Source organism: Nymphalis io, chromosome 25, assembly GCF_905147045.1.
Source record: "Nymphalis io chromosome 25, ilAglIoxx1.1, whole genome shotgun sequence".
Classification (NCBI taxonomy): domain Eukaryota; kingdom Metazoa; phylum Arthropoda; class Insecta; order Lepidoptera; family Nymphalidae; genus Nymphalis; species Nymphalis io.
The window spans coordinates 9,235,768-9,524,125 of NC_065912.1; the positions used below are offsets into that span (position 1 = coordinate 9,235,768).

General features: G+C 35.5%; 4 protein-coding genes and 1 non-coding gene across 10 annotated transcripts; all 5 read right to left on the reverse strand.

Moving 5' to 3' along the window:
* Positions 1-9,406: 9,406 nt before the first annotated feature.
* Positions 9,407-21,524, reverse strand: LOC126778279 (uncharacterized). 3 transcript variants are annotated; one of them, XM_050501774.1, is made up of 16 exons: positions 21,429-21,470; positions 20,609-20,653; positions 20,320-20,466; positions 19,491-19,544; positions 18,230-18,358; positions 17,318-17,356; positions 16,032-16,043; positions 14,690-14,743; positions 14,590-14,613; positions 14,180-14,278; positions 13,548-13,589; positions 12,518-12,529; positions 11,513-11,566; positions 10,662-10,688; positions 10,333-10,359; positions 9,407-9,483 (listed from the first exon to the last, which is right to left on the reverse strand). In XM_050501774.1, exons 4-16 carry the CDS (start codon positions 19,498-19,500, stop codon positions 9,449-9,451), a joined length of 564 nt encoding a protein of 187 aa, XP_050357731.1. In that variant the 5' UTR covers positions 19,501-19,544; positions 20,320-20,466; positions 20,609-20,653; positions 21,429-21,470; the 3' UTR covers positions 9,407-9,448. The 3 variants fall into 3 exon arrangements, with proteins under 3 accessions (XP_050357731.1, XP_050357729.1, XP_050357730.1); XM_050501772.1 differs by lacking the exon at positions 20,609-20,653 and having other exon boundaries at positions 20,320-20,365; positions 21,429-21,524; XM_050501773.1 differs by lacking the exons at positions 20,320-20,466; positions 20,609-20,653 and having other exon boundaries at positions 21,429-21,519.
* Positions 18,521-18,593, reverse strand: Trnav-cac (transfer RNA valine (anticodon CAC)). Its single transcript has one exon. It is a non-coding gene; the product is annotated as a tRNA-Val (tRNA).
* Positions 21,525-22,476: 952 nt separating the features above from the next.
* LOC126778331 (uncharacterized) lies at positions 22,477-50,663 on the reverse strand. The gene is made up of 14 exons (XM_050501840.1): positions 50,489-50,663; positions 42,001-42,184; positions 38,939-39,101; positions 34,630-34,719; positions 33,383-33,559; positions 32,824-33,032; positions 32,130-32,337; positions 28,766-29,058; positions 27,401-27,532; positions 24,927-25,023; positions 24,576-24,743; positions 23,746-23,846; positions 23,371-23,435; positions 22,477-22,687 (listed from the first exon to the last, which is right to left on the reverse strand). The coding sequence occupies exons 1-14, from the start codon at positions 50,518-50,520 to the stop codon at positions 22,522-22,524; spliced, it is 2,085 nt and encodes a 694-aa protein (XP_050357797.1). The 5' UTR covers positions 50,521-50,663; the 3' UTR covers positions 22,477-22,521.
* A 4,078-nt stretch (positions 50,664-54,741) lies between these two features.
* Positions 54,742-214,398, reverse strand: LOC126778163 (octopamine receptor Oamb). The gene is made up of 10 exons (XM_050501603.1): positions 214,252-214,398; positions 95,661-95,867; positions 83,253-83,395; positions 65,324-65,560; positions 59,101-59,311; positions 57,637-57,790; positions 56,440-56,716; positions 55,788-56,005; positions 55,221-55,382; positions 54,742-54,798 (listed from the first exon to the last, which is right to left on the reverse strand). The coding sequence occupies exons 2-10, from the start codon at positions 95,776-95,778 to the stop codon at positions 54,795-54,797; spliced, it is 1,524 nt and encodes a 507-aa protein (XP_050357560.1). The 5' UTR covers positions 95,779-95,867; positions 214,252-214,398; the 3' UTR covers positions 54,742-54,794.
* Positions 214,399-281,858: 67,460 nt separating this feature from the next.
* LOC126778165 (uncharacterized) lies at positions 281,859-288,040 on the reverse strand. Of its 4 annotated transcripts, none has more exons than XM_050501609.1 (2): positions 285,812-288,040; positions 281,859-282,258 (listed from the first exon to the last, which is right to left on the reverse strand). In XM_050501609.1, exons 1-2 carry the CDS (start codon positions 287,271-287,273, stop codon positions 282,242-282,244), a joined length of 1,479 nt encoding a protein of 492 aa, XP_050357566.1. In that variant the 5' UTR covers positions 287,274-288,040; the 3' UTR covers positions 281,859-282,241. The 4 variants fall into 4 exon arrangements, with proteins under 4 accessions (XP_050357566.1, XP_050357565.1, XP_050357563.1 ...); XM_050501608.1 differs by having other exon boundaries at positions 281,859-282,278; XM_050501606.1 differs by having other exon boundaries at positions 285,776-288,040.
* Positions 288,041-288,358: the final 318 nt, after the last annotated feature.

Here is a 288,358-nt window from a genome sequence, read left to right on the forward strand (position 1 = left end):
GATAATTATAAAGTGAATTTCAAGTAATAAAATATAAGTATGTTTTTGATTGACAAAGACAATCATTGAAGGTTATACATCCTGTCCTTTTTTTTCTTATTCAATTTAGGGACTTTTATCCCACACAGCCACGTCAGTCCCATTATCCTTTCTATATTTTGTAAGACCTGGATACCTATTAGAGTGTTTATCTATAGAACGATGAGCCCTTCTTTTTTCATTTATCTGGAGTAAATGTTTTACGCCAAAAGTCCTTAAGCAATCTCATTTCTAAAGTTACCTTAAAGAAGATTGACAATTTGTTCGGTTTTTATCGATCGTGGCGCCATCTATTGTTGAATGTTTATAGATTTTCTTCTTAATAAGCAAAATAACATATACTCGTTTGAGTTACACCTTTGGATTTTTTCTTCACCCCGAAAGTACATCTCATGAAGATCATAGTTTTGGGTAAACATTAAAAATGTCATCAAGTTTCACTAAGAATTTAAATTTTACATTCCATTCTAGTCCATTATTTCTACAATAACAATCAAAGCAGAGAACTACGCGCCACTAAAGTGAATTAGCAACTTCTTTGTTCAACTTGTCACTTTATCGCAATCGAATCGAAGCATAATCGTTGCTGTTTATGCGTTTCTTTAATTTAATTATCAACTATTGGCATAAAAGTTAAAAATTAATTTTGTTTTTGACGTACAACATAATCTGAAGCCATATAATTTATAAAAAATAAATACATGCATTTACGGAAATGCGTATAAATTAACATTTCTGTTGTGTTCCGGTTTTAAGGGTGAGTGAGCCAGTGTAAGTACGGGCACAAGGGTCTTCACATCTTAGTCCTGGTGGCACATTGACGATAACATTTAAGGAAGAAGGTAAGCATATTCTCTAAATAAAATAATAAAGATAAGTTTAGTTTGAATTTTTTTTTACCTCCACTCCAAAAATAACTAACTTAAATTAGTTAAGAATAATCCCAGAACTCGTTACTTCTAGCTTTTATATACACGATAGCTATGTAATATGTTCCTAAGTTGTATGTATGCGATCTATTCAATTAATTAAAAACATTTATGTATATCAAGCCTTAGTCACGAGTCAAAATTCAATAATTGATGTCACTTCTATTAAGTATAACATTCTGTGATTACAAGCATTTCCTCTAATGAGGGACGAGGGTTAAATGAAACATAAACGAACTTTTAATGCACGTTATCCATCCATAGCGCTAAATATTCTGACAATATAACTAAAGCCGTTTTGTTTGTAACTTGTATCAGTATATATGTATATATATACATTACACATAACTTCCTGATGTATCACGACCATTTTCTAACTAGATAAAGAAATGTATGAAAAATCGCATTGGCTTGCGCAATATTTTCACTGAATTGCCGAATCTGATCTTTCTTATGATTACTATTTGTTAGATATTAATTAATTCTGTAAGAAAAGATCCATTATATTTAAATAGAGTTAATATATATACGTTTCGGTTTTTAAATGTAAAATTTACCTTTGAAAAGTGTGCAGCTAAATACTTTTCTCTTGTTTATGCCGAAAATAATTAAAATTGACGGCTTTTGTTTATACAGTTAATAACATAAACGTTCGCGTTAAAACAATGAGTTTGTGAAAGTTCAGACGAAGGCTGTAGCCGCAAATCTGATACATAAAACTGGCGTTATATAGGTAACGTTACGTGGGCTCTTTCACTGTGAGGTTTATTTATCATTAAAACGCCGAGCCGGCTGGCGTGGTTGGTGGATCCTTGCCTTTCACGCCGAAAGTTGTGGGTTCGATTCCCACCCAGGACAGATATTTGTGTGCATCAACATTTCTGTTTGTCCTGAGTCTGGGTGTAATTATCTATATAAGTAAGAATTTACAAAAGAAAAATAGTATATGTAGTATATCAGTTGTCTGGTGTCCATAGTACAAACTCTGTACAAGCTTAATTTGGGATCAGATGGCCATGTGTGAAAAATGTCCCTGGATATTATTATATTATTATTAATAAAAATATTTTCGGTGAAATATTTTATTACAGCCACAAATTACATAACATATTAGATTTTTAACAAAATTATAATTTATCGTTTTCTATGGCTTGCCCTTGACCACAATAATACCAAATATTCTACCGCAAAACAGCAGTACTTGTTATTGTTATGTTCCGGTTTGAAGGGTGAGTAAGCCAGTGTAACAGGCACAAAGGGCACAACTTCTTAGTTCCTGAGGTTGGTGGCGCATTGGCGATATAAGCGATGGTTGACATTTCTTACAATGCCAATATCAATGGGCGTTGATAAACACTTACCATCAGGTGGCCCATATGCTCGTCCGCCTTCCTTTTCAATAAAAAACAAAATTAACTAGTGAACTCTAAAATGGAACGCGTTTGCCTATAAATTGTCCATTTACTTTGAAAATACCTAGATTGTAATGCTCAAGAAACACAGACGCTGCAAGGACATTCCACATTCGCGGAGCTTTTTTTTTTTTTTTTATATTCGCCAGGAGGGCAAATGACTCTACTCCACCTGATAGTAAGTGGTAGTAGAGTACAAACGCGACGACGGCCAGTACAGACGGCAAAAACGTTCTGCACTAGCCGCCTTCGCCTTGCCGGCCCGCAAGATGCCTCTTCACGCCTCGTTTGAAGGAACCCGGGGATAATATAAGAGGAGGGGAACACATGAGCTGGTAAGGAATTCCATTTTTTGGAAGTGCGACAAAGAAAGGAGTTGCCAAATTTCTTTGTTCGCGATGGAATTGATGTCACAGTTAGGCGGTGACATCGAGAACCAGCTCGCGTGGACTTAAGAAGGAAGGGGGAAGCAGGAATTAGAGAGAATAATTCCTCAGAGCACTCGCCGTGATACAGTCGATAGAAAGCGCTCAGTGCTGCTATCTCACGACGCAATTGTAAAGGTTCAAGGGTGTTTGTGACCTTTACGTCGCCAATAATGCGTACGGCACGTCGCTGCAACCGGTCCAAGGCCTCAAGTAGGTACTTAGCGGAGAAATCCCAAAGGTGCGAGCAATATTCCACGCAAGACCGTACCTGTGTTTTGTACAGCAGGCACAGTTGTTGTGGCGTGAAAAAGCGCCGCACCTTGTTCAGAACTCCGAGTTTCCGTGAAGCTGTTTTTATAACAGCCTCGATGTAATCCCTTGGACTAAGGTCGCAGCGAACGTCAATCCCCAGCATGGCGATTTTGCTTTGCATCACCAGCGGAGTACCACAGAGGGAGGGAAGAGGGGAAAATGTTGACTTTTTCGCCGTGAGAGCGCATACCTGTGTTTTCTTGGCATTAAGCTCAACAAGATTATCAGAGCCCCATTTGGCGATGAGATCTAACGTCCTATCGAGTTCAATGACAAGATTCTCCCGCCTCTCCTCAGTTTCCGCCCGCCCAGCCACTGCGCGTCCGTGGTATCCACCATGCACTGTACTATCATCTGCATAGCAATGTATGTTCCCAAGGGAGAGCATATGATTGATATGCAAAAGAAAGAGTGTGGGAGATAGCACAGATCCCTGGGGGACCCCAGCATTCACTACATAGAATTGTGAAGCGCAACCATCTACTAAAACACGAAGGCTACGCTTGTGTAGGAAGCTGGCAATCCAGGTGCATAGCTGAGCAGGCAGACCATATGCCGGTAGCTTGGAGAGAAGACTTCTGTGCCAGACCCTGTCGAAAGCCTTGGAGATATCGAGGCTGATAGCCAACGATTCTCCATGCTTGTCGATAGCTTCACCCCAGAGGTGCGTTACGTACGCTAGAAGATCACCTGTGGACCGTTTTGGTCGAAACCCGTACTGACGATCATTGGAGCTAATTATAAATAAGAAGATAAAATGATCTGTACAATTGGGTGAAATACGGATGACGTAGGGGTAAAGACTCTGACGACATGTGGTTTCCGATCATCCGATGGTATTGAAATCTATCGAAAATAGTGAAGGTCTTTTATTTTGAAATCTGACTCAGCTAATGTTTCCAAAGGATAACTAACTTCCCTTCTGCTAAGCCAAAAGTTGAGGTCTCTGGCACTATTTGATTTTCACTATAATGTTTCCCACATACTCGTCAGCTTTCTTAAAAAATAACAAATAATGGATTTGAAAATTATAATGATGGTGATTTTGTTTGGAGAGCAAATCCATTATCTTGAAATATGTTCTCAGCCTTCGTATTATGTAAATATTGTTTCGGTTACGTATTTTATATATTCAAGGTACGTACATGTTACAATGTGTGACGATGATTCGATTACAGAAGCATTTAATATGTATTGTTGTATGTGTATTATGTATAACTAGATTTCTTTATTTATTTTATTTTTTTTATTTTTATTTATTTGGGAAACATACAGCATAATATAATACATAAAATTTAGTAACAAAATAAATTTCACTTAAGCCAACAAAGTTTCCACTTATACAAACAAACATGGAGTGAACCTAACGATAACAAGTTATTTAACAATTTAGTAAGATATATGAATAAAGTATTAAAAATAATTTAAAACAAAAAAAAAAAAAAAAAAAAAAAAAACGATAAGTATATTACTGACAAATACAGTTTTTTAGAGCTTCTTTGAACTTAAATAAATTTTCGTTAAATATATCTATACTAGTGTAGCGTTTATTATGATTGTCACATGCTCTTACTAAAAAGCGATTTTTAGCATAGTTCGTTCTACACATTGGGACATAAAAGGTATGTTTTGAACGGGCAATGGAATGTGAGCACTTGATATAAATGTTGTTGACTAAGTACATTGAATCGACAAAATTATTTACAATTTTGTAAAGAAAAACCTGATCTTTGCATTCCCTGCGTTTCTCAAGCGACAAAATATTAAGCTTATTAATAGCATTGGACCCAAATTTACGCGTTAATCTTCTAATAAATTTATTCTGAACATTTTCGATAGCCATAACATACTTAGAGTATTGTGGATTCCAAACCGTTGAAGCGAATTCCAAATTAGATCTTACATACGAGTTATACAACACATTATATGTATTGATATGCTTAAAGTCTCTTCCCTGGCGAAATATGAAACCCATCATACTGTAAGCTTTTGCGATAATTTTATTCACATGCCTGTCAAATAATAAATTAGAATCTAGAAGCACTCCTAGGTCCCTAACCTCGGTTACCCTCTTAATTAAATGATTGGAAATTGTGTAATCAAATAAAATTGGATTTTTTTTTCTAGAAAATGTTATTACATTGCATTTTTCAAAGTTAAGATGTAGGCCATTAGATGAACAATATTGCACTAAAATATCCAAATCATATTGCAAGTTTGAGCAGTCATCACTTCTTTTTATGATTTTAAATAGTTTTGTATCATCGGCATATAGAAGTATGTCAGGATTTTGAAAATTTTTTAGTATATCATTAATGAAAATGTTAAACAATAGGGGACCGAGGTGAGAGCCCTGAGGAACCCCAGATGTTATGGGGACAAAACTAGAAATGTGTCCCTTGACAGCGACTGCTTGAGTTCTGTCACGGAGATACGACGTTATCCATCTTAGCAAATCGCCGTGTATACCAGTATATGCAAGTTTTTTAATTAATAGCGTATGTGGAATTTTATCAAATGCTTTTGAGTAATCGGTATACACAGTGTCAACCTGATGTCCTCTCTCCATGGCTGAAAGAACAACATCGAGAAACTCAACAAGATTAGACTCAACTGATCTTTTATTTACGAATTCATGTTGTTGGGTAATGAGCAGAGGTTTTATTAAAGGAAACAAAGAATCGTAAATAATCTTCTCAAATAATTTAGGTATGATAGATAACATTGATATTCCACGATAATTTTTGACAATATGCTTATCTCCATTTTTAAAAATGGGAACAACAAGCGATTTTTTCCAAACAGGTGGTAGTATGCCTGAATATATGGATTTGTTAAAGAGTAAATGTAAAGGGATTGATAAAGATTTACTGCATCGTTTTAAAAACATAGGATGTAATCCATCTGGGCCACTGCCTTTAGACGAGTCAAGTTTTGAGAGATATCTTTCAATGGTACGGCATGATACATTTATAGTACTAATTAAGGACTGACTACTATGCTTGTTTAAATAATCAACCTCGGGTTGATTCACTTCTACTTCAAAAACTGATTTAAAGTAGTTACTAAATAGATTAGAGATCGATGGGCCGTCGGAGCCAACCGTATTGTCATGAAACATGGTGTCAGGTATATTATTACTACCTTTCTTTGATTTTATAAATGACCAGAATTTCCGAGAACTGTGATGAATATTATCTTCAGCCCTAGCAATAAAGACATTATAACACTCTCTTTCCATCAATTTAGTTCTGTGTCGAAGGTCAGCAAATTTGTCATAGTCACTATTATGACCATAAATTTTCCATCGTTTATGCACTTGTAATTTCTTTTTAATCAATTTAATTAAAAACCTGCTAAACCATACAGGATATTTATTGATATCGTATACTGTTTTAGCTGGTACAAAGCGATCCACAATATTATTAACTATTAAATAAAACTTATCTACTGCGTTAATTATATCACATGTTTCGAATTGTTCCACCCAATCAATATTATTTAGCTCATTGTTAATTACGTTGTAGTCAGCAACATGAAAGCGACGAACAATTCGAGGAGCATAACGTAAATTTGAATCATTCAACATAATATCCGTCAACACAGAGAGAGACGGATGATGAACGTCTTCAGGCAAAGATAATGGTGTTGTTCTATCGACCGAACAACTACAGTTAGACAGAACGAGATCCAATAGTCTATTATTACCATTAAAAATCCCATTATACTGACACCAGCCAGAGAAGCACATAAAAGCAAATAGTTGCATAATTAAATTATTTTCGGATGGGTTTTGGATAGCTAGCGTATTTTCAGAGTTATGTGACCACACAATATCTCCCATGTTGAAATCTCCTACAACAATATATTTATCAAAAGGGTTATTCAAATTTAAATCCGATAAGAACTCAAAAAATGTGGCTTCAGAATCGCTCTGGTGTTGATTTTGAGGGAAATAGCAACAGAAAAGTCGTAGTTTTTGTTTACTTAAACCCTGTCCGACCACTATATTAACAAAAGTTATATCAGCACCTGGAAGAGACATTGGTGTCCTAGAGTGTTGCATGTCGACATAGATGCCACGACGTACTGCTATAAGTGTACCACCACCCTTACTTACCCCTAGAAGTGCATAGTCACGATCATTCCGGTATACGTTATAGCGTGAATCGAAGAGTTCTTCATCAAAGATATTAGGAAGTAACCAGGTCTCGCTTAGACAAATTACGTCATAATTGGAATTTAACAAATTAAAATAGAACTGTAAAGTTTTAGTGCGCAATCCTCTAACATTTTGATAATAAATATTTAAGTACATAGTAATATATATTTTAAATTATAATTATTGTGAGTAATAATATTAAAGAGAAATAGCTTTTCAATGCACCTAGATGCCAGATAAGAATTAAAACATACCTTCAAGTCCATAAAACAATACAATATCAGCCTAATTTTCTTAATAAATATAATTAAAATATTAACGAAAACAAGTAAAAATATAAAACTACAAAAAATATTCTTAAAAAACTGAACAAAGTAACATACTTTAATATTATAAACCAACAAATTAATAACGCTTATAAAATTTTGTTTAAACACTCTTTGGAAGTAATGTGAATAACTGGTGAATTGTTAGTCTTACGAACCATAACAGTGCAATTTCGAACCCAGCAGAATAAGTAACTTTTCTCTTTGCATTTTCGTCGAGCTTCATTCAAAAGAGCCTTGTTGTAAGTGGACAGGTGGTCATTTATGTAAATAGGATTATTTCTGCCTGAAAAACCAATGTCGCATGCTTTCAGATTTTTTAACTTCCTTAACGATGAAAGAAAATCATCCTTTTTGTAACGTGCTTGCATTTTTAAAATAATGGGACGCGATTTATTTTCAGACGAATCATTCCTTACCGCTACCCTTGTTACAAAATCAACATCGGTATTAAAATTTATGGGGTAACCACTTTTTTCAGCAAGGGTCTTAATAATATGGACTAAGTTTTCGCCCTTATTTTGTGGAATACCATTTATTTGAATATTAGAGCGACGCACCCACTGTTCATTTCTGTTAGTGTTTTCCGATAATTCTCTAAGCTTAAGTTTCAACTCCACGAGTTCTGTTTCATAATTTTCTATTTTAGTAACTTCCTTATCTAGATCATTCATTCGATCAACAACAGAATTAATGGAAGACTCGATCGTATTAATTTTTGTAGACCAAAAAGTAACAGATTCTGAGAGCTTTTTAAATTCATCAGTAATAAAAGATTTGAATGACTCCATTGTGTAATGCAAACTATTGAAGCGCTCATCAAAATGTGCAATCAACGATTTAATATCTATGATTTGGGCTTGATTTGTATTTATTTTATCAGAGATCATATTTAATTTTGGACTTATATTATTTTTCTTAGATATTTTGCAAACTGGACATTTCCATTTAGCTTTATTCATAGGCAGAATCTTTTTAAAGTCGCTTTCATTTATACCAACACATGAGTAATGATACATACTTTGACAAGCCGTACATCTAATAATTTCTTCTGGTCTTACGATCTCTGAACAATGTTTACAATCCATTTTGCATATATATTATTATCACAAAAAAAATGTAGGTAGAAAAAAAGCTAAGAGTAACTCTGCTTAACAGACCGATTGTTGAATTGCAGTCAAACCAGCGACCAAAAGGTCATAAGCGCCGGGAAATAAGCGTCGCTTACGCGTTCACTTCAAACACTGCACACTACTATTGCAATTTAACAAATAAAATTTGAAATTTGTAGTTTTAATTTATATAATTCACATTTAGATATAATTTAACACATAAAATTATTGTCATTAACACAAACTTTAACTATTTTTCAAAAGTTCACTCCCGATTATCGACTTATATACTGTTTTATAATAATTATTTGCGTAGCGATTACATACAGCCGTTTGCAATTGTCGAATGAAAAATTTCGCCCGGCTTCGTTCGTTTGTAAAAGGGGGGCAAGTGTTATATCATGTTCAGTGGTTTAGCTTTGAAAACGAAACAGACAGGCAGACAGGGTAACTTTCGTATTTATAATATTCGTATAAATTGGTGGTCTGCTTCGTTGGTCTAGTAGCCAGTTTAACCATGAGGAGAGCTCCGCCGCGCTACGCGCGGAAGAAGCCGCAGATGCGATATCGACACAATCTTGCAGCCTCTCCAATCAGTGAATAGACAATTATTGCAGAATCTCAGAATCAAAACTATATTTATTATGAAACTACCCGCTTATATTGTTATAATGCAAATTAAAACATATTTCAATAAGTTTTTTATTAATAAAAGTAAATGAACCAATCTAATAATCTTGAATAGTTTTTGTGGCTCTTATTCCTGAAAAAAAAGATAATAACGTTATTAACGAATGTTTCGGTTTCATTACATAATCTATCGAGGAATGACGATTTTACACGAGTCTGCATAACAAAGGAAGGGACCTATAGTCTTCCGGAAAAAATATCAGCATTCGTCTATTAACAATGTAAGTAAAACTTTATATTTAATAATAATAATAAATTATAAGGTTGAAGGGCCGTGATGATGAAGTAATTAGAAGACGAGAATCTTAACCGATGATTTATTTCATCTAATTTTCGGTGGCGAAGAAAACATCGTGAGGAAATTTGCAGATGAAAATCTGCCACGTGTGCCAACCCAGGTTGGAGCACATAGTGAAGTAAGCTCCAACCTTGTCCGCAAAAATGAAAAGTACCCTTTGCCTAGCAGTTGGACATTTCCAGGCACTCCAGGCAGGTGCCTGTACATCGTTGATATAATAGTAAGGTTACTATAAGATTATTTTCTTTTAAGTTTCAATTCGTTTGAACTTAACGTATATGATTTTTATGGTTCGTTTTTCTAGTGGCTAGTATATATACTAGTTCATGCACTTGAGCGACCTTTCCCTGCGTGTAACTGTATCAGCGATGCTTAACATAGCATCGGCGGTGAGGACCGTTTTTTTCTGTGGGACTTCTGGTATCGCATAAATTTCTGTGCGAATTAGAAGGTGAGCCAGTCTAATTTTAACAGGCACGAGAGACTTAACATCGTATACATCATGTTTTACGGATATCAATGGAACTATTCACCAGTTCACCAGTCTGCCTTATAACTAAATAAATTCTTAGCAAAATGTTCCATAGTAGTACCTCGTAACGAATAATAGACAATATTACTCACTTTCCTCTGAAGACATTTGTCGTGACCCTGCAATATAATTTTAATTTAAGTTAATTAAAGAATTATTGGCGTTGCAGTATGGTTATAACAATATCGGTCGCTTATTATTTTGATTATAAAAACTAAATATTTTTTCAATTTTTATCCAAGTTATTTACACATAGTCTTATTGAGGGGTTTGAATGATATATTCAAATTCAAATGAATACCCATTGATCCCATGCTTGGCTTCACATTGACAATGTTCAGAATGGCTTCTATTTTCTAAATGTCTATGGTAGGAAGACAACTTATTAGATATTACTTATCAGATAATAAACATTACTCACTTTCCTCTGAAGATATTAGACGTGGTCCTGAAGTGCAATGCATTTATATTTAAAAAAAATTTAGAAATAATTTTAAAAAATCATATTATTGATCGTGCGTTGCTTCCAACAAATATAATAGAGCCACAATAAGTTGAAAATTTCGTAACGGCAAATTTCGGTTAATATTGGTGTCGTCTACCAAGAGACCGTCAGCTGCAGCGGCCTCTAGCAGGTGGCCAGTCGTAAAAGTTTAAAAATCCTTTACTTCTACTGATAATACACTACTTTAACCCCCAAATAAATGGAATTTATATAGGTAGTCGCTTACTCATTCAATGATAAATCATCCGTATCCGTCAAAGTAAATTTTGCACGTAAATTAAAGGTTCAGTCGCATCAAGCTTTACTATGTTTTCATGTGCTTATATTTATTTATTTATATAGGTACACAAACAGAATACAAACAGGACATACGTTAAAATTACAAACTTACACAATTTCAAGCTAGATTACATTCCTAAATACGTATACACGGCATGCCCAAAAATAATATTAATACAGTCAGTTGCTCTTTATATAACAATCAATAAAATTAAAAAAATATTAAATTACGGCAATTTTTTTAATAGAATAGAAAGGCGGACGAGCATATGGGCCACCTGATGGTAAGTGGTCACCAACGCCCATAGACATTGGCATTGGCAGACATTGGCACAAGCCTATAATTTTTCAAAAGATAAACTCTCTACACCACCACTAATATTATAAAATTCTACCAGAAACCCAGTTACGTAGGTATCTATGAAACTAATATTTCCTTTACTGAAAGAAACCGACAGATTAATGAATAATTATAAACAACAAAATACCTTTTTTCCTTTTGTGCGATTTTCTAATATACTCATATTTGACAGAGACTTCGCCTTTAGACAAGATAAAAAGAAAAAAAAACAAACTTTAAATATACATTAAAAATTATGACCAAACATTTTTCGTTGATATAATAGTATTGTAAGATATATTTAATCTGTGTACAAAAGTCAGTTTGTTAATTGTGCTTTCTAATGAAAATTTCTGTTTATTTAATACTTTTATTTTACATACATACATACTCGCAGTACAGTACAGTAACAGCCTGTTAATGTCCCACTGCTGGGCTAAGGCCTCCTCTCCCTTTTGAGGAGAAGGTTTGGAGCTTATTCCACCACCCTGCTCCAATGCGGGTTGGTAGAATACACATGTGGCAGAATTTCAATGAAATTAGACACATGCAGGTTTCCTCACGATGTTTTCCTTCACCGTTAAGCACGAGACGAATTATAAACACAAATTAAGCACATGAAAATTCAGTGGTGCTTGCCCAGGTTTGAACCCACGATCATCGGTTAAGATTCACGCGTTCTTACCACTAGGCCATCTCGGCTTCGTAACATACTCACTGTTGCCTCTAAAACCATAATGGGTTTTAAGCCTTGCAACGTTATAATAGTTTTATTATAAACGACCTTTCTTATAATCTTTATTTAGCATCTTTAGTTAAACACTCTCTCCTTCTCTTCTCACTGATTTGACATTTCACAGAAGTAGACACAACATTGTTTAACAATCACCTCATAAGTAATATTTATTGGTAGAGTTGTTAAGTCTTATCTGGATTTAAATATATGTTTTTAATAAGCTCTTTTTCTTTACTAAATATATATTTTTCAAACGTAGGTCCTCAATGTTTTTTGTAAATACTAATTATAAAGTGTTTACTCTCATAATTAAAAAATATATATATTTCACACCTTTTGTTTTTTAAATAATTATCGATATTTTTCATTACTTTATAGTTTAAAGTAAATATATCCATATATAATCAATTTACTTACCGTAAGGATTAACTGTAACAATAAATTAATAATAAAACAACTTCATTCAGGAGAATTTCATGTCCATAGAGTATTTCTCAGCAGTGTTTATTATTAACGGCTTCCGTAATAGCGTCAATATTCAAATTCCCTTATTCGAATTTGAGCTGAAAAAGTCGGCGAAGCACATGGCAGTTTTTATGTCTTGATAGCTTAAAAACTTAAAAAAACAATCAACGCAATAGGTAAGATAATTTATTTGATGCTTGAACAATGAGCCATTTTTATTTTTTCTAATAAACTAGGTTTACCTAGCAGACGTTGTCCTGTGTATATAGGATTATAGGTATATAATTATATTTTATCAATTGTCAAGATAAATATATAAGCTTATATGCAGCAGTGCGATTAAGTAGCGAGTTATAAGAAATTGATAATATAAAAGCCTTTTGCATGTAAAAATACATACGCTGTAAAAAATTACGACGATAGGTTACGAATATGGCGATACCAAGCAGACAACTTCCTCCCTTTATATATATAAACAAAATGTGTATGTGATGTGCTTCAGCGTCATCTTGCAAGCTAAAATTTATTATATTCTTGGAGAATTTGCAAGGAAATGAGACATATCCAACGTCCTACCCTCCAATTATTTGTCAAAGCTTGACAAGTGTCGGTAGAAGAAAGAAGCTACGTTAGAGTGATCACGACATCCTCAGACTCACTTTACAATATTCATGTTCCTTTTTATTTTATCAATTATATTAGTTTCATAGTTCATAATAAGTGCCTAGTTCTAATTAGTTAAATACTTGTGTTGGTCAGATGTGTCCATATTGGTTATAGTAAGTGTAATATTAGAAATAGTATTCATTTAGGATTGATTGTGATATTATTTTAATTAATTAATGGTTAGTGTTAATGTTCAATAACGATGATTTTATAATTTTGAATTATAAGAAGGATAGTAATTGATTGCTGTTTATTTTTTTAATTATCCTTCTCCTGGTTTTTAATAATATAGATACATTTTTAAAATAATATTTACCGTCAATGTCCTTTATTTTTACGACATGTTTCGTTTCTATTGCTGAAATAAAAAAGTTTGTGAATATAACAAAGACTCGGTATTCAGAGCGGCAACTGCGCCAGTGTCTTGGGTATAATGCAACAGGACAGTCTGTTGGACAACCTTTCATTTTTATGGCTTTGTACATTTCGCTTTTGGATTAATTATAAGAAAAGCGTTTATTCATCTTTGAGTCTTTTGTAATATGCTAATAGTTTATAAATTGACCGAACATTTTTCTTGATATACAAGTAGTGCTTTAAATAAAATAGTTTTTTTTTTTTATTTAATAAAGGTGAAGGGAGATCTACTACTGCTTAGCAAAGATATCTTCAAAACGATCTCTTAGTATAAATCGCATTGCTTTCTCTACTAATCGAATCCCGAGACATGCGGACTTCAAATGCATTAGTTAACCATATTAAAACTACTATCAAGTGGTTTAAGATTAAGTTTAGTGGGTAAATTTGTAACAGAATCCATTCCGACGTTTTCCGGGGCGTTTTCTTACAACGCCAAGATAAAACTACACAATATACACAACACGTAATAAATCCGCTTAATCCACTTCATTTCTACAAATAATTTAAATTAACTGAATGATAATTTACTTTTAATAAAGTGTTCTATCATATTTTCGACTTTCTCCCGTCCGTAGTTCTGAATAAGTTCTTGTATGAACTCCTTGAACTCGATCAGCCATTGTGGTTCTGTGTACATTAAATATGTAAACTTAATTATTTCTCATACAATAAATCAAGAAAAACCTTTGTTAAAATCCATTTTAATAGTGAATAGAAATATATAAAAACGTAGATCCCATGGTAAGATTTAAGAAATATTATACTTCTTGTATTTTTAGTGACCATAGGCGATGGTGACTTTCCATCAGATAAATAGGTAACCTAAGCATATATCATTCTACCTACGTGCAAGTAGGTATATTAAGTGCAAGTAGGTATATTGTACCAAGCTAAGCTACGATTGTTTAACTATAAGAACGTATCATTCACATACTTACCAATATCGAAGCCTCGTTTATTTTCTAAATTAAAAATAATTAAATTGTACAAAATTATCGCAACATTATTATATTTTGTTTTAAGTTTTTTTTAATTTACCTTTTTTGCGCTTACTGGACCTTAAAACTGGTCCAAAGTCTACATCTATTATGCCTAAAACAAGAAATTAAAATGAAATAACAACGAAACCAAATTAAACGCTGTCAACTGAACCGACCGCAGTTCAATTCACTCACCGCAACGTTCACATAAATTAAAATTCATCGAATTTAATTACTTTTCAGCGTAGCGAATGACGCTTCTCGAACGAGGTTGATAGTAATTACGAATCAATATACTTGTAACAATAAAAAAGTGGGCATGCGAATTATACTTGCGTTCACAGATATTATAAGTATAAAGAAGCTTTGAAATCAAATCAAAATATTTTTACTCAAATAGACTTTTACAAATATTTATGAATCGTCAAGTACTACCACCGGTTCGGAATGTGGATACTACCGAGAAGAACCGCCAAGAAACTCGGTAGTTACCCTTTAGAAAATACTAATTTGTATAAAATACACACACTTAGTTCCTACATGAGATCCAGTAATAATCCCATCATGTATTTTAGTCAGACATATATTCAGAAACAGAGTAATAGGCTTTACCGATAAGATTATTTTTAATAATTGAAGCCTGCTTAGTGGCAACTTAAGTATATACTGCGGAATTTTATTAAAATTGCGTATATTTAGTACTAAAAACGATTTATTAAATGTATTAAGAAGAAGCATAAAAAACAAAAACATCGTCATGAATTTGTTCATTTTCTAATACTTTGAGTCAATTCTAAGCCAAATCAAAAATTAACTTTCTTCGATTCTAATCATTTTTTACCATTTGCACCTCTTTAAGTGGGATCCATCGATATGTGAAACGTTTTTGCGTTAGAAATATTTTACATGATCTCAAATTCGATCTTCAAATTTGACTTTCAACGCACTCAAAAAAGTTTTTCATTTCAGAATAAAATTTATACAACTACGTAAATGGGTTTTGCTTTAGGTTAAATAGTTTATGATAACTAGACGTGGTCAAAATTATAAGTAAAATAATAATTTCATTTAAATTTATAGTATCATGTTTGCTTAACATCATTTATTAAACTTACGGCATATATTATATTAAGCAAATAGTAAATTTAAAGATGATAAAAAACATTTTCATTCACTAAATATAAAACCTGTGATATTTGGGGATTGGTAAATGAGTTAGTACTTTGAGGCACAAGCGACATAACATGTTAGTTTCCATGATCATTGGCGTAACTAGTATTAATACTTCTAAAAATATAAATTAATACCAAAAGTTAAAAGTTGTTTTTTTCGCTCTAAAAGATAGAAAATGTAGCAGACTTTTTCAAACTTTCACGATAGTAAACAAGTCAAAAACTTACCGTTGTGAGCCACTGGAATAAATAGCCAAATAATTTAATGATACATGAATACTATTGAAATGTCTATAAAAACAAACGGATAATATGTATGTAATAAATTATTCCTGATAGAGGTTTTCTTTGGTAAAATATTGAAGTAATTTAACCAAACTATTATATCACGATATCTCTTTATTTCTACTCTTTATGGGCATCACTAAAATGACATAAGCGCCATTTACTTCATTAATCTTTTGAGACAATTTATTTTCAGGATTTCCGAGGCTCGTCTCAGAATAAAATACTAGCATTCCTTAATTGTTTTGTTGTTCTTCGCAAAGTTTATTTTCATAGCAGACAGCCCATGGATAGTTATCTCACGTGGATATTAACCGAAGATTGTGGGCTCTAATTTTTATATTGCTTAGTTTGTGTTCATCTCGTGCTCAGCCGTGAAGAAAACGTAAGGAAAACTGCAAGTGTCCGATGAATAATTTGGTATTAAGCTCTTTCTCCTGAAAATGGAGAAAGACTATAGGGACATATTAATAGGCTATGACTAATAAGTACGTACTACTACCAATTAAATCGGTTCATTATCTAACAGGACTTTCAAAGAATTCCTTTACACTGTTCAGTATACACTAGGTACACACTACACTAGATCCTGGTCCGTGAAGTCGGACAAGACCTGTCCCTGCGAGCAATCGTGTCGGCGATGCTTCGCAGGGAATCGGCGTGGAGGGCCGTAGCCTCCTTCTCGGAGACCGTCATGGTCCAGAAGTAGACGGCGGAGCGGGAACGGGAAAAGGCTGATCCTGCTCGGCGGAGACGACGACGGCGTCGTCCCGGCCCTCCCACAGCCCTGATGCCCGGGGCTTAAAAGATAGGGCGTAACCCTGGGTTCGTGGATGCGTGAGGTGGGGGCCTCGCGTGTCTCATTTCAGACGGCCCTGAGGAGGACGCCAGCCGGGATGGCCTCGCGCTGCCGTACGGACTAGCGAGGAGTAAGGGGGGGGGCGGTATTACCTTTGCCCCCTGAGGAGAGCTCCGACAAGCCACGACCGGAGCAAAGCACGGGAGAGGCCGCGGATGCGTTATATTTACACGATCCTGCAGCCTCCCCGATCCGTGCCGAGGACGGCCATCGCAGTGGTTTTAGTAGGTAAGAATCCCACATAACCCAGTTCCCCCCCCCATGGGAGCTAGGTACCTTTCTGAAGGTTTCCACTACGTGAAAAAAAAAGGTACATACTACACTGTACACTATAAATCCTAATATATATATTGGGATTTATAACACCTACCTTTGACATTGAGAAGAACATTTTCTTTATTTTCCGTTTCTGTAACATAAGGTTAGTTATTTATTGTAATATATCAAATATATTTTTCATATAGTTATTTTTTTTCTGAAATGACCCCTTCACATACATACACATATTATACTAGCACTATAAGAAATATATATAAACAGACAACTTAGACAGGATCTAAGATGCTTTGCTCCTTGTATGTAATATAATGGATTTACACAAAATATAATGTCTTATTTTATAGCAAAGCTTTGGGCGCAATAGGGCAAAATTTTTAAGGACGAATTTAGTATCTATAACGTTGCCATACGTAACGTTTTAAAACTAAGCGCATCTAACGTTTCACTTTTGTAATTTGAACTAAATTGACCGCCATTTTGTTTATTTTAAAATACTGATTATCTTTATAACTTTTCGATATTGTTAAATAGATTAAGAAATGTTTTCATGCGTTTAGCAGATAGACTAATATGCCTGCTGAAGGCGGTTACGTCTGTCCTAGACATAGGTTTTTGTTAAGTTTAAATCATTTTATCATGTATAGACTAAACGCCCATCACACAAGCATGGGATATACGACGATGTATTTTGTAATTGTTCCACCAGCTCACTGACTGTCGTAACTTGAACGTACCATGGTCGGTGGTAGATTAACCGTTGGTTGATTGGAATAAATAGTGAATATGCAAATAGAAGTGCATCCTCTCATTCTCACAGTCCGCTGGCACGACTAATCTGACACAAACGGAAAGAGTTCAAGCGCAGAATAAACGGTTTTAAGTGCTTCCCGACACACAGGAGCTTGTCCTGGCTCTCAGACTTCGTGCTTCTACTGAGAATTTTTCGGCAGAAAAATCCAACAGTTTGTTAATTAATATGATGTTTATTAAGGTAATTAATTACCTTCGACAAGTTTTTTAATATGTAACTTTGCGTCTTGGTAGCCATATTTCTTTATATATTGATCGATGCGTGTTCGCAAGTTACTCATCCATAGGGGTTGGGTTACTGCTGTATGTACGTCCTGTGATACTAAAGAGAAAATATAAAGAGAAAAATATATAAATTTCATCATACACATATATATCTAATAATAAACTATAAGCAATAGAAGCGGAAGTATCTGTAACAAGGTTTAATAAAAATGAGGCTATTTTTGTTAATGCAAATGAAATATAAATAATGAAAAAAACATGTTTCCGCCCGGGTTCGAACCGAGGACCTTGTGCGTGTGAAGCACACGTGATAACCGCTACACTACGGAAACTTTTAAATATAAATGAATACCTACTACACTTCAATTACAATAAACAAATGCAAGTACTATAACGAAGATTGAACCCAATAACTTGGTTTGCAGCCTTATAAATTTATACTTTTACTGGTAGTAGAGCTTTGTTCTCGTCTGGGTAGTACTAATCAGTTATTCTACCGCAAAACAGCATTACTTGGTATTGTTGTGTTCCGGTTTGAAGGGTGAGTGAGCCAGTGTATATACAGGCACAAGGGACATAACATCTTAGTTTCCAAGGTTGGTGGCGCATTGGTGATGTAAGCGATGGTTAACATTTCTTACAATGATAATGTCTATGGGCGTTGGTGACCACTTACTATCAGGTGGCCCATATGCTCGTCCGCCTTCCTATTCTATAAAATAAAAAAAGCCACATACGAACGAGGCAGATTAATATATTGTATAATTCAGTCACTATATATATCTTTATTTTTCTTTATTTAACTATTTACGTGTCGTTAGTTACAGAATTATTCGACATAAGCCCTTCTCACGCGTAGCCTTTTGTCGTGCTCTCAGTATTATCCAATCAGAGACATTAGGATCAAACTATCGTATAGATAATTTAGTATTTAATGATTTCATATATGCCTAATATATGCGACATACAATATAATAATTTACATTACAGTGCAGGAAGATATATGAGAAAAACTATTGGTCTTTTCCCCTCTACTTTGCCACCATCAGCTTGTCTAGGCTATCAGGTTGCCTTCGAGCTTTCAATTTATTTTAATAACTACTGAGATATTATAAGTCTGCTCTAAGTGATTTTTTTAAGTTACGCGCGGGTGAAACCGCAGGCAAAGCTAGTTTTATAATATAATAAAATTTATATTGCAAATGTATCTTTATATGATTATTACTTACATGAATTCATTTTCGATTCATTGATATGCAACGGTTTTTCTTTTTTTACAATACCTGTTAAGTAAATAAATAATACTTAACAGTTTTAAATGAATGATATATATGAAAATATCGAAACAAATGCCAAGAGCAATTTTAAAATACAGTATCTGACATACGAAAGCCGAGATGGCCTAGTAATAAGAGCGCGTGAATCTTAACCGATGATCGTGGGTTCAAGCCCGGGCAAGCACCACTGAATTATCATGTGCTTAATTTGTGATTATAATTCATCTCGTGTTTGACGGTGAAGGAAACATCGCAAGGAAACGTGCATATGTTTTATTTCATTAAAATTCTGCCACATGTGTATTCTACCAACCCGCATTGGAGCGGCGTGGTGGAATAAGCTCCAAACCTTGTAAACATTCTCCTCAAAAGGGAGAGGAGGCCTTAGCCCAGCAGTGGGACATTAACAGTTTGTTACTGACATACGAAAACCATTAGTCAAGTTTCCACGAATCGTGATTGTACACCACTAACTATACGAAGCGTTAAAATGGTTCCTGTAAATGTTTGCATCATGTACGTGACAATTCAGAATAATTATTACAGGGACGGTTTTGAACGCCTCAAAAGAATTCTACTAGCCGTTACCAAAACGATTCGTTTCTCAAATATAGTACCATACACGATAATTTCGTTAACTATCTCGTACGCTGGATATTCTAGGTATTTAGTTTTTAATCACGATCAACATTAGCCTCAATTGTTTTTTACTCTTAACTTTGTTTTAAGACGAAAGTTTTCACACGAAATTAATGCAACACACATTAAAATTATTGCTTACTTGGTCGTCGGCTGATGCTCTGGTCTTCTGCGCAATGAAGAAAGATCTGACGAAAATTAATTGTTTATGCAATTGAAACGTATTTCACAGAATTTACTCGATGGTATTGATTTCTGCAAGCCCGTCGAGGTAGATACTAGGTCCCACCTACCACCAAACAGCAATACTTACTCTATTTGTGTTCCGATTAGAAGGGTGTGTGCCAAAGTACTGGTACAAGGTTAATTTTCAAGGTTGGTGGCGCATTAACGACGTAAGAGATGGTTTATATTTATTACAGTGCCAATACCTATAGGCAGTAGCTAACTATCAGGTGGCCCATTTGCCCGTTCACCTATATTATGAAAAACAAAGTCGATAAAGGCGCGGACACATGTCGACGGTGCCGCACCAGCCACCGTGTAACGGCACGGCGTCGTGCCGCAGTACGGTGCCTTTACTACCGTTTAATTATAAACGTTGTTAAGTTGCAGACTTAAACAATGCTTTAACTTACGAATGTCAAATCTATAATGTATAAATATAAGTCAGTGTTTAACTAAACAGCCGGTAAACATTTACATGTAAGGTCCTTAAAGTTAAAAGCAAACCAGACAAAATTCTTCCAACAATTACATTAACATTTGTCATTAATAAGTTAAAAACTTATAAATTGAATTAACACGCTATTACGCCACACTTTCCTAAGGGTCTTTTAATCAAATATAAATCTCTTTGGCCATTCTGTGTTATTATGTTACGGGTATTTACCGTAACAGCCTGTGAATGTTCCACTGCTGGACTAAATGCCTCCTCTCCTCTTTTTGAGGAGAAGGTTTGGAGCTTATTCCACCACGCTGCTCCAATGCGGGTTGGTAGAATACACATGTGGCAGAATTTCAGTGAAATTAGACACATGCAGGTTTCCTCGCGATGTTTTCCTTCACCGTAAAGCACGAGATAAATTATAATCATAAATTAAGCACATGAAAATTCAGTGGTGCTTGCCCGGGTTTGAACCCACGATAATCGGTTAAGATTCACGCGTTCTTACCACTGGGCCATCTCGCCATATTTATTAAGTTATATAAATAAATTAATTAATCCGTAAATTTAAAAAGAACACTCACCAGAAATAAATCTAAATATTGAAAACATAATATTAAAGTGGACTTCATAAGTCGTTTTTGATTAGGAATGAACACTTTCGATTATATTTATGACTAGAATTAGTAATTAAATTAATTTCCTTGAAGTCGTAACACATTGCATTTAATTTCAAAAGCAAATACGAAATTGAAGTTCAATTAAATATTGCAGTTTCTTTCATTATGATTATTCTTTACTTGGCGGTAGTTAGTCCGTCTGGGTACCACCCACTCATTATGTATTCTAACAGTAACATTTAGTACCTATTGTTGTTCTGCTTTGAAGAATATGTGAGTATAACTGAAATAGCACAGGGGACATTGCTTTTTAGTTCCCAAAGTAGGTGGCGCATTGATGTTATAAGAGATTGTTAATATTTCTTATAATGCCAAAGTCTATGGGCGGTGTCCGTCTAAACTGCCTCTGCGGAACCACCTACGGAACACTGCAACTTGCTTCAGCCAGTGTTTTATAAAATAGGTACAAGGTCTGCTGGGTAATATAATTAAAGTTTTCACATATGTACATATATACATTCGTATTTTTCGTGGTTTTTTACTTTCAAAAAGAAAAAAATGATTTTATAGAAACTGTTTATTCTTACATATAAATAATACACATATGTATGATTCATATAATGCAATATTATAATTTTTCGTTGTAAAAATATTATATATTTTTTCTTTTATAGGGGGAGAAGCGCCTGCACACCACACCTACTTTCACCTAGCTAATGTTTTACTCTTAAATATAATAGGTTAGAGCGTCCCCTTCTACCACAAATCAGTGTTGTATAATCACCTCCAAAAATATTTGGTGTTGTTTCGGGCGAGTGAGCCAGTGTAATTACAAGCACAGAAAAAATCATCTTAATTTGCACAGTGCCCGTTACATTTATGGTATAAATAATCGTTAACAATTAGTGCTGGCGCCCATGGTCAGTGGTGACCATTTACTATCAGGTAAATTGCCTCAAAAATTACTCGAAAAGGCCGGATTTGTGAGCAGACAACAAAATAAAAGTCAACAAACTTCAATATATTTATTAAAATATACAAATATATAAGAATATTTCTAATGTACTTCCGGCGTGATGATGACTGTGGTCCTGATCTTCCCCCGGACTATTTGCATGGAGAGCTTCCCGGGGGCAGTCTCTAGCACGCTGTATAGATCTCCGGCACTCCGTACGGGGCTGCCGTTGATGCTCGTCACGATGTCCCCTGGCTGTAGGCCTCCGCTGAGGATGTTACAAGTAAAAAAAATGTATTTTTTTATGAAGAGGTAGGCGGACGATCGAATGGGACACCTGATGGTAAGTACTTACCACCGCCTATAGACATTGGTGAATTAAAAAAAATCTTACATCGCCAATACGCCACGAACTTCGGAAACAAAGATGTGATGTCTCTTGTGCCTGTATTTACACTGGCTCACTTACCCTCAAACAGAAACACAACATACTAAGTATTGCTGTTTGGCATATGTCATGTTTGGTTAGAATATCTGATGTGTGGGTGGTATATATATACATCCTGGAACACTTTTGGCGTCAGGCACGTTGTGCAACGTTACGACGTCCCCTGGTTCTGATATTTTTTATTATAATCTTGAAGTGAATATTGCTAAGTTTTTCGATTTCCTTCCGATGATATATATGTTATAATATAATTTATACATACATTCACTAGGTGCTAGGCCTTTGTGCGAACCCGTCTAGGTAAGTACCACCCAGATTTTCAGGGGTTTTTTTAATTGTGGCACTTGATTTGAAGTGAGCTAGTGTAATAAGAGGTATGAGACACGTACAATGCACAGACCAGCAGGGTTCAAGCTTCAAGGCTTTACGACCAAAAGCGTTTTGAGACACTTTGCCATCCAACGTCATAACGGTATAGATATATAAAAAGTATTATTTCTTACTTGTAAGCTGGTGATCCAATGATAACCTTCCATACCAGAATACCATGGTCAATGTCAGTCGGCATCTGAAAATATATATAATATATCATTCAATCGTCACTTTAATAAGATTAAATTAATTTTAAAATTATCACCGATTCTGAATGATTCTGAGATTCTATCAAGAAGAACCGGCAAGAAACTCAGCAGTTACTCTTTTCAATTTAATTAAGTATTTTTAATAAATTATTATTTTTTAACTTATTTATTGATTGTCAAATTAGATTTACCACCGGTTCGGAAAAGAAATATCATGACCTGAGAAGAACCGGCTAAAGAAACTCAGCGGATAACGGATGCTAACTTCAAGCTTTTATATCACCTATATAATATTACCTCTGGATTCCTCATTCGCAATTCCAGGAGAATATTCGGTGTGAGCGACAGCATCGTTATACCCAAGTACCTTCGGGATACTGGTGGGGATTTCGTTTTACCTAAAACACACACACACATTTATGTAAAGTGAAAGCGTCGACTAAAATGCGAAAGATAATCTCGCTCTGCCCTGCCTCTGAAGGGCCAAGGCTGGCGCTGTATTTGCTTATAAGAGTAAGTAAGTAAGTAAGAAAGAGCACGTAATGCCAGAGAGAGAGAGAGAGAGAAACCCCTCTAGTGCTCAATAGTCACAAATTCACTCACATCTGAGTACCATTATATGGGACTCAGAAATGAAGAACCTTTAATACAAATCGGGTGCTCAGGTCAATGACGGAGCCTAGAAATTCATAGGCAATAGCACCAACGACTTGAGAAAAATCCTTCCTCTTCCTACTAATCCTACAGGATTGAAATTTTAAATCGAGGTTCAGTACCGAGGGAATGCATTTAAGGTAATCAAGTCATATATTTATATTATAAACAATGACACTATTTATTTATATTTTAAATGGACCTTTCAGTAATATTGCGTTCCACTTTCGTTAAAAATATAACACCTCGTGTCCCTACTGGTGACAGCAGGGTTAGTTCATTATTCGCCCAGAGGATCGGAATTGCAATTCAAACGGGAAACGCTAGTCAAGAATGCTAATAGACATTCTTGACACCATTCCACTCGGTTATGATTTTTATTTGTATATATTTAAGGCTTTGGTGTATTAATATGATAAATAAACAATGAAATTTTAAATGGAAACATGTACATAACATTAAAATTTACTAACGTTTAGCTAAAAACTCTTTAACGTAGTCGATTGGTATCGCAAACGATATTCCAGACGTGACCTTCATACTATTGATGCCGATAGCTTCACCGTCCAGGTTCACGAGCGGCCCCCCACTGTTACCGAAGGTTATCGGTGCGTCTGTTTGAATATACACCATGTCTTTGCCTTGAAAATAAAAGACGACATCAGAAAATTTACATCATAAGATTTTATTTTTTTAATTTGGGAAAGCAATTGGCTCAAGGCAGCTTCAAGTGTGGAATTAAATTCACTCTGCAATATGCAAGAAGGCATTGACACTAAGGGTTGTTTTCAATTGTATTTTTAACGTTAAGAAAGATACCTTACCTCTCAACCCAAGTTCTTCGCTCGCTCTTTGCGTGGAACTTATCACACCCGCAGTCACAGTATTGCTCAGAGCTAGGGGGCTGCCCATCGCTACCACCTAAAAAGAGTTTACATATTTTATCCACTATTTTGTTTATTCATATTTTATTGCTCAAACTGTAAATAACGGATGACAAGATTAACAGAAATAATGGAGCGTAAATGCAGTCTTTACACAAAAATAAGTTTGATAAGAGAAAAGAAGAGATAAGTGCAGTTGAATTAGAGGAACAAAAAAAGTACCGCAAATACCAGCTAAAAAGAGTTCATAATTTTTTTCCACTACTAGTTTCCGCTAGCGACTTCACTCATGCAAGTAGGTTTTTTTTATTTTTATAGAATAGGAAGGTGGACGAGCATATGGGCCACCTGATGGTAAGTGGTCACCAAACGCCCTTGGACATTTGCATTGTAAGAAATGTCAACCATCGCTTACATCACCAATGCGCCACCAACCTTGGGAACTAAGATGTTATGTCCCTTGTGCTTGTAATTACACTTCCTCACTCACCCTTAAACTCACTTTCCTATTTATTAGTCAAGGTTTGCATTGTATTTAGGATCTCTAAAGTTAATTCTACAGTGGGACACTGTTACGTTTTTGCGTTACATTTAAAATAATTCAGCTTGTCAGAATAATAATTTCTTAAAGAGCTGTAAGATATTTGTACTGAGTATGCTACATGTATTTATGTTTAATCCTCATATTAACTTATCAACATACTATCTAATTCGCGCTTTTTTATCATCACAGCAATTCTTATAAGTTATACTCCTATAGAATTAAATTCTTCGGCTTTTGATATGACACATAATTATAATGATCAATCATTCTAGTCATTTGAAATCAACCTTGAAACCTTTTATTTTAGTACTCTATTTTGCATGTACGACAAAATCTTAAGTTTAAAAGAATCATTTTTTTTCTTATCTTTGTACTCACTTATTTATTAATATATATTATTTCTTATAGTTGATTAAACATTTATAATAATAATATCCTAGGACATTTTTCACACACAGCCATCTGATCCCAAATTAAGCTTGTACAAAGCCTATGGAAACCAGACGACTGATAAACTACATATACTATTTTTCTTTTTGTAAATACATACTTATATAGATAATTACACCCAGACTCAGGACAAACAGACATGTTCATGCACACAAATATCTGTCCTGGGTGGGAATCGAACCCACAACCTTCGGCGTGAAGGACAAGCATCCACCAACCACGCCAACCAGCTCGTCAGATTTAGGATTATTTTTATAAAAATGATAACAAATGGGCCACCTGATGGTAAATGATCAATGCTGCACATAGATATTGGCTATGTAAGCAATGTTAAACATTCAGTAAATCACCAATGCGCCACCAACTTTGGGAACTGAGAGGTTACATCCTTTGTGCCTATAGTGAAACTGACTCGCTCACCCTTCAAACTGGAACACAACAATACTAAATATCGCTGTTTGGCTGTAGAATTATTTTGTTAATATATAAATTGAGTTTGTGTAGTTATATATTAAATTTTTAAAGTTATAATTTGTTTTAAAGTTAAGGCTTGCATTAAAATCGCTCTTTGTTCAAACTGCCTAATAATGTTGGTTAATAAAAAACATTAATTGAATCAAATCAAATCATTTTAAATTAAATAGACTTTTATAAATACTTATATCATATCGAGCACTACCAATAATAAAATAACAAATATTGTTGTGGAGAAAACATATATCATATCTGTGAAATTGCGCTATCAATAAAGATTAAGACAGCTATACTTAAACATGACCAATCCATATTTGAATGAATACATAAAATATGTATAGACAATATTATAGCATATCTTCAAATATATTTGGACAATATTTTCAAGCAAGCTTTTCATAGTGATAGCAATTTTTACTGTCTGTAGAGCTTTCTGCAAGCTCGTCTGGGTAGGTACCACCCACTCATTAGATATTCTACCGCAAAACAGCAGTACTGGGTATTATTGTGTTTCGGTTTGAGGGGTGAGTGAGCCAGTGTAAGTACAGGCTTAGTTCCCAAGGTTGGTGGTGCACTGGTGATGTAAGCTATGGTTAACATTTCTTACAATGCCAATGTCTATGGGCGTTGGTGCCCACTTACCATCAGGTGGCTCATATGCTCGTCCACCTTCGTATTCTATAATAAAAAAAAATCTAACTTCATATGGTAACATGTGTGGGTTGAATCTTACAACCCAATTTCAAATCAATTCCAACAGATTCAGTTGTAACTTAACACTTATGTTGCTGGTCAATAGGCAATATGGCTTTGCTTATAAATGTTGCTTAGCGGTTGTTTAGTGAAACTAGTTCGCTCTTTTTGTCATTATTGATTTGACAATCAAAAGAAGAAGACAGCAATGTTTAACTAATCACCCACTAAATAGCAAACAAACAATACAAACCCACTCGCCAGGCTTGATGTCAGCGGAAGACCCAAGCTTCATTGTAGGTAAGTTTTTCACTGGAATCCGTAGTGTTGCCAGGTCTGATTTCAAATCAACATCTTCGACAAATCCCGTATGGTTTGAGCCATCCTGAAATTTAAAAATAATGGTATTGTTTACAAAGTTTGTCATATAATAATATATAATCTAATTATTTTAAGTATCAATTGATACTTAAATAATAGATTTATTGCGACTACCTCGCCCTGGTAGTCGCAATAAATCTATTTTTGATTTTCCATTGACAAAGACTAAATATGCAGCAAATGCATTTATTAATAGATCATCTAAACAATACAATAAAACATTTATTGAATGTGATATATTTCATCTCTCCCTTAAAAAATTCAAACTGCAAGTAAAAGAAATATTATACTCTCAAGAGCCTTAATTTACTCATGCATTTTTAATTAATTAATTATAAATTGATTATTTATTATTAAATTATGTTTTCTTGATTTAAAAATTAAATTTATATTAAATATAAAAAATGTCTTGTTTTGTAATTACTTATGATTAATTTATAAATGGAAACTGTTTTGGTTTATGAATTGTTTTATATTTTTTATTTTATTGTAATTATTTCACTGTTTGTTTCCTGTACACTAAATAAATAAATAAATAAATTACTGCAATATGTACATGTATTTGCTTTAATATTCATCTTATATTGTTGCAATAATATTGTAAGAAAATCTACCAATTTTAATTTAGCAATTATATACCTACAGTAGAAAATATGTATGTTTGTAGTAACATATGACTAGCCCCAAGCCACCTCCGAGAGGTAAAACCTTTTAGCTAGCAGTGATTCAATTGAAGAAATATTTATATGTGTGTTACTTTATGATGTTAGCATTATAAATTTGAATGATTTTCATATATATATATAATTAATACATTGCTACTGGCAGACTGTGATTGTGACGTTAAAGAGTTACCAAATTAAATAGTATGCATTAATTTGAAAAAAAATAATTATTTTGTAATTAATTAGCTATGTTATTTGATTGTTGAAAAGAGTTACTATCAAGTTTTTTGCCACTTTTTCTCAGTATCTACGAATGTGTGGTAGCTTTAATTTGATGATATCTTGTAAAATAATGGTTCAAAAACTTGCACAATCATTCTTAAAAAAAGTATAAGATTTAGTTTGAGAAAATTCTAAATTTTTAATTTAAGTACACCACTCAGCAAATGCAGGGTGGATTCCAACAGACTCTATATACGACCCGTAATTCATCGAATTCCTGTGCTAGCAGATTACACCAGACTTGCACTATAATTATGAAATGATGTAACATATTTAAAATTCAAACTTACCATTAACCGCACATTAACTGTAGCATTAGGCTTGTTTACAACCACATGAGCGTTCGTCAATATAAGTCCGTCTTCTTTAACGATAAATCCAGAACCGTTGGACAAGGTGATCGGCTGACCGGTATACAAATCGTGCCGTCTACCATCATTTATCTCTATATACACCACAGACGGTGCAGACACGGCCACAACATCAGCTATAAAGTTATACTTATCCCTTCTACCTGATAAACTTATCACAGAAGCAGCCGATACTTTTTCTTTAGCACTCACATAACCTACGATACCCGTAGCTACTAATATACCACCATATATGTATTTATTATTAAAACTATTATGATTTGTCTTTTCTTTAAACGTTGTGAAAGTACGACACGTACATCTATAATTTATATTTATTATTGGTTTTATATTTACAAAACGCGATACCGACCGCACTACTGACATTTTTACAACTGACTTCAACAATGCCAATGACAATGACAGGTAAACATACTTGGCTGGTCTGTCAATCTAATGTAACTACAGATAAACACAGAAATTTACATTTAATGTTATGTAAAGTAATATATCGTTACTTTTTTATATGATTGTGTACACAAAGCAATACTTTACACTAAAAAAAAACAGTATTTCATAGATTATTGCAAAGCTTGCTACTATTTGCAGATTGTTTCCATTATAAAAAATTACTTTGTTTTCGAAACTTAATGTATCTTGCTACCACTTTTAAATAGTATAAATTATATCGTTACTTAAATATTGATATATTTTTCTATAGCAGTTAAATGTACAAATACATTTAATTAATCTATCTTTAAAAAGGTGTTACTTATTGGAGTTATTGGAAATGAAGAACCGTTATATTTTTGTGTCAATTTTTAAAAAATAATAATAAATAAACGACTCTTGCTTTAATATATTTATTCATTGAAAAATTCAGGAATATGCTTCGATTTATTCAATTTTTTTAAATGTAACTTACTACAAAATAAAATGATTATAAAAGTAAAATACATTATTAGGAACTATAACTACATAATATAATTTTACACTTAGATACGATATTTTTGATATTTACATTTCACTTATACATAATATTTTAGACATATGTTACTTTATTACATGCATTCCACAGATAGGTGATTATCTGCGCCTTCGTCATTATAGGTTTTTAAAAATTGGTGTTATATTTTTTATATATAAATATATTTTGTTGCGTGGAACACTTGTTCTATATGACTTTTAAAACAAGCCTTTTTAAAATTCAATCTCAGTGGCCTAAGAAAACGGAAATTTCACAAAAATAAATTTATTATGTTTAAATAAAAATTCCAAAACTGTTTTATTTTTGTTATAAAATAAATCTTATAGTTTTTTACTTATATTTGTTCACACTTAAGTATTTTTGTAACATTTGCAAACAAACTAACTTCGAAACGAAGTTACTATAATTAATTAGTTTACCATCCAGAAGATTATTAACATAATAAATTGATTACATAACCAAACCTCATTATAGCCTCTGTAATATAATATTATTACATATTTTTAATCTGTATTTTGTGTAAAAAACATATATTTTTTTAGTTTTGTTCTTTATTTTAATAACTCACCTAAATATGTTCAATTTGAAGGTATGTTTTGTTATATTTTAGAAAATCTATTATATTATTAATAATCGATACGCCATATACATATATCTTATGGAATTGATACACTTCAAACAAGTACAGCGTTAGATACAAAAAATAAACAACTGTAATGCTACAGTCACATTTGTATCGTGGTGTCGTTGACCAAAGGAACGAGAATATTCAGATCAATTTTATTTTCAGATCTTTCATTCATAGACTAGATGGTGAAATTATATCAAAATAATTCCACCCAATCCCTGTATATTACTATATATACAATATTCATTACATATATTTCTTTTGTTTTATGAACGAAAACATTTTTACTATACATAAAGAACAAATCTAGTTTTTTATATAGAATATTCTATACACATATAAATGTATATATTTACGCTTATATACTTACTATTATTATTGACTAATCCGAATTCACTTATAAAAACAGTGGGGCTATTCTGTAAGATGTATTATGCAATAGACTTTACTTATTGTAACATTTTACTGGTGGTAGGGCTTTGTGCAACCTCGTCTGGGTAGGTAACACCCACTCGTCAGATATTCCACCGCAAAAAAGCAGTACTAGTATTGTTGTGTTCCGGTTTGAAGGGTGAGTGAGCCAGTGTAATTACAGGCACAAGGGACATAAAATCTTAGTTCCCAAGGTTGGTGGCGCATTGGCTATGTAAGCGATGGTTGACATTTCTTACAATACCAACAAAAAAATCAATGAACACATACAATGACAGAGCGTGGGTTCCACAGAGTAGCACCGCTGATCAGTCGACGATACGATATCAAAGGGTTCGCTTCAAGCCCAGTCTTAATAGTATTAATCATTTCACATTCAGATAAAGCCGAAATTGATAATTACAAACTCCATTAGTTTATAATAAATCTAGCATATTATTTTTAATATAATTAGCAAATTTGAGTTATTATACAAACACACAAACTTAACGTTAAATATTTCAATGTAAGACGAATGCTACATTCACGATTTTTCGACATTTGCGATCCCATGGCGCTCCTCGTTAAGACGGAAAGGGTATCGCTGGTTTTTTAGTTGGTATTCCGATGTTCGGGGCGCACTCGGCGCCTTGGACATCAGCGAGCCCCACATAAACCGGGGATCCATTCACTATCAGTTCACTATTGCTTTAAACATTTTTTTTTTACACTTAATAGGCAAACGTTTGACCGTTGACTTGCCTGATCTTAAGCATCGACACGGTCAAAGATGTAGCACGCTTGCCTATGCCATAGGCAAGTATACTGCGTTATTTATCAAATATTTTTTTTATTATATATTGTTAACAATATATATATATATATATATATATATATATATATATATATATATATATATATAAACAAGTCTGCACTTTGTCGCATCTGGTCTCAAACTAATAAGATTAAGACACACGAAGTCCAAAGACTACTTCATATACCTTTAGCGCGTTTGCCGTTCTCTAAGACAACGGGTAACGACCGTTAAAATTTTATGACATTAAGAGTATACCTGTTGGTTAGTGATGCCTGGACGTCCTAGCCAGGCCACATGGAACATCATAATTTATAATTATCAAGTACCAAAACATTTTTGGGTTGATCCCAAAAACGATCGCTTATTATTCCTTTGATACATTTTGTATTTAATTCGCTAACTAACCTATAAATAAACTGCTGGTATTTTATCACACATTAGCTGGAAAAAGACCAGTCACTACACCCGCAGCCTTGAACTCCATTTTCCAGTATCCCGTTGTGTGATCCATTAACTTTGCCGTTAACATCGGGCCTGTATGTGTAGAAGACTTCACAGAACGCGGAATCGTCTCGGGGCAGGTTGTAGTTGACATGTTTAGCTGCAAGCCACGCGGCTCCCATAGCACTCGAGACCCTGAGTCGAACAAGTTCTAACTCAATTTTTACCTGGTAACAAAAATGGTATATTAGATCCAAATTCGATCAAATCCATATATATTTTTTATGTGAAACGGAGTCAAACCGGCAGGAGGCTTTCTTGATGGTAAGCGAGTACCAGCCTATTCATGTAGACTCTTTAAAAGTACTTTTGTTGATTATGTTAAGTGATTAATGTCTATACATTAATCACTTAACATGGTAGCTATCTACCATCGGTTCCGAATGTACATTCTACCGAGAATAGGATTTGCTATCAATCACATATATGTAATAACCGTCAAAATCGCAAAACTTTATCAATAATGGCGTTTATATGGTTATCGATTCGATGTTATAGCAATTGTTTATAATGTTTTAGAAATTATTTTATACATAATTAAATTACTTAAAGCGTAATAATTAAAAAAAAATATTTAGAATCTATATACTCTCCCTCTCTATATTAGATTAGAGTGGACAAAAAAATCGCAAATATTAAGTAACTCCACTGACCCGCCTCGCAGCCAGCTGCTGCAGCACCCCGGGCCGCAGCGCGCCCCAGCTGTTCCACACGGAGCCGACGCACACGACGCGCAGCGCGGCGGGCGCGCGCGCCGCCAGCGCCGCCCCGTGCGCCGCCAGCGCCGCGCCCGCCGCCGCGAACAGGTGCTGCGACAACGCATCGCCTTGTTCTGCTAATTTCGAGAGCTTCGCTGTGAGGCCTGGAATCGGATGAAGATCAATATTAAAACTTAGATTATTCTAGTATATTATTTAGCACTGATCTCCCTTGAGTCTCTCCTTTTGAAAGCTCTCCGGGTATGTCCCACCCATTTATAACTTTTGCTACCACCAAACAGCATTACTTTGTATTGTTGTGATCCGGTGAGCTAGTGTAACTACAGACACAACAGACGTAATGTCCCAAGGTTGGTAATGCATTAATAATGTAAGGAACGGTAAAAAATCCTTATTTCACGGTCGGTGGTGACCACATACAATCAGGTAGTCTGATGGCCAATCCGGCAACCTATATAAAATAAAATAACGAATACCTTAAATTACAACGTACCTGCAAAATGCGACTTATCAAAGTGCTTATAGGCGTGTGGTAGAAGGTCAGCCCGTGTTTCTGCTTTGAAGTGTTCACTGATTACTTCCCAGACCCTTTTAGTTGGATGTGGTGACGGCACCAAGCCATCTTCATCATCGAATATCGCTTTCACTGCGCGATGAGCAATCCAGTACGCTGGAATAATGTCATATATAGTTCATTCGCAAATTTAATAGTTTTTTAAATCGTGAAGCCGTAAAAAATACAACTACAATGAACAAAATTTAGTTAATTATAAAGGTTGTATTGTCACGGGCACAATGTGTGCAAAATTTCAGCTTAATCGCCAACGAGTTGGATATCATGAAACTTTCTCCATGAACAAAAACATTTAGTAAATTATTAGTCAATTGTTTTGTAAAACATTTCGAGCGTCAGATGACGTCAGCGTGAGATTTGTTATTGTAAGCGCGTGAATGTGTGTTATCGGTACTCGGTAGGGATAGCTAACTTCGACTGATCACACGCCATTTTTTTGGGCGTAACTTTGTGCCCAAATGCAAAATGGACGACGGCACCGTCTAATTTCATCGTAACTATAAAACTAAAGGTATATAGATGTTGCTGTAATCATATGAGGATTGAATTTTAATATTGGAACAAATCTGCAAAACATAGGGCTGTTTATTATCCAATTTTGATTAATATATTTATTCCAAGTAACGATAAAAATAAGCACTTTTAATTAACATATAATCTATATATTTTATATCAGTTAATGCAAACGCACTGAAAACAATTGAGATAACAATATCCAATATGTTTTGTCATGTTGTGTTAAATAAAACAGCAAAATAAAGTTGCAATTAACAAGGCGTTAGTAGCCTGATTGCTTTACCGACACATTTAATTTAATAAAGCCCAGATTGAAAGCAGAGATGGCCCAGTGTTTAGAATGCGTGAATCTTAACCGATGATCGTGGGTTATAAACCCGGGCATAAACCACTGAATTAGCATGTGCTTAATTTGTATGTATAATTCAACCCGAGCTTGACGGTGAAGGAAAATATCGTGAGGTAGCCTGCATGTGTCTAATTTCACTGAAATTCTGCCACATGTGTATTCCACCAACATACATTAGAGCAGCGTGGTGAAATAAGCTCCAAACCTTCACAAATACAGGAGAGGAAGCCTTAGCCCAGCCCAGTTTTACTGTACTGTTTAGTTTTTAACTGAACCCTTATGATATGTGTGACAAACTTACCACCACCTTCATCGCCCAAAAGGTATCCCCAACCTCCGCAACCATATTGCTGACCATCTGGAGTCCTTAACAATGCATTCGATCCAGTACCTGAAATAGAAAAACACCCATTTAACACGAAGCTGTTTTTATTTATATACATTAATATAAATTAGGATGGTGTCAGATTTTTTGGTAAAATCTTACTAATGCACGTTATACTCCAGACGCTTGGTGAATAAGTATTGGCCGAAGTAAATATATGATTTTGACGTCACGATTGAAGCTAGTTTTGCTATAATATTCGTGTATTATTCAATAATACAAATGTATGAAAAAATGAATATCTTTGTCTTAATGTTTTCTTTTTCTATATAAAATTAACACATTTATTACTCCCAAACGTTGTTATATTTCATTGTCTATTAAAGCGAAAGACGCCTCGTTTCGAAAGAGAACACCACGACACTTTAATTTTTTAATTTATAACAGGAAGGCAGCCGTAACAAAAGAGTCTTTTCAGAACCGGTGTTAGTTTTAAATTTAACTATCAACAAGTGTAATGTTTTACATTGAATAAATTAGTCTGAATTTGAATGAACGATCGACATATTACGTGATCGTGCCTTATCAGCGATTAAACAAAGAGCTGATAAGAATATTTTGCTTATCAATAAATAAAACCGGTTCTCTTTACTGAATAATTATCTTTTAATTTAAAAAGAACGATATCATTCATAAATTAAATTTCAGTTTATTTTTATTTGTTTGTGAAAGTAGCTGGTGCATTTTAGCCACTAGATGGTGAGTGTACTCCTCTAACCATAAGCGTTGTTAGGGTTATCGATTGACTTTCAATGTGGTGGGAGCTACGCCGTAATTCATTTCACTTCAGCCTGTAAGGTAACATCCCACTGTAGGGTTACGGCCTCCTCTCCGTAAGAGAAGAAGGTATGGGGCTTACTCCACCACACTGCTCCAATGACGATCAGTGGATACACATGAGGCACAATTCCATGGATATCACACTTGCAGGTTACTCACTGTTTTCCATTACCGCGCAATACAAGATGAAATTTAAAATTAAGCACAAATAAATTGGTATATTCAATAATAATTTATGAAATATACCAAAAGCGCGTAAAGCAGTTGGTCCTGCGCCTGAACTCTTTCCGGTCATGTCGATTTGTTGTCCCATAGGATTGAGATAGTATTGATAATATGAAAGTGAGGAAATAGATAGTGTTTCTGTGTTTGCGCACAAACTTGCTAAGTATAATATTTCCCACGCAGGTGGCTGGCCCTTGAGATTGGCCGCCGTAGCCGAAATAGGTCTGGAGGATTTCGTCATCAAATATACCAATATAATTTTCTTAATAAATGATCATGTACTTTATTAATAAATGTTATAACAGTGGGGAAACTCCGAAAACAACATATACAGTGCAAACAAAGATTTATAGAAGTGCTACTTTGTAAGAACTCCTTCATTGCTCACCCGTTAAATGACCACAACCGACTTATATACTATTTTGGTGCGTGTATTCTTGAAATGTTATAATTATAATGGCCAATGTCACATATCACCTTATGATATTTCACAACCGGTTTCGGCGGTGATTTCGAGTTTGTTCTTACAGAGAGAGAGAGGAGACATAGTGTGAGAAATACGTAGTAGTAGACTTAGTAACAGCCTGTTAATGTCCCACTGCTGAGCTAAGGCCTCCTCTCTCTTTTGAGAAGAAGCAAACCTTCTTTTCTTTTTCCACCATGCTGCTCCAATGCGGGTTGGTAGAATACGAATATGGCAGAATTTCAATGAAATTAGACACATGCATATAAGATATGCGTGTAGATGCCGAAAAGAAATGACGGATGTCATATGAACATTATCAATTTATGATGGACACTCTAGTAACAATTTTTTGATACGAAACAAGTTGTATTGCGGTCGACATCATTTAAATTAAATGGCAGTCTGAATAGGAAGATGCAGATTTAATCAACTGAGGAATTTATATATATACGTTTTTTACATTTTTAATAATTACTAGTTGAAATGATTCTCCTGTATCTAGTTTTTACTGGCTCAACCTGGGATGTGAGCCCCTTAGCCTTGTTAATTAGAACGAGGCATTTCAGATATACGACACAAAAAATTGTTATTACTCAATAAAATATTCAGAAACCGTAGTGGGTTATATCCACAAGCCCGGAGTAAAGCATCGTGGTTATACAGTTTGCTCAGTAGTGGGACGTTTACGGTCTAAGCTTAGTAATTTGGTCTTTCTTTTCAATGAACATTTAAAAACGTTGATTTCTAAAAATAGTGAAATTTCAAGCCAGCATAACTACATACACGAGGGATGGTACATCTCAGTTTCAAGGTTAATATTATTCGAATAAGGTTAATTTTTCTTACAGCGCCAATGTCTATGGGCAATGGTCCATTTCCCCGTCTAATAATATCCTGGGCGTCATAATAATATCCTAGGACATAATTCACACACGGCCATCTAATCCCAAACTAAGCAGAGCTTGTACTGTGGAAACCAGACAACTGATATACTACATATACTACTTTTCTTTTGTAAATACATACTTATATAGATAATTACATCCAGACTCAGGACAAACAGACATGTTCATGCACAAAAATGTCTGTCCTGGGTGGGAATCGAATCCACAACCTTCGGCGTGAAAGGCAAGTATCTACCAACCGCGCCAACCAGTCCGTCAATATATATATATAAATTCATATAATATAGAAACAATACGAGCTCTAAAGTGTACCTTGACATGTTCCTTAGCTATTATCCGACCAGAAGGTTGAGTTTAGGTTATCAGATGACCCAAATGTGCTTAATGAGAACGCGCCCCTATTAATCGCTTGACACACTTTTAAGTTCGATGTAAACAACTTTATACATAATAATAAAGCGCTTTTAGACAATTTTTTCATTGCGCTTTGAAATTTAACCACGATTCATATTACCATGGGGATGATTTTTGTGTTTGATGTCAAACATCTATTGGCTGGTTGTAAGACCGACTCGTATGCCGTGACGGCAAACGGCATGACGCTCTCTTAACCGTCGTGCTTCCCAATCCGCTGTCTGTGTGTGCGTGGCGCATATACTATATACTTCGTTGCTATTCGAGGTCTCGCTGTGGCCGATATTAGACCGTAATGCATTAGTAATAAAAATTATATTTAAACATTCAATATTTATTTTTTTACAGAATTCTTCTGTTGCATGTATGAGACACGGAGCATTAATTTAAAAAAGTACGATAAGATTGCAACTGAACGAGGTTTTGTATGAAAATTGCAGCGTGAGATAAATACGAATAAAAGATAATATAATTAAATTTAAAATTAATTTGGTTCTTTTTGGAAACTAACGACCTCACTTATGAACTTTGTTAAGGGTCAAAACAAAAAACTGCAAATCGCAACAAAGAGCTCCAATGCCAATAACACCGATGCGATTTCGTGCGGCATCGTGTCTCACTATCATGGTACCATATTTACATCACCTATGAATCAATTCGCAAGCTTTTATGATGCGTCATGTCAGTTCGCACATTTCTGCGTAGCGGGTACGCATTTTTGTATTTCGGCCATTAGCGGGTAATTAGTTAAAACATATTTTTTTGTAGTATAGGTAGGCGGACGAGCATATGGGCTACCTGATGGTAAGTTGTCACCAATGCCCATAGACATTGGCATTGTAAGAAATGTTAACCAATGCTTACATCGCCAATGCGCCAACAACCTTGGGAACTAAGACGTTATGTACCTTGTGCTTGTAATTACACTGGCTCACTCACCCTTCACACCGGAACACAACAATACCTGAGTGGGTGGTACCCAACCAGACGAGCTTGCACAAAGCCCTACCACCAGTATGCCGTAACTACTTCGAATGTCAAATCAATGATGACAGACAGGAAGAAATCCGTGTTTAATTAATCATTCGCCGAGCAACCTTTATAAGTAAATTATTAATGAAGCCGGCTGCTTCTCTGGTCGTAATCAAAACTATTTTCTTTAATAACAAAAAAATACGCAATGTTACTAGTACAAATAATCAACTTAGTGCCATTGGTCGAAAATCGTGAACTAAATAATCTGTGGTATTCTTTGAAAATTGTATTTTACGACGGCGAATTCGTTATCGTAATTGAATAGTTATATATTACAAATATATATTAATCAAGAACTGTTTTTAGTGCAAATATAATAAAGCTTTTAGCATATTCCATGGAATATTTTAAGGGAATTTCCTTATCCTAATTCCTCGTGTTATTGGCTGGTGATTCTTACCAGCTATAAGCACCATGCCACCATTAGGTGCGCCTGTAAAAAGGGAACCAGCTGTGTCTGATGCTACGTAGATAGCGCCAGCGCATGCTCCGTCCTTCTCCATCACACGGGCCGCGAGGTCCGCGTTGCTGCTCTCTTGCTCACACCCTGACAGCGTGAGACCCTGCGCAATTGGTTATAATTGTTACAATCATACAATTGTTTTTTTTTTTTTTTATAGAATAGGAAGGTGGACGAGCATGTGGGCCACCTGATGGTAAGTGGTCACCAAACGCCCTTAGACATTGGCATTGTAAGAAATGTCAACCATCGCTTATAGCCAATGCGCCACCAACCTTGGGAACTAAGATTTTATGTCCCTTGTGCCTGTAATTACACTGGCTCACTCACCCTTCAAACCGGAACACAACAATATCAAGTATTGCTGTTTTGATTCTGGTAATAGATATTATTTATACTATGCTTTGTTTATATCTATGAACTGAATATCAATAGGTCTTTAAGAGTAGCAAAGAATCACTTTTTTTTTTGTTCAAATTATAATTTTTATTATATTGTTTGCAGAAGCGGTCTAGTGCCTTTTACGTAAAATAATCAAAATAAGATTTATTCAAGTGAGCTAATAAAAGCACTTTTATATCATGATACAGTATTTAAATGTAAAGATTACCACCAGACATCAGAATTCCTTTCAATGAGTGGATTTTCGTACACATAAACGTCGTGTGTAGTAAAAAATCTACATACAAACAAGCTTATATATAAAATGATAATAAGAACACACGTACTCATCTTAAAAAAATGTTATATATATCGCAAAATCATGCCGTATATAAGATAAATGCACGATTCAATCATTCCATTATTATGTGTACTAGTTTAATCCGGTTAAGATACAATTATTATATACAGATATTGTATGTAATAATTGTTTTTATTAAAAGTAGGTTAATGAAAGAATGATGCGATCTAAATACCTACGATCAGTTCAATTTAAAAATAAAATACAGTTTAAATACAAAATAACACGGACTTATAATAATGACCTCCGGAACGATTTCGGCCACGGCGGCCAATCTCAAGAGAGATTAGCCAACTGCGCAGGAGATATAGTGCACGAGTGTGTGCGCAAACACAGGTGAACTCTCTATTCCCTAACTCTCATAATCCGATGGGACGACAATCCGACACGAACGGAAAGAATTCAGGCGCAGCACTAACGGCTTTTCATGCAGTCCGAGGCACGGGAGTGTACACATTTCAACTTCCGGACTGCGGGCTGCTACTGAGGATTTTTTGACAGAAAAACCTAATAACTTTTTTACTGGCCCGATCTGGAAATTAAACCCAGGACCTCCGTCTCCGGCCTTACATCAAGCCACTAGACTTACTAGGCAGACACCAGTCAGAGATCAATTCAATTTAAAAATAACAGACAGTTTAAATACAAAACAACGACTTACAATAATACCGTTATAAATAACATCATGATACCAAATTATCAATAGATAACGAATAATAACGAGAAATCGAAAACGGTTTTTTATAATCTGTATCATATATTACTTATAATCTTTATAAATTTTGATCCTAAAAAATTTAAATTAAGAACGCATTCATTTTAGCTCATTCGTCACACATACTGAAGATATGTTTTTTAATTTTCATTGACACGCAAGGCTTAGACGCTAACCTTGTTAGTTTCAAATGCCTTCTCATTTTTATATTAACAATTTATTTTAATATTTGATATATAAATACGCGCCATTAAGATATTTTGCACACCTTTAGCCTTTAAAAGAGCAGCGATGGCTTAGTGGAGGAAGACGTGAATCTTGACCGATGGTAAAGTCAAACGAGGACAAACACCATTGAATTTTCAAGACCTCAATTTGTGTTTATAATTCATCTCTTGCTTGACGATAAAGGATAATATAGCAAGGAAATGATTCCTTTTGTCAATTATTGTCAGATATTAAATGTATTTGCAATCTATTACTGCAAATACAAGATCGATACCGTCATTACCAACGGTGAACCAAATACTTACCTGTTCTCAATTGTGACCAGCCAACTACACATGTAAACACACTCTCCATCGACGCTCATAATCCGATGGGATTGAAACCAGGACCTTCGAATTTGTAATCTTATAAGCTAACCGCTAGACCAACGAAGCAATTTAACTAAATAACAATAATATCCTGGGACATTATTCACCCGGCCATCTGATCCCAAACTAAGCAGAACTCGTACTATGGAAACCAGACAGCTGTTATGCTACATATACTATTTTTCTTTTGTAAATACATACTCATATAGATAATTACACTCAGACTCCGGACAAACAGACATGTTCATGCACACAAATGTCTGTCCTGGGTGGGAATCGAACCCACAACTTTCGACGTGAAAGGCAAGTATCTACCAACCACATTAACGGGCTCGTTAGCAACCGGCCAACAATACACAAATGTACATGATATACCTACCATTGTGTGATTAGTCATAGTATAAAGTCATTCATTTCAGTTGGGGTTACTGACCGACATACGACTATCACAAGGAATCACAACTCTTGAAAACCAATTGACAATATGGAGCATATTCATGTACTCTTAACTATGATATTTTTTAAAGAGGTTATAAATTATGACAACAGAATTAGTAATTTACCCCTCCAATTAGCGTACGGCTTGTGTAAGAAGTTGGCATGACAATAACCCAAGAGAGGGGTACCCACTACAGCTCAGGTCAGCATTGAACCTGAGACTTTTAAAGCCCCGTAAACCATTGCACTATTAAACTTTATTATTTAAATTTCAATTTTCCAGCAGATCGGAATGTAAATTCTAGCTAGAAGAGTCGTCAAGAAACTAATTAAATAGGTACAAGCCCGGGCAGAATTGTCATTTACTTCATTTGTGTTTATAATTCATCTCGTGCTCGATGGTGAAGGAAAATATCGTGAGAACTTGTATTTGTCAGATGAAGAGTCTCCAAATGCCTTAGTTAGTGAAATTTACAGGTTGTTTTTTACTCAAAGTTAGTCCATTACTTACCAAAGAGTCGATAGGTTGGTCCAGAGGTATACCGGCGTCTTGTTTAGCAGCGTGAAGCATATCGATCACTCGTTTAGCACACTCGTCTATACCCAGCGCCCAGTGGTTGGTGCCTGGTCCTCGCGCCTTGCCCACAACTTTGCCGAACTCGTTGCATATCACCAGATTCGAATGCGTTGCTCCCCTGTTAAACATATATTTACTTTACCACAAAATACAATAGAATTTTACATAAACGACTTTATCCTAGAAGATCTGTACTATATATATATATATATATATATATATATATATATATATATATATATATATGGTACGTCTTTTTCTTTGATTGTTTCCTAGTTCTTTTATCTTATTTATATGTTGTCCAACAAGTACTAAATAAATAAATAAACATATACATAGTACAGGCCTACTTCTTACTTAAACGTACAAAATAACCTTTATATAGAGGTATGTAAATACATACACACATGCAAATATTAATATACTAACTCTTTACCTGGCTTCGCTCGGTTCATAATTCTTAATTGCTTAATAACAATTTCTATAACCCTTTCTTCAATAACGAATAATTTGCTTACAAGCTTTCCTCCACTTTATCACTACTTAAAAGGTAAAAATTTCAAACACCCTCCCTTAGTGCTACCCTTCAATATAAAAGGAACCTGTATGCAAATGTTCACGGAGCTAGTTCCAGTAGTTTGGGCTGTGCGATGATTTGTGTCAGTCGTTCAGTCAATTTTTCTTGACAATACATACTTTATAACACGTACACACATTGTTTTATATTGAAATCCATGTGACTATTGGCTTCAAACCCTAATAAGCAATACTGACTTTTCATGTGCTCGGTGTGTTTATCGGCCATCTGATCCCAAAATAAGCAGAGCTTATACGATGGAAACCAGACATCTAATATACTACTTTTCTTTTGTAAATACATACTTATATAGATAATTTTATCTCATGACGCATTACGTCTTACCGAGGAGAGCTGGACACCCTACCCATGTAAGCTGAGATGGCCCAGTAGTAAGAAAGCATGAATCTTAACCGATGATCGTGGGTTCGAACCCGGGCAAGCACCACCGAGTTTTCATGTGCTAATTTGTGATTATAATTCATCTCGTGCTATACGGTGACGGAAAACATCGTGAGGAAACCTGCATGTGTCTAATTTCACTGAAATTCTGCCACATGTGTATTCCACCAACCCGCATTGGAGCAGCGTGGTGGAATAAGCTCCATACGTTCTCCTCAAAAATTCACAGACTGTTACTTTCCTTTTTTATAGATAATTACACCCAGACTCAGGACAAACAGACATGTTCATGCACACAAATGTCTGTCCTGGAGCCCACAACCTTCGGCGTGAAAGGCAAGTATCTTCCAACCACGCCAATCGGCCTGCGCAATTATAAGAAGAAACATAAATGTATTGAATTATACCACACATTTACCTTGTTCGAACCCACATTCTTCAGTTAAGATGCACGTGTTCTAACCACTGAGCTGTCATACATATTAATAATACAATATTGTATACTTTTATATAACAAATAATCTATCAGTAAATAACAACATCGTATATAATTACATTAATAAAGATAGCTTTGCATATACAATAATATTTATTTCAAACTATTGATAAGGTGCGCTGATATAATGTGCTATCATTGATTTGTTATCAGTTAATCGTGAACTTGGCCTTATTGAAGTGAGGTTTCATTTTGAACGTTCACGTTCACGTGGACTAATAACTTCCCATTTCGATCCGATTAAGAAAAGTGCAAACATTAATATTCTAGGTAGGCTTTGTACAAGTCTAACTGAGTAGGTATCACCCACAGCAGGTTTGAAGGTTGAGTAAACCAGTGTAATTACAGAGACAATAAATAAAATCTTAGTTCCCTAAGTTGGTGGTGCATTGGCGATGTCAGCGATGGTTAACATTTCTTACAATGCCAATGTCTATGGGAGTTGGTGAGCACTTACCATCAGGTTCATGTGCTCTTTCGCCAACCTATTCTATATGAAAAGATAATGATAAAAGAGTACTTAATATCATCTATATATAATATAATTATCGAACTCTACATTAAAACTAACCTTTTAAATGCAAAAATGTGCGTAGTACTTATAAGAGCATACTTAAATTCGTCTACTTTTTGGACATGTTCGAACATTTTTCACTGTTCATATCTAAGGCACGTTATCTTTCGAATGACATATGCAAGTTTAATTCCTTCTTTGATAATAAATAAGTGTTCGATAAAAAAAATTCACATATATATTTTTATATGTATTAGGCAAAAAACAGTTATATGTCTAACAAGTAAATAATACTCTCGATCCAAAGTTTTCATTCAAATTTTATATTTACTGTTTTGCTTACGGATAAAATTATTAGATTACTTTAGAATCTATTTCGTGGAGGCGAATTTTAAGAAGTAATAATAATAAACTAAATGACAAAAGTAATTGACAACCTTATTAAGGACACACCCACCAAAGATATAAAGTAAATAAAATAATTGTTTTTCATGCGCAAGAGTTTGTTATTCAACGCGTGTCTGGTAAACGGAATGCGGGTAATTGTTGCGGGAAATAACCATTATCAACCGTCTGGCTGGTCACCCACTATCAAGATGTTAAGATTGTGCACTGTGTCAATACGAAACAGATTATTTACTACACATTTGATACTGTCTATAATTTCATCGGATTTAGTTACGTGTTCAACAAAAATAAAAAAAAAAATCATCTAGAATATTGATTAGTCGAAATTTTTTTTGGAGAAACCGTTATAGTTGCTTATTTAGATTGTTTCATTGTTTAAGTTTAATACCCATTTATTGCATGAAATTAAAATTATAATCTATATTTGGATTCTTAAGCGAGATTCAAACGGGTGTGCTACTCTCTGAGATCTTTTATCGTATTTTACTCAGGAAATTTGAAGAAAAAATGACGATTCGCTATTTTGATGGGTATTTCCTTTAAATGTTATCATTATTTTAGTCGAAATCACATATTACTTTTTAAATTTCACGATCCACAGCTTCTATACTATTTATAAACGTTATTTAGCGGTTGATCAGATAAACAACGCTGTCTTCTTCTTTCGAATGGCAAATCAATAATGACAGAAAGAGAGAAATCAGTGTTTAACTCAACAGCCACTAATTCCTCTCACAATATAGTTTAAGCATCAAAGATGCATGAATATCACGTTTTACAACAAATGTACTGCCTCGTTAATATGCGGCAAAATCAGTGACATTTAAATATATCAACATTTTTTTTTTCTTTATTTCAAGGTAACATATAAATACTTATAAAACCGGAACCTTAATCGTTTGTTTTTATTAAATAGTTATATTTTTACAATGTTCTGTATCGTAGACTTATTTTTATCAAAAACTTGCGGCTGTTTAGCCTTGGGTGTAAACGAAGTCTGATTTATTGTGTACCAAGATGGACTAATAGTTTTTTTTTTTATTTGAAAACAAGTAGACAATGGTAGTACATTATAAATCCAGGCTATTGTTTGATTTATGTTCGAACTCACGTGAAATATGCATATATATGTATGTTAAACGTGCGTACCAATAAAAAAGTAGTTTAGTCATGTTACAGCATTGAAATAAATATGAAGTTATCATCGTTTCTTTCTTTCGTATTCCATCATCTCAATTACAGTTATGTCAATATCCGAGATGGCCTAGTGGTCAGAACGCGTGAATATTAGCCGATGATCGTGGGTTCAAACCCGGGCAAGCACCACTGAATAAGTAGTAATAAGTGTTTAATTTGTGTTTATAATTCATCTCATCGAAAACATCGTGAGGAAACCTGCATGTGTCTAATTTCATTGAAATTATGTCACATGTGTATTCTACCAACTCGCATTGGAGCAGCGTGGTGGAATAAGCTCCAACATTTCTCCTCAAAAGGGAGAGGAGGCCTTAGCCCAGCAGTGGGACATTAACAGGCTGTTACTGTACTGTACTGTATGTCAATCAACAATTAAATTTATATATATCCTATCTGGAAAACAACAAATACTAACTCAGCGCTTTTTTATTATGTATACATATAATCACTAATTATTATAAAACGTAGGGCCCCCGTCTGTCTTTTTAATTTTCTGAAACATAATGATGATTGTTGAATATGTCGAGAAAAATCATGATGACGGGCGAATCGTGCCGTTCGCGTAAACCAATTGAGTTATATTAGTTGTTCGAAGGCAACTATTGTTCAGTTAATAATAATAATAATGTCCTCCAGACCGATTTCGGCCACGGCGGCCAATCTCAAGAGAGATTAGCCAACTACGCAGGAGATATTTTAGTGCACAAGTTTGTGCGCAAACACAGGTGCACTCTCTATTCCTTAACTCTCATAATCCGATGGGTCGGGAATCCGACACGACCGGAAAGAGTTCAGGCGCAGGACCAACGGCTTTACGTGCTTTCCGAGGCACGGGAGTGTACACACTTCCAACTTCCACACTCCGGGCTGCTACTGAGAATTTTCTGACAGAAAACCCAATAACTTTTTATTGGCCCGACCTGGGAATTGGACCCAGGACCTCCGGGTCTGCGGCCTTATATCAAGCCACTAGACCAATGAGGCAGTTTTCAGTTAATAACAATTTCGTCGCTTATACTTATTTACACTTGTTTGTGTTAAATTATATATACAATATTATTAATTTAATTCTTAATATCTTACTGTATTTGTTATAAATATTTTTGTTTTTATTCAAATTATTATCTTTGTAAATTTGAATTGTTGACATATTTCGCAACGCCTGTAATTAAGAAGACACTCGATTTGTATAACTTTGTTTAATGATTCAATCGTTTTTATTAATGTACTATTTGATGGTTTCAAGTTACGACACAAACAAACATAACACACTAAATAAAAGCTTTAAAGAATAAATAAAACCGATTGCGTACGATTACGCACGAAAACATATAGACAAAATTAAATGTCACCTAATTATAAACATTCAAGCTAGATTAGTTCAATGACACTTGCATCTTATGACCATATTTTGATCATATTCACGTCTGTATAGATTTAGTAATTTGTCAATAAAATAATAAATAATTATCTTTTTTTTTTTACTATTAATAGGCCAGCGTTTGACCGTTGACTTGCCTGATGTTAAGCATCGACACGGTCTAAGATTATTTTTTTTTTTTTATAAAATAGGAAGACGGACGAGCATATGGGCCACCTGATGGTAAGTGGTCACCAAACGCCCTTAGACATTGGCATTGTAAGAAATGTCAATCATCGCTTACATAGCCAATGCGCCACCAACCTTGGGAACTAAGATTTTATGTCCCTTGTGCCTGTAATTACACTGGCTCACTCACCCTTCAAACCGGAACACAACAATAATAAGTACTGCTGTTTTACCCAGACGAGCTTGCACAAAGCTCTACCACCAGTAGATGTAGCACGCTTGCCTATAAGAAACCTTTTTACTCTGGATTTGAAGACACCAACATTGTAGCTATCGGACTATATCTATTATGTATAGAATTAAATTATAGAGAATATCTGTTATAAAAATTTGTTTCAGATAGGATACGTATCACTCACTTGGTATTCCATCGCCAAACAGCAATACTTAGGACCTGTGTTTCGGTTTGATTGATGAGTGAATCAGTGTATATAGACACGAGGGCAATAACCTTTTAGTTCACAAGGTTGGTGGCGTATTGGCAATGTAAGGAATGGTTAATCTAACAGCGCCAATGTGATGTGCTATGGTCATGTTACCATCATACTCCTTATATTTAATTATCCAAAAAACCAGTTTACATGGATCTTTACGTTCCATATAATATAATGACTTAAAAGCTCGTAGGATCCTATTTGACAATATTTTATTTTGATATAACTATTTACATATATACTATTTAAAAGCCGAGATGGCCCAGGGGTAAGAACGCGTGAATCTTAACCGATGATCGTGGGTTCAAACCCGGGCAAGCACCACTGAATTTTCATGTGCTTAATTTGTTATTATAATTCATCTCGTGCTTGACGGTGAAGGAAAACATCGTGAGGAAACCTGCATGTGTATAATTTCATTGAAATTCTGCCACATGTGTATTTCACCAACCCGCATTGGAGCAGCGTGGTGGAATAAGCTCCAAAACCTTCTTCTCAAAAAGGGAGAGGAGACCTTAGCCCAGCAGTGGGACATTCACAGGCTGTTACTGTTACTGTAATAACTATTTATTCTTCATTATCAACCCTTCGTCGTCCACTGCTGGACATAGGCCTCTCCAATGGCACGCCACTGACTAAATCTAACTGCTCCCAGCCAACCTCACCTGCACGTGGTGCATCCCGCCGACCAACTATTTATTAGGTCACCAAAAACATTTTGAACTTCTTGAATGTCTACATTATTCGTTTACTAGAAGTCTAATCAATTAGACTTTACTAAATATCGCCTGCTGCGCGCTTCGTTCGCGCGCCTGTGTTAAAAGGGACAGGTGTTTCGTATAAAATATAGCCTTCCAAATTCGGTTGTCGTTTAGTCGGGAATACTTAACAGACCGACAGAGTTACTTTCGCATTAATTAAATTAATAAACTCGTATATGAATCAAACGAATGAGCAAATACCGTGAACACGTATTTATTTGCTTGCTTTATGAATACAAATCGATCTTACCTATTCTGATAAACAATGGGAAAATATATTATCTTTCCGTAACAGCCTGTGAATGTCCCACTGCTGGGCTAAAGGCCTCCTCTCCCTTTTTGGAGAAGGCTTGGAGCTTATTCCACCATGCTGCTCCAATGCGGTTTGGTGGAATACACATTAGGCATACTTTCAATGAAATTAGACACATACAGGTTTCCTCACGATGTTTTCCTTCACCGTCAAGCACGTGATGAATTATAATAACAAATTAAGCACATGAAAATTCAGTGGTGCTTGCCCGGGTTTGAACCCACGATCATCGGTTAAGATTACCGGTTGGCGAACACATGCGGTAGATTGCAATGCTTTCCTTATAAACACAAACACACTTCATGTTTATCAATGTATATCTTAAATGACAAATAAATGTAACTTTATAAATGAAAACGGAAGTTCAAAGGTGACATTTAAACGATTAACTTTGATATTGTAAAGTATCTGTTGAAACTTTGATGCTAGCCTTTCATAAAACATGACATTCCAAGCAGCAATCCTTACTACCAAAAATACTACCGGTTTGAAGAAAGAATGAGCCGCTTTAACTTCAGGCACAAAGTACGTAACATCTCAATTCGCATGGTTAGTATCGCATTGGCAATGTAAGGAATTTGCCTATTTATTATATAATGAGAAATTATAAATGAACTCAACCTACTTTATAAAAAAATAACATCAGTACCTATTTCATTTGTACACTGCGATAGTTACGTTTCGTGTTCAAAATTTTCCAAGGAGAAAGTTGCGTTCAACAACTATTACTAGGACTTGAACTGCGCACTCGCACATCATGCGCACTGCATCAATCGTGTCATTAAAAATAACCATCCATAACTTCTCGTCCCTTTCTCGCCTTAATTTTTATGATATGTGTGAAAGAGATATGGTTCACAATACATTATCAAAGCACGATTGCAATACAATATCTGCTAAACAGACAAAAATATCTATATCTATATCACAATGGGCCAATATCTTAGTTCCCAAGATTATTGACGCATTGGACATAACAATTAATATCTATGGGCGGTGATGACCCCTTACGAGTCTGACTATTTATTTAAACAAATAAAAAATACATTAAGATAATAAAATGAAACGGCAAATATAAACACTGGTAGGATTTTATTACAAAAGTATATCTAATACTTTTTCTCATAATCAATGAATTTAGGGAAAAGTTAGGGAACAATTCTGAAAACAAAATCATTATTTTTTATTCCATGTATAAGATTGCAAAGAAAAATGAAATACAGCCTAACTTCAATTAATTTATAATTTAATATTTCCTACGACTTCGGTAAATACAATATCAGCTGTCTTGACTGATGAATTAATTGTTTTCAATGTTATAGAAAAGTAAAGTTGAAAAAATGTCCAAGGTTAACAGCCAATACGAATTCCGCGCATATTTCAATAACCCAATACAATATACTTCTTATTTCGCACGAAATAACGTTTAAAATCAATTGACGCGAACCCGGCATGTTTATTTTCTCATTGCAAGCAATATGGCATGCTAAAAGTTAGAAAAAGAAAGTATTTATCACTGACATATTCAAAGCTAAGAAAATCACATAAATAAACATACTTTCCAAATGTAATTTACTTACAAAAAATATATTAATTGAATTCATAAATGTAATAATACTGTCGAAATATGCAGTACACTAATCCACGTTACGAAATTAATAGGATTTCAAGGCAGGCCTTTCTACTTTCGTTATTATTAATGTAAACTCACCCTTCAACACCACCGAAGTACATCGTGGCCATAATATTATTTGTGATTGTTAAAGCGTAGGCGGATGTTTGATGCAAAAACACTAGTTGACGGAAAAATGATAACAGATAGTGTCTAAGTAATACACGTCACTATGCCACGACAACGCTCGCCCGACTGAGGCGTGTTGACATGACAACGTTCGCGTTGCCATTGTCAATTTGATTTTGACAGCCACATTATCCACAAAGCACAAATAGCATTTATGGGTAACGTTATTAACAAATAACGGTTTTTTTAACGGTGTTCATAATATTGTACTGTATTATATTTACAATAATATAAGAATACTATCAATTACTTTCGAATTATTTTTGTATTAGTTTTAATATATTGTTTGTTATAGATTTTAATATCAATTTGAATAATTAAAAAAATATTAGAATCGGCACTTCAATTTAGCATTTTTATATACATATCTTGTCAAATTGTATATTCATTTTTATAATTATAATATGTAATGTTATTGCATATTTAAACACGGACGTCTGTTCCAATCATAGGATTCGTAAACAGTTATCAATTCAAAGTATACAAAAACCATGACGTTTTGAACATTGTGCAGTAACGATTGAAATGAAACCAATTAAATTTGCAACATATCATATATTTATACATAACATTTATATCTTCGACATATAATAAACACCGTTTACCTATGATATCGAATAATAATAATGAAACATCGAACACACCAACGAATTACTTTAAGGAACGTTGAGGTCTTTGACTATCGTGTTTTAAAATAGAAATACCTTTTCTTATTTTTTATTAAATTTAAATGAAGAAAATATTTTGTTATTCTACTGTTTTTTTTTTAAAAAGAAATGATTTGATTATGTAATGACAAGTTTTTTTTTGTTGTTATGAAATTACTTTTGAGCTAATAAAATTTCATTATAAGCATTTTTATACAAAAACAACGTCACGTCAAGATAAGTTTCGACCTAAAAAATGTAATATCTTTACGCAATTAATTTGTGTTATAAAATCTATTTCACTTGGATAGACCAATAGACTTTTTTCTTTTACTTATATAAATCATATTTACCTATATTAAATATTGTTTTTGAATAATTTTATAGCAAATGAGGTAGGTAAGGCCTTGTTTACACTTCAATTAGTAATTTTACTATTTGTTTAGTGAGTATGTAATGTCAAACGAGGCACTGCTTTTCTAATTTCAGATAAAAGAAAGATGTCTTTATTGTTTGCTTGTGTTAGAAATACTTATTTATCTCCTTCATTTAATATATTTAATAATTACATATTTCTATATTGTATTTGATGTAATAAAAATATAATCGGTTTCAGAACGTAATTGGTATATTTTGGTAATAAAGTAAAAAAAAAATAGTTTTCCCGCGCATATAAAAAAAAAGCCGAGATGGCCTAGTGGTAAGAACGCGTGAATCTTAACCGATGATCGTGGGTTCAAACCCGGGCAAGCACCACTGAATTTTCATGTGCTTAATTTGTGTTTATAATTCATCTCGTGCTTTAACGGTGAAGGAAAACATCGTGAGGAAACCTGCATGTGTCTAATTTCATTGAAATTCTGCCACATGTGTATTCTACCAACCCGTATTGGAGCAGCGTGGTGGAATAAGCTCCAAACCTTCTCCTCAAAAAGGGAGAGGAGGCCTTAGCCCAGCAGTGGGACATTAAGAGGCTGTTACTGTACTGTATATAAAAAAGGGGAACTGAACGACTGTCATCGAGTTAATAATATATGATATTTTGTTTTAATTAAATTTTAAATATCTCATAAGTTTATTATATTAAATATATTAAAATTAACAAATAATAAAATTTTTACTGCTACTGGTGTACGTATTACTTGAAATAATCAGATATATTTTATCTCAGTCATATTACTCACATATAACCTGCTTATTAAAGTGTAAACAAAACATAAGATTACGTATTTAAGAAGAATTAGTAAAGATTTAGTATTGAGATATATTTAAGTAGGGTTTTATTTTATTAATACAATCACTTATATTTACTTCACATAGATTATAGTTATAGTTTGCGTGTTGTTATAAGTAACATCATTTAAGCTCTGGTTATTTACTTGTTATTCAGGTACATAAGAAAAATATTTGGTATCCAAACAATAATCTTTCAGGTTAATTTATTTATTTAAACGTTAAGATCGATAAACATATAGTACATTTATTATGGTCTTTGGTATTATATTTAACATAATTGAAATTATATACATTTAGTAATAAAATTATATCCCAATTATAATCTCAAATATTTAAAAGTAAAATATGTGAATTTGAAAATATGCTTCAATTTCAAGCTCTTTATCTTAAAATATATTTTAATATTACATACAATCAATACATATAAAGGTGGATACATATTTTTCATTATAAATTATTTATTTTAGAACAGTCTTTTGAAAAAATCAATAACGCTACGAACAATATAAACATACAATAATTTTAGTTAAATTTATCTTAATATATATAGTTTGACTAGAATTACTATTAAATAATCGGTTATTAACTATATAAGCGTAAAAATAAATAGGAAGGTTTGGACATAAATGCTACATTTGATGAAAACTAATGACAACTTATCAACTAAAAATATTTATAGTGACTCCTTATTTTCAATTTCTGTACATGAGAATATCTACTTATCAAATCCCCGAGTCGACTACTCGGGGATTTTGACAAGTTGAATCATATATATTAAAATTATAATTTAAGATTCTATTAATTATATAAAATTGTTTTCTAACAGGTGATATTTTTTTATATAGAATAGGAAGGCGGACGAGCATTTGGGCCACCTGATGGTAAGTGGTCACCAACACCCAAGCCAATGTCTACATTGGCATTGTAAGAAATGTTAACCATCGCTTACATCACAAATGCGCCGCCAAATTTGGGAACTAAGATGTTACGTCCCTTATGCCTGTAATTACACTGGCTCACTCACCCTTCAAACCGGAACACAACAATACCAAGTACTGCTGTTATGCGGTAGAATATATGATGAGTGGGTGGTACCTACCCAGACGAGCTTGCACAAAGCTCTACCACCAGTAAAATATTTATTACGTATCTTTTTTTAAATATCAATTCGCTTAATTATAACGAAATTCTAGCAATTTTATATATTTTTAAGAATCAATAAAAACATACGGAACACCAAGTAAAGATCAGTACTTTAAATATCTGTTCATTGTAATCGTAAAACATAGAAAATTATATATCACTTAGAGAAGGTCACAATCAGATCTTGACAAAATGTAATCATATTACGATTACAATGTGTAATCATCAATCACGATTACAAATTAACTTTGAGAGCAGATAACTTGGGGAACTTACTTGACTCACTCGCTCACTTTACTCTTTTGATTACTTTCTTTGAACTGTAATCGTTAATCATTAATCTGATTGCATTTTGAGTCTGTTTACAACTAATAACTGCCTTTTTTGTTTAGTAATAAACAGAAAAATCATAGTATTCTCGATAGAAAACCATACGAAAATCAAGATTACAACTTCCGAATTTACGACGTCAGAATCCGTTTACAGATTATTACTTTGCAATACATGTTTAATATCTTTCGAGTATCATAATGTGCTTTTGTCATTTCATCGCCTTAAACTAAAAACTTAGTAAATTATATTTTCGTTTAGGTCGAAAATACCGCGTTACATATTTGAACCGAACGTGGAGTTTTGGAAACTCAGGAAACGTAAATATCGATCATTTTGTTCTACAGAACTTTTTTTTTTATGCGCCGGGAGGGCAAATGACTGTACTTCACCTGATGGTAAGTGGTAGTAGAGTCTAAACGCGAAGACGGCTAGTACAGTCGGGAAGAATGTTCTGCACTAGACGCCCCCGCCTTGCCGGGCCGCAAGATGCCTCTTCAGGCCTCGTTTAAAGGAACCCGGGTTGTAAGAGGAGGGGAACACGTGAGCTGGTAAGGAATTCCAATTAAAGAAGTCGGTCCAGTCAGCACATACTCTATTCGTTTTAACAAGAGAGTAATGTTGTCTTCTTCTGCGAAACTACGTTGTAAGCATTTACAAGATATAGTGTTCAAATTTTCAATGTCAATTCGAATCACATTATTCTATATATAGACGATTAAAAATGTAATAATATTACAACATATATCTTTCACACCTACGTAGAATATTTTAAAAAGTCTTTTACATATATGTATATAACGTTAAACGCATGCGACGGTCGCCTGGAACTGAGCATTTTGCCGCCGCATAGCTGGACGTCACCTAAAAGCAACAAAAATATAAAAATAAAATGGATCTTGTTACGCACATATTTTAATCTTAAGTTGTAGGTTTTTTTTATAGAATAGGTAGGCGGGCGAGCTAATGGGCCACACACACAGTGGTCACCAAAGCCCATAAACATTGGCATTGTAAGAGATGTCAACCATCGCTTACATCGCTTACATCGAACTAAGATGGTGCCTTGTGCCTGTAATTACACTGGCTCACTCACCCTTCAAACCGGAACAAAACAATACTAAGTACTGCTGTTTTGCGGTAGAATACCTGAATATCAGTAAAAAGATAATAACAAGTTAAGAAGAATAACCTGAAAATAAAACCGTTAATATCTATTTTTTTTTAAATTATATTTATTATATTAGACAATAACGTTATATTCGTTAGTTCTATAAATAACTAACCTATCATTATTTGTGTTATGAATAGAGCTTTCCTCTTCTAGCGAGTGCGAGTGTGAATGTGAATGAGGCGGGCGGCGACGTGTAACGTCCTCAGCTCCTGATTCCCTTCGAGAAGTGTCGCCAGCGCAGAAGCATTTGCAAATAATTCGCTTGAAAGCAAACCTAGAAAAAAAAATGACAAAGTTTTTTTTTTTGTCAATTCCCTTTCAATAAACCTTTCAGAATCATGATCAGAATATTATTTATAACATAAACTGTGTAAATACATTATTAAGATTTTCGTTAGTTAATTCTAACGTTTTGTTATATCAGGCGTGCGATATGTTATATTTATTATAAAATTTTAAATTTAACAGTATAAAATTTATTAATTAAGTTATTGCTGATATTAATTAAGTGATTATTATTAATGGATCTAGAATCTGTTTGATCTGTTGAATGAGCATAAGTAGATTTTGGATATATCGATATTATACCAATAATTATACTATAATATCTTTATGTATGAATATTTTCAACGTATGAATGATGCATCTCTTTCAAAATATACATTTAACTACGGTATACCTAAAGTCCTTTGAGAATAGGGCGTATATCAGCGGATTGATAGCAGAATTGCAGTATCCAAGCCAAAAGAGCACAGAGAAGACGATTGGCGTAACACAGTCGCCACAGAAAGCCCTCACGACGTACACGCTGAAAAAAGGAAGCCAGCAGAAGACAAAGCCACCGACTATGATCCCCAGGGTTTTTGCCGCTTTTGTCTCCATGCGAAAACGTTTCACCTGTTAAATGAAATTAATTAATTAAATACATTATCGTAACTAAAAGATACTGATTTCACAATATGTTTTCGTTTAGATCTTGATGATTTTTCAAAGTAATGAAAGTTTTCACTCAGATAATGATCAATATTAGATTATTGTATGTTTGACCGATTAATGTAATTATGCGAATACATTACGCTAAGTGAAATGCCGCCATTGTCATTTCTAGGAATTTTTATGTAGGTTTCGATGTTTATGCTTAATATTATTTAATTACGGTACTGTAACTGTTACTATTTCTAAACGAAAATATGGTTAATCGAACACTAATAATAACAAGTTTGCAGACAAGAGATGTACAATAATATATTTATTGTAAATATCTTGTAAATTAATCGTTGTTTTAGGATTGGATCCTAATTGGATTATAAATATTCTTCTAGAAGAAATACCTGCGCCTTTATATTCCTCTTCCCCATTCTTCTTGTTCTTGGTTTATCATCGTATTCATCGTAGAGTGGTGCTGGTGACAGGTGGTGTGAAGATCTGACTCTCAGTCGACTCTCGGTCAATTCCCTTCCATCTCTCTCGTAATGAACTGCATAAAGTGATGGACTTGGGGATCGACTTGGTGACCTGGAGTTCTCATGAGCTGGACATATCTGTTCCGATGATGGATAAGATACGGATATTTTCACCTTTTCGTGAGCACGTCTTGCGCTGGAATGCCTGGAAGGAATAATATGACTGTACAATGGTTTATTTAATAATAAATCCCAAGGATTCATTCCAAATATTTTTCTTTTATAAATCTCTTTTCTGTTATATTATTAGTACGCCATGTTATACGTATAATTATTGTACTTAATCTGTGAAATTGTCCCCATACAAATAGTTTGAACTTATTCTCATATTCCTCCATAAATTGTAATTAAATAATTTGTCGTAATAATATTAAATTATAACTATTAATTTAAGCGCTTCACTTATACGTTACACATACAAAACTTTGCACTTAACTGTAACTTTTCATATACTTAAAGAAACTAACAATGTCAAATAAGCACATAAGAATATTTAGAAACGTCATTTTAAATAACGTTATGTAAAATTATAGTTTTAGTAATATAAAAGTTCGGTTGAAAGAATATTTTCAAAACACTTTAATCAATATGTCCATAGTAAATAATAAAAAAAAAATCAATTTGCTCGAAGATTTTAAAGATCAAGTGTTACTTGACCTGCTTGACTTATTTCTTAGCAAGTGCGATGCCATTTTTTAATCTATATTTCATTGTGCTTAAAGTGCGCGTTTTAGTATTGAATATTCATTTCGATAGAGGCCTCCAAATATCGTGATAATCATTAAGATAATCCTGATGAACAGTCCTTGCCATTTGAGAAATGTGATTGCATTAAATTCAACTTCACTGTGTATAAATTTCATTGGCATCTTATACATAGTTATATCGCAGGAGAGAAATAATTAAGAGAAAAAACAAAGATATCGTTTTTAAAGTTCTCTTACCATTATTTTTTAGAAATACTCCCATTGATAAATCAAAAACAAAATCATATCACAATACTTTGTCACTTTTAATCATATGATTTTGTATATAAGGAAGTAAAGGACGGACAAATTAACCAACCTTCTTAACCTTTCCGGTGATGCACTAAGCGAGGTGCTCGTAGAATGGTTAGAAGCCGTAGAGAGAGGCGATCCGTGAGGTCTGGCGGAACCTCTGCCTCTATGTATCCGTAATGTCAGACGATTGTCGTCAAATCTGCTACCTAATCCTCTACCTGAAATTAAATTAAAAAAACATTAGGTTAGGTAATAGAAAATATTTCACTCCTGTAAAAAGACTCCTTATTGTCTTAAGGAGAAAGTTTGGACTTGGCCAAGTGCTTACTAGTGAATCCTGCTGAAAATGTAAATCCGTATATATTATATATATATATATGGATTTCCAAAACGATAACCCTCAGGAAAGGAAGTAAGTAAATAAAGCTTTAGAGTTTTTTACAAATATGTATTAATTATATACACAAAAAGTAAGTTTCATTTATGAAGTTTCCAAGTTAGCTTTGATATCATTTCTATATTTGTTGCTGTATAAAATATTTTTGGCTATTTCCTGGTACTATAACTTAAACTTTAACGATATCGATTGATTTATCTTCCAATTTTTGATGCAAGAATGTAGCAAAATAATCGTCAGGCATACGTAGGTTAAATTTAAATGTAAATATGTCATCTCATTACATCAATGTATATCGAGAAATCAAAAAATCATAGAAATCATGATTTCAAACAAAATTTACGAGAATTATCTAAAATACATAACCAGATAGATAAATAATAAGTTAGGTTTCACCGAGTTAGTTCACCGACGAGGTGAACTTTAGGTAGAAATTTTAAATGCGTATCATTAATAAGCACCACTTGAGTTTTCAAGTGCTAAGTTTGGTTTTAGAGTTCACTTCACACAAGCGAGGAAGCAAAACTTTGCGAAACTTGCATGTATTGGGAAAATCAATATTTGATAATCCATAATAAAACAACACTTTGGTTAAAGATTCATATATCTTTTGCTCAACACGAAAATAAGTTTTTACACAGCGACAGTTAAAGTCGAAAATCTTTATTCAATATAGAAGCGTTACACTTACTTATTGACTGTCATAAATCTAACACCGAGTCGGAAATAAGCACTCGAAGGTACCTAAAAAGAACCGGTGAAAGAAATTTAGCATACTCGCAGCTCACATAATATGTTTACAATTAAAACTTAACCCAAAATTCACTAAGAATATCAACGGTTTGCCTTTATTACTGGGTATTGCGAAATACATATATATCACTTGGAACAGACTCATATAACTATAATTTTGAAGTATTAATAAATGACAAGAAAATTGAAGACAAGAGTGCATGTTATCAGCGGTGATTTTACCAGGTATCAAAATAACTGGAGACTACTGTGAGTGCAATTTTCCCAAAATTTTGCGATCGCCTGAGGTGGAGAGAGACTATCACTAAGCGACATTATGATTCTAATGTATTACACAACTATTACATAAGAAGACATTGAATATAATAATCTACCAACCTTTTGTTGTCCTGAATCCCTGATTTATCGCCTTGGTCGTTCGAACAGCCGCTTTGTATATCCTCCAGTAGAAGAACAGCATAACAAACATGGGGATGTAAAACGAACCGAGTGCTGAATACACGACGTAACCAGCATCGTTGGTAAGCTCACATGTCCACGGGCAGGGCGGATTGAGTGACCAGTCTTCTTTGGCTTCTGCTTCTTCAGGCTGTAGGGAAGTTACCAGCCCTTATTAAATAAGTGTCAGCTTGACATTTAGAGGTAAAAGAATACAAATGTATGAATAATAGAAATAAATACTCATACTAAATAGAATACTAATGTATGTATTTTATACTATTTTATATCCACTAAATTTTCTGATAGGCTTTGGTAACTTTACGTTTAAATAACTTGTCAATGTTTCAGGAATTATCTAAATATTTATTCTATTTGAATGAAGTGTATTCCTCATATTTATATTTTAGTATTATATATCATTGAGATGGTTAATATTTCTTACAAACCCAATGTTTATGGGCAGTGATGACCAATTAACCATCAGGCCCACTTGCAAGTCTGCCAACCCAATACCATAAAAAAATAAGTGTTTTAATGTTTAATTAATTTAATTTTACAACATAAGCAATAAATAATGTAATAAAAATAGATAACAAACCATTCGTGTTACACTGTATTGAACTAACGTTTAAATAAAATTATTTTTAAACATATATTTATCGACCAGTCACGTGTATACTTTATTACAGTGTATTCACTAGAAAGTATTAAGTTAATTTATACCAGGATAAATTTCAATCTAAAATCAGTTACTGCAAAATACAAAGAAAATTAATTTCTTGCTATATAAATATGATTTATAATATTTTCATTTTTCAAGGTAAGGATTAAAAAGATCTAAAATAGAACTATGAAAAGAAGATCGTGGGCGGTTAATATCAAACTATTATGATTTATGTTAAGCTAAAGTAAAGCTAAGTATAAGCTTTAGTGTGGGCTAGTTTAAAGTTCTTTACTTATAATTTGTATCAGTTCGCCCACAACTTCGCTTGTATTTGTATCTTTTATTCCTTAATAACCCTGTTAGTCTGGTATCTAGATTATAAGGCCAAGTTAATAAAAAGGTGTGACCTTTTTTGATATTGTACAGGATTGTCATTTTATCTGACTATAAGGTTACGGGAATAAAAAATACATATAGTGGGCATTTATATTCATTATCTGACCTAGAGACCCGAGGCTTTTAGGCACGATGATATAAGCCGTACCCCCCCCCCCCCCTGTCGAAGCGGTTAGAGTAAAATTACATTATTTTTAGTTGTGTCCCTAGTATATAAATCCAGAGCTGTTCATAGTGCTTTAACAATTATTAATTGGATTCATTTTGTGTTTTTTATGCTGAATTAACCTTCGCAGTTCCGAAGGCAGTATTTTACTGTATATAATCGTCATTTAAAACGTATGACTGGGCATGTATTTGTATGCGTGTAGCACACACTCGGGTATTATAATATCTCGTGCGTATGTCTCCGTTGGGAATGATTACTGTAGCCAAAAATTGGCCAATATAATTTGATCTAAAATGATATACACGTTTCAAAATTTTCAAGGTGCCTTTAATAACGGTTAAATAAGTTTAGGAACATTATAATAACGTCAACTGTAACTGATTACGAATTAATTGATTTTCATAATTTATGTAAATTTTATGTAACTTGTATTTTATTTAGTATACAAATATTATCGACCCATAATAATGTATGTTAATTTTCATTCGCCTGGCATGGCCTTTACGTAGAATCTATACATATAAATAAAATTGAAGTGTCTGTCTGTGATTTCAAAATAACTGCTTCTTTTAAAGTTAATATGGCTATTTGCGATTTACCGAAACTAAAACAATAATGTTTCAATTTTTTGTCTGTCTATCTGTTTGTCCAGGCTAATCTTTGAACAAGAAATTGAAATAACTGAATTATTATAAGAAGTATTTCAAGGTTCCGTTTAGTCTTTATTTCATGAAAATTGGTTGAGTCTATCAATATTTATATAAACATATGTTTTTTGTTTTTAACTATATAAATCAAAATATAATACCTTTTTCTGAATGATTCATCAACGTGGAGCCTAAAACACAAGGATTAGAAAGTTGAAAGGTTGATATATTTTAAGATGTCATATCAATAACAACACCCATTAAGGAAGGAATTCTGGAAACTTCACCCCTAAAGGGTTAAATAAGGCATGAACTATTGTATGGAAACCCGTCATTATCAATGTTTGAGGCATAAAATTACATATACAAGCTTCTGGTTAAAAATAAATAAATACGTATTTCAGTATTTTTGAAAATATATTCTCTAAGAGGGGAAAATAGAGGTTGGAAGCTTGTGTGGGGACATCTCCATTTTTGATGTAAGAAGAATGATATTTAATATTAAATTTTCTGATAAAAAAAATTATGCATATATATATCGTGGTTTTTAGAAATCTATCTGAAACGGGAGTAATGTGGAACAAACATTAGTATAAAAATGAAAAAAAAATGTCTGATCTGCTTGTAATTTACTATAGGTGTTTTTTGATTGAAATGTTAAACATTTATATAATGATATCTTTAAAGTGTTTAGAAACTCCACCCCAACACATCCACTACCAAAAAGCATTCCTTTATTTTTGTTTTAAAGAGTTAGAACGGTCGTTTATATTCGCTAAAAAAATTCAGACACATAACTCTGGATGCAAACAACGAAATGCAAAATACACAATGCCTTAATAACAATATATACGGAGGTGCAAGTAATAATTTTTTTATACGAACATAGACATGTTAGTGAAGTTTCCATAATAATTAATTAAAGAATAATCATCAATCTAAAATTAAAAAAAAAAACCATAATATACTTTTTTCTAATCAGAGAAAAAAAGCCGAGATGGCCAATTGTAAGAACGCGTGAATTTTAACCGATGATCGTGGGTTCAAACCCGCGCAAGCACCACTGAGTTTTCATGTGCTTAATTTGTGATTATAATTTATCTCGTGCTTTAGGGTGAAGGAAAATCTAAATGTGTATTACACCAAACCGCATTGGAGCAGTGTTGTTGGAATAAGCTCCATCCATTCTCCTCAGAAAGGAAGAGGAGCCTTAGCCCAGCAGTGGAATATTCTCAGGCTGTTACTTACTAATCAGTTACACTTCATGCTTTATACTTTAAAATCACAGACTTCCGAAAAATCATTTATCCTTTACTTATACTTAAGCGCGAGCGAAGCCCTAGGCGACAGCTAGTTCCTTAATAAGGACCGTTGTGGAGTAGGTTTTGATTTTGTATCTGTAAATCTATAAATTATATGCATAATAGCATAAAATTTCAAACTTAATGTTCTCGAATCTTTACATTTTTCTGATATATACTCGTAATGCTATATGAAAGAAATACCACAGCTGGACTTAGGCTCATTTCTCTTAGAGGAGCAGACTTGAGTTGACTTTAACCTACTCCAGTGCAATCTGCATTGGTAGACACAATTTCATGTTATGTCATCTTATACAAGTCATTATTGTGAAAATTATGTTAATGATTACTAATAAACAGAAGTAAAGCTCATGAAATTCATTGGTGATTTGGCCTAACTACTGAGATACTTTATTTACAAACAGTTAAATGTAAATCATAAAATTAAATAAGGATTAGTACGTCGCCGAGAGCCGACGAAAAAAGCCGAGATGGCCCTGTGGTAAGAACGCGTGAATCTTAACCGATGATCGTGGGTTCAAACCCGGGCAAGCACCACTGAATTTTCATGTGCTTAATTTGTGATTATAATTCATCTCGTGCTTTACGGTGAAGGAAAACATCGTGAGGAAACCTGCATGTGTCTAATTTCACTGAAATTCTGCCACATGTGAATTTTACCAACCCGCATTGGAGCAGCGTGGTGGAATAAGCTCCAAACCTTCTCCTCAAAAAGAGGAGAGGAGGCCTTTAGCCCAGCAGTGGGAAATTCACAGGCTGTTACGGTAGTACGTCGCAACCTTTGAAGCTAGGTAAGAGTAAATTTTGAAATAAAAACGTGCCCGAGTAGAATGGAAATGTCATGTTAGCACGTAACTTATTTTATTAAACGAAAGGATTACGCAATCAGATTTAGATATAAAAACCTTTTTTAGATTAGCTTTTCGTAGAAAATGGACAGTTATATGAGATGTAAAATTTGTATAGAGATGTGAAAATTATTTGCAAAAAATACATCGTTTTTTTTTACTATTAATAAGCCAGCGTTTGACCGTTGACTTGCCTGATGTTAAGCATCGACACGGTCTAAGATGTAGCACGCTTGCCTATAAGAAACCTGTTTACTCTGGATTTGAAGACACCAACATTGTACCTATCGGGAAATACGGACTCAGGCAAAGCATTCCATAGTTTCGCAGTGCGAATGATGAATGTAGACTCAAAGCGCTTCGTACGTAGGCGGGGAATTTCCACTGTGTACCTATGGCGCTTTGGTCGCGTTTGCCTGGCCGTTCGATAGTAAAAATGGACTGGAGGAATCAGTTCGTGTAATTCCTGAGCATATTCTCCGAAATGTATCCGATAGAAGACTGAAAGTGATGCAACCACACGTCGATGTTCAAGAATTTGGAGTCTAAACTCGACCAATGCGTCATCTCCTATCAACCTTCTGGCACGCCTCTCAATCAACTCTAGAGCCTGAAGGTGGTAAGCACATGAAAATTCAATGGTGCTTGCCCGGGTTTGAACCCACGATCATTGGCTAAGATTCACGCGTTCTAACCAATAGGCCATCTCGTCATCACGTTTTTTTTTTGTAGGCATAAATGTCTATTAAATAAATGTATAATTGTCTGTATATTCAACTGTTCTCTTTTGTTAATATGGCTATTTTTTTATATAGAATAGGAAGGCGGACGAGCATATGGACCACCTGATGGTAAGTGGTCACCAACGCCCTTAGACATTGGCATTGTAAGAAATGTCAACCATCGCTTATATATCCAATGCGCTACCAACCTTGGAAACTAAGATTTTATGTCCCTTGTGCCTGTAATTACACTGGCTTACTCACCCTGCAAACCGGAACACAAAAATACCAAGTACTGCTGTTTTGCGGTAGAATATCTGATGAGTGGGTGGTATCTACCCAGACGAGCTTGCACAAAGCCCTACCACCAGTACTATTATGCGAGTTACTAAAAACCAAAACAATTTTTATTTTATTTTACACTAGAGCTGCCAAACTGAATTCCCCGCCGAAACCGCGGATTTTGCAAATTGAATGCTACGTTACAATATTACCACGGTGTAGTCAATTTTCGGAAAAGTTAATAGAGTTAAGTTCATCCAAATCGATCGAGACCTTTTTATACACACAAACGCAATGTTCAAATTTTAAATAGAAGTGAATACAAAACTACATAAATAGGGTTCAGATAACTGTTTCATTTATATAATTAAAATGCCGTATTATTATAGCAATTTCATTTAAATTATTAGTTGACTTATTTCGAATTACAGTTACCATTTAATATTAATATATTATTAATTTTGATAAGCATTAATATTGCTTGAACATACTCGAAATTCACGGCAGAAAACGGTCTGAAATGTCAGAATGTGATATGCGATATTGACCGTAATAATTATAACATTTCAAGAATACACGTATCAAAATAGTGTATCACCATAAGGCGGTTGTCAATATTTCACGGGTGAGTAATGATGTGAGATCTTTTAGGTGAGCATTCCAATTTACATAATCGACATCGATTACCACGCTATCTAAATCTAAACAAATACATAAAATTGTCTGTATATTCAACTGTTCTCTTTTGTTAATATGGCTATTTTAATGCGAGTTACTAAAAACAAAAACATTTTTTTTTTTTACACTTGAGCTGCCAAACTGAATTCCCCGCCGAAACCGCGGATTTTGCAAATTGAATGCTACGTTTATAACAATATTACCATGGTGTAGTCTATTTTCGGAAAACTTAATAGAATTAAGTTCATTCAAATCGATCGAGTCTTTTTTACACAGACAAACGCATATGTTCAAATTTTACTTAAAACTATATAAGTAGTCTAATGATGACAACATACTTCGTATATATTATGTAAAATTATATTCGTCATTTTGAAAATATTTGACATCTTTGTTATTAGTGACGTCCTATAAGAAAAACTATAAACTTACCTTCTTATCCTTCCAACCAACAAGTGGTGGGAAACAGATGACGAAGGAAAGCACCCACAGCCCAGCTATCAAGACCTTCGCTCTCTTCCTACTCATGATGCTAGGATAGCTGACTGGCCTGGTAACTGCCACGTAGCGATCCAGAGATATGGCGCACAGATTGAGTATCGACGCGGTACACATCCAGACGTCCACAGCCAGCCATACCGAGCACCAGACGTCTCCGAAGATCCAGATCTGAAAGATGTGTACGATACGTCATTATCAATTCTTCTTAAATTTATATAGAAATTGATATATTTACTAATATTATGAATGCGAGTTTGTTTGTTATGATTTCATGTCTTAACTACTCAATCAATAGTATGTTTGGTGATCTGTGTAAGTTAGATTATTTCACCGTTAAATATAATTATTTAGCATTGTTGCGTTTCAGTAAGAACGCTGAGTGAGTCACTGAATTTATAAATACAACTTAAAATAAACTTTGAGACATAACTTTTTTGTTCTCAAGATTGGTGGCGCATTGGTGATGTAAGGAACGGTTAATATTTGTTTCAGCGTGTCAATATTTTTGGGCGGTGGTAACCACTGACCGTTAGATGGATCATTTAACAGTCCACCTATTTTTATAAAAAAAAATAAATAAAAAAATGCTTGTTTTAAATATTTTACTAATATTATTATTTGTGTTAATAGTCTAGCGTACAGACAGTAACCTTATTACACATTTTTACAATATATATAACATTTAAAAACAAATGATTTTTTCCTGACATTTGATTTATTTTATATCGCTGTGTCTGTGTCCTCGATAATGTCAAATGATTCATGTTATGATCAACTTGATTTCAAATAAGAGTTTGGAATTGAGTTTTAAATATAAACTAAAGTCATATCAAAAGATATTCGAAGTAAAAATTCATTGAACTGAAGCGAATACATCTTAGTAAATACTCCAATAAGTCTTTAACGGTATTAGCAACATTCCCGATCTCGAAGTAGTTAGCGTAAGATGCAAGAGTAAATACGTAGCTTTTAGCTGATGTAAAGTAATATTATGTTTCGCTATGCTGCACTAAATATAGATATTCTGGAGATGAGCAAACATTCAATCAGAACAAACCCCTACCATGTATTCTATAATAAATAGCACGAAATCAAATTGTTTATTTGTTTCTCGTTTTACACAAACTATGCAAAGATTTAATGCCAAAAAACAGTCTCTTCCAATCCTACCCAAAGTCGAACAGGGAATTTACGATGAAAACAATCTATACTTATAAAATCGTTAGTCTTCGTTCAATTGGATTAAAATCTGGATGATGTGGTGGCAATCGCAAGACGGTGTGCACATGTTCAACAAGTACTGTGTCCACAAAAAACTCTGTAGGCTGACGCGTCCACACTCTATCGCAATTGACTGAGAAACGTCACAAGGGTAGTGTGTGACACAGATAACAATCTCTCTCTCTCACACACACACACACATCAGCCGGAAGACGTCCACTGCTGGACAAATTCCTCCCTCACGGATTTCCACGTTGGCCGGTCTTGCGCTGCCCGCATCCAACGGCTTCCCGCGACTCGTTCTATGTCATCAGTCCACTTGCCCACACTGCATCTTCCGGTTCGTGGTCGCCACTCGAGAACCTTTCTGCCCTAGCGGCCGTCGGTTCTGCGAGCAATGTGCCCCACCCACTGCCACTAAATGCTAAATTTAGCAATTCTTCGGGCTATGTCGGTTACTTTGGTTCACCTGCGGATTGCATCATTTCTGATTCGATCTCGCAGAGAAACTTCGAGCACACCCCGCTCCATTGCTCTTTGAGTGGCCTTGAGCCTTCTTATGAGGCCCATAGTGAGCGTGATAACTCTCTGCGAAGCCCAGAAATAAAAATAATTAGCCGATTGTATGTTTCCAAAGGTCGATGTGCAACATTTATTTATGGGGACTATATAATAATATCCATTTATCTGTTATATGTATTAGTGACAGATTTTCTCGCTTGAATAAGAAGTTAGCTTCAAATCCTTATAGGATCAACGTGGGGGGACTTAGAAATCAGTTCAATAGAGTAGAAGTTATCAGCAGAACGAAGCTGTTCTAGGTGTCACTAATGGGTGTCACGTAATAAAAATAATATTCTATATACACAATGGAGTTAAGACTTAATTTTGTATATAGAGCACGTGAGCCATTTTATTTGTTACCTTTTTTTCTGTGACGATAACGCATAGAAAGCTAAATAGTTCGATAAAAGTCCGAACCAAAACGTATTTGCCAGTTTTCTTAGTTAATGGTGTGTGAAAAATCATACCTAATTTCATGATGTGAACAATCATCATCGAAGTCTATTAATCTCAAACAAATATACCAACATCCTTTTTTATATATAATTCATTAATTTCAAAATATTGTATGTGTTGTTTCATGTATCGATGATTGTTTCATTATTTTTACTCATAGTTGATGAATTGTCCTTCAAAATGTAAAAACAGTAGTTTCGTCATCTCGAATACATTTGCCGAATATTTTGCACGTTATAACGACGAATGTTACATTTATTTTTCAATAAATAATGACAAAATACTAATTAAATATTTAAAAGCAATAACAAAAAAACTTATTCTGTTTTTATTGAAAGCAAAAAATACTTCTGTTGATTGTTCTTGTTGGAAACAATCAGGCACTTAAAACTTTAACGAATAGGTACGTTCAGGAAATAAAAATAAATGAGGATTAACCGTATCCACAGCTGATATAGCTCAGAGGATATAAAACGTCCTTACTGGCGATCACAGATATAGAAGACATCAGTGCAGTTATGTGTTCAATTGGTGTTTGTAACCCATCTAGTACTCAGCGGAGAATTGATAAGATCAGACATGGATTATTTTTTTTTATATTCGCCGGGAGGGCAAATGACTGCTCCACCTGATGGTAAGTGGTAGTAGAGTCCAAACGCGACGATGGCCAGTACAGACGGGGAAAACGTTCTGCACTAGCCGCCTTCGCCTTTCCGGCCCGCAAGATGCCTCTTCACGCCTTGTTTGAAGGAACCCGGGTTGTAAGAGGAGAGGAGGAGAGGAGGAGTAAGGAATTCCATTTTTTGGAAGTGCGACAAAGAAAGGAGTTGCCAAATTTCTTTGTTCGCGATGGAATTGATGTCACAGTTAGGCGGTGACATCGAGAACCAGCTCGCGTGGACTTAAGTAGGAAGGGGGAAGTAGGAATTAGAGAGAATAATTCCTCAGAGAACTCGCCGTGTTACAGTCGATAGAAAGCGCTCAGTGCTGCTATCTCACGACGCAATTGTAAAGGTTCAAGGGTGTTTGTGACCTTTACATCGCCAATAATGCGTACGGCACGTCGCTGCAACCGGTCCAAGGCCTCAAGTAGGTACTTAGCGGAGCCATCCCAAAGGTGCGAGCAATGTTCCACGGAAGACCGTACCTGTGTTTTGTACAGCAGGCACAGTTGTTGTGGCGTGAAAAAGCGCCGCACCTTGTTCAGAACTCCGAGTTTCCGTGAAGCTGTTATTATAACAGCCTCGATGTAATCCCTTGGACTAATGTCGCAGCGAACGTCAATCCCCAGCATGGCGATTTTGCTTTGCATCACCAGCGGAGTACCACAGAGGGAGGGAAGAGGGGAAAATGTTGACTTTTTCACCGTGAGAGCGCATACCTGTGTTTTCTTGGCATTAAACTCAACAAGATTATCAGAGCCCCATTTGGCGATGAGCTCTAACGTCCTATCGAGTTCAATGACAAGATCCTTCCGCCTCTCCTCAATTTCCGCTTGCCCAGCCACTGCACGTCCGTGGTATCCACCATGCACTGTACTATCGTCTGCATAGCAATGTATGTTCCCAAGAGAGAGCATATCATTGATATGCAAAAGAAAGAGTGTGGGAGATAGCACAGATCCCTGGGGGACCCCAGCATTCACTACATAGAATTGTGAAGCGCAACCATCAACTAAAACACGAAGGCTACGCTTGTGTAGGAAGCTGGCAATCCAGGTGCATAGCTGAGCAGGCAGACCATATGCCGGCAGCTTGGAGAGAAGACTTCTGTGCCAGACCCTGTCGAAAGCCTTGGAGATATCGAGGCTGACAGCCAACGATTCTCCATGCTTGTCGATAGCTTCACCCCAGAGGTGTGTTACGTACGCTAGAAGATCACCTGTGGACCGTTTTGGTCGAAACCCGTACTGACGATCATTAATTAAACAGTGATCTTCTAGGTAATGGATCAGTTGGTTGTTTAAAATCCGTTCCATCGCCTTACAAAGTACTGAGGTGATAGCTATTGGCCGATAATTTGCCGGGTCAGACCGATCCCCTTTTTTGGGAATCGCTTGCACATTAGCTCTTCTCCAAGCCTCCGGCACACATCCCGAAGAGAGAGAAAGTTTGAACAGGCGCGTTAACACAGGAGACAGCTCCGCTGCGCACTTCTTCAACACTATGGCTGGTATTCCATCGAGACCGCTAGCTTTCCGTACATCAAGTGATTGCAGCTCCACACGCACATCACGTTGCCTGCTTTTAATGTCAGGCATCGTATGGCCACATGAAGGTATTGTAGGTGGCAGCGCACTACAATCATCGATGACGGAATTGTCGGCAAAGATTTTAGCCAGGAGATCAGCTTGCTCTTGCGGACTGTGAGCTAGCGATCCGTCCGGATTTCTGAGCGGTGGCAGCGAAAGTTGGCAGAAATTGTTTTGCACAGACTTGGTCAGACACCAGAAGCTACGGGAGCCCCTAGGATGCGAAACAAGGTCATGACCAATCTGTACAATGCGCTGTGCATCCGCTCTCGTGTATGCCTTTCTACAGGACTTGGAATTTTTATTATAGTTTGCTTTCAGTGAGTCAATGTTAGATGCCCCGCTAATGCAGTCGTTGAAATTAATATTGAGAAATCGACGCCATATGCAAAGTTCACACGAACGAAATTGAAGGCAAAGTTCGTGTTTCGTATGTTATAAGCTGAAAAAGTTCCAATATTCGAATCGTTAGTGAAAAGCTTTGAATAAAATTTCCTTTACACTCGATGCCCTTGGCGCGATCCATTCCATAAAGAAATCAGATCAAGTGCACACTCTGGTCTATTGTGCAAAATATCTCTGAAATGGTCTAACCAAAGGATACAGAGTGATCGTTAGCGTTTTATTTGGTGAACTGTAGGGCTATTCTGTAAGTAGAACTCACCACAGAAAACAGTCATGAAATATCAGACAAAAATAATTAATTAAAAAAAAAGTATTTTTATTATTTCTTTTTTTAATATTTATATATAGTTTTTCAAATTTTATTACTAAAATTTAATCATTAGTTCTTTAATTATAATTTTTAGCTTGTAATGTTTTCAATTTAAATTATGTTATATATAATATTAGCTGTTACTTAGTTATATAAGAAAGGATGCCGTGGTTGCCTATAATTAAGCCCATAGACATATATACCTAGTGTAATGTAAGCTTGTGATGTCCATAAATAAAATAATAAATAAAAACTTTAAGCCAGGCAGTGGCACATGTACGGGCCTTGTACCATTTTATTTGTTATTATAATTAAAGCACTGTATATAATTTAAGTATTTGACGAGCCGTTTGGCGTGATTGGTAGATGCTTGCCTTTCACGCCGAAGGTTGTGGGTTCGATTCGAGTTTGGGTGTAATTATCTATATAAGTATGTATTTACGAAAGAAAAATATCATATTTAGTACAAGCTCTGTACAAGCTTAATTTGGGATCAGATGGCCGTGTGTGAAAAATATCCCAGGATATTATTATATTTAGTTATACACAATGTCTCCATAAAATTTAAAGAAGACATCAAATTGTCCTAAATGAATAAATAAAATAATTACTTGTGCGGTTGAAGTTTCACATTTTCGTATTTCTATAGTAGGGGCTCAAACGGAAACGTCAGATGGCGTTGAGATTAAATTCAATTATAGTAATTATAATGAATATTGTTACGTCCGTCCGTCTGTTCGGAAATACACAGGAATACACGTGATATTATTGAAACAATACTATTAACAGATTCAGCTTGAATTGGCCATATTTGCCAGCCGGTGAATGTTGCTTATTAACTATCACTTGATCTATGAACATAAGTTGATAAATAATAAAATTAAATATTTTGTTAAAAAACTATTTAAAAGTAAAGCAATATAAAATGATATTATTCAGTAGGGTAGGTACCACCTATTCTTAGTATTGTTGTGTTCTTGTTTGGCACAAGTAACATAACATCTTATTTCGAAAGGGTGGAGACGCATTGGCGATGTAAGCGATGGTTAACATTTCTTACAATGCCAATGTCTATGGGCGTTGGTGACCACTTACCATCAGGTAGCCCATATGCTCGTCCGACTACCTATATTATAAATTTTTATATACATAGAAAGACTATTGGACAAATCTATAATAATATTATAAATGTAAAAGTAACTCAGTGTATCTGTTACGCTTTTAAGGCTAAACCACTGAACCATTTTTGATGAAATTTGCTCGAATCCCAAGGACGGACGTAGCCTTTTTTTTATTTAATAGCCACCCCACTCCTATTTACACGTGGGCGATGCCGCGGTCGAATGCTAGTCGTAATATAAAATAAAATTTCAAATTGACTTCAATCAACAACCAAGGCATATATCATAATATTGAATTTGGCTCTCATTTCACATTTATGTTTTTGATGGGATTATATATAACAATATTTGTTTCGTTTATGACTTTTAAAATAAGCTTTAAATAACAAGTATAAAAAGGTCTGCAAGAATTTAATTTGAAATCAAGAACAACTGACAAACTACTTTTAAAAACGACGAACGAGCAAATCACGACCACTCGGAAGGTTTTCACTACGTGAAAAAAAATAGCTACCAGATATATTAATTCAGAAATAATGCAGCTCAACGTTCAATTAAAGTAAAGAAAACGCTCTGTTAATAAAAAAATACTATTATTATAAATGAAAAATTGTAATATAATTGCCGGTGTTCTTGTAATTTGAATGATTGCCTTGTAAGTTCACCAGCTACGAGCGTAGCGTCAGGTTTAATCCAATAATAATAACGATTCGTGTGGGTGAACGAGTTAAATATAGCTCGTAGCTCTGTAGAATGACGAATTGTTCAGCAAATTATTGTGACTATTTTCAATATCGATCTCACTATTTTTACCGGCTTTTGAAACGAGGTTCGTGAATACTGAACTCAATAGTACTTACATATTTATTTCTTTTAATAAACGTACAAATCACTGTATCTTATAATTTTAGGTTTTTTTAAGATCAGATAAGATAGATTATCGTGTTAAATTGTATATTAGGTTTCTAAGCGGTCATACTATAAAAATAGAATTAACCTGTTACATATATTAGTATTTGTATTTCTTTTAAGAAATTACTTTTTTTTCTATTTTCCTCTCTAATTAAGCGCAATGCATGTGTTTCGCGTAGGTCCAATAATAACTCGAGGGTCGGAATCGAATCTGTGTAATTTACGTCGCTAGGCGGTTTTTATATGGTTCAGCTATTAAATATAGTAAATCTGAGTCATATTTAGAACAAAATTATATTATATTTAAGCAGACTCTTTCATAATTAAATTTAAAGTCACTAATCGGTTCGGAATGTAGATTCTACCAAGAAGAACCGGAAGCACATTAATTACACTATTAACGAGTTTATACGAATGGCGATTAAACATGTATTATTTATGTTTTAACTATTATTATTATTATTTAATTAAAAGCCGAGATGGCCCTGTGGTAAGAACGCGTGAATCTTAACCGATGATCGTGGGTTCAAACCCGGGCAAGCACCACTGAATTTTCATGTGCTTAATTTGTGATTATAATTCATCTCGTGCTTTACGGTGAAGGAAAACATCGTGAGGAAACCTGCATGTGTCTAATTTCACTGAAATTCTGCCACATGTGTATTCCACCAACCCGCATTGGAGCAGCGTGGTGGAATAAGCTCCAAACCTTCTCCTCAAAATGAGGAGAGGAGGCCTTTAGCCCAGCAGTGGGACATTCACAGGCTGTTTCGGATTTCGGATTATTATTTTAAGTAGCATTTACGAAAGTATTATTTACATTAAAGCCTTAAATGTATACAAAATAAAATGCACAGATCATGACCGCGTCGAATTGTAGCAGCATCCCCATTGAATCGCAATTCCGATCCTCTGGGCGAAAAATGAACCAGACCTCCTGTCCGCAAACGGAATAAAGACATAATTTGGATATATAACCTTATCGACAGGAAAACCTCTTTTAATGAAGGATAATTGGATTTAAAGAAAGGTTAATCAGATAAACAACACGATTTTCTGTTAAGAAACTCACAGAAGCAGCTCGGATTTAGTAAATTGGCAATGTTTACACTCCTGTTTCGGAAAGTACGTAAAGCGGTTGGTCCAGCGCTTGTTTTCTCTAATGTCGTGTCGATTGGCCGTCCTACTGGATTAAGAGAGTGAGAGAATTGGGATTGAACATATATTTACATGCTTACTTATGCACTAATATCTTTATTAAACCTAATCTCGATGATTATTGGCTACCTTGCCCGATATTTAGACAGAACTAATTCGATCGAACAGTCGGATGAGTATTAATTGACTTAATTAGTAGCAGGGGTTACTTGGTGGTAGGGCTTCGTGCAAGTCTAAATAACAACAGGTCGTTATATAATCTACAACTCAAGATCAATAATCAGTATTGTTGTGTTCCAAATTGGAGGGTGAACCACTGTAACGACATGCATAAGGGATGGATAACATTTCTTACCGAGTCAATGTGAGCTTTTACCGTTACGTGGCACATTTGCCGGCCTTTTTACCTATTTCAAACTTAAAAAAGTAATCTAAATATATTTAATTTATGTAATTTAAGCTTCTTCAGTATGATAGAAAGATTTTGCCAAGCTGTGCTATTACATGTGACTATAACATGCTGTTACTTTTTACAGTTAAAAAACGTAAATTTCATCAAATTAAATCGACGTGAAGTATATACAGTTATGTTTTCAACTAATTTTCTTATGTAGCTTGACCTTTCTCATCTATAACAACTTCCGTATACTGTGGAATTAAATTCCTTTCTGGCCAATTTGAGTTAAATTGTAAACACGCTAGTCTAGCTCGAAAGATTATAAATTTTACACAGTTTTTAATAATTTGACTAATTTATATATATAAAAGAATACCTGACGTATCAACGCACAGCCTAACATCTTAAAAATGTGAATACAGGTTCCTTTCCAAAATAGGTTACCATAAAAGAAAAAATCGAAAATTTAACCCACTATGCGATAAAGGGGATGAACATGTGTACGAAAATCCTTAACTTTTAAAGGAACAGCTAAGGGAATTGCTATATAGCAATTCTGAATGATGACGCAAGCGAAGCCGCGGTTAAAATGTCCTTATAATTTAATGATGACATATACACGAAAATATATAGGACCACGTAGAAGTGTTCTTTTTATCCTAAGCATTAATATACTTATAGCCCAAGCGTCACGAGATACTGTTACTTTTGAAGAAACTCCTGAACTGAACCTTAGACGCCCTCGAACTGTAGACACATCTTTATAATTAACTTTGAAAGACTAAACCTTAACATATTTGTTTGAAGGACAAAATCACAGGCTAGCTTGACTCGTTCTATTGTAAATAAAAACTTGCGACCTTATTTATGAACGTTGTTTAGTTAAAAAATATTTTCTCTTTTTCTATTATCGTTGATTTGATATTCAGAAGAAGAAGACATATTATTATTTTGTTAAAATTATTTCAGTTTTTCAGAACAAATAGCTCTTGTGTCACACGAAGGTCAAGGTTGGAAGGTCCTCTAAAAATCAAAGACTTGCACTAAATACATAAAACATTTTTGGCACTTATTTTTGCCACAAAGAAGGGCTCAGTATCCGATAACCCTCTTGATCCCTTGGCCTCTTGATACGTCTTAGAAAATTATTTTTAACGATGTATCTTCATGGACTGTTAATTTATTTAAACAAAATTTATAGGTGATTAGATTTGGGTAGACTTGTGTGTATGAACTATATCTACAATATCGAAAGCAGCAGATGTTATTCGAATTTTTATTGATTTTCAAAAAAAATACTAAATAGATTACTTGCTGAAGTGTTCATTACCACCCACTGTCATTGGCACAATAAGAAGAACCATTCCTTGTATCCTTAATGCCCCTTGGGAACTGTATGACAGTATTAATAAACTACCCAACAAATACATTTGTTTGCTTTCGTTTCCATGGTACTGAAAGTATATAAATACCAAACAGAGAAGTCAGTCGTTGTTGGACTGTGGATGAAAGCACTATTACGTCATACATATACTTTGTATGATACAGAAAATAAGATATTACATCCCGTGTACCTACACTAACTTACCAATTGAATCGGAACTAAATACAAGTTATTTTTGTTCGGCACTAGAATAAATGATGAGTACCTACACAGACCGGCTTGCTCAAAGCCGTCTGTCTTAACATCTATCCATAATTAGGTCCTTAAGTAGCGCAACGAGTCGCGTTTTACGTCGTATAAACGCGAAACGAATGTCGATCAGTTCATACAATAGAAGTGGTTTGTGGTAAAATATGAAGGCGGACGAGCATATGGCATTGTAAGAAATTTTAACCATCACTTACATAGCCAATGCGCCACCAACCTTGGGAACTAAGAGGTTATGTTCCTTGTGCCTGTAAATACACTGGCTCACTTAGCCTTCAAACCGGAACACATCAATACCAAGTACTGCTGTTTTGCGGTAGAATATCTGATGAGTGGGTGGTACCTATCTAAAATAGCTTAGACAAAGCCCCACCACCAGTAAAATTTAAATGTAATAAAACTCTATATTTTCTTCTACACATAAACCCATGGAACGGGATACGGTAAACTTCCATACATAGCAAAAAACTTAATAATTCCAATAAGTGGCCCGCTCACAGATTGGACCTCAGACCCTCAAGACCTTAAGACCTGTAAGAAAGTCACTAGTCCACCAAGACAGCTGAGTACAAGCCTAATTTACAAAAATAAATTCCATCACGCACGAAGAAATTTGGCATCTCCTTTCTTGGCATACCTCTAAAACATTTAATTCTTTACCAGCGCGCGTTCCTCTTATAAACGAGGCGTGAAGAGTGGAGGAAGGCGGGGGCGGCTAGTGCAGAAAGTTGTTCCTGACTGGCCGTCGTTGTGTTTGGACTCTACATCCACTTACCATCAGGTGGATTGGAGTCAATTTGTGATAAATGAAGTCCTTGCAACTGCTTATTTACTCGCTTTAAATCATGTTGGGGATACTAAAATAAATCCCCTACTATATATTTCTACTCCAAATGCTATTTCGTCTGAGTTAAATAAGTACTAAGTAAATATTGTTTTCGATTAAACAAAAGCGACCTTGCTTTATTAGCCTGCACCAGAGCTGTGTAAATAAAATACAGCTTAAATTAGTTCCTTTCGACTGCGTCGATAAATAAAATCGTGCAGTAGAGATTTTTTATGACCTTGTTCGTCATTCAAAAATATTTATTCTTATCTTATAATATTAAAATTAAATGTATGTATTTTGTTTCGTGTATCTCGGAAATGATTCTAATGATTTCGTATTTAGATATGGTTTTGCTTTTTAAGTTTACCTACATATGTTTTTCGTGAAAAAAATGTAATTTTTCACAAAATAAACAAGTTTCAATAAGAGCCGAGCGAAGCTCTTTCGGCCTTTATTAATTGATAAAATAAAACAATGTATTTACATAACGGTATGCAATATACCAATTATTTCTTTAAAATTTTATTACTACGAAAATAAATAAAAAGCGGTAAAACGCACATTTTTTATTGATCACGATCGGTCCGGGGTTATGTTTCATATGCTGTAGTATAACAAACTTTAGCATCTTAAGAGTTGTAAAGCATATAACACGTAGCTTAAGATTTCATTTACACAAACGTATTTACAAAAGCATAAATTACATTTATTAAAGACATAAATACATACTTTATGTATATTTCCACTAATGGTGACATTGACAAAACCATTCATTCGCTTGACATAAGATAATTTTATTATTAAAATATATTTTGTGTTATTTGATGATGATGAGCCGGTTGGCGTGGTTGGTGGATGCTTGCCTTTCACGCCGAAGGTTGTGGTGTCTATTTGTCCTAATGTCTAATTATCTATATAAATATATAAATTAGATGTCTGGTTTCCATAGCACAAGCTCTGTACAAGCTTAATTTGGGATCAGATGGCCGTGTGGGAAAAATGTCCCAGGATACGTAATTGTACTCTGTGTATCTGTGTGTCTATCTGTTGCATTTAATACCTTTTTTTTTGTTTGAAACCTGATGTGATCTATCATCATCATCAGCATGTTTTATTTGACAAAAGGGTCTTATCAACTTTAACAGGTCTGATCGACTTAAAATTGCGCTCCCATGACGCGACGATGCTTGTATTAAAATAATGCTAAATATAATAAGGTTAGAGGGCCAATTTCATTTTAAAATTTTTATATATATAAAACTTAATTTAGATTTAGTTATTTAAATGTTTTTATTCTTGTTCGCTGTGCTGTGTTGTATGTAATATTTTACAAATGAAATATTATTGTATCCTATGCTAAATACCAAAATTTTCGATCCATTACACCTTTCTAAACAAGAGTGATTAATAATGCATGCTGTTAGAGTTTGTTTCGAAGCGCGACTATAGAGTAGATGCTATCAATAAAAAGGTCATTAAATCTGACCTAGTTGAAGCTTTGTGTTTACGATAAGTAGACGTTTTTTGTGTGTGTATATTAATACTATATATATTGTATTGCAACAGTAATAATAGAATGGATTATCAAGATATTTTAAGTGGTTAACTGCTTGATGATACTGAAACGAAGAAAACTAATTATTAAAAAAAACTAAAAACCTTTTTTAATATATATACAAGTTTAATTTTTTTTAAATTATTTATATTGTCGTCATAGATTTTGTTTTGTTATATATATGTGTATTAGAGTTCAAACTATTAACGTAATGAAACAACAAAATCTTATAGTTTTTTTTTAAATAATTTGATTTTTTCGTTTCAATATCATCAAGCAATTAACCACTTAAATATATATATATATATATTAAAATACATGTTATTTTTATTCTTATATATAATATTATAATTATTTTGTGTCTTTGTATTGATAGTGATCGCATCCGTCTGTACCAAACAACAAGACAATGCAAAAACAAATTGTCTCGGTTCTTTAGGACTGTTTTTAATATTGTGATCTTTAATTTTAGTATACTAGATTTTATTATCATTAGTAACGTAGTTAGAAGTATTACAAAAATAAATTATACTAATATTATAAATAGGGGGGTATTTGCCTTAGTCCAGGCGCATTGATGGCCGCTGGAGCCGACACGTGTTATAATGGAGACCACGCTTAGGAAAACGTAGTGTAAGATGCCCTGTGACAAGATGGGCCGATGATTTAAAAAAGGTGGCAGGTTCGGAATGGATGCGGACTGCCCAAGATCGGAATGGTAGGCGTTCTATGGGGGAGGCTTAAAAAAAAATATATATAAATACGAAATTAACGCTGTATACTCTGTATCTGTGTCAGCTTCTTTTACGTTTTCGTTTTTACGGCTAAACCTATAAATCGATTTTGCTGTTATTAGGTATGAAGCCAGGTTGAACCCCAAGGAACAACACAGGCTTTTCGTACCAACACTGGACTCCCCCAGAAAATGCGGGCTCAGAATAGTTTCCAATATTTGAGAAACATACGAGTACAGACAGATCATGTTAAATAAAAGCTTTTTAAATTTGTTTTTGAAATGATAAATTAGCGTAGGTTAGTGTCTGTTGATTCTCAAGCTAGATATATATTTTAATTTTATATAATTAATACAGTAACAGCCTGTAAATGTCCCACTGCTGGGCTAAGGCCTCCTCTACCTTTTTGAGAAGAAGGTTTGGAACTTATTCCATTACGCTGCTCCAATGCGGGTTGGTGCAATACACATGTGGCAGAATTTAAGTAAAATTCGACACAGGTTTCCTCAGGATGTTTTCCTTATCCGTCAAGCTCGAGATGAATTATAAACACAAATAAAACACATGAAAATTCAGTGGTGCTTGCCCGGGTTTGAACTCACGATCATCGGTTAAGATTCACGCGTTCTAACCACTGGGCCATCTCCGCTTTTATATAATTAATATAACTCTGTAATTTAACTAGGACAAAAGAGTAATGCCTAATTTTTTGCCAGTTCTTCCCGGTAGAATCTACATTCGAAATCGATTGTAGCTTTACATTAATATATTATGTGAAGGTGATGCAAAAGCCTACTCGAATATTGCTACCAGTATATTAATTTATTTCATAATAGATTTTTTTTGTAATTGTAGTTTGTCGTTAAGTTGTTTATTCAATCAAAATTAATTCACCACTTGCGATAAAATTAAATATAATTACACAAATATACACCAACGCCTACATGGTAGAGCTTTGCGCAAGCTTGTCTGGGTAGGTACCACTCACTCATCAGATATTCTACCGCAAAACAGCAGTACTTGGTATTGTTGTGTTTCGGTTTTAAGGGTGAGTGAGCCAGTGTAATTACAGGCACAGGGGGCATAACATCTTAGTTTTCAAGGTTGGTAGCACATTGGTGATGTAAGCAATGGTTAACATTTCTTACAATGCCAATGTGCGTTAACATAAAATTGAATGCAAAATAACCAATCCTGTGTGTATTTACGTACATTGCATATATAGATTATCACACTGATTCACTCGTACACATGAATACATAGAAAAGGAATTTTCTCACATACACACATAAATGCACGGAGATTTACATGTCCATTCAAAACTATATTCTTCAATTTAATCGTACGTAGAATGAGTATAACCACACGAGCAATGCACACTTAAATAGCTTTCAATAATATATCTATTATTATTTTAGAACATTTCTGCATGAAGAACAAATAATTAAAACGATTTTTGAAAATAATATTATGTACTATTCGAAATTATTGCATACATTAGTATGATAGGGTAAATAAGTAGGGGGTTTCTCGTAGAGTAGAATAGAGCAATTACTATTTAAATACGTGAGTGTTGTGAGATATTGGATTGTTTCAAACGCACACATCAATGTCATTACCATTTAAGGCCTCACTTAACAACATTGTCTGGCGGCTGTTTAGTTAAACACTGATTTCACTCTTTCTGTCATTATTGATTTGACATTCGACAGAAGAAGACAGCATTGTTTGACTAATCGATAAAAATATAAGTAAGTAAGTAACAGCCTGTAAATGTCCCACTGCTGGGCTAAGGCCTCCTCTCCCTTTTTGAGGAGAAGGTTTGGAGCTTATTCCACCATGTTAATCCAATGCGGGTTGGTGGAATACACATGTGGCATAGTTTCAATGAAATTAGACACATGCAGGTTTCTTCACGATGTTTTCCTTCACCGAAAAGCACGAGATGAATTATAAACAGAAATTAAGCACATGAAAATTCAGAAGTGCTTGCCCGGGTTTGAACCCACGTTCATCGGTTAAGATTCACGCGTTCTTACCACTGGGCCATCTCGACTTATAATATAAAGATAAAAATATGAAACGATCGAATTCCGCCCATTTCTTTTTTGAAGTAAAAATTTTGTAAATTTTAAACAAATACAATTCATGATAACAAAACTTCCTCTGAGTTTCTTTCGCCGGTTCTTCTCAGGTCAGCTTATTTTTTTTCTGAACTGGTATTAGTTTTTTAATGCCAATTAATAAATAAATGTATTTTTTACATTGAACTAGTTGCCAGTTATTCTTTGTACGGGTTCATTTTGTATGTATTTTGTATGTATTATAAAATGTATTTTGGGTTTGCGTAAAATCCGTTCTTAGCGAGCATCTTCATGGCGCCGGGAGTAACTTTGCTAAATGTCGCAATTAATCGAACATATAGGCTCGGGGATCTCGGGTTGAGTCAGCCCTTGATACGTATTTTGCTTTTATATATTTATATTTCAAGGGAATTTTCAAGGGTTTCATTTGAGTCAGTATGGTGAGGAAGCATTTCTAAGACTCATGCTTTACAAAGTCAGTTTTACAAAAGACTGATCCCAAATAAATGGAACAAGCGCGAATAATGATTTGAATATTAATTTACTAGTAAAATCAACGTTCGCTAATAAATAAATAACTCTGGTGTTTCTAGAAAAAAATCAAGACATAAACAAGGCTAAGATATGGAAAGTTTACGTGCTATTTCTGTTCTGAAATGCTTAAACCCTCTCATAGCTTCAGCCACAGAGGTGTATTAAGTCATTCTTTCACCGTTTACTACTCGAAATTTCTGCCGCTACGTACTTCTTTCTGTTTGTTCCAGTTTTGTTTAATAACGTTTTAAATACATTCATTTTTTAATACAATCGAAATTGAACCTTAGACCTTAAACATTACGATTTAAAATTATTTAATCCAGTATTCGGTTAATGCTTGTATTTTTTACTAAAACAACGTTAAAGCATTTTGATTGTTGCGTTTTTCATCATAGAGTCGAAAATTAAAACTTTGCATAAAAAAGCAATAAGGCTACACGAAATTGAATTTTAGTGGTTCATAATAAAGCCGATATTTATTTTGATATGTAATTTACCCTCCAATATCCACGGTTTCGTGGATAGTGGGACAGGAAAGTGTTTAATTATGCGAATGATAGGTACTTTAGATATAATAAAGCCGTTTTAAACGTGTTAGCAAAAATGTTTGATAAGGTAAGTTTTCTTAGTAAAATAACCTGATTAAATAAAATAGTTTTCAACATACATATTTAAAATAATAAAATATATGTTTTGGATGGACGAAATATCATCAATTATAATAAGTAGTCTCTCAAAATTAACGTAAAGAGAAAGGACCATCTTTTGAACTGCCATCACAATTATTGTCGTGTACTGATTAGTATGTTGGGCCACTAAAGTGGCGATCATACAGCGAATTTATTCAGACGAGATGAGAATGCTGAGATCATGTGTGGAGTGACGAAAATAGGTGGAATATATAATGAGTAAATAACAGCATTAGTAAAGCCGAGATGGTCCAGTGGTTAGAACGCGTGAATCTTAACCGATGATTGTGGGTGCAAACCCGGGCAAGCATCACTGAATTTTCATGAGCTTGTGCTTGACGGTGAAAGAAAATATCGTAAAGAAATAAAATTCTGCTACAAATAAGAGCAAACTTAGAAGGAGCCAGGGACAGAAAAGCTAAAAGGAGTTCATGCTATTAGCATCTGCGGAGTAATGAATACTATATTACAAGTATATTGGACATGAATATGTGTGTATACAACGCAATGTATGAGATTGTACGATATTAAAGTAACTTAATATATGACTAAAGACAGATATTGTGCTTACTCCGAATAATTGAGATAAGAGCAAATGAATCGAGCCCGGTTGGCGTGGTTGGTAGATACTTGCCTTTCACGCCGAAGGTTGTGGGTTCGATTCCCACCCAGGACAGACATTTGTGTGCATGAACATGTCTGTTTGTCCTGAGTCTGGGTGTAATTATCTATATAAGTATGTATTTATAAAAGAAAAGTAGTAATGTAGTATATCAGTTGTCTGGTTTCCATAGCTCAAGCTTTGTACAAGCTTAATTTGGGATCAGATGGCCGTATGTAAAAAATGTCCCAGGAAAAAAAAAATGTCCCAGGAATTGTCGTTGTGACGCATATTTTATTAATATTATTGATATTTTGAATTAACGATACATTGTAAGAGATTAATCTATATAATTGTGAACTTAATAAATACATTTCTTACTCACCTTAAACACTTCTCTCGTTGCAGAAAACGGTAGCACTGCCACCCCGACGAGTAAATCTGCTACCGCCAGCGACACGATGAACAAGTTAGTCACGCTACGCAGTTTCGAAGAGCACAGCACCGCTGCTATCACCAGGCAGTTACCTGTGACGTTAAATGATAACCTCAATCATATTTCAAAATTTTATTCATTTTTCCATTGCTAATAGGGAAGCAAATTAATGGTTAAGTGACTCGGTATCGTTGACTTTAGTAGGTAGTCTGGCTCTCAGCCAGCATTCCCATATATAAGGGACGCATAAGGATTTTTTACGGCGGAAAATAAAGGGTCACATCAGTTTAAAAAGCGTCATTGCTAAATAGAATAAGCCACCTCAATGGTAAATAATTTAAAAAAATGTGACTGTAATTACAAAAGTATAATACGGTACAAAAAATAATAAAAATACGGCGTACCTCAAGGATCACATTTAATAATAATAATAAATAATAATAAATAATTTTATTCACCAAAAATAAACAAAGACAATAAAATTAAGGTACAAAACCATAAAAAAAGAGTTAACAATAATTTGGTGAAAAGGTCGTAGTCTCAGCTAGGCTGCTTTTCAGTCTACGCCTTGTACATATGCTGCCAACACAAACGCTGCATTCAGTGCAGTAAAAGGTAAAAGGAGATAAAATTACTTAAATAATAAAAGTTAAGACAATTTATAACACGCAAAATAGGCTAAAATAAAAGAAAACATGATTAAACATGCTTGCAAGCATTACTAAAACAGTAAGGTTTTTTTTTTAAATTCTAGAAAAAGGAAAATATTTCATATTGAATAAAAAATGAAAATAAAATAATAATAAAATATTTAAAATGTTTAAACAAATAGAGATATATTTTTAATAGATTACAATCAAAGCAACAATTAAATATTGAAGTTTAGTTACACACATTGCGTCTTTTGCATAGATAGAAGCCATTGCTTGCATTGTGCCTTAAACTTATTTTGAGACGTACTGTTCTTAATCGGAGGTGGGATATCGTTCCAACACTTAGAAGCAGCGAAACGAAAGCTACCTCTAAATGCTTGCAAATGTGGTATAGGCAGTACTAGTCGCGGAACTCGGCTCAATCTACAATTGGATTCTTTTATTTCAGACCATTTAAGTTTATTCGCCAAATAAATGGGAATTTTACGATATTTTAAGGTGAAAGTATATTATTTAAGTGTACGGCGATTTTTCATATTTAATATATTCTTGGAATTTAAATAAGGTGTAATATGCGAATATCTAGGTATATTGTAACAAAATCTTAGACAAGAATTTTGTATCCTCTGTATTTTCCTTTCAGTCTTTTTATAAAGGCAGGGGCCATAAAGGACATCACAGTAGGGTCAATACTGTTTAATATATTTATAAATGACATCCGTAATTACTTTAAGCATTCTGATTTTTTTTTCTTTACTGATGGTTTAAAAATATTAAAACCTATTACATGCCAATTGGACACTACGCTTCTGCAAGACGATTTAAGCCGTCTAGCTGAGTGGTGCAAAAGTAATCGTATAGAACTTAACACTGATAAATGCTTTTATATCCAATATAAAACTACTGGTGGTAGGGCTTTGTACTGGTGGTAGGGCTTTGTGCAAGCTCGTCTGGGTAGGTACCACCCACTCATCAGATATTCTACCGCAAAACAGCAATACTTGATATTGTTGTGTTCCGGTTTGAAGGGTGAGTGAGCCAGTGTAATTACAGGCACAAGGGACATAAAATCTTAGTTCCCAAGGTTGGTGGCGCATTGGCTATAAGCGATGGTTGACATTTCTTACAATGCCAATGTTTAAGGGCGTTTGGTGACCACTTACCATCAGGTGGCCCATATGCTCGTCCACCTTCCTATTGTATAAAAAAAAAAAAATATACGCAAAATTATACATGTTTGCCTAGCAAGTACAAAAAAGATAACTCATCGCTTAGAATGGTAGAATTCATAAAAGACCTTGGTGTCATATTCGATAATAAACTGAAATTTAATAGACATATTGCTATAATGACAAAAATTTGCTATAAAATATTAGGGTTTGTTATCAGAAACTGTAAAGATTTCCGCAACCCAAAAACAAAAATTCATATTTACAAAACCTTAGTAAGAAGCTGCCTTGAATATTGTAGTATTATCTGCAACCCCCATTATGAAATTTACAAGAAAAACATTAAATAAATCCAGAAGAGATTTCTTTGGTATCTTTGCTACCGTGAAAAACTTACTAAGCAACTACCGAGCTACTATGACCGTTTAAAGTACTACAAATTGGAAACACTGACGATACGTAGAAGTTTATATATGTCTTTTTATTTGTATATGTCTTTTCTTCATAGTGTGGTTAACGCTAAAATCGATTGGTCACAATTAATTTCTACAACAAAAATAAACGTCCCATTAAATCGCCTCGATTTGATAAGTATATTCCTTTTTACACTTAAAAGCCCAAGTCTAACTTAGGAATATACTCCCCCATTAATAGATTAATCAGACAGTATAACTCATTACATAATAAGTCAGATATCGATGTATTTTCAAATAAGCTTGTAAAATTTATGACTCTAAGATGTTCGTTGTTGGCTAATAACAACTAATCTCAGTTTTATTAATGTTGTTTTTATTTTGTTATTATATAGTTTTTAGTAGTATTGCAATATTAATGCCACTTATAATTCATTTTGCACTTCCAAATTTTGTGACATTTATTTTTACTTTATCTAACTTTTCTTTCATTATTATTTAAGATGCTAAGTATCATTTTTGCATGTCGTGGTTACATATTATAAGTATGGCAACTTTTACCCTTAGACCTATTAGTTTGTAAACTTTCAAATAAATACGTAATGCTTTAACCGAATTTCCGCGTGTTAGAAGTTATTTGTAATTTTTGAAGAAAGCCCTATACTCGTCATGCAGGTGTTACTCAGGATTAATACTGTCACGGTAGCATGCGCAAGCGATCCCGTGGCGCTCCTCGTTAAGACGAAAAAGTATCGCTGGTTTTTTACTGGGTATTCCGATGTTCGGGGCGCACTCGGAGCCTAGGACACCCGGCGAGCCCCACATACCCTCCCACTGTTCCCGTGGGGGAAACGCGTAATGCGTTTTTCTACAGTAAAAAAAGGGATTAAGGGATAATACTAGATTGTATTTTATTTTTGATTCATTTTAATTATGTGTCCTGTAATGTATCTTTAATGTGTGTATATATAAAGAGTTGGTATGACTCTTAATTTTGTTTTCTTTTTTTAAGGTATGATAGTAATCTATGCGTATAACGTGTACTTTTTTTATATAGAATAGGAACGGACAAACGAGCATATGGGCTACCTTATGGTAAATGGTCACCAACGCCCATAGACATTGGCATTGTAAGAAATGTTAACCATCGCTTACATCACGCCAATGCGCCACCAAACTTGAGAACTAAGATGTTATGTCCCTTGTGCCTGTAATTACATTGGCGCACTCAGCCTTCAAACCGGGACACAACAATACCAAATACTGCTGTTTTGCGGTAGAATATCTGATGAGAGGGTGGTACCTACCCAGACGAGCTTACACAAATCTCTACCACAAGTGAGCAGGATATTATTATAAATATTTCGAATATCGAATTGTCAATATCGCATTATAGTTATTATAATTTATTTGTTGAACGTTTTCATGTAACCTAAAACTGGTAACCAATTTATCTAGCAACGCAGTTTCATAACGACTCTCCTGGCAGATGAATCCGATCGGTTTCATCTTTTATCGACCTTTTTATACGGTAGGCTTCTTTCGTTTTATTAGAGTAAACATTTAGTTGTTCTTTCGGGAACAATTTTTGGGTTAATATTGCTTTTCAAATAAAATATAATGTGTCGTTTTTTTTTAAACGAGTAATACGTGCCTTCTTGTAAATTTTAAAAGATATTGATATATAACTTATTGATTTTTCGTGTTAAATAAATTTGTACTAAAAGTGGCTTTATCGTTCGAAAAGGATGAGTTTTATATCAATTTCTAATTTAGATAACTTTGTGTGAATTAAAACCGAGATGGTCTAGTGGTTAGGACGCGTGAATCTTAACCGATGATTGTGGGTTCAAACCCGAGCATGCACCACTGAATTTTTATGTGCTCAATTTGTATTTATAATTTATCCTTTATTCGATGGTGAAGAAAACTTACTGATGATAGAGCTTTGTGCAAGCTCGTCTGAGTAGGTGCCACCCATTCATCAGATATTCTACCGCAGAACAGCAGTACTTGTTATTTTTGTGTTCCGGTGTAAAAAAAATCGTGAGGAAACCTAAATGTGTGTTTTTTAAACCCTTTTATTATATTTTTATAGTCACATCCACTCCTCACAAACACATCTCCGTCGCATGTCACATTATCATCATGTACATATAAATACATACTTATTTAATATAAGTGTCTTGTTGGTGTTTTTGCTAGATATAACTGCTCAGATCTTTGTCCTGGGTTCAAGCTCTAGATCGGGCCAATAAGAAGCCATCGAGTTTTCATATCGAGGGTTCTCAGTGGCAGTCCGGAGTCTGGAAGTATGTACAATCCCGTGCCTCGGAAAGCACGTAAAGCCGTTAGTCCTGCGCCTGAACTCTGAAATATATTTTCTCTGTGTTTGTGCACACATTTGTACTATAATATGACATACGCTGTTGGTTAATCACTCTTGAGATTGGCCGCCGTCATGATTGTCAATATAAGTGTATACATGTATGGTTATTGAATACATTTTTTTATATTGATTCTTAGCCATACTTTTTACACGAATGAGTTGTATTTTGTTATCCATTATCCTTTATCTTATAAATATTTTATTTTCAATCTATATATTATGTATTCATTTTAATCTATAAGTAAATACCATATTTAAATGTTACATTGATAAATAATTCGTTCGAAGTAGAAATACAGAAGAGAAAATACAGTACTATTGAATAAAATAGAATGGAAAGAGGCAAAACGGACGCCATTACCGTTCCACGGGATTCTAAGCCATTATTCTTTATTGTATATTTTAAGCACAAGTGATTTCATATTAAATAAAATGGCAGAACTTCAAGGATTTAAGATTTTAAAAAAAGTTTTTGTTTTTTTTTTTAAAATCGATTAGCATATGTCTCGAATAATTTATTGTATATCAAGTATAAGAATAATAATGTGCATGGGTATTCCGTTAGTGCTAGCTAGTTATTTAATATCGAAATACCAAAAAAAAATTACAATAATACAAAAAACAATATATAATGTAGACTAAACAAGATTAATTGCACGTTTAATTATAGGTAATTACAGAATGCTTATTATTAATTACGTATCAACTTAGTGACCAATATATAACATTAATTACATTTTCTAATAATTAATAAATAACATATTATAACAACTAATAATTTATGATAGTTAAATTGAATTAAATTAGAAATTTATTGTAATTAGTATTGATAATAATTTTAATTGAAATTAATTAAAGGTTAATATAATCTTGTGAAATTGGGCATTATGGGAACTAAGATGGATAGTATTTTTGTGTTCCAATTTGAAGAGTCGGTTAGCCATTGTAACTCAGTAGTTGCACTGGCTTACTCGTTCCCCAGGTTGGTGGTGCATTTATTATATAAGGAATGGTAAATATTTCTTACAGCGACAATGTCTAAACGCGATGGTGACTATTTACAACCAGGTAGCCCATAAGCTCGTCCGCCTTGGTATTGTATATTAAAATATATATCTATTTAATATTGCAATTTATAAGACAAATACTTTCCATCCGCTTGAGTTTCCTATGACAACTTTATGCCTAATTCCATGATGATCGGTTGAGTTAAAAGGTTAAAGGCGTTACGAAGAAACAAATGAACAAACTCAATTTTGCATTTACAATAATATTAGTTAGGATAATAGCAATATCTTGCAATTTTCTCATTGATAGTAAGAAATATCATCCCAAAGTTTTAAGCGTGTTATAACAAATAAAATCCGACCCATTTAGGACGGTATTGGTCTCGTTTTTCACGGATTTGTTCCCATTACCAAGTAGGCAGGGATTTGTCGAATTGACAAAGAATTTCATTACGTCTGAAAAGAAAAACTAACTCATTTTATTGATGTACCGAATAACGTTCGCAGACTATAACGGTATCAAATAAAAACGTAAGTATTTGCTAATAATAACAAAAATAAATATTAATAAAAAATACTTAAAACGTTATATGTAAAAGTAAAGTTTTATCTAGTGGTAGGAGTTTTTATCCAGCTGTAGGTTGATTTGATGGTCTTGTGCAAGCCCATCTGGGCAGGTACCACCGAATACATTTTCTACCGCAAAACATAGTATTGTTGTGTTTCGAATTTGACGTGTGAGTTGGAACTACAGGGATATAACGCCTCAGTTTCCAAGGTTGGTGGCGCATTGGCGATGTAGGGAATAGTTAACATTTCTTACAGCCATTGTCTATAGGTGTTGGTGACCAATTACCAGGCGCATTTGCCAATCTGTTATAATAAAAAAATAAAAAGGTGTCAGTATTATTTACTGCTAATTAAATACGTCACAGTATCCTAAATTTAAATTAAAATAACATTTTTTGATTTTTTTAAATTTTCATTACAACACCGTCTTAATGTGACATAAACCGAACTTTCCATAAATTGTACTTTTTCTTTATATATTAATATCAAATTTAATTATTAATTTTAATATCCTTCGATTATTTTTTTTTATTGAATAGGAAGGCGGACAAGATTATAGGCCACCTTCTCCGCAAAAAAGGAGAGGAGGCCTTAGCCCAATAGTGGGACATTCATAGGCTGTTACTTAAATAAATATATTGGCGTAGTGAATTATATGACAAAGCTATTAGAAGGTTTATTTTTCTTTACTCCTCCTATCATTGGAATAAACATAGTAGTGTGCACGCGCCCTAAAAGTGATCATCATCATCAGATATTCCTCCGCAAAACAGCAGTTCTTGGTATTGTTGTGTTCTGGTTTGAAGGTTGAGTGAGGCAGTGTAATTACAGGCACGAGGGATATAAAATCTTAGGTCCCAAGGTTGTTGGCGCATAGGCTATGTAAGCGATGGTTAACATTTCTTACAATGCCAATTTCTATGGGCGTTGGTGACCACTTACCATCTCTTATCGTCTTTTACTACAGCACACCTGCTTTATTTCAAATTTAAAAAGAGAATAAACATTATAAATAGATGCATGAACTTACGCATGAAAGTAATAATATGATGTTAAGCCTCCCTAAGTTTTTATTTAAAGGCACTGCCATAAGAAAATACGGTCGGAATTGCTCTTATCAGTAAGAACCATTCCTAATATAGTGTTAAGCGTTCGTGATGTTATTTCTTTATACTTGAATCAAAGAAATCAACTATACGTTTGATGGTATTCAATTACTTTATTATATCGGGTTTGTACTAAAATGTTCCACTGGGATTAACTTTAGGTCCGTTTCTTTTTTTGATACATAATTATAATTGATCCACTCTTTTGTTGTTTTTTGCCGAAGAATTGTTGCTGATTTGGAGCTGTTGGAGGCTGTTTTGTGGAAGAGAGGCTGCTAGTCCAGTGGCCTGCTGTTGCGGCTGGTGCTTTTTGCTGCTTCGCACTGCTTATATTTATTTGCTCACACATTGTGACACTGCGTTCAGGATTGCACTATCTATTTAATAAATCTATCACTTAATTTTAACCGATGCGAACTCATCTACAGCTAACTCATAATATTTTATTTATGTGAACTTAATTGATCAGATACTGTCAACGGCCCACCCCCTGATTTTTATGTTGTAAATTTTATAATTAAAATTTTATAATCTCTATGACGACTTTTATTAATGTAAAGGTCTTGGTGGCAGTAACCCCTTACACACGTGAACCCCGTGACAAGTGGAAGTGGTTAAAGGCATCTGTGATATTGCTTAATATAGTAGTGATACTTCATTAATTTTTAATATTGTCAGAAAACAAAATAATTCTATCAATGGAAACAGACCGATATCACTGATACAAAGTTTGTCTATACACGTGATGAAGCAGTAGAAACGGTGTGTCTGTACTTTGAATTTTACCAAAAATCGAGCGTTGTCGATATAATTCAAGTAATAGAACATATATATCGAGTATACACGATAAAAAAGAGCAAAAGAATCTGTTTTTTGTGTCTATCTTTCTATCCATATGTACGCGCTAATCCTCGAACTTATAGAATTTATTGCGACTTTGTTTAAATATTATTTAAACTTCAAAAACATACATATGATAAAGCAATAGAAGCCGTATGTCGGTTCATTGAATTCATTTGATATTCAATGAGCGTGGGTCATAAAAAAATGCAATGCAAATATCAATAAAGACTTCCACGCAGACGAAGTCGCAAGCACCAGCTAGTTTAACAAATAATTATATTATAGTACAGCGTTTGCAGTAATCAGTGTAAAATAATAGTTTTGAAGTGATGTTTCGAACCAAGTTGGAAATTGGAATAGTTAAATTGCAGTAAATACACAACGGTATTAATTATATCCACAATAATATTGATTATTTCGATAGAAGCAGTGACAAACGTATAAACACGAGCTTACTTACTTACTTAAAAGCAAACTTGTAACACTAAGTTTCCGTCTCTGAAAAGTAAATACATCCTTCACTGGGCAAAGTATTTGTATAATAAAGTAAAAAATAATAATCCTATTTAGCCCTCTAATTGACGAGCCGGTTGACGTGGTTGGTAGATACTTGCCTTTCACGCCGAAGGTTGTGGGTTCGATTCCCATCCAGAACAGACATTCGTGTGCATGAACATGTCTGTTTGTCCTGAGTCTGGGTGTAATTATCTATATAAGTATGTATTTACAACAGAAAAGTAGTATATGTAGTATATCAGTGGTCTGGTTTCCATAGCACAAGCCTTGTATAAGCTTAATTTGGGATCAGATGGCCGTGTCTGAAAAAATGACCAAAAAAAAAGCTATATTTCTATACTGTGTCTAATTAAGCTTGGATAAGGAGTGGGGATGACAATAGCACAAGGTCAGTATTAAATCTGCGACTTTTACATCCCTAAGATCCATTTCGCTATTGACGCTTAAATTAATTTTAAATCACATGTTGAAAAACACGAATAAATAAGGTGTATTATTTAAGAAACATATGAATGGTTACCACTTTTGAAATTTTCAATGGGCGGTAATGACCACCCAGCATCAGGTGGTCTATTTGCGAGTCTACCTACTTAAAATTGTAATAATAACAATATCCTGGGACATTATTCACACACGGCCATCTGATCCCAAACTAAGCAGACCTTGTTATGGAAACCATACAACTGATATACTATATATACCACTTTTCTTTTGTAAATACATACTTATATACATAATTACACCCAGATTCAGGACAAACAGACATGTTCATGCACACAAATGTCTGTCCTGGGTGGGAATCGAACCAATAACCTTCGGCATGAAAGGCAAGTATCTATCAAACATGCCAACCGGCCCGTCAAAAATAAAAAAATAAAAAGACAAAAAATATAATAAAGACCGAAAAAAGAATTATAAAAAGGGCTCTGGCTGTAACAACTGAATCCCTTATACAAATTAATATCCTTTAACATAATCGAAAGCGCTTAGTTGAATTAAAATAAATGTTACAACGATAAAAGCAACAAGCTGAGGGAAAAATCTGTATTGAATAAAATAGAACGCGAAATGGCAAAACGGACGCCATTAGCGTTTCACGGAGACATTCTTGGTTATTATTGTTTAATATCAAAATGGCTGGAACGAGGAAAGATTGTTTATAAGGGTATTTTAATTCAATTGCGTTATTTTATTGTTAAATAACTGGGATGTTTATTAAATTCGAGAAAAAAATTATGAAATTTTCTTATATTATCAATTTTATTATCAATCAATACAAATATATGAGTTGTTTTTTTTGTATTGGCTAATAAAAAAAAACTATTAACTTTAGACTATTGACATGACTAGCGTGTATTTTATGTATTTGTAATTTTTTAGTTCTAGTTAACGCCTGGGGCTTCACCCACGTGTGAGGGTCAGAGGTTTCGGGTACCATCTGTCCCAGTGACAGTGTATGCAAGATTTCATGATGATCGGTTGACTATAATTTAACACGTCAAAGCGTTACAAGCAAACTCACTTTTTCATTTATAATAATTAGTAAGGATGTTATAGTATACAGCCATTATTAAAATCCTTTTACTTATTGTATATACAATATACAAGTTTATACAATATACAATTATAAACAAGTCAACTTAGATACTGTATAATATATATACATTTTTATCATACCTATATTATAAACAATATCCTGAGACATTATTCATACACGGCCATCAGATCCCAAACTAAGCAGAACTTGTACTATGGACACTGGAAAACTGATATACTACATATACTACTTTTCTTTTGTAAATACATACTTATATAGATAATTACATCCAGACTCAGGACAAACAGACATGTTCATGCCACATTCACAAATGCCTATCCTGGGCGGGACTCGTACCCACAACCTTTAGCGTGAAAGGCAAGTATCTACCAACCATGTCCACCGGCCCGTCAATATGTGTCAAATGTGTGTCTGTGTGTTTGATTCTGCCACATGTGCTAACTTCGACCCGCATTATAGCAGTGAGGAGGAATGATTAAAGCCATTCTACTCCAACCATAGATACCAACTACGTATTCTTTTATGAGATATGCAATACGTATAGTTTTCAATCACACTGGATTCCGACCAGGTACTGATATGAGAGGCCATCAAATTTGAACCTTTTGCAATAGAAGTATTCATTCGAAGCACAAATAGATGTAATCTGCTAATGGAAAAGCGAATTCAACTCGTAAAATGAAAACGCCTACACTCCCTTTGAAGTGCACTTGCTCCCATTGTTCATTGGTTAAGGATTTTATCAGCGCGACATACATTTTTTTGTGTAATTAAGTCAATTAAATGAACGTATTTTTGGCAACATTATAAGTTTTTCAACCATAAAAATGTGATATTTTAGAATGGAAATATCAATTACTTGAAACGTAATAATACACATTAGAAAAAATAATAATAAATACAAACTAAAGCAAAATATACTTACTTAAACATCTTTACATATAATAAAGTAGTAGAAGTCGACTAACATTACATTAAATGATTTTAACAAAAAACGAGCGCGTAATGCCTAACTATCAAAAAACACATTTTATAAAGCAACAGCATGAATAATCCCACTGTTGGACTAAGGCCTCCTCTCCTTTTAAGGAGATTTGTACTTAATACCACCAACCATGCTACTTCAAGGCGGTTTGGTGGATACTAGTTGCAGTTTTTATCCACATGCAAGTTACGTCACGATGTTTTCCTTGAAGTACATGAAAATTCAGTTGTGCGTACCTGGGATTGAACTCGGACTCATCTGTTAAAACTCACCTCCTAACCACTGCCTTCCTAACAACGCCCAGTATAATGTGTAGTAGATAACTATTTTTTTTTAAACTTGCGAATTAATTAATAGGCATAGTTACATAAGTCTACACTACTCCCAGTCAACTAACAAACGAAAGCCATTTGGACCGATTTAGTTTGAGCACCGAAACATTTCGTTCATCCATTTAACTGCAATCATTTGGCTTCTCATCAAATGATACGAGTGTGAGTGTTCTTCTCTATAATTACATTTAAGCATATTTTATTTTAGTGGGCTTTTACATGATAGAAAGCTAACACCATTTTGGAGATTAGCGGTAATATCGATAGTTGCTATTTGTTGAATTGAATAAATCAAAGTATGCTATTTAAATATGTCTTGTAATTGTAAAATATCGACGAATAATAAGTACATGCTTTTTTTATTATGTATATAACTGTTAGCTTCCTGCCTAGATGTATCGTCACAGATCCCTTGTTCCTGGTTTCAAACCCCAGGTTGGGATAATAAAAAAATATTCTCAGTAGCAGCCGAGTCCGGAAATTGGAAGTGTGCAAACTCCCTTGCTTCGGAAAGCACGTAAATCCGTTGAATCTGAGGCTAAACTCTTTCCGGTCGTGGCGAATTCCCATTCCATATGTATATGAGAGTGAGGGAATAGAGAGTGAAACTGTGTTTGCGCACACACTTGTGCACTATGATATGTACTACGCTGTTCGCAAATTGGTTTTGCGATTGGCCGCATCGTAAAAAATTGATCAGGAGAACACATTGTCAATCGTGTACAGAACAATATGGTTTATAAATATATGTATATAGAAATAATTATATTATAAATTTATTCAATGGTAAATGTATATATGTTTAAGGTCCGTTACCTGCGATGACCAGTACGTCGATGAGCGCTAGCACGGCGAGACTCGCGACGCTGGTCGGCTCGTCCCAGCGCACGTCTTCAAGCAGCGCCGCGCAAGCTGTAACATTTAGCGAGCGCATGTTACGCGCAACGCACGTAACAGCGCGCGCGTTGCGCGGCGCATCGCCTGTTTGCGTTTATGGTGCACGCATTACGACGAATTCAACTCCTGTAATGAAAATATATTGATAATAGATAGTGATAATGGACAATATTTTAATAAATTATTTAATTTTAATATTATTTGTACGCAAAATATTAGATCTACGCAACTTATTTAACAAACAGTTTAAAAAAACTGAGTGTGATTGAATAAAAATGAACACGTCATTTCGTAAGTTTGTCAGTAAAACGAAAAATGCACAGATAAAATAATTGGCTAAACAGCGTTTGAGCACAGGGATGTGCTTAAATACTTGTTGTGAAACAAGACAGTAGATATGATACTTATGTATGCAGACAAGGTTAATGCTTAGAGAATTCTTAAGCAAACTTAGGATGAAAAGTACACACAAACAATCACCAATTGCACCGAACGTGGTTTAATTGAAAATATATATCATATTTAACTGGAATGTGTTCGGAGCGAGTCACTTCGAAAGAATATTAATCAGCATTTGAAGACTAGATTAATTATTGCTCAATGTATAAATTTTATGGCATTTCCTAACAGTAATGAGGCAAAAATATTGTAAAAATTAACTAAGAAATGTCCTAAACATTTAAGATAACAAAAGTATAATAAGAAAATAAAAGTGTATTGTGTAAATAACAGCGACATGGTCACAAATGACCAAGCTCTAAAATAAAAAATAAAACCTTAGGCAGGCAACAACTTTAGGCATTATAAGCAGGGACCAATTTTTGGCGGTGCAGCCTAGTAATATTTTAATACTAGCGTCGTCACGTCGGAGGGAGCGTAATTTCAATTCAATCGGATCGGCGAAAGTTGGTATCTTACCAACCCTATTGTCAAGTAAGAAATGAGCTCATGACCTTCAAACGCCTGAACAGATCTTCATTATTTATAGCTAGAACCATCTCACATCAGGTTTCAAATAGAATTGGTTTGGGAGCTGCGATGACGACAGATACACATATAAACGGTTAAACTCATAACGGCTTTTTTTACGTCACGAGTTAAAAATAAAATTAAGAGGTAAATTATTTATTTACAATTATATATACAAATACACGTAAGTACATACTAAAATATATAAAGTTTAATAAAAATCAAATGATATCATATAACATTAAACAGTAGAAAACATATTTTTGTTTAGTAATTTAAAATTATTTTTAGGCGACGTTGCTACATGCAAAATAAAATACAACGACTATAATTTGCACGTTTTATTAAAAATAAATTCATTCATCCATCGTTCGCTATTTTAGTTTTAAAATGAAACTTTAAAATGTTTCTACTTGCTGATTTGCTTTGCCACTGTCTTGGCTATTGTTGCATTAATTAAAGACCTAAAGGAGATGCCGAAGTTATTAAGTAGGAACAGTTCTTAAATACCGTGTTCTTATTAAATTCTATGAAAGACTGTTATTCTATTCTGTGAACGAGAAAATGGGTCACCTTATGTTAAGGAGTCACCACTGCCCATAGACATAGGAGATGTAACAATAACCATTGATTACATTGGAATGCACCACCAACCTTGTTAACTAAGATGCTATTCCATTGTGCCTGAAGAAACACTTGGTCAATCATCTTACAAACCTGGACGCAACGTTACTTAGCAGTGCTTTTTGGCATTAGAAGAAGAAGAAGTGATGTGTAGGTGGTACCTACCCAGAGGGGCTTTAATAAGGGCTATGCTATAATATTGTATATAAAATAAAGATATTATAGCACAAGGAATACTGGTCCCGCGTCCATCACTTCTATTCTTAGGACTTCCAAGAATCCTGTATACATTAAATTCAATTTAATGCTGAAAATTCTGCCTTAAACTATTCTTTTTGTAATTACCTTTGTTAGCGACTCCCAGAAGAGATGCGAACAGTAGCAAAATGTTTAAATCAATAAATTCTTGATTATTCAAGTAATTTCTCTTCAGTTCTATTAAATGGTCCCGTTACAGTGTTTAATTAAAATTTTAATAAAATATAAAATAGTAGTATTTGGATTTATTAATAATTTAATTAGTTTATTTATATACACGATTCTTACAAAATAAATGAGGCGCAAAATTACTTATATAGATTAATGGGCAGCTATTTGTAATGAATTCTACGTATCGCTCTTATGGTATTGCTCTTGTAACTACTCGAACATTACGGCGATTAAATATTGGTCCAAGTTAAGAAAATAAATTTACAAGAAGGTAACTGAGGTTTTTCTAGCAGGTTAAAGCAACACGAGATTATAAAAGTGATATTTTCAGTCAAGACTGCTGCCAGCCGGTTGGTTCGCTTACGGTGCTGCGTACAAGGACCAATAGCGGCTGCTGTTTTTTTTTACAATTTGACCAGCGTTTGACCGGTAACTTGCCCGATATTATGCGTGGACACGGTCTAGGATGTAGCAAGCTTACCTATTATAATCCTGTTTACTCTGGATTTGAAGACACCAACATTGTGCCTATCAGGAAATACGGTAGTGATAAAAATAAAAAATAGATCCACATAATTTGTTCTATCAATATATATTAATTCAATTATATAAAATATACAATTTTGTAATATAATATATATATATATATATAAATAACTTGAGCCAGTGTAACAACAGATACAAGGGATATAACATCTTATTTCCCAAGGTTGGTGATGTAAGGTTTATTATATATTTTTTTTAATAAGCCGGTTGGCATGGTCGGTAGATACTTGCCTTTTACGCCAAAGGTTGTGGGTTCGATTCCCACCCAGGACAGACATTTTGAGTGAGTGAGTTTGTCCTAACTCTGGGTGTAACTATCTATATATAAGCATGTAACAAACAAACAAAACAAAAGAAAAGTTATATATGTAGTATATCAGTTGTCTGGTTTTTATAAAAATTTAAAAAAATAAGATATATATATATATATATATATATATATATATATATATATATATATATATATTCTAAAAGGAAAATTATTGCTAGTGTCTTAGACCAAACATCATCAAGCCCATACGATCAGTCGCTAATTAACCGTCATCCTACCCTCGATGTTTGCCTTTCTAATTGCGTTTGAAAACTTCGGCCCTTTCAGCCGCGAGCCCAAAGTCCGATGCGGTCATATACTTGTTTATTTGATTACAGTTGACGCCTGTTATCTCTAATCTTAATTTATACGTAAATTTGTTTAAAAAAATACTTTTCGATAGAGAGAGAAGTCGTATAGTCTTCAATACGAATAAATATCAATGTTTTCTCTATTGTTTATCTATAGCTTAAAATATTTGATCGTAGATATGAATAGATCGACCGAGATGGCCCAGTGGTCTCAACCATATCCCGGAAACCCAACTAGAATTGGTGGCCAACCGTTGGGCATCACCACTTGTTTTTTAGTAGATATTTCGGTGCACTAGAATTTCAGGCGCCAGCGAGTCGCATATCCCCCCACTTTATGTAGGGGAAAAGCGTTAACGCGTTTACCAGCGAAAAAAAAGTGGCCAGAACACGTGAATATTAACCGATAATTATGGGATGTGCTTAATTTGTGTTTATAAATCATTTCGAGCTCGACGGTGAAGGAACACATCGTGAGGAAACCTGCGTGAATGAAAATGTAAAATGAAAATTTTGCAACGTTGTGCTATAAGCTTCAAACCTTCTCCTCAAAAGGAGAGGGGAATACAGTAGAATATAGATAGATTCTTTATTCGTGGGAGACCTTTGTGCTTGCTCGTCTGGATTGGTACCACCAACTCGTTACATATTCTACCGTCAAACAACAATACTCGACATCGTTGTGATCCGGTTTGAAAAATGTCCGAGGGTTTTGATTGCAGATATATTTCATAATTAAAGACATATTTATATATAGATCGTTTTAATAAGCATAACATGAATTATCTAAACAAATACAGATCAAAATTTCAAAACGTTATTTGTACAAATCGTAAACGCGTTTAAACACTGGACGGAATGTTAGCAAAATCTTGTGACAAATTCCCTTGGGGAAAAATGAACCTGTCCTCCTGTCACCATTGAAGGTAATAAAACGGGCCGTTAAATCTTTTTTTTCTAGACGTAATGTTAAAAATCGTACGACTGTTCGAATAAGAAAACTGGCTCGGCGATTGCTACGTTTACTAAATTGCTTTTTTTGTGAACATTATGTTTGTATATAGCTTTACTAATGATGTCTTCTTCTTTCGAATGCCAAGTCAATGATGACAGAAAGAGAGGAATAGCGTTTTTAATGAAGGCCATAATAGTTTTGTTATATAGGATGACAATTACCAATAGGTTTTTGAATTTCAAATGTAATTCGCTTTCCAACTTGGATTTAAACTTGGAACATCTCTTTTATTTTCTCCCAAGTTGCACTCAAACACGATTGAATTCAGTGTGGAGTGGATAGGAATAAAAAGTGAAAGAAGGTCAATAGAAAAAGACGTAATGGTAAATAGTAAATCCTTTGTAGTTTCTACTCTGGGCTATTAATAAAACGCTCTTTGAAAAATACTTGTATGTCCAATGAATAATCTTTGAATATTTCTTAATATTAAGCAAATGAAATATATATTATATAAAAAAATAAAATTTAAAAAATCTATATATAATTTATTGTAGTTGGCTCTTATAAGCACTTTTAAGTCGTCATGTGACAGGAATGCAGATTAACCCAATTCATGATAAATGTATATTCTTCCCGGAATAAACTCCAAGACACTCAGTATTTACTTACTTTATAATATGTAATACTTAGTCAATATTATAATATATATTATAATGTTTATATAATAATACATGGTTCAATGTGACGATGACAATCGATGTTAATATTTCAGTTTTCTAAATTGTACAAGACCAACAAGAAATACTAAAATATATAAATCTCCTATTTAGAAAAAATATCAATTCATACTATTGACACTAAACGATAAATTCACTTGCACGTAAATATCCTTCAACACTGATCAGTGTTGAAGGATATTTAAGATTACCATTTAAGATATTTAAGGATACCATAAAATTGCTTCCAAATACTTTCATAATGAAACAGTGTCCCATCGCCCCATTCTAAGACAGAAAGATAAATTTCCTGCTCTTGAATTAGTAGGATGAACTTGAATGGGACACGAATTGGTGGCTGGGCCTTTAAAGGTAGCAGGTTGGTTCACTTAAGTGAGCTATTCTTCAGCTTTGATATATACGAAGCATTCGTTTATCTGAACCTACCCGATGTGACCAATTAATCCAAAATAGACGATTGTTTTGTTAACCGTGTAACCTAAAATAAACATTAAATAGTAAAAGTCCGAAGGACAAAAAATGTCCGATTACATTAACCTATATTGTACATAAAAGCGTAAATACACTGATAAAACAAAAGGATATTTTTGGGATTATATTCAGACTTCCTGTAATTCTCTTTGTAACGCGTCAACCACACAAGGGATGGAAAATAGCATAATGTAGTATGATCTTAGTAAAGAAACGGTACATGACACAGTATAGCATATATAAATTATGAATGACAATCATTCATTTGTCGCGTATATTTTTTAATGGTAAATTGAAACGACAATTAATAGCGAGAACAATTCCAATGATCAGCTTCATTAGACAGTCAGTTACGGGGAAAAGAGAATGATCGTAGTTCTAAAAGCTTATTGAATTGCTAAATGTCTGTAGTTTATACGTTATTTTGCATAAAATATTTATAAAATATCGATTTCTAGATCGGGAATTGTGTTTACACATCTACGAAACGTATCGGTTTGTACCGCAATCCATTTTCGTTAGGGTTTTATAAATAAATACGAGATCTGCTAATCTTTTAATTACGAAAGCGTTGTTTCCACGTGTACCTTTAATTTCTGAGAGTACCTCTACATTATTAATCATGTAGGTTTTCTACATCTGTCTGTATAATGTCAGGGTGAGTTCGAATACAAAACTATGTTTAAATAACGGTAAATCGGAAACATGTTCTATTTTCTAATATGTAGGGTTGCTTTTTGAATGTGGTAATAATATATTGTGTTTTATTATTCGAATAAAATGCAATAAATAGAAGTGTTTGGTATAAAAACGTGTGTAATTTGAAGCCTTAATAACATAACAGCGCATAGGCGACACGATATTCACGTCAGCAGTGTTATTTTGTAAAGATCATCACTCCATTATTCACCCGTAAAATATTGGCAACCTACTTATAGTGATATAATATTATAATAATATTATAAAATTTCTCTGTAAAAAAAATTAGAATCATTATGATCAATGACGCATATCGTCGTCATCTTAACCGAAGCTAACCTAACAAATAATAACCTAACAATAGGACACAATTTCCTGTGAAGGTATCGTTTGCAGTTACAATAAATAAAGCACAGGGGAAGATATTCAAGTATGTCGGAGTAGATTTAACGGAATGCTGTTTCTAAAGGCCAATTGTATGCTGCCTTATCTAGATCCGGGTGCGGTGAAAACCAATAAATACTAATACTAAATAAATACTAATATCACAGTAACAGCCTGTTAATGTCCCACTGCTGGGCTAAGGCCTCATCTCTCTTTTTGAGGAGAAGGTTTTTTAGAGCTTATTCCACCACGCTGCTCCAATGTGGGTTGGTAGAATACACATGTGACCATTTCAATGAAATTAGACACATGCAGGTTTCCTCACGATGTTTTCCTTCACCGTCAAGCACGAGATGAATTATAAACACAAATTAAGCACATGAAAATTCAGTGGTGCTTGCCCGGGTTTGAACCCACGATCATCGGTTAAGATTCACGCGTTCTAACCACTAGGCCATCTCGGCTAATATCACTTTCTCAAATTCCACGGTCGTATTCTGAGGTGAGTTTCGAGTTTGTTCTTACAGTATGGGCTATACTATACTATTGTGAAATTTAGGTTCTGACAATAAGGCAAGGCGTTACTTTGTGTTTGTGTTCTAAATTATATAATTGCCACCAACTAAGCGTTCTTGCCCTTGCTTAGCTTAATGGCTAAGTAATATTGAATACTAGCTGTGCCCGCGGTTTCACCTGCGTTTAATTTAAAAAAAATCCCTAAAAGCAGACTTATAATATTTCAATATATACAACATTTTTAGTTCATATTTATTTTCGTAGGATATTAGTATTTACTCAATAAAATAAATACGTATGTATGTTTGAGTACTTTCAAACAACCTACTCAACTACCCGTCGTAATAATATGTCAAAACTATAAAAAGTAATAAAAACTGTCTATGTCTATTTTCGGTCTTATCTCGAATCTAATCTATCTTTCATCATAAGAATTATTATTTTATAAAAACGAATTTGCAAATAATGCATTATCTTAGAACAAAGTTGATTACCATATAAAAAGTTACAGTCAACCTTTTTACTCGCCCATGCGTACATCTTAGACATATATCAAAACAGAAACAACCATCAACGACGTCTGCCCTCACGCACAGCACCACGCGGCGCGCGCTCACGTTGTCATCACCGTAATATTTAAAATATTTGACCAAACGACATAGTGTGAAAGACAATGTTTATATACTTTAAATTTGTTATTACAAAATATGCATTTTGGAAAAAAATATCATATTTTATTGTATTTTGATTCACTTTTTTAGCGATAATGGCTTACACATAAAATATAGATATCGCGAACTTTTTTGTACAACTATTTAAGAGATCGATTTCCACCATACATTATTATTATATTTTTATTTTACATTTCCTCTCGTATGAGGTAACAAAAACCTAAACACACGGGACGTAGCCAAGCGCGAGTAGGGTCTATGTGATTGTATAGGAAGATGAGATAGATGAAGTCGTAAGGAACTTGCGAGTGAGGCGGCATGTGTTCAGGATGATTGCTTTTTGGAGTAAATTATGAGTATGTTGAGGAACCTGTAACATATCAAGGCTACGTTGTAGGCTTTTAGGTACGACTTCAGTTGCTGATATGACAATGGGAACAATATGGATGGTGTTTGCTCGCCACTGACGTTTTAATTCGATTGCTAGATCTTGGTATTTACTGAGCTTTTCCGAAATTGTCGACTGTATGTTATGGGTGTTAGGAATAGCCATATCAATAAGATAAATAGTTTTGTTAATTTTGTCATGTAATGTGATATCGGGTCTATTGAAATGTATTGTTTTATCTGTGATTATAGTTCTGTCCCAGTAACTATTATTTTCTAGTATAGTGTTGGGTTTGTATTTATAATATGGAGTCTTCTTTTTTATAAAATCATGTTTATGTGCGAGATGTTGATGTATGATGGCGCTCACTTGGTCGTGTCGATGTTTATAGTCAGTTTGCGCAAGGGCTCTACAGACGGAAGTTATGTGTTGAATGGTTTCAGGATTAGAATGACAGTGCCGGCATGTATCTGATTGGATATTAAGTGTGCGTATTATGTTATGTTTCTGGTACTTCCGGGTGTCGATGACCTGATCCTGAATTGCCAACATAAAGGCTTCAGTTTCAGGAAAGAGTTCACCACGCCTCAGCGTTTTACGCTGACGACGACGACGCGTTTGACGCTGCTTTGTCAACATATGTTTGCTCTAAGTCATGGCGATGTCTTCCATGAAGGAATTTCTGTTGCCATGAGGCAGTTCTTTCATTAATGTCGGTAATACGTTCATTTCTTTGTAGGTTTTGATCTTTAAGGTTTAGAGGGGTGAAGTGTTTGTCTGCGAGTGTTACTGTTTTATGCAGTGAAGAGTGTTCCGATCAATCAATCAATCAACAGCCAATCGTTGTCCACTGCTGAACATAGGCCTCTCCCAAGGTGCGCCAAAGCTCCCTGTCCTCCGCCTTCCGCATCCAGTTGGTGCCCGCCACCTTCTTAAGGTCGTCGGTCCACCTAGCTGGAGGGCGCCCTACGCTGCGCTTGCCGATTCGCGATCTCCACTCTAGGACTCGTCTGCTCCAACGGCCATCGGTCCTACGACATACGTGACCAGCCCACTGCCACTTCAGCCTGCTAATTTTGCAAGCTATGTCGGTGACTCCGGTTCTTTTCCGGATAATCTCATTTCTGATCTTATCCTTCAAAGATACTCCGAGCATAGCTCGCTCCATAGCACGCTGAGCGACTTTGAATTTGTGGACTAGTCCCGCAGTTAGTGTCCACGTTTCGGCACCGTATGTCATGGCAGGTAAGACGCATTGGTTGAAGACTTTCGTCTTCAAACATTGCGGTATAGACGACTTGAGGACTTGACGAAGGTTGCCAAATGCTGCCCATCCCAAGCGAATTCTTCGATCGGCTTCCTTCTCGAAGTTGTTCCTACCGACTTGTATTATCTGTCCTAGGTAGGTATATTCACTAACAACTTCGAGAGGTTTCCCCTCGACGTATATCGGTCCCGGCACGACATGCCTATTGAACATGACCTTGGTCTTGTCCAAGTTCATACCGAGACCGACACACCGGGAAAACTCGCCTAGGCTACGCAGCATTTCGGTGAGTTGTTCCAGCGACTCTGCTATGATGACGATATCGTCGGCAAATCGAAGGTGTGAGATGTACTCGCCGTTTACATTGACTCCATACCTAGTCCAATCCAGCGTTTTGAAAACGTCTTCCAACGCGTTGGTGAACAGTTTCGGGGATATTACATCCCCCTGTCTCACCCCTCTGCGCAGTTGGATCGCCTTCGTCTTACAGTCCTGGATGTGGACAGTCATTGTAGCGGCGTTGTACAGACATCTCAGTACCTCGATATATCTCCAATCGATATGACATCTCTGCAATGAGTCGAGCACTGCCCAGGTTTCGACGGAGTCGAAGGTTTTCTCGTAGTCCACAAATGCCATACACAGCGGCTGATTGTACTCTTCGGTCTTCTGCACAATCTGCCGAACAGTATGGATGTGGTCCACGGTGCTGTAGCCTGATCAAAAGCCGGCTTGCTCTGGGGGCTGGAACTCGTCAAGTCGTCTGGCGAGACGGTTCGTGACGACTCTTGAGAACAGCTTATACACGTGACTCAGGAGGGAGATTGGTCTGTAGTTTTTCAAGAGGGTTTTATCACCTTTCTTGAAAAACAGTACCACCTCACTCCCGCTCCACGTTTCCGGGGTCTTGCCATGTTGGATGACGGAATTAAAGAGGCTTGCTAGCTCTTTCAGGACCGGAGTCCCGCCTGCCTTAAGCAACTCTGTTGTGATTCCGTCATCTCCCGGAGCTTTGTTGTTTTTAAGCTGTTCTAGAGCCGCCCTAATCTCTCCTTGGTCAACGACCGGGAGCTCCTCGGAGTAATGGCGCATAAGAGGGGCGCGCTGGTCTTCAATACTGATTCCCACGGGTTTATCCGATCTTGAAGAGAACAACTGCCCATAAAACCTCTCTACTTCTCCGATAATCTCAGGCCTAGAGGTAACGACCCCACCATTTTCAGTTTTAAGTTTTGTCAGACGCGGCCTCCCAAACTTGCGAGCGAACACTTTCGATCCCCGATTTTGCTCAATCGCAGCCTTGATGGCACGGTTATAGGAGCGTCGGAGATCGCGTCGCGTCAGCGTTTTTATTGTTCGGTTTAAGGCCTTATCTGACAAAAACGATGGTATTTCTCGTCGTTTTCTCATGAGCTCGAGTGTCTCAGCAGAGAGTTTTGGTGCGTTGTCTCTTCTCTGTGGCGGAAAACACTTGCGGGATGTGTTTTGCAGTATTTTGACCAGCGTGTCGGTTCTCTCATCAATGCTGCTTATGGTTTCCAACGCGGTGAATTGATTTTGAAGTTCCATTTGGAACTTTTCGGAGCCTTGAGCAGCTTGGAGCATGGTAGGTCGGAGAGTAGACCTCATCATTCTCGATCTTTCGGCTTTTAAGTTGATATTTAGAGTGCCTCGAACCAAGCGGTGATCACTTCCGGTATTAAACCTGTTGATCACTGAAACATCTCTAAATATGTGCCTTTTATTCGAAATGATAAAGTCTATCTCGTTCCTTGTCACGTTATCGGGGCTTCGCCAGGTCCACCTCCTCTGAGGCTTTTTTGAAAGAAAGAATTCATCAAAAAAAGCCCCTGCGCTTCGAGAAAGTTTACCAGCATTTTTTCCCCTGTGATTTCTGCAGCCCAAGCCGTAAGGTCCGACTTTCGATTCACCGCTATCTTGTACTCCCACTTTAGCATTAAAGTCTCCCATAACAACATTGTAGTGGGCCCTCGAGGTGTCGTTGAGGGCCTTTGCGATGTCCTCGTACATCGCTTCGACCACATCATCAGAGTATGTCGAAGTTGGCGCATATACCTGTACAACCTTCAGGGAGTACCTGTCGGAAAGTTTTAGGACAAGGTACGCTACCCGGTTCGACACACTACTGATTTCCACAATGCTGCTAATGAGATCCTTTTTGACTAGAAAACCGACACCACCCTGGGAGAGGTTATCACCTTCGCGGAAGTAGAGTAAGTTACCGGACTCTAGAGTTATCGTGTCCTCCCCCTGTCTTCGGACTTCAGATAACCCCAGTATATGCCAGTTTATATGACTTAACTCTACTTCTAATTCGGCGAGGTGATAGTCCAGCCTCATCGAGCGTCCATTATACGTTGCCATTTTCAGTCGTTTCATACGGTAGCCTGCCGTGAACCGGTGATTCTTAGCACCCCCTGCCCTGCCGATACCGCGACCGCTACCTTGGTCGGGCCTAGCGGGCTTGCCGGTAACTGGGGGCCTTTTTTTGGGCGCATCTGCCATTAAGGGAGGGGTTTGCCCATACTCGCCGCGCTGGGCAGGCGTGTTGGCGAGCGCAGTAGGGGGTAAGATGTTTATGGGAGGGGGGACGCTGCTGCCCATCCCCCCTTTTCCCCGTCCCTCAGTCGCCTCTTACGACACCCACGGGATGAGATTTGGGGGAGTACTATTATAAGCCTGTACTCCACGGCTAAGCTGAGCTGAGTGTTCCGAGCGTTGATGAAAATAGTGTCTAAGAGATATGATTTGTTTGTTGTGTAGGTTGACTACATCTATTAAGCCTCGTCCACCTTCACCTCTGGGAAGGGTCATTCTCTGTACGCAAGATCTAGGATGGTGTTTTCAGTGGGCAGTTAGAGAAGTGTTAATGATACGTTGAAGGTTGACGAGTTCACATTGAGACCATTTAATTATGCCAAAAGAATAAGTAAGTACCGGAATCGCGTAACTATTTATTGCTTTAAATAAATTGCGGGAGTTGAGTTGTTACCGGAATAGAATATTTAAACGATGTCTAAATTTAGTTTTAAGACTATCTTTTGCTCCTTTTTGATTAATCTGCCTAGATTGTTCAAAACCTAAGTATTTGTAGGTAGTGTACGGTTCTAGAAGTTCAATAATCTCTCCTGATTCTAAGATGTTTGGGATGAAGCTATTTGGGATGATTTTACATTTTTGACCGAAAATGTCTTACAATTGTCTATCCCAAACTCCATGTGAATGTCGCTTGAGAAAGTTTGGGTGATATCTGCAAGATGATGTAATGATGCTATTGTGTTACTGTATAATTTAATGTCATCCATATACATGAGGTCTGTAAGAGTAGTTTCTGTATTTGGTGCGGTGATAGAGTAACCGTGATTTGATTTGTTCAGCATATGGGAGAGAGGGTTTAGCGCAAGACAAAACCACAGCGGGCTAAGGGCGTCTCCTTGAATGATACCTCGGCGTATTGGGATTTCAGCCGTTTCAGTTTTAACCTGTCCTGCGATTTTAAGCCGAGATGGCCCTGTGGTAAGAACGCGTGAATCTTAACCGATGATCGTGGGTTCAAACCTGGGCAAGCACCACTGAATTTTCATGTGCTTAATTTGTGATTATAATTCATCTCGTGCTTTACGGTGAAGGAAAACATCGTGAGGAAACCTGCATGTGTCTAATTTCACTGAAATTCTGCCACATGTGAATTCTACCAACCCGCATTGGAGCAGCGTGGTGGAATAAGCTCCAAACCTTCTCCTCAAAAAGAGGAGAGGAGGCCTTTAGCCCAGCAGTGGGACATTCACAGGCTGTTACGGTTACGGTTTACGGCGATTTTAAGCTTAGTTTTTCAGTTTTGCATAGAACTTTCAAGAAAATAAATAAGCTGTGGGTGAACTTTATAGTATTGTAGTACGTAAAGAAGCCTACTATGTGGTACGGAGTCAAAAGCTTTTCTATAATCTATATACATGGTATTAATATTATTTATTATTGGTATTAGTATTAGTATTTTTTTTCCTAGACGTAGCGTGTTTCATGGCTGTTGTGTCTATTACAAGCTGTTCCTTGCAACCTTGTCTACTTTTTCGGCATCCTTTTTGTTCTTCGGCAAGAATATTGTTATTTGCAATGTGTTTGTGTAGTATTTCAGCAATACATCCTGTAAGTATTTTATAAATGGTTTATAGGCAGGTAATTGGACGATATTTGCTGGATTTTGATGGTCGGTGTCTTTCGGTATCATTTACGTGAGGCCCTGTGTAACGAAGTGTGGCATTATGTTAGGTGTTTGAATAAAGTCGTTGATGTGGTTGTGGAGTAATGTATGGAGTGATGTAAATTTTTTGTACCAATAATTGTGTATACAGTCACTTCCAGGTGCGTTCCAGTTGTGGGTCTTATTTAGTACCCGCACGAATATGTCAAAAGGTATATGGTTGAAGTTCATAGGCTTGATTGAATCAATTTCTTCCGGGTCTAGCCGCGCAGCGTCTTTATTGTGATTTACTGGATCAGCCCATACGCTAGACCAGAAACTATGTATTGTGTCGGTAGGTGGTGATGGTAAATCTTGATTATCTGTGCGTATGTTTTGTTGTGAGGCAGATGACAAGGTTCTATAAGAATGTTTCTCATTGTTCAAAAAGTGTGTGTTCTGTGACTTTCTAAGAGTGCAATTTAAATATATTTTCAACCTACTAGATGCGGCATTTAGTTTTTGTTTGAGGGTGTCAAGGAAATGTTCATTGTTTGTGTTAGGTTTTTCATGCTGTGAGTGTATCCGGTGTTTATTGTTTATCTTTTCCACTAAGAAGATAAGCCTATTGCTCCTATTGCCATTGTTATATTCTGTGAGCCTGGAAGGCTCTTTTAAGATCTTGTATCTTTTTCTGTAACCTTTTCTGCCATGCAGGTTCTTTTTTCTGTTGGTTGTTAAGTTGAGGGGTGGTATCCTTAATCTTAGTTCCATTGCAAACAGCTGCTGTGTATGCTGCACAATAGATTATGGCATGAGTGGTCTGAAAATCTTGTTCTGCTGAAATTTGTTGCAGCATTATTTCGGTATTAATGATATTAACAATTTGAGCTAATTTTCTTGAGGTGTTTTGCTTTGGTATGTAGGGACGGGCAACCAGGTTGGTGTTTTGAAATTTTTGTACTGTAATGTTGTATTGTACTTTAATTTTTTCCACGTCAGAATGGTAAGTAGTTTGGTTCAGTTCATTATTTTCAGCGATGTCTAATGGAGCATGTGTTTATGTTGTTGGGATGAATAGATGTGTGTGATTGTTATTTTCTTCGTCGTTGTTAGGTCCTTGCACGGGTGTTGTATTTTGTGATAACATTGCGTGTTGTGAGGCATGTTCTAAACGGTTACGGCGCAAACAAAGATCGTTCGATATTTCTTTACAGATTTCTGTAAGTTTTTTATCACTAATCATTTTATTATTAAGGATGACTCGTAGCTGGTCTGATATTATCTGTTCACTTATTTCTGACAATTCTGGGTGTTCTGCAATTACTGCTTGATAAAGGGGCTGACGGTAAGCTGATCGTTTTCTTCCAGCTCTGTAATTTTATAGTAGTTTCTAACAATGGTTTCGTTGTACTCAGTGGTCCATCTTCTTCTCTGCCGTACCCCTTGATGACAGTGTTTGTGTGTCTTTACGTTTGAAAAAGTTTGTATGTTTTGTACTGTGTCCTGGTTGTTGGTTTGTTGTAGATAAACAGTAACTTCTTTTTTATTTGGTCTAATGTTTCTTGGGAGAGTAATTTATTTCTTACAATAGCTCGGCATTGGTCACCTAATCTCTGTCTGGATGCTTGCATCTGTGGAAATTTCCTTGAAATTCGTGGTGTAAATAATCAAGGTATATTTTGCTTGTAGATAATTTTGTGGCAATGAGTCACGTGCGCCAGATGAACTGGTTCATCTCTTTCGACCATCTTTTGCGCGCACTGCTTGTGTCTGTGGCGGGTGCAGGTTCAAAGGCAAGTGCCTTCTGCACAACATCCACAGACGTAGGTGAAGTGGTGTTTGATGAAATATGGAATGAGAGTGGAGATGAAATGGGTGATTCATATGATTTGAATGGTGACGATGTCGACGGAATTATTTGACTAAGCAAATCGGAGTCCTTTTTATCTTCTGCTAGGGTCACATCGTGGGAGCGAATCGTAGGGGTAGATAAAATTAGTAAATTTGTATCAACTCCCAAGGGGTCGGCTGTAACTTCTACGTTGTGAGTCCGCCTGTTCAGCTCACAACGACCGGCTGTAACACTTTTACTGGTGAGTGCCCGCCTGCTCAGCTCCTCACTACCGATGGTTCGCATGCTGTAGCATCCAGCATCGGCTCCAGATACGCCCCGGCGCACCCCGGGAAGCGGCCGTAAATTGTAGATTCTTTTATTCATCTCCATTTGGGTTTGGGACCGTTAGTTGAGAAAGACGTAGACAAGGTTTAAGTGGCTATTAAATTTTGTGTATCTCCTGTTCTACTTATTTAACAGGGTAAGGTCAAGTCCAAGAGACCTTTCATGTCTTCTCATAAGCCCTCCCACCACGGCAGGGTGGCCCCCTGGGAGAGATATTTATAATTAATATTATATTCGTATAACTCTTACGGTTTTTGCACCGCACGCCAGAATAGCTCGCAGATAGGAGATTTTTTCCGACTTACAAGACACTTATTGTTATGTTTTGGCCAATTTAATCAATAGCTGTATAATGTATAGCCTGTATGTTATTCTGATGTATGCGCTATTGTTAAGTTTTATTAAAATCCATCGAGTGGTTTTTGCGTGAAAGAGTAACAACCATCCATACAAACTTTTGCATTTATAATGTATAGAAGATGTTTTTCTATCCTTTTCATCGCCTACTACATAATATATATATATATATATATTATGTAGTAGGCGATGCAAATAATATAAGGCGATATAAATGCAATATATATATATATATATATATATATATATATATATATATATATATATCGCTTACTATATCTATAATTGTCTATGTGAATGCTCTACCATTACTCGGGGATCTTCAATGTTCAAATTCACTCCTACCGACTCCTCTAAACTCTTTTTTGGCTCGAATATACGATGTCTTCTAGCGCGAAAATATTTGGCTCGATTCAGCGGTGCATCACTGATGACTGTCCTACTGATCCACTCAAAGCGCTATTTGTATGAAACCATACCAAGAATAATCTTATATAGAATGCACTATTCATAAAAATATTTTATTTGATAGCAAGAGATGATTTAACAAGTTGCTATCTAATAAGATTAAACATAAGAAGTGAAATCGCAATTATCGGTAGAGTTCCATGTAATCGCTATACCCATATATAATGAACTGTTATTAGCAAGCATAAATGAAGCTATATTTATCTGCAAACGAAAACTCACGTTGAAATATATTCACAAATTATTTAGCATTTATCGAGATATAGATATTTTTTACATAACTGGTAGTTAAGTAACAATAAGTAAACAATCTTACTATTTAAGAAAGTCTATCTGAGGAAAAATATTTGGAGTTCGACAGTGTCGTTCCGTTGCCACTTTACCAACGACAGAGACCCACCACAAACCAAAGATGGTCACACGTTTTATCCGTGCAGTGACGGAGAAAGAATATATTTCACTGCCCCTCTCTTTCCCATGGGTGTCGTAAGAGGCGACTAAGGGATATCTGAGCGACCATCTGCTCATCTGGTGGTAGGATGCTAACATCCGCCTGGCTTGTTACCATCGTACGCATGGTGAAAAACTCGTGAAGTGGCTTGCAGCCGCGTTTCGAGGTCAGCCAGCGTACAGCGAGTGCCCGAGCGAGTATTGCCGCGATGGGTGTTGGTCCAGTGGAGGCGGCTGTTGAACCAATGCCGGGGGAAACTGTATTGACTTGCCGGACAGGGAGACCTGAAGAAACGGCTGTTCCGCTGGCCGCCCGTGGCATAATACAGGGGCCCGAGCGTGCCTAACTAGCTCGCGAGGCTGCCCCACCAGGCCACGCATAATCTCGGGGTGGACCGTCGTGCCGGTTGGTGACCGGAAGGTGGGGTCCCGGCGGCCACTTCCAAGGGGGTTCGGGGGCCCTTCCATCCGGCGGATCAGTATATTTTCCCTTTTGGCAACCATTTGGGAAAACACGCCTCCATACTTTGCCCATCCCTATCGTGGCAATACGTCGCTCGCTTCACGTCTCTTTTCCTTATTTTTCCAAATGGTAGCGCAACTAAGAAATAACGGTCGATCAGCGGTGCACACCCCCACCATACCCACGCTGTTTGAGGTCGAGTTCTCTAACATCCGAGGACTCCACGCTAACCTCAACGCTGTCCACCACCATCTCGAGACAGAACGGCCAGCAATGTTGTTTCTCACGGAGACGCAAATACTCCGCCCTGCCGACACCAGCTACCTTAACTATCCCGGCTACATGCTTGAAGAATCTTTTAAAGCGAAAGCCGGAGTATGCTTGTTCGTCCGGGCGGATGTTTGTTGTCACCGATTGCGCTGCTTGGAGGACCCCTCCTTCTCCTTGTTGGTGGTACGTGTGGACCTGGTTCGTCAGAGTCGAGTCTACATGTGCCTCTACAGATCCCACAATGGTGACTTGGAGACAAGCCGATTATTTGACCATCTTAGTCGGGTGGCAGATGCTGCGCAAGAGCAGTTTTCTAACGCGGAATTGGTGTTTTTGGGGGATTTTAATGCTCACCATGAATCATGGTTGAAATCCCTCAAAACTGACCTTGCTGGAAGAACTGCTCATGCTTTTGCTCTCACACACGACTTGACCCAACTGGTTGATCAGCCCACCAGGATCCCAGACATTGATGGGCAAGCGCCTTCTCTACTGGATCTTCTGCTGACTTCTCACCCGGTGGAATATCAGGTTGTGGTTCAAGCTCCACTTGGTTCTTCGGATCACGACCTTATATCTACCAAAATGCCACAGACCAAGCTTCCGCCATCAGCGGTATGCAAACGTCGCGTTTGGCACTATAAGTCGCAGATTGGGACGGTATGCGCGATCACTATGCGTCAGTCCCTTGGAAGAAACGTTGCTTCAGTGGGAATGACCCGACAGCTAGTGCCGCTGCTGTTGCTGATGAGATCATGTTAAGAATGGAATACTACATTCCTAGCTCTTTAGGTCCTGATGGAATACCAGCCATTGTGCTGAAGAAGTGCGCGTCGGAGCTGTCTCCTGTGTTAACGCGCCTGTTCCAACTTTCTCTCTCTTCGGGATGTGTGCCGGAGGCTTGGAGAAGAGCTAATGTGCAAGCGGTTCCCAAAAAAGGGGATCGGTCTGACCCGGCAAATTATCGACCAATAGCTATCACCTCAGTACTTTGTAAGGTGATGGAATGGATTCTAAACAACCAACTGATCCATTACCTAGAAGATCACTGTCTAATTAATGATCGTCAGTACGGGTTTCGACCAAAACGGTCCACAGGTGATCTTCTGTCAGCCTCGATATCTCCAAGGCTTTCGACAGGGTCTGGCACAGAAGTCTTCTCTCCAAGCTACCGGCATATGGTCTGCCTGCTCAGCTATGCACCTGAATTGCCAGCTTCCTACACAAGCGTAGCCTTCGTGTTTTAGTAGATGGTTGCGCTTCACAATTCTATGTAGTGAATGCTGGGGTCCCCCAGGGATCTGTGCTATCTCCCACACTCTTTCTTTTGCATATCAATGATATGCTCTCCCTTGGGAACATACATTGCTATGCAGATGATAGTACAGTGCATGGTGGATACCACGGACGCGCAGTGGCTGGGCGGGCGGAAACTGAGGAGAGGCGGGAGAATCTTGTCATTGAACTCGATAGGACGTTAGAGCTCATCGCCAAATGGGGTTCTGATAATCTTGTTGAGTTTAATGCCAAGAAAACACAGGTATGCGCTCTCACAGCGAAAAAGTCACCATTTTACCCTCATCCCTCCCTCTGTGGCATACCGCTGATGATACAAAGCAAAATCGCCATGCTGGGGATGGACGTTCGCTGCGACCTTAGTCCAAGGGATTACATCGAGGCTATTATAAAAACAGCTTCACGGAAACTCGGAGTTCTGAACAAGGTGCGGCGTTTTTTCACGCCACAACAACTGTGCCTGTTATACAAAACACAGGTACGGTCTTGCGTTGAATATTGCTCGCACCTTTGAAAAAATGGAATTCCTTACCAGCTCACGTGTTTCCCTTCCTTTTATAACCCGGGTTCCTTCAAACGAGGCGTGAAGAGGCATCTTGCGGGCCGGCAAGGCGAAGGCGGCTAGTGCAGAACGTTTTTCCCGACTGTACTGGCCGTCGTCGCGTTTGGACTCTACTACCACTTACCATCAGGTGTAGTAGAGTCATTTGCCATCCCGGACATATAAAAAAAAAAACACAAAGTCCTATCATCGGATATCAAGATTTTATGACATGATTATTAGGAGTATTTATTTTGCTAAACATAAAATAGCAAATTAAAGTTAACAGTCATTGATTTCACATAAACAAGACTAATGGTCATGTTTATGGGAAATTTCTGGAAACAGTCTATTCTAGGTTTAACCTTAATTTCGTTCAGTTTGTATCGCCATTATCCAGTACATTCTACGTACGTCCACAAACTTTGATGAAACGCGGCTAACACTAACTTTGGTAATTAAAAGTAAAAGGGATAAATAGAGAACTACGCGTTCGTCGGGCATTTTTGTGTGTATTTGATAGTAATACTTATTTGTTGGGTTCCGTAACAATAAACTCAACACGTAACAACAAACTATATAAATATATAAACTGATTTGTTTTAAGGAATAAGTTTGTGATTTCAAGTCAAATTAACGATTAAAACGATATCACCAAATCCTGTACGCATTTAATTTAAACACGCCTTCGACAAGCCGCCTTTAAAATAAATAAATAATATTGGGACATTATGCACACACGGCCAGCTGATCCCAAACTAAGCAGAGCTTGTACTAGGGAAACCAGACAACTGATATACTACATATACTACTTTTCTTTTATAAATACAATATATAGATAATTACACCCCGACTCAGGACCAACAGACATGTTCATGCAAACAAATGTATGACAGGGAGGGAATCGAACCCACAACCTTCAGCGTGAAGGAAAGTATCTACCAACCACGCCAACCTTTACCATAATATAAGGTCTTACCTTACAAGAGTGACTTAGTCACTCTAGTGTGGTCGCTCGTCTGGGTAGGTACCACCCACTCATCAGATATTCTACTGCAAAACAGCAGTACTTGGTATGGTTACGTTTCGGTTTAAAGGATGAGTGATCCAGTGTAATTACTGGCACAAGAGACATAACATCTTAGTTCCCAAGGTTGGTACCGCTTTGGTGATGTAAGCGATGCTTTTTACAATTCCAATATCTATGAGTATTTGACTTACCATCAGGTGGCCCATATGCTCGTCCGCCTACCTCTTCTATAAAAAAACATGAACAAATGGTGAAGGCCCAGCTCGAGGTTACCACGGAATTTAATCAGTTAATTTATGGTGATGGTTTGATTTGAGCCTTTACAACCCAGTGGGTGAGTGAGAACCGTGTTTAAGACGTGTCCATGAGCCGTGCTTAAATATCTATTTCAGACGGATATCTAAAACGGCAGTCATGCTACTTAGCTTTTCTTAATAGAATATATATTCCGAAAGTGATAACGTTCAATTATTATTAAATTTCTTTTACTTAAGACATACTAGAATATAGTTTATTTTGATTCGTTTTAAGTATTCCTAAAACGAAAAAGCTCGACTCGTATCTAAAATATTCTAGAGGGTTTGATCATTTGCATGAAGAACTCTGAATGCTGTTAGCGGGGTCCGGTTTCCATTGCCTTTTCAATTAACACATCGTAATGAAAGACACGGTTCGATGGATGCGTCGATATCGCGCCGCTTCTACTCTTGTGTTACCAATGTATGGGATTCTTACTAGTGACCTGACATGACTGACCTGCTTGATGAATCGTTGCAGTTTGAATTGGAGAGGAGAATTGATGGATTTTTTTAAACATTTATCATATTTGGCGTTCAGTAGATTCAAGATTTGGAAGTCAATCTCCTGGTGACTTATTTCGTTTGGATATTGGATGCGAAAATTAGGTTTTTGGGAAGCCTGAATGTATGACTATATTATTATCAATTATCAATTATTTATTTATATTATTATTATCAATTTGAACTTTCTTCTCAATGGGAGAGGAGTAGCCCTTAGTCCAGCAATGGAACATTTAGAGGCTACTTTTTTATTATATATTATCATTTTATAGTTAGAAACTGTACCATATTGTTCTGGATAATTTGTATAATATGCAACACAAAAAAATATCAATGCAATATTGTTAGGTACGTTTATGGGACGTGCGGGCGAAATCAAAAATTTTGCTCGCTTTAGGCCCATTCTTAAACAACGTGGATAATTTAGAATCATTTTTATAAGAGAATATATTTACGATTCTTTTATTTAATTTAGCGTGTAACGATAGGGCCGACAAAGGCTGCCTAGAAGGGGCCCTTAAAAATACCAGATAAAAAAAAAAACCTTTACGATTATTGGTCATGCTATGGAATTCTCTAACAAATATACTAACATACATTTATATAATATAGTACATTGCCATGTTTAGTCACCTTGTCATCTGCTTTTATATTACTCTTTAATGATTTTTAATAAACTAAACTAAATATTTGGGCAAAAAATATGTATATTCTTCTAGTTTGCACATGAAGAGCTTTTACATATGGTAGCAATAACTGTTACAGCAAATTGATTATTTCAATCACAATCCGTTTATCCTAAAATTCAATTAACGCAAAATATAATTTTAATGTAATTGCAATTATTATATTATATTAAAATCATATTGCATTTAATATTTATCATGTTTTATCTACTAAGCCTCAGTTGAATAGATGAAGATATAAAAGGCACACATTTCAGAGCTCGTTTCCATAAAGTGCAGACCCATTCATGAAACACCTAACTTTTTAATATAAACTCAGCGGATCCTTTCAGGTTAATTAGGGGGGAGGGGGGTTCACGCATACATTGGCATCTTCATTACTCTTTTAAAATCTCGACGCAAAATTGCTGCTGTGGAGTCGACATTAAACGATTATATGCTGCTATGGGTTTATCTTAACTTAAGATATACAAATGATACTTTGGTGGTGTTAACAATATTAATCGTAAAACCTTCTTATTTTAAATTTAACAATAAATAAATTTAAAGTTCATGTTAAAGAAAAATAAAGAAGTTATTTTATATTGCACAGTAACAGCCTGTGAATGTCCCACTTTTGTGCTAAGGCCTCCTGTCCCATTTTGAGGAGAAGGCAGAATTTCAGTGAAATTCGACCCATGCAGGTTGTATATATAAAAAAAAATGTGGCGTTTGGTCAGATAGCTGCTTACAAAAAAATTTGGCACAGCTGACACTTGAAAGCACTCGCACTTCAAAGTTGGCAGAGTACGTTTGAAGCAAATGTTCAAAATTGGAAAGTTAAAAATGCTACGCTAAATATAAGTGCAGCGCCTAAAGCCATTAACGCCAAACCGATGGTAGTTTTAATTTTACTTCTACCAATAAATAAGCTTCAAGCCGAGATGGCCCAGTGGTAAGAACGCGTGAATCTTAACCGATGATCGTGGGTTTAAACCCGGACAAGCACCACTAAATTTTCATGTGCTTAATTTGTGATTATAATTCATCTCGTGCTTGACGGTGAAGTAAAACATGGTGAAGAAACCTGCATGTGTCTAATTTCACTGAAATTCTGCCAAATGTCTATCCCACCAACCCGCATTGGAGCAGCGTGGTAGAATAAGCTCCAAATCTTCTCCTCAAAAGATAGAGGAGGGTTACTCTTAGCCCAGCAGTGGCATTCACTGTTTTTTTTTTTTATAGAATAGGAAGGCGGACGAGCATATGGGCCACCTGATGGTAAGTGGTCACCAACGCTCTTAGACATTGGCATTGTAAGAAATGTCAACCATCGCTTACATATCCAATGCGCCACCAACCTTGGGAACTAAGATTTTATGTCCCTTGTGCCTGTAATTACACTAGCTCACTCACCCTTCAAACCGGAACACAACAATATCAAGTATTGCTGTTTTGCGGTAGAATATCTGATGAGTGGGTGGTACCTACCCAGATGAGCTTGCACAAAGCGCTACCACCAGTACTGTTACTGTTAATGCAATAAATAAGCTACATGCTCCTAGTTAAATAAGAGGTTGAATTTTCAAAAGCATCTTTTTAACCAACACGTGCAAATTATAGTTAAATTATCTTTATTATAATTCATCTCGAGATTGTCGTTGAAATAAACATTGTGAGGAAACCTGCACCATGTGTATCCAATCCGCATTGGAGCAACGTTGCGTAATAAGCTCTAAAATTTAACTTCAAAAGGAGAGCTTAGTATGAAAATTCACAAATACCTTTGTATGATATATCCTTCTTTTCTTAACTTTTAATGTTGTGCCGTAAACATTAAATCCTGGGAATAAAAATGTTTATCGTGTATTCACAAGCAACGGAACGATTTCCAAATTTGAAAGTCTTTAAAAAAAAACGTCGAAACAGACAATTAGTATAAAATATTAAACATATACAAATATGTACATCCGGTAAACAGATCAACAACAACCAATCGCGGTTAGTTTTATCTACATTCCGACTCATACGGCGCTTGTGCTTATAAATCACAATAATAAATTAAATGATATCACTAAATCGCGTGTTTTACGTATTTACTAGAACTAACGACTTGGCTCCTTTCCAACTGTTTCATACTGTTTGTATAACCTAACTTGGTTGAATATGTCAAAGCAGAACGTTCCGAGTTGTATGCATTTATTTATTTTAAATAAACATGGGCCTGTGATTTTATTAACAGAATCGTAATAGTGTAATTACAGGCACAAGGGACATAAAATCTTAGTTCCCAAGGTTGGTGGCGCATTGGCTATAAGCGATGGTTGACATTTCTTACAATGCCAATGTCTAAGAGCGTTGGTGACCACTTACCATCAGGTGGCCCATATGCTCGTCTGCCTTCCTATTCTATAAAAAAAAAAAAACGTACATAACCTACTCTAAATATATATAAAAATGAATCTTGGTCCAAGCTACGTCTAATTCTAAATTTGAGGATCATTGATGATATAAGTTGTCATTGGATTCTAAGAAGACGACTTCTTCATTGACTCGAATTGTTGCTTGCAACTGGCACGCAACAATTCGAGTCCTACTTCAACACAATTATTAACTTTACAACAATTCGAGTTTTCCTTGGGGATGTAATTGCTATTTAGTAGCCAATTTCATCAAAGTGGATGGTATAAAAACCATTTCCATGAATATTTATTTATAATTTCGTGGCGATCGTTCAAACGGCATCGAAGCTATTCTCTTACTAATCAATAAAAAACATAAAGTATTTCATGACAGCTCATTGCAGTTTTATAACATAAGCTAAATATAACAAAGCTATGACGTAATCAAGAATAACGTCACGGTGAAATATTAATAAGCCTATCGACGCGAGAATAATTTCCTAGTGTGATGAGGTGCACTGCGATCGATATTACTTTCTGTTGCAATTTTTATTAACCAGTAAAGTTATTTATAAAGTGGAAAGCAGTACTAACCAAAATAATTAATTGGAGCAGGCTCAAGTTTATAATAATAACAATTGAACTCCATCTGAGCGATGTTCACAAATGTGTAGGAGAATAAAAACTATTCTCTCGCTCCCATTATTCGAATAGACGTCAATCCAGCTTAACTGGAGAGAATTTAGGTGTAGGTCAGCTTGCCGTTTCTTCTCGATAGAATCAACATTCCAAACCGGTGGTAGCGCTTGAAGATTCATGAGTACTTGTAAAAGTCTATTTGAATATAAAGATTTTGATTTGATTTGATATGATATACATACTGTCTACCTCAAAACGAGTTGCTACTGAAAGTTTGTTCACATTTAAATACAATAAATATATATATTTTTGTACCTAGGATCTCGTTATCTACACCTATATAAACTAGTCACCAGAAAAAGGAGTCCAAAGTGACTATAACAGTTCTATTATGAACACTTTGAAAATTGAAATGTAACCATTGTTTTAATCAATAAACTATAAAGCATTTACGCGAACCTGATAGTATTTTCTTTGATATTAAATATAGATCCCTGTGATGTGCACATCTGCTCACTTAATGGTTACCGAGGAAATGCATGTGTATTGGATTACGTTCAAGAATACATTGATTTATAGCTCGCATTAAGAACCGATGATATATAGCCATTCTTTTGAATTGTCACTATGCAGTTGTTAGTCAAAATCTAAATATACTTTATTCAAGTAGGCTCTTAGACTTTCGAATCGTTAGTTTACAAAATTAAATTTAAACCTCCAAAAGAAACCAACCGGTTCGTAATGTACATTACACATAGAATAACCGAGAAACTCAATAACCTTCTATCGAGTAATACGCTTGATTTAATAATGTTTTAAAAAGAAAAGCGGTTAGAATAAAAATTGCAAAGGAACGCTTGATAAGCATAAGGCTGATAGCAGAGTCTGGGAATGAAACGATCCCGGATATTTTTTTTATAAAAATATTAAAAAACCGTTTAGTTTCTTTCACTGGTTGTACTCAGGTTAGAGTAATTCTTTTCCAAGCCGGAGGTAGTTTCTAATTTTACAATCAACAAGTTAGTGTAATGCTTCCATTTTAACTAAAAGATTTTAATTTGATTTGATTTTAAATTCGATTTTAAATTGTCAAAAGAAAAGTTTGTACGGCATAATAGAAGTCAAACGATGATATTGGCTCCGGGTAAGATTTTAATATAGCTAAAACGTGAATTATTTAATTGTATAGTTATTATCTTAAACTTTTTAAATTCAAAAAGAAAAATATTGTTGATGTAATTTCTAGTTCAATAAACTGAATATGCTTACAGTGAATCGTTAAGCAGCTTAGTTTTATGCAAATTAATATTTTTATTTCAGTTTTAAATTGAATGAGGAAATATTGGAAATAGCGTTACCCTGTTCTCTCTTTATTTAATTGAAATACATTTAGTTAAATAAGATTTTTTACTGCATAGAGATTTGTAACTATTACTATACAAAAGTCAAAGTCAAAAATCTTTATTCAATATAGAGGCGTTACACTTAGTTATTGATTGTCATAAATCTACCGCCTACATCGACATGTAGATGGTAGATGTACAATGAAATTCCACTTGGAATGGTAGCAATCATTTTAGCATATTTTTTTTCAGCCTTTTGCCGTCCACTGCTGGACGAAAGCCTCCCCCATAGAACGCCAACCATCCCGATCTTAGGCAGTCCGCATCCATCCCGAACCTGCCACCTTTTTTAAATCGTCGGCCCATCTTGTCACAGGGCGTCCTACACTACGTTTGTCTAAGCGTGGTCTCCACTCCAACACGTGTCGGCTCCATCGGCCATCAATGCGCCTGGAGACATGACCAGCCCACTTCCACTTCAGCGAGCTAATTCTAAGCGCGATGTCGGTGACTTTAGTTCTCTGGCGAATGTCCTCATTTCGGATTCTATATGCCAGAGAAACCCCAAGCATCGCGCGTTCCATTGCTCGCTGAGCGACCCTAAATTGGTGGACCAGTCCTACGGTAAGTGTCCACATTTCGGCACCGTAAGTCATTACAGGTAGGACGCACTGATTGAAGACCCTGGTCTTAAGCGACTGTGGGATCGACGATTCAAAAATATGACGTAACCTCCCGAATGCCGCCCAGCCCAAACGTATTCTTCTTTTAGCCTCCTTCTCAAAGTTGTGCCGGCCAAGTTGTATAGTTTGGCAGGTAGATATATTCCTGCACAACTTCAAGTGGAGAGCCATTTACGACCACTGGTCTCGGGGATACATGACGGTTTGCCATAATTTTGGTCTTTTCAATGTTCATCCCGAGACCTACTTGTCTTGAAGAATCGCTCAGGCTGTTTAGCATCTCTTCCAAATCCTGCAGAGTCTCCGCCATGATGACAATGTCGTCGGCAAATCGCAGATGTGTAATGTGTTGGCCATTTATATTAATGCCGCGTCCGTTCCAATCGAGCGTCTTGAAGACGTCCTCCAATGCATTGGTAAAGAGTTTCGGTGATATTACATCTCCCTGTCTTACCCCGCGATGCAATTGGATTGGTCTTGTGCTCTGATCTTGTACTTGGACGGTCATGGTTGCGGCTTCGTACAAACACTTCACCACCTGGACATACCGACAGTCAATTAGGCATCTCTGCATAGATTCCAGAACAGCCCAGGTCTCGATGGTATCGAAGGCTTTTTTGTAGTCCACAAACGCTAGGCATAGAGGCTGATTATATTCCTCGGTCTTCTGTATTATTTGCCTTAGTGTGTGTATGTAGTCTACGGTACTGAAGCCTTTTCGAAACCCAGCCTGTTCCACGGGTTGGAAGTCATCGAATTTTCGGGCAAGACGATTCGTGATTACCCTCGAAAACAATTTGTAAACATGGCTTAAAAGTGAAATGGGGCGGTAGTTTTTCAGAAGAGCTTTATCGCCCTTCTTGAAAAACAGCACCACCACACTTCTGCTCCATGTCTTCGGTGTTATACCATTGTGGAGGACGGAATTAAAGTTGTTAGCCAGCTCTCTCAGAACTGGTGTGCCTCCTGCTTTGAGAAGCTCTGAGGTAATTCCGTCATCTCCTGGAGCCTTGTTGTTTCCAAGTTGCCCGAGAGCAATCCTAGTCTCGCCCAAATCGATGTCGGGAAGATCGTCTGATAGATGGCGTGTTAGTCTGGCTCGTGGGTCATCCGCATTGTGGGACTCAGGTGGAGGTACTCGTGATGAGTATAAATCGCCATAGTACTTTTCGACTTCAGCTAGAATCTCTGGTTTTGAGGTGACGGTTGTGCCTTGTATGGTTCTGAGTTTTGTCAGGTGACAACAGGAGGTATGTGACTTTGCAAGAACCTTTGAGCCCCTATTGAGTGCTATAGCATCTTCAATATTCCGGGTATTTGCTCGTCTTGTGTCACGCTTTATTAGTTTTTTAGCCTTCCTGTTAAGTGCCTGACACTCAGATGGCGTCATGTTCTGCTGTTCTCGTCTCCTCGTCATCTCGTTCAGAGTTTCGCCTGAGAGCTTCGACTTACGTCCATTGCTCTTTTGTCGACAGTAATTTTGGCCTACCTCGCGGATGATACGCACCAGACCATTGGTGGCGTCGTCAATGCCCTGCCTGGTTTCCAACATGGCAAATCGGTTCTGTAGTTCCAGCTGGAAGCTTTCGCAACCAGCTTCGACCTGAGGCAGAGTTGGTCTAAGAGTCGACTTCATTAACCGGGATCGTTCTATTTTAGTGTTCATATTCAGGGTGCCTCTTACCAGGCGGTGATCACTTCCAGTGTTTACCCTGTTGATCACGGAGACATCCCTAAATATTTGGCGCTTATTGGATAAAATGAAGTCGATCTCATTCGTCGCTATGTTATCGGGGCTTCGCCAGGTCCACTTCCTTTGGGGCTTTTTCTGGAAAAATGAATTGATGATTGAATCAGAAATAATCGCTGAGCCTCGAGGAAGTTTCCAGCATTTGTCCCCGATGATTTCTGCGCCCATAGCCGACCTTCGATTCACCATCTTCTTGTACTCCCACTTTGGCATTGAAGTCACCCATAACAATTGTGTAGAAGGTATTGGTACGAGACATAGCTTTCACTATGTCTTCGTACATGGCTTCGACCTCTTCGTCAGTGTATGTAGACGTTGGGGCATACACTTGTATAACCTTCAAGGCATACCTCTCGGTTATCTTTAAGACAAGGTATGCCACCCTCGCCGACACACTGCCAACTTCCACGACATTGCATCTGAGTGATTTGTGGATCAAAAAGACGACGCCACCTTGGGATGGTTGGTGACCTTCTCGGAAGTAGAGTAAGTGACCGGCATCTAGTGTCATCGTGTCCTCGCCCTGTCTTCGGACTTCTGATAGACCTACTATATCCCAGTTAATACGACTTAACTCTACTTCCAATTCTGTCAGATGTTCGTCCAGCCGCAGAGAGCGTCCATTATACGTGGCCAGAAACAGTCGCCGTTTGTGGTACCCTGCCGTAGCCCGGGGATTCTTAGCACCCCCCATCGCACCGTTACCATGGCCGGTACCGTAGCCAGGAATAGTGTGATTACCGGGAATTGGGGGCCGTGAATTTTTGTCGTCGCTCATAGCCTTAGTCACCACGCTTGGCAGGCGGGTTGGTGACCGCAGTGACTGGAAATCTTTCACTAATAGCGCTGCTGCCCGCTATCAGGATCTGCATTTTCGGATTCCAGCATTTGTTGCATTCCACTGGTGGTAGGGCTTTGTGCAAGCTCGTCTGGGTAGGTACCACCCACTCATCAGATATTCTACCGCAAAACAGCAATACTTGATATTGTTGTGTTCCGGTTTGAAGGGTGAGTGAGCCAGTGTAATTACAGGCACAAGGGACATAAAATCTTAGTTCCCAAGGTTGGTGGCGCATTGGATATGTAAGCGATGGTTGACATTTCTTACAATGCCAATGTCTAAGAGCGTTGGTGACCACTTACCATCAGGTGGCCCATATGCTCGTCCGCCTTCCTTTACTATAAAAAAAAAATAAAAAATTTGTGTGGTTATACCGCCACGATTTCGGTCGATTTTAGCATTATCCTAGTCCAATTGTTATTGTTGAATCATTGGGTGAAAAATTGACCAACTTTGTGATATGGTTTTGTGCAAGCCCGTCTGGTTTTTTTTTGTATAGAATAGGATTGCGGGCGAGTTATAGGTCACCTGATTGTAAATGGTCACCAACGTCCATAGACATTGGCATTGTAAGAAATGTTAACCGTCGCTAACATCGCCAATGCGCCACTAAACTTGGGAACTAAGATGTTATGTTTCTAATTACACTGGTTCACTCATTTTTCAAACCGGAAAACAACAATACCAAGTACTGTTGTTTTGCGGTAGAATTCACGGTCTGCTCATCACATTTCATACCGTCATAAAATAATATTCTTGTGTTCCGGTTTGAAAGGTGAGTGAAGCAGTGTAACTAAAGGCACAAGGGGCATAACATTTTAGTTCCCAGGGTCAGTAACAAATGGCGATGTAAGAAATGGTTAATATTTGTTACGGTTTCAATGGCCATTTGCCAGTCCACCATGTTATAAAGTAATTATAGTACGGTATATTGTAGTAGTAGTCGGTAGTAGTATTAGGTAATTTTCTTTCATTATTTTTGTTACCTTATAACCGTTTTCATATTTATATAAAACAAAAACATTTCTATCTCAGTGACGTTATTTCTTAATAATGTATTAGAATATAATTATCAAGAGTTTCATTATAATGAATACTTTATTATTTATGAAAAAAATATTGAAAATAACAACAATTACAACATAACTGATTTTTCTCGTCGGCGAAAAAAATATTAAGAAAGCAAGAATGTTTTAACAAATTAATATATGGTTGTTAAAACATTATGTATATAACGAAGCGAGCTTCTTTGAATACATATTTATGCATAATAAACGACTTCCTTCTTACTAGTCCTTCCTGTGTTGTCAAAATTTGCATACGTTTTTGTAATTGCTATATGCTGATCAAAAACTAATCAGCCCTGTGGAATTAATTTCTTTAAGTTTATTTTGGTGGATGTAAATTGTATGTTGTGAGAAAAATATATATATATATAAAAATGCGGTTTTTTTTTAAATCGAATCCAATGTTTTTTTTTCAAATAGTCAATAAAAGAGTCATGCCGTTTGCTGTTATGGCTTGTGTCGGTCTTACCCTCAAGGCATGTCAATAGATATTTTACATCAAATGAGCCGGAAAATCTGTTACTTTCTTTCCTTTCAGTGAATTTTATTGAGAAGTATTTTGAAACTGGAAACTAAATGAGATGCGTCCTCGCAAAGTCATATATTTTTAATTCGAAAATTTGAAATGTAAAAGCTAGTAAAGCTAGTTACATGAGTTTGACCTATTTTAATAAATGAGAGGTCGACAAAATGGACAAAATTTCGAGTCACACTAAGAGCGAAATTTTTACTCATAATTACAATGTATTCTCGGCACACAGCAAAAAGTAAGGAACCGCTATATTCATTGAGCAGATTAAAAATAAATACGATTAGGTTGACATTTTAATAGCAAGTACTACTTAACTATCGTTATGGATTTTCAAAATACTTGTCATATCAATGAGTGGCGAGCTTATAAGGCTGCAAATATAGAAATAACAGGCTCGAATCCCAGTGTAAGATAGATAAACGTAGGTCAATTAATTACACTTGTTAAGTAAACCAAAAAAATCGCACAAATCCTAACATACATAACATACAAATGTATAATGCTAGTAAATAATTTGACCCATCTGATGAAATTCTGCCACATGGGCATCTTACCTGTATTAAAGCCATGTGGTTGAATCAGCTTTAAACGTTCTTCTCAAAAAGGGAGGAAGCCCAGGCAAACATTTATAGGCAGGAGACTTTAAACGACTAAGAAGTTATTTTAGTGACCTGAATCCCAGTAATGTAACGTCTTCAATTTGCGTCGGTTAATAGCTCGCAATTATTTTAAATATCCAAGAATTAAACAGAATCGTAATATCTTCAATAACTTTACCGATTTCATAATGAAGCCGTTTGTTACGATCTAACATAAATTTTCCGTGAGAGAAATAACTTTTTCGTTTACTTTTATTTTTGTTTTACATTATTTGTTGTTGTTATTTTTTCAAAAAAGGTTCTTTAAAGATACGCGGGGGAAAATATGTTAATTAGTCTGAGTTTTATTTTATCTTACGATGTTGAAAAACCTTTTGAATACCGAGTATCATGAAGTTCACTTTAAGATATTACAATAGTTGAAGCAGATTAAAGTTTAGCTAAAGAAGTTTTAATGTTATCTACTATATAAATATTTGCGAGCAGAATAATTTGATAATATCGAAAAAAAATTATACTTAAGCCAAAAATTATCCGATCTTGAAGAGAACAACTGCCCATAAAACTTCTCTACTTTTACGACAATCTCAGGCCTAGAGGTAACGAACCCACCATTTTCAGTTTTAAGTTTTGTAAATGGTTTGTATAATGAGCAGAGTCAAAAACAGTCGCGTAATCTTTACAAAAGTGGATTAAAATTACAGAGTCTTAATTTACTTTTATGTGATACATATTAAAATATAAAATAACTTATGGCGTACCGCAAGGTAGTGTCTTAGGACCTACCTTGTTTCTAATTTACATTAATGATCTCTGTAATTTAAAAATAAACAATGCTAAAATATTTTCCTATGCATTCGCTTGGGATGGGCAGCATTTGGCAACCTTCGTCAAGTCCTCAAGTCGTCTAAACCGCAATGTTTGAAGACGAAAGTCTTCAACCAATGCGTCTTACCTGCCATGACATACGGTGCCGAAACGTGGACACTAACTGCGGGACTAGTCCACAAATTCAAAGTCGCTCAGCGTGCTATGGAGCGAGCTATGCTCGGAGTATCTTTGAAGGATAAGATCAGAAATGAGATTATCCGGAAAAGAACCGGAGTCACCGACATAGCTTGCAAAATTAGCAGGCTGAAGTGGCAGTGGGCTGGTCACGTATGTCGTAGGACCGATGGCCGTTGGAGCAGACGAGTCCTAGAGTGGAGATCGCGAATCGGCAAGCGCAGCGTAGGGCGCCCTCCAGCTAGGTGGACCGACGACCTTAAGAAGGTGGCGGGCACCAACTGGATGCGGAAGGCGGAGGACAGGGAGCTTTGGCGCACCTTGGGAGAGGCCTATGTTCAGCAGTGGACAACGATTGGCTGTTGATTGATTGATTTGATTGATGCAGACGATACCGCAATTGTTTTTACAGATACTAGTTGGACTAAAGTTAAAAATACAACAGAAAGAGGTCTCTTCACTGTCTCCTGTTGGCTGAAGTCAAATTTACTGTCTCTAAACACAACTAAAACAAACTACATGTCTTTTTCCATCTATAATCGAACCTAGCCAGATAGTAACTATAATATTACAGTTCATGTTTTCAATAGCATTAAATGTGAGGATTGTAATAACTGCTCCATGATCAAACGAGTGAACTCTTTCAAGTACCTTGGTGTGTTAATAGATCAAAGACTATCATGGGATGCACAGCTAGAAGCTATAGGATGTAGATTGCGTAAACTAATTTGGATATTTAAGATGTTACGCCACAAAGCCTCTTGGGCCTTATTACATAAAATATATAAAGCTTTGGCGCAGTCAATATTGGAATACTGTATTCCTGTATGGGGAGGAGCTGCTAAATCTAAGTTCATTGAAGTTGAGAGAGCGCAAAGGCTTTTGCTAAAAGTTATCCACTTCAAGCCATATCGCTTCTCAACGGACACGCTTCAATGAGCCAGATACTGACTGTCAGACAAATGTATATCCAACGTATCATTCTTAAAGCTCATAAATCATTAAAATTCATTAAATCCAGTTCATTAAACAGAAGAATAAAACATAAAATTGCTGAAACGTATGGTGCTAAGACTACTTTTGCTAGCAACCAATATATAACACGTTCTGCCTACCTTTATAATAAAATTAATAAAATTCTAAACATATATCCCGAACAATATTTTAACGTCAAACAGAAATTATTTGAATGGTTAAAAACAAAAACATACGATGACACCGAATTAATTCTGTTTCATAAAACATAATCTAATCTACTGTAATCTACACATAACCCACCTACACACACACACACACACACACACACACACACACACACACAAACACACAAGTAAAATTCATTTTGATATAATGTTAGTTTACCTACTGATTGTGAGTTTTAGTATATAGTAAGATATTGTTTATTCTTTTTAAGAACATGGACAGAATTGTATGTTATGGAAGAGCGGGTCCTTCTGTCACGAGTATTATATTATACTCACTAGAGGGTCCCAACTTTTATTTGCTATGTACAACTTGATAAAGAATAAACTATTTTTTCATTTTCATTTTCATTTTCAAATCGTTCACCCCTGAGCGATAAAGAAGAACCGGCATGTATGCACCAATCTACATTGGTTATGGGATAAGCTCAAGAGAAGCGCTATTAGCCTGGCAGTGAGCCATTTGCAAGATGCCAGTTTTTTTTGTCAGAGTTCGGATAATTACTAGAGTCTAATATGAAATTTAGATAGAAGCCGAAAATTAATGAAAACTCCTTTTGTTCCCCTCCATTATAATGAATTAATTTGACATCCTATTAACTTCATTTTTAATTCAAATACGGCGGCCATCTTTATAAGATGAGCCCGTCAAAGCTAATTGTGTTTCGGGAAAATTAAATAGTGTTTTTAATATAAGAGTTTCTTATGATGATAATGATTTCGCGTGTACTTTATTTATATCGATGATGAATTATTGTATAAAATACAGTCTGGTTCAATCAGATAATGTATAAGCCCCTCAATAACTTTGAACAATCTTCATGATAATCCTGCTTTCGGTCACTTTAGTTAATCTCAACAGAAACTAACTATATATATAAATCGGAGCGGGTGAACGAGCCAATTAGTATATGGTCACCACAATTACTTACATCGCCAATACCCCACCATGGGAACTAAGATGTTTTGTCTCTGATGCTTGTAGTTACGGTGTGGAATAAGCTCCAAACCTTCTCCTCGAAAGGGAGAGGAGGCCTTAACCCAGCAGTGGGACATTAACAGGCTGTTACTATTATTACTACTATTAGGTGGTACCTACACAGAAGGGTTTACACAAAACCCTAGAACCAAGTAGGTATTGTCGTCCACGCGTGCATGTTGTTGATTAAATTTTAAGACTGTGTAAGACAATGACATAATTATGAGAAAAAAGGGATTGAATTAGAAACCTTTTTTTCAATTTTCCTTTTGCTCTAACAAAGGTAACATACATTGGTAATTTTTTATTCCAAATGTAAATAAATATATTTAACCTTAACTTAAAGAATGAAAGGTTTAATAATATGATATATTTGCTGAATTTAACGGTTCTATATAATTGAAGATTAAGTAATTATTTATATAAGCACCATTCAAGCGATTCCAATTTATTAAATCAAACTTATACAGTGATTGCTCCTTTGATTATAATGCTAAATTGTTCCATGAATTACTTCTTAATTTATATTGGAATATCGCTTTCGGATAATTGAAAATTTTAATGGTATTAACAAATTTATTATTTGCGATGGATGTTATTGATTTTATACATATATCACTCGCTTCCCGTATATCTTCATACAGTATAACAGGGATTTTATCATTCATATAATATAATGTATGTACTTATAAATAAATTGCTAAATAATAATAATAATATATAAACGCATTCGCATTTGTATTCGCAAGTGTATTTATTTTAGTTATTAAAGTATATAGCCGAAGTCCACTCTGAAGGCTTATTATATATATTGGTGAAACAATTTTTTGATCAATGAGAAATTTCGGAGGTTACCGTCTACATCCAAACAAACTAGCAAACATACTAACTAAAATTTTCGGGCTTAAACAGCGATCAACCTTTTTATTTTCACATATGTAATCAACTCTGGTAATAGCACTCAATTTAAACCTTTATGACCACCAAATAAAGAATATTTTATGGTACATGATAAGCATTCTTTATAATATATTTTTTTTAATTTCATTTGTTTTTTTTTAGAGAGCTAGCTGCTTGTTCCGACTTCGTACTGCCCCTAAAGGTAATAAATATTATTATTTAATTTAATTAAACAAACCAAGGTTTAAACTTGATGATATCCTGATGAGTCAGTTGGTGTATGTACATAACTTATAGATTCCAGATATTTAAATAAACATTAGCAAGCCGACAGAGTTGCTAAATCACGATATCTTTTCACAATTCATCTCGAGTTTGAAGTTAAAGAAAAACGTCTTGAAAAAACTTGCGTATGTCAGATGAAATTGTGCCACATAATGTGCCCAACACAGCTATCATGGCAAGCAAGCTCTAAGCCTTCTCATCAAAAATAGGTCTTAGCCTAACAGTTGGACATATATAGGTTGTTACAAAAGTGTTATTTTTATACAGCTAACCTCACCCATTTTGTCCATCGTTCATGACTGAGACCGGTAATTTATCTGTACTCGTTTATTTAAGGAAGCAACTTGAATAAATAACGCTTCGTAAAGTTCAACTCGACGCTATTTCTTTTAAGGTTTGTCGAACACTTGAGGGTTCTTGTTACCTGCGTCGTTATAATGATAGAACACTTAACTCTCCCTCGAAAAACCTAAGAATAATGTTGATAACTTAAAAGCTCTTTTTAGGACTCTTAGACTTGACCTCTATATCGATGAAACAATTGTTAAATTTCTTTTAAGATTATATTATTGGTTTGGAAGGTGTTCTAAACATCATTTTTTTAGGTTAAAATCGGTTGTGATGACTTAATTGTTAATAACATCCTAACTATTATTATAAATGCGAATTTGAGTTTGTTTGTTTGTTACGCTTTCACGCCTAAACCAAAAAACCGATTTGAATAATTCTTTCATCAAAGGAAAACTACATTATCTACGTGAGTGAAACCGCGGGCAAAACGCTAGTAAGTATATAATTGGTTAAATGAAAAGAGTGACAACTGAGTTGTCTTGTGTTATTAAAATGTATAAATAGGTGCTGCTTTTGCGGGTATTAATTACGCTCAATGTCAAGTCATGTAACGCTACGAGTGAGTATCTCATACATGACAATATACATGACGGGATTATATATCGAATTATTCCCGCGAGTTACGTGGGCGATCGACCGAAGTTTAAATTCATGTGTATTAATCTTTATTTATCTTTAAGTCTTTCATTGTGTGTGTCAAATGAAACAATGATTTTTACAAGGTTCTATTTGACTTGCAATGTTTGTTAGTATGTTTTTGACAAATCTTATTATCCTTCAGAGTTGAAACCGATGACAACGCATTTTTATGATGAGTATGACCTAGTTGTAGTACAGCATTCTTTTTGTTATAGATAGGCGAGCGCGCTAACAGGCTACCTGATGGTTTATTTTTTTTTATGTTGTAGGCGAACGAGCATATGGGCCAAATGTTGTTAAGTGGTCATAACATACAAGTGACAAAAATAAATTAATAGTTTACAAATTAGATCTAAAGGTATGTTTGTTTACTTTAAATAATAATAATAAAAAAAACATAAAATTAAAACACAGTATGCAATTCGTATCAGTTTTATTTTTTTTATATTCGCTGGGAGGGCACATGACTCTACTCCACCTGGTGGTAAGTGGTAGTAGAGTCCAAACACGACGACGGCCAGTACAGACGGGAAAAACGTTCTGCACTAGCCGTGAGCTGGTAAGGAATTCCATTTTATGGAAGTGCGACAAAGAAAGGAGTTGCCAAATTTCTTTGTTCGCGATGGAATTGATGTCACAGTTAGGCGGTGACATCGAGAACCAGCTCGCGTGGACTTAAGAAGGAAGGGGGAAGCAGGAATTAAAGAGAATAATTCCTCAGAGCACTCGCCGTGATACAGTCGATAGAAAGCGCTCAGTGCTGCTATCTCGCGACGCAATTGTAAAGGTTCAAGGGTGTTTGTGACCTTTACGTCGCCAATAATGCGTACTGCACGTCGCTGCAGCCGGTCCAAGGCCTCCAGTAGGTACTTAGCGGAGCCATCCCAAAGGTGCGAGCAATATTCCACGCAAGACCGTACCTGTGTTTTGTACAGCAGGCACAGTTGTTGTGGCGTGAAAAAACGCCGCACCTTGTTCAGAACTCCGAGTTTCCGTGAAGCTGTTTTTATAACAGCCTCGAAGTAATCCCTTGGACTAAGGTCGCAGCGAACGTCAATCCCCAGCATGGCGATTTTGCTTTGCATCACCAGCGGAGTACCACAGAGGGAGGGAAGAGGGGAAAATGTTGACTTTTTCGCCGAGAGAGCGCATACCTGTGTTTTCTTGGCATTAAACTCAACAAGATTATCAGAGCCCCATTTGGCGATGAGCTCTAACGTCCTATCGAGTTCAATGACAAGATCCTTCCGCCTCTCCTCAATTTCCGCTCGCCCAGCCACTGCGCGTCCGTGGTATCCACCATGCACTGTTCTATCGTCTGCATAGCAATGTATGTTCCCAAGAAAGAGCATATCATTGATATACAGAAGAAAGAGTGTGGGAGATAGCACAGATCCCTGGTGATGGTTGCGCTTCACAATTCTATGTAGTGAATGCTGGCATTCACTACATAGAATTGTGAAGCGCAACCATCAACTAAAACACGAAGGCTACGCTTGTGTAGGAAGCTGGCAATCCAGGTGCATAGCTGAGCAGGCAGACTATATGCCGGCAGCTTGGAGAGAAGACTTCTGTGCCAGACCCTGTCGAAAGCCGTGGAGATATCAAGGCTGACAGCCAACGATTCTCCATGCTTGTCGATAGCTTCACCCCAGAGGTGTGTTACGTACGCTAGAAGATCACCTGTGGACCGTTTTGGTCGAAACCCGTACTGATTAATTAATTAAACAGTGATCTTCTAGGTAATGTATCAGTTGGTTGTTTAAAATCCGTTCCATCACCTTACAAAGTACTGAGGTGATAGCTATTGGCTGATAATTTGCCGGGTCAGACCGATCCCCTTTTTTGGGAACCGCTTGCACATTAGCTCTTCTCCAAGCCTTCGGCACACATCCCGAAGAGAGAGAAAGTTGGAACAGGCGCGTTAATACAGGAGACAGCTCCGCTGCGCACTTCTTCAGCACTATGGCTGGTATTCCATCGGGACCGCTAGCTTTCCGTACATCAAGTGATTGCAGCTCCGCACGCACATCACGTTGTCTGATTTTGATGTCAGGCATCGTATGGCCACATGAAGGTATTGTAGGTGGCAGTGCACTACAATCATCGATGACGGAATTGTCGGCAAAGAGTTTAGCCAGGAGATCAGCTTGCTCTTGCGGACTGTGAGCTAGCGATCCGTCCGGATTTCTGAGCGGTGGCAGCGAAGGTTGGCAGAAATTGTTTTGCACAGACTTGGTCAGACGCCAGAAGCTACGGGAGCCCCTAGGATGCGAAACAAGGTCATGACCAATCTGTACAATGCGCTGTGCATCCGCTCTCGTGTACGCCTTTCTACAGGACTTGGAATTTTTATTGTAGTTTGCTTTCAGTGAGTCAATGTTAGATGCCCCGCTAATGCAGCCGTTGATCCATTTGCGACATGCCGCCTGCTTAGATAATACAGCATCTGCATATTCAAGAGTGAACCAACGGTTACGCGTACTCCTACTGACGAGATCTGAGCTAGGAATGTAGTATTCCATTCCCAACATGATCTCGTCAGCAACAGCAGCGGCACTAGCTGTCGGGTCATTCCCACTGAAGCAACGTTCCTTCCAAGGTACCGACGCATAGTAATTGCGCATACCGTCCCAATCTGCCGACTTATAGTGCCAAACGCGACGTTTGCATACCGCTAGTGGCGGCAGCTTGGCCTGTGGTACTCTGGTAGATATAAGGCTGTGATCCGAAGAGCCAAGAGGACCCTGAACCACAACCTGATATTCCACCGGGTGAGAAGTCAGCAGAAGGTCCAGTAGAGAATGTGCTTGCCCATCAATGTCTGGGATCCTGGTGGGCTGATCAACCAGTTGGGTCAAGTCATGTGTGAGAGCAAAAGCATGAGCAGTCCTTCCAGCATGGTCAGTTTTGAGGGATTTCAACCATGATTCGTGGTGAGCATTAAAATCCCCCAAAAATACCAATTCCGCGGTAGGAAATTGCTCTTGCGCAGCATCTGCCACCCGACTAAGATGGTCAAATAATCGGCTTGTCTCCAAGTCACCATTGTGGGATCTGTAGAGGCACACGTAGACTCGACTCTGACGAACCAGGTCCACACGTACCACCAACATGAAGAAGGAGGGGTCCTCCAAGCAGCGCAGTCGGTGACAGCAAACATCCGTCCTGATGAACAAGCATACTCCGGCTTTCGCTTTGAAGGATTCTTCAAGCGTGTAGCCGGGATAATTAAGGTAGCTGGTATCGGCAGGACGGAGTATTTGTGTCTCCGTGAGAAACAACATTGCTGGCCGTGCTGTCTCGAGATTGTTGTGGACAGCGTTGAGGTTAGTGTGGAGTCCATGGATGTTAGAGAACTCGACCTCAAACAGCGAGGGTATGGTGGGGGTGTGCACCGCTGTACGACCGTTATTTCTGTTTTGTTGCGCTACCATTTGGGAAAAAAAATGGAAAAGAGACGTGAACCGAGCGACGTATTGCCACGATAGGGATAGGCAAAGTGTGGAGACGTGTTTCCCCAAGTGGTTGCCAAAAGGAAAAATACACTGACCCACCGGACGGAAGGGCCCCCGAACCCCCCCGGAAGTGGCCGCCGGGACTCCACCTTCCGGTCACCAACCGGCACGACGGTCCACCCCGAGATCATGCGTGGCCTGGTGGAGCAGCCTCACGAGCTGGTTAGGCACGCTCGGGCCCCTGTACTATGCCACGGGCGGCCAGCGGAACAGCCGTTTCTTCGGGTTTCCCTGTCCGGCAGGTCAATACAGTTTCCCCCGGCATTGGTTCAACAGCCGTCTCCATTCCATGGGTGTTGGCCCATCGCAGCAATACTCGCTCGGGCTCTGGCTGTACGCTGGCTGAAACGCGGCTGCAAGCCACTTCACGAGTTTTTCACCATGCGTACGGTGGTAATAAGCCAGGCGGATGTTTAACATCCTACCACCAGATATAAAATATAATATTTTATACATATAAAATATATATTTTATAAAAGTAAATTATTACTAAGCTTATAAAAGCAAGCAATAAATAAATATTCATAGTTACGATGATGTCCTTCTCAAAACTAGAATAAAAACTTACCTCTTTATAAAACTGCTAAGACTTATATTACTGTAGAATAACATGGGTCGTAGTTTATTGAATCGTGGGGATTACTAAATATAGCGACTGTTGCAAGCTGAGGGAGCGTTTCGTTTATCCCAAAGGGTTACCCCCCGCACCTCTCGTGTCAGGGTCTTAATCTTGGGCACTATATTAGTATATATTAAATTGTTTTCAAAATCAAAATACAATATTAAAATAATATACTAAAAAAGTAAAAGCCTGTGAATGTCCCACTACTGGGCCAAGGAGTTCTCTCCTATTTTAATAAGAAGGTTATTTATATAATATTAAAAGGTCAATTCCAATGTATGTGTACCACATGTGTGGAGTATACCTGTGTCAAATTCTACCATGAAGAAACGGCAAGAAACAGTCACTTTTTTCATCAATTTCACATGACTTAAATTCTCATATATAATTAAATTTATGTATCCCGTATAAAAATCAATGCACACTAACTCCAAGCTTCATAAAATAATATTTTTTGAAGGGGAGTTTTTATTTTTTTTTAAATGTAAATGTCCAACTGATGGGTATATATGGGTCAGATTGTCACCTGAGACATAAGTTTTTCTCAGGATATTTTTATTCACCGCCGAAAATTGAATTTGATGAATGAAATGAATGAATTGATATTGATGAATGGGTGGTATCTACAGAGACGGTTCTGATGCCCTCCTACGGGTTGTCTTTTCAGAAAATAATATGGGGTTATACCCTGATGCATTGATTTGCTGCTGGATGAATCCAGTTTTTATAATTATATTTCCAAAAAATTACTGAAAAATTGTGTTATCACTGGGACATTTCAGCCAATAACTTTATATCACTGACTACTAAACTAAGAGAAATGTGGTACCATGATTATGCTGTTACCATAAAAAATATATATTTGAACTCTTAAAAAGAACTGAGATTGTCCAATTATTAGAACGCGGGAATCTTAAATGATGATTACGAGATCAAACCCAGGCAAATCGTGAGAATATCACCGAAATTCTGCCACAATGTGTATATACCAACCCGCATTGGAGCAGTAAGGTGGAATAGACTCAAATTGTTCTCCTGCAAGGAAGAGGAGCCCTTAGCCTCGTAGTAGTATATCACAGGCTGTTGCTAACATACAAAATACTTACTAAGTGATGGCAAAAAATAAAAGAACCATTAGCGAGGCCTAAGCCGAACTTGCTTAAATTATTTTCCTTGGTGTATCATAAATCAAGCTCCGAAACTGAGCTCCATCGTATACTCAAGATAACTTTGCTGTTTTTTTTTTCATGTCATGAGATTAAATTTGGCGAAAAATAATCTGGGCGTAACGAAATTATATTATAGAAGGAGATCAACGCTAACATATGACTTGCATTAAAATTGTAATATAACGCAAAATTATTAAAAATGACGAGCATTTTTCTGACATCTTGCTTCAGGCACGAATTAAAAATTGATTTAGCTGCTATCTGATATGTAATCATCTACTTTCAATGAATTGTTGTTGAACATGTTTCCTTTAGAAACAATATAATCGTAATATTTAGTTAAAAAAAGCTGAGATGGCCCAGTGGTAAGAACGCGTGAATCTTAACCCATGATCGTGGGCTTAAACCCGGGCTCGTACCACTGAATTTTCATGTCCTTTATTTGTGATTATAATTCATCTCGTACTTGACGGCGAAGGAAAACATCGTGAGGAAACCTGCTTATGTCTAATTTCACTGAAATCCTGCCACATTTGTATTCCACCAACCCGCATTAGAGCAGCGTAGTGGAATAAGTTTCTAACCTTCTCCTCAAAAAGGGAATGGAGGCCTTAGTCCAGCAGTGGGACATTCACAGGCTGTTACTGTATTTAGTTACACACAAACGTCATTGAAGAAACACAGAATCGAACTTCAGGAACAGCCAAGAAAGATTTGTCAAAACTTCTAAAATAGTTCCAAACACATAAGTAAATTATTCTAAACCTAAAAAACCCATATGAATCAATCATATGGGTTGGCTCAGTTTTACTTTGTCGGAGTCTTTTGTTTAGGTTCGCGTTTACTTGTTTTATATCCACGCGTGTAACGCTGCGACATCATTCTATTCATGGAAACTAACACACAATATATATATAATAACACACGATACATATTACGTATACGTATTTTAAATTAGAAATTATATTTGGAAATTAATTAAGTATTATGTTATTATTACAAACTAAAATCAACAAAATATATAGATATTAACGCGTCCCGACTTCGTAAGATTTATATAAAGTTATGTATAAGTTATGTACGGGCTCCCCACCCGTAAAGAATAAATATTCGAAATTTTTTTTATACACATATGATCCAAATTAAAACTTTTAGGAATCCGTTGTTGTGACTGTGCATAATAGTATGTTTATTTAAATATTTGACAAACCTACCTATCACGTGATTAAAAAAAAATGCTACAAGCAATTTAGACTCGAATCGAATACATTTGTCTAATTCTGCAGACGTATTTCTTTCTTTAGAATGCCAGTTTTATTAGAGAGAAAGAAATACGTTCAACTATTAGCACAATTATATTTTTAGCACTTTTACTTTCCGTAACAGCCTGTGAATGTCCCACTGCTGGGCTAAAGGCCTCCTCTCCTCTTTTTGAGGAGAACGTTTGGAGCTTATTCCACCACTCTGCTCCAATGCGGGTTGGTAGAATTCACATGTGGCAGAATTTCAGTGAAATTAGACACATGCAGGTTTCCTCACGATGTTTTCCTTCACCGTAAAGCACGAGATGAATTATAATCACAAATTAAGCACATGAAAATTCAGTGGTGCTTGCCGGGTTTGAACCCACGATCATCGGTTAAGATTCACGCGTTCTTACCACAGGGCCATCTCGACTTTTACTTTAAATACCAAAAATTGAGCTTAGTTATAAGTTTAGCAACCCTATATATAAGTTTAGCTGTAACTTCTTAAAGATTCCCTTATATGGTACTACAATTTATGACGGATTATGCTGAGGTATATACGAAAACTTTCGGGTAGTTCAAGTACATTACCTTTTGTGTTATGGTGACAAGATAAAGGACGGTCGCAGCCCTGCTTGACCTGCTTATGTAGGGTTGGCAGCAACGTGTTATTTAAAAGTAAAATTATTATTTAATAAAATGCTATTTTATTAGATTTAGTTGGAGACCCAGAGCTTAGAAGACATTACATCTTAACCGATAATTTTTAATTCGAACCCCTTCAAGCCCTACTCAATTTTCATGTGTTTAATTTGTATTAAAAGTCGTCTTGTGCTCGGCGATGAAAGAAAATATCATGAGGACCGCCACGTATACCCACCAACCGCATTCTAGTAGTGTGGCGGTGTAAGCTCCAAACATTTTCAAAAAAGAAAAGTCCGTAGTCTAACAGATTCACAGACCGTTACTTTATATATTACATAATATAGATACATTCTGTTTTTAAAATTCCTTAAAAACTTTCTGTATAAAAATTAATATAAACTTCCATTATTTAATAATAAGAAGACAAACAAATATTTAAATTAATAAAATATATATATATGACTAGTGTGTAGTGTGTGATGAACAGACAACCAAACTCACTTTCACATTTATAATATTAGAAAGGATTATATCCTCCTGATCGATATCAATTTCGGCAGTCTCATAATCCGATAAAACCGAAACCGAAACCGCAGCCCGACACGACCGAAAATAGTTCGGACTTAACATGCTTTAAATAGATATATTTGCATCCCATATTCAACAATGTTAAATATTTCTTTTCGATTCATCAGCAACAAGTTTTCAAGAATAAGTAATGTTCAACCCTATTTATGTCGCATAGTGAAATCCTTGGTCTGAGTTAAAATATTACTTAATACCGTTTTATATTAATAAATTGTTTAACTTTAGATCCCTCATAGCTTAAGTTGTGATGAGATTAAGTTACATCATTTGGGCTGAAAAGCTTAAACGTGCATTCAAGCATTCAAATACATTTTTTTGGCCCTACCAGGCTTTGTGTAGGTCCTTCTGAGTAGGTACCACCCACCTATTACATATTCTACCACCAAACAACAATACCAACGTATTATTTGTTCTTGTTTGAAGAGTGAGTAACCCAGTATAACACAGGCAAAAGAGACATAACATTTTACGCCTAGTTCCCAAGGTTGGTAGTACATTGACGATGTCAGAAATGGGTAAAATTTTACTTTTAAATTATTAATGAACACACTTCCTCCTTTTAAGGAGGAGTTTAGGGCCTTATTCCATCATGATGCTCTACAGACTTCTTCACGAGTATGAGACTTCCGGTTAATATGCACATATATTCAGTGCAGTGCAGTGGCACATATATTTACTTAGTTTTGTCTTATGATTATATATTATGCTTAAAATGTTTTTGAACTTTGGATAAAGGCTCGTAGCTTAAATTTTCCTGAATTTTTTTTTGTTCCAATAATAAAATTGGAAAAATCGAATAAAATCCAAAAATCAATTTAAGCGAGGTATTGCCTATTAACATTTGCCGTATTTGGCACAGTATATAGTATTTATCACGCCGTAAGGTATAACCTTCATGGCATACATATCCTTAACGATGGTGGTAAAGGGCGGTCGAGCCACGCTTGACCTGGTTAGAATACTTTGCTACTTTCACCCTGCTAAAGAATTTAACTACACGGAGATTGAGAAAAGTTTGCTGCTAGTTTGTTTCCTTACTTACTTTGCTTTTAGTGTTAATTATTTCAATCACTTGTCTTACATTTTGAAGGGACAAAAATAATAAATAATACATTAACGTTTTATTTGTATTGAACAAATATATACTAATGGAGAACCGAAATGGCCCAGAGGTTAGAGCTTGTGAATTTCAACTTTCACATCACTTCACTTGTTTATAATTCAATTCTTGCCCAGCAGTGAACGAACATGTATGTGTCTAATTTCACTGAAATTCTGCCATATGTGTATTCATAAACCCGCATTAGGGACGCATGGAATAAGCTACAAACCTTCTTCTCAAAACGAGTGGAGACCTCAGCCCAGCAGTGAGACGAGACGTGGCCTGTCAAATTTCTTACACATCATCATCATCAGACTTAGCAATGTTATATATTAAAATATCAATTATAAATTAAATTTTATTTAAAATAATGTTATATGATAATTATGAATTAACTAAATTTCTATTCGGTTCCGGTCTGGTATTGCTACCTTGATTAAACAATTTTATAAAATGATGATTCAGAAGAGGTTTAAGGCTGATATAAATAAATTGTTCTGTAAAATGTATATTTACTAAGGCGAAATCGAATCCAGTCCCTTTTGATACTTCTCCACAACGCAAAGTAGTTGAAACAAAAATGATTATTTACCTAATAGGAAATCATGTTCCACAGAAATCAAAAGAACGCAAAAACGACGGCTCCAATTTCCGAATGTAATATCTTTTCAAGGAATCTTATATTTCGGTTAAATAAGTACAAGGTTTATTTGAACATTCACCGTGTTGCTTTTCTCTGAAAATATATAATGTTGTTATTATTTAATATTGTATTATAATTATAAGTTAACTATCTATCTAGTGACTAGAGACGCACAAACTGGAAATTTGGAAAATATAAGACCATTTTTTATCAAGTTATTAATATTTAATTTGAAATTATTGTTAAATAATTTCATTTTACTTCACACATCGACTGTGTAAAATAGAAAGAGACAGTCAGTAATCAGTAACAGCCTGTTAATGTCCCACTGCTGGGCAAAGGCCTCCTCTCCCTTTTTGGGGAGAAGGTTTGGAGCTTATTCCACCACGCTGCTCCAATGCGGGTTGGTAGAATACACATGTGGCAGAATTTCAATGAAATTAGACACATGCAGGTTTCCTCACGATGTTTTCCTTCACCGTCAAGCACAAGATGAATTATAAACACAAATTAAGCACATGAAAATTCAGTGGTGCTTGCCCGGGTTTGAACCCACAATCATCGGATAAGATTCACGCGTTCTAGCCACTAGGCCATCTCGGCTTTTTTTTCGGCAAAGAGACAGTAATACAGATAAAAAGAGGAAAGGTAGCTTAGAGTATAACGCTTATTCGGTAACAATTTCTGCAATTTCACTCTACTGTAAGCCGCGTAAAAGAACTTCGTTCCAATAAAGATATTAACTTTGAATGTATGATGAAAGGTTACGCTACAGAAAACTTTAAAGTGACAAGCAGCAATTATGAAACTAAAAAGAGAATGACGTTGGCATTTTATAATGTGTCCATTATTTTTAATCAAATTCTTGGTATCATTTATAATATTTACGAAAAGGGTGATTCATCATAAACGATCGCCCTGTTATTGGATCTCAAAGGACTCGGTTTTTTAATACGGGAACGAAAGTAAAGCGGTTTATTTTTAGAATTTTGTGATAATACTTGTGGTAGGGCTTTTGCAAGTTCGTCTGGGTAGGTACTAATAATAATAATGTCCTCCAGACCGATTTCAGCCACGGCGGCCAATCTCAAGAGAGATTAGCCAACTACGCAGGAGATATTATAGTGCACAAGTGTGTGCGCAAACACAGGTGCACTCTCTACTCCCTAACTCTCATAATCCGATGGAACGGCAATCCGACACGACCGGGAAGAGTTCAGGCGCAGGACCATCGGCTTTACGTGCTTTCCGAGGCACGGGAGTGTACACACTTCCAACTTCTAGACTCCGGGCTGCTACTGAGAATTTTTCTGACAGAAAAACCCAATAACTTTTTATTGGCCCGACCTGGGAATTGAACCCAGGACCTCCGGGTCTGCGGCCTTATATCAAGCCACTAGATCAACGAGGTAGATACTATCCTATTATTAGATATTCTATCGCGTATTGTGTTCCGGCTTGGTGAGTGAGCCAATGTAATTACAGGCACAAGAGACATAACATCTTAGTTGATGGTGCCTTGGCGATGTAAGCGATAGTTTACATTTCTTACAATGCCAATGTCTATGGGCGCTCGTAACCACTTACCATCAGGTGACCCATTTTCTCGTAAGCCTAACTACACAATTAAAAACAATTTGTTGAGGTTATACAGTGCCTCATTTTAAATAATACTTTGTAAAACCAAATCAAAATATACTTCAAGTAAGCTGTATCTTACGAATATATTAAACTTAAAGCTATTACCGGTTTCGAATGTAGATTATACCTTTTGGGGTCCGAAGTATTTCATTTAAATCAAATTAAAATAGAATTAATTAAAGCAGACTTTTTCAAACATCTTGGTGTCATCATTTTAAAAGATTACATTAAATTTTAAGCTACCGGTTCAGAATGTAGATTCTCCTAAAAGAACCGGCAAGAGTCTCAGTAATTAATCTTTTTTGACAATCAAGTTAGATAGTGAAAATTAAATACAATTGACTTATTATTTATCCTGAATGGGCATCAAAGATCACTAACTTCACACTTTTTATCGTATTTTTTTTATATTAGAGGGGGCCAAAGAGCTGGAGGCTCGCCTGATGGAAAGTGTCTACCACCGCCCAAAGACATCTGCAATGTAAAATATATAATACTTTATTGAGTAATACGACTTATTAACAAAAGTGCTAATCACATTTTTTTATAGTGTTAAAAACTAAATTATTTGTTGTAATCCAACTTTGTATTAGTGATAATACATTGCTTGCATCGTTAAAATTATTAAGTCAACTTTAATAAGAAATAAAGTAATCATCAGCAAGCAATACAATATCACAAATACCTTTAGCGTCAAAAGGGCACATAAAAGGAAACTGCTGCAAATTACATCAAAGTTTCACTTCTTTATATTGACATTTCTTGGTTAATTATTTCAGCACTGACGTGCACGCAATACGATACAATACTAAGGCATCAATTAGTGCTGATCAGTCACTCATTGGTTTGTCTAATAAAGGCAGCTTAATACTATTCAACCGCTTTTCTTGACTAAGTATTTTCCCATTAATGTGGTACATAATACAATACATAGACAGCTCCAAATTCAATCAGTAACGATCAGTCACTCCCTAATTTGACGTCCAACTGTGACAGCTCAATGCTATTAGACTGAGTAACGACTGATTTCTTTCTATCCATGAATATATCTTATAGAAAGTCTGTGAATGTCCCACTGCTGGGCTAAGGCCCCCTCTCCCTTTTTGAGGAGAAGGTTTGGAGCTTATTCCACCACGCTGCTCCAATGCGGATTGGTGAAATACACACATGTGGCAGAATTTCAGTAAATTTGACACATGCAGGTTTCCTCACGATGTCTTTCTTCGCCGTCATGCACGAGATGAATTATAAACACAAATTAAGCATATGTAAATTCAGTGGTGCTTGCCTGGGATTGAACCCACGATCATCAGTTAAGATTCACGCGTTCTAACCACTAGGCCATCTCGGCTAATTATACCTGTGTCTAGTGGAAATAGTTATTAGGCTAGGTTAGGTAATGTACTTCTTTGTATCCTTAATATGCAAAATTTCTTGATGTCTCATTGAAATTTTAGGACGTGAAAGAGTGATAAACAAACTCATTTTCGCATTTATAGTATTGATTAAATTTTTAAAATTAGTTTGATTGCCTCGTTGGTTTAGTGGCTATATATAAGTCCGCTGACCCGGAGGTCCTGGGTTCAATTCCCGGGTCGGGTCAATAAAAAGTTATTATGTTTTTCTTTCAGAAAATTCTAAGTAGCAGCCCGGGGTCTAGAAGTTGGAAGTGTGTACACTCCCGTGCCACGGAAAGCACGTACAGCCGTTTGTCCTGCGCCTGAACTCTTTCCGGTCGTGCCAGGTTGCCATCCCATAGGATTATGAGAGCTAGGGAATAGAGAGTGCACCTGTGTTTGCGCACACAATTGTGTACATAGTACACTAATATCTCCCGCACAGTTGGCCTCACTTAAGATTGGTCGCTATGGCCGAAATCGGTCTGGAGGACCTTACTTTACTTATATTAGTTAAAATTGTAAAGTAAGTAAAACGAATCATTCCTTGAATACAATTATCATTTTACAAAAAAAACAGTCAAGTCCATTTAAATACTACTAATTTCTTTCATACTTTTAAACACAGGGATAAAAGCTTTGCTCAGTCGTGTGATTGTTATCCACTTATTTCAATCACTAATAAAACTCGTCCATCGTATTCAAAGCTAATTCACACCACAAACCCATTTCCAAACTGGTAATTAGTAGGATAGTTTTAACTAACAATAGCGTATCATCCATATAATATATTAAATACATAGCAATGAAATACATAGCTTGGTACATATTCGCTTAGAACCACGACGTTGTTTAGATATTTGTGGTTGATAATACATTTACAAACCACTTCGTTAGTGAAGTGTTGTCAAACGGATTACTTACTTGATTATTACATAGTAAAGACCAGACCATATTGTATCTTCGTTTTAACTTCAACATATATACCATTGAGATCTTCAAGCCGCAATTACTTTATTATATGAAACAAAAAAACATAATAGTTATCATTGGATTAATTTAAAATTCGAATACTTTGCCCTAAAATCCGTAAATTTTATGAAGACACAAAGCTTGGATTAATTTGTTAATTACAAGCTCTTATTTAATTTAACATATAAGTATGTGTACATTAGTGTGGGTTAATTCAACTGAATATTGAATCACTTCTATTCAACCATTGAAGCAAGGCTTCTATTATAAAATTCCATAAACCTGCATGTGTCTAATTTTACTAAATTCTGCCACATGTGCATTCCACCAACCCGTATTGGGGCAGCGTGGTGGAATAAGAAAAACCTTCTCCTCAAAAAGGGAGAGGAGGCCTTAGCCCAGCAGTGGGACATTCATAGTCTGTTATTGTGAAGAAAACTTTGATTAATAAGGCGTTAATAAAGAGCTTTTTACCTAGATTATAACAAAGTGTGGAGTTAGCATTCGTTGATTTCCATGCACGATAAATAATAATTTATTTGTATTTAATTATATGTGTAAAAATGTCCTCCAGACCGATTTCGGCCACGGCGGCCTATCTCAAGAGAGATTAGCCAACTGCGCAGGAGATATTATAGTGCACAAGTGTATAATATATATATATATAACTGTATATATGTAAAAGATTAATTTCTGAGTTCCTTGCCTATTGTTCTCGGTGGAATCTAAATTCTGAAACGGTTGTAACTTTAAATATAATTTAATCTTGAAAATTTTATGATGCAAAAATGCTCACTAACTCTGTATGTCTATTACGCTTTTACGACTAAACCACTAAAGCTTTTGATAAAATTTGGTATGAAGCAAAGTTTAATTACAAGAAAGAACATGCGGGCGAACCCGGGTATGAAATTAGTAAAAAATATTTGAATATTGATTAATTGAACAAGCTATATGTATATCAATATATATTTATATATATATATTTACTAGGAAAACAATGAAAACATTATTATTTCATAATTCTATGTTTTTATTCGCATAAGTATATTATAAGCATTATGTTGTATTTAAATATAGATAAGCTGCGAACTCTGACATTAGCGTTTGCTTGAAACTGATAAATAGGTAAGCTGTTTCGTGCTTTGTATGACATCAAACAAAACATCCATTGTTTGTTAAATGTCATTGTGAAGGATTTTCTGAGGTTTTCGGAACTATTTATATAACGACGTGGAATTGATAAGCAAAATTTATAAAAAAAATAAGCTATTTATTTATTATTACTTTCTGAAATCATACGGAAACCAAAACAAGTTGTCACTTTTAGTGAGAACGATAAACGGTTATATAGATATATAAATTTTATAATTGAAGCTCTTTTATGAACAAGTATATTAAATCAATCGATTAAATTTAACCAAAAGAGCTGATAGATTGGTAATTGGTGGTAGGACTTTGTGCAAGCTCGTTTGGGTAATACTACCCACTCATCAGATATTCTACCGCAAAATAGCAGTACTTAGTATTGTTGTGTTCCGGTTTGAAGGGTGAGTGAGCCAGTGTAATTACAGGCACAACGGACATAAAATCTTAGGTTCCAACGTTGGTGGCGCATTGGCTATGTAAGCGATGGTCAACATTTTTTACAATGCCAATGTCTATAAATTTTAGTGACTACCTACCATCAGGTGGCCCATATGCTTGTCCACTTTTCTATTCTATATAAAAAAATTGGTTGGCGGACTTTCAAATGATTTCATTGTGGTTATAAAACTAAATTGGCAATGTAGAATTAATGACCATTTCTAACATAACCAGTACGTTACTTAGAAACTAATAACCTTAATAATGTCCTTTGTGTTTGTCTCTACACTGGCTCATACACCGTTGAAACCGGTATACAAGAATACTTAGTTAGCGGTAGAATGAGTGATGACTGGGTGGTACCTACCCAGGTGGGCTTGCTCAAACCCCTACTGCCAAGTAAAGAATTTATTAAAAATAATGTTTAGCTGACCGATTTTTGGCCACAGAAGCTTAACCTCATAGCCTGAACTGGATACCAGATATCGTAGTTTTTGATCCTTATTCTTTTAGTCCGATAGAAGATTAAACTGACACAGAAAGATCAGGCAGAAGACGTGTTTTCCGAACAACGTCATTGTGGGGGAACTACTGATTCTTTAACTTTATTTAGTCTATTTTCAGGATCTGCGATGTTATAAGCATTAGCGGGCGTGAACCGTAACCAAACAAGCAGATTGACTTATAAAATCACTTCCGAGGTCTAAAAAGTTCCCAAAAGCTGCCATCGAAAACTAGATGTGGTTGCTTCAATCCTTCAACCCGCATTGAAGCAGCTTGTTGTAATATTTCTCTACCTAGCAATGCGAAATTTACTTTTCAAACTTCATTCGTTTGACATTTTGAAAATTTTTCGAAATGTCAATTTTATTTCTCTGATAAAAAATAAAATGGCGTTAGGAAAATCGACAGTACAAATTGTACTTTTACATCGCCGTTAATCCAGTTGCTAGTTTATCGGTAAAGAATTGTTTTACAAAAACACTTGAAAACAATATATTGAACAAGTAGTTTCCGCTTGTCGAATTTACTGGAAGGATTTCAATTGAAAACTCGGATCGAGTATTGTTAAAACTTTCGGCAACGATCGCTTCAGTTCACATTCAGTTCACTGCTAAGTGTTCAAGTTGGTAAATAATGTTCTGATAATTGTGGTTTCGTAGACAAACGTCGACAACGAATATCGTTTTTAACATTCTTATATATTAAACTACGATTTTTTTTCATTAATAGTATATTTAATTATATTGTCTATCAATCACTCGTTCTTTTACAAGTAGATTATTATGCTTTGGGCATATATATGCATTTATTATTGCATTATAATATTATAAGCTATAAATAATGGGTACAAAATCAATTAATAAGGATGATATAAGATCAACCTTAAAAGGACGTATCTTAACAATATTTTATAATTATGTATGTTACAACCCGATATCGATAGATGGCGCTCATTCAATAAGTTACATTTCTGAATCGCGCTGTCTAGATATTTACTTAGTATATATAGTGTGCAACAATAATTATAAAAAATAAATATTTTATATATTACTTGAACAGCGATTAGCACTTCCTTAGTTTCATTTACCCTTTGATAACCCGATTTAACAAATATTTATGTATTTTAATACATAAAAAGATATCCTCCGAAATACGCTTCTTGACGAGACGAATTCATGAATGTTGTTATTATTAGTAACAGTAGTCGAGCATTGAACATTGTTCCCGCACCGTTAAGCAACAAGTTATAACTCCCTACACGGTGAGCAACTAGTGACAACTTGCAAACAACTTGCATCGCGGGAATCCTGTGTATTGGACCCTGCTAACTTTATAACACAATTTGTATAAGTAATAATGCAACTTCAACAATAACACGAGAGATTTTGATTCAAAAAATATATCACAAAATATAAATAAACGTTATTGTACACTAAAATACCAAATGAAAAAATGATAAGGCATACCAAATATAAAAACCCCGCATTAGAACGCTGTCCGAGAGCTTCGAAACAAAACAGTGTATACCTTACTATTAATTTTATATAAAGACAAGAAATGAGCTTTTAATCGTAGTGATGATTGATGTATGGTGTTTTTGTTAGCGTTTCAGCGATAATCGATGATATTATAAATATGAAAGTGAGTGTGTTTGTTATGGCTTAGCGTCGTACTACTCAATTGATCATCATGGAATTTTGCATACACGTTGTCAGAGGTCAGACAGATAAGGACCTGGAGCCCCTAACAACTTAACTCCGCCTTCAATCGCGGGCGAAACTTTATGCGCAAAACAGCAGTACTTGGTATTGTTGTATTTCGGTTTGAAAGGTGAGTGAGCCGGTGTAATTACAGGCACAAGGGACATAACATCTTAGTTCCCAAGGTTGGTAGCGCATTGGTGATGTAAGCGATGGTTAACATATCTTACAATGCCAATGTCTGATGATGAATGAATGATGGGCGTAGGTGACCACTTATCATCAGGTGGCTCATATACTCGTCCGCCTTCCTATTCTGTAAAAAAAGTATAAAAATAAAATCGAAATGTGATTACATTTCAGATGTAGGTACTTTTCAATTTTGTTACTTTATACAAATAAAGTTTATGTAAAAAATCGAGATTATGGTAGATAATTAAAAAACGTGTGTAGATTTTAATTAATTTATTTGAATGTATTTGGTAATTTTGTGAGTTATCTAAATTATTTTATATAATAATTCAAATTTACTTAATTGCCCAACACGACATGTATTAAACAAAAAGCGGGCTTAACGTTAAAAATATTCCAGCTAAATGGAAAGTTCAGCAAAAGAAAATTAAATGAATTTAACACACACACATACATAAATAAGTGCATGCGAAAATATATAAATTATATATTACTTATAAGTACTTTTTATTTTTTATCACATAACATAACTTACAATAAAAAAATAGAAGAAAAGTGGCTATTATGAATGCAAAAAAAGTATTTTTCCAATTTGGAATATTGAAGCACTCCACGTAGGTTGCATGTGATAAAACAGTAGTGAAGGTGTTCGGATCACAATATGTCTCTCTGTAAAAACGATGTGTATAATTGGACACATTTTAATAATTTGAAAATCATTTTTAAATTGTCTATAACAGCCGTAAAAAGAATTCTTTATCTATATATATGCACTGAAATATAAGCCAAAATAGCCAGTGGTTAGAACGCGTCAATCTTAACCGATTATCGTGGGTTCAAACCCGGGCAAGCAAAACTAAATTTACATGTGCTTAATTTGAGTTTATAATTCATTTCGTCCATGACGGTGAAGGAAAACAACCTGCATGTGTAAAAATCTACAAAAAATCTGCCACACGTATATTCCACCAAACCATATTGGAGCAGCGTGGTGGAATAAACTGCAAAAGCTTCTCCTGAAAAAGGGGGAGAAGGTCTTAGCCCAGCAGCTGGGTGATTTACAGGCTGTTACTGTTATTTCATTACAATATTTTTGTAATTTAACTATCGGAAAAGAGTAACTACTAAGATTCTTGTCAGTTCTTCCGGTAGAATATTAACTGGTGGTAATAAAATAAAAACTAAACTTATGAATTTACGATTCAAATGTCTATCATTTTTATATTTTGATTTTGATGACGATTTCTATTTTATCACATTGTAGTATTAAAACTTACAACTCGCAAATCCCGAGAACAATATGACATGAAGCTATGTGTTCACTTCCTTGATGTAATATTTAAAACTCAAACAAAGACTTCTTTAGAAATAGCTTTACATTCAAAAGCGTAAAAGCTCATAAGTGTATAAAGAGACTTTGAATATTTATATCTTCTGTATTTTATAAGCTGCATTGTGAAATATATTGTTAGTTACTGTAGATATTATTGTATGTATACTACCAATAAATTACATACGAAGTAAATTCGATATAATAATAATGATGTCCTCCAGGCCAATTTCGGACACGGTGGTGAATCTCAAGAGAGATTAGCCAACGGCGCAGGAGATATTATAGTCCACAAGTGTGTGCGCAAACACAGGTGCGCTCTCTCTACCTTAGCTCTCATAGTCCGATGGGACGGCAATCTGACACGACTGGTAAAAGTTACGGCTTTACGTGCTTTCAGATGCACGGGAATACACACTTCCAACTTCCAGACTCCGGGCTGCTACTGAAAATTTTGAGAACGGAAAAATCCAATAACTTTTTATTGGCCCGACCTGGAAATTAAACCAAGAACGTTTAGATCTGCGGCCTTATATCAAGTCACTAGACCAACGAGGCAGCCACTTATTAACCCAATACGTATGCTTCAATTAACAATTTAAAATATAATTGAAAGCATTTAACGAGTAAAACTAGTATAAATTATATGAATGAAATACATTTTATGAATTAATTATTTTCAAATATTTACTGACTTACAGCGCGGCGAGTATGGGCAAACCCCTCCCGTAATGGCAGATGCGCCCAAAAAAGGCCCCCAGTTACCGGCAAGCCCGCTAGGCCCGACCAAGGTAGCGGTCGCGGTATCGGCAGGGCAGGGGGTGCTAAGAATCACCGGTTCACGGCAGGCTACCGTATAAAACAACTGCACATGGCAACGTATAATGGACGTTCGATGAGGCTGGACCTTCACCTCGCCGAATTAGAAGTAGAGTTAAGTCATATAAACTGGCATATACTGGGGTTATCTGAAGTCCGAAGACAGGGGGAGGACACGATAACTCTAGAGTCCGGTAACTTACTCTACTTCCGCGAAGGTGATAACCTCTCCCAGGGTGGTGTCGGTTTTCTAGTCAAAAAGGATCTCATTAGCAGCATTGTGGAAATCAGTAGTGTGTCGAACCGGATAGCGTACCTTGTCCTAAAACTTTCCGACAGGTACTCCCTGAAGGTCGTACAGGTATATGCGCCAACTTCGACATACTCTGATGATGTGGTCGAAGCGATGTACGAGGACATCGCAAAGGCCCTCAACGACACCTCGAAGGCCCACTACAATGTTGTTATGGGAGACTTTAATGCTAAAGTGGGAGTACAGGATAGCGGTGACTCGAAAGTCGGACCTTACGGCTTGGGCTGCAGAAATCACAGGGGGCAAATGCTGGTAAACTTTCTCGAAGCGCAGGGGCTTTTTTTGATGAATTCTATCTTTCAAAAGAAGCCTCAGAGGAGGTGGACCTGGCGAAGCCCCGATAACGTGACAAGGAACGAGATAGACTTTATCATTTCGAATAAAAGGCACATATTTAGAGATGTTTCAGTGATCAATAGGTTTAATACCGGAAGTGATCACCGCTTGGTTCGAGGCAATCTAAATATCAACTTAAAAGCCGAAAGATCGAGAATGATGAGGTCTACTCTCCGACCTACCATGCTCCAAGCTGCTCAAGGCTCCGAAAAGTTCCAAATGGAACTTCAAAATCAATTCACCGCGTTGGAAACCATAAGCAGCATTGACGAGAGAACCGACACGCTGGTCAAAATACTGCAAAACACATCCCGCAAGTGTTTTCCGTCACAGAGAAGAGACAACGCACCAAAACTCTCTGCTGAGACACTCGAGCTCATGAGAAAACGACGAGAACTACCATCGTTTTTGTCACATAAGGCCTTAAATCGAATAATAAAAACGCTGACGCGACGCGATCTCCGACGCTCCAATACCCGTGCCATCAAGGCTGCGATTGAGCAAAATCGGGGATCGAAAGTGTTTGCTCGCAAGTTTGGGAGGCCGCGTCTGACAAAACTTAAAACTGAAAATGGTGGGGTCGTTACCTCTAGGCCTGAGATTGTCGGAGAAGTAGAGAGGTTTTATGGGCAGTTGTTCTCTTCAAGATCGGATAAACCCGTGGGAATCAGTATTGATGACCAGCGCGCCCCTCTTATGCGCCATTACTCCGAGGAGCTCCCGGTCGTTGACCAAGGCGAGATTAGGGCGGCTCTAGAATAGCTTAAAAACAACAAAGCTCCGGGAGATGACGGAATCACAACAGAGTTGCTTATGGCAGGCGGGACTCCAGTCCTGAAAGAGCTAGCAAGCCTCTTTAATTCCGTCATCCAACATGGCAAGACCCCGGAAACGTGGAGCGGGAGTGAGGTGGTACTGTTTTTCAAGAAAGGTGATAAAACCCTCTTGAAAAACTATAGACCAATCTCCCTCCTGAGTCACGTGTATAAGCTGCTCTCAAGAGTCGTCACGAACCGTCTCGCCAGACGACTTGACGAGTTCCAGCCCCCAGAGCAAGACGGCTTTCGATCAGGCTACAGCACCGTGGACCACATCCATACTGTTCGGCAGATTGTGCAGAAGACCGAAGAGTACAATCAGCCGCTGCGTATGGCATTTGTGGACTACGAGAAAGCCTTTGACTCCATCGAAACCTGGGCAGTGCTCGACTCATTGCAGAGATGTCATATCGATTGGAGATATATCGAGGTACTGAGATGTCTGTACAACGCCGCTACAATGACTGTCCACATCCAGGACTGTAAGACGAAGGCGATCCAACTGCGCAGAGGGGTGAGACAGGGGGATGTAATATCCCCGAAACTGTTCACCAACGCGTTAGAAGACGTTTTCAAGATGCTGGATTGGGCTAGGTATGGAGTCAATGTAAACGGCGAGTACATCTCACACCTTCGATTTGCCGACGATATCGTCATCATAGCAGAGTCACTGGAACAACTCACCGAAATGATGCGTAGCCTAGGCGAGTCTTCCCGGTGTGTCGGTCTCGGTATATACTTGGAAAAGACCAAGGTCATGTTCAATAGGCATGTCGTGCCGGGACCTATATACGTCGAGGGGAAACCTCTCAAAGTTGTTAGTGAATATACCTACCCAGGAAGCCGATCGAAGAATTCGCTTGGGATGGGCAGCATTTGGCAACCTTTGTCAAGTCCTCAAGTCGTCTATACCGCAATGTTTGAAGACGAAAGTCTTCAACCAATGCGTCTTACCTGCCATGACATACGGTGCCGAAACGTGGACACGATAGATAATGGAGCGAGCTATGCTCGGAGTATCTTTGAAGGATAAGATCAGAAATGAGATTATCCGGAAAAGAACCGGAGTCACCGACATAGCTTGCAAAATTAGCAGGCTGAAGTGGCAGTGGGCTGGTCACGTATGTCGTAGGACCGATGGCCGTTGGAGCAGACGAGTCCTAGAGTGGAGACCGCGAATCGGCAAGCGCAGCGTAGGGCGCCCTCCAGCCAGGTGGACCGACGACCTTAAGAAGGTGGCGGGCACCAACTGGATGCGGAAGGCGGAGGACAGGGAGCTTTTGCGCACCTTGGGAGAGGCCTATGTTCAGCAGTGGACAACGATTGGCTGTTGATTGATTGAAATATTTACTGTGGTTTTAATGTAATTCTCTTTAATACAATAAATTTCTGCTATCATATAATAGAGAGATAAAGTCTGGATTGGCGCTGGAGATAGGTAGACTGGAAAATGGAGCACCTGATGGAAGTCTTACATCAATGCATCACCAGCCTTGGAAACTATGTTATGACCCTGTTATGGCCTGTAGTCACACTGCTTCGCTCACCCATCTAACTTGAACGCAACAATACCATGTATTGCTGTTTGGCGGTAGGGTATGCGATGATTAGATGGCACCGACCCAGACAAAGCAATTATTTTACTAGCAGTATATAAAAGATGAAAGTTTTTTCGGTATGATATCTCATCATCATCTTCTCTTATACATTATGTATGTACGAGTAGGGCTCGGTTGGTAGGAGTTGGTAGTATAATGAGATCAAAATCATTTATTCAATAGGAGCATTACTGATTGCCAAATTATTTCTAATTTATACTACTGGTTTGGAAAAGAAAATAACCGACGAACGAAATTTAGCGGACTCTTTTTTTGTCGGTTATTTTCAGTAAAAAATAAATGGACGAACTCGGTTCTTATATTCGTAATGATCATAGGTAAAATGAAAGAAATTTACAAGCTTTTAACTCGATTAAATACAATCATTAGCATTACACTTACTTATTATTAATCAAACTAGAAACTACCACCGGTTCGGAAAACCCAGCCGTGAGAAGAACCGACGAAAGAAACTGAGAAAACTGAGCGAGTTTTTTTCATATTATGTTTCGTTTACAAAGTGTAAAAAAATGAAATAGCCAGGCCGCGATCGTTTCATTCGCAAGGTGTGCTATCATCCATAAATTCATTAATTGTATAATAGCCGTTAGCACGCAAGCGTTTCTTAACAATTTCTTTAAATTTAAAATTTGAGGCATTTTGAACACTTTCTGGAATCCTATTTAAAAACCGTATGTTTCCACCTAGAAAAACCGGCAAGAAATCATTCGTTAATCAGTTTCACAATTGAAGGTAATTCATACAGTTTCGCAATCAACCATTGCAGCTGAAAATCAATGATTTTTTATCTGAATACATTCCGAACCAACGGTAGTTAAATATTTTTAATTTAATCCTGTAACATGGCGATGCGAAAGCACTCATAAGACTACTTGAATTAAGAGTATTTTGTTTTTATACTTTTATAATATTATAAATGTGAAAGTGAGTTTGTTTGTTAAACTTTCACGTGTTAACATAAAGTTTTGCAAATACAGTGTAATATAGACGAGGTATAAAAAAGATCGTAAGGTATCTACCACCGCCCCAACACGTGAGCGAAGCTGAGGTCGGTAACTAGTTATTTATTTAATCTTTTATTGAGTATTACGAAACACTGAGCCTCTGTCTCGATAAAATTAATTAAAAAATTAAACACGTTCTCATTCACTTTTAACCTTTCATAAACTATAAACGACTAATTATTTTAATGAAATATGTTTATCGGCTTATATTGTAGAGATTTACATTAACTGTATTATTTATCTATATGATAGTAAAAGAATGAATAACTGATTGACATATCAACCCACAACCTATACTACTGAAGCATAAAAATTAGCATACGTGTTCCTTTTACATAATAGGTAAGCACTAATTTTTTGAAAATATAACTCTTAGTAATAAAGGATATTAATTTTTGTATGATAATTATTAAATTTTTTAAGAAAGAGCTATAGAAATTCGTACTATGTAATTCTGAATTCATTATCAATATAATAGACATTGACACTGTTATAAATATAACCCAAGCCAAGATGGCCTAGTGGTTAGAAAGCGTGAATCTTACTTGGATTCAAACCCAGGCAAGAACCACTTAATTTTCATGTGTTTAATTTGTGTTTATAATTCATCTTGTGCTTGACGGAGAAGGAAAACATCGTGAGGAAACCGGCATGTGTCTAATTTCATTTAAATTCTGCTACATGCGTATTCTACCAACCCGCATAGGAGCAGCGTGGTGGAATAAGCTCCAAAGCCTTCTTCTCAAAAGGGAGAGGAGGCCTTAGCCCAGCAGTGGGACATTAACAGGCTGTTACTGTTACTTTAAATATATCCCATATATATTTTTTATCTGTATTGCTAAACTTAGTAAGTTGTTCAGCAAATAACTTTTGTTTCATTCATTTCATTCTTATATTTTTTCGCTCTCATAATCCGATAGGACCATAATGGCCGACTAACTCATAGTCTAGAGTAGACTATTAAGCTTAATAGTTTAAACACGTAAGCTATAATACATTATGAGAATGATGTCTCGGTAGCTGGAGAGACAATTGCCGATTGGAGAAATGCTTAAATAACTTATAAATGTCCCGCCGCTGAACAAAAGTCTCCTTCCCTTTTACGGAGAAGGTCTGTAGCTTATATAGCCACACTGGTCCAATGCGTATTGGTAGATACATATGTAACAAATTATTAAGACATGTGTAGGCTTCCTCACGATATTTACCTTCACCACCGAGAATGAAATGAATTATAAATACAAATTAAACACATGAAAATTCAGTGGTGCTTGTCCCGCATTAAGCCCGATGAGACCCGAGTATTTGACATTTTTTGAGCTTTTTCGTACCCAAGAAAACGTATTTGCAAAATGACATGATCGGTTAAGTAGTTAAGACGTGAAAGTGTAACAAATATACAAACTTTCTTTCGAATTTATAATATTAGTTACGATTTGGTAGTCAATTTCAAAATTTGTGAAATTCAAAAATGAGTAAATCGCTTCTTTTCGCAATTGACTTCACTTGCGGTCAAAAAATAATATCAAAATTACAATTATTTACAATTGAGATTGCGAGACCATGAGATATGCCTACTTTGTCCTTGTGCCGCATTTCGCCGTCTCACTCTCTGATTAATTCATACGAAAGGCGAAAAGTAAAAGTGTACCAATATCGTTCCAGTGTAAACATTCTTCATGCTCGCTCATTTAATATTTTCTTATGATCCTCATTTTGTTGATAAATGCGTCACGAGGAAGATATAATATCTTTTTTATTATTATTTATTATTAAATTTCCGCAGACTAAGTCTCTTGTATATCCTAATTTCTATATTCTTATATTTTTTTTATTCAAGAGGGAGGCAAGCGGGCTGGAGGCTCTCCTGATGGAAAGTGACTACCACCGCCTATGGAAACTGCAACACTAGAGGGCTTGCAATTGCGTTACCAGCCTTTAAGGAATAAGTAGGCTCTTTTCTTAAAGGTTAGGCTTTTATGTTATATCGGTTCGGAGAAGTCACCGGCGAAAGCTGGTTCCACAGAGGTTTTGCGAAAAAATATATGTTGCATAAAATATTATTTCGATTACAGCGCAAATAAGAAGGCTACATGATTTTTTTCTAGAATAGGAAAGCGGACGAGCATATGAGCCACTTGATAGTAAGTGGTCACCAACGCCCATAGACAAAATCGCCATGCTGGGGATGGACGTTCGCTGCGACCTTAGTCCAAGGGATTACATCGAGGCTATTATAAAAACAGCTTCACGAAAACTCGGAGTTCTGAACAAGGTGCGGCGTTTTTTCACGCCACAACAACTGTGCCTGTTATACAAAACACAGGTACGGTCTTGCGTTGAATATTGCTCGCACCTTTGGGATGGCTCCGCTAAGTACCTAATGGAGGCCTTGGACCGTTTGCAGCGACGTGCAGTACGCATTATTGGCGACGTAAAGGTCACAAACACCCTCGAACCTTTACAATTGCGTCGCGAGATAGCAGCACTGAGCGCTTTCTATCGTCTGTATCACGGCGAGTGCTCTGAGGAATTATTCTCTCTAATTCCTGCTTCCCCCTTCCTTCTTAAGTCCACGCGAGCTGGTTCTCGATGTCACCGCCTAACTGTGACATCAATTCCATCGCGCACAAAGAAATTTGGCAACTCCTTTCTTTGCCGCACTACCAAAGAATGGAATTCCTTACCAGCTCACGTGTTCCCCTCCTCTTACAACCCGGGTTCCTTCAAACGAGGCGTGAAGAGGCATCTTGCGGGCCGGCATGGCGGGGACGGCTAGTACAGAACATTCTTCCCGACTGTACTGGCCGTCGTCGCGTTTGGACTCTACTACCACTTACCATCAGGTGGAGTGGAGTCATTTGCCATCCCGGGGCATATAAAAAAAAAAAAAAAGACATTGGCAATGTATTTTATAAAAAAAGTATTCTACTGCTACCCCCAGCGTAAGCCGATCCTCTGTCCGGTTGTGCACAAAGTGTAATATGTGTGATCAGTATGGTTGATAATAAAGAATAAGTGTAGTTCATAATAAATAAGTGATTATATCGTTCTGACTTTTCATTTATACCTACTGTTTCAATATTTTATGAAATAGCCGGAAGAAAATTGAATAATTTAAGGTAGTTATCTATACTAATAAATGGGGAGACGTTAATAGATAATTCCATGAAAAAAATACTACTACACCAATATACATAACACGTATAGCAGAATACAGTGCGTGTTTATATGTATTATTATATGAGAAGCTGGGCTTTGCATTTTCAACTGCTTAAAAATAGAACTATTGACGTGACAAGATTGTTTTTTTATATACAATAGGAAGGCGGTCGATCATATGGGCTACTTGATAGTAAGTCACCAAGTCACCAACGCCCAAGGACATTGGCATTGTAAGAAATATTAACTATCGCTTACATCACCAATACGCCACCAACCTTGGGAACTAAGATGCTATGTGCCTTATGCCTGTAATTATACTGGCTTACTCACCCGTCAAACCGGAACACAACAATACCAAGTACTGCTGTTTTGCGGTAGAATCTGATGAGTGGTTAGTACCTACACAGACGAGCTTGCACAAAGCTCTACCACCAGTAATATTAATAAAGACGATGTTTATGATGATATATGATGTCTTTCTATTATGAAAATAGTTATATATGTATATAAAAAAGAGAGAAAACAATTTCAGTACAAAAATAAAAATATAATACATGGTGGTGATGAAAAGGTCGTGGCTACTAAGTTAGTGATTTTCAGTCCTGACCTACACAAAGGCCGACGCAACGTATAATTTGCATACGTAAATCGTCGAATACCATTTTATCCGCCGTTACTAACGGAAAAACACACAAATAAGTATTTAAATTTTGAATTAATATCAATGATAGCGATATATTACTTCCAATCTGTCTACTATTATTGAATTAAACAAAAATAATGGATATACCCGTTTCTTTAAGGAATCACTTATATTCCTACTTACCTCTTCAAATAAGGGCATAGCTTCTGTTAGGAGCGAGGACGACAATAGCTTACGAGGATCATGCTCGAACCATCGACCTTTTCATCGTAAAGTGGCCACAAACAGCAAAAAAATCAATTATATCAAATAAAAATATCAAAATTTGATTGGTTTTGTTATAAAAAAAAACCCTTAAAATTCCAAACTAGATAAATGCTGGTGCAAAAACAAAAATAAAGAAATATAAATGAGAATAGATAGCGACACGAGCCGATTTCAATTCTCAATTTTTCATTTGGAGTATTTTTCATGCATTCAATATGTGCTGAAAATTGTAAAACTACACTTTGCTTATGGGAAAATCAACTCTAACTCAGTATGTTTAAGGTATGTTTTTTTATGAAATGGAATTTTAAGATCAATCTGAAATATCTCAAGCGTGTCCTTAGCTTGTCATACGCTAAATAGACGGGCAAATTGCTCGTATTAATCCACTTTAAGTCCAATAGAATCGGAAACATTATTAATAGCGTCGATAACAATATGAATAGAACTATTGCCTTATATTGTTTTAGTCTCTAGCAGATTTAATTGAAATTTTTTGTATCACCCCGCAATAAAATCCAAATTCTAAATCGAAATTCAAGGGTCAAACCGAAGCGCACAAAACTATAAAACAAACATGATATTATAATTCGTCTCACATTCCGCGGTAAAGAGCGCCGTGTAACCTTTATGTCTGATGAATTTCTACCAAAAAGGTCGTTCCACCGACACGCAGTCGAGCAGCATGGTCGAATCGGCTCTAAACATTCTCTTTAACAGGAGTCTTTGCTCAGCAGCGGTTAGTTAACACGCTGGTACAAATTGTGTCAATGAAAAGTTCTCTAAACAGTTAAAAAAAACGAATTCAAAAATTGAAGTAGTTATTTTTATGAATGTCTTAGAAGAAGCAAAATTCCATTCAACAAAGATCATCTAATAAAAAAAATATTAGATGAGAACATTCATAAGAACATTTAATTCACCCCCTCAGGTGTTATTTTAGAAAATCCTAACTTACTGCTTGCCTACTTTATATAAGGAATCTTTGTATAAAACTGCAAGCTTCTAGACTCATCGGTCGGAGCTAAATGTTACTCAGTCAGCTCTTTTATATTCTTCAAATGATTTTCTTAGCATGTCCTCTTATCTAGTTTTTATCTAACTTTCGTAGCTAAGAGAGGAAATATTTATATTTAATTTTATCCTTGTATTTCTGGTTCTAGTATAACTTACAGTTTGTGGACGGACGACCTACTGCAAATTTTTCATAATTGTTTTATTTATTTTAGGAAGGCTAGCTAACGATCCACTGGTGATTTGCCTTACCTTTACACATGAAATCGTCTAATTGTATACTTTTCACCAATAATTCTACGGTCGAATGGTGGTTACAAAAAAAAATAGTAACACGAAGTAGTAACTTGCATTTATTTAATTCCCTAACTAAGCTTCGAGAACTTATGTCTGTAGTTACCCTGGCTCACTCACAATAAAGTAAACATACTAAAAACATTTTAGAAATACTTTTAATGCTACCCCGCATTTACGAGAATTCTGTTCAGTAATATAGACAGATGTTCAAATTCCCATCGAAATATTCAACAGCAAGTCTTAGTGGGCGTCGCATTGCATGTTGTATTTTTAAACTGATATTGGATTCCTGTAGAATTTTTATGACATTTTAATTTATTTCTGGACTGTGTAACTAAGTGGTAGCAAACTAAGGGCTTTATGCACCAAATCAATATAATTTAATTACATGTCCAAGGGGCACAGCATCTTAATTAATTCAAAAGAATGGTTAATACTTCTAACAGCGCCAATGTTTGAACTCGGTGGTGGTTAAGTATTGCTGTTTAGTGTTAAATATCAGATGAGTGGGTGAGTGTTGCTCATCTACTGGCTCGTGGACACAATGTATATTAGAAGTTTCCTCGAGTTGTTTTCCTTCACAATGCAAGTAATAAATTATAATAAATAAAATTAGGCTAGCGGTTTTTAACACACGAGTTTAGGTGTAGCTGTGATAGGCCGCTAGACCACTGGGTCGACTCGGGTCTTATAATATAATAAAGTATATGATTAATTTGAATCGTTGTGTTCTATACAAAATTGTATTTAATAGTTTGTGATAATGTTCACCATAAGATAACTTATATTTTAAAACGTGTTTATGACAATTTCTCACATATTTGCGTGCGGCCCCTTCGCTGGACTACCAGAGTATTCATATCATTACATGCGACTGATTTTTTTTTTTTTTTTTATAGTAAAGGAAGGCGAGCATATGGGCCACCTGATGGTAAGTGGTCACCAACGCTCTTAGACATTGGCATTGTAAGAAATGTCAACCATCGCTTACATATCCAATGCGCCACCAACCTTGGGAACTAAGATTTTATGTCCCTTGTGCCTGTAATTACACTGGCTCACTCACCCTACAAACCGGAACACAACAATATCAAGTATTGCTGTTTTGCGGTAGAATATCTGATGAGTGGGTGGTACCTACCCAGACGAGCTTGCACAAAGCCCTACCACCAGTAAATTTCCTTGCAATCAATTACTTGTTGTAGATAGAATATCCTATATATCCTATTGTCCACCAATATACGTTTCCAAACTATGCATATACAAGACCAAGGTCATTCAAGTTACTGATGGATATATAACTATAATATCAGTAGAAACGTCGAGACATAAGTGGCTTGTTCGTATTCAATATGGTAAGCTTATGAGATTTTGAAGAATACAAATTACACACAAGAATAGTTATAAAATAAATTAATAAATATAGTATATTACTCTGTACCGTAACAGCCTGTGAATGTCCCACTGCTGGGCTAAAGGCCTCCTCTCCTCTTTTTGAGGAGAAGGTTTGGAGCTTATTCCACCACGCTGCTCCAATGCGGGTTGGTAGAATTCACATATGGCAGAATTTCAGTGAAATTAGACACATGCAAGTTTCCTCACGATGTTTTCCTTCACCGTAAAGCACGAGATGAATTATAATCACAAATTAAGCACATGAAAATTCAGTGGTGCTTGCCCGGGTTTGAACCCACGATCATCGGTTAAGATTCACGCGTTCTTACCACAGGGCCATCTCGGCTATTCTTACCACAGGGCCATCTCGGCTATACTACTCTGTACATGATTATATAAATGATAAAATAGTTTTGGAAATTAAGTAATATATATAAATTTCATTGTATATGATTGATGCAAAAAGTAACTACAGAGTTTCGTGCCGGTTGTTCTCAGTAAAATTTGAATACCGAATCGATGCTAATTATGTATAACAATGTTGTAATAAAATGATTCGAAAGAGCTTGTGAGAGCCTGCTTGATGAACATTTTGGTATCGATTTCATAGCCAACTCGAGTGGCAGGTTCAACCCTGACTTCTTGGGCTATTGTTATCCCCACTCCTAACACAAGCATTACGCAGTAGCCAGCTTTAGTGCTATTCTCTAAGAACTCACCTCATTACTCATCCGTGAAATGTTGACAACCCACTTATGATGATATACTATTTCGATGTTTGTATTCTTGAATGTTACAATTATTATGATATTTATATATATACGATATTTCACAAACGTTTTCTGTTTTTTGTTTCGAGTTTTTGGAACGAGTCTTTTAAGCAGCTTACAGTAGAGTGAAATGGCAGAAATTATGTCCTAACGAAAAAGCGTTATGCCTCTCCGAGTGACCTTTCCTTTCGTAGGCTTGCGTAAGTGTCGACTCTATAAACATGTAAATAATATCATTTAGTCTCTTTTTTTGTTATCATTTTAATTTACACGGGACTTATATCGTGTCTTCTTTGCTATTTTATAATAAAAAGTCGAAAAACAAATTTATAAAAATAAGTTGATAATTTATATAATTTTTAAAACAAGCTTTTACACATTACACATATTCAACATACATATGTTTCGATTGGTTACTATTTACGCGCATTACAGAGAAATCACATTGAAATCATGTTCTAAGCGTAAAAAAAACACTAAAGAATGCAAAAAAGAAAAAAACAAAAAAAACGATCAGTCTTCGAAAATTCGTGCAGAATCAAAAAGAAAAAGTACAGCCTACGTAAGCACGGTGTCAAATAATTATATCGCGCCGTCTATTGGCATTTATAATAATAATAATAATATCCGGGGACATTTTTCACACACGGCCATCTGATCCCAAATTAAGCGTGTACAGAGCTTGTAATATGGAAACCAGACAACTGATATACTATATACACTATTTTTCTTTTGTAAATACATACTTATATAGATAATTACACCCCGACTCAGGACAAACAGACATGTTCATGCACACAAATATCTGTACTGGGTGGGAATCGAACCCACAACCTTCGGCGCAGAAGGCAAGCATCCACCAACCACGCCAACCGGCTCGTCAATTGTCAATTTGTCGCTTAAATGATTATATTTATGGGCGCATATCACCATTTATCGGCAACAATTGTCAAACATTGATCTTTTTGTTTTAAATTATAGTTTAAATGATTTTTATTTTATAAATGTTTAAAACACGAAATTTTGTATTTTAAAAATATTAGACCGTAATGTATCAAGCTATTAATATTTAATTTAAAGCGGACTATGATTTGATTGTTTGTACCTTTAAATACATTTTGGATATTTAATTTGTTGATAAAATATTTACTGACAATATTCAAAATAAAATCCGTTAAAATTTATATAATTATCCTGAATCAACTTCAATTATTTAATGCAATATGTAAAACTTAATTCCATTTGAATTCTGTTGGCAGCGCCACGCTTAAACATACGATATTAAAATACCTTTTGTTTATATAATTTGAGTAAAATTAATCATTTCGAGTTATGCAAGATATTTATTTTAAATATTAAACTATATTTTAAGATTTTTTTCTGTTTTAATAGAAATTGTTAGTTGCTAACAATGCAAGCCGAGATGGCCGAGTGGTAAGAACGCGTGAATCTTAATCGAAGATCGAGGGTTCAAACCGAAGCAAGCACCACTAAATTTTCATGTGCTCAATTTGTGTTTTTAAGTAATTTCGTGCTTGACTTTGAAACATCGTGAGGAAACCTACATGTGCCTAATTTAACTTCTGCCACATGTGTATTCCACCAACCTGCATTGGAGCAGCGTGGAGAATATGCTCCAAACCTTCTCCTCAAAAACGGAGAGGAGGCCTTAGCCCAGCAGTGAGACATTCATTATTTAATATTGCGAAGGTTGTTTTGAATCGGTTGAAAGAAAAGACTCGGTTGCATCACTGGAGTTATAAAAAAACGGTTCTGTGCAATTATCAAAAAATCAATTTAGTGACGTTAATTTTATTTTAGATATCTTTTAATTCTCTATTTTATATTTAATTTTGAATAAACTACTACTTACTATCTTCCTAAAATTTTGCATTCGAAAAATCAAAAGAAATAATATAAAATTAGTTAGAATTGAATAATGGACATTGGCGTGACAAAAATACAGTAATGTAATGTAATTAAAACAGGTTGTGAGTTGAAAAATTATCGCAAAACACTTAGTTCCAGAAGTTGAAATGAAATCCTGTTGAAAATCTTGGAAAAATAATATTTGAAACAAGCAAAGTATATATGTACATATATTATGTCTTCCTCAAATTTTCAATAATGGTAATTCAAATTTGGACTACCGGGCGAACAATATAACTACTTCATTTTGAAATTCATATACCACACTTTGAATGTAAAATATTGATGACAAATCGTTTTTGAATAAGAGAATATTTTTTCGACATAGATTTCTGAACTCAATTGTATTTCAGTGAAAGTAATAATCATTCCCAATAATGATTATATTACACTCATTAAAAGTATCGATTACAATGAAACGAATTCATTTCAATATAAATTTAATGCGGCCATTGTTTGAAAAGTTTCAATGGTTATTGGGTTTCGTGATATCAAATTTCACAAACAAAATCTTAAGTATTATTATTTTATTGTTTTGAACACGAGATGTGCCTCGGATTTGTTTGAGAGAACTTACGAAGTGGAAAATTATTATTTATTTATATCGTTTGGCGTACATACGTATGCCTGATGATAAATGGTAACTGCATAATATCTGGTAACATAACTGGTAGCATAACATCGGACTAGAGTTTCACTTAGTATTGCTGTCATGTACTACCTTCAATTATAAAATATTTTTAACTATCCGTAACACTGTGTCCCACTGCTGGGCTAAAGGCCTCCACTCCGTTTTTGAGGAGATGGTTTGGAGCTTATTCCACTATGCTCCTCCAGTGCGAGTTGGTGGAATACACATGTGGCAGAATTTTAGTGAAATTAGACACATGCAGGTTTCCTCACGATGTTTTCCTTCACCGCAAAGCACGAGATGAGTTATAATCACATGAAATCAGTGGTGCTTGCCCGGGTTTGAATCCACGATCATCGGTTAAGATTCACGCGTTCTTACCACTCGGCCATCTCGGCTTTTTTTTCACTATATATAAATATATATAACTAACAAGGCTATAGATGTGAAAGTTATGTTTCCCAGCCGTGGATAACACGTACGCCATTGGTTATTTGCTTCATCTATCGAGAAGGAGAAAAATATCATCATCTTTCCGATGTTTATTTAATTACACGTAAATATAATAATTATAATCAAAGCCGAGTGCTACCCAGACCATCTAATGAAAGTGAATGTAAGAGTATTACTAATATGTAAATAAATATATATATATATATAGAATACCTCTTGGTTGCGTTTATTTAACAACGAAAACCATTTGCTTTTTATAAATATAATATTTATTTAAGGTTTATTCAGGATCGTGGTAATTATTATTTAGAAGTTAAATCTAGTTGGTGGTTGGGCTTTGTGGGTTTGACAGGTGTAAGCCAGTGTAACAATCAAAGGACATGACAATACTTCTCAATGTTGGTAGCGCATTACCATTATAAAGGATAGTTAATTTTCCTTACGGTGGTTACCATTGATCAGGTAACTCATTTGTTAGACTGACTACCTTTCAATAAAGGTATATAAATACATGATGATAAAGCTAACTAAAAGAATAAAAATTAAAATAATATATTTTTTTTTACATTTTATCTATAAGACTTTAATATAGATTTACAGTAGATTTAATATTATTAATATTAATTTAAATACTACAACAAAATTCTTAGCAACAAATCACATAAAGGCCTCAAGATCATCTACTTAGCTTATCAAATTTTATCTCACGTGCTGAACGAACCACCTTAATACTATAATCTTTAGGATCTAACCTACTTACGTGGCTAAGTGATACGGGAGCGACCGCAGATTATAAGGCCAGAGCTAGACATGTTAGGCAAAGTAGTTAGTGTGATGAAGTGACAATTATATAGACGCAGAGGAATCCCTTTTTGTCATAGGACCTTATAATAAGGTCCTCCAGACCAATTTCAGCCACGGCGGCCGATAATCCGATGGGACGGCAATCCGACACGACCGGAAAGAGTTCAAGCGCAGTACTAATGGCTTTACCTGCTTTCCGAGGCACAGGAGTGTACACACTCCCAACTTCCAGATCACAGGCTGCTACTGAGAATTTTCTGACAGAAAAACCCAATAACTTATTATTGGGCCAACCTGCGAATTGAGCTCCGGACCTCCGAGTCAGTGGCGTTGTATCTAGCCACTTTTCTTCACGCAGTGGAAAACTTCAGAAAGGTACCCAGCTCCCATGGGGGGGAAATGGGTTATGTGGGATTCTTACCCACTAAAACCACTGCGATGGCCGTCTTCGGCACAGATCGAAGAGGCTGCGGGATCGTGTTGATATAACGCATCCGCAGCCTCTCCCGTGCTTTGCTCCGCTCGTGGCTCGGCGGAACTCTCCTCAGGGGGCAAAGGTAATCCCGCCCCCCCGCACTCCTCGCTAGTGCGTACGGCAGCGCGAGGCCATCCCAGCTGCCGTCCTCCTCAGGGCCGTCTGAAATAACACACGCGAGGCCACCTTACGTATCCACGGCCCCAGGGTTACGCCCTATCTTTTAAGCCCCGGACGTAGGGGCTGTGGGAGGGCCGAGACGACGCCGACGTCGTCTCCGTCGAGCAGGATCGGCCCTTTCCCGTTCCTACCTAGCCATTAGTCCAACGAGGCAGTCAATTTTATAATAGCTACTCGTACTTAGTATTATTTCTGACAACGCAAAGTCAATAAATTCTATCAGGGCCAAGGTATAATAAAATTTCGCAGATAATAACTATACCAATAATTTAAATCACTATATATTACTCAACAGAAGATTATATAGACGATAAAGAAGCATGGATTTATTATTTGTTGTTCTTTAGGTTGTATTAGATTTACTGGTGGTAAGGTTTTGTTCAAGCTCGTCTGGGTAGGTACCACCAATTCATCAGATATTCTTCCGCGAAACAGCAATACTTGGTATTTTTGTGTTGCGGCTTGAAGAGTGAGTGAGACAGTGTAATTAAAGGCACAAGCACAACATAACATCTTAGTTGGTGCGATGGTTAACATTTCTTACAATGCCAATGTCTAACGGCGTTGGTGACAATTTACTATCAGGTGGACCATATGCACGCCTGCCTATATAATATATAAATTTAATTGTATTTAATTACCATACCTACCTGCAGTATTATAACCTAGCCACTAGACAAACGAGGCTGTCTTATTCATATTGTGAAAAGTTGATGTACTTCCTCATTTTACATCGTTCTCCTTACGCTTGTACTCTCACATAACCAATTTGTTATAAACGTGAAGTCTTAAAGTCTTAAGTTTCTCATAACTTTAATTACACAAGCTTCCTCTTTAAAGGAAAGAAGAAATATTGTCATGTCTGGTAGGTATCACACAAACATTAAATATTCTACTGCCACTTAACAATTATACTTTGTATTGTTGTATTCCGTATTGAAGGGTGAGTTTTCTTACTTTTGTGCAATTTAACTATTTAATTAATAAGATAATATAATAATAGTAGAAACACGTGCGATAACGTTCCACTCCATACTTATATATAGAAATGTTAGAAACCCTTAAAGTTGTACTCCCATAACGCCCTAAAACAATTTTATATTAACTTTATTGCTTAGAAAATAACTTTAATGGCCTAATAAACTTTGTTTAACGGGTGTTTTGTTACTGATTTCTCTCTTTCTGTCATCATTGATTTGTCATTTGAAAGAAGAAGACACAGCATTGCCTAACTAATCAACCCCTAAGTAACATACGTAGGTAAAGCCGTAAGTTTTTAAGGACAAACTGTGTACTTCATGTTCATAGTTTTAGTCAGAAAGTTTGAGACATGGGTAAAATGTAAATTTAATATGAGAGAAACTGATTATCTTAAGTGCTTTATATATTATCAAAAGCTTAATATATGAATGTAGGTTAACACCTTTGGATAATTATGTGTTATCTATATAAGGCCCTCCAGACTGCTTTCGGCCACGGCGGCCAATCTCAAGAGAGATTAGCCAACTGCGCAGGACACATTATAGTGCACGAGTGTGTGCGCAAACACAGGTGCACTATCTTTTTCATAAGGCTCATGATCCGATGGGAGGGCAATCCGACACGACCGGAAAGAGTTCAGGCGCAGGATCAACGAATTTACGTGCTTTTCGAGGCACGGGAGTGTACACAATTTCAACTTCCAGACCTGCGAATTGAACCCAGGACCTCCGGGTCTGCAGACTTACATCAAGCCACTAGACCTAGATCAACGAGGCAGTTAGTGTTATATATATATATATAAATATATAAAAATTACAGACTGATTGTCTGACATATCACAGCCCATGCTACTAGGGTTAGTATTATGTAAATTTGCATACGGGTTCCTTTCAAACCGTAACTTAGAATTAGGGAAGGATTTTTGAAAATTTAACCCAGGGTATAGTAATAATGGGGATAAAAGTTTGTATGAAAATCATTCATTTTTAAAGAAAAAGCTATGGACATGGTATTTAGCAATAATGAATTATGATGCGAGTGAAGTCGCGAGTAAAGCGTTAGTGACTTATATCTGTCAATAATTATGCGCACCGTTCATAATTTTTCTACATTACAACATTACAAATATCCGGTAACAGTAACAGCCTGTTAATGTCCCACTGCTGGGCTAAGGCCTCCTCTCCCTTTTGAGGAGAAGGTTGTGGAGCTTATTCCACCACGCTGCTCCAATGCGGGTTGGTAGAATACACATGTGGCAGAATTTCAATGAAATTAGACACATGCAGGTTTCCTCACGATGTTTTCCTTCACCGTTAAGCACGAGATGAATTATAATCACAAATTAAGCACATGAAAATACAATGGTGCTTGCCCGGGTTTGAACCCACGATCATCGGATAATATTCACGCGTTCTAACCACTGGGCCATCTCGGCTTTTAATAACATAAAAAATAAATGTTCGTATATATTATTGAGTTTAATAGATATCTTTTATCTTTTCTTCTATTTTCTATTTTCTCTTTCTATTTTCTTAATTAATGAGTGTCCAAGACACTCATCACCGGCCCTGGAGTAGAACGAGACAAGCGATCGCGCTAGTCACCAGGTAGCAACGGGCGCGAAAATGTCGAAAACAATTTCTAGGGGTGCAGAAACGTTCTTAGATTCTTATAAATGTGGTAACTATTATTCATATTACATTAATTGAAATGCAATTTATGTGAAGTTAAAGCGTCGACCAAAGGGCGCTGAAAGACTCTCCCTACCCTTGTTAATCTGAATACGCCCGATAAGATTTCTGACACAAAAACATTTTCTTGTGCCTTTGTTCTTCAATATAAGCGTTTCATATTGACCCTTATTCTGGTAGTCGGTAGGAATTGATACATAATCACTACCTATCTGAGGATGTTTTTTCATTTATCAAATTTAATACGAACCTTCACTTTTATAATATCACATTAAGCAGATATCTTTTTTTGTTTTAAAGGAATAGTACCAGCTAAGCCTGTATTCAAGAAAGTACTTATATTCCATTTTTCCTCTTCAGTAAAGCGAGAGCTTTTTTTTTTTTTATAGAATAGGAAGGCGGACGAGCATATGGGCCACCTGATGGTAAGTGGTCACCAACGCTCTTAGACATTGGCATTGTAAGAAATGTCAACCATCGCTTACATATCCAATGCGCCACCAACCTTGGGAACTAAGATTTTATGTCCCTTGTGCCTGTAATTACACTGGCTCACTCACCCTTCAAACCGGAACACAACAATATCAAGTTGCTGTTTTGCGGTAGAATATCTGATGAGTGGGTGGTACCTACCCAGACGAGCTTGCACAAAGCCCTACCACCAGTAAAGTACCAGCTTGTAGTAGTTGTAGTATAGATCAACCTATACTACAACTATGACAAACTTCCGCTTTACTGAATACTAATATTGGCTCTGTAATCCTTTCCTCGTAGTCAAAACACTATGTAAGCGTCTACCAAAGATGGGTTAAACCTGGGGTTAGCATCATTAAATTTTTGTTAGCTTAACAAGTTTATAATACATCTCATTCTCGGCGGCAAAGGCAAACACTGTCAGGTAATCTATATATATATGTCGGATGAATGCTTGTGTAACCATCAACCTGCATTGAGGCAGCGTCGTGGAATAAGTTCTAAAGCTTTTCAAAGGGAGAAGCTTAGCCTCGCAGTAGGAGATTTTTCAATACAATACAATAGAAACAGAATAGCTAAGCAGATCAAAATCGCAACTTTCTGTCGCTTGTGATCCCTTGGGCTCATCCATCCATAGCTGAGAATCGTGACTTTATCTGAAAATCACTTAAAACAAAGTTTAAGCTTTTGCACAATAAAACACAATAATGAAATAACTTATTGACATTTAATAATAGTATATATGCTTGTTCAATTCGAAATATCACAAAACCAAACGAAAGCAATCGTTATATCTGTATAATAATGGCGTTAAATTCCACGAGTATTCAACAAACGAAGAATTTCGTGTGATTCAGAAAACCGACCGTGTCATTTTCCCAGTAAATTGATTCGGAACTTTTAACATTGCGTGGTTAAGTTATAAAATACTGAGTGTTCTTAGATATTTACGATTCGTTTAATGGAATTCATTATTTATTTATTGATATAGTTTAACCATCAACTTATCACTGAACACTTAAAATTAACAACCTAAGCAGTTACTCTTACGAAGTGATACATCTTCAAAGGCGTAAACAACATTCACCATTATTACAAAAAATAATATAAACCAAACTAATCTATATACAAATTTAAAAATAAAATCTTAACTACTCATAAAATAGAATTAATCTAATTAAAAAAAAACATAACAAAATTATTAAATAAAAAATTATAAAACCAAAACAAGTGTAGTATTTTTACACTATGAGGTCGATTAATGAGATCTCCCTTTTTGAGGAGAAGGTTTAGAGCTTATTCCACCACGCTGCTCCAATGCGGGTAGAATACATATGTGACATAATTTCAATGAAATTCAAGCACGAGATGAATTATAATCACAAATTAAGTGTATCACATGCAAACTCAGTGGTGCTTGCCCGGGTTTGAACCCACGATCATCGGTTAAGATTCACGCGTTCTAACCATTGTTATTATCAATTGTTACTATATGCAATTAGAACCTCGCGTTATTATTTTAATAAATGTTTTATTTTATTAATTATCAGCTTTCAGTTGCGTGTTCGGGATGCAAGTTCGGTGTAGTGTTCGATCTGATGTTAGGTATAAAAAATCCTTTAAAAGCTGTCACTAGTATATCCAATCCGCATTGAAGTAATGTCACCACATTATATATGTAAATAATTTCCTAACTCCTCGAAAGGAGAAGAGATCTTAGCTCAGTAGTGAGACATATACAAGCTGTCACTTTTACTTTAACAATGATAAATTATATACAATATATATGTCAGAGATAATAAATTTAAGCGGGTATACGACGTCACTTATTAGAATAGCTATACCACACAACGTGATGTATTTCATATAGGGTGGTCGGTTGTCAGACGTCAAGTTATTAAAATATAAAACGTATAATATAATGGTGTATCTGTCAGTAGCGCGTGTGATCGTTTGTCGAGCAACCCCATTGGTCTCTTGGTCTCTTGCTCTCAGGACAGCGTCAGCGCCGGACGTGTGCACTGACTGATTTAATAAAATCAACATATTGGACGACAACGTCGGCCATTTACATGGAAATCCATTTGAATCCGCGATATATATAATATAGATCCTAGTATTTAGCCCATAGGTTTAACTTCTAAGCTATTTTATTTCTACTTCATTAATTTAAACTTTTTTATATTAATACCAACAATTATATGATAAATACAAGGAAAAACAAAATCTTTAGTTACTATTACTAATATTATTAATGCGAAAGTAACTCTGTTTTTTATATCTTTTAGGTATGCAGACGGGCAAATGGGCTACCTGAGTAGTAGTTAGTACAGTCACCATTGCCCATAAACATTGGCGCTGTAAGAAATATTATATATATTATTTATTTTATTATATATAGAACAAAGATGCTATATCCATTGTGCCTGTAGTTACACTGGCTCACTCACCCTTCAAACCGGAACGCAACAATACTAAGTATTGCTATTTAGCGGTAGAACATTGCACAAAGCTAAAATATGGCGAGCTTGCACAGAGCCCTATCTAGTAATCTATTCGTCTGTTATGCTTTTACGAGTTAACTACTAATTGGTATGAAACAAGCTAAAACTCCAAGGAAGGATATGCTTCTTTTATACGTAACACCTGACCCCCCCCCCACCCTAACACGCCGGTAAGGTAACGGCTGAACACTAGTAGTAAGGTAAATAAAATATCTTAGCTTATCAATATAGCTTTCATATAACTTGTAACATATACTTAAAATCTAGCTTCCACAAGATTTATCTATGAGTATATGTTGTATAAAAACCGACCAAGCGTGAAATGACCGAGATCATACGTCGGTTGACACTACTGAGTTATTTATTTGCTCTTTCATTTTATGAGACTTCTGATAAATGGCACGTTAAAGGATTTGATTTCAATGAGAAAGTATTTGTTTTTATTTCACTAAAAAAAAAAAATTGAATATCGGTTACAATTTACTTTTATTTCCATTTGACAGCAGACGAGTAGAATGAATGAGCCTTCAAGAAGGCTTACAATGGTATTTATAATATCGGTTTATGACGTCAGTCAGCAACTGTCACCACTAGTCACTAGACTATTTTAAGAAAGTAAATAACAATGCCCACAATTGTAACACATTGAATAAATAAAATAAATAATATACTGAGAGGGCGAGTAGCACTTATGACTTACAGCGCTCTCCGTTGATATAATGATAGTAGTATAATAATGTCTAACACTATATATACGATAATTCAATATATATATATATGTGTGTGTGTGTGTATTTTGTAATATCCAAATTAATTGTTAAGTATTTGTCATAATTCCAAGAGCGAAGGAATTTATTCAATTTATGTACGCTCGAATGAAATCATAAATTTAAAAATTTTCGCATTTCCTACTGAATTTCCGGGAAGTGAACAAAAAAATTTACAGTCAATTTCACTTGACGTTCACACAAAAATTACGAACAAGCGATTTTCAATCTTATCATCATAGTAAATATATCGATAATTGTATAGAACTGACCACAAGTGACACCTTCGTGTTTTTTACTTTTAAGAATCTTGGAAGTACTTGATACTTAATTCACTTGTAAAATGGAGGTGGATGAATTGTTTGCTAATATACATACGTATACTTCCTTATAAAAATACATATTCATTTATTCAAAAATTGTAATTCAACTCGTTTTAATACACACTTTCTATGTAATATGTCCAAAGCCATGCCGATAGATATCAGTACCACACGACACCTTCCTTACCAAATTCGTCAAATTTACGATGTAACATTATGAGTCTTATAATCAATTTGTTGTTTTTCTTAGAATATATTTATCAATTTTTTTAAAAAAAAAGGGAAAATTGTTTGTTAATACACACACACACATATATATAATATATATATATAGATGATACGCAATAAGACATACCCCCATAAATGCACCGCAATCATGGGCTCACTACACTTTGAACCAAATCACAATAATACAATTATTATTTATTTTATTTATAATTATTATTATAATAAAATTATTGCAGCTTGCTGGTAAAATATTAATTTTATCTATTCCGATGCTGAGATGGCCCGGTGGTAAGAACGCGTGAATCTTAACCGATGATGGTGGGTTCAAACCCGGGCAAGCACCACTGAATTTTCATGTGCTTAATTTGTGATTATAATTCATCTCGTGCTTTACGGTGAAGGAAAACATCGGGGGGACGTTCACAGGCTGCTACTGGTACTGGTAACTGGGAGTAAGTGCGTTGTATATAGATACAGCAGTGAAGCTTTACCTGTAAACCTTTTCGACTAAAGCAATCAAAGTGTTGAATTAAATGGTTTTTTGTTTCAAAGTAACATTTGCTAAGACCGTTACAGATTAAATAAGCCACTTTTCGAGTATTCGGTGACAAGTTAAAATAATATTATCGTCCTAAAATTCGCTCCGGCGACTCGAATAATAAGTTCCTTTCGTTCATTTATATTATGCCTACATTTGTGTGTAAGAAACAAGGTATAATGGAATATTTAAATTAAAAGATAAAGAATGTTGCTTTATAATTATACTTTTCCTTGAACTTTGAAATGTTTGCAGACTTTTTAGATGGAATCGAAATCATGAATGTACTTAGTCTTAAGTTGAACTTTTTTGATGAAAATTAGAATTAAAAAAGTTACCTTAAATTAATATTTAGTCAAAACATTTCATATTTGGAATGTTTTTTTTTTTCAAGAGAAATTCTTCTGTTTAATCTGATATAAATAGTTTTGTCACGGCAAACGTGATACTAATAAGAAGGAGATTATTTTTGTAATGCCCAAACTTAAAAAGCTAAATCAATATATATAGTTATAACTTACTTAAATAGAGAATTATAAAAAATAAAAAATTATGGAGTCTTAGTCAAAGTTGTACAAATAGACCAAATTCGCAATAGGCTATCATAATCAGACTCAGAGTTTGATCACCAAAATATGTAATGTTGTAGTTCATTTTTAAATATTTTTCTGGACAAAGTCTCATGTATACAGACGATAAAACATTTTCATATAACATTGTCTATCTACATATATACCATCGGACATACATAGTATCTTAAGTAAAACGCAATTTAATTACGAACAATATGTTAACGTTGATGTTTTCGCGTTTTACTCACTTAATTTTTAAACTATACTAGCAAGATGAGGAAAACCTTATCTTCTAAATACATCATGATAATTAGTTGCAAGTATTGTGTTACTCATCTAATTAAGAAAATGAATTTTAAAGATTGTTTGCAACACTAATTAAGCGTAATAAGAGAATTTCATTAATGTTCAAAGAACATTACCGGTACCCTTTAAGGCTGAAAGAAGAACCTCAAAATCGCTTTATATTCTAACTTATATTATAAATATGAAAATAAGTTTGTTTTTGTTACGCTTTTGTGTCTTAACTGCTCGAACGATTATCGTGAAAATTTACATAAATTTGGGGTACAGAAAAGCACACACCAACCCCTTACGTCAGCGGAAACTAGTCAAAAATTGACCCTTAAAATCTATGCTCGTGGCCTTGTTCAACATCAATAGTCAATAATTGGTTGAAACATAGCCATTTAAAATAAATCGACCTTAATTCTGGACTATACATTTTCAATTACTTTTCATGATATAATCTCCAATATTAAAAAAGGTAGCCTATAAAATACGCCGGTCCATTTTCATGATTTACTGTTACCGTAACAATGGCGTTTTATCGTTGACTGCGCGATTTTAAGTACGTTTTGATTACAGGACGATTATTTTATATACCTACTCATAGAACTGTGGATACTGGAACTGTGTACAGTAGGATAGTTGATTTGTTGGTTGCTTAACTTCTATAGTGACTTGTGGTTGCTGAACCCGAGGTTCGAGGGTTTGAAACGAAGTTTTTAAATTTTTTATGAAGTATTCTTAGTAGCGGCCCTGAATCAGAAAAAAAAATCATTCTTAATATTTATCATTTGTTATAAATATTTTAATTTTATTTCTAATTATTATTTTTTTAAATTTCAATTGTTGATATATTTTGCAACACCTGTAATTAAGAATACACTCGATTTTTATAACTATGTTTAATGACTTAATTTTGTTTATTAGTGTAATCCTTGTTGGTGTTGTTATTATAATTCATGAATAAATAAATTGATATTGTTAAAATCCCGTGTTTCGCTGCTGTAATCTCTCATTTGACGTGTCGAAGAGCAATTCCATTATATTATGCGAAAATAGAGTGCATGAATTTTATCCACACTTATATGCTATAACACATCCTGAGTGAGTGAGTGAGATGAGATGAGATAGCAGCACTGAGCGCTTTCTATCGTCTATATCACGGCGAGTGCTCTGAGGAATTATTCTCTCTAATTCCTGCTTCCCCCTTCCTTCTTAAGTCCACGCGAGCTGGTTCTCGATGTCACCGCCTAACTGTGACATCAATTCCATCGCGCACAAAGAAATTTGGCAACTCCTTTCTTTGTCGCACTACCAAAGAATGGAATTCCTTACCAGCTCACGTGTTCCCCTCCTCTTACAACCCGGGTTCCTTCAAACGAGGCGTGAAGAGGCATCTTGCGGGCCGGCAAGGCGGGGACGGCTAGTACAGAACATTCTTCCCGACTGTACTGGCCGTCGTCGCGTTTGGACTCTACTACCACTTACCATCAGGTGGAGTAGAGTCATTTGCCATCCCGGGGCATATAAAAAAAAAAAGAAAAAAAGATGAGTATATTGTGACACTAAATCTTCAATCTAACAATGTATGTACAAATGTATAAGGAGAAGGGTCTACTATTATAAATATATATATTTTCAAATTATACCATCTCGATGATCTAATGCGGAATTGATATACGTGTAGGATTCATCCAACACGTGTAGTGTTTACGATATTGTTATGCGTTTATATATAAATTATTACTTGAAACTCAGCGATGCTTGCAATTCGAACTTACAATCGTCGGTTAATTGTGTTAACATTTCATTTGTTGATAGTTCAATATATAGATTGACGGACTCCTTGATTCTCCCAATTTTTTTTTTAAGAATAATAGCAATACCTAATTTTTTAAGTAATTAAAATAAGCTTGTTTTGGGAGTGGACGATAATAGTAGGATCGAACCTCCAACATTCCTCATCGCTATACGACTCGTAAACTATTACGTTATTGATTCAAGATTATCTGAATATTTGGTGTTTATCTAAAACACGGCGACAAATCCTTTCACATACGAAAAAATACGACATTATTTATACATGTCTACAAGCATAATATCAGTGTAATAAGTTAGGATCGGAACCCTTTCGTTATGAGAGTAAAGGTCAGCTATGTGACATTTATTCAGTAGTTTCAATCCGTTTCGTTTTCGTTGATACGCGCGTTTGCATGCGTGCGTATGTCTATATCCATGCGTGCGTAAATCTAAATCCGTGCGTGCGTTTCTGTGCGTGCGTAAGTCTAAATCCGTGCGTGTGTGTGTGTGTTCAGGTATACGTGCTAGTTATGATATGTTTGTGTTTTTATAGCTCTACATCAATTGAGATAAGTTTAAAAATAGACAAATAGAAATAACTTTCATTGATATAGCATTAGCGTTTTTGTTACAGACGTTCACCTGATGATATCAATAGCAGTTGTAGTCTGTTATTTGTATATATGCCCTTTGTCAACGATCAAGATTTTTTTTTCTAATTTCATTTGAAAGATCGATTGGCCTTTTATTTGCTAACGATGTTTATTTTTCGTAAAGCTCTTTGTCTGTTTCAATTCTTTTATGAATTAGAAATATTTTTATCAAGAATCAGCAATATTGATTTGATTAATGTTGAAATATATTTTGTCTGTTATTTTATTTTTAAAATCAAAATCTGTGTAACCTTTATTATTGTAACGATGTTTACCAAAGCCTATCATTGGTTATATATATTTGTGGATATCTACTTTTATTGAAAATTTTATTTTTATACAAGCATTTTGGAACAATTATATTTTAAAGTCAATTTTATTTTTCTGCTTCATCAAAATGTACTTGAGCCGAATAAAATTATATGAGCTTTAGTGGTAAGGTTTGTGCAAGCCTGTCTGGATAAATACCGACCACTTTAAACACCTACCGCTAAATAGTGAACAACAATATTTAGTATTATTGTATTCCGGTTTGAAACGTGAGTGCGCCAATGTAACAACAGGCATAAGGAACATAGCATCTTAATTCTCAAGGTTGGAGGCGCATTGGTTAATATTTATTACGGCGCCAGCGCGTATGGGCAGTGGTGACCGCTTTCCATCAGGGAGCCGATTTGCTCGTCCGCTTATTTATTTTATATAAGGTTATTTTACAGGATTAAATTGAATGATCGTTCTCGCAATAGTCACTCTTTTTCTCAACGAAGCGATATATTAAACTATATATATATTTATATGTATATATAATTCAATTGATAGTTCCTACATGAAAATCAATGAATACCGACTGCCTTAATTGCTTTTTTATCAAATTAGACTTCTTACTAATATTATAAATGTAAACGTAAGTTTGTTTGTAATCTTTTGATTTCTAACTACGCAATCGATTGTCATGAAATGTTATATACACGTTGTCATGGGTACAATAAAGTATATAGGGTAAGTAGCATCTCCCATCACACGCAAGTGAAGCCAAGGGTCTGTCCGTCTAAGAATATATGATCGTCTAAAAAATAAATATACATTATTTTACTTTAAGAACTTCAATTCATTGTAATTTAAATAACAATATTTAATACAAAAGACTAAATATAAGGGGTGTAAAATACTAATTTCAGTCTCTTATAAGAACTTAAGACACACTCAAATAAAAAGAAAGACACCATTTTGTATGGAAACGTGACGCAAGAATTCAGAATGCCACTCAACTATTGTTGAGAAGCGCTTCAGCATTGGTTTTCAGCGGCGCGGAACACACCAAGAATATTAAGCAGTAAATGTTTGAATAGTACCGCTATTCCCAATAAACCAAAAGATTGAATTTGACGTTATTTTTGTCTTTTGACTACATTAAGAACCTTAAGTTTGCTATTGCGGCCACTGCGCGGCGGCCAATCTCAGAGAATATTAATTTTCTACTTTTGATTATTATTAGTAAGGAGACACAATATAAAACATTGTCAAGTCCATAAATATTGGTATTTTAAATACATTTAATTACTTTATCTTATAAATTTCTTTTAAAGAGTAACGCCCGTTTTATGAATAATTTTTAATATACTATATTTACCTCTCCAATTAAATGTAAATAGTGTCATGTCAGTGGGAACGACAACCAAGGAGTCAGGATCGAACCTGCGACTTTTACATCGCTGGATAGCCGGTGTTGAATAATCATACCTTCCTGTTCCGTTGTTTTACTTACTATATATTACCCACTAGTACTCACCGCACATAATAAATACATATTGCACATAATAATATTAGCCCGGCCTGGGATCTGAACCCAGGAGCTCCGGCTCTGGGGCCCTAAATCCAGCCACTAGACCAACGAGGCAGTCACCGTATATATTCTACCGCCAAACATAGTATTGTTGTGTTCCGGCTTGAAGTGTGAGTGAACCAGTGAAAATACACTCACAAGGGTCATGCCATATTTATCTTCAAGGTTGGGGCGCATTGGTGATGTAAGGAATAGTTATCATTTCTTACAACTCCAATATCTATTAGCGACGGTTATCACATACCATCACGTGGCCCAAAATTATAATTATTCCTCCAACATTAATATACACAATATCCATATAATACTATGGATATTGTATACGAAAATGATTTGTACTAATTCAGCCACATAATTAGGTGTTGCCCTGATGTCTGTTTGAGCTTGTTATACATACATATATCGTCTAAATTATAGGTTGTTTGCAGCTGGCGGGTAATAATTGATACCAATCGGCGGTACGTTAATGACCCAAGTAGTTATAGCTGTTCGGTTTTGGTACAAGGTGAAAGCGAAGTGTAAAATTCTACCGTTTATTATTTGTTTATGAGGTTAGGTTAAAAATTTATAGGATTATTCTTTATTCGTGTTCTTACAAAGATTTGCATCTTTCTTAGCTTAGATAACGTTTTCAAGGCCACGATTTAACATTAAAAAAAACAAAGAAGTAAACAAAAATGTCCCACTTATTTATAACTAGAGTTATTCAACCATGCTTAAGTACGTGAATATTAATGTAGAATTTATGTAAAATGCAAACGGACAGGATCCTCACTTGATGGAAAGTGCCTACCACCACCCATGGACATTGCAACACAGAAAAATAGGCTGTTGTATGAATCCACGATTTTCTACCGTGTTGATAAAACTATTTGGTTATAAGATTAAAACACACTTAATCAATTAATCATATAATTTATTACAAGAATATATTATAAGGATTTAACGCAGGACTAATCATTACTGGCACAAGGGACATAACATGTTAGTTCCCAATGTTGGTGGCACATTGGCGATGTAAGCGATGGTTAACATTTCTTACAATGTCAATGTCTATGGACTTGGTGTATACTATAAAAAAGAATAAACAATTGTGAATCTAGTTAATTTTAAAACAGTTTTTTGCCTTCTTCTCGATGCTTTCTGAAATGGTGTCAGAGTTGATATATTGACGTTTCGAAAACGTTTCATTTTCAGATGTACTTAAGAAAAGACATATTTATATATAAATTTGATTTGGATAGAAAACGCTTCATACATAAAAAAGAAACTATTTTTAGTCATTCGATATGTGTTACAATTTTTCATAACCATATATTAGATCACGTAGACCGTTGGGTGAATTATAGCGGATGCGTAGCACTACGCTACGCTGCGTGGCTATTAGGTTATGACTTAACTGATTGTAAGGCAAACAACGTGCTATCCGATACAAGATGTATAAGTTTATTAAATGAATATATAACTACTAGGTATAAATCATCTTCATGATGTTCATACCCAATAAATTTGATTTTATATTAGCCTGTTACTCTTAAGTAAGCCATAAGTATTCATTTAGTATAAACTCTAATTTTTCTGAAATTTATATTGGCAAATGCTTGACATGTTTTATTAAATTATTAATTGATTATTAAGAATTAAAAAATAATAATTTGGCCAATTAACAAAATTAGTTTTATTAGCTTTTAATTTTTTAAATCTTTTTTGTACACACACCGCAATGCTTCTTTGTGTAAAGTAAGCATAACTATATAACTTAATTGATGGGAATTGTATATATATAAGCCTTGACCACGTATTTAAAGAAAAAAAAACCACCGATTCTGCTTACATTCACCGATCCTTCTGAATGTAAGTAATATTTGAATTCCACGCCTTGCAGCACCAGCACACCTATATTACTAATATTATTATTACCATATTTTTATTTGCTCTGTGACATTACCGTGAAAGCAGTCAACATTATAGTCTTAATCGGGTGCTTATTTACTTGGATAAATATCTTAGAAGTTCCTTACATGCCAATTTCTTCAAGACACTTCACTAGACCGAGATGAAATAAATTGCACACACAATTTAAGCACTTGAACACCATAAGATGCTTGCTTCGATTCGATTAGCTCTTACGTCACTTAGTACAGTGTTCTACTCGTATCTAATGGAAGAAAAATTTGCTTTCAGTATGTAATATTGTTACTAAAGTACACGAGTCACGCCTTTACAAATTATATATAGACTTCGATACAAAGCATCGAATTCAGTATACATCATAAATTCATATGTGTAAAAAATATCTTAACTTATAATGACTATAAACAAAAATGTACTACAGTAACTTAATTATTTGCTAAGCTGAGAAGACACAGCGTGCGTGATCAAGCAACAGCAAAGTTAACATTGTCACACAAGTGTGATCGCAGCATAATATATACCATATTATTTATCGTATATATATTTTAATATCGCTTGTCGTTTATAGTATAACAATCTCCGTTGGTTTTCATTAATGTGCTTCTCATATAAGGATCAATGTAATTACTGTCAAAATAATGAAATATACGTTTTAAAATGTAGTTAACCTTTGAACTTTTCAATAGATAAAATTTAAAAAAGAATGGTTATTATTCATTAATTTTCATACAGAATGTTTAAATTTGTTTGTATATAGATAGGTTATATTTGTAAGAATGAAAAAAGATATTAATTGGTTTTGTTTCGGTATTTCCGATGGTACCTGCTGTACTTTTAATCTTGTTTATTGACAATTCAAAAAGCCACCTGAAGGTTTTTTTATAGAATAATAAGGCGGACAACGGGCTTTTGAAGGTAAGTCGTCACCACGGCTCATAAACATTATCATTTTAAAAAATATTAACAATCCCTTACATCGCCAATGCACCACCAATATTTCGAACTAAGATATTATGTCTCTCGTACCTGTGGTTACACTGGCTTACTCACCCTTCAAACCGGAACACAACAATACCAAGTACTGCTGTTTTGCGGTAGAATATCTGATGAGTGGATGGTGGACCTACCCAGATGAGCTAAAGGTTGTAAAAGCTTCCTTGAAATGAAAAAAAATTGATAGAATACAGATTTCGAATGATGATATTCTTTTGACCGATTTAGGCCACAGCGGCCGTTCTCGTTCATCGGTTTCGGTCGTTCAAGGATATTGTTGTAATATGTCTGTTTCTTTGTTAATAACTTGAATTATACTGGTTTTGTTTTAATGGGTTTTTCATTGTCTTGTTAAACCAAAACGAATTCAAATAAGTCGTTGGATAATTAAGTGTTCTGGTATAAAATTTACTGGAGACCCAACAGTTTATGTGTCTAAGAAAGATGATGGTAGGCCTAAAAGATAAGAGGAAAGAGGTAGGGCCGACCTCGCCTAGGCTTTATTTGAACCTGCTGACGTCATATGACGTCGAAATAACGAAAATATCCGATTGTCCTTGCCGAAGCAGACATGTTAATTGCCATGAGTTAGCTGTTTTCCAGGGTGTAAAATTATAAATTATTCATAAAGATAATTTTATTTCAGACAAAAATATATAATTAATATCAACGAAAATAGCTTATCCATCTATTATGTCTATAATATTAATGACAATATATAATATCAAATCTAAATATACTTTATTCGAGAAGGCTTTTACGAGCACTTTTGAAGCATTATTTTACATAATTATATTTCATGAACCTGGAAAAGAACAGGTAAGAAACTCAGTACTCTATATTATGTATATAAACATTTTATATACAAAGTTGTGTCAATCAAATACAATTAAACTTCACCTGAAAGTCAACAAGTACAAACTCCACGCTTTCTTATCATCTGTACAATCTTGTGTTGAGTAATAAATATTTATTAATGTGTTTCATTAAAGTAATATTAGTAAAGTTTAAAATAACTTTGGAATTTTATTACAGAAACGAATCTCTTGCCTCTGGAAGAATTTATTAACATTGTGGAGTTGGACTCTTGGCATTATAAGCGTATCCTCGTTACTCGTGTTCACACAGTGACTACCACTGATTATATTAAGATGATCAATTATGTTAAGATACGTATTTTTCTTTTTAATATATTGTGACATAAGTATAAGCATTTCTTGTTAAAAACATCTCGAATGGAGTTTCGATATCAAAGATTATAAACAGATCAGTCAACTGTCTTGTATATTCTTAAAATTACATAAGTTAGTTACTATCACTAATAATATTAATATCTCCGAGGTTCGTATTTAAACTATTTAAAGGTTAATATCGCGATGTATGGCACGCCAGAACCTTACTATGAAATTTTCTTCAATATAAAGCGACTGCTACAATTACAAAGATGACCCAATGTCTAGAACACGTAAATCTTAAAAGATTTTCGGTTCAAAACTTACTAAGCCTGTTAGTTTATTATATTCTTTACATCTTATTAGTATAATTCGTTTTTTTTATAGAATAGGAAGGCGGACGAGCATATGGGTACCACCTGATGGTAAGTGGTCACCAACGCCCTTAGACATTGGCATGTTATGTCCCTTGTGCCTGTAATTACACTGGCTCAATCACCGTTCAAACAGGAACACAACAATACTAGTACTGCTGTTTTGCGGTAGAATATCAGATGAGTGGGTGGTGCCTACCCAGACGAGCTTGCACAAAGCTCTACCGCCAGTATTCACAGATATAAGTGCCTATAATTATTATATTATACCTCTGGCCCTGTCTACGCTATTAGAAGCTCTATAGCACTTTAGCGAGATCTATAAAACAAACTTTGCTCGGATAACCAAACGTTAGCAATTTGGTCGAACAAAGCACTGAATTTTCAGTGTTTACATAAAGTTTTAATAGCCCCTATATATAGCAGTTGACTTAGTGTATTAATTCGCAGCTGATTTTAAATCGAGCGTAATTTATTATCGAGTTTAACTATTGTTTTAAGTTTAGACTTTGTTAGTTACAAATACTTCAATCATTTCGTTTTATTTTTAATCAGGTAATTACTTTTAAATTTTATTTAATCCTTTTATATATCACATAGATCCATACTGGTATTATTACGATGTTTTACTTTTTAAAGCGCCTGCTTTTTTTTAAACGAAAACATAACAGACAGAAGTAGTATCTTTCGTATTTTTAATATTAGTAAGTATAAATTAAATGTTATCTTTTTATTTTAGTAGAAAAATATAATTTTCTTTCTTCTTTTATAGTAATTATATTTTTTTTATGAAATTGCTTAGCTTGGAAATTTAAACAAAACCTATACTCGTCTTGCGTGATATATCCCAAATATTTAATCTTTACCACATATATGGTCCTTACAAACGCTAATAACGATAGAAATGCTACAAAAGCTAGGTACCACTAATAATACCACTGCGATTATAAAAAGCCATTAATAAAGTTTTCAAGAGAACTTTTATAAAGTACGAACTTTTATAACTTATAAACAGTTATCTGCATAATACAATAAGATGGATGAAGATGAAGTACTGCAGCCACTTTGCAATGGGCTCGCGAAGTATTATCTTGAAAGGAATTACTATGACAATAGAACGAGTCGACTTATGTACTATAATATATTGGACAGTATTTATAACTAATCTGTATACTCTACACTAATATTATAAATACGAAAGTAACTTTGTCTGTCTGTTATGCTTTCAAGACTAAACCACTAAACCGGTTTTGATTGCTTTTAAAACTCGGTTAAAGCCGCGGGCGAACACTAGTTATGTCATTCATTTTAAATACTACCTGTATTTTTTTTTTAATTTGTTATTGTATTTCCATACTATCCGTGCTTTTGTTCTATCCGTGGATCTTTTCTATAGTTTGGTTTACGTTACGTTATTTTAATATGCCTGAATGTTATTATTACAGGCAGCGTCACATTATAAATGTTAGGAATTTCTCATGATTAAGAAGTTAATAAAACTATGCTATTTTTACCATTAGTCTTAGGGATAAAAAACCTAATGAATATTCTTACAATCATATAATTACTAACATTGAGATGAGACGGGAGAAGGTTGACGGACCCCGAGAACCCCGTAGGATTTGGAGGCCCGCAGAAGTGGGCCAACCGTCGGGACGGCACGGTAGTATGCGCAAGCGATCCCGTGACGTCCCCCGAAAAGACGGAGTGGGTACCGCTGGGTTTTTTAGTGGGTATTTCGGCGCCTTCAGCCCCGGCGAGTCCGACATACCCCCCCCCCCCATCTCATGTGGGGGGAAACACATATAGGTTTTTCCAGCGAGAAAAAAAAAGGAGAAGGTTGACGGAAACACATGTGGCAGAATTTCAACCCGTACATGTCAGTTTCCTCACGAGATTTCGACATCATCCACTTAAATAACTGGTAAAATCTTGTACGTATTACAAAATAATAAAAAATATATGTCGTGTCGTAATAAAAAATGTTGAACAGTTCAAATTCATTTCACATTTTAAAATATTTATTATAATATCATGAAATAAGTCAGTGCAAATATTTTACATAACAAGAAAGTGATAGGCCACAAAAATGTATTAAATATTCAAAATGGCGACTGTCAACGTCCTGTGTACATGCAAGTGCATTTTTTTAAGCCGGCACGATGCGAAATTTAACTCGATTTCTTTTTATTAAAACAAGCATATTATTATTGCAATCGTCAAAGTAATGTTATAAGAGATTAGGTTTGCGTTGTTTTTACCATTGATGAAAGCCTTAGTAAACTACAGCTGTTATCATTTTCCGTTCACGAAGTAATCAATTGAAAGCTTACATAAAAAGTCATATACATCTACACAAGATTATACAGATGATAAAAAGGTAATATATAACAGCTTGTATATGTCACTGCTAGGGGAATATATCTTTTTTTTTATAGACAAAATAATTTTTTTTATACACAAAGCTCTACCACCAGTAAAATCTTTTATTAGAAGAAGAATTAGATTAATTAAATATTGTGAATCGTAGATCACGTAACAATCGTGGGCTTAGTATCACTATCGCAATAAAAAGTTATATGAAATCAAAATGAAAAATGCTTTATTGATTACAATTAAAACAAAATCATTGGGCCTGAACTAGGCCTTATACCCACGTGACTGGGTAACCTGCTCTTCCGTCAAGACAATCAATAGTGGCTAATAATTCATTGATCTTACAAAATGTACATTCTAAAATTACCTTTAATTATATTATTATAATTTTATACCTATGCATACATGTGTGCGATATCGTAAGTGTGAGTGTTTATGTGTGTGTGTGTGTGTGTATGTATTTGTGCATATGCGTGTGCTTTATCAATATCTACTGTTGATTCACTAAAGCTAAGTAACATCCCTTAAATGTCCCACTGCTGAGCTAAAGACACCTCTCTTCCTGACGAGAAGGTTTGGAGCTTATTTCGTCACGTTTGGTGAATATATATATATGTGTGTATATCATTAGCTTCTTTCAATCTTTCCTTCTCATCAATCATAATCTCTTTTGTAGAATAAAATATATTATATATGAATGTGAAACGAGATAATGTCAATATAAGATTACGTACGTCACGTATCCACAAATAGGACAATCCGTAGAATTAATAGGGTTTTCATATAATTTACATAATAGCCTTTCTGTCAAAGTTTATTTGAAAAGTTGCCTCCAGTTTCTTTGTACGTAATACAAAACTTTACTTGCCGATTTATTAAGGTAATTACGTTGATAACACAACTGATACTTTGGTACCAAATATTTATACTATAATTAATTAATTAGATAAAATAATTATTTCAATAAAATAAAATATAATTGTCGGCTGTTAATCGCGTGCTCAGCGAGAGCAAGTTTGTCTATTTAAAATAAATGATTTATGTAACCAACTCACCTTATTTTTATTATTTATTTAATTTTATATGTGGTAGTGATTATGTTTTAATATTCTGTCTCTCTCTCTTTTGCCCCATAAGATTTACTTCATTTTTGTTTATTTGTTGTTATCTTAATTAAAGTTTTTATTTTATATTAACTACTTGTTTTTTTTACATTTTCTTTCTTTAAATATTTATCTCTAACATGATATGTATTGATTTAAAACCTTAAAATATTACCGTTCGTTTTCAATATAAATAAATAAATCATAGTTTATCTTTGATAGAAAGATAAAATATGATAATCATACTTAAATTAAAATTTTTAGCATAATTTTATAACCATATACGTGACAGTGATCTAGTGTGGCAGTGTTCTATTTCCAAAAGGGCATTAGCCTGATACAAGGTCTAAGCTATTGTCGAATAAAAACAGGCTAAATGTCAGTTGTCATACGTCATTAGACATGATAAAGCTTTAGCGTTATTAATACTAATAGTGAGTTAACTTCACTTGTCACTCACTCATCAGATATTATACCGCAAAACAGCAGTACTTGTTATTGTTGTGTTCCGGTTTGAAGGGTGAGTGAGCCAGAGTAATTACAGACACAAGGGAAATGAAATCTTGGTTACTAAGGTTGGTGGCGCATTGGCTGTGTAAGCGATGGTTGACATTTCTTACAATGCCAATGTCTAAGGGCGTTTGGTGACCACTTACCATCAGGTGGCCCATATGCTCGTCCGACTTCCTATTCTATAAAAAAAATGACAGCTATGAATAGCTGCGTTAGAATAAGGGAGAATTAACCTTCCTGGTACCGTTATTGCGGTTAAGGGCTCCGATTGCTTAGAAATGTCTATTAACGAAATCATATTCAACTCGGTGGCTTGACAGTAGTACTAAAGAGTGCGGTAAGTAGCAGAGTAAAAAGGACTGTACTAACTTACTACGTAGGAACGTACCGGTGTTGTTTGCGGTGCGCCGCTCGGCTGACGCACTTAGGGATGTCAGCACACAAGCCACACTTAGTATGTGTAGTATTTACAAATTTATATCACGTCAGTTGCACATTATGAAACGAAGCCTGTATTTTAATAGCGATCGTAAAATGTATGTTTTATTTACTATGCTGATGATGATGTCCTCATGACCGATGACACAAATGCGCAGAACATATTATAGTACACAAGTGTGTGCGCAAAGACAGGTGCTCTCTCCATTTCCTCGTTCTAATAATCTGATGATACAACAAATCCGACACGACCGAAAGAGTTTAGGCGCAGAACCAAAGGCTTTAGGTACTTTCCAAGACACGGGAGTGTACACACTTCCAACTTACAGAATCCGGGCTGCAACTGAGAAGTCTTCGACAAAAAATACAACCAGAGGCTTGGATCCAGGCCCTCCGGATCTGTGGCCTCATATCTAGCCACTTGACAGTCATATTTACTATAGATAACTAACGAATGAACTAATAAGTAATATATAATATATAAAATTGACATAAAAAGAACAAAATACACATTGCAAATTTAAAGCAGAAACACGCCGTCTAAAAGATTGTCCTGTGGCATTATACCCAAGACGCTGGCACTATTGCCTCTTTGCAACACTAATCTCAGCCTTTGGGCTAAATAAGCGCCAGCTCTTGTGTCACCAGAAGTGTGGACCAGTTTCTTAGAAATATCTTTTATGATTCTTTTTGTATCGTACGACCATGGACCCAATGTTTCAAAACCCAGCCCTGCAAATTCATAATCATATTATTATTGATGATTGATGAGATACTGCCAGCGTATCTAGCTGGCAGTATCTCAAGTTCGCAAGTTGCATCCCACACAAGAACACGTCCCATCGACCATGGCACTAATGTCGCTCCGTCGGGTCTCTTGCCATCATCTTTGCATAAACCATTCGGCTCCAAAGTAACTGGAATCGATGCTGTGGCAAAAGCCTGAAGAAGTATGTCATTAAGAGATCCATGACGATATGCACGGCCAGCGCTTTTGCGGCAGCTAAGTCCACGGCGTCCATAAGTAATTGTTTTTATAAAATAATCTTATATAAAACACTTTGTACTACACGTTGCTCCAATGCGGGCTGGTGGATACATACATATTTCTCCACCAACCTGGTTTTCTCGCGATGTTTTCCTTCAGGGTCTAGCACGAAATGAGTTAGAAATCGAAATGAAGCACGTTGAAACTGCCTGAGTTTGAACACGTGATCTTCGGTTAAAACTCACGCGTTCTAACCACTGGGCCATCTAAGTGAAATCAGTCGAGATTCAGATTAACGTGATTACATTGCGAATGAAACGTCGCATCGTTTGTCCCTACGAGGACAAGTGACTCAACGTTGAAGAGGAACCGTGCGTCGGTTAGATTGATATATTACGTAATCGCATTTCTGAATGTGTTTTGTGTCGCTCATAAATTACATCGATATTTACGGTATTGGTGTTGCCAAATATCCAGACAAAACTTTAAATATAATTATTTGAACTAAATAAATTACAACAAACGATATGCCGCAATAGGATACAAATTTTAACCGAAGACTGCAAATACAATAACGGGTAAAGACCACTGAATTTTCATATTATTTTTTTGTTTATTATTCGTCTCATAATCGGCGTTGAAATAGACACTTTGTTTTTTAATTTAATATAGGTAGGTATATTGACAAATGATGATAGCCACCTGATGGTAAGTCAACGTCAACAAAAAATCAAATAATTCGTCTACCACTACCGGGTCGGAATATATTCTACCGAGAAAAACCAGCAAGAAACTACTCCGACACTAGCCTGGCCGCGAAGAAAGTACCTACCCTATTTCATACTATACACCATTCTTTTCAGGAACTCTTTCCTTTTAAATCGATACTAAATAATAAACACTTAAATTGTAATAAATCATTGTATCAAAAATGACGCCCCTACAGCGCCAGCACACTAATGACTTTATAATACGAGTTTGTTTATTTTTATCCACATTTTAATGTCACGTGAAATAAATATTATTTATTCAAAAGGAGCGACCTTTTGGACAATCAATATTTACCTTGGTGGATGAGATTTCAATTCCTACTGGTAGCTATTATTTACATAGGACGCCTTTATCACATTGTATCAGATAAAGGGATTCAAAATGAGAACAATGAATATTTGTTTTTTGTGTGTGTGACTTAAACTGTTTGTTTGTTTATTTTGTTACTGGTGGTAGGGCTTTGTGCAAGCTCGTCTGGGTCAAAAAAAACTTATTCGGTAACCACGAAATACAAAAGATATCTTAAATAATAATGAAAAAAAGGAAATAATTAATAAAATTAAATTTAAAACAACAATTTGTTAAATAATTATATATTACAAAAAATATATTTTTATAACCATTTATTCGAGCCGAGCGAAACTCAATGTTTTCATTTATTTTACTGCATATTTTTATTGCTTTTCTTTAACTAGAATTGACTTTTTATGTATGCATAATAGTATAATAGTGAATTTGAGTGTAAATGTGTCGTCTGTGTGTGAGTGTGTTGAGTGTGGAATTCCACGATGATTTTATAAAATATACAAATAAGTTATCAAATAAGATTATCAATCTAGATAAAAATATTTATTTTTGAATTTACATTACTACTGCAATATAGTCGGCAGTAATCACTTCCGGTCACGTGACCTGTGTCACGGTAAGTTAACCTTTCTACTTTAAAAAAGATTGAAAACGTGACCAATATTCTTAATCAAAGATCACGATTTTGAATCAGGATAAGTTCTCCGAGTGATTACATCGTATTTATCTTAAGCTATTCCGTAAGAAATATCGCAAAGGATATTCAAAGTTATTTCGAGGTATTTTCACGTATCGTTATACAGTAGCGTGACAGACACACCTATGAATAATTCATTTTATTTTTCAAGAAAATATATACAAATCAGAAATAAACTGTTGTACAAATAAGAACCACGTGAAATAGTGACGAGGAAGCTAGCATAGCAGTTTTCTGTTGAATCAATACGGGCTTTGTGCAAGTCCGCCTGGGTAAGTGCCACTCGCTTATTATTAAATATATATATATAGTTTACGCACCAAATACACACAAGGGAGTAGACTAGCGGCTGTGAGAGGACTTGATGACGAAGAGAGTATCGTGCTGTATGCCGTCACGGCATACGAGTCGGTCCTAATCCCAAGGCGCGCCAATAGATGTTCCACATTATTAACAAAAAAATAAAATAAAACAAAATGCTAAACTAAATAGCATTAAAAAGAAATATTAACAAATATTAAAAATCCATAGATACCCACGTGACTACAAATGACAAATGCGCGAAATGTGTGCAATTTAAAAAGTTTCAAGTGAGCTATTTCAAGCCATTTAGTAGGTCAGTGCCTTCATAAATATAACCATTTTCTTAAAATATTAGCCACCATTTTGTTTAAACGCAGCGGTTAAACTCGGCTCCGAAAGTCGGTCACAATGACTTATGTACAGATACTGCAATCTATGCATAAAATAAAAACGCAGCAAGGTCACGGTTACAAGGCACGTTGTACTTTATGATCATTGAAATAAAATTGTATTTACGAAACGTTACTTTAATCGTTAAGATCTCTTGTTTTATTTTATAATAGAAGAATACTTATTTATTATTATTAATAGTTCCTGTTTTACTCAAATTAAATCAAAATATTTTTAAAGTAGACTCTAGCGAGCACTTTAGTTTCGTCATTTTACAAGATTAAAATAAATTCAAAGCTACCACCGGTTAGCAATGTAGATTCTAGTAGAGTAGTTACTCTTTTTTCGATAATCAACTTATATAGGTAATTAAATACAATTATTTTATTAATAAGGTTTTGTATAAACCCCAGTACCAGGTACCCAGTTGATGCCCCACTCCTCGCTAATCCTACCACCTAACGGCACAATAGTATGGTTCGCTCCAGTTCGGAGGGGCTACGAGCCAGTGCAACAGTGAGCCAGTGTCCCTATAGGACAAGTATAACTTCTTAGTTCCCAAATTTATTGGTGACATTGAAGGTTTATTATTATTATATTATTATTATTTAAGGTATTTCTAAAGGTGTCGATGTCTACGAGCACTGTTTACCAGTTTGAGCACTGTTTTCTTAAATAAAAATAAAACACAACGGTTTATTTAATGAAATGGAATAAGCTCCAAATCTTCTCTTCAAGGGGACGGAACTATCCAGCAGCGGAACATTCGTAAAGTTACATTACCGGCTGGTTATATTAAGGTTTTTTAAAGGGTAGAGGAGACAACTCAGTCGAGCTCCTACTAAGCCTTAATATCATTTAATCATAAAAATGGCTAAAGTTTACTTAAAAGCGGCGTTATGTTAATGTTTTAAGACATTGACAAATGAGGTTTTATAGAACACCGAATTTATCTAATTAAGAATTTAAAATTAAAGTTTTGTTAAAATATAAATCATTTTGCTTCAGTTTAATTTATCAGATTTTTCGTTATTATATTGTATCAGCCTGTAAATGTCCCACAGCTGAGCAAAGCCTACTCATCTCTTATGGAGATGACTGTGGACTCGTTTTCGTCATAAACTCAATAACTACCGACGGCCCAAATGTTTGATTGGACCGACGGATCACGGAGTGATTAACCGATGGTCCGAGTGATTTATGAGGAAGATTTGGGTGTATAATTTATTAATGTTTTATATAAATTGGCTATTAATAGAGTTATATATATAATATTAACTTTTTATAGACCCTTATTAAACCCTGCAAAGTAAATTATAAAAATAGATTTAAATCAATTGTATTTTATTCGGACAAACATTACATTAAAGATTTTATTATTCGGAAAGTAGCCTTGAGCGAGAAGAAACGATAAAACGGTAATCTCGTGATAAAACAGTGATGCTTGCAGGGGTGCTGAGCTCACTACCTTCGTTTATGAGTCACATGGTCTACACACTAGGCCACCACTACCACAACTTTAGCACATTAAGTTTTTTTTAAAGACGCTTATAAGTTAATAATACTTGATTTGATGCTATTTATAGTTTGCCGATGATTAGGTTTCTTCTCAGAAACTTTTCTTTTATCCCTTATATTATTTTTCCTTCGTTCTATTCGGATATTTCTGAAGACCTCAACAGTAAATAAAGAAAGTATAAATCTTTATTGAAATATAAATAATTTTTTTGCAAGATACGCGCCCCGACTTCGCTCAAGTATAATAAGGGTCCAAATAAATCGTTTATATTGAAGGACAAATATACAGAGAAAAAGTTGATTTTTTTGAGCAACAACCTTGATAAGAATACAGAGAATAACTCACCAATGATTCATCACAAACAGATCTATGGCTTAGGAATGCATAGAGGACAAACATACAAACACTCATTCTTATTTATATAGAAAGTTAGTATTATGAAGTATATACAATAGAGAGCAAAAATAAATAAGGGATCATACATTGTGACTGGCTTACGACTGGCCAGCAAATACGCCGGTTAAAAAGCCAGGTTTAACAGGTTTAACAGTTAGTAAGTTGGTCTTTTGACATTTATCTTATCAGATTACTTAAATAGGCAATAAGAAAAATACACTTTATTCTCCACATAGAATTAGAAACCATCCAATACCATTTTATACCAGGAATACTATACCTATACCTCAGTTATTTATATACCAAGCTAGACATTGGCGTTCGAGCAAAACCCAAGTAAGCCCTTACTTAAAAATAAATCTTAAGTAGAATAACTTAAGGTCCAAAACATTGTGACCTTGACAAAGTTTAAAGCCCGCTACGGTCGCAAAGTTGGACTACTTCTAAAGTTGGGCACCTCTTCTCTTATTAAACAGTAAAGTTTTTGTCATCGCCCAGAAACGATATGAATTATAAACTCAAATCAAACACATGAAAACTCAGGTGGTTTTGAGATTGAACCCGTAATCTTCATTAATATTCCCGTATCTATCCACTGAGTCATGTCAGCTGAAGGCATATAGCCAATATTATAATTTCAAAATACAATTACATTGATTGTGTGAGATTGTGAATATTGTTTTAATAAGTAATTTGGTTTTGTTATCTTTGATTGTAATGGAAATATCTTAAATAGTAGCCTCGAGGCCTTCTACCCTTAAGTGAAATAAGATCCAACTAATGATTACTGAATATTGTGAAATATGGACATATTTCACTATATTAAGCGCCTTAAGGAGTTTATTTAAGCTTTTTCTTTATATTTTGCATATTATAATATTTTTATATAATATTTAAATAAATTGACGAGCCGGTTGGTGTGGTTGGTAGATACTTGCCTTTCACGCCGATGAGTGTGGGTTCGATTTCCCAGGACAGACATTTGTGTGCATGAAAATGTGTGTTTGTCCTGTGTCTGGGTGTTATTATCTATATAAGTATGTATTTACTAAAGAAAAGTAGTATATGTAGTATATCAGTTGTCTGGTTTCCATATTACAAGCTCTGCTTCATTTTGGGATCAGATGGCCGTGTGTGAATAATATCCCAGGATATTTATTTATTTATTTATTTATTATACTATAAATTATATTTTTAATTTAGGAGCTGATCATGGACAGAACAACCAGAAAAACCCAGGAATCCGGAAACCCAAGAAAACCAATAACACCCTCAGAGTGACACCTGGATCACAATAGCCGAGTCAATATCTAAGTAGTAAATATACATTTTTTTTATAGAAGAATCAAAATTGTAATCCTGAAATCGAATGTCATCACGAATGGAATGCTATCTGGAAATACAAACGTGCAGGTACAAATCAAATCAACTAGCAGCAGGAACAATAGATTTGTTTATTTAAAGGTAAATAGTATTATTATGTAGGTAACCTCAACACGAGTGTATGTAGCATCTCATTATCCAGCCCCGTAGTCGAAAAAGATCGTAATCAGATAGCCCGCATTGATGCTGGCATTGTGCCCAGCTGTGCACTGCCTTAGAAAATTAACTCTTTGTTCCAGACAATGATGCCGATTCTGACTTCTGCGTTCACCGTATTTGTTTTGTCTAATAGATTTTTACTAAAACATTAATTACCTTTACGGTAGAGCCTTGTGTAGGCCCGTCTGGGTAAGTATAACCCACTCAATACATATTTAGTTTTGTTCCGGTTTAAAATGTGGTTGAGCCAGTGTAACTAAAAGCACATGGGTCATGACATCTAATTCCCAAGTTTGGTGGTGCATATACGTACCGTACCGTAACCGTAACAGCCTGTGAATGTCCCACTGCTGGGCTAAAGGCCTCCTCTCCTCTTTTTGAGGAGAAGGTTTGGAGCTTATTCCGTCACGCTGCTCCAATGCGGGTTGGTGGAATACATATGTGGCAGAATTTCAGTGAAATTAGACACATGCAGGTTTCCTCACGATGTTTTCCTTCACCGTAAAGCACGAGATGAATTATAAACGCAAATTAAGCACATGAAAATTCAGTGGTGCTTGCCCGGGTTTGAAACCACAATCATCGGTTAGGATTCCCGCGTTCTTACCACTGGGCCATCTCGGCTCATACGCATATACGTAATATATCTTATTTTGCCATTTGTCAGCCTGCCTACCTATTGTAAATAAAAAAAAATGAAATAAAACTGAGGAATTTTATCTTCCATATTTGAAAATGTTTTAATTCTAAAACATTTACATTATACTTAGACATCTTTTTTTAATTTTATTAATGATTGAATGGAAGTTCACTTAGAAGTTTCTATTTCTTTGTTTCTTATAGTTACATATCTGTCGCACGGGTTATGTGGAGAGCGATACAGCGATAAAGTCTTTGCACGCTTTCAACTTACTGAATATCTTGTGTTATTATATATGACTTGTGTCTAACAAAGCTTTTAAATAAATATCATTTACATATGATTATAATAATATATAGCAACGAAATATATAATACGCGGAACAAAGAAGTCAAGAATATTTGTGGAGTTGGCATATGATGGTGCGTGGGAGTGAATTACCGTCACGGTATACGAGTTGGCCTTACCACCAAGGCGCGTCGATATATGTATCATACCAAAGATCGAAAGTATGAGATTAAATTCCCCCCTAAAAAGAAGGTGTAATGGTTGAGTACTCTTTCAGGAGATGAACAATTACTCCTTATTTGTTAAAAAGTTAATCTTTGAATTAAAAATTCAATTGTAAAACTATTATCTGGATTTATAAAAAAACAACACATCATTGTTTAGTTATTTTGATTACATTTAAGTAAGTAAGTTGCATTATTTTAGATTTCATAAAATGGCAAGTTCCGTTAACACCGTTAGTTGTTTATAAAGATGTTTTGCTTATTAATTTTACTTTCTAATTTAACCAAATGATCGCTAAAATTAAACTTACAATTTATAAGTAACAATGGTTATTTTTGTTTATGACTTTCTATAACATCGAAAAAAAATGGTTTTCATTTTTACTGTCAGCCGGCAAACTTTGTTTGCAGTTTTAAAATGTTTTAATTATTAGTACTATATTCTTAAATTCTAAGCAGTGTTTATTTAATTCTTAAAAATTGTTTAATAATTTAATAAATTCAAATTGTGTTGCAATAAAATTGTTAACTTTAATTTCATTATTTTAAAGTGAGTGTATTAATTAAGTGACTGCAGTTTTTTAAATGTTTTATTATTAGAATTACATTTTAAAATTCTAAGTAGTGTTTAAATAATTCTTATTTTTTTTATAATTTAATAAATTAAAATGATGTCGCGATAAAACTGTTAACTTAAATTCATTATTTAAAAGTGAGTGTATTAACTGAGTGACGGCCATCTTCAGAGGATAGTTGTCGCTGAGCGCTGCAGGCGATGGTTGCTAGAGTGGTGAACGGGAAATCGTGGATTTTTTTTTTTTTATATTCGCCGGGAGGGCAAATGACTCTACTCCACCTGATGGTAAGTGGTAGTAGAGTCCAAACGCGACGACGGCCAGTACAGACGGGAAAAACGTTCTGCACTAGCCGCCTTCGCCTTGCCGGCCCGCAAGATGCCTCTTCACGCCTCGTTTGAAGGAACCCGGGTTGTAAGAGGAGGGGAACACGTGAGCTGGTAAGGAATTCCATTTTTTGGAAGTGCGACAAAGAAAGGAGTTGTCAAATTTCTTTGTTCGCGATGGAATTGATGTCACAGTTAGGCGGTGACATCGAGAACCAGCTCGCGTGGTCTTAAGAAGGAAGGGGGAAGCAGGAATTAGAGAGAATAATTCCTCAGAGCACTCGCCGTGATACAGTCGATAGAAAGCGCTCAGTGCTGCTATCTCACGACGCAATTGTAAAGGTTCAAGGGTGTTTGTGACCTTTACGTCGCCAATAATGCGTACGGCACGTCGCTGCAACTGGTCCAAGGCCTCAAGTAGGTACTTAGCGGAGCCATCCCAAAGGTGCGAGCAATATTCCACGCAAGACCGTACCTGTGTTTTGTACAGTGGATTTACTTTCTGGGCAACCATCATCGAGGCAAGGTGTGGATTCACTGTGTGAGTACTACTCAGATTTTATTAAGGATAAGGTAAGTGTTTTGTGCATTAAAAATTGTTATACATTGTCCGTGGCTTTCATTAATTATTTTATTAAGTTCATAATTTATTAAATTCACATTTTATTAAATTCATTATGGATAAAGAGGGTGAGTTTAGCTATGTGGCAACACCGTCTAAAAGATTCGGTTGGGGATTCTAATATTAAGTTATACTTCAAACAGTACTTTTAAATCTGCGATTTACAGGAATGTATTAAATGTAAACCGCCGGTTCAGAATGTAGATTCTACTTGGAACCGGTAATAAGATTAGTAGTTACCCTTTTCCATCAAGTAAATAACAAAGGTGTATCAATTCAATAAAATTAATGTATACATATACGATAACTCTAGAGTCCGGTAACTTACTCTACTTCCGCGGAGGTGATAACCTCTCCCAGGGTGGTGTCGGTTTTCTAGTCAAAAAGGATGTCATTAGCAGCATTGTGGAAATCAGTAGTGTGTCGAACCGGGTAGCGTACCTTGTCCTAAAACTTTCCGACAGGTACTCCCTGAAGGTCGTACAGGTATATGCGCCAACTTCGACATACTCTGATGATGTGGTCGAAGCGATGTACGAGGACATCGCAAAGGCCCTCAACGACACCTCGAAGGCCCACTACAATGTTGTTATGGGAGACTTTAATGCTAAAGTGGGAGTACAAGATAGCGGTGAATCGAAAGTCGGACCTTACGGCTTGGGCTGCAGAAATCACAGGGGGCAAATGCTGGTAAACTTTCTCGAAGCGCAGGGGCTCTTTTTGATGAATTCTTTCTTTCAAAAGAAGCCTCAGAGGAGGTGAACCTGGCGAAGCCCCGATAACGTGACAAGGAACGAGATAGACTTTATCATTTCGAATAAAAGGCACATATTTAGAGATGTTTCAGTGATCAACAGGTTTAATACCGGAAGTGATCACCGCTTGGTTCGAGGCACTCTAAATATCAACTTAAAAACCGAAAGATCGAGAATGATGAGGTCTACTCTCCGACCTACCATGCTCCAAGCTGCTCAAGGCTCCGAAAAGTTCTAAATGGAACTTCAAAATCAATTCACCGCGTTGGAAACCATAAGCAGCATTGATGAGAGAACCGACACGCTGGTCAAAATACTGCAAAACACATCCCGCAAGTGTTTTCCGCCACAGAGAAGAGAGAACGCACCAAAACTCTCTGCTGAGACACTCGAGCTCATGAGAAAACGACGAGAACTACCATCGTTTTTGTCAGATAAGGCCTTAAATCGAATAATAAAAACGCTGACGCGACGCGATCTCCGACGCTCCAATACCCGTGCCATCAAGGCTGCGATTGAGCAAAATCGGGGATCGAAAGTGTTCGCTCGCAAGTTTGGAAGGCCGCGTCTGACAAAACTTAAAACTGAAAATGGTGGGGTCGTTACCTCTAGGCCTGAGATTGTCGGAGAAGTAGAGAGGTTTTATGGGCAGTTGTTCTCTTCAAGATCGGATAAACCCGTGGGAATCAGTATTGATGACCAGCGCGCCCCTCTTACGTGCCATTACTCCAAGGAGCTCCCGGTCGTTGACCAAGGAGATATTAGAGCGGCTCTAGAACAGCTTAAAAACAACAAAGCTCCGGGAGATGACGGAATCACAACAGAGTTACTTAAGGCAGGCGGGACTCCGGTCCTGAAAGAGCTAGCAAGCCTCTTTAATTCCGTCATCCAACATGGCAAGACCCCGGAAACGTGGAGCGGGAGTGAGGTGGTACTGTTTTTCAAGAAAGGAGATAAAACCCTCTTGAAAAACTACAGACCAATCTCCTTCCTGAGTCACGTGTATAAGCTGTTCTCAAGAGTCGTCACGAACCGTCTCGCCAGACGACTTGACAAGTTCCAGCCCCCAGAGCAAGCCGGCTTTCGATCAGGCTACAGCACCGTGGACCACATCCATACTGTTCGGCAGATTGTGCAGAAGACCGAAGAGTACAATCAGCCGCTGTGTATGGCATTTGTGGACTACGAGAAAGCCTTCGACTCCATCGAAACCTGGGCAGTGCTCGACTCATTGCAGAGATGTCATATCGATTGGAGATATATCGAGGTACTGAGATGTCTGTACAACGCCGCTACAATGACTGTCCACATCCAGGACTGTAAGACGAAGGCGATCCAACTGCGCAGAGGGGTGAGACAGGGGGATGTAATATCCCCGAAACTGTTCACCAACGCGTTGGAAGACGTTTTCAAAACGCTGGATTGGACTAGGTATGGAGTCAATGTAAACGGCGAGTACATCTCACACCTTCGATTTGCCGACGATATCGTCATCATAGCAGAGTCGCTGGAACAACTCACCGAAATGCTGCGTAGTCTAGGCGAGTCTTCTCGGTGTGTCGGTCTCGGTATGAACTTGGACAAGACCAAGGTCATGTTTAATAGGCATGTTGTGCCGGGACCGATATACATCGAAGGGAAACCTCTCGAAGTTGTTAGTGAATATACCTACCTAGGACAGATAATACAAGTCGGTTGGAACAACTTCGAGAAGGAAGCCGATCGAAGAATTCGCTTGGGATGGGCAGCATTTGGCAACCTTCGTCAAGTCCTCAAGTCGTCTATACCACAATGTTTGAAGACGAAATTCTTCAACCAATGCGTCTTACCTGCCATGACATACGGTGCCGAAACGTGGACACTAACTGCGGGACTAGTCCACAAATTCAAAGTCGCTCAGCGTGCTATGGAGCGAGCTATGCTCGGAGTATCTTTGAAGGATAAGATCAGAAATGAGATTATCCGGAAAAGAACCGGAGTCACCGACAAAGCTTGCAAAATTAGCAGGCTGAAGTGTAATGTATACATATCTTACTTGAAAAATCTTCATACTTTTAAATTTAGCAAACCCACACGCCCGCAAATACACCACCTACGTGCAACATCCGCACGAACACATTCACACAAGCATAAATACACGTAAACACAGCTAGCTACTAAATCATCGAGATACTTTTATTTAAATAATCAATAAGTCAAAAACGTAATTAATACATTTATTTTAATTTTTTTTTTTTTTTATATTCGCCGGGAGGGCAAATGACTCTACTCCACCTGATGGTAAGTGGTAGTAGAGTCCAAACGCGACGACGGCCAGTACAGACGGGAAAAACGTTCTGCACTAGCCACCTTCGCCTTGCCGGCCCGCAAGATGCCTCTTCACGCCTCGTTTGAAGGAACCCGGGTTGTAAGAGGAGGGGAACACGTGAGCTGGTAAGGAATTCCATTTTTTGGAAGTGCGACAAAGAAAGGAGTTGCCAAATTTCTTTGTTCGCGATGGAATTGATGTCACAGTTAGGCGGTGACATCGAGAACCAGCTCGCGTGGACTTAAGAAGGAAGGGGGAAGCAGGAATTAGAGAGAATAATTCCTCAGAGCACTCGCCGTGATACAGTCGATAGAAAGCGCTCAGTGCTGCTATCTCACGACGCAATTGTAAAGGTTCAAGGGTGTTTGTGACCTTTACGTCGCCAATAATGCGTACGGCACGTCGCTGCAACCGGTCCAAGGCCTCAAGTAGGTACTTAGCGGAGCCATCCCAAAGGTGCGAGCAATATTCCACGCAAGACCGTACATGTGTTTTGTACAGCAGGCACAGTTGTTGTGGCGTGAAAAAGCGCCGCACCCTGTTCAGAACTCCGAGTTTCCGTGAAGCTGTTTTTATAACAGCCTCGATGTAATCCCTTGGACTAAGGTCACAGCGAACGTCAATCCCCAGCATGGCGATTTTGGTTTGCATCACCAGCGGAGTACCACAGAGGGAGGGAAGAGGGGAAAATGTTGACTTTTTCGCCGTGAGAGCGCATACCTGTGTTTTCTTGGCATTAAACTCAACAAGATTATCAGAGCCCCATTTGGCGATGAGCTCTAACGTCCTATTTTTGATTATATTATATGATATTATATGATAATAATATATGATTCTCCCGCCTCTCCTCAGTTTCCGCCCGCCCAGCCACTGCGCGTACAAACATTTCGAGTCAGTGATAGCTTAATGCTTAATTAAATCTTGTAGATTGAATTCAAAATTAAGAACCAACTTGAACAAATTATAATTTTGATCGATTTTTGATAATATTTACCACCTACCTACATAATTTGTTAAATTCGTAGCTTTACGTCACCGGAATGGTAATGTTATAATGAAATCGTTAAAAGTACAAATAATTTAGGTATTGTGGAAATTAATGAGGATAATAATGATTAAAATTTATTTAAATACTAACGGTATATACAAATAATATAAGTATTTCAACTATTATTTATTTAAATTAAGCTGTATTAATATTTTGTAGTTTTGTAGCTTGTAGTTTGCGATATACTGTATATTTTGATGAATAAAAAGGAATAGAATTATTACTTGGCGTGCCAATAGATGTTGAAGATGATGATGAAGAAAATTGGATAAATATACTTAACAGTTTCAAGTTTTTACTTCTATCGACAGTCCTTATAGTTTAGTTTTTAAAAAGAATAACAGCAATGCTCGTTTGAAAATAGTTAATATACCTACATACCCCTATAATTAAGCGAATAGCTTGGCTAAGAGTGAGGTCAACAATAGCTCAAGTATCTGGATCGAACCTACGACGTTTACATCGCTAAGCGTCGCGTGAACCAACACGCTAATGGCGTATTAACGCTTTAATAGTTACATGGTACCAATAATTAGATAATTTATAAATATGTGTTTCTATATCCTGTAAGCAAGATTTTGGTATTCGGCACATTAAGAACAATGTGCTCATTCATTATTCGAAAACTGTGATTGGTGAAGATTATCCCAATAGATTTAGCCCAGCAGTGGAACATTTACAGGTTTTTACGTGTTTTATAATTTATATAAGTGCAAAATATTTAGTTTTTGTGTTTGAAGGACAATTTTAAACGCATTATTTAACAAAGCCACAGGAATAAGTTTCGCTAATCGAAAATAACTTTTCCCCGTACATAACGAATCACCGCGACGCGCGACTCGACGTGTTCCGAACTCCATCCGGTAGTTCGTTAAGGGTTGATATATTTTATCGCGAAAATATATGAGTGTAAATGGAATCGTAAATGGTGGAACATTAAATATATCTTTCCATAAAAATATAGGTCTGTAGATTTATGTTTTCCTATTATATACTTGGAATAGGCAGACTACCAAACGCACAGCCTAATGGTAAATAATCATCACCACCCATAGACAACGTCAATGCGCCATCAATCTTGGGAATGTTATGTCCCTTGAGCGTACAGTTACACTGACTCACTCAGCATTTAAACCAGACCACAGAAATAATATTAAATAATTACTAATATACATTATATATTTAAATATAATTCCACAGCCTACACAGTATTGATTATTCATAAACCGAAGTATAATTGATCATAATGCCGGCTAGCTCGAGTCTATATTCGTTTAAATGGCGTGACGTCATTACATTCATCATTTTTAATGATTTCAAAAACGAGTTACATTTTTCTGACAATTTGTTTAACGTTTAGATATTCTTTAGATCTCAAGAGAGAAACTCTTAGAAAACCAATTCAGTTCACGCACCTACCGCTAATGATGTTAATTGTTTTATTTTTTAGCTGTCAATAATTAAACAATTGGATGCTACTACTACAATAGATGTACAATTGTACTAAGTGACTGACATTTGTTTAATAAATGAAGAGAAAAATGCTTAATGTCGACAGTGATTGCACTGATGTGTTAACCGCATTTGTTGTATATTATCTTTAATTAACATTAATTATATTTTAATATAAGTACATTTTTGTTACCAGGCAGCATCACAATCTACTTTTAAGAATTAAAAACTTTTGATGTCGAAGAATCCAGGTGAATACTTCATGACTTGAAATTTATGTTTTGATTTCCCTGAAAGGGTGTCAGTGGTACCCTGACAAGCTTGCTCAGAGCCCTCTTTTTATACGCGGAGAAATCCTTATGGATACCCTCTACCCCAGATGATGATAACAGAGGGTATGTCGGACTCTTACCGACTAAAACCACAACGGCCAGTCTTCGCTCCGCAGGGGGTGAAGTCGTAACTTCATTTAATTTTAAGTGTACCCGTAGGTACACTTGCGTATTTATTCACGAATCTGCCAGATGTTGTTCGATTAAAAAACCTTTCAATTTTCGAAAACTCCTATTTATTTACTTTTTTGGAATTGGCACTATTTGGGACGACCCAAACAGAGCACAGAGCCATACCACCGAGTAAAGTATATAGTTAAAATTAAAATAAAAAAATAATAATAATGTCCTCCAGACTGATTTTCGCCAAGGCGGCCACTCTCAAGAGATATTAGTCAACTACGCAGGAGATATTTTAGTGTACAAGTGTGTGCGCAAACACAGGTGCAATCTCTATTCCCTAACTCTCATAATCCGATGGGATGGCAATCCGACCGGAAAGATTTCAGGCGCAGGACCAACGGCTTTACGTGCTTTCCGAGGCACAGGAGTACGCACTTGCAACTTCCAGATTCCGGGCTGCTACTGCGAATTTTCGACAGAGAAACTCAATAACATTTTATTGGCCCGACCTTGGACTCCATGTCTGTGGCCTTACATACATAGACCAACGAGGCGTAAATGTCATATATACAAACTACATTGCTTTATATTATTATAATAGTAAGGAATATTAATTGTAAGTATTAAAGAAATCGAATCAAACATTACAAGACTCATTACTCAAACCATAAAATTAAAGTAACTAATTTTTAAGGCGTTATTTTAAGTTACTAATTACAATATACCGTCAGGATCGGATACTGAATAATGATATAATGACAAGCAACAATTTACTTTATTTATACCTGAGATAAAGGTACGATTGGACCGAATTTAAACGTCCATAATTTAGTTTGTGCGTGTCGATATACTCTCTATCTACAGAGTAATGCCTGCACAGAGATGTAAATATTTATTTATTTGCAATTAATATCATAGTCACGCAGACTAGTAAATGATCGTTTGATGGTAAATGGTCACCTACAATTATATAAATAGGCACTGTTATTACACTACACTACTACAGCTGGTTGGATGGTAGGACAATTGGTATCTAAGTAACCAGGTGGCTCTGCAAGCTCTACTAAAATATACTTACAATTATAACAAATATTATAATACCATTATATTTCTTTCTTGTAAAGTTTTCAAAAACATTAAATAAAAATGAAGGCGATCGTTTAATAGTAACAGTAAATAATCAACATCAATCAATCATTAACATTTAAAACAAAAAAAAACCTTTATATTTTCTGAATAGCACTAAAGGCCATCTGAACGTTTTCTGGTATCCTTTTAAAACGTACACATTGCCCCATTAACTGACGGAATATAATACCATTCTTGTCATTATAATGTCTATTTTATTGTATTTCCTTCTACAATTGGATTGGAATTAGTCAGTAGTTACATTCGTTTCTCATATGGTAACAGCCTGTGATTGTCCAACTGCTAGGCTAAGGCCTCCTCTCTCTTTTTGAGTAGAAGGTTTGTAGCTTCTCCGACCACGCTGCTCCAATGCGGGGTGGTGGAATGCACATGTGGCAGAATTTCAGTGAAATTAGACACATGCAGGTTTTCTTACGATGTTTTCCTTCACCGGAAAGCACGAGATGAATTATAATTAAACAAATTAAGCACATGAAAAACTTTAGTGGTGCTTACCCGGGTTTGAAGCCATGATCATCGGTTAAGATTCACGCGTTCTCACCACTGGGCCATCTCGGCCAATAATATAAAATACGTCATCATCATTATCTCAATAATAATAAAACATAATAAAAAAACATAACAATAAAAAAGTAGCTATTACAACTAATTTTTGTCTAGCAACTAGACAGTATTGGTTAGGTTGTCAGTGTTATGTATATCTGTACTGGTATATATATCAGAAAAATGTTACTAAATTGTTTTTAAGTCACAAGTCGTTAATATATATACTGTAGATATGCCTTTTTAAATAAATAAATAAAATCATTAAAAATAAAATTAAAAAAGTACTTCTAAAGCCTATCTGAATGTATGCTCCAAATAAAAACGTCCAATATTTAGAACATATTGATACGAAATTGATATTGGAACGCTTTGAAGCTGTAATGAAACCAAAGCAAATAGAATAATCACAATTCGTGTGTAAACCAAAAAGTTATATCTTCTGGTATACAAATGGTATACATAAAAATATATACGAATTGAGTACCTCGTTATAAATTGAAGTCGGTTAAAAATACTTCATATTACAGCAGTTGAAAGAAAATGATTGTCACAAAGTATGCGATATTTTAAGAGCTGTACAAATAGACGATCTTACGGCAAAAAGCAATTTCTATATTTAAAAACGAATATTTCCAGATTTCATTAAATCTTTCAGCTAATAACGCGCGTCTGATATTTTGTATACTTAATATATATGTGTCTGCTCTAAGTAAGTTCATTATATATATTCTCAGTATTGGAGAATGCTAGTTTGAGAACTTTTTTTTATAGATAACGTAGGCGGACGAGCATATGGGCCACCTGATGGTAAGTGGTCACCAACGCCCATAGACATTGGCCTTCTAAGAAATGTTAACCATCACTTACACCACCAATGCGCGACCTTGGAAACTAAGATGTTATATCCCTTGTGTCTGTAATTTCACTGGCTCGCTTACCCTTCAAACCGGAACACAACAATACCAAGTACTGCTGTTTTTCGGTAAAATAATAATTCTCTGGACTGATATTACCTTATCTTGACATCTTGTATTTAGAAATATGATATCAATAAGCTAATGTAGTATATAGATTATATTACAATGATACCAAGAAATATATCAAATAAGGTACACGACATGTACACGAGAGTGGAGTATCACTTAAGATGATATAAAAGTACAAACAAGTCCCGCATACAATTATTTATTAAATATATATTAATACAAGAAAATAAAACACAAAATGTGTTGCAAGGTGCAGATTTTCAACGATTTTTTTTTATTTGCCGTTTTAGTTGCAGAACTGCGTTGTGTCCGAGTTATCATTCAGCTTCTGTTCTAAGTTAGGTTGGGTATATATTGGGTATTATACATACTGAAAAATGTTCTTCCAGCTCTTCTATAAAAGTTATACACGATTTCTCTGTAATTATATTAATCTACCGAGCACTAATATTCTAAGGTGTGCCTGAAATTGCGGGGCAACACGAAACAACACTGACAAATTGATTTAATTATATACCTACTGGGTATCGAATGAATAATTATTTTTTATCTACTTTAATTGAACAAAAACTAAATGGAGAAAATGATAAAAATATATACAGCGGTTTATTTTCGCCACAAAATCATATCGATACTAAATTCATGTAGTATTTTATTTCTCTCCGGAGTCTTCTTTCTACGCCAGTGTTGGATTTACGTTTATTAATATACGTATTAATTAAGGAATTTTCAGTAACAGCCAGTCTGTAAGTTGGCAGTGTCATACTTTCACACAGCCTTAGGAAATGTGTAAATCTTTTGTAAAGCTGTTCGTTATCACTATCAGGCCGTGTCAATTTGCCACTCCATCAGATTAAATGAGGGAATAGTGTGCGCACTATAGTATTTCATGTGCAGAATCAATTTTGCGACACACCACCACCACAAGCGAAAAAAGGAAAGGACTCGCTTAATAACGATCCGTAAAACAGTACATATGAAATAAGTAGAAGTACATACAGTAGTAAGACATATCACGCCTTTCCATGTTAAAGGTGGTCGGGCAAATGTGTACTGATGTTAAGTGCTCACCACCACCCACTCATCAGATATTCTACCGCAAAACAGCAATACTTGATATTGTTGTGTTCCGGTTTGAAGGGTGAGTGAGCCAGTGTAATTACAGGCACAAGGGACATAAAATCTTAGTTCCCAAGGTTGGTGGCGCATTGGATATGTAAGCGATGGTTGACATTTCTTACAATGCCAATGTCTAAGAGCGTTGGTGACCACTTACCATCAGGTGGCCCATATGCTCGTCCGCCTTCCTTTTCTATAAAAAAAAAAAAAACATTGGCTCTTTAAGAAATATTAACCATTCCTTACGTCGCCAATGCGCCACCAACCTTGGGAACAGAGATGTTATGTCTGTAGTTACACTGGCTCACTCCTTCTTCAAATCGGAACGCAACAATACTAAGTATTGCTGTTTAGTTATAGAATATCTGATAACTGGGTTGTACCTATCCAGTCGGGCTTGCACACAGCCCTTCCACCTAAAATCCATTCGGATACTATAACTAAGATTTTTTTCATTTAATGTGTTTTATATATAATATACAGTACTATTGGACAAGTTTTGACTCTTGTATACTCGTACAAAATTTTTTTTCACGATATACAGCCCTATCAAGCAGACTGTTCCGTGGAGGCGAATTCCGCCTTTTAGATACCGAAACCTAAAAAATATTGACGGACATCAATGGTATCATTTTTCTTAACAAAAACATTATTATCTTAAATGGGATCTTTGCCATTGCTTGCCTTCATATTCGAAGGATGAAAAAAGGTTTCTTATATAACATATAATATTATTTCATGCCAAATATGTATAAAAATAACCCAAGTAAGTCTGTGATATGTCCTTGGAAAGATTCCAATCTCACTGAAAGATAAGATATTAAAACTTACAAGCGCCAACGCGTCTCTGGTACTTGGCAATTCATCTCAGTATAAAGGATTCTTTTAATGTTTTGGCAAAAAAACAATCTAAAGTCATAGTTGATTTTACATGATATATAGTTATAGTTACCTATATATACATCACCTTATATAACTAAGTTAAAATTTTAACCAAAGATGGATTTGAATCTTGGCAATCACAACTGGCTTTTCATGCTCTAAATTGTGTACCGTTTTTCTATATATTTATATTTTTAAAAGAGAGGTGTTCTAGTCTATCCGGAGCAGGGAGACTGTACCAAAAAGTACAGTCATAATATAAATATGTCCTGGCCTTTAATACATTAATACATTTTACAAAATTTCTCCATTGTGATCCCTGTGATATGTTCAAATCAAAATATACTTTACTCAAGTAGGCATTTAAGAGCAAGAGCTTGTCTTTAGAATCGATATTTTACAGGATTATAAATTTAAACCTTTTCAGAATGTAAATACAACCGAGAATAACTGGCAAGAAACAAAAGTTGGTTGTATGTAAATACGATGAAACGATAAGTTTTTTTAATTAGTTTCAAATATCCTATATTATTATATTGATCAGAGTTCAAACCTATAAATATGAATTTGCTTAAATTTGTTTTAAGTTTTTTAAATTATTCCAGTAACAGCCCATAAATATCCCACTCTACCATGATGTCAAAAGGATCGGTAGTTTGAAGGCTGTTCTTCCGGTAGGTGTATATAATAAATTATTCTATGTTAATCCATTATGACGGCCTCAAATTTAAATTCACCATGCCCGAAACCCAAGCGCCGGATGTGTAGGCTTTTAAGTTGCCAATATAAAGCTTAGTGGTCTCCTAATTTTGTCGTCATACTGGTGTAATGGTATGATGTCAAAATTTTGAGTGAATAAGTGATTGTTATTTTATAAGTAAATGACCATTTTAATTCAAGTATAATTCTTAACTGAAATTTATATTTAATACAATATATGATTATAATTGAAGTCATGAAAAAAAATCCTATTAAATTGATCGAGCCAGAAGTTTTTCCCGTCAAGGAGAGTTTTAGAAATGAATACGTCTCGTAGCTTCATTATGGGTTGACATTAGATGTATCAAAAAACATAATGTATTTGTCTGTCTAGCAATTTCTAAGGACTAAGTCAACTTATCACGAGGTTTCTCAGGCATAAGACTATTTGTCAGTCTAAACAGATTGTTATTAATGTGATATTAGTTTCTTATTCAACGTTTTTGGTTCTAAGTCTTTATCTAATGTATATATATATATATATATATATATATATATATATATATATATATATATATATATATATATGTATAGATATATATATATATATATATATACATGACCTTATATAACTCGGTTGAAATTTCATGCTCTAAATTATGTACCGTTTTAGTAGATAAAGACTTAGAACCAAAAAAAAGAAAAATATATATACATATGTGTCGCGGATTCAAATGGATCAATCTTTGACATATGTATGCACTATGTGCTGACTTTTTAGAAGTGAAAACTTCTTTCGGCACGTTGTTTTCATCATAGAGACTCGTGGCTCCACGTCTTCGACGTGGTAATATTGATATAATGAAATCGTTGAAAGTACAAATAATTTAAGTATTGTGGAAATTAATAAAAAGAAAATAAAAGTCGAGATGGCCCAGCGGTAAGAACACGTGAATCTTAACCGATGATCGTGGGTTCAAACCCGGGCAAGCACCACTGAATTTTCATGTGCTTAATTTGTGATTATAATTCATCTCGTGCTTTACGGTGAAGGAAAACATCGTGAGGAAACCTGAATGTGTCTAATTTCATTGAAATTATGCCATATGTGTATTCTACCAACCCGCATTGGAGCAGCGTGGTGGAATAAGCTCCAAACCTTCTCCTCAAAATGAGGAGAGGAGGCCTTTAGCGCAGCAGTGGGACATTCACAGGCTGTTTCGGTTCGCTTCGGAAATTAATAAGAATAATAATGATTGAAAATGTATATACTGATAGTTTGTATAAATAATATAATATAGTCTAGATAGATAAAAATGAACTCCAAAATACCAACTCGTCTATATCTCTCTTAGTTTCGTAATAACAAACATGTTTAATCTCCGGACCGAAATCTAGAGATAGGAAGTAGAATTATGAACTTTAAAGTAAATTTTTATGACGTAGGCACCCGCTAAGAAAGTAAATTCTAAGCTGAAATAAGAAAAATATCAGTGTGTAAAATGATGTCGGTTTTTTTTAATGTATATATACGTACGAGTAAGTTATATATTCGTATTGTCAAACCAAGATGGCTGTTCGCCCTGATCACAGAAAAAACAAGATTTTATTCTTAATATAGGATTAGCTCTTTATGGATTATTCTTTTTATTTACATAATCGTTGTGCATTTATGGTGTCTTTTCGAAATAAAAATTACACCGCTTTTATTACAGCGCCAGTGTCCAATTACCATGAATTGGCCTTCGACTCTAAATTAAAAAATATATATGATATTCTTATGTATAATGGCATCAAATAAAAAGGTATTAGACACACAAAATCAAAATATAATATTAAGATTATATTCAAGGGCCAAATGACATTTAAATCTATATGAAATTTTTACGAAATAAATTACATAACACAACACAAACAACATCAAGAAAACTTCATATCTATATATTTATTATAAGCGAACTTAATAGTAGGATTTTAAAGTTCCGAGGCTTGAACCATTTCAAATAGTTACAAGTTTGCGCGAAAAATCAATAAAATACACGGTCGATGCAGCGGTAACCGCTAATTCATCAATATTATCAAAATTGAACGGCACATAAAATATTTTAAAACCAAATTAATATTTTTATAACTATTAATAGATTTTAAGAAGTACTTTAGAGTCGACATGCGTTAGTACGAATTTGAAATGTACATTCTGCGGGACGGGTACGGGAAGAATCGAGAAAGAACTTGGTGGTATTTTTTTTAATCAAAAATTTGGCAACTCCTTTTTTTGTCGCACTTCTGTGAAGAGGCATCTTGCGGGCTGGCAAGGCGAAGGCGGCTAGTGCAGAACGTTTTTCCCGTCTGTACTGGCCGTCGTCGCGTTTGGACTCTACTACCACTTACCATCAGGTGGAGTAGAGTCATTTGCCATCCCGGCGAATATAAAAAAACCCATAATTTTATAACAGAAATTAGACTTAGGAGTTTTCTTATCTTTTTGATACTTCATATGAGAATAGACTGTTATACCCCAATGAGCTTGTTACAGCGAAGTCCAGCTTAAGTTTTTTTTTTTTATATTGACCTAATAGATACTCTGCAACCTAGCGATAGGCTACGATGCTAGGAACAAAAAAACTTTGACCTTCGTATCGCCACTGAGCCCTTTCAATTGAGTTATTCAATTTAATAAAACAAATAAAATTAGTTAAAAAATATTTTATATAATTTCATTTGAATTTTTGTGAATTTATTTTTTTTGTATAAAGTGTAGTTACGTTTCGACTCACCTTTGAAATTATTTTAAAATTTACGTCGACGATAACTTATATCAGTAAAATTTAGTATGAAATCATCATTTATGTCATAAAATGTTTTTGTCAACACGATAACTTATTAGTATTAACTTTTTGATAAATATACAATTTTTTAATCACGTAGAATACCAATATACATTTAAAGAAGAATAAATTATCGAAAACTTACCCTTATTCAAATCTCATTCAACTAGAACTCCACTTAACAAATTATACAAGAACACTACACAAAATCACGTATCACAATTTTCACAAAATGTATAATTGAAAATCATTTACGCGGTGTATAAATGTTCGAAAACTTTACGTAGCGTATAGGAGCGGACGCGCGTAACTGACGATGGCCTATCGTAAACTGAGGTTTGGAAGGCGACTTGCAGACATGCGTCGTTCATTCATTGAAGTTCTATGAATCTTGCTATTTCGTTTAATACCGTATTCTGCTTTTTATAAATTAAATAGAATCAACAATTATTTTATATTATTGTGTTATTTGTTCTCATAAAAATATATTATAAGCTTATTCTAGGTAATAGGTATTCGTATGGGTTATTAAAAAAAGATTTACAGGTAAAAGCTAAGGCATCTTCTTTTTTGAAGGTGTGGACTTTATTCCAGGCGGTTTGATGTATACACGTGTAGCAGATTTTATCTGAAACGCTGGTTTCTTCACAATTTTTGTGCACCTCCGAGTACGAGGTAAATTATAAGCCCAAACTAACCACCTATAAATGATCGTTTGCCATTATTCAACCCACCATCTTTGGTTGATTTATGTGTTTTAACTACTGGACCATGTCATTGTTTTAATTTTGATTTGTAATAGGACATTCGAGCAATACCCATGTGACGGTAAGCGGTCACACACGCTCATAAAAATGGCGAATCCGTAGCAATAAACATTAAATAATATTTTCAATGTCAATGCGCCATAAACCATCGCAAATAAGATTATTTATTTATTCAGATTTAATACAATTTATTTTCAAAAGAATATTACAATTTACTTATATTAAAAATGACATGAACTAAAGCTTAACTTACAATTCGTTGGGTAAGTCACAAATTGACGGCAAAACAATTAACAAGTAGACGGTTGAATAAAAAATGTTTACTCGTGTTAACCGAATAAGCCCAACTAGAAGAGCTGTTAATTTAATTTATTGAAATAAGAAACAAACAATCATCTGCTGGACTCCTCCCAAGGTGTATCAAACCCACCACCATCTTCTGCAGGTCATACAAACACTATCAGCATAATAACAAAATAAACAAAAACGTAACGAAAACGTATAAATTAAGCATGTAAATATAAAATATAAATGGTTGTAACTATAAATGATTTTAATATTAAAACTGTAGTATGTTGAAGGGTCTGGAATGGAATGAGAGACCTTACTGGAGCCGGGACGAGCAAATTTGAACAGTGAAGCCCCAGAGTAACGTTGATGCGCCCATGTGGACAATGACAATGCCTTCAACGTGCATACGTATCATTAGCAATGAATGTGAATACTTAGTTTGTGGAGATTAAATAAACAGTTAAAACAAATCTTGTATAGTCGTGTAACTACTCCATGGAACCGGATACTACTTTTTTACGGACACGTTTTTATGAACTGATGACTTGAGAACCTTCAAGAAAAAATCCTGCTCTTTTCTTAGAGGCCGGCAACGAATCAACAAGCCCTCCAGTGTTGCGGGTGTCCATGAGCGGTGAAAATCACTATCCTACCCGTTTGCACCATATAATATAAAAAGTAACTTAAAATAGTAGGTATTTAATAAATCCCTTGTGCCTATAATTAACTGACTCACATTTCCTATTTATCACAACAATAATTTATATCACTTTTAAAGTTCAAACGCGCAAGTAATTCGCTACGCATGAAGTATTATATTATAATCAACTAATTAATAATTAAATGATTAACTACTTTATATGATCGTGGTGGCCATTTGCAATGTTAACGAGGTTATCTAATTATAATAAATAAATAACTGATTTGTATAATGGCTCAGTGGATAAAACACGTCAATCATAAAAGTCGATCACAGGCTCAAATCAGTAAACAACACATTGAAAATCAGCGTTGGACTAACGCAACATAAAAGCTGAATGGCTTTCAGGACATATCTGTATTCGTGTGTTTATATAAATTAATTGTTTTTATTTTAATTTTTTGCAATTTTAATATATACGTTTATTTTTTATATTCATTATTTAACGTTTGATTTATATTTATTTTTTATATTGATTTTTTCATACATTTATGTTAACTTTACTTCTACAATGTTTGTCCTGAACAAATATTCTTTTTCTTTTTTTTTTCCTTTATTTTACCTGGGAGTTTAGTCATCAGATTGACTATGTCACCCCCGTACAAGCCAAACACATAATAATTATACTAAATCAAAACAACTTCACACCTAATTAACTTAACATTACTTCAATAATATAATACATCCATAATCTTTTCTTTTCTATATAAGGTATTATTGAAAATTAGCAAGTATTCTATATATACATTTTCAATAATAGCTTAGCTTCGTTTGATGATGGTACCGCAAGCCAACTATTACATATACCCACATTATATGATTTTAATAAACGGGGCCGGAACGACGCATTCCGCGCACATTCCATCAATCGGTGATAAACATCATCCATGCAGTTACATTGTACGCATTTATAGGTGTTGGTTTTGCCTATCATAAAATTAAATTTGTTTGACGGAATATGACCGGAACGAAGTCTCATAAATGTCACAATATTTTTTCTGCTACTTTTAATTTTTTAAAACCATGGGCAATGAGTAAGTTCACATACAATTGTTTTGTACCATATACCTTTATGTCGCGATCGTTCATCAAAATATTCCTGCCAGTTTTGTTTACATGTTTTCTTGAATTTGTTTAAAATTTCACTATGTAAAGGTATGCACTGATAAGGAATTCCGTCATGAATAGCTTGTTTTGCTGCTTTGTCAGCTTCCTCTTTGCCCATGATTCCAATATGTGAAGGTATCCACTGGATAATTATTGTTTTATTTGCACTTTGTCTATTGCATATGGAATATCATAGGCTACCGGGTATCCTCGAAAGGTCGAGGTTAACCGAGCCAAATGAAAAAGGTCGCTCTTTGAATCAGACAGTATAACAACCTGACTTCCTGCACAAGATGACGCATATGACAATGATTCCGAAATTGCAATCAGCTCACTATGCATTATAAATATATCTGCCTTAATTTGAAATTTAATTCTTATATCTGCCTGAGGGTCAAAGATTGCTGCACCTGAACCGAATGTATCTTTAGATTCGTCGGTAAAAATTTTGTAAAACGACTTATATTTGTTATCTAGAAGTATCCGACAGCTATTTAACATGTCTGATTACTTACACAGTGTTTTTGACATCGCTATTCCTTCTACTACTGGAAATATATTATTAGATAAGTCTATACCACTGACCCACGTATGGAGAGAATGACATAGTAATTTTTTATTTGATATAACAGAATAATGGCATAAATTTCTGTAGACTGTAACGAGCAGAGGAAGTTTTTTATTTCTCCAGTAATAATTACTACACATATCGTTAAGATCTTTTAAAACATTTACAGTTACGTTATTTTCGACAGACCTAGACTTTAGCACAAACTTACCGACAAGATATTTCCTTCGGATATTTAGAGGTTGAATATACAATTCACTCTCCATGACATGTATTGGTGTGGTTCTGATAAAGCCGCCAATAGCTCGCATTGACTGATTTTGTACTTTGTCCAATTTACTTAGGTGACTCTTTAGCCCGATATCGTATAAGAAACTACCATAATCAAGTCTGCTACGGATAATTGAAATATAAAGTCGACGTAGGTGTATTGGATGAATCCCCCATTTACTACCAGCTAACACTTTAAAAATATTTATAAATTTAAGAGTTTTGTCTCTAATTTCATTAATGTGCCTACCCCATTTTAAGCTTCTATCTAACCACATTCCCAAATTTTTAACACTATTGACTTCTTGTAAACGAAAATTATTGTATAAAAGTTGGATTGCCGTGTTACTTCTAGACCTGCATTTACTAAAGATGCAAACTTTCTTTTTTCGTTGAGATATACTTAATCCAATTTCTTTTATGAGATTACAAAATACATCTAACGTATTTTGAATATCGTTTGCCGCCACATTGACTATTTTATTTGAACTATATATAACAAAATCGTCTGTATATTGCGAGATGAATACTTGTGAAATCTCTCGACAAATTCTTCTGGTAGCCACGTTAAACAATAACGGAGATAAAGGATCACCTTGTGGTAAGCCTACTGCTGAAGTGCGGGTTAATTTTTGACTGTTACCAAATTGAATAGTTAAAATTCTTTCACGAAGATATTCCCATAGATATCGACACAGAAAAGCTCCAACATCGGCATCATCAACAAGGTTCAATAGCTTTGCGACATTGACATTGTTATAGGCATTATCTATATCGATGAACCAACCAACCGTCGCGAAACCTTTAGTAAATCCGATTTGAATGCGAGTTATTAGTCTGACCAGATTATCATAACAAGAACGCGACTTCCTAAAGCCTACTGTTTCATATGAAAAACAATCGTTCTTTTCAAGTTACCAATCTAATCTACGGACCATTATAGTATGTAATATTTTACAAACACATGATATTAGTGCAATAGGTCTCCACCCGGATACTGATCTGTTATCCCTTCCCGGTTTCGGTACAGGAACAATTGTAACTTTTCTCTATTGCTTAGGGATGAAACTTTCTGATAAAAACGGTAATATAAAGTGACAAGTATATTCTTACCAGAATGGGGCAAATTATAAATCATTGAATAAGCTATGCCATCTTGCCCTGGTGCTGTATCTGATCGTTTTAAACAATTATTTAATTCCTGTACCGTAAGTACCGGAGTTTAAAGTTGTACCAGAGTTGTACCGGAGTTTTAAGCTTCACATTATCGGACTTAAATATTGGGCGATTCGGTGATACAAAATCTGGTGCTAACCTTCGTAGTAAACTTTCTGCAATTTCGTTATCTATAACATTCTGAGTGGATTTGTAGCCCTTGATCCATTTCATACGAATCCACATCTCACAATATGAAGTTTCCTCATTAATATTATAACAAAAATTCTGCCACGATTTGTATCTACCACGTCTAATACTTTTTTGTGTCTGTCCTATCTTTTCTTGCAGACTATTAAGATTGTTAGGAGTGGGATTTCTTCTAAATTCTGCTAAGGCTAAGCGTCTCTTAGCCACTGACGACAAAATATGTTGTGACTAAAAAGGTTTTGGCTTAAAATTACTAGATCCTGCTGGATTTTCAAAAAATTTCGTGTATGGAATTGCTTCTTCTGCAGCTGCATTGACTATAGCTATGAACTTGTTATATGCAAGTTGATTGTTGCTAGGAATTGAATACTCAAGAAAGGGCTTTTTGGTGACTTCTCTATATAATGTCCAATTTGCTTTTTTAAAATTTCTTCGTTTCCTAACTGTGTAGCCAAAGTTTATATCTAGTTTAATCTTTATCATTAAATGGTCACTTCCTAGGCTTTCATTCAAAACATACCACGTTAATTTAATAGCTATGTCTTCAGATACTAATGATATATCAGGAGTTGTTCTCTGAACCAGACCATTGACTATTTTTATGCGAGTGTCACTGCCATTATTCAGAGAAATACAATTACTCTCTAATAATGCATCAAAAATCTGACAGCCTCGTGTATCATGTTTCCTGGACCAATTACGATGATGTCCATTAAAATCTCCTGCAATTATAGTCTTGTTATTAAACTTAGAAAAAAATCCATTCCAGTCTTGAAAAGAGGTGTTAACTGTTGGGGGGCAATATATAGGTACTATATTTTCAATGTCGCCGCAATTAAATATTTTAACATATGTATATTCAATTCCTGAGTTCGAAATATTCAAATATTTTTGTTGCGCTTTTAGAGACAAATGTGTTATTATAGCTACACCTCCAAATCCGTCTCTGCGGTCTGATCTAAAAATATTATACCCACTTAAATGACAATAGCTGTCCGGATCTAACCAAGTCTCACTGATTAAGGCAATATGGATTTTTTCCTGATTTAATATTAGTTCGAATTCTGGTATCTTTGGTCGTAGACTTTGAGCGTTCCATTGGAGTATGTTTATAGATTGTGGAATATTGTTCATATCCATATTGGCTTAAGAATCTTAAACATGGCCACTCCGATATTAATCTCACTATAGTCGATAATACAGCTTCATAAATTATACTTAAGCATTCTTTAATCTTTTCTTCCCACGTCAAACCACTATTTAATATTATATCTTTTAGCATTTTTAGTACTGATTTCCATTCAACAAATCCTCGCTCATCTTTGTATGTATTCCCTTTTTTTCCATATCTTTGTTCTTCACTGCGTACTGTTTCTGTTTCTGAATATCTATCTTCCACAGTCTCTAAATTGTTAAATTCCATTATTTCTATATTATCATCGTTTTCGACGTTTGCTTTTCCGGCCTTCCTTAGTTTTTTCTTTTTTGGTTTTTTAATTTTCATCTACGGTAGATTCTTTTAAACAATTAACTGTAGACGAATCGTTTGCTTTATTAATTGTTGGAAATGCTTGCCGTGAAACAACAGGTGCTGGAGGGGGGCTGGGTGAAACATAAATAATAATAATAATATCCTGGGACATTTTTCACACACGGCCATCCGATCCCAAATTAAGCTTATACAAAGCTTGTGCTATGGAAACCAGACAACCGATATACTACATATACTACTTTTCTTTTGTAAATACATACTTATATAGATAATTACACCCAGACTCAGGACAAACAGACATGTTCATGCACACAAATGTCTGTCCCGGGTGGGAATCAAACCCACAACCTTCGGCGTAAAAGGCAAGTATCTACCAACTACGCCAACCAGCTCGTCGATAAATAGTTGGCGCATTTTTGTATGTACAATTGAATTCTGCCATTAGCTCTCGAACTCGTTTTTCTTTATATAAATGGGGCATATTCTGGTCATAGCCATGTGATTACCGCCACAGTTATTACAAATAAATGAAGATCGCTCACAATTTTGATGGTTGTCACCACATTTCGGGCAAACAATTTTGTTAGATGGACAAATTTTGATCGTATGTCCGTATCTCCAGCATCGAGAACATTGCGTAACAGGGAATACATAGGGTGTTACTATTACTGTGGTATCGAACATTTTAATTTTTGGTAACGATGACCCTTTAAAACGTATTCTCATAGCCTCGCTATTCTCCCATCTTCCATCTGAGCTATTTCTGCGTTTTTACTCCCATAATTGGTATACTACTATATAAACTTTCTAAAATTTCTTTATCAGTACGGTCTAAATCTATGTGTTTTATCACTCCATACGTATGATTTATTTCCATAGTTTTATATGTCCTATATCCATTTTCATTAAAGAATTTGTTAATTATTAATTCCTCAGCACTATCTTCTTTGTCAAACTGAATCAACACTTTAAATGAGTTTATGTATTTAACACGAACAACATTCTGTATGTTCTCTGATTTCAAAATCTTTGCTAGTTTAAATTGTTTTAGAATTGGTTCAGTGGATGTAATGCAAACTTCAATCTGGTCCTGTGGTATTCTTTCCCAGTCATTAAAGTCCCCGTCATGAGCAAACCTTTTACCTTTCCTCTGTACGGTAAACCAAACTTCTTCTCTATTAGTCTCCCTGTTTCTTTTATTTGGTCTTCTATCGTTGTCATGCATCTCACGGTTCCTAATCTCTCCATCTTCCCCTGAATACTCAAAGTTATCACTCCTATCAATTTGCATTATATGTTCCGTCTCAACCTGTATATTGGATCCATTAGTAGTCATATTTATCTATTATACTCGAACAAAACACTCAACATTGTAAACAACATTACGACGCGGTGTCGAGCGCAGTGGCGATTAAACCGGTTTTGCAATCCGACAATAACGCGTCTACAATCAGCAAGCGTCTTCGCGCGACTCATTCTTTTTCTTTTTATGAGCTCAGGTGTATGTGTGTGTAATAGTCCGCGCTGATAGAACAACATTCAAAATTTTAATAATTTTACAGTGAGAAATCCGCCTTAGTACACTTTTTAATTTATTTTAATTGAGTAAGTTTATTCTTTGTATGATGTTTGTGTGTGATAAAAAATTTACAACAACAATAACGAAAATAAAAAATTTATCATCTTAATTTGCATATAATATCTATCTGTTTACGGGCTTACTTATAAATCTATTAAAGTTACGAAATTGTTGTGTCTCGGTTTTATGGGTGAGCGAGCCATTGTAACTTCAGTAACGAGGGATGTAACACCTAAATTCACAAGTAAGGTGGCGGATTGGCAACGTAAGGAATCGTTAATATTTCTTAAAGCGCCGATGTCTATGGGCAGTGGTAACCACTCACCATCAAACGGTCCACCTATCTATTCTATAAAAATACGTTACGCAGCTAAGAACGCAGTTAAGAACTTTAACTTAAACACTGCTTTCTCTCTTTCCATCATTATTGAATTGACATTTGAAAGAAGAAGACAGCATTGTTTAAACACCGCTAAACAACGTTAATAAGTAAGGCCGTAACTCTCTTACCAACTTAATACAGATCCTAGAACTTTAAATCTCAACGTTAACAATTTACAATTCGAACTCGCAGATTGCTTCGTCACTTAATTTGGTCGTTAAATTATTTAATTTCATTAACTCGATATCTTTATTTATAGAACAGTGATTAGAATTCTATTCAATATCATGACGAGCCTGTAATAAAATATCGTCGGTGAAAATACAAAATGATTTATAATTGCTGAACAGATAATACAATAAATAATTTGAATCGTAGACCATGGGAGTGAAGAGTTCACTTTCGCCATCAGTAATTTTTTTCTTGTGCCTAATTTATACTTATAATCTATATTAGTTTAAATCTTGGTCAATAACTAAATCAATATTTATTTGTAACAGAATGACGGTCTTAATGCCTGATGGCATTGTCTGCCAGCCTTTAGGCAAACCAGAAATCCGTGGAAGCAATAATAAGTAAATATTACAAATGTGAAAGTAACTTACTGTCTGTATGTCTGTTACGCTTTCACGTAAACCGCTGAACCGATTGTCATGAGTTTTGTTGTGGGCAAGCTTGAACCCCAAGGAAGGTCATAGGCTACTCTTTTATACCTACCACCCCTTAAGACGAGGGCGTTACCTATTTACTTAAAACTAGTGATTGCGCAGTGGTCGAAATTCAACCATAATTTATTTAAATTTTAAGTTTCAATTTTATTAAGGCTCTATTGTCAAATACTAAATAAAGCCACAGACTTCACAAAGGCCATTCAATTAAGTATCTTATCTTTTTCAAACAAATGATGTAACATTTAAATAAAAAACGAATAAAAAAAATTAAGACTGACATTAAAAAGTATTATATGTTTTATTGAAACAAAAAATAAGGCGATTAAAAACAAATGTTGTCCATTGACTTTAACACACTTTACGATAAGCTATTAAGTAGCTTATTTATTAAGTAGGGCTTATATAATATAGAAAAAGTGTATAATTAATATAGAAAAAAAAACATTTATATAACAATTTTGATTAAAGTTCCAAAAGCGGTCATCTGACCATTCTGGTAGGTTTAATGTTAATTAATTATTTTTTAAAGGGAAACATACAATGTGATGATACTTACAGCATATTAATATAAATAAAATACATATATCAGCTAAGTGTCCACCAATAACAACTATACAATCACCTAAATTAACAAAAACAAAATTTACATAAAATAAATAAAAATAAAGTAAGATATTTTTTTAACCAAATAAAAAAAATTACTACCTTTGCAAATTTATATAATATAAATTAATACATTATATTATTTTATTTATATTATTTCAAAAAAAGGTTTTTTTTTTTCAAATATATAATATTAATATCTGAATAGACTTTACTATAATTTTAGGCAGCTACGGCTATCGCAAGGATAAATCACGACCACAATGTCATTGTTGAGTGGACTAAATCTTTAGGTCTTTGTGTCCACCCTAGCAAATCGGAAGCCATGATTATTTTCAGCCAAAGCAAATATCAAAAGTTGACTGGTCTTCCTTGCCATCCATAATATTTAAAAATATTGTCATCCCATATTGTGATTATTTCAATGTTGAATGAATAGAATACTTCAACCCATTTTCTCCCAATCGATTCTAATAAAATTGCGATTATTCTCTTTTCACACTCCTTGTCTAGGCCAGTGGCTAATAAGTATAGCTCAAAAAGTTGTAGCCACTTTTTCCTCGTTAAATTTTTATTTATTTCGTTGTTTACAAACAACTTCAGTAAGTTTACTGGTGGTAGAGCTTTGTGCAAGCTCGTCTGGGTAGGTACCATCCACTCATAAGATATTCTACCGCAAAACAGCAGTGCTTAGTATTGTGTGTATTTGAAGGATGAGTGAGCCAGTGTAATTACAGGCACAAGGGACATAACATCATAGTTCCCAAGGTTGTTGGTGCATTGATGATGTAAGCGATGGTTAACATTTCTTACAATGTCAATGTCTACGAGCGTTGCTGAACACTTACCATCAGGTGGCCCATATGCTCATCCGCCTTCCTGTTGTATATAAAAAAAAAAGTAAAACATTTGAATTTTTATCCGCCATTTTAAAACTTTTGACAGGAACACGAATTTACGACAAAATTAAATTGAAAGTTAACAGTGCGCGTGCGGTTCCGACAGATAATAATTTATTGATTTTTAGTAGTAAAGCAAAACTTTTAATAAATTAATAAATAAATGGCAAAATGAAATATAAAGCACAAATACCTTTAAGATAAATTAGAGGATAAATCATAAGCAAAAGAGTATATTACATGTAATATTTAATCTCTTTTCAGTTTGACCACTATAACCGTTACCAAACGGATGGATGTGTATATGTATGCATGCGTATGTGTGTGTCATATGCATGGTAGTGTGTGTAATGTTTTTTTAATTAATTTAACGTAGTTCTTATGCATTTTATACAAAAATACATATTAATTTAACATTTTAATATGTAAATAAATATGTCAGTCGGCGGTTACCTATCTAAAAGGAACCGGCGACCGTGTATGTTAAATAAAAATAAAATTTACTAAGAAAAATATCCACTACTAAGGGACTAATTTTCTCTTTAAAAACTAAACATTTTATGTTAAATAAATATATATTTCTTTACATATATTTATATGTGCTATAATTATATCTGAAATGCGGTGCATGAAATCCTTTCAGTGATATTATGAATGCGAAAGTGCGTTTGCCTGTTTGTTTGTTTATTTGTAAGACTTTGATGTCTTACTACGAGCATCATTAAATTTTGCATACACACTGGCAGAAGTACTAAAAAGGGCAAAGAGTACTTTACAACTTGCTCTCCTCATGGCGAAGCCGTGGGTAGAACTAGTATATAAACCTCTACATGAAACATAACGGTACAGTGATTCAGATATATTTTATTCACGAGAATTGAAAAGTTTATCAACCACTGCGTCCCGTTGTTTGAAAACAAAACGCGACTAACACAGCTGTGTAAAAAAACATTACAGATACATACGTTTTTCTACATATATATATATTTATATAACGCAAACTTTAAAACTTGTGTTTGAAACTCGCTCTATGTACATGACATCTCAGAATTGTTACACTATTTCTCAAATGAAATACATACACAAACACACACAATAGTCAACTATATTATAGAAGGTGGATTACCAGGGTGGCGGCGAAAATGACGATACGTTATATAAGAAAACACTTGTAATGCTCGTTACAACGGTTACAATAACAATGCCCGATATATTTAAACTGGCGGTATTTATACAAAAACATCTTGACCTAATTTAATAGTAAATTTACAAACTTAAAAGATAATATTAAACATTGTTTATCTTAATTATTCTAATGATTATTTACGGACAACTATTATTTAATAATACAGGATTATGTAACATTAAATATTAAAGATTAATATATTACACCGGAAGTTGATAAGCAGCAGATAACCTAGCCAGATCAGTAAAATAAGATTCTAGTAGCTTAATCCTTACATTATACATAATAAAACAAAATTATTATAGCGTTGATTAATCGACATAATTTGAGAAAATATAAATAAACAATAAGCACTATTTATTAATTGCGCCGGAAGCTGACAAGCAGAAGGCGCCATTAATAAATAGAATAATATATAATAAAATGTTCCAAGTATAAACAAATATGAATCAACTATTTATTTGATTATGAAATTACTAATTAAATTGTTAAACAGAAGTTTTAATCTATACTTATAAATAATCATCAAGATGTACCCGAACTAGCCGTATATGCAGGACCGGAAGTATTAATTGATAACATTCGGCCATCCTGTGTATGCCGTGTCCCACGGCGATCAGCGCTGCTATTGGCGCCAGGTTTGTCGCTGCTGTACGGCACCTGAAGTTGAGATGTCTAAGCCGTAATTAAATCTTGTATTATCTAATTTAAGTATACAACTTTTATTTATCCTAGATAACACAACTTTTATTGGTCCTCCTTCACACAGTTTTTATTTATCCTATATCACACAGCTTTTATTTGATCTACATCACACAGCTTTTATTTGTCCTACATCACACAGCTTTTATTTGTCCTACATCACACAGCTTTTATTTGTCCTACATCACACAGCTTTTATTTGTCCTACATCACACAGCTTTTATTTGTTCTACATCACACAGCTTCAATTTATCCTATATCTCTTTTTTTTTTTTTTATTACACAGCACCCGGCTTTTATTTAATGTAATTTATACAACCTCTATCCTAAAGTAGTTCGATTTTTTTTTATCGTATAATTGATAGAAAGAATGGATAAATATTTTGTATAACAGTTTATTTTTCTCAATACAATATTTGTTCTGCACAAGTTTTGTTCTATAAATCTCATAACTTTGTAAACTGTCATGTTTATCAGTAACAATTTCCGCGCGTGCTATTAGTCTATTCGGTTCCCATTCAATAACTTCGTTTCCGATATTAATTATTTTTAAAAAGCTATCTTTCGACCTTACAAGTCCCCCTAAAATTACATAGGACATACAGCCTAACTCAACATATACAGAACTCACAAGATATGTTTCATTACTATTAGTATCGAGATAAACTTGCACCAAAGCAGCACTTTGTTGTGGTATTATACAACTGTGTCTCAAATACACTGGAAATTTTGTTATAAAGTCTGTATCACATAGTTTTATATCACTAAGAGTACTATTAAAAGTATCACTACTACCAATAAATTTAACAGAATTTTGTGATATAATTAAACTGATATTAGGTTGATTTATCATTGATTGTCCGATTATTAAATCTATATCAGCTATATCGTAATTGGTTAATTCTACGAATCCACTTAGAACAACATTGTCTATGTGAACATCCACGTGGGATGTTCCCAAAGAGGTCGAATGTGCACCTCCAAAACCTCTCAATGTAACAACGGACGGCTGAATTTTTAATTTTAGCTTATCAGCATATGCCATAGTGAGAATATTTAATTTGCTGCCCGTATCTATGTATGCGATGAGACTACAACCATTAATTGCTACTACCTTTTTATACAAATCTATGTATATGTTGTATGTTGTAAATAAAACATCACTTACTTTTTGGTGTGAAGAGCTGGCCGCATGCCAGCAGCTGGCAGACGTGTGACCTGGGCGATGGCACACTTCGCAGCGTGGCACCTTGCAGTCCTTTGCTTCATGACCTTCTCTTCGACAGGCGTAACATTTCTTCGGTTGAAAGTCACTCCCTCTTGCAATTGTAGCAACGGCGTCCGCTCTTCGCCACGTGGTAGTCGGTCGCGGATGGCTGGCTTCAATTTGTCTGTAGTTTTCCAATGACGACAAATACCCGTAGTATAGTTGCTGTGGTGTACTGCATTGGAAAGCTTTCGCGTTGGCTCTTATTTCCATGGGTAGACCGCGAATTATGCACGAAATTGCAGACACGCCAATGATATTGCATTTTTTTTAATAAGGAAACCTTCTCGTGGAAATATTTTGTCATAGTTTCCGTATTCGTTTTCTTTCTAGCAAGCATAGATTCAAGTAGATCCACAACGTCAGTAGAACGTGGGAACGCGGTCCCTAAAGCGTCCTTCCACTCCATCCATGTGAGGTCATAGTCATCCAGATCGTCATACCATTCTCGACCCTCGAAGACGTATCTGCATGATGAACTGTCGATCTTTGTTGTCCCATCCGTACACGTCGCCCAATTGGTCGATCTTATGCAACCATCCCTTGACGTTGCTAGATTTTTCATCCGGTCGGAACGTTGGAATAACCTCCGCATCGGTTTGGGTGACACGCCGCTTCTTATATCGCCTGTGTTTCTCCAAGATCTCTTCGTCATCGGATGAAGAAAAAAAAACTTGATGATTCGTCGCTGTCGAGTACAGCGTTCTCGCAGCGTCTCCGTTTCTTCGTACCAAGTCCGTCGATATATGGGCCAGACATTATCCCACTTCTGAAGTATAGAAGGTGGATTACCAGGGTGGCGGCGAAAATGACGATACGTTATATAAGAAAACACTTGTAATGCTCGTTACAACGGTTACAATACCAATGCCCGATATATTTAAACTGGCGGTATTTATACAAAAACATCTTGACCTAATTTAATAGTAAATTTACAAACTTAAAAGATAATATTAAACATTGTTTATCTTAATTATTCTAATGATTATTTACGGACAACTATTATTTAATAATACAGGATTATGTAACATTAAATATTAAAGATTAATATATTACACCGGAAGTTGATAAGCAGCAGATAACCTAGCCAGATCAGTAAAATAAGATTCTAGTAGCTTAATCCTTACATTATACATAATAAAACAAAATTATTATAGCGTTGATTAATCGACATAATTTGAGAAAATATAAATAAACAATAAGCACTATTTATTAATTGCGCCGGAAGCTGACAAGCAGAAGGCGCCATTAATAAATAGAATAATATATAATAAAATGTTCCAAGTATAAACAAATATGAATCAACTATTTATTTGATTATGAAATTACTAATTAAATTGTTAAACAGAAGTTTTAATCTATACTTATAAATAATCATCAAGATGTACCCGAACTAGCCGTATATGCAGGACCGGAAGTATTAATTGATAACATTCGGCCATCCTGTGTATGCCGTGTCCCACGGCGATCAGCGCTGCTATTGGCGCCAGGTTTGTCGCTGCTGTACGGCACCTGAAGTTGAGATGTCTAAGCCGTAATTAAATCTTGTATTATCTAATTTAAGTATACAACTTTTATTTATCCTAGATAACACAACTTTTATTGGTCCTCCTTCACACAGTTTTTATTTATCCTATATCACACAGCTTTTATTTGATCTACATCACACAGCTTTTATTTGTCCTACATCACACAGCTTTTATTTGTCCTACATCACACAGCTTTTATTTGTCCTACATCACACAGCTTTTATTTGTCCTACATCACACAGCTTTTATTTGTTCTACATCACACAGCTTCAATTTATCCTATATCTCTTTTTTTTTTTTTTATTACACAGCACCCGGCTTTTATTTAATGTAATTTATACAACCTCTATCCTAAAGTAGTTCGATTTTTTTTTATCGTATAATTGATAGAAAGAATGGATAAATATTTTGTATAACAGTTTATTTTTCTCAATACAATATTTGTTCTGCACAAGTTTTGTTCTATAAATCTCATAACTTTGTAAACTGTCATGTTTATCAGTAACAATTTCCGCGCGTGCTATTAGTCTATTCGGTTCCCATTCAATAACTTCGTTTCCGATATTAATTATTTTTAAAAAGCTATCTTTCGACCTTACAAGTCCCCCTAAAATTACATAGGACATACAGCCTAACTCAACATATACAGAACTCACAAGATATGTTTCATTACTATTAGTATCGAGATAAACTTGCACCAAAGCAGCACTTTGTTGTGGTATTATACAACTGTGTCTCAAATACACTGGAAATTTTGTTATAAAGTCTGTATCACATAGTTTTATATCACTAAGAGTACTATTAAAAGTATCACTACTACCAATAAATTTAACAGAATTTTGTGATATAATTAAACTGATATTAGGTTGATTTATCATTGATTGTCCGATTATTAAATCTATATCAGCTATATCGTAATTGGTTAATTCTACGAATCCACTTAGAACAACATTGTCTATGTGAACATCCACGTGGGATGTTCCCAAAGAGGTCGAATGTGCACCTCCAAAACCTCTCAATGTAACAACGGACGGCTGAATTTTTAATTTTAGCTTATCAGCATATGCCATAGTGAGAATATTTAATTTGCTGCCCGTATCTATGTATGCGATGAGACTACAACCATTAATTGCTACTACCTTTTTATACAAATCTATGTATATGTTGTATGTTGTAAATAAAACATCACTTACTTTTTGGTGTGAAGAGCTGGCCGCATGCCAGCAGCTGGCAGACGTGTGACCTGGGCGATGGCACACTTCGCAGCGTGGCACCTTGCAGTCCTTTGCTTCATGACCTTCTCTTCGACAGGCGTAACATTTCTTCGGTTGAAAGTCACTCCCTCTTGCAATTGTAGCAACGGCGTCCGCTCTTCGCCACGTGGTAGTCGGTCGCGGATGGCTGGCTTCAATTTGTCTGTAGTTTTCCAATGACGACAAATACCCGTAGTATAGTTGCTGTGGTGTACTGCATTGGAAAGCTTTCGCGTTGGCTCTTATTTCCATGGGTAGACCGCGAATTATGCACGAAATTGCAGACACGCCAATGATATTGCATTTTTTTTAATAAGGAAACCTTCTCGTGGAAATATTTTGTCATAGTTTCCGTATTCGTTTTCTTTCTAGCAAGCATAGATTCAAGTAGATCCACAACGTCAGTAGAACGTGGGAACGCGGTCCCTAAAGCGTCCTTCCACTCCATCCATGTGAGGTCATAGTCATCCAGATCGTCATACCATTCTCGACCCTCGAAGACGTATCTGCATGATGAACTGTCGATCTTTGTTGTCCCATCCGTACACGTCGCCCAATTGGTCGATCTTATGCAACCATCCCTTGACGTTGCTAGATTTTTCATCCGGTCGGAACGTTGGAATAACCTCCGCATCGGTTTGGGTGACACGCCGCTTCTTATATCGCCTGTGTTTCTCCAAGATCTCTTCGTCATCGGATGAAGAAAAAAAAACTTGATGATTCGTCGCTGTCGAGTACAGCGTTCTCGCAGCGTCTCCGTTTCTTCGTACCAAGTCCGTCGATATATGGGCCAGACATTATCCCACTTCTGAAGTATAGAAGGTGGATTACCAGGGTGGCGGCGAAAATGACGATACGTTATATAAGAAAACACTTGTAATGCTCGTTACAACGGTTACAATACCAATGCCCGATATATTTAAACTGGCGGTATTTATACAAAAACATCTTGACCTAATTTAATAGTAAATTTACAAACTTAAAAGATAATATTAAACATTGTTTATCTTAATTATTCTAATGATTATTTACGGACAACTATTATTTAATAATACAGGATTATGTAACATTAAATATTAAAGATTAATATATTACACCGGAAGTTGATAAGCAGCAGATAACCTAGCCAGATCAGTAAAATAAGATTCTAGTAGCTTAATCCTTACATTATACATAATAAAACAAAATTATTATAGCGTTGATTAATCGACATAATTTGAGAAAATATAAATAAACAATAAGCACTATTTATTAATTGCGCCGGAAGCTGACAAGCAGAAGGCGCCATTAATAAATAGAATAATATATAATAAAATGTTCCAAGTATAAACAAATATGAATCAACTATTTATTTGATTATGAAATTACTAATTAAATTGTTAAACAGAAGTTTTAATCTATACTTATAAATAATCATCAAGATGTACCCGAACTAGCCGTATATGCAGGACCGGAAGTATTAATTGATAACAATATATAAAAAAATCTGTTTCTCGTGAATATAAATCAAATTCAACGATTACAAATTCTACTCTTATTATTATCATTAAATATTTATTAACAATTAACTTAAGTTATATGCAAAATAAAATTAAATCAACGAATATTATATAAGCTGAGATGGCCTAGTAATATAAGCCGAGATGGCCTAGTGGTTAGAACGCGTGCATCTTAACCGATGATCGTGGGTTCAAACCCGGGCAATCACCACTGAATTTTCATGTGCTTAATTTGTGTTTATAATTCATCTCGTGCTTGACGGTGAAGGAAAACATCGTGAGGAAACCTGCATGTGTCTAATTTCTAATTTCTAATTTGGAATTATGCCACATGTGTATTCTACCAATATTATATATTTATGGAATAAGCTCCAAACCTTCTCCTCAAAAGGGAGAGGAGGCCTTAGCCCAGCAGTGGGACATTAACAGGCTGTTACTAACAACGAATATTATTGATATAATCGAATATATCGAGGTAAATGACGATTCGCCATAAAAGCACTAGACAACAATCGAGTACTCCAACTTGTCCAACAATAAGTAAATGTTCATTTAGATTAAACCAATTTGCAGCGAAGACATTCAAAGTTTGTTCACTAACATAACCAGTTCATATTTGTTCATTTTATATACATATTCATTTTATAACCACTTCATTCAATTTAGTTCAGCGTAAAATTTTCTTGTTGCGCTTCGTTTATATTGTAAGTAATGCACAAGTTTATATAGTATATTAATGACAGGTGTTTTCGGTAAACGCATTTTGATGAGAGTAAAATTTCAAAGTCGAATGTCAAATGCAGTGTTTAGACGATATATTGAACTCTCAGCTTACTATACATTGCTATAGGGCTTACAATTAACTATTTTGACTTCAATATTTATATCACTACTCATATTATATCATAAAAATAAATGCTAACGATAGTTTATATAAAATTGACCCAGAACCATCTAGTAATGAATTGATAAAATAAACAACTTCACACAAGTAAATAAGACAGCTTTAGTGTAACTTTTCTGTTGCAAGCATATTTATACATGCTGTTGCAAGTATATTTATAGAAGTCTATCGCGTTTACTGACTTGTACAGTAAACTAGGCAAACGATTAGAACAGTAATTAAATTCAATCACTTTAATACAGGTAGTAATAGACGGTTGATGTACCAATTTTCATCATTTATTGAGCGGTATAGAAGTTAATTCACTACAGCGCCATCTCTTGGCGAATGAAAACGAAGTAGATAGCTTAAAAAACTTGTAAATGATGTGATAGTTTTCAAGGTGACCCGACACAGTGTCAAACTATTAATGTCAAACAGATAAAACAATATTCAACCTTTATATAAAAAAACAACATATATAAAGGTGGGTAATCACCGCAGGGCACATCTAGAAAAGCTACTTTCGAAAAATTTTAATCCAATTTACGAACATCACGTTCTAAATTTATAATAATAAGAAACTTTATATTCACAATATTTTAATTAATTCAAATTCCCCAAATTGTATGAACATGACAAGTTTATTTAATTTTTATTCTTTACTAAAAAAAGGGAAGAAGTCGTTAGACGGAATATTGTTATTCAAAAATCCTCTGAACATTATTAAAAGTCGGACCAACTGAAGTGTCGAAATACTGGAGGGCGCCGTAAATTGGATACGCATCCTTGATTTACTTTCTTACAGAAAATTTTGCGAAATAAATCATTATTATTGGCAGGAAAATTACCAATATTTCCAATGAATATATTTTAATAATTGGCTTACACTACAAAACGGTACTTCAAATAATATATAAACGAATGAAACGAGAAAATTATGGGCGATTCTAAAAATGTCACCAGAATTCCAAAAATAAAATTACTCTATTTAATTTTATTTATTTTAGGAAGACAGGTAAACAGATCAGCCACCTGAAAGTTGTTATCTTCCAAAAAACACCAGAGTAAAAACAAAGTAAGTAACAACCTGTGAATGTCTTACTGCTGGGCTAAGGCTTCTTCTTTTTGAGGAGAAGGTTTGGAGCTTATTCTCCACGCTGCTCCAATGCGGGTTTGTGGAATATATATACACGTGGCAAAATTTCAGTGACATTAGACATGCAAATTCTTTCTTCGTGATGTTTTCCTTCACCTTCAAGCACGAGATGAATTCTAATATTAAGCACATAATTCAGAGGTGCTTCGGTTAAGAATAACTAATTCAGGGTAAAATTGATCCTTTTTTATGTATTATAGGTAGGCGGTCGAGCATATGGGCTACCTGATGGTAAGTGGTCACCAACGCCCAGAGACATTTGCTTTTTAAGAAATGTTAACCATCACTTACTTCGCCAATGCGCCACCAATCTTATGAACTAAGATGGTATGTCCATTGTGTCTGTAATTACACTGGCTCACTCACCATTCAAACCGAAACAACAATACCGAGTACTGCTTTTTTGCAGTAGAACATCTGATGAGTGGGTGGTTACCTACCCAGACGAGCTTGCACAAAGCCCTACCATCAATAAAATCTCTATTCTTAGAGCAGGTTTGTTATACTTCTATTGCGCATTAGTATCCCAGTTTATAATTTTCGAAAACATGACACATTAAATCTTTGATTTGATATAAATTGAGATCATAACTACATAACTACCGAAAATACTTCAGGCGCAGGATCAACGGTTTTACTTGTTTTACGAGGTACTTGAGTATACACACTTTCAACTTCCAGATTCCGGGCTGCTACTGCGAATTTTCGACAAAAAAACCCAATAACATTTTATTGGCCCGGCCTGGGATTTGAACCCTGAACTCCGAGGTCTGCGGCCTTATACATAGCCACTAGACCAACGAGGCAGTCAAATTATATTATTACCACATCTAAAGATAATATAATCATTGTATCCCTCTGTGAGTATTATGAAAATATTGAAACTTTTAAAACAATTCATCATCAAATTATACTTAAGCTTCAACCTTTCAACGCAGCGGAATTGTTGAAAATAAACAAGTCTACAGTATTGATGCAGAATTACGAAAAGTTTGACGTAACGATGTTATATTAAAGTAACCTCACCGAGATTTATTACGTCGGAGATAAATTATACTAAAGATGCCGAATCGGTGAATTATGTTTAAACTTACGCCCAAATTATCTTTGCTTATTCTTATAGTTTCAGACCAACTCACGTAATTACTTTTGAAAACCATTAATTAAACAAAGATTTTGACGATTAGCGTTTTATCTTTATTATATATATCGGTGATGTCAACAGTACGGGAGTTGTTTTGACAATGAGCCGCAAGCGTTGTCAGTGAGACATAACGTTTCGACGGAGTCTAGATGGGTCGCTGCGAGTCGGCGACACTACACTTCAGTGCTAGCCGTACAGACAACACGTCTGGAAACTGTCTTACGACTCGTTGTTATAATTGTGTTAAAAGTAATTAGTAAATCGTTTGTTTTTTTTTTGCTCACACATAAGATCTGATGGTGAGAACAGCCGCTCACATCTACCACCTCATCCATTATATATTGTATTGTTTCATTAGGTAACGAATACTATATCTTCATTATAATAATATAAATTAAAGTCATCTTTCTTAAGTTTAATTATTTATTTAATAAGTGTTAAAGAGTAACTAAAGAGTTTCTTGCCGTTTCTTCTTAGAATCTGCATTCCAAACTGGCGTTAGTTTTATATTTTAATTGAATCCTGTAACATGAGAATTTATAAGAGCCAACATGAATAAAGAAATACTGTGAAAATTTATATTCAATTTTCACCAATACAGAGATTAATTAACGACAAAGGTATCGATACTCATATTATTTATCAATATGTCCTGAATATTAGCTACCGTTTTGATGATGCTATAAATATAACTACGTGTGGGCGCTGTGCAATTTGAATGAAAAGAACATGGGGGCGTTCGAGTATTATTACGTAATACTCGAACGCAGGCTTAGTGGGTAAGTAATTTTTTCTTCCTTTCGCTGTCAAAAGGAATGCGGGGAATATTATAAATCTTAGATAAGATAAAATAAATTATAAAATATTTATAATTTAAATTAATATCAGTATTTTTGTTATTTTGTTGTGGTATATCGAATTTTACTTCACGTTTCTTACTAAAAACTAATAAATGGGTTTTAAGAAAATTTACTCAACTGCACATAACTAAGCGAATTTAATTATCGCTTTATATTCTCTTCTCGTCTCATGGAAAAGATTTAAAGCATGTTGCATCATAGTGCTTATACGGATTTTGAAGCAAATTGTAATCTATATATATATATATATAAAATCTATATATATATAATTGTATAATAGGACATGCAAGTTTTGTCATAATGTTTTCCTTCGTCATTTAGATGAGAAAAATTGGAGATTTTTCCACGACACTGTCCTAAAGCAAATTCTAAACACAAATTAAGCACATGAAACATGAGGGTTTGAATCTTCGTTTAAGGTTCATGTATTCTAATAATTAGATTAAAAAATGGAATTCCTTACCAGCTCACGTGTTCCCCTCCTCTTACAACCCGGGTTCCTTCAAACGAGGCGTGAAGAGGCATCTTGCGGGCCGGCAAGGCGAAGTTGGCTAGTGCAGAACGTTTTTCCCGTCTGTACTGGCCGTCGTCGCGTTAGGACTCTACTACCACTTACCATCAGGTGGAGTAGAGTCAATAAAGAGTCAAATATAAAAAAAAAAAGATCTCAGATTTCATTGTTTAAAATTCACGTATACTTCCTTGTATCTCAACTCTGATCCAAGAAACGAAAAAACGGTGTTTGAAGTGGTTTATACTTCGTAAAAAGCCAACGTGTTTGAAGCCGACAACCACCGACTCGATGGTAAGAATCTTGCCCTCCCAACAATAAATTCAAAAATAGAATGGTTTTTTTTTCTGCTCGTAGCTCTTTCTTAACAAAGGGATTATCTTATACGCTTGAATTAAAACCGTTCAGCGTTTATTCCAGGAACACATAAATCATATTTACTTTCTTGTCTCGTTAACTGGGCCTTTTGGTATACCGTAATAAACACGCTCGTATGAATTATGAGACGTCGCTGTTCTAAATAGTCTGGTGTCTGTGAAATTATCTTTAAGTTGTCTTCGTTATTTAAAATTCCATAGATGGCGCTAGCGATGTGACGGCATGTATATCAATACATATATATCAAGTTTAAGGTAAAACTACAGTTACAAGTACAGGTAAAAGTACAGTATTTTTGTAAATATTTATACAACCTTCAAAGATATTATTATTCATTATTGAGTGGTTGTTTGAAAATCATTGCAGTATGATTATATCAACGCATTTTAATCTTTAGTGACACGTGTTATCTTTATAATGATTATGAATCTACTGTCGATATTAATTAATAAATTAATAATATAAAAACATTAATTCATTCATTTAAATCTAAATAACAAAGGAATTAGGGAAAATTAAATTTAGCCCTTGAGGTTAGAATAAACAACAAAAAAGAGCGCAATATTTCATTTCAAAATAAGTATGGAAGCTTTCGAAAATAAGTGTAATCTTTCCACTACATTAGGACAACGGAAATTTAAGGGCGTGAAGATCGGCGAGAGAGATATCAGCTATGGAGCAAAACGATGGATGGGATAGGATTCGAGCGAACTCTTTGTAATTTATGTTATCCTGGAGTATGATTGATAGATGTCATGACAGAAAGTAGATTTTCATGCATTTATTTTGTTATAAAAATGTGCCACATATCGTAAAAAGTAAACCTGTAAAATGTATTGCTTGACTAGTACTACCCACTCATCAGATATTCTACCGCAAAACAGCAGTACTTGTTATTGTTGTGTTCCGGTTTGAAGGGTCAGTGAGCCAGTGTAATTACAGGCACAAGGGACATAAAATCTTAGTTTCCAAGATTGGTGGCGCATTGGTTATGTAAGCGATGGTTGACATTTCTTACAATGCCAATGTCTAAGGGCGTTTGGTGACCACTTACCATCAGGTGGCCCATACGCTCGTCCGCTTTCCTATTCTATAAAAAAAAAAACACCCAATTATTGAAGATTCTACCCCAAAACGTTAACACTTAGTATTGTTGCGTTTTTGTTTGCAAGGTGAATGAGCCAGTGCAACTACAGGCGCAAGGAACATTACATCTTCGTTTCCAAGGTTGGTAGCGCATTGGCGATGTAAGAAATGGTCAATAGTCCGTCTGACTATAACATGAAAAAAAGCTGAGCCATCTCGGCTCTCATAAGTGTAGATTGCGATAACAATTTTATAACTGTCCCACATACATTGATACCAAGTCGTTCCAAGTTATTATTTAATCTAATGACAGAGACACCTCACAATGGAAATATTTATAAAAAGTAAATGGGACTCTTTGTTCGTTAATTCCTCATTTTTAACTGTGCGTCATTCGGGTGAACAATATCATCGTATTTTATTGTTTTTCAGTTTATTCTTATATTAGTCTCGCTACTACTTTATAGAGACTAAAGATTCGAAGGTCTAAGTTTAAATCTTAGGCCAGGCGAAAATTAAGGATTTTTGTTAATAAATTTTTAGTAATAAGTATCTTGTCGATCGTGTCGGGTGGCTTACCAACACCTAAGTATATGAGTGAAAGAATGGACATTGAATCTGTGTTTGCCCATTCATTGCACACAATAATGTAACTACAGCCACTAGGGACATAATGCCTTCCGTAATGTTCCCAAGGTTGGTGGCACATTGGCAAGTGGTGATTACTTCTTACCTTCAGGTTTACCAGGCCGTCTATTTACATTGATGTGTAAACATTTTAGCGCTTGGTACACGATAGCAGCTAACTAGGAGACTTCATGCGTCGGAAGAATAAGCTTAAGATTTCGAGCGTTAGATGACGTCAGCATAAAATTTGTTAATGTGATTATTGCGGTAATGTGTGTGTTGGTAAATAAGCTCACATGCTTACACATAAATTCAATAGACATACATATACATATATTCACACCATTTCATTAAAACAAAAACGAGTTCTGAGATTTCTCGCTGTCAATCACTCTCATCAATCAATCACGTGATTTATAGGTGTATCACATATATATTTATATATGTACACATGTATTCGTGTATGTATATTGTTTTTTTCTTCCCAACGTTCTCTTACGTTGTTCCTGAGTTTGGCTGGTTTAGTATGCTTTTAACATTAGGTCCGCCCGCACAATAAATATTTGTTTATTAGTATTAAGTGTTTTTACAGTAACAGCCTGTTAATGTCCCACTGCTGGGCTAAGGCCTCCTCTCCCTTTTGAGGAGAAGGTTTGGAGCTTATTCCACCACGCTGCTCCAATGCGGGTTGGTAGAATACACATGTGGCGGAATTTCAATGAAATTAGACACATGCAGGTTTCCTCACGATGTTTCCTTCACCGGTAAGCACGAGATGAATTATAAACACAAATTAAGCACATGAAAATTCATAGGTGCTTGCCCGGGTTTGAACCCATGATCATCGGTTAAGATTCACGCGTTCTTACCACTAGGCCATCTCTAGTGTTTAATGTTTATGATTACCTTTATAACGTGTGTTATGTAGAGTTATAGATGCTTCCTTTCTTATAATAACACATAACAAATTTATTTTGCCAGATTTATAATATGTTATATTATTATCTAGACAGTTGGTAGCGTGTCAAGCCAAATTCAAGCTAACAGAACTGGCGAGCGGTAATATTACAGGAACCATTTGGAGCCACTTTCGACCCCGTCATAACTCGAGAACTGTTTCACATAAACGTAAAATTTGGCTCATATATTGAAACTTGCGAGATACATGTGTGCTCCAAATTTCATGAACACACCTTAAACAGTTATTTAGATATTAACGTCCAGAAATCGTCATTTTTATCACTTACTGACTACTATAGATCAATACTATAGATCAAAACTCTAACGCAGTTCTAGATGACGTAGAAAGTTTAAATATTTTTAATCCAAACATATCAGTTTGGATTAAGTTATTCACACACGGCCACGTGATCCCAAACTAAGCAGAGCTTGTACTATGAAAACCAGACAGCTGATATACTACATATAATACTTTTCTTTTGTAAATACGTACTTATATAGATAATTACATCCAGAACAAACAGACATATCATGCACACAAATATCTGTCCTGGGTGGGAATTGAACCCACAACCTTCGTGTCAAGTCAACTGAACTGAACTTGGCTCTTATTTCACATTCATATTTTTGATGGGATCACCAATAATTAAGATAACAATAGTTTATTAAATATTTTATTTATTTTTATTGTGTATTTCGCTTATAGGCAAATACCTCCCTATGCCTTAGTCACCGCACTTGGCAGTTGGTTACCGCAGTGGCTGAAAATCTGTTGCTGATAGCGCTGCTGCCCGCTATCAGGATTTGCATTTTCGGATTTCAGCATTTGTGTGGTTATACCACCACGATTTCGGTCGCCAGAGCCTCGTTCCTTGATCAGCAGGATGCACCACAGACAGATGGGGTTGACGGTAGAGAGCCGAAGTTACATCCCATACATGGGAGGCTTTTGTACAGCTGTAAACGGTAAAAGGCAGACAAAAAAAGTGTATTTTGTCTAAAATTCAGCTGAGCAAGCAAAAAACGTAACACCTTATTTCTGAGGCGATAAATGAATGGCGTCATCTTTAAGTATTTACGCGTATATTCGTCTTTCTTATATTGATGATAAATAATTATGTAATTTCAAGGCAATATAACGAGCACCTGGTTAATTAAATATTAATTTAATAAAAAAGCTAGGCTATATATATTTTCAGTGACTACATATATTTCAAAATATGTATTTTATTGTTCAATTTGCTAATTATAATTATTACATTGATTAGTAATCTGAACTATAATAATTATTAGAATTATATGGTATTTGTTATTTATGTTGTTTTCAGTCCTGACAACGCAAGCGTTATTGTAATGTGATAAGCTTATACTTGCTCCAATATATCTAAGCTCCACATATATATATATATATATATATATATATATATATATATATATATATATTATTGCTTAGATGTTATGTCCCTTCCTTGTTATGTTTTGTATGCAGGTATACTATACTTGCAACACAAAATCAAAATAAAAATATTTTTATTTAAATAGACTTACAAGACCTTTGGATTGGCCAGCGCTACCAATAACTCAGTAACTTTTTTTTTTTTTTATAGAATAGGAAGGTGGACGAGTATATGGGCCACCTGATGGTAAGTGGTCACCAAACGCCCTTAGACATTGGCATTGTAAGAAATGTCAACCATCGCTTATAGCCAATGCGCCACCAACCTTGGGAACTAAGATTTTATGTCCCTTGTGCCTGTAATTACACTAAGTAATACTAACTATTACAACATAATGGAACGCCGAGATGGCCCTGTGGTAAGAACGCGTGAATCTTAACCGATGATCGTGGGTTCAAACCCGGGCAAGCACCACTGAATTTTCATGTGCTTAATTTGTGATTATAATTCATCTCGTGCTTTACGGTGAAGGAAAACATCGTGAGGAAACCTGCATGTGTCTAATTTCACTGAAATTCTGCCACATGTGAATTCTACCAACCCGCATTGGAGCAGCGTGGTGGAATAAGCTCCAAACCTTCTCCTCAAAAAGAGGAGAGGAGGCCTTTAGCCCAGCAGTGGGACATTCACAGGCTGTTACGGTTACGGTTACAACATAATACTAGTGAACAGTGAACTATATGTATATACATAATGTATCCACTGTAACTGTTCTAGTATAAAAACATTTATTGAAAGCTATAAGTGATTCAATCAAAAAGATTTTATAAGCTTTACATTTTGATCAAAGGTATTTCGAGGCAACTTTAATACCCTTAGAGAAAACGGAGAGCAATTACGGAGGCATTACGTAGTTGTAATAGGGAGCTCCCAAGACAGTTCTTGGGATGAAATTTTTAGAAGACGCATCAAATTGATGTTGTTTTGACTTCTTTTAAGGAAAGTAAGAAATGAGAACTTTATTATTCATAAGAAATAAATTGGTTCTTGAGAACGGGACGATATAAATTGGACATTGTTATTTATGGACGAGCATTGTCTTTCGTGTGATCGTTGGTGCTGTTCCAGTGACGTCAGAATCTTGAGATATGATGAGAGATTATTTTAAATTTAATATAGGTAGGTGAAGAAGCATCTAGGCCACCTAATGGTAAGGGATCCCCGCAATCTGAATCGCCCTTCTACAGTTTAAATATTGATATTTAAAAGTTAGGTAGGTACGTTCCACCGGTATCGAAATCTAGATTCCACTGAGAATAACAGACAAGAAACTCAGTAGTTACTCTTTTTAACAATAAAAAAATGTACAAGTAATAATCATATACAATTATATTTATATATTCTGTATGAACATATATATATATATATATATATATATATATATATATATACTGACTCAAAGCTCTTATATACTAATGAAATGCGAATGTCTGTCTGTTCCGCTTTCAAGACTATTTCACTGAACCGATTTTGATAAAATGTGGTATGAAAGTTTGAACAAACATAGACTACTTTTTTTAGAAAATATGAAATAACGAAAATCATTATATTCTAATGAGCTTGTTTAATTTAATTAGAAATAGATTAATATTAATTGATTGCTAGAATTTCTAATTGAAAATACCAATTAAATCAATATATAAGGTATTGAAAAAATTACTTATGTAATATTAGCCATAAGTAAATAAGAGTAGTGTTGGAATTTCTTTGTACATTCTTCAAGGTAGAGTACATTCCCAACTTTAGATTTCATTAAATCTTCTAAATTCTTGTAAAAGTTTCCTTGGATACTTTGTTATAATTTATTCGGCTTATAAAAAAATCTCCGAAACAAAATATTATAATACTTTGACGTCATATAGGTTAATAATTATTATACACGTCCAGTCCAATCCATAGCCCAGTATCCATAGCCCAGTGAATATATTTATGGATTTTTTTATTATAGAAAATAGCCCAAATGGATGGTAAGTGCTCACTACCACCCATAAACATTGGCGCTGTAAGAAATATTAACCATTCCTTACATCTCCAATGCGCCTTCAACCTTGTGATATAAGATGGTATGACCCTCGTGTCCGTGGTTCACCTTTCATACAGCATCATAATAATAATAGTGACGAATGGGCGATAGATAGATAGAGATTAGAACGAATGAATCTTAACTGATGATGGGTTCAAGCCCGGGCAAGCACTACTGATTTTTCACGTGCTTAATTTGTGTTTATCTCCTTAGTCCTCGTGTTTCCTGTGTTATGATTATGAGTTTTATTTTCTGTACTAAAGATTTTTTATATAAATAATACAAAAAATATATATGCCAGAGATCGCCCAATGGTTTGAGCGTGTGAATATGATTGCTGATTCAAACCCTGGCAAGTACCACTGAATTTCCATGTGGTTAATTAGTGTGTGTTTTGAAAACATCGTGAGGAGACCTGCTTGTGCCTAATTCCGTTACAATTCTGCCACATGTGTATTATATAATCCGCATTGCAACAGACTGGTGGAATAAGCTCCAAACGTTCTCCTCAATAAAAAGAGAAGTGGCCCTAGCCCAGCAGTGGGACTGGACTTCACAGGCTGTTACTATACTGTACTATATCCACGTGAGCTAGTAAGTTATTTGAAATAAAAGACGGGAAAATAATAAATTTTATATAAAATCTATGATATGTAGGTGAGGTTAACTTCAAACGGGAGTTGTTTTTAAGGAATAATAGTTGTTTTCGTTTACCAAACAAAACTGTTTTCCCAAATTTTATTGTTAGAACAGCTTTATTGGTCTAATATAGTGGACAAACAGATAAGAGGATAGCCAGCACAATAGAAATCGATACCTTTCTATTGTCCGTTATCAATCGATTTACGTACGTATGTATGTATATAAGAAATATGAAATTAACAACAAAGCTACGTCAACAGCCTCGATAGGGTTGACGACCTTCTAGCGAAATATTTTCCTCTATTGTCGTCGCGACTCCTTTCACAATATTTTTTAAGAGCTTATATCAAGGAAGTAATTTTATATTGGCAATATACTTGTGTACGTGTGTTTGCATAAATTTTGCACACTTTTTGTAGCACAATGATTTATCGATGTAAAAGCCGTGGGTACCTGATATTTGGGCGATTATCGTCCCAACTCCTGACACAAGCTTTGCACTTAATTGGTAAATAAGAATAGTAGTGATTAAATATTTTTTTATATTTATAATAGAAAGCAAACGGTTTCACCCGAAGAAGAAGAACTACGGCCCATTAACATCTGTAACACCAGAGGGCTTGCATTATCGGCCTTAAAAACTGTGCGTAGATTCATTTATTTAATTACATAATTTGCGCAAATACCGCAAGCAATGCAAATAACAAATACGTATTTCCAGTAAGTTTAATCAGTGTTTAATTGCACATCAAAAGCAATCAAGTACGATTATTTATTTTCATAGTATCGATTGATCCACACTTCACTTGCGTTACATTTTGTTCTGGTAGTCGTTTTATTAATAGGTACATACTTGGACATCATATTTAACGATCTCACTTATAAACGATTTTGTTTTGTTGTTTGTAATTGATATCATATAATGATGAATGAATAAACAATAATGTGTCTTGTTCTTTCGCATGTCAAACCAATAATGACAAAAAGAGTTATCGCCGTTTAATTCAACGGTCGCTAATCAAAGTTCATAAGTAAGGTCACTTGACGCACCTTTACGTGTTTTTGATTGTTATATTTGCGAATACATCAAATATTTGGTCATACATAACTTTACGCAAACACGCTGAGCCAAATGAAATGCTGCTTTCAATACACACGCATACACGAACAAACATTTTTTTTAATTATTTACAATAAAAATTAAGCTATGATTTGTCTTATATTTTGTAAGTTTTTATTTTAAAGCTTTATTATCAACTCGCTTTACTAAATGTTTGTCTGTATGTTTAATGCAAATTTTGCGTCCCTTTTATATTAACTGTAAATGAAAAACGGGCAAGCACCTCGGAATTTTCATGTACTTAATTTCTGTTTATAACTCATCTTGTGCTTTTCTGTGAAGGAAAAGATCGTGAGGAAACCTGCGTGTGTCTAATTTCATCGAAATTCTGCCACATGTGTATTCTACCAACACGCATTGGAGCAGCGTGGTGGAATAAGCACCAAAACTTCTCCTCAAAAGGAAGAGGAGGCTTTAGCCCAGCAGTGGGACATTAACAGGCTGTTACTGTTACTTTCATACAGAAACGTTTTTTTAAAATTGACCTATCAATATATTTTATTAAAATATGTTCAAAGAGAAATTCCATTACAAAATTATATATGTATTAAGGTGATTGAATTAAATTCGTAATTGCAAAATAACTTTTGAATGTCATTAGAACTTGAAGTAATCAAATTAATAAGACAAAAGTGTATGTTAACTTAAGGTATTAGACACTAACATTAATTTTATAATATAATTTGATAGAAGTAACTTATTAATTGACTTACATGCGAGCAATATTCTAATGAACTTCGTTGATATTGGTTAAGCTAACACTTACACCTGTAAACGTCGCACTGTTAGACAAGTTCTTCAAAACCACTACTTTATAACGATTTCAATACGTTCCTGATTCTAATCCGATCAAACGTTGACCTAAACGCAACTCGATCATTGTGTTAATTGAATACTAAGAAAATGATAGTTACTGATGGTAGAACTTTGTGCAATCTTGTCTGGGTTGATACCATCCACTCATCAGATATTCTACCGCAAAACTGCAGTACTTGGTATTGTTGTGTTCCGGTTTGAAGAGTGAGTAAGACAGTGTAAGTACAGGCACAATGGACATAACATCTTAGTTCCCAAGGTTTGTGGGGCATTGATGATGTAAGCGATGCTTAACACTTTTTTCTATGGGTGTCGGTGACCACTTACCATCAGGTGGCCCATATGCTCGTCCGCCTTCCTATTCTATAAAAAATATATAAAAATGGTTAATGGGCAATGATTACATGTCTATTTGATTGCGATAAAGTGACAATTTGTTGGTAGAATTGGTCACCAGTTCTTCGATAAGTAAGATATGTTTGAGCTTATTCCATCCGTAACCGTAACAGCCTGTGAATGTCCCACTGCTGGGCTAAAGGCCTCCGCACCTCTTTTTGAGGAGAAGGTTTGGAGCTTATTCCACCACGCTGCTCCAATGCGGGTTGGTGGACTACACATGTGGCAGAATTTCAGTGAAATTAGACACATGCAGGTTTCCTCACGATGTTTTCCTTCACCGTCAAGCACGAGATGAATTATAATCACAAATTAAGCACATGAAAATTCAGTGGTGCTTGCCCGGGTTTTGAACCCACGATCATCGGTTAAGATTCACGCGTTCTTACCACTAGGCCATCTCGGTTTATTCCATCATCCTCTTCTAAATCGGCTAGTCAGAGTTGTATATGGTATATATGGACCTTATTTAAAAACAAAATAGTATACCTAAAGCTTTTCATACAATACAATAATAAATAGATGATACAGAATAAATTATTATATATATTAGATTAGGTACCTTGCATATTTACTGGTTCTGGTAGAATCTGTATGCAGAAGCTGATTTTTTATTTTGATTTTGAGGTCGAAATTCAAAATGCAATGTTCCGCGGCAGTTGATATTTACTTATTTGTGGGTATTCTACAATTACTTTCGTATTTCTTATATTATTTTATTGTATTTGTAGTTTCGAGAAAATAATATGTACAGCTTCAGCAGGTTCAGCCTATGGACATTTAATTATCAAGTCTGAAACTTGCAGATCTTATTTGACGACGGTTTGTTTTGAAGGCGAACACAAAGTCAATTTTTATCACTTTACAATTTCGAAACAGTATTACTCGCCCGAATTTAAACTGAACCCTTCCATTACAATATCATAGTATTATAGATTCCTTCTCAATTCTTTCGAGTTATCTTTTTGTAATCTACAGTATAAATACTTTGTACGGTCTAGTTTACTTTGTATTTATCAGATAATTATCTTTTAAAATCCTTTGTGCAGTGTACAAAGAAACAAATTCTTATATTTTAAACAATGTTTCAACGAGATCTGTAAAAGTGGATTCCTTGGAATCCTCCTTAAAGATAAGTCTGGCAATCCATTGCAATGCGAAAATATTCACAAAAATAATAATAATAATATCCTGGGACATTTTTCACACACGGCCATCTGATCCCAAATTAAACTTGTACAGAGCTTGTGCCATGGAAACTGATATACTATATATACTACTTTTCTTTTGTAAATACATACTTATATAGATAATTACACCCAGACTCAGGACAAACAGACATGTTCATACACACAAATGTCTGTCCTCGCTGGGAATCTAACCCACAACCTTCGGCGTAAAAACCAACCACGCCAACCGGCTCGTCAAATTATTGTATAAAATAATATATTATATAAAATAATTATTATATAAAATTTATTGGTAATAAAAGATAAACTCTTTATTTACTAAATCTATATATTTTATGTCTAATTATATTTTATTATTTATAATATTAGCTGTTACTTAATCATGAGATGACAAGATTGTGCTGTGTTTCCTAAAATTAAGGGAGCAAATAGTGTATTGTGATAATGTAAGCTTGTGATTTATATTCCTTGTTGGAAATCCTAATAAAATAAAATCAAATAATACTACTAAGTTTTATTCATGCCTGTTTCAGCTTCATGATAAGTTAAGTTATAAGTTCTCCTATTCTTTGCCAGATTTGTTGGTGTTTATGGTTAATGCTCAGCTCAAAGCGTAAAGATCCTGTACTTTTGGAGAGAAATTTATAGTCAAGTGCTCGATGTTTTCACAGAGTTGAATCTGACGTAGTCAAGCTAGCTGTCGACCAAATCGCTTATTAAATACATTCGATAATTTATACAAATCATATTGTGAGTCAATATCATCAACGAGCTTTCTAGATTCAAATACAGGTAATTATATGTTAATCAGATATTCAGTATACTGATACTTTTTAGTAAAATGTACAAGAAGTTTCTACCTATATAAACTGATAAAAAATTTAGTACTTTATTTAATTTATTTATTAGGAAGCCAACGTTATATACGAAGGAATACATTTTCTTAATGAGCAAATAAAAGTTGTTGCTTTAATTGACTTTGATTGAAAAAACAAAAACAAATCTATGACTTAAATAAGTGTGTGTGTGTGTGTGTGTGTGTGTGTGTGTGCGTGTGTGTGTGTGTTAACAAAATATATAACTGAATTTTGAGATAAACTATAATATAACATAATCTAGCAACTATCGAATCTACCTGGTGGTAGGGCTTTATGCAGGCCCATCTGTGTGGGTACCACCCACTCATCAAATATTCTGCCGCTAAGCAGCAATACTTATTGCGTTCCGGCTTGAAGGGTGAGTGAGCCAGTGTCACTAAATGCACAAGTGATATAACATCTCAGCTACGGCTGGCGATGTAAACGATGTTTAACTTTCTTTCAATGCCAATGTCTATGGGCTGTGGTGACCACTTACCATCAGGTGTCCCATTGCTCGTCCGCCCACCTACAACATTAAAAAAAATATCATTTTGATATAATTTTGAATCTCTATTTTTATTATAAGATTAGATAATCTTTAAAAAAAGATAAATATTCTTTAAGTACAAACAAAACTGAAATGTAGCTGTACAGTAGTAATTTGTCAGGTACTAGTACTGTACCGCTTAGCTTGTTATGTGGCAATGGTGTAGAACGCCATCGACTCGAAGCAGCCTTTGTGTTTTATAACGACATATACTTGTTTTGTCCTTTAGAGGTTCAACTATTTGTTCGGACCTGACTGGTCAAAAGGAAGGCAAATATATTATTAGCTTAGATTGTGAAACAAGGTTTGCTGTTTATTTCACTGTAATATTAATGTAAATATATATCCATAACCAAAATTCACATTCACCATTGTTATGCGTACAATCCCACGGCTGGGCAAAGGACATCTCCTGTCAAAGTGAAGATTTCGAATTTATTCCACAAAGTTGACACATGTGACATAAATAAGTACCATATAGTTTTAACGTGTCAATCTTTTATTTACAATTAATCATACATATTATCGATATGACATATTATCGCGTTCAACACGCTAATATGTCTGGTTGTTTAGAGATGTTATCGAGATAAAACAATATTGAATGTTGATCAGTTTTATAATAAAATGTTATCGGCGCACCTCTGTGGTTATACCGACTGGTGTGCCGTGACGGTTAACAACACACCGTGATGCCTCCTCTCCAATGTCACTCTTCCTTGAGAGTCTTGGTGTGTACACTATATATCACATAATATAATATCCTGGGATATTATTCACACACGGCCATCTGATCCCAAGCTAAACAGAGCTTGTACTAAGGAAACCAAACAACTGAATACTACATTTACTACCTTTCTTTTGTGAATACATACTTGTATAGATAATTACATCCAGACTCAGGACAAACAGATATGTTCATGCAAACAAATGTCTGTCCTGGGTGGGAATCAAATCCACAACATTCGGCGTGAAAGGCAAGCATCTACCAACCACGCTCACCGGACTATGTATTGTATTGCTTTATATTATTATCACAATAAGAAAAATATATTTACTGTTTTACTATTTTAACAAACAACATACTTGTTTATTGGTTTTCCTTTATATATTAATTAACCGAGATGGCCTAGCGGTTAAAACGAGTGAATCTTAACCGATGATCGTGGGTTCAAACCCGGACAAGCACCACTGAATGTTCATGTGCTTAATTTGTGTTTATAATTCATCTCCTGCTGACGGTGAAGGAAAACATCGTGAAGAAACTTGCATGTGTCTAATTTCATTGAAATTCTGCCACATGTGTATTCTACCAACCCGCATTGGAGCATAGTGCTGGATTAAGCTCTAAAACTTCTCCTCAATAGTGTTTCTCATAACGGCCAATTTTTTTATTATTTTTTACCCATGTTAAGCTTAATTACTAAATTTACATACACGCTCACTTATTATAAAATTACTCATTGTTTTCTTATATATAATAATTTCAATTTTAATTTAATTCAAATTTGATTTAAATTGTTAAAGTTTAATCGGTAAAGGTACGTGACCTATTAGTCATATTATCAACAATTATGAATTCTTATCAAAATAATAAACTTATCGTCTCAAGTCTTTAAGGCAAAAGACCTTTAACTGCATATAATTTGGACAAATGGTTATAGAGATAATAAGACATAGGTAAGAAACCGCGACTGTGTCGTAATCTATCGAGTGACATTTCTATTAGACGGCTTTTTTCATATACAACACGTCAATCTATTAAGAAATAAATTGCTTTATAACTAAGGAAATTTAATTTATATAAAATTATTTTTTTACACTACGTTTTTTGGTTGTATAGTTTAAGAGATGGTTTAAAATATCAAATACTCAAGACAGTTTTATTAATGTTCAGTCATGGTGACTTTTGGCAGTCAGGAATCATAGCGCTCAGTACTAACAACAATCATAATTTCATCACAAGTAAAAATGTTCACGGCCCAACGAAGTGGGCATGGGTCAGCTAGTAAGTGATAAATAGAAGCTCTCGCAGAGACTTTGGATTAACAAAAAAAAAATTCAAGCGCTTACACTAAAACATTATGCGGCTGTTGTTATATAAGATTAATACATATATATAAATGTTCTTTAAAATGTTTACTTATGTTCTTCTTGAATTTTATAAATATATTACTTAGCCTATTGATGTAAATAATTTACTACTATATTTTTTTCTGTATATCTTGCGTAATGCTCAAGTGATTCAAATATTTACAATTATTTTTACCCATAAATAAATCAAAATATACGTTATCAAAGAAGACTCTTTCAATAGAATCATTCTACTTTTGTATTTTCATATTAATTGGCATGAATTTCATTACTTGCTTCAGATTTCCTCTTCCAGGAGCTTCTAACAAACATCGTCTTTATCGTCTATATAATTAAGTTAATTATAGACTAATGTAATTTTAACATGCGACTTGAATATTAATAAGTAGCTGAAAGTTTCATTCGGTATATGAAAATTTAAAAGTTCTTTTATTAGCCTTTAATAAAGAATATGTGGATTTTGTATTGTAATTAGAACTCTCAAAGCAGATAACTATGACAGAAACATGGATTCACAGTGCGGGCGCCAAGTTATGTGGCAGGGAGAGAAAATCCGAGTAGTTCCCGGGACTTGCAACATGGGTGTGGGCTTAAAGGGGAAACGCTTAATGCGTTTTTCCACCGTAAAAAAAAGAGATTTAAAGAAACGCTCACATTTACTGATCGTGAACCGATCTGTATTTGCCAAAATTGTAAAAAAAACTATTATAAAATTATCTTACCGCGATCTTGTCCGCCCACATCATAATAAATCCATACTTTAAGTTGCTTCGCCTAATCTTTTTATTTATACACTTTTATGTATATCTATAAATAAGAATCGAAACTCATGAACTACAAAAAATATAAAAATATATAAACTGAATAACTTGAAACTTTGTGGACTGCGCCATGAGAGGATTACTAGATATGTGACGCCTATTTATTTCTAGGAATCAGATGCGTTCGAAGCCGCGATACGTAATAACACACAATAAAGCTTCCGCTGTATAAAACTTGTAAATTTCCGTTCCATCTGTACAGATGCTGTATCCTACATATGCATCATATATAGGAAATTATTATATATAAGAAAACAATAAGTAATTTTATAATAAGTGAGCGTGTATGTAAATTTAGGCCGTTATGAGAAACACTATAAGTGTGAAACTTCTTAATTTATATTTATTTTAATAATATATAAACAGTATAAGTCTGTGAATGTGCTACTGCTAGGCTAAGGCCTTATCGCTTTTTTGAGGAGAAGGTTTGGAGCTTAATCCAGCACTCTGCTCCAATGCGGGTTGGTAGAAAACACATGTTTTTTAATATAAAAAACTACTTTTTGTGACTTAAATATTAAAGTTAGACATATGCTGTCGCTGACTTTATTGTAGGCGTTATCAAGCTCTTCAACTTTTCTCCAGATTTCAATCATATATCTCTCTTCGTTAAGGCAGCGTTCGTAAGAAACGTTTTCGTTTCCCCGGCTCATTTTGTAAATCCGACTACCACGAAAAAGTCTTTTAATTTTTTCGGGGTAATATAAGCCTATAACACTCAAAAATAATTTGGCTTTCTATTGGTAAAAGAATTTTCAAAATCGGTTCAGTAGATCCAGAGATTACCCCCTACAACCTCACAAACTTTACCTCTTTATAATATAGATTCTAAACTAATGAATCAAGTATTTAACAATTTCTTATTATATCATGATTAACGATATACATTATATTATCTTCATTTATAGGAAAATTTCTAATTTCCACCTTAAAATTCTTGACTCGTTGCGATTTATTTAGAATGTATTTTCTTGTATAGAGCACAAAAACATATTCAAGCTAAATTAAGCCGTATCACCGATATATAAAGTTTAGTCTTGTATTTATACGTCACTTTGAGTTAAATTATTTCTTCTTAGTATAATTTGTCGGTTTTTGTCAGCCAAAAACAAAGACGGTTCTAATACTGAATATTTGTAAAATGGCATTAATTTAAAGCCTCTAATCTAGAAACTTAAACGATCAAGGTCTTCAGAAACACAAGAAAATTGTTAGGCTTATTAAAGGAATTTAAAGTTGGTTGTTATTTATATTTGATGTTATTATTTATGTACAAAAAATATTTTTGAAAATGTACAATGAATGATGCAGTAACAGCCTGTTAATGTCCCACAGCTGGGCTAAGGCCTCCTCTCCCTTTTGAGGAGAAAGTTTGGAGCTTATTCCACCATGCTGGTAGAATACACATGTGGCAGAACTTCAATGAAATTAGACACATGCAGGTTTCTTTACGATGTTTTTCTTCCCCGTCAAGCACGAGATGAATTATAAACACAAATTAAGCAAATGAAAATTTCAGTGGTGCTTGCCCGATATTGAACCCACCATCATCGGTTAAGATTCACGCGTTCTCACCACTAGCCCATCTCGTACCAAACGTGACCATAAGGTGACTCATTTACTAGTCTGCATAAATATTTTATATAAAAAAAGATTTGACACACTTATGTAAACGCGTCACTAAAACTTCTTCTGGGTAGGTACCACCCACTCATCAGATATTCTACCGCAAAACAGCAGTACTTGATATTATTGTGTTCAGGTTTGAAGGGTGAGTGAGCCAGTGTAATAACAGGTACAAATGACAAAACATCTTAGTTCCCAAGGTTGGTGGCGCATTGGTGATGTAAGCGATGGTTAACATTTCTTACATTGCCAATGTCTATAGGCGTTGGTGACCACTTACCATCAGGTGGTCCATATGCTCCTCCGCCTTCCTATATTATAAAAAAAAACATACTTTCCGAAGCATGAAAATTTGATTCCAAAAGATCCCAAAAATGTTTATCTGTCCGACCCAAGTTCTGATACCAGGGCTTTAACAGTTAAATAGTATTAAAAACTAGCTAACCGCACAGCTTTACACGAATAGAATAAAGGTCTGCATAAAAAGTTTAAATTAAAGTACAAAAATCCATCTAAAAAAAAACAATTTTACTGAGCAGACGTACGCAGAAAACTCATTTCTTTTTTTAAGGAAATAGATGTCTGGTACGTTCCTGGATTTGGAGTGCTTTCTTCAGTTACGATCTCTGTGTTCAATCCATCAGGTAACTCGACTGCGTCTACTGCGACATAAATCAGTAATTCGCCTTACAGTTCGTGTAATTTAAACGCTCATCCCAGATTCGGTTTATGTTAATATTTATTAGAAACGTCGCTGTGGGATTACGCATAAATTCAAATTTAACTTTGCAAAACGTTTAATTTGTCGTAATACTTTTGACACGATTGTTAACTTGTTTTTGCTCAACGTTAGAATCAAGGAGAATCAAAATTATACACATGCTATTTAAGTGCTTTATAGTGTAAAATACAAATGTATTTATACTCACTTCTCAACCAAAAATATATCATCATATTCAGCCCACACTAACCCACTGCTGGTCTTAACGCGCCAATTCTCCCGGTCCTGTGCTAATCTCATCCATTGAGTACCCGCCATTTTTCTAAAATCCATTGGTCTTTTCTCTAGGTCACCAAAAAGATATACCTCAATATTATTATATGAAGATTTACATTTTTAAATATAAATCCAAACATGTATACTAAAATTAATTCCTTGATATCACTATCGGAGCTAAAATGTATGGCTCATAGTAATAGATTAGTCGAGTAGACTCCGTTCTGCAGCATATCCGTTAAATTGCAAAACTTTTAACATAATATGATCATACGGCTCGCCTAGTTCATTTTAGTTACTTTCACAATATAATAAGTCTTGTCATTCTAGTTTAGAGTAATGCAGTCGCTATAAATACGATATTTTTACACAAGTGCATGATATACTTAGGATTATATACAAATATACAAAGCCCTACCACCAGTAATAGCATATAAAAAGCGTGGAGTTAGTATTTGTTGTTATTTAGGCTGGATTAAATTTACTGGTGGTAAGGTTTTGTTCAAGCTCGTCTGGGTAGGTACCACCCACTCATCTGATATTCTACTGCAAAACAGCAGTACAAGTACTGCTGTTTTGTTGTGTTCCGGTTTGAAAGGTTAGTGAGCCAGTGTAATTAAAACAGGCACAAGGGACATAACATCTTAGTTGCCAACGTTGGTGGCGCATTGGCGATGTAAGCGATGGTTAACATTTCTTACATTACCAATCTCTATGAGCGTTGATGATCACGTACCAGGTTTATTTAAAAGTATTATCTGCTACCTTTTTTATGTAAGAAGCGGGCAAATGATGGATAGTGACTACCACCGTCCACGGACACACCAGAGGGCCTGCAGGTGCGTTGCTGGCCTTTAACTCTTATTTTATGAGTACACTCTTTTCTTAAAGGTTTCTATATCATATCGGTTCCGGAAAGTCGCTCACGAAAAGTTCCAGGAAAAGCCTTATAAATCGCGCTGTTATGGATTGCTAGACATAAATATTTTAAGTAAATAAAAATGTTGAAACGATTGTGTTATATAAAAATCTTGAGTTAAAGATTATTCTGGAAATTGTTAAGTACAAAATATTTATGCGGCTACAAGTAACAAGCATACTCGTAAACTCACTACATCTGTTACTTGGTTACACAAAGTTTTCGTTGACAACTCTTTCGTTGACAAAGTATTTGTTAACAACGAGATCTCAGAAAATTTTCAAATAAATTCGAAATTGTTCAAATAATTGACATCATAACTGTTAACTGCATAAATGTTGTAAAAAAAAATTACTTAATCTCTTAAGTTTTTATTTCATTTTTGTCAGACTTGAAAAAATAAGGAAGTTAATCAGATGCTGATTTGTAATTTAGATTTTCTTAGTGGAATATCTATGCGTAAGTCGGTCTGGGTTGGTACCACACACTCATCACAGATTCTACCGCCATAACATAAATACTTAGTATATTTATGTTCCGGTTTAAGCTGTGAGTGAGCCAGTGTAACTATCTGTACAAAGGAAATGGTTAGTGGCGCGAGGACTGTAAAGGGATGCTTAATATTTCTTACAGCGCCAACGTATTAGCGATCTTATTTACCAAAGTAGGTGGCGAATTGGTGATGTATGGATGGTTAATATTGTTTACAATGTCAAAGTCTATGCAAGATGGTGACAACTTACCATCAGTTGGCCTACTTTTCAGTCTACAATCCAGTTGAATAGCGTATTATTTGAGAACAATTGCATAAAAAAAACCTATTCGGATTATAAAAGTGGAGAAATTGAGAATGGCCATTGCCGATAAAGCCTATAGATCCCAATAAAAATAAATCAAAGAAATTCTCAATAAACCAGAGTAAGGAAAACTTCATTTCCTTGCATCGCAGCTGATGGTTCTTCGCCTCATCTCGTGCTGATTGTCATCCCATGGAATAAGAGTACAGGAATAAATAGCATATATTTGCACAAACACTTGCACTATGTAAAATCTTCTGCCTGGTTAAGTAGTGCTTGATATTTAAAGGGTGTCCATAGCGAACGACAACAGGAATTACACAAGTCTCTTTAAAAGATGATTGTATATCATCGAAATATCCTGTCACTGGTATAATTTATTTATAAATACATTTTTAAGTTCACCGAAATCAGAAATACATGTTAAATTGTACTTTGTAAAAGAAGAGATAACGATTTTAGAAAATTTATCATCAACGAAGCTACAACGATTTTTTTTAAATATTAAAATTTTTCGATAAGTAATCAACAATTTTTTCTATCGTTACTCAATCATGTAAAATTCATTGGTTGTAGGTAAGACTATATCAAACACTTCCATCGTTGGATACAACTTTAGCATAAAATAACAAACTTAAAACAACGCAATAGAATCAGTCATATTTACGGCGAAATGATGGCCATAAACACACTCGCAAGCTAATATTCAAAATAATAAGTGCAAAACGATTTAAATCTTATTGAGAGGAAATGAAGTTTAAATTCGTGTATTCAGACATCAACCGTTTTCTATCTCATAGTGGAAACATTTCAGCGAAACAATAACAGTTTCCTCAAGTAAATTTGGCGTTAATTATGTGGTAAAATACAGTGAGACCACTATTTACAGCTACAGATCATAACGTGAATATTAATATATACGATATGGCAATTATGGCGTCCTTTAACTGATTTTGTTGGCAGACAAACATTACATGTTTTATTCGCGTTATTTGACTTGACATATCTTTATATGACTGTCCGTTATACAGTAACATCTCGTAAAATGTGTTTCACTGCTGAGCAAATGCCTTCTCTGCGGTTAAGAGGAAAGTTTGGAGGGTATTCCAAAACCCTGCTCCAGTTCGGGTTTGTATGTACATTTTAGTTTTGATATATGGATTAGTTTGGATTAAAATATGCCGTAATTTAATATCACATATACAGATTTCCTTAGTCTTTAGATGGCCAGCCTTTTAGGCTGCAATAAAAAATATCGAGTTTACGCCATGTCTTGGAAAGCATACAAAGCCGTCCTTTCTAAACCTGAACACTTTTCGCTGTTGTCGGATTTACCATCCCTTCGGATTACCAGAGCTTGGGAATAAAGAACAAATTTATGCTTGCGTACGCAATTATTAAATGTGACCATCAGGAATTCAAAAGTAATATAAACAAATTATAAAAGATGATAAAATTGGTAAGCAGTCAATGTGAACCCTAAACTCCTTCAAATTCCCTACGTCGTCAATGATCCCAAGGTTGGTATCCCATAAAATTAAGATGTTACATCCTTTGTGCCTGTAGTTACACTAGCTCACTAAAACTTAAAACCATAACACAATAATAGTAACTATTGTTGTTTGGCGGGAGAATATTATAATTATAAATGTCGCACAAAGCCCTACCACTAAATAAAAGTGCAACTCTGGTGAAACAACGTGCAGAGTAATTAAATAAAATGGTAAGATCATAGTTAAAACTCAAATAATACGTTTTAAATTTAAATTACACATTGCTATTCGATTGTTACTAAATTGACAAATTGATGACACTGATCAAAAAAGTCTAGCACGTCCATTTAATATAATTAAATCATATTTGAACTAAAATTAAATTTCGGTCTCTTACGGAACGTTTTATATCAATGGTTATGCCCATACTCGAAGTTGACCTAAAGAGTAAGTGCCTACAAGTGCTGTGAGATGATGTTTCTTTATTGCATTGTATTTTGAACCTTAACAAATAGCAATAAGGTGTCAAATATTTATTATAAACATGTAGTTTCAGTTGAGCTGGTATGGAATTGGCTATCGTTATTCTAGTAGAAACCTAAAATGTAAGTACCATTACTTGTTGCTTTCTATATGAACGTAAAACATAGAGCAGATTCTAAATATTTAATCATAGCTTCCGACTGACTGTCCCTCAAATCTTAAGAGACTTAGTTAACTCTTTATACCAACATTGTATATCTAGTTTTATAACCGTTAGAAATGTTAAACATTCTTGACATCGCCAATCCACCACCTTGGGAATTAAGATGGTTCCCTTGTGCAGAATACATACACTGACTCACTCACTCGTCTAACCGGGACACAATACTAACTAATGCTGTTTGGCGATGGAGTATATTAGGTGGCACTTACCCAGATGGACTTACACAAAAACATTCTCAATGAAGACGCCACCTATTATATAAATATTACAAGGCTTTGATCCTGCGACTTACACATCGATGGGTGATCTTTATATATACTAAACTGTTGTTCTTTATAATACAAATAGATTATTTAGTTTCTATTAAAATCAATCGACTTTAAAACAAACGAAGTAATAACACCATCAAAAACTTCACAACTAAAACGCGCTTCGCTGAATACCAAAAATTAAATAATCGAACACTTCAAAAAACTAAGTTTTTCTTATTCCTTTGCGAGTAGAGTTGTAACATTAAAATAATTTCGCATTCGATTGTTGGTGGTTGATTTTCTGATCACGTTCTTAGTCCGCCTCCATACTTAGAGGCTCTGAATGAAAATGAGCCATTAATGGCGATCTTGACCCTGCTCTAATAAAGTATAACGAGATTAATAAAAAGACTAGCCCTTCTAATTTGATTTTTTTTTGCGTCAGAACTGATGAGATAAAATTATATAAAGCAACTACAAAGTTTAGTTTTGTAAGCCACGTCAATGTATTTACTTTGTAATTTTCCTGAAATCTTTTATCGTAGTTACTATTCGGTTTTAAAATTATCTAGAAATATAATTTGATATTACATAATACATACCGGGCAGGCATCCTCTTGGTCGGTTTCGGTCAAGTTTCAGTGGCAAATCTGAATGGTGACTAACCAACTGTGAGGAGTGTAAGCGCAAGTACAGGTGCAATCAAACTTATAATTCAATGGCACGGCGATCTGACACGACCGGAGCATATTAAAACACGAGAATTTAAGCTCTACCAACTTTCAAATGACCTTCCAAAGAAAACCCAACGACTATAAATTGGCCCGAACCTAGGTCTAAGCCTATGACTTCAGGATTTGAAGCCTCATAATCTTGTCATTTTTGTTAGACAGTCGAGGATATGAAGCAGACATACATTTTTTGTATGGTATAGGTAGGAGCACGAGCATATGGGCCATCTGATGGTAAGTGGTCGCCAACACCCATAGACATTGGCAGTATAAAAAATATTAACCATTGCTTACATCGCCAATATGTCATCAACCTTGGGAACTAAGATGTTATGTCCCTTGTGTATGTAATTACACTGACTCACTTTCACTATTCAAATCGGAAAGCAACAATTGTAAGTATTATTGTTTGAAGTAAAACCGGAACACAACGATACCAAGTACTGCTGTTTTGCGGTAGAATATCTAATAAGTGGATGGTACCTACCCAGACTTGCACAAAGCCCTACCACCAGTAAAAATTGCAATACTATTCATATTATTCAGTCTAGAGCAGCTGAATTATTTTAAGATATGATAAAGCGTTCCTTTGTAATACTTGCCAAGTATGAGGAGAAAATTTACATATTATTACAAAATATGCTTTGTGTTTACAAGTAACGAAAACATACGGATATATGTTTTTACTTGATTATATTGCCATCATACTGTAGGGCAATATTTACTTGGAATTTGCTTGGAAGATAGATTTTGTCATCGTTATTTTTCGTTTTTTTTTTTGTATAACTAAAATATTTAAGATGTTATTTATTGCGTAGTTATTTTGATGCGTTTTTTGTTTTGTTGTTTTCATTTTGAAATATAATGTTTTTTTTTCACACAATTGTTATTTTTTTTATGTCGGCAATACCCGTATAAATTTGTTCTTATTCTTAGATGTGCAAAAAAAGAAAGCCCACTACAATGTTGTTATGGGAGACTTTAATGCTAAAGTGGGAGTACAAGATAGCGGTGAATCGAAAGTCGGACCTTACGGCTTGGGCTGCAGAAATCACAGGTGGCAAATGCTGGTAAACTTTCTCGAAGCGCAGGGGCTTTTTTTGATGAATCCTTTCTTTCAAAAGAAGCCTCAGAGGAGGTGGACCTGGCGAAGCCCCGATAACGTGACAAGAAACGAGATAGACTTTATCATTTCGAATAAAAGGCACATATTTAGAGATGTTTCAGTGATCAACAGTTTTAATACCGGAAGTGATCACCGCTTGGTTCGAGGCACTCTAAATATCAACTTAAAAGCCAAAAGATCGAGAATGATGAGGTCTACTCTCCGACCTACCATGCTCCAAGCTGCTCAAGGCTCCGAAAAGTTCCAAATGGAACTTCAAAATCAATTCACCGCGTTGGAAACCATAAGCAGCATTGATGAGAAAACCGACACGCTGGTCAAAATACTGCAAAACACATCCCGCAAGTGTTTTCCGCCACAGAGAAGAAACAACGCACCAAAACTCTCTGCTGAGACACTCGAGCTCATGAGAAAACGACGAGAACTACCATCGTTTTTGTCAGATAAGGCCTTAAACCGAACAATAAAAACGCTGACGCGACGCGATCTCCGACGCTCCAATACCCGTGCCATCAAGGCTGCGATTGAGCAAAATCGGGGATCGAAAGTGTTCGCTCGCAAGTTTGGGACGCCGCGTCTGACAAAACTTAAAACTGAAAATGGTGGGGTCGTTACCTCTAGGCCTGAGATTGTCGAAGAAGTAGAGAGGTTTTATGGGCAGTTGTTCTCTTCAAGATCGGATAAACCCGTGGGAATCAGTATTGATGACCAGCGCGCCCCTCTTACGTGCCATTACTCCGAGGAGCTCCCGGTCGTTGACCAAGGAGAGATTAGGGCGGCTCTAGAACGGCTTAAAAACAACAAAGCTCCGGGAGATGACGGAATCACAACAGAGTTGCTTAAGGCAGGCGGGACTCCGGTCCTGAAAGAGCTAGCAAGCCTCTTTAATTCCGTCATCCAACATGGCAAGACCCCGGAAACGTGGAGCGGGAGTGAGGTGGTACTGTTTTTCAAGAAAGGTGATAAAACCCTCTTGAAAAACTATAGACCAATCTCCCTCCTGAGTCACGTGTATAAGCTTATGGGTAAGTGATGCGTGTGTTAGGGTCTGTGAGAATATTATAATAAGAAATGAAACTCACGCAGATGGTCCATAAACGTGTATATTATACACACGTTATACACACAATATATGCGCACAGAAGAAATAACGTTATACAGGCATAGACGATCACATATGTACACATAAACACGAACACAATACTTAAACACAAAGCGAATTATTTTTAAGCGCAAGTAACGGTTATGACGGTGGTAGAATAATGAATAATGCGTAAGTCGTAAACGTTGGTAGGATCATTCGTAGCCAATATAAAAAATCCGTCGCTCCAATGCGCTTGCACCGGTAGGCGGGGCCTCAACATAGAACAAAGGACGACGTCACAACGGAGATAAACAATGCGGTTGTCCACTGTGTACGTTCGATCGTCCGTTGTGTCGTCAATCCAATATTCTATGTTGAGTTGGAATGTGTTGTGTAGTATGTCTGTTTGGATGTATGTTTATAATATGTGCGTAAGTATGTATGTTAGTAGGATGCACATGTGGTGGACGCCACATCACTCCCCCCCAGAGAGCGTCCCTACGGACGGTAAAAATCCGGGAATCGGACCTTTCGACCCGAGCGAGTTGCTCGGACATCGGGGCACACAGCATCTTTAGCTTGGCTGATGTTGCCGTGCTGGACTTCGATGCTTGTGGCGGGTTCTGTGGCCATGTACGCTGGTTTTAGACGGTCGATGGAGACGGAGACCTGTTTACCCTTGACTAGGATTTTAAAGACTTTGTCTCCACTTTGTACAACCTTATAAGGGCCGGTGTATGGTGGTTGTAAGGATCCCCGCACCGCGTCTTCCCTGAGAAATACGTGGGTGGAGGAAGCGAGGTCTTTAAATACGAAGACTTTATTGTTCGCGTGACGTGAGGCTGGAGAGGGTCGGAGATTATTAATTATCCTGTGCAGGCGAGCGGTGAAGTCGGAAAGGTCCGTGGTACCGTCTACACAGGAATTGAAAAATTCTCCGGGGAGGCGAAGAGGTTCGCCATATACGAGCTCCGCGGATGAAGAGTTGAGATCTTCTTTGATGCAACTGCGCATGCCAAGGAGGACCAGGGGTAGCGATTCGATCCAATGGCTATCGGCATGGCACATGATCGATGATTTCAGCTGACGATGAAATCGCTCTACAAGACCATTGCATGCGGGGTGGTAGGCGGTGGTTCGTCGATGATGAAACCCGGCTATCTTGGACAGGCAGTTAAACAGAGCGGACTCGAACTGACGTCCGCGGTCGGTAACGATGTCTGTCGGACAGCCAAAACGGGATATCCATCCCGACAGCAGTGCCTTGCCAACCGTCTCAGCTGTTATGTCTGCGATAGGTATCGCCTCAGGCCATCTAGTAAAACGGTCTACAGCTGTAAGGCAATATTTGAAACCTTCAGATGGCGGAAGAGGTCCCACTAGGTCAATGTGAATTTGAGTGAACCTGGCTCGTGGTAATTCGAAGGTGCCTAATGGTGCTGTCACATGTCTTGTGACCTTGGCACGTTGGCAATCCAGGCACTTCCGTGACCATTCGCGGCAGTCTTTCCGCACACCTGGCCACACGTATCGCTGCGATACAAGTTTGGCAGTCGCATTAGCACCAGGGTGACTAAGGCAGTGCAGACTGTCGAAGACTTGACGCCTAAGTGATTTAGTCACGAATGGTCTCGGCGCAGGGGTGCTTACGTCACAGTATAGTGACATTAGGCTACCGTCAATTGTCTTCTTCTCGAGGCGGAGTGAAGATTCACCACCGAGTAGAAGTGTTAATTCAGGGTCGTTGATTTGGGATTTGGCGAGTGTTTCAATGGCGACAGGGCTCTGTAGTGCGTCCACCCGGGACAAGGCATCAGCAACAACATTATCTTTGCCAGATATATGCTGAATGTCTGTGGTGAACTGCGCTATGAAATCCAGGTGTCTATACTGACGAGGGGAGCTGCTACTTTTCCTCTCGTGGAAGGCGTAAAGCAATGGCTTGTGGTCAGTATAGACTGTGAAATGTCGCGCCTCTAGCATGTGGCGAAAGTGTTTGATTCCCTCGTAGATAGCAAGAAGCTCGCGATCATACGGGGAATACTTTTGCTGTGCCGGACTCAGTTTCCGTGAGAAAAATGCTAGCGGTTGCCAAATCCCATCTTTGTGTTGCTGCAAGACTGCCCCCATAGCCTGGTCAGACGCATCTGTGACGAGAGCTAGTTTGGCCTGGATATCTGGGTGTGCAAGTAAAGTGGCATCACAAAGACTCTCCTTACTCTGGTTAAATGCTGCGAGGGCTTCGCCAGATATATGGACTGGGTGGGAGCCCTTCACTGAACCAGTGAGTAAGGCGTGGAGGGGCTGTTGGATTTTAGCAGCCTGAGGTATAAATCGCCTGTAAAAATTCAACATACCTAGGTAACGTCTCAGCTGTTGGACGGTTTTAGGTACTGGGAATTGCTTGATGGCGTCTACCTTAGAGTCTAAGGGCTTGGTACCAGCTGCCGAAATTCTGTAACCTAAAAACGTTACCTCCTCGGCACCGAAGACACACTTGGCCGAGTTGACCAGCATGCCGTAGTCTCGCATTCTCCCGAACAGTTGATGCAGATGCTTCTCGTGTTCGGCCTGACTTTTGGAGAAAACCAGGAAGTCATCCAGGTAAGGGTAAACAAAATCTAACCCGCGAGTCATCTCGTCAACCAACCTTTGAAACGTTTGGCCTGCGTTCCTGAGACCAAAGGTCATGAATGGGAACTCGAACAAACCAAACGGGGTTGTAATGGCAGTTTTTGGGATGTCATCTTCACTAACCGGCACTTGGTTGTAAGCTTTAACCAAGTCGATTGTAGAAAAAATTGTACAACCTGATATATTATGCGCGAAATCGTGGATATGTCGGATGGGGTACATGTCCGGAATTGTCCTCGCGTTGAGCTTGCGGTAGTCCCCGCAAGGTCGCCATCCGTTGTCCTTCTTCGGAGCTAAATGTAATGGCGACGACCATGGACTGTCTGAAGGACGTGCAGTGCCGTTGCTCAGCATAATCTCGAATTCGCGCTTAGCTATGGTGAGCTTATCGGGAGCTAACCTGCGGGGAGTGCAAGCTATGGGAGGTCCAGGTGTGGTGCGTATATGGTGTACGGTGTTATGCCTAGGTGTGCAAGGTATACCGGATGGTCGGATTAATCTTTGGTATTGCGACAGAATAGAATGGTATCGAGATTCACCAGTCAAGACCTTTACAGAAAAAGCATTGCAAGTATCTTTATTGTAGTAAAGCTCAGCAATTGAAGTAAGTGAGGTGATATTGTCTATTAGGCGCTTATTTTTTACGTCTACAGATAAATTGTATTTACAAAGAAAGTCTACACCTATGATAGCTTTGGTTACATCCGCAACAATAAAGCGCCAAGGAAAATCCCTGCGTAAGCCTAGATCTAAATTAAAATTAACAAAACCATACGTGTTGATGACACTGCCGTTAGCCGCCGACAGTTGGTAGCCAGTCTGCTTGCACTGGTTGTGTAGGGCCCGAGGAAATACGCACAGGTCACTGCCCGTGTCGATAAGGAACTCGTTCTTGGTCCGGCGGTCAGTGACGAATAGACGACCTGGTGTTGGGTTGGAGCAATCGGTAGTCGTCGTTACCGACTGCTTTGAGAGTTTCCCGCCTTCGAAAAGTCACACGGCTTTATGCACTTCGTTGCGCCGTCCCTAAACCGTTGGTGATACCAGCATATCGGATACTTCCGATAGCTGGACTCGGAACGTCTGGATGATCCACTTCTGTCACGGCGCTGATGTCGAGTCCTCGAGCGGGGTCGTCTGCCAAGCTCGAGGGTCAGATCCTTAACCATTCTCCGCAATTCGGCGATCTCACCAGCCATGGACTGTAAACTGGGTCCATGCGCAGATGTCGCAGCAATGTGGTGCGGTGGGGATGCTATATCTTGCACCCTGTCGGCCAAGTCTGCAAGGGTCTCCAGTGAGCTATGAGGTTGTGATGCGAGAAGGGTCTGGATGTTTCCGGGCAGGCGACTGCACCAGATGGTACGGAGAAAGTCCTCAGGCACGTTCTGGCCCGCGAGGTTCTGGAGATGACGCAGGAATTGGGATGGCTTTCTATCTCCAAGGTCTTCATGCATGAGAAGCTGTTTCACCTTACGCTCTTGAGAAGCCGAAAGTCGCTTGATTAGCTCGGTTTTTAATTTATTGTATTTATCAGCAGCAGGTGGAGCCAGTAAAATGTCCTTGACCTCGCGCGAATATTGGTGGTCGAGGTTGCCGATGATGTAATTGAACTTGGTGGAGTCACCAGTAATTCCGGCGTTCGCGAATAGAGCCTCGACTTGTGCGAACCAGACTTCCGGGTCATCAGGGTAAAAAGATGGTAGTCGAAGACCGGCGTTAAAAGTTCCAGAGCGTTCGCCGTCAGTACTAACGCGCTGCATAGGGCGTGGTTTTCGCTTGGTCACGTTATGACCGCCATTTTGTGAAGTGCATGACTTAGCAGAATCGCTGCTTTCGCTCATGGTGTTCTTTAAAAATTACAGCTCGGGGTCACCAGTTATGGGTAAGTGATGCGTGTGTTAGGGTCTGTGAGAATATTATAATAAGAAATGAAACTCACGCAGATGGTCCATAAACGTGTATATTATACACACGTTATACACACAATATATGCGCACAGAAGAAATAACGTTATACAGGCATAGACGATCACATATGTACACATAAACACGAACACAATACTTAAACACAAAGCGAATTATTTTTAAGCGCAAGTAACGGTTATGACGGTGGTAGAATAATGAATAATGCGTAAGTCGTAAACGTTGGTAGGATCATTCGTAGCCAATATAAAAAATCCGTCGCTCCAATGCGCTTGCACCGGTAGGCGGGGCCTCAACATAGAACAAAGGACGACGTCACAACGGAGATAAACAATGCGGTTGTCCACTGTGTACGTTCGATCGTCCGTTGTGTCGTCAATCCAATATTCTATGTTGAGTTGGAATGTGTTGTGTAGTATGTCTGTTTGGATGTATGTTTATAATATGTGCGTAAGTATGTATGTTAGTAGGATGCACATGTGGTGGACGCCACAAGCTGTTCTCAAGAGTCGTCACGAACCGTCTCGCCAGACGACTTGACGAGTTCCAGCCCCCAGAGCAAGCCGGCTTTCGATCAGGCTACAGCACCGTGGACCACATCCATACTTTTCGGCAGATTGTGCAGAAGACCGAAGAGTACAATCAGCCGCTGTGTATGGCATTTGTGGACTACGAGAAAGCCTTCGACTCCATCGAAACCTGGGCAGTGCTCGACTGCAAATTTAATTGATTTGGGCGTATTCGGATGAGTCGATACTGTCGAGATTGGTATTTGCTAACGATAAGCTGATGAATTTTACGTGAAGTCGTTACCGTTAGTAGTTATTTCACGGATAGACCAGGGATATATGTAAAGCCAATCTCATTCCTACTTCGCCACGTTCGGGAGAGTACAGATTACACGTGTATCAATCAACAGCCAATCATTGTCCACTGCTGAACATAGGCCTCTCCCAAGGTGCGCCAAAGCTCCCAGTCCTAAGTCGCATTATTAAGTAATTAATATTAATTCATGTAATTAGAGCTAATTAGTGCACACGGATTTTTATTTCTTTCATCTACGATGGATGAAGCGTTGAGAAGAATTAACCGCCCACGTTAAATATATATTGTACAAAGACTAACCTAACAATCTTCCTCTTAAGGTTTAATATCAAACCAAAAATCAGGATTACCCTAACATAAAATCCCTTAAATGTATATTAAATAACCTTTTTCATTTAAAATGATTAATAGATTATTCTCAAACAGATATACAAACATGCCTTATGTATAATATATAAGTTATTCTAATAAAATAACCTCTTAGCATCAGGTGGCGTTTCCAAAACTTTTTATGAAAATACCTTTTTCCCTGATCCCCTGAAAAAACCACAAACGTCAAAGTTGAAAAACTTGTTAAACACGAAACGCTCAAATTCGTATCGCGGGTAAGAAGTCAGAAAAACGAATTTTCCGTGCCGCCGCACCGACCGCGGATACTTTTAAGAACTTCGACTGACTTTAATGGTTTACGAGTGTGGGTATTAAGTGGTTTTCAACAAAATACGGCGACGAGATTTAATCTATTTGACAGTTAATATTGTTAGGAACGACATGACATGAGTGCGTAACTTACTTGTGATAAAAATAAATTCAAACTTTATTTTTTTTTATCAAATCGTGACTACAAAACTTATAAAATAAATGTTACATTTATAGCGTGTGGAACACCTGAAGCATAAATAGTAACGTTTATTTACTTTAGAATCACACGTTACTTAATTTTTAATGTATTGCGTCCAAGTTCGACCTTAAAATTTATTTTTTTATTTTTAAGAAAATCTACTCTTTTATAGCAATGTTTTGAACATAACGTTTTTATTATTATTATTACTTATGACAACATCCACTTTCCAGTTATTTTTCCATGTTTATTTCTTATGGTAAGTTAACCAGTACATCCAGGTACAAGGAATATTATCACAATACTACGTGGTGTAAGTATAGTTGACTAATAAATCATTTATATTTTTTTCATATTCATAAAATAAGCAGAAATCTAAAAATTACCATTGAATATATCTGAAACATTGGAGACTCCTCGGCGCCTGCTGAGAGCTGTCGGCTCCGGTCTAGACTACTGTAATTTATTACTACGAGCTCGTTTTACTTTCATGAGACATACGAAAACATTTACTTTACTTAAGTTGTTATAAGTAGTAGGTAAGTCATATTTTTTCATTTTTCATAAAAATACGGATAGATATATATATATTGTATTTATAAAACTAAATATATTGAATATTTATTATAAAACTTATTTTGATATAATATTGACGACCTTTACTTTCTGAAACGCTGATCAAAGCAAAATTACCCAATTTGGCTTTATGCTGGTTATTGGCCGCCTATTACGTCATCAGTTGCCACAGACCAATGATAATTTAGATTAAATCGAAATAGGTTTATATGACTCATATGACTGTGATTAGCGTTAGAGGAACTGAATGTAAATCGCTATTTCCTCTTCTAACTCCGCATAATATAACATTATTATTCAACGCTGAATCGTTATTTAAGCGTAAAGAATATTAAATTTGAGTCAAATTTTATAATTATATAACCATAACAATATGTAACAAATTTTTGTACTAATATTGTGTGTACTAAAATACAATTTCTGAATCGCGCTAACGTTTGCCTCGCCGCAACATATATAAGCACAATATAAGGTCTCACTTTTTCAAATATCGAATCATATCGTTTTGTTTTATTTCTTTTAACATGCAGTCGTAACAAGCTTAAACTGGAATTTCGGTATTGATTCCTTAGATCGTGAATGTACAACAATGTTAATTAATTAATGACTTATGTAAAGATTGCTAATTAATATGATTGCACGCTTATATAGTTTTCTTCGATTGTGTTTTAAAGAAAAATTTTCTAATTTATTTAAATACTTTAACGTTATTTCAAATATTAAAAGTAAATATTAACTATAAATAGCTAACTCAGAACCTAACGGGCCTAGACAAAGTCACATTATAAATGTTATTTGTACAGACGTTTTCGATTGATCACGTAAACAATGCACGTATTATATTCAATAATTTAGACGAAAGTAAATTTGAAAATAGTTCCCCTTTACTACGAACTTTATATTGCTTTTGTGTAATAAGCAATTTTTATTTGTAGCGGATCGCTCAACAACTGATGCTGGAGTTGAACTCATTAAAAATGTTTTTGGAACTAGGTGCGGTGAGAACGGCTACCCGCAGTCGGGGCGGCAGCGTCGTAATAAGCAAAATCTTTAAGAAACACGCCTTTTGTCATGTGTATACAATCGACATACGTGTTCGTGACGATAATTTAATTTCAAATCATTATAAAAGCAAATGGTCCTCCTAACCGATTTCAGATTATTCACAAGTAAGACCAGCCAAGTGCACGGTACATATTATAGTACATAAGTAAGTGCGCTTTATAATCAGAAGGACGGTAAAACCCTGGAATTTTTTAATTAACCATCCTTGGGATTGACTCCAAGACCTCGGAATCTGCATCCATAAAAGCTAAACACCAACGAGGCAGTCGAACAACAACTAAACTCTAATAGAGGACAAGATTACGTGCGTTGTGCCGATGTGATTTATGATTCGGCCTCCCCATTGTTCCAATTCTTTTGAAAGGTGTGCTGACTGCTGAGTGACTGAGCATTTCCTGAAGATACTCTTGGAGATGAATCACTATGTTACGTCATACAGTCTAATCAGATAGAATTTTCATGTATATTCAATTATATTTTATCTCTAGACCAGTTTCTTGGCTTTTTCTGCATTCCTAATATTACGAAATTTCCAAACACCATACATTGGCAACTTTAAATGTATATGACTGGTATAAACTATGCCTGTTTATCTTACCAGGCAAAACTCTGAACCGTTAGTAATGAAATATGACAAAGAGGTAACCTTTAAGTAATTGGTTTACTTTCTCACAGACTACAGCTCTCCACGACGATTCCGCCTTTGTATATCTTCTTTTGCTTATATTATACTAGATTCCGCCCGCGACACGGCCGCGTGTGTAGATGTTAGGCATGTGCTTAACATATATATGAAACTAGCGGACCTGGCAGACGTCGTCCTGCCATAGATATTTCAATTGGTGACATACCGATAGCAGCGCCATCTACCATGTCCAATTGTATTTTCAAACCATCCAGGAACACATTGGAATATACACACAAAATTTTATCTAAATCAGTCCAGTCTTTAAGAAGGAGTTAGATGAGAAAGACACGTACAGAAGAATTATATATATCTTAAGATTACGTATGTCATTTTCATGATGATCGGCGTAAAAAATAAACAAGCTCACACTCAGTAACAGCCTGTGAATGTCCCACTGCTGGGCTAAGGCCTCCTCTCCCTTTTTGAGGAGAAGGTATGGAGGATTGGTAGAATACACATGTGGCAGAATTTCAATGAAAATGAGGTTCCCTCACATGCAGGTTTCATCACGATGTTTTCCTTCACCGTATAGCACGAGATGAATTATAATCACAAATTGAGCACATTAAAATTCAATGGTCCTTGCCCAGATTTGAATCCACGATCATCGGTTAAGAATCACGCGTTCTTACCACTGGGCCATCTCGGTTTAAGCTCACACTCTTGTTTATAATATTAGTCAGGATTTGACTGTGCTAAAGCTCAGTAGACATAATTCGTGAAACTTAACTTATTTTTGGTTTAAAGTCTCATAAGTTTACTTTAATTACTAAATATTCCTATTATCAATCAGTATTGATAGTTCACATTGTGCTCGATGACGAAAATCATAGTAAGGAATCCTGTATGTACCCGTATACATTCTGCTACATGTTTATCCAACCTATGACAAAACAGCATGTTTATGCGACAAAGCAGCATTGTGAAAGATTTGCATGCAGAAAAATATTTTCGGATCGTTTTTATTTTACAAAAATATTTGTCGCTGTTGTAAAATACGTAGTTAATAAAACACTGTTCTTATAATAGACTACAGATATATTACGCCGTCCAGTTTTATGACAGATACACGTCCTGGTACATCTGCGGATAATTTGTGAGCACTCAATGGAGCGTTATCATCTAACCACAGAATACTCCGATTATAATAAATGTTTAAATATCCATCGATGGTTTTAATGAAGCCAATATTTGTACGTTCTTATTTAGCTTGCAATGTATGACGAATTTTATATATGATATCAAGTTTTCGTTGAGAGTTTTCGAAGCTGAATGGCAATTTAATATAGTTAGACAAGTTTGATAGATGATATTTTTTGTTCGTTTTAAAAGGTTAGTGGTTTTTCGTAATCATTCAAGTATATGTTTCTATAATAATTTTTAAATTTAATACTATAAATAATTTACTATATACTTATGAATTAAATAACGGGCACAATGAAATTAATTAACAACTAATGAACAAATATAACACGTTCTCAGAAAGTTTATGTAACCATACAATAGACAATATAAAAAAAAAAAAAAAAATAGAGTTACTGACTTTATACTCGTACAGTCGAGTAAACGCTATGAGTATCTTAACACACTAACATATATAGAAAAAAATCGTGATGGTCCAAGACTTACAGTTATTTCACCCTGAGTGATCAACGACCAATCGACTGGGCGACTCCTGTGTCATCACTGTCCGCCAAACAAGAAAGGAATAAAATCAAATTAAACTCATGAAAATACGGTAGTGTTTGCTGGGGTCTGGAGTTTGAACTTACCTGCCTTCTTTTCGAACCTTCTGTTGAGGTTAACGTGTTCCAACTATTGGCCTACCTCGGCCCGCGAACACTTTATTTTTTTTAAATAATAAATTAAACTGAGTTGTCTAACTCAGTTAAGTAAGCTTCATTGTTAAGAGACCTTCCACACTTTACCCAGTATTTATTATATCTAAGTAAGTTTTTAAGATAGCAACACTGAGTACCTCTTTTTGTACGGTGCCATTTAAGATTCAATTAATTAGGTGTACCGCTCGATGTTGCTAGCATTGTATTAAATAACGAAAAGCCTATACGTTAGCTGGTAACACTTCTCCTAAGTAATTAAGTTACGGGCTCCATGTTAAGGGTAAGCTAGACAGAGGGGACAATGTACTTCATAAATAGTTACATACATAAGAAAGTACATTTATTTATTTTGTACGCTTTAACTTATGTGTTGTAATCTCTTTTATTTGTACTTTAACTCGTACCTATTTTATTACTTTTCCCGACATTTTGACAGTACGTGTTGTAGTCACGTACAGCTGTTACTGTCAGCATATTCTAGTTAGGGGAGCGCATAGTAGTGGGGTCACGATCTGACTGTAAGCTCAGCGCTGTCTAAGGTTGACTGCACCAATTTTCCTCGTCTATCTTCAGTACATTTTATTTCATATGTTGTCTTGTAGTATCCAGACGTGTTGACCGTGCCTGTGTTGTCTCTGCCATCGGTTCATAGTTTGGTATTTTATATACAAGCCTGTTTTCATTTTCAGGCAGTATCACAATAAAATTTATTGGATTTTTTACACTACAAATTCGTTGTTCTTATTTCTACCAATACTGGGAACATTATATAATATTACAAATAAGAAATATGTATATTTATCGTTGAACAAAATAAAAATACTTTTAAACACAATGTTTTATCGCTAAAACCTGGTGGGGTTAAGGTAAGGAAAAGCTGGCGAAGACTTACACGTGTTTCGATCTTCTACACCAATTCATAAGGAAATAACTTTTTTTAATGAAATTCACTCAAGTGAAAACTTCGAGAAAATAGTATAATTATAAATAAGCTCCTTCTTAACTTCTCAATTGCGTGGCTTTCTTTAACGCCTTTGAACGCGTCGACTTGTCTTACACACTCCTCGAGATAGAACACAGCTTCATGTAGAAACAGCACGTATAAAGACTGCATGAAACGTTCACTTTTTTTTGTACAGAGTGATATATGCGAAAGTAACTTAGTCTGTCTGTTATGCTTTCAAGGCTAAACCATTGAACCGATTTTGATAAAATTTGATAGAAAGCTAGATTGAACCCCGAGTCGTGAGTAACTGAAACACTTTGCAATATTAGTACCAAAATTTAATTATATTTTTTTAGTCTTGTATTTGTGTACTTGATACATACACCTTAAGTGCGCGATTTTTTAAAACGGGTTATTTTTTTTCCAATTTTTAGGAAGTTGTGATATCTTCCAGAAAACCCTGCAATAAGATGCTTGCAGGACACATCGTCCAACTGCTTTATATATGTATGCTGTGAGTATATAAATAATACAAAAATTGAATAAAGGATGTACACAAAATAATTTAATATTAAAATACTTTACAAACCATCTCTACACGTTTCTCTGTTCTGAGATCCGCAACCACATACTGGTATTAATATTATGATTTTTCCCACTTCAAAGGAAACTTGGAATTGACGGCGAAATTTGTTTAATTAAATTATGCGAACAATCCATTTAGACCTAGATATTATTTTGTTGGATAACATATTTAATGCAAAAGCTTAACTTTAGCAAACTCAACTTAAGACTAAATGCTTGTTATATTAAACAATAATCTAGAAACTAATTTATTGCAATTAAATTGACTCGTTAATTATAGTCAAAGTCAAAATATACTTTATTCAAGAATAATAATAATAATATCCTGGGACATTATTCACACACGGCCATCTGATCCCAAACTAAGCAGAGCTCGCACTATGGAAACCAGACAACTGATATACTACATACACTACTTATATATATATATATAAGTATATATATTTAAATGTTTAGACTAGCGCTTGACTGTTATCACACCTGATGGAAAGTGAGATACAGTCTCAGATGGAGTGCGCTTGCCTAGAAAATATCATTTTAAATAAAGCTACCACCGGTTCGCAATGTAACGCCGAACCGGCAAGAAAGTTACTTTTATTAACAATCCCAAAAAGTTATTTAATAATAATCATATACAATTCTATTTATATATCTTTTATGAATATAAGCGAATACTACCTCGAAGCTCTTTTATCTATATATAACTATTTATATACAGTACAGTAACAGCCTGTAAATCTACCACTGCTAGACTAAGGATTCCTCTCCTTTTTTCGAGCTTTTTCCACCACGCTGCTACAATGCGGGTTGGTGGAATACACATGTGGCAAAATTTCAGTGTAATTTGACACATACAGGTTTCCTCACGATGTTTTCCTTCACCGTCAATCACGAGATGAATTATAAGCACAAATTAAGCACATGAAAATTCAGCGGTGCTTACCCGGGTTTGAACCCACGATCATCGTTTAAGATTCACGCGTTGTAACCACTGGGCCATTTCGGTGGATTTATATATTTTTTATTTATTATAAAATACAATATGAGTATTAAACTTAGTTACTGGTAAATGTAATAATTTCCGATTTGATTAATTCATTTAGTTTCTATTCATTCTACTCATTAAGCTTTGTGCAAGCCCACAAGTATTGATGTGTTTTACGAATGGTGAAGCTATTGTTCCCATTGTATTGTAATTACTTTGTAAGCCTGCACTATCTACCCTGAATCCCAGTTTTGATATCCCATTTGAATGGATTGCCCCATAGAACTACGGAATTGTTAATACGAATCATTCTTTGTACTAGTTTAATGGTTGTGTGGTAACTTTATATTTAATTCAATACTGTCACACGACGATTCAAAAGTATTTATGAGTCTACTTGAATAAAAATCGTTTTGATATTGTGTTTTCTTTTTTTTTAATTTTGCACAATATAAATAATTAAATCGTGGCCGTTATAAAACGATTTGATGGTTATTACATTCATTTATCATTAATAAATATAGAGAAAAATAAATTTGATAAAAAAAGCGTTTTCTTATTATTCTGTTCATCTTAAAAAATGTATGATTATAGTAAATATTCTATTTTATTAATTAAGTATTGGAACGTAAAGAACAAGTTATAATCACACTTTTTATCCTACTAAAACTTTATATCTATTTTGTATTGTTATGACTGTACATTTATTGCTTATAGTGTAATATTTTTTATAACTTTAATAATTCCCTTAACTTTTACTCGGTCATAAACACACTTTAATAAATCATATTATTATTAATAAACGACTCGATAACGAAAGGTTATCTTGGCACTCCTGTCACGTCGCTAAAGGTTCAATCAAATTAGGTACTTCCAAGGCAAGCCGATAATTTTTCTCATCACGATACAAACAAGGAATTTCTTTAAGAAATATTTTCTAACATTAAACATACGAAATATATCATAATGTGCACAAAACCACGTACGCAATGTCAAAATTCAAATCTAACAAAACAGAACAGTTACAAAATATGATGTAAAATTAATTCTATTAATCCAAAAAACTTACTGGTCGTAGGGCTTTGTGCAAGCTCGTCTGGGTAGGTACCACCCACTCATCAGATATTCTACTGCAAAACAGCAGTACTTGGTACTGTTGTATTCCGGTTTAAAGGGTGAGTGAGCCAGTGTAATTACAGGCACAAGGGACATAACATCTTTCTTCCCAAGATTTGTGGCGCATTGGCAATCTAAGCGGTTTTTAACATATCTTATAATGCCAATGTCTATGGGCGTTGATGAGCACTTATCATCTGTCAGCCCATATGATCGTCCGCCTTCCTATTCTATAAAAAAAAAACTACAAAAGAGACTTAAAAAAATTTAAGCTACTTAGTTTATTAATGAGCGAGCAGAGAAAGCTTAATGATAAATGTTATTGAGGATCGTGAGCTCTAATCCTGGAAGCACAACTGAGTTTTCATGTTTTAATTTGTTATAATTAATCTTGTGCTCGGCAGTGAAGGAATCGTCGTGAAATTCTTTTGAAAAAACCAACAAACGAAATCCTCAAGACAGATATATTTATTTTATACTGAATTTAGGGATAATCACATTCTCACACCACATTATTATTAAGACGACGAGCTTAGAGACGCCAAGCTGTTATACTAAAAAAACAACTAAAAAAAGAAAAATAATACATATTATTTCTTCCGCCGGTTCTTCAGAGATGTTTCTGAGATTAATGAGAAATTTAATAATAACAAAGTATACCTTGTTTGAAAAACAGATCCATAAAATGTTATTTCAGTGTTCAACAAATCAGAAACGTATTTAAAGCTGCCAAGAAATGAACATCGGTGCATTTTCCGACTTTCTCAAGGACTCAACTTTTTACGGTGGCCAACTTTCATAACATAAAACTATAATTATGACTTTTGTGATATTAAATCTTAGCTATTACTCGCTTGCGTTTGTTTAAAACCACTTTTATATTCCAAAAAACATTTTGTAACCACACAAGTTTGCTGAAGCGAAAAGATCAGCTCTGACGGCATTACATTTCTGAAGGTTTAACTTTATCAGATTAGGTGGTTATTTCTACATGAAGGTTACATTACAATTCACTGCTATATAAGTGGCAATTATTTATATATTTTTTTATTTATTTTACATAGAAAGACGAGCAAGTAAGTCAAGTGTTTGTAAGTGGCCACCTTCGTCCATAGACACAGGTACTGAAAGCCACTTGGTGCCTTTAACGCGCCGTAAATCACCAGTTTAAATCGAAACGTAGCAATATAAAATATTGTTGTTTGGCTTTAGAAAAACTGGTGAATGGGTGGTATCCAACCATGAGCCTGTACCTTTGTACAGGTTCCTCGATGTAAAATATAGCATGGTAGAGCTTTCTCTATCACCAGTAAAATTCTTTAGACATTATAGAATATAAACAACGGTATATCAAAATCCGTTTCAAATTAACTCATCGAAAAAATCGGTTTTAAGAAATTAGCTCATAGCACAGCACGACATAAACATACCAAGATTCTTAAAAACTAGGTCAAGACCCTTAAAACCCTTTTCCTGAATTAAAATGTCAATTCGTACCTGACCCTTCTATTCCATTACACCGCTGCGATGCATCGTTGAATTATTGAAAAGCACTTTATATTCAATAGAATCAAAAATAACTTTTCCGCTTTCTTATTCATATGTATTTTTTTGTTATTGATTGTATTATTAAGTGGGATATACCATATTTATAATTTACAAGTATGTGTTCTGGACAAATATAAACTTATTCTAAGCTTCAAACTTTCGAGATAAATGTTTTGGGCTGTAACCATGAAGTGTGCAAGGTGTATGATCGCTATTAAAACCAGAATTTACAATATGAAGCACTATCTTGAACTTCTTAAAGTCCTTAACTAGAATAAATGTGAGAAGTGATGTATCATACTATCAAGGATTCTGTGAATAAAAATTTCCTGAACGATATAAGAAAGTATAGCTTTTTAGCAAAATACAAGCTCTGTTTTCCTTCTCTTTTTTCTTATAGTCTTTTAATAATTCGGATAATAGCCATTCGCTTCTCAAGGCATAATCTGCTACCATACTAAGAATAATTAAAGTCACATGGTTCCGACAGAATAAAATATACTACCCCATCTCATCCGTGGGCAAGAGCTGACAAAGGGTCAAATCCCTTTGTCGGCTCTTATGACAGGGCCTTAAGGGTAAGCCGTAACCTTTTATTCGAGAAAAGCATTTCCGTCCAAGCCTCAGGCAGTCAGGTTAAAGTCTGTTAAATAATTTTCATATACGTAGCTTACGCACTGCGTTGACCCCAACTAAGAAGTACAAAAAAATAATGATATCCAGGGATTTGCCTTGGGATATAAAACTGATTATACAATTTAATTTGGTTAACGTTTGTCGTTATTGTTTTTCTCGCTTTTAAAGCCATAGCGTGAAGTTATGTGGCCTGGAACTTTCGTCATTAAAATATATTAAAAAAAAGAATATTTTGTCAAATTTATTTTTTAAATTTCATGGCTTAAAATAAAATTCAGTTATTGAAAAGTACATTTTCTCATCTTATGTACCAGTGACCAATAAACGTTAGATTTATAATTTAAGATGCCATCGCAGTTAATTTGCCACGAAGAACGGTAGCTATGACATTTTTAACACTATGAGATATTTCTCATGATTGAAAATAGTCAATTTTGGTGATTTCTTATCTTGGAACATATAATACTATGTTTTATTTTTGCTTTATCAATAAAGATTTATGTATGTGTACCACATAGTATGTAAGTTACATTTATGTTATCACATTTGCCGTTAGTAAACTATATTTAAGATAAAAATAAACACACATTTTAGTAAGGCCGCAATGCGATTTTCAAGAAGCGACAGCAGAAGAAATATTGTCAAATTTCAAATAACGAAAAATGACAATCACAGATTCTGACATTAATATGTCAGAATCTGTGATTGTCTGTACTATTTATAGACTGTGTATTGTGACTATTTATAGACTACATACTAATTATAGTATGTAGTCTATAAATAGTCTAATTGCCTCTAACGGTGACATTAGTACAGTTGGGCAATTTTTAACATTCGAAAATTCGCACCTAGACCAAAAAATTTAACTCAATTGCACAATTTGCAAATGCAAATTGCAGAAATTTAAGTGCAATTTGACCTTGGCATGTGCTCATAATGTGATCATGATTTCATCGCATCCATCAATGATTATAAAGTAACGAATCACCGCATCATAAATCGGATGCATCTAAACCCCAATAAACGAAAATTCCTTGACATATAAGATTAGTGAAACGAACATTTATTAGTAATAATTCTTCGAACAATTGAACAGTTAACTGTTAAATCAAATCTTGTAATTATCTTTATTATTATAACTTCGATTTATTAACTAATTTTATACATAGTTTAGTTCTTGTTTTATGTGTGATCTGAATATATTGAACTTTTTTAATCTGTATGTGATATTTAATAAGCAATTGATAAATATATTTTACGACCGTAAAGGAACTTTTAATGTATAAACTGATAAAATAATTCGCATATTTTCTCAAGAATGTAAGAAAAGTAAATCATAGACGTGCCTCATACAGTCAATGTGGTACCACCCATCGGATGTTATAGTTACATTCCTTGTGCTTATCATGTTTCACTCAGCATTTAAGCCAGAACACAGCAAGCTTGAGTATTGATGTTTTGCGATATGGAATGTGATCTGCAAATAGTAAAGTGTTATGTGATTTTTGAACCAATACAACAATGAGGAGCATATAAATTAATATAAGAAATATAAATATAACCAAGTACTAACTACCAACCAGTATAATACTAAATATTATAGTATATTTAGAGTTTGAATAAATATAATAATTCAGCAATGAACATTAACATTAGCCAGTACTAATTACGGACCGAATTAGATATTAACAATAAAATATGATAAAAGAATCTACTATAATTTCAGCAACTCTTTCTAAAATTGTTTTTCATCCACAACTAATGGCCAATAAAAAACGGAACACCGCATCTGCTGACGGTACGGAAGACAAATGGCTCTGCTTTCCATTCAGAGCTGAAGAGACATGAATTATTGAGGCCTCTCGGATTGAATTAAAGAGCTTAAAAAAACATGGAACTAAATCTCGCTAAGCTGAGGGTTTTAGTGAAATACTGGGAATTGGTTTGTCTTTATCTCATTCTAGTCTTTATTATCTTATTATGGATTAACGACTTTTAGTAAATACTTAATTCAGTGATGATGTTGATTCGAGACTGAACATTAAATAGATTTTTCTTTTCGAAGTATTTAACGGATATTTCATTTTTTCTTTTTTTAGGTCTTAATTTCTCAACCGCTATTATCATAAATTTTACAAATACTTCTCATATAAAACGAACTCTATGTACTTACATAGGGTTCGTTTACACATATGTATCTTTTATGCTCTGCTCTTGGTTCGGCGGAGCTCTATCAAAAAGCTAGTCATCTAGCCATTTATCACATCACCTACCTTATGAATACATTCATAATGATTAGTGATGTGGTCCATAAATATATATATATCGATAAATTTTAGAGAATTTTTCAAAAAACACCATTAGATCTTATTAAAAGTAAGTTTGTTTTTAAGAACTAAACGCGTTTGTGACTGAAAAATATGTACATCCATGAAGTATTTTTAAGATCAATTAAACCGTAAAATGTTAAACGACTTATGTAATCCTTTTTTTTTATATGCCCCGGGATGGCAAATGACTCCACCTGATGGTAAGTGGTAGTAGAGTCCAAACGCGACGACGGCCAGTACAGTCGGGAAGAATGTTCTGTACTAGCCGTCCCCGCCTTGCCGGCCCGCAAGATGCCTCTTCACGCCTCGTTTGAAGGAACCCGGGTTGTAAGAGGAGGGGAACACGTGAGCTGGTAAGGAATTCCATTCTTTGGTAGAGCGGCAAAGAAAGGAGTTGCCAAATTTCTTTGTGCGCGATGGAATTGATGTTACAGACATCAACTCCATCGCGACATGAACATCGTGACATCGAGAACCAGCTCGCGTGGACTTAAGAAGGAAGGGGGAAGCAGGAATTAGAGAGAATTCCATCAATGGAAGTTTTTCGTATTATTCCAGCCCAGATTTGTTTTTACGCAGAATGGCTATCGAACAATACCTTGTTTATAAACTTAGTAATTTAGGTAGGTGCACAGACAAATGAGCTACCTGATGATAAGTGATCATCACCACCCATTGACATTGTCGCTTTAAGACATATTAACCATATCTTACCTCCCCAATGCGCCAGCAACTTTTAGAACTAAACTAACGATAATTGGACTGTTCCTACCCAGGTATTATTCACGATTTTTTTTTTTTTTACAACTATTCTTAACTTAGTAGATATTAATGTGGCATGACGTCACATATAAAACTGGCAAGTCAGGTTTAAGTCTATCTTAAAAGACACTTATTCATTTGACTGATTTATATTATTCAGATACAGGATCTATAATTGTATGATTTTTATCATGGAAAAATGGGAGAATTGTATTTCCATACCAAATTATCAAGATGACGAAGTTGGAAGCGAAAAAAATTGTACATATTTATTTTAAATTACAAACTAATTGGTAATCATGTCGTTACCGAAATTCGATTCATTCAAGTTGTTTACACTGATGATTGTAAGAAGGAAATTTAATCTCGAGATGACAAATCAATCAAGATTCATTTAATTATATTTATTTTGTGACAACTTATAACCGCCGCTTCACCCTCGGGAAAGATGCTGGTGACACGAAGTTTTTTTATATGTCTGGATTGTTTGTGTGTGTCTGGATTATCTGGGTAAATGACGTCGGGAGCTATTCGATAGATTCCTAGCCAGCGGATAACACTTAAAGTAAGAAAGTAGAGAACGTGTCTATATTTCGAGTGCTTATTTTTTACAAACGCTAAAGCTCCAATGTAAAATAGGTAAATGGACGGCCAAATGGGCCACATGGTGGTAAGTGATCACTGCCACCCACAGATATTGGCGCTGTAAGAAATATTAACAGCCACCAACCTTGGGAAATAAAAATGTATGTCCCTTATGCCTGTAGTTATACTGGGTCACTCACAAGTCAAACCATAACACAACAATACACAGTATTACTATTTAGCAGTAGAATATCTGATAAGTGGGTGCTACTTAACCAGATGGGTTTGCACAAAGCCCGACCACCCAATATAGAGTATTTCAATTGGAAATTCCAATATTGGAAACAGTAAAAAGACATAATTTAAATATAAAAACTTACTTAAATATTGAAGGAGCCCTAACGGGACTTCGGTGTAATAAGACTTGGACTGTATTATAATAATTTATTCGCGTATTCAAATTGCACGCAAGGACGATAAAGTGTCCGCCTAGTTGGCTGTCGCTCGCTGAGTGACCGGTGAATCGCGGCGCACGCGCAACGGGCCGCTAGCCCGCGCCCCGCGCCCCGCGCCTCTCTCGTCGTCGGCATATGTGAAGCGCCGACATACTCCCCGGGTTGAAGAGTGCTCTTCAATCTTGATCAGGAAGGGGGCAGATGTTCTTGAAAGCGCGACGAATTGTTCCTCTCTTCGTTTTGATTTCTGCCACCCGCGTGACTCCGTCTACGCCGGGAAAGGTCTGTGTGACCCGACCCAGGGACCAGAGCAGGGGTGGTGTTGTTTTGTCCTTGATTAGGACTAAAGACCCTGGTTTCACCTCCCCTCTGGAACTAAACCATTTGGATTTGGCCTGTAGCAAAGAAGTGTACTCATTATGGAAGCGGCTCCAGAAATGATGTCGTATGTACTGGATTCTCCTCCATCGGTCCAGTCGAGTGATGTCGGCTTCAGTCACCCGAGAGCATGGTACTGATAAGAGTGGTCGTCCAATTAGAAAATGAGAAGGAGTTAGTGCCGAAAAATCATTAGGGTCTGAAGAGAGAGGTGTTAGAGGACGCGAATTTAGAATCGCTTCTATTTGAGTGAGACACGTAGTCATCTCCTCAAATGTGAAATGGGTTAGAGAAAGTAATCTTTTTAAATGATGCTTGCATGATTTGACTGCTGCTTCTGCTAAAGAGTTGAAATGAGGACTATAAGCAGGTGTGAAAATGAAATCGATACCCTCTTGTGCTATCTCACATGCAACATTCGATGATTGAATAAATTTCTGTATTTCGTTGGATGCGCCTACGAAATTCGTGCCGTTATCAGATGTTATCGTCCGCGGTTTGCCTCGACGCGCTATGAAACGATGTAGCGCGGCCATATAAGCATCAGTGCTAAGATCAGAGACGAGCTCCAAGTGCACTGCTTTTACTGCTGAGCAAACAAAGATGCACATATAAGATTTTATAAGTTTGCAACCGCGGCCTTTACGATCGGCTATCAATACTGGCCCCGCGTAATCTACATAACAGTTGAGAAATGGAAATTCCAGATTAGTTCGAGCACTAGGTAAATGACCCATTAGAGGCTGTACATTTTGTGCTCTATTTTTGAAACATGTAAGGCATTTATTTACGATAAGTCTAGATAAGTTTCTGCCACCTAGAGGCCAATAACTTTGTCTTATATGTGACAATAATAATTGTGGGCCGGCATGTAAAAGTTTTAAATGTTTCATATGAAATAAAAGTTTAGTAAAAATATGCTTACTACAAATTACAATGGGATGTTTTATGTTAAAATCGTAGGGGGAGTTGTCAAGCCTCCCGCCCACGCGAATGAGATTATGATTGTCAATGAATGGAGTCAAAGGAAGCAATCTACTTTTGCGTGGCAATTTCTGACCAGATTTTAAAAGATTACACTCTTCAGGAAACATTTCAAGTTGACAATGATGTATAATAGTATTTATTGAATTTTGTATTTCTTTTGCAGAAAGATTGCCATGCATTTTATTTTTATGTTTTAAGTTATAAATAAATCTTTGTATATATGTAAATATTTTGTAAATTTTATTTAGGCTAGAATATTTTTCTAATAAGCAATTAATGATTGATGAATGCGTGATTGCGTCTGAATGATAAACGTATGAATGATTGCGACAATTACTAATGAAATGAGTAACTACTTCCGGCAAATCGTGTTTCTCTGTGTTTGGCATTTTCGGCCACTCCTTTTTACCATGAAGTAAAAAAGAAGGACCGGACCACCACAGAGGTGTATCGTTTATTACGTCGGCACTGAGGCCACGGGAAACAAGATCCGCCGGGTTGTCCTTCGACGGTACGTAGCTCCAGGAGTGACCAGATGTGATTTCCAAAATCTCATTGACTCTGTTTTTAACAAAAGGTTTTAATTGATTAGAAGGAGTTGAAAGCCATCCTAGAACTATGGTAGAGTCACACCAAAAGCTACATCTATGAATGGGTATGGTAAGCGATTCCTGAACCTTAGTACACAGCCTTGCACCTAACAAAGCTCCGCAAAGTTCAAGCCTCGGTATGGTCGTCGGTTTGACAGGCGCTATTCGGTTTCTAAAGACTAGAAGCTGTACATTTGTAGAGCCATTATCACTACTTGATCGAATATACAGACATGCCCCGTACGCCTTTTCCGATGCATCTGTGAAGACATGAATTTCGTGTTTAATAGAGTCTTGACACAAAACCCATCGTGGTATTTTTAAATTATTTAATGATATCAAAGTGTTTTCAAATGTCGACCAAAAATTTTTAAGCTCGTGTGACATCTCGTCATCCCAATCATATTTATTTATCCAAAGTCTCTGCATAATGATTTTTGCTTGAACGACACAAGGTCCTACTAGACCCAGTGGATCAAATATTTTACTAATTACAGAAAGAACATGACGTTTAGTAATTTTAGTATTTGGCGTTATATTAATAGTATATGTAAGGGAATCTGAATCACAAACCCAATTAAGACCTAGAGTTTTAGCCTGACAAGAATTCGGATCTTGATCAAAGAAATGTAGAGTATTTTGTGATTCGATTTTACTATTAGTAACATGTCTAAGAATTTCTGGATTATTTGATCTCCATTTACGTAAATTAAATTTAGCTGATGATAGAACCGAATGTACCTTTTTTGAAATTTCGATAGTTTCGCTTATGGTATTCCCTCCACTCAAATAGTCGTCTACGTAAAAATCACGACGAATAGCGCTGTGAACACGATAGTCGTCAAGGTTATCAGCTAGACTTGTGAGACACTTTGTAGCTAAATAGGGGGCAGAGGCAGTACCATAAGTGACCGTATTTAATGTGTAGGTCTTTAGAGGTTCTGAAGAATTAAAACGAAAAATAATTTTTTGAAGAGGTCGTTGAACTGGATTTAATTCAATCGCCCTATACATCTTTTCAACGTCACCTGAAACCACGTACCTATGCTGACGAAAACGTGTTAAAATTGAAAACAGGTCGTCTTGAACTACTGGTCCGACCATCTGTATGTCGTTAAGAGACACACCCGAACTGGTAGAGGCTGATGCGTCGAATACTACGCGTAGTTTTGTCGTGGTACTAGAATCTCGAACAACTCCATGATGGGGAATAAAATATTGAAATTTAGAGATTTCAGGTACTGAAGTAGAGTGCGAGTCTAAAGTCATATGACCTAAGTTTTCATATTCTCGCATAAATTCAATATAATGCCTTTTAAAAATAGGGTCACGCCTAAATCGCCTTTCAAGGGATAAAAACCTATTTTTAGCATGAAAATAAGATTGACTTAAATTACTAGGGTCACCCTTTAAAGGCATGGTGACTACAAATCCACCATCATTGTTACGAACAGTGGTTTGCTTAAAAATTTGCTCACATGCTCTTTCTTCTAGAGAATATGAATGTTTTGAAGAAACGTTGTCAAGCTCCCAGAATTGAGTAAGGTCGGGAGTGACATTAGTGTGATGGCAAAAATGATTAAAAATAGATTTTTGTTTAGATTGGTGGGGAATACTACCTGATACTAGCCATCCGAATCTAGTTTCGTGTAATTTAGGTAAGTTTTTCCCTAAATCTATATAATTTTTACTTAATACCTCCCAGAACACTTCAGCCCCTACCAGGATATCTACGGCCGACGGAACGTTGTAGTTCGGGTCCGCTAGTTTAAGACCTGAAGGAATAGAGACGTGATTGATGTGTACGAAAGACGACGGTAACACTTTTGTAATTTCAGGCAAGATATGACACTCTATATCTACAGTATAGGCACAGCATAAAGACTCTATTAGGAGGTGACAAGACTGTGTACTAGTAGAAATACGATTATTAATACCTGTTACCCTGGTGCTAGTACCGCGTCGTAACAAACCCAGTTTCTCGAAGAATGTCTGCGTAACAAAGTTGGCCGTGCTACCGTTGTCCAGCAGTAGACGTGCAGTGTACTTTTTACCCGACGCGCCGATCACGTTCACCAGAGCTGTGGACAGTAATACATGCGCAGAAGTAGCAAGCTGCAAGCAATTGGCCGGAAGTGCAACATTTGACGTAGCAAGGTGCAAAGAAGAAAGCAATGAATTGACAGTTTTGAAGTCATTCGAATTTAAATGCAAAAGCGTATTATGTTTTATTTTACAATATTTGCAATGTGATAGTTTGCATTGCTTAGCAGAATGGCCTAACCGTAAGCAATTAAGACAAACATTATAATCATTTGCCTTTTGTATGCGACTTTCAATAGATAAACTTCGAAATGAATCACATTTGTATAAAGCATGTGCTTGGGAGCAAAGCGGACATTTATTAAAATTATTATTAGATTTTTTTGGTATTTGAGTAGTTTTATCTGGAACAAATTTATTTGAATGATTATTATTTAAAGCAACAATAATATTATTTTGAGAAAGATTAATATTTGATTCGACGGATTCCAACCAATCTGCCTTTTTGTTTAAAAAAGAACAAAATTGTGCTAGAGTGGGATCATCTTTTAAAGTTTTGTTTCTATGTTCTTCCCAATCACGACTAGTTTTTAAATCTAATTTTTTAGACATTATATAAATGAGTAAAGTATCCCAATATTGAGTGGGCTGATTTAATGTTGTTAATGCCCTAACATTTTTATTGATCGTATCAACTAGATTTCTAATTGAAACACTAGACTCATTTGTTATTGACTCGACATCAAAAAGGGCCTGTATGTGGTTATTGACGAGAATGCGATTATTATTGTATCGTTCGCATAAAAGATCCCATGCAATATTGTAACGATCCCCTTTAAAATCAATATTTTTAATAATTAAAGCTGCATTACCCTGGAGTGAAGCTCGAAGGTAATGGAATTTATTGATATCATTAATGGTAGTATTGTTGTGAATTAAAGATGTAAAAGTATCGCGAAATTCTAGCCAGCATTGATAGGTCCCGTCGAAATGCGGTAAATCTATTTTAGGCAAACGAATAAAATTCCTTGAATTGGAAATATGTGCACCTGAGTCAGCATCTTTGAAGCCCGCCTCAGATCCAGTACCGTTGGACGAAGCACCGAGCAGGCTGCGCGTGAGTGCCACCAGATTGAAATACTGACGGTCGAAGTCCTCACGCTCAGTAAACGTAGACTCGGCATCCTCGGAAAGTAGTTCAATCGTATTCTGCAGGTCATCAAATTCATTATATAAATTTTCAAATTTACGAAAACGTTCCATGAGGTCAAGACGTTGTAACTCTGATAATTCGGGACTGCTTTTTATTAACATTAAATAATTATTAAATATTGTTAATTTAGACTTTATTGAACTACGTTTTTTAATAAGGGTTTTTAAATTATCAGACATCTTAAAGTTTTTATGTTGCAATGTGAAACAAAAAAAGAGTCATAAAAAATAAAATTAAACAAAGGAATCGTAATGAATGGATATAAAAAATGCAGCACCTGTTTGCGTAGACGAACGGGTTCTATTCAAAGCGATAAGACTTGACCGGTTTCAAGGTTAACACGTGTCAAGTGCGTGCGTACTTTTTGTTATGAAATAATTAAATAATGCATCAATGAAGTAATTAAGCAATATATTACTTGAATAACTAGAAGATTAATTATGGAGAAATATTTAAAAAATAAAAATTTCAGCAAAAAGAAGTTTTCAATAGGGAAAGTTGGAAATAAGTAATTGGATGGACTCACTCAAATACAGAATTATACTCCCTGACATCAGCTTCTTCAGACGACAAAGGCTGCCACGTAGATGACGGAGACGACTTCTTGTCCTTTGTCCTTGGGCGCGGTCAATGTAAACCACGCGACGTCAATGACCGTTGCGTTGCATTTGTAATGCGACGGAAGTATGCAGGTTTTTCGCTTCGAAGGACCAGAAAATGAAGGAGCCCTAACGGGACTTCGGTGTAATAAGACTTGGACTGTATTATAATAATTTATTCGCGTATTCAAATTGCACGCAAGGACGATAAAGTGTCCGCCTAGTTGGCTGTCGCTCGCTGAGTGACCGGTGAATCGCGGCGCACGCGCAACGGGCCGCTAGCCCGCGCCCCGCGCCCCGCGCCTCTCTCGTCGTCGGCATATGTGAAGCGCCGACAAATATACTAAATTTATTCAAATGTCACTTTAATAAATATTGAAACCGTACGGTGCTTCCAAGTTACATTTCCATAACTATAGGAATAACTAGCGATATAAATACTGTTGCTATATATATAAATGCGAAAGTTTGTGAGAATGGATGTATCTTTGTATCTCTTTCACGCAAAAACTGCAAAATGGATTTGAATTAATTTGGAACAGAGAGAATAGGCGTATTAACGTAAATATATCAACATTAAAAAAAGATTACATTTTAAACATTGTATATAACTATTATAAAGAGTTTACAGCAAAATATATATTATATAAGGTAGCGCTATCAAA

Excerpts from the sequence above, each read along its gene's own strand:
- LOC126778279 (XM_050501772.1), bottom strand. The coding sequence starts at position 21,476 with ATGAAGTCCACTTTAATATTATGTTTTCAATATTTAGATTTATTTCTG. Across the intron at positions 20,366-21,428 it reads AATATTTAGATTTATTTCTG|ATCTTTCTTCATTGCGCAGA; the intron begins GTGAGTGTTCTT and ends AATTTTCGTCAG. Across the intron at positions 14,614-14,689 it reads GTCCAGTAAGCGCAAAAAAG|AAAATAAACGAGGCTTCGAT; the intron begins GTAAATTAAAAA and ends TTTTTAATTTAG.
- LOC126778331 (XM_050501840.1), bottom strand. The coding sequence starts at position 50,520 with ATGGCCACGATGTACTTCGGTGGTGTTGAAGG. Across the intron at positions 39,102-42,000 it reads ACCAACCTATCGACTCTTTG|GGTCTCACGCTGTCAGGGTG; the intron begins GTAAGTAATGGA and ends CCAATTGCGCAG. Across the intron at positions 33,033-33,382 it reads TGATAAGTCGCATTTTGCAG|GCCTCACAGCGAAGCTCTCG; the intron begins GTACGTTGTAAT and ends ATCCGATTCCAG.
- LOC126778163 (XM_050501603.1), bottom strand. The coding sequence starts at position 95,778 with ATGCGCTCGCTAAATGTTACAGCTTGCGCGGCGCTGCTTGAAGACGTG. Across the intron at positions 57,791-59,100 it reads GGGATTCAGGACAACAAAAG|GTAGAGGATTAGGTAGCAGA; the intron begins GTTGGTAGATTA and ends ATTTAATTTCAG. Across the intron at positions 56,006-56,439 it reads AGAGGAATATAAAGGCGCAG|GTGAAACGTTTTCGCATGGA; the intron begins GTATTTCTTCTA and ends TTCATTTAACAG.
- LOC126778165 (XM_050501605.1), bottom strand. The coding sequence starts at position 287,273 with ATGTCTGATAATTTAAAAACCCTTATTAAAAAACGTAGTTCAATAAAG. Across the intron at positions 282,279-285,775 it reads TACTAGCACCAGGGTAACAG|GCCAAATCCAAATGGTTTAG; the intron begins GTATTAATAATC and ends TCTTTGCTACAG.